The sequence below is a fragment of the Callionymus lyra genome, chromosome 5 (assembly GCF_982586985.1).
Source record: "Callionymus lyra chromosome 5, fCalLyr1.hap1.1, whole genome shotgun sequence".
Taxonomy (NCBI): Eukaryota; Metazoa; Chordata; class Actinopteri; order Syngnathiformes; family Callionymidae; genus Callionymus; species Callionymus lyra.
In genome coordinates, this window is record NC_141822.1 from 6324408 (window position 1) to 6608082 (window position 283675).

At 37.1% G+C, this 283675-nt stretch overlaps 9 protein-coding genes across 19 annotated transcripts in view; 4 read left to right on the forward strand and 5 right to left on the reverse strand.

The window, feature by feature from the left end:
• The first annotated feature begins 13182 nt into the window (after positions 1–13182).
• LOC148079155 (uncharacterized) lies at positions 13183–15764 on the forward strand. The gene is made up of 5 exons (XM_087790611.1): positions 13183–13489; positions 13758–13915; positions 13979–14044; positions 14116–14216; positions 14899–15764. Exons 1-5 carry the CDS (start codon positions 13368–13370, stop codon positions 15025–15027), a joined length of 576 nt encoding a protein of 191 aa, XP_087646737.1. The 5' UTR covers positions 13183–13367; the 3' UTR covers positions 15028–15764.
• A 100-nt stretch (positions 15765–15864) lies between these two features.
• Positions 15865–20407, forward strand: LOC148079156 (uncharacterized). Its single transcript, XM_087790610.1, has 2 exons — positions 15865–16282; positions 17424–20407. The coding sequence occupies exons 1-2, from the start codon at positions 16060–16062 to the stop codon at positions 17777–17779; spliced, it is 579 nt and encodes a 192-aa protein (XP_087646736.1). The 5' UTR covers positions 15865–16059; the 3' UTR covers positions 17780–20407.
• Positions 20408–21036: 629 nt separating this feature from the next.
• aff1 (ALF transcription elongation factor 1) lies at positions 21037–36586 on the forward strand. The gene is made up of 19 exons (XM_087790613.1): positions 21037–21223; positions 23499–23619; positions 23837–24511; positions 27418–27459; positions 27949–28029; positions 28250–28283; positions 28435–28492; positions 30066–30189; positions 30264–31070; positions 31133–31203; positions 31266–31434; positions 31975–32039; positions 33059–33122; positions 33177–33313; positions 33382–33453; positions 34183–34276; positions 34348–34388; positions 34454–34653; positions 35914–36586. Exons 1-19 carry the CDS (start codon positions 21207–21209, stop codon positions 36036–36038), a joined length of 2997 nt encoding a protein of 998 aa, XP_087646739.1. The 5' UTR covers positions 21037–21206; the 3' UTR covers positions 36039–36586.
• An 85-nt stretch (positions 36587–36671) lies between these two features.
• Positions 36672–70086, reverse strand: LOC148079158 (uncharacterized). The gene is made up of 49 exons (XM_087790615.1): positions 70023–70086; positions 68157–68302; positions 67936–68048; positions 67391–67521; positions 67016–67239; positions 66851–66957; positions 63892–64010; positions 63692–63827; positions 62759–62841; positions 61685–61804; positions 61468–61569; positions 61241–61399; positions 61086–61168; positions 59152–59296; positions 59034–59078; positions 58801–58968; positions 58614–58733; positions 57551–57661; positions 57404–57436; positions 57204–57338; positions 55120–55266; positions 54924–55058; positions 53626–53783; positions 53412–53556; positions 53290–53344; positions 53157–53223; positions 51720–51853; positions 51613–51656; positions 51344–51517; positions 49033–49187; positions 48866–48979; positions 47205–47320; positions 44741–44892; positions 44472–44677; positions 43080–43257; positions 42789–43013; positions 42475–42715; positions 41176–41276; positions 40993–41112; positions 40020–40157; positions 39804–39958; positions 38640–38739; positions 38307–38542; positions 38061–38250; positions 37755–38003; positions 37516–37698; positions 37000–37059; positions 36793–36938; positions 36672–36716 (listed from the first exon to the last, which is right to left on the reverse strand). Exons 1-49 carry the CDS (start codon positions 70084–70086, stop codon positions 36672–36674), a joined length of 6513 nt encoding a protein of 2170 aa, XP_087646741.1.
• A 2196-nt stretch (positions 70087–72282) lies between these two features.
• klhl8 (kelch-like family member 8) lies at positions 72283–89985 on the reverse strand. Its single transcript, XM_087790619.1, has 12 exons — positions 89923–89985; positions 86350–86569; positions 85144–85205; positions 83651–83816; positions 81631–81951; positions 80360–80546; positions 80123–80266; positions 79261–79372; positions 79031–79199; positions 78800–78959; positions 76616–76817; positions 72283–74639 (listed from the first exon to the last, which is right to left on the reverse strand). The coding sequence occupies exons 2-12, from the start codon at positions 86545–86547 to the stop codon at positions 74516–74518; spliced, it is 1845 nt and encodes a 614-aa protein (XP_087646745.1). The 5' UTR covers positions 86548–86569; positions 89923–89985; the 3' UTR covers positions 72283–74515.
• Positions 89986–90450: 465 nt separating this feature from the next.
• Positions 90451–98983, reverse strand: sdad1 (SDA1 domain containing 1). Its single transcript, XM_087792412.1, has 22 exons — positions 98797–98983; positions 98601–98705; positions 98436–98534; positions 98252–98362; positions 97041–97112; positions 96868–96968; positions 96742–96799; positions 96601–96675; positions 95528–95629; positions 95384–95453; positions 95206–95309; positions 95066–95123; positions 94940–94998; positions 94803–94879; positions 93655–93752; positions 93475–93551; positions 92517–92649; positions 92361–92455; positions 92109–92296; positions 91964–92048; positions 90730–90891; positions 90451–90660 (listed from the first exon to the last, which is right to left on the reverse strand). The coding sequence occupies exons 1-22, from the start codon at positions 98884–98886 to the stop codon at positions 90613–90615; spliced, it is 2067 nt and encodes a 688-aa protein (XP_087648538.1). The 5' UTR covers positions 98887–98983; the 3' UTR covers positions 90451–90612.
• Positions 98984–100813: 1830 nt separating this feature from the next.
• ptpn13 (protein tyrosine phosphatase non-receptor type 13) lies at positions 100814–177449 on the reverse strand. 4 transcript variants are annotated; one of them, XM_087790621.1, is made up of 49 exons: positions 176983–177449; positions 171509–171628; positions 167944–168110; positions 164883–164948; positions 162355–162540; positions 162197–162284; positions 156676–157299; positions 148877–148969; positions 147500–147599; positions 144954–145170; positions 144125–144199; positions 143892–144060; positions 141885–142035; positions 141644–141782; positions 140328–140480; positions 139760–139942; positions 139510–139672; positions 136944–137379; positions 135171–135304; positions 134329–134382; positions 133918–134007; positions 132633–132725; positions 131922–132053; positions 129908–130353; positions 127420–127551; positions 126087–126180; positions 124026–124111; positions 123801–123948; positions 122602–122813; positions 122431–122529; positions 120653–121020; positions 120457–120589; positions 118918–119073; positions 118679–118850; positions 117172–117382; positions 117018–117100; positions 115861–115916; positions 115634–115789; positions 114271–114436; positions 114124–114201; positions 113114–113205; positions 112986–113041; positions 112019–112116; positions 111788–111936; positions 111624–111714; positions 110073–110410; positions 106680–106895; positions 104050–104112; positions 100814–101309 (listed from the first exon to the last, which is right to left on the reverse strand). In XM_087790621.1, the coding sequence occupies exons 2-49, from the start codon at positions 171621–171623 to the stop codon at positions 101232–101234; spliced, it is 7605 nt and encodes a 2534-aa protein (XP_087646747.1). In that variant the 5' UTR covers positions 171624–171628; positions 176983–177449; the 3' UTR covers positions 100814–101231. The 4 variants fall into 4 exon arrangements, with proteins under 4 accessions (XP_087646747.1, XP_087646748.1, XP_087646746.1 ...); XM_087790622.1 differs by having other exon boundaries at positions 127435–127551; positions 143892–144063; XM_087790620.1 differs by having other exon boundaries at positions 143892–144063.
• Positions 177450–183773: 6324 nt separating this feature from the next.
• On the forward strand, positions 183774–227511 carry mapk10 (mitogen-activated protein kinase 10). 5 transcript variants are annotated; one of them, XM_087790629.1, is made up of 14 exons: positions 183774–183994; positions 201326–201414; positions 202956–203125; positions 210116–210245; positions 210354–210412; positions 211717–211855; positions 213473–213638; positions 214989–215060; positions 219097–219279; positions 220212–220336; positions 220732–220758; positions 221238–221301; positions 222427–222504; positions 227297–227511. In XM_087790629.1, exons 3-14 carry the CDS (start codon positions 203004–203006, stop codon positions 227437–227439), a joined length of 1308 nt encoding a protein of 435 aa, XP_087646755.1. In that variant the 5' UTR covers positions 183774–183994; positions 201326–201414; positions 202956–203003; the 3' UTR covers positions 227440–227511. The 5 variants fall into 5 exon arrangements, with proteins under 5 accessions (XP_087646755.1, XP_087646753.1, XP_087646751.1 ...); XM_087790627.1 differs by having other exon boundaries at positions 183906–183994; positions 201326–201397; positions 227292–227511; XM_087790625.1 differs by having other exon boundaries at positions 183906–183994; positions 201326–201397.
• A 7428-nt stretch (positions 227512–234939) lies between these two features.
• The window catches only part of arhgap24 (Rho GTPase activating protein 24), a 72760-nt gene continuing 24024 nt past the window's right edge, over positions 234940–283675 (reverse strand). The window contains exons 1-8 of one of the 4 annotated variants that reach the window (XM_087790632.1): positions 273991–274126; positions 248813–248935; positions 242630–242837; positions 241377–241509; positions 240405–240478; positions 239519–239640; positions 237525–238665; positions 234940–235775 (exon numbers count right to left, since the gene is read on the reverse strand). In XM_087790632.1, coding sequence (XP_087646758.1) covers positions 235523–235775; positions 237525–238665; positions 239519–239640; positions 240405–240478; positions 241377–241509; positions 242630–242837; positions 248813–248935; positions 273991–274012 — 2076 coding nt within the window. In that variant the 5' untranslated portion in view covers positions 274013–274126 and the 3' untranslated portion in view covers positions 234940–235522. Of the gene's footprint in view, positions 235776–237524; positions 238666–239518; positions 239641–240404; positions 240479–241376; positions 241510–242629; positions 242838–248812; positions 248936–256043; positions 256213–264712; positions 264782–273990; positions 274127–283675 lie in introns of those variants that run through there. The other 3 variants (XM_087790631.1, XM_087790633.1, XM_087790630.1) reach the window with 3 other exon arrangements.

Below are 283675 nucleotides of genomic sequence, written 5' to 3' on the forward strand. Positions count from 1 at the left end.
ACACAAATTTAAACACGAATTTCTCTTTTCCTTTTGCTCATCTGATCCTGACTATAAACTGCTGTATCCACGTCTAAGCATGATACTGCACACTGCAACCTGAGAGAGGTCACTTGAGGTCAGTTAAGTTGGGCTTAAGATATTAAACTTACTTATGTTCTACCGTTGTGTGTTGTATTTACACTTACATATTTATAACTTAACAGAATGTTAAAAACACTTTTCTTCCGTATTGTTTGTTTGTTTGTTCTTTTGCAAAAACTCTGAATCTGAATGAAATTTTTTAGGAAACCTTTATATTTTGACATTTATCTACAGTATATCTTACACTTATATACATTTTTAAACTAAAAAATAATAAATATTGTAACCTGAATTATTCAAATTGTTGCTGTAACTCCTTTTACAGAACTATTTTTGGTTCAACCTTTCCATATTTTAACATTTTTGTGGTAATTTTAAATCTTTAGTAAATGATTTAAGGTAATACTAATGCAAAATTGTTCTTGTTCTCTTACCATCATTGCAGATTATTTAATGTGTGCGTTTATGTGTGAGGCTGAGGTGACATTTCCTTGAACTAATGTATGTTCACAGTAAGACAAATTGTGACCGACACATGTGTTATGAATTTAACTCTGAAACGGTTAATTCACAAAGATAAAACTTTCCTGTATGCCAAATGCCAAAATTTGATACTTGAACTCCCTGCGTTTGTAGCAGTTTCCAATCTCAAGGTCAGACTCTCACCAGGAGTTCTTCATAGGATGTAGCATGGGAAAGTCGCACCTGCACGATAATATTTAATTTATTTTCTCAAATTGCAGTAGCATCTCAGTTCCAGGTTCCAGGACTGTTGACTAAAATATAAGTGTTAATTTCATATGTGCTACTGCTGAGTTACCAACTTATTTTAGTATCTTATTCACTCACTTGTAAATTATAAAAGCGTTTTGGTACTGTCTGTATATTGCCTACCTGGAGATGTGATGCAGAAGAAGGTGGAACATTTACCATTATCTTCAATATGTAGCAGACAAGACTACATTAAATTGAGGCCTTTACAACATGTATATTTACATACATTTATCAATAAAAGCATTTCATTTATTGTATTTGATTTGGCAGAAGACAAACTTTAAAAAAAAAGTTTGCTTTAGGTGATATTATTTCTGCTGCTTTTTACTGCTTTTTTATTTTTTATTTTATTTTTTCAGCTTCTTCACGGAAGTACAATACCATTATTAATTAATTCTGACTCGTATCTACGAAGAAATGAATGAAATCACAAACGGCTGGAGAATAAATCTGCCCTGGTGTAGAGTTCTGCTACAAAAATATTAAAGTCCCAGAGGGCTACTCTGGTCTGAACCAGGCTGTCAGAAAACTATCATTAAATTGATTTATTTTTCATGTGTCGTTCCCAGTATGATTTTCGTTGCTATGTTCTGCAGATTCTTGGTGAAATCTGGTGACTTCTGAGAAATCCAAACATAAATCATGTCTCCACCTGCTGTTACACAGAGATCACTATTTGTGGATATAAAAAATGTAATCATTTCAATATTATGGTCTCTGCCTGCAGCTTTGACCTAATACATACCTTATTATTTCTCAGGAGATTTCAGCTGGAGTTTTTCTCTTGATATTTTACAAGACATGAATATATGCATATGCATTTTGGATTAATGATTTATTCTAAATAAAAAAAAATCCTCCATCATAGTTAACATCACTTGATTAATGTTTATGTATTCAATGGCTACTTTGAGGATTGGGGTTAGGCCCATTTGATGAGCTCTGAAGATTTATCAAAATATACACTCTTAAATATCATTGCAAATGTATTCCATAAACCTTTTTGTACTTTGTACAGTTTAACTAATTTTCTTAAGCAGGTATCTTCTCACTTTTTTAAAATTAATTTCCTTCTATTATGTAGATAGGCTAGATAGTAAATCAAACTTAATTTTAATTATAGTTATTTCATGGTTTATATTCAAATTGAGTGTGTAAAATTAAATCATTTGATTTTTTTAAATTTACAGTTAACATGCAAATATTCACACCGTTTGTTCATTTTTGTGTTGAAATTACACTTCCGGTTGCTAGATGGCAGCATTCATTAAGCTTTGCATCAGAAACAATGCAATCCTCAGGATGCAGCGATGAATGAGGATGAGAGGATACAGTCAACTCTAGCTGCTTTTAAAGCTGATGTTAACTGAACTGGTTGCTGGAGAAGAAGCTAGCAAGGAGGTGAAGACTATCGTTGACCAAACTTTCTTGGATGTGAAGAAAAGTGAAGAGGAACGACAGAGGCAGACGGGGAAGAGTGGAAACAAGTAGAAAGTGATTGCTTCCTTTCTTTGATTAGCAGAACAAGTTTCTAAGTAACTATGGACCACCCAGATCGTAGACTTGCTGTGATGATCCAATGTCCCAAAATGGCTGCATTCCTCTCGGGGCCAGATGTGTCTAGATGTTGGAAAGACACAAGCTCTAGATCATCATCCGACCTTATGAACGTTAACTATAAGTAGGTAAATCGTGCCAAAATTGCAGCGTGAGCAGCAGAAATAAATGAAGTCTATGAGAAAAATGCTGATGGTGCTTTTTTTTTTAAGAATCCCTTATTAGTCCTGCGAGGGGAAATTCGACAGTGCTTTTGACAGCCATTCACACATACTGATGGGAGTAGGCTGCACACCTGCACCAAGTCTACCATCAGGAGCAATCAGGGTAAAGTGTCTTGCTCAGGGACACAACGACACAAGCTTGTCTGGAGCTGGGATTGAACCTGCAACCTTTTGGACTGCAGGCAACCACTCTACCATCTGAGCTATGACGCTTCAAAGATAACAAATGAATGTCAAACTTTAGAATCAGAATCAAAAACTTTTATCGTCAGTGTTGTTAACACAACATGGGATTTTTTGTGGTGTCGGTGCAGAATAAAAGAATGAAATAAGATAACACACAACATAATAAATAGGAAACAGAACACAAGTAAGTAAGTAATTAGTATTTATATAGCGCTTTTCCAGACCAGGGTCACAAAGCGCTTAAACAATCAAAACAAAATTCAATAAAGTATATACTTTAAAGGTCAAGATAATACTGAGAACAACACAGGAGTTCCAGAAAATCAAGCAAAAGCCTGTGCAAATAAAAACGTCAACGTTAAGATGTTTCTTGAAGGAGTCAGTAGATCCATCAAGCGCAAAGAGAGAGGAAGATCGTTCCAAAGCTTAGGAGCAACAGCCTGGAAGGATTTCTCTCCTCTAGTCCTGAACCGTGTACGTGGAACCATCAGTAGATTCTGATCCACAGACCTCGGAGTCCGAGCTGGGGTGTAAGTCTGGATCAGATCAGTGATGGAAGGTCTGACCATGAATAGATCTGAAAGTAAGAACCAGAATTTTAAAGTTGATCCTGAAAGAAACTGGCAGCCAGTGAAGAGTTTTAAGGATCGTAGAAATGTAAGTTCTTCTACTTGAGCGGCTCAGAATTCTCGCTGCAGAGTTTTGCATCAACTGCAGGCGAGACAGATCCTTCTTGTTTAGACATGGAAACAAACTGTTGCAATAGTCCAGGCGAGAAGACAGAAAGGCATGGATTACAAGCTCCAGATAATGTTGTGACAACATTTTTCCTAAGTTTAGAGATTTTTCTCAGTTGAAGGAAACAGTTTCTTGTCAGGCTCAGTTTGACAGACTGACCTAAGTCACCCAGTTTCAGTTTTGTCCACATTTAGCTGTAAAGTGTTTTCATTCAGCCATTGTTTGATTTATTATCTTAACAACAGTCAGATATTCTATTATTTTTTACTTTTATGTGGTATATGTTTTTTGCAAGCATTTTATATATTTATTTGAATACAATTATTAACTTCTATGACCTGCCAAAGATCCTGCTGTCCGGAGGGTCCAATGGTTAGAATTAGCCGGAATCAAAATTACTGATAAAACTGGAAAGTTTACTAAAGGTAAGTAACAGAACAGGGAAGGCAGTGCTAATAACAAAAAAAAACAGCGCTGTTGACCTGAGTATCACCAAGTGCTGTGTCTCCCGGAGGAGAGTACACACTCGTGTCGAGTTGTTGGAGGATGAAGATGTCAGACCGAGGGCTGCCAGTTATATCAAAAAAGGGGGGGAAGGTCCACAATGCTCTAACCGCATCCCGGCAGTTGTCATCATATCTAGATTTAACTTGTTCTGTGGTGTATGTTAATTTAGAGAATGCAACGTTATGTGAGTTTCACAAGGGAAGTGGAAATGTATTGAGGCTGCACTCTTGACAGACGGGGTGAGCTAAAGTCAACAGTTATAAAACTTTTCGATATATTATAACAAACAATCAAACATGCAATTTTTGCTCCAGATGGTAGAGACCCATAGGTCTGGGAGCTCAAAACTCTATGGATGACAGTCGCTGCCATACTGGACTCACCTAATGGTAACAAGTGAAAACAAAGAAGCAGTTATTTTGTGGTTTTCGATATATCCCTCTCAAGTCATCGATAGATGACTTAAACTCCAGAAAACACAAAATAATTCAAAACAAATGATTAATACGATAAAGCTAGCTAAACCATCCAAACGTGTTCACTCCATTGTACAGAAAATGGTTCTGTTTTGTGAAATCAGTTATGCCAATAATCTAGGGTACAAATCCTTATTTGTCTTGTTCAAAGCACGTGAGCGTAAATACACAGATAGAGAACCCGTGACCTGTAAGATAAGCCCTCTCAGTGGCTGTTTATTAAGCCAGGCCGCAGTCCTCAGAAAACCTAGCTGTCTCCCTGGTCACTACATTGTTGATGCGCTAACGGCTCCACCTGGATAGCCTTTTCTTCTGATTCTTTTCGTAGGGCGGTTTCGATTAGTCTAACGCAAAGGATTCGTGCACATGGAATGCAGCAACATCCGCAGGTGACTAGGAGCGCCAGGAAGATTGCGCAGGAGACCAGAATTGACTAAATGATACCTTTCCATTTGCCGAAGGCCTTATGGGCCCAGTCTTCGAGGGGGTTGTTAACACCAGAGTCTTCAGCCATGATATTAGACAGGGTCCTGAGTCAAGTCAAGCTTAGCAGTCAGGTTTCTCATACTTTTGTCTCTTACAAGATCTCTCAGCGTTTTCACTGCAAACTCAGAAATGTAACTTCTGGAAAAACCACATAATCCCCAAAAAATTCTTTGACATTTGATGGTTTTGGATGTGAGAGTATAGATGATCTGTGTTCTGTACTCGATGTGTTCCCATTACCAGTTACAACCCTCCCAAAAAAGTTTTAACTTCTTCGCAACAATGTAACTTTTTCTTTGATACTTTACAAAATGTTTTCTGTTGCTTTTAAACAAATATCAGCTGATTCTGCCGCAATCAACAAGTCGTCTACATACTGAATCCGAACAGGTCCGTCTGGAATCAGTACAGTGGTAACATTTCTCTCAAGCATTGATTGAAAATCTTACTGGGTTATAACCAAAGCAATGACACACATTGACGGGTCCCTGAGACCACAAAGTCGCAGAGAAGTTCTCAAGCATACGTTCCACATCCTCATGATCAGAGAGTTCCCGCCCATGGAATCTAGTTAACGTTAAGTTTTGAGCGTGGTGGTGTCGATCATCTGGACCTGGATACAAAAAGCTTTTAGTGATGGAGAAAACAAAACATTTGGAATTTGACCTGGTTGCCAGTCCGTTGCTTCTCGACATTCCTTCACCATGGGCCCCAACTCTCTTGTGTCATGCTCGTGCGCTAGGGCGAGAGAGGTGTGTGGAACCGATGTCTCCGACATCATGTACCACTCGTCCTGTGAAGATGACAAATTAGTAAGTGCAGCCACTCCCTTCTTCCCTACATAAATGCAGGTACTTGTGAGTTGCCACTGTTCCCCTGTCATCGAATCAAATGCTTCTTGATAAACTAAATCTTGTTCGCGGTCATCTGAGGAGAGTGAGATGCAGTGGCAGTAAGAGGCATAGTAATCTATCCAGGGTTTCCACTGTTGGTAAGTTGAGTAGACCCCTCTGTCCCCCCAGATGTCTCTTCTACAGGTGTCTGTGTGTAGTAACAACCGGTGGACATGTGGTGACTCGCACTGCAGTTCATATGTGTCCCATCAACTAGCCGGACAATCAGTCCGTCCGGACTGCAAGGAATTGAGGTTCCGCACTTGATTAGCATGTCCTTCCCCATCAGGTGGACCGGTGCACGGTTGTGGGATAAAACGTATGATAGTTCAAAGTTCAGGCCAGCAACAGTTGTTTTCAGCGATTTGGAAATTGGCAGATGAGTCGGTACTCCCGCAAAACCCATGAGTGTAAAAGTCTTGCCCGAGTGTTTGTCTTTAGTGACCAGTATGCTAATGTGCGACATAGTGGCTTCCGTGTCCACTAACATCTAAATGTTCTGTCCGTCCACTGTTGCAGGAGAGAGAGCTAGAACTCATCAATCTCATCCTGAGCGTAGAACTGGCCTTGGGCGTGCTGTTGTGGTGATCCACTTGCTTGCCACGGTGCTGGTCCTTGACCGTCTCGGCCTCTAGGGCGACCTCCCCCTCTGGGTCCGGGTCTGGCACCGCCTTTCATGGCTCCCCTTTGTGGTAGATACTGTGGAGAGTGTGGGCAGTATCTTACCCAATGTGTTGGATCTCCACAGCGGTAGCACACGTATGGTTGCTGGTAGGGTCCGGCCGGGGCTCCTCTTCCACCCCCAGCTTGACCCCTTCTGATACTCATGCCTCTGCCCCTCGATGGACTTGGTCCCTCTGCCGTCCACATCTACTTCTCCCCCTTTATACGCCTTCTCTTTGCCTTGTTTTATAAACCTTTTGATACAGAGAAAGAGATTTTGAAAAAAACAGTTTCATTAATAAACACATTAATGAACTTTATTGAAAATGTCAAATAAACAGAAAAAAGTTAAACATTGCAACTGACACTCACACAATTTAGTTGCTAATGTTTCCTTCCAAAAATAAAAGACAACATTTTTACTTTATTGTAACAAGTTTGTGGAATATTTTTCCATTGTCATACCTTCTTCTGAGACGACATTCACCCTTCTGACTGATGCTAGCATAGCTGCCATTAGCAAAAGATGGATAGAGAAGTAGCACTGTATTCTTGGCAAGAGGAAGTTTAGCTTTGAAAAGCATGCTTCATCCACATTCAATATAAAGTTTGAAAATGTTAAAATAATAAATATCATACCAGAGTCATAAAATAAAAAAAATACTATATTTTCAAAAACGTGCATCGATGGAAATGTTTTCTTTTAATCAAAATTATTTTCTTAAAAAGAGAAAATCATTTTAAAGCTCTATTCTGAAAATAAACGTGTCCACAGGCCTGTAAAACATTAGCATCCTGGAAACATTTATCAAAATCTGATCGGTCAGGTCAGAATAACTCCAGAAAGCTAGATCTGCCAGAAAGCAAGAAGTTTCATATTTTAGTCTGCAAAAATAATCACATCTGTGTGTCTGATGTCAAGGTTTTGACATCGTTTGAGGGATTCTGAGAAACTTCACTAGGCTAAGAGTGTCGACTTCAACAAGGACACCAGAATTGACATACATGATTTCCTGGAGGCTTTTCAGCTTTTTTAATTATTAACTTCCTTTACTCTATAAATAACTCATTATCTCTGCGCCTTTTGGCCTCAGTGACGGGTTGGCATTTGTGAAACTTTTTTAAAAAGCTAATTGTGTACGTTTTTTTCACAACGTTTTAGATACCCATGTGGTTTGACAACAACAAGTGTAATCTTTGTGAAAATAAATATATGTAAAAAGGAAAAGAAAAAATCTATTATTGAAAATTCTGAAACTAGTGTAATGAGTAAGCAAATATGATGATTTGGGGCAATAAATGAAATTCCTTGTTGACGTTTTAATGAAATATTTACATCAACAGAATTAATTTTAATATGTGGATGTCATTTGTCCTCCATTTTTAATGACTTTTAAACGTTAAAAATACTTTATATGGGCCACAGAATGTCCATTGGCAAGAGTCTGCATACATTAGGGCAGTGGTTCTTAACCTGGGTTTGGTCGAAACCTAGGGGTTCGGTGAGTCGGTCTCAGGGGTTCGGCAGAGCCTCCGCCGCTGAGGTCCGGACAGACCCGAATTATCGTGTAAATTCGGGATGACACGCCTCACTTGGCCATCACTGGCTGCAGATGATCACGCTTCACTGTTTGGCCAATCAGTGCTGCAGGGAATTTACTGCGCCCAGTAGTCAACGTGCGACTGTCGTGATAGTACGTCGTGTGATTTCTTTGTTCATATTTGAATCCATACTAACTATGTCGGGCAAAAGAAGAAAGTGGTCGGACGAATATGTACAACATGGATTCACGTGAGCGTCATATCTGCATGATTTGCAACGCCAAGTTAAGCACTGGCAAAACTGAAAGAACACTTATTGTAGCTGCGTGGAGACGGGAATACAAGAAATCATATTTATTTTTCACTAAAGAGGGGTTCGGTGATTGCGCATATGAAACTGGTGGGGTTCGGTACCTCCAACAAGGTTAAGAATCACTGCATTAGAGGATGGATGGAGATCATTTCACTAGCGTTCCAGGAGCACAAAACACAAAGATTAATTTAATTTTGTTGAACATCCAAACATCCTAGGACATCATTCATCAGTGAACTAATAGATGCAACATGATACACCCTGGATTCTCCCTTCTTGTTGAAAGATGATTTTAGATATGTGATGATAATGAAGACTTGTTCTTCATTAAAGCACAAATGTTCTTTGTTAACTCCGTCTGTATGATCTGATGTTGTGTAGAGAAACAGGAATATTCCATCTTTATATCAATCAGGTGTTAATTGAGATACATTTCTTCGTTACTTAACAGGAAACATTTTCCCCACATGCATGCTGACATATAATAAAATGACATAAATAAACTTAAGTCTAGACAGTCCAACCTCAAAGATTGATTTCATCGTGTTATTTAGTTTGACCTGCAAGAATCCAATATTTCTGTTTAAGATCTGGTAAAGTCTGAAACTGGCTAAATGAGGAAGCAAACTGTCTTCAAACTATTTTCTCTCTTGTGGAGGAAGTTATCATTCCGTTCGTGTTTTTGCTCCCAACTTTCTCATTGTCAAGGCTGAACTTGAACTGCTGTCAGATATTAACATCACCTGTGGTATCCATCTACACTGTTACATTTCTTCCCTCCAGATCTTGTCCTTGGACGAAAATTGTGCAGAAAATATTGTTATTTGGTAGAGTGATAGCCCTTTAATGTAAGTCCAAGGAATGGGAGTACGTAGAAAGTGATAGCTGCTCTCAACAGGAAACAAGTGAAGGCTTGTAAAATACCTTTTTATTTGGTAGCAGGTGTCTGCACTCATGCTTCAATGACCTTTAGTGAACTGACTTTTCAAGACCATGACAGAAGCATTGCAACAGAGAAAGATTAAAACAAGGTCTAAAGATGGCCATCTCTGAACCACTGAGCCCAGAACCTTGAAGCTTGTCTGAGTTGTAGCACCTGTAGGTTGAACTGAGACAGTACACTGTACACCTCAGATGATGAATAAGGTTCAGCTCTGCACACAGGAAGGTTTTGTTGTCTTGTTTTGAGCTGTTTTGTTCCAAAACAATTATATCGTTGTTCTTCAGAAACAGCCTCACACTTGAATCACAACACTTTAAACATCACACAGTATTATGCAAAACAATCAATCAGTATAAGTGCAATGACAGAGAAACAACATTACACAACAAAATAAAGTGATCATAGAAAAGGTTATGATGATTTGAAGCAATATAGTTAAGGGGAAATACTACAGAAGTGTTTTGCATTTACTTGAAGAAAAAATAAAATGTGTCAGTCTGCTTTCAAAAGTAATTTATTTTTATGATGTGTTATATGAATATACAGTATATAATAATCGAGTTGTTTAATGGAATGTTTATACATATAAATTCAGAGTGTATACAAGGAACACATTCATTACGATCTTCTCATTCCATAGTTAAATACACACAAAAATATAATTTGAAGTAAATATACAGCTCAGGAAAAAATTAAGAGACCGCTGCAAAATTATCAGTGTCTCAGATTTTACTCAAAATAGGTATGTGTTTGAGTAAAATTAACATTTTTGTTTCATTCTATAAACTACTGACAACATTTCTGCCACATTCAAAATAAAAAATATTGTCATTTAGGGCATTTATCTGCAGAAAATGACAAATGTTTTCAGACCTCAAATAATGCGAAGAAAACAAGATCATATTCATTTTTAAACGACACAATACTAATGTTTTAACTTAGGAAGAGTTCCGAAATCTATATTTGGTGGGATAACACTGATTTTGAATCACAGCCGTCATGCGTCTTGACATGCTGTCCACCAGTCTTTACTGGCAGCAGACACTGGGGACAACAAAGCTTCAGACCGGCAGGGGGCGGAAGCGACTCTCCACTGACCGGGATGACCGTCAACTTATTCGGTTGTCACGCAGAAACCGTATGACATCAAGTGACCTACAAAAAGAATGGCAAATGGCAGCTGGGGTGAAGTGCACAGCAAGAACGGTTCGAAACAGGCTCCTAGGGGCTCCAAGTTGTGTAAAGATAGAAAAAAGCCCTTCATCAATATGAAGCAAAGAAGAGCTAGGCTGAAGTTTGCAAAAGACCGTAAGTATTGGACCGTCGAGGACTGGAGTCCAATTTTCAGCTCTGCTCAACACCTGGTTGTCTGATGGTTAGACGGAGACCTGGAGAGGCCTACAAGCCACAGTGTCTTGCACCTACTGTGAAATCTGGCGGAGGATCAGTGAGGATCAGCAAGGCTGGAGTTGGGCAGATTCGTCTCTGCGAAGGACGCATGAATCATCCACATACAAAGTTGTCTTGGAAGAAATCTTGCTTCCTTCTGCTCTGACAATGTTCCCCAAATCTGAAGATTGTTTTTTCCAGCAGGACAATGCTCCATGCCCCACAGCTAGGTCAATCAAGGTGTGGATGAAGGACCACCAGATCAAAACCCTGTCATTGCCAGCCCAATCTCCAGCCCTAAACCCCATTTAAAACCTCTGGAATGTGATCAAGAGGAAGATGGATGGTCACAAGCAATCAAACATCAAAGACGAACAACAGCGAAGACGAGTACAGGAGTCTGATACGTGACTTTGTGGACTGGAGTGAGAGGAACCACTTGTAGCTGCAACACCTCAGAAACCAAGGAGCTCGTCTTGGCCTTCGGGAGGTCCAGGACAAAGCCACGTCCAGTGTCCATCAGAGGTGTTAAGGTGGAGATAGGTACCTCGGTGTGTGGCTGGACAGTAAACTTTCTAAAAGTTCTACCTAACCTAACCTTACCTAACAAATGTGAGCTACTTGAATTCTTACGCCAGGAGTGGAATAAAGTCACCCAAGAACAATGTGATTAAAAATCTGGGTTATCCCACCAAATATTGATTTCTGAACTCTTCCTAAGTGAAAACATTAGTATTGTGTTGTTTTAAAATGAATATGATCTTGTTTTCTTTGCATTATTTGAGGTCTGAAAACATTGCATCTTATCTGACCATTCATCATTTTCTGCAAATAAATGCCCTAAATGACAATATTTTTATTTGAAATGTGGCAAAAATGTTGTCAGTAGTTTATAGAATGAAACAAAAATGTTCCTTTTACTCAAACACATACCTATAAGAAGTAAAATCAGAGACACATAATTTTGCAGCTGTCTTTTAATTTTTTCCAGAGCTATATATGAACCAATGAAAATGTACAGCACTAACAAAGCACTGGGATAACACATACCTCTGCCAAGAAGCCCACAAAACGAGTAATGATAATCAATGCCCATATTATTCAAGAGTGTTTCCACAATGCAACAAAATGAACTATAATTAACTAACAAGGAGCCTGCAGGAATCAAACCTGCAACTTAGGTGTCAGAACATTAAGCACAAGGACACCAGTGCTATAACTTCTCTCCACAGTCACATGAACATTCATCTGTGATACAAGTAAGTTTCAAAACCTTATTAAGTCAAGATGAAACCAGAGAAAACCAGCAAAATGTAATAATTAGTTTCTTGTCCCGTTATCAATATTTCCTGAACATTTAATTCAACTTTGCTCAAATATAACCAAATTATTTTGCAAAAACAAACAAAGAATATAGAAAAAAAAGTGTTCAAACATCCTATCGAGATATAGATAAGTTAGTGTAAATATGACGACCTCTCAGGTTGCAGTGTGGAGTATCATGTTAGGACGTGGATGAGAATGTTTACAGTCAGGATCGGATGAGCATAAGACAATTGATACATTTATGTTGAATTTGTGTTTAAGTAGAAAACGAATGTATCATTTTAAAATGTAATGAACATGTGAGCTATGAGCTACATATGTGTGAAGACTTGTGTTTGAATGTGTGCACAGCATATGTATATCTGTGTAGTGGCGTGTCGAAATGCGTGCGTGTGTGTACAACATGATTTTAATTCCGGCTGCAGATTTGATTCTTTTGTCTTCATGGACTTTGGTTTGGTTTGCACCATGTGTCCACTGACCCTGGACTCAAACTACAAGGTACGTCTCACCTGCATGAATATATTCCACTGATATGATACTTCAATAACCAATTTTAAAAGTCACTCTAAATATGAAGTATTTTAATTCATCTTGTGTTTTTATAACAATATATTCATATATAATTAATGAGTGTTTAGAACTCCCTCACTTCTGTAGTGGGTTTGTGTAGTAATGTTTATTTTTGTTGATATATTGATCGTTATTTTACTATTTATTGTGTTTGTTATTGTGTATTTTATTGAAATATTATAATATTATCATTCTTTTTTTTTTTTACTGTTGTGACAACTTATATTTTGCTAACATGAGAAGATTAAGGTTTATCAATCAATCAATAATACTCGCTGTTTTCCTTGAAAATGTAAAATTTATTTTTAAATTTAATATAAATGTGAACTATGAGCAACATATGTGTCTAGACTTTTGTTTGAATGTGTGCGCAGCTTTCTATATACAATATCTGTGTAGTAGTGTGTCGTAATGCGTGTGTTTGTACAGCGTGTACACGTGTGTTCAACCTGTTTCTGAAAGTGTGTGTGTCATCACTGGAACATCCTTCTTTCCCTCTTTCACACAGAGCAGGGGACTGAACAACAATGTTAAGCATCTCAAGGCCAGGAAAGGAAGATAAAAATCCAGGTTCCCAGGCCCTGCAAACGACACCTTGTGCAGCATCTCCACTGGTCGTTCGTCCTCCGACCTCTACAGAGACAAACTTCCATTGGAAAGCAGTTGCTCGTCGAGTGGAAAGAAGCTTCCAGCATGTTTCTTGGATTCAGTGTCACGATGATGTTGATGCTGGGTTCTTCAGCAGTCACCGGGTTTGCATTGAACCCAACTAAGGCAGAACCAGAACCCTCTGAGAGTTCTGTCTACCATGGCAGGTCTGTATCAAACTGTTTTTACAGATATTTATTGACATTTTCTGCTCCATATCAAATGTGAAACTCAGAGTTAGTCGTCTTGTTTCATAACTTTTACTTGTGATTTTAAATCGGCTGTGGATTTGATTCTTTTGTCTTCATGGACTTTGATTTGTCTCGGTCCAGTCGTTTCTCTGGAAGATTATATTGTCCTTCCAGACACATGAACCAGTGTTCAGTTGTTGTGACATTTGTGTGGATCATGAAGCTACATGTGTGTTACTCTCAGGTGCCACGGTCCATCTCTGCAGTCCATCAGAAAGTATCTGCTGGACGCTCTAAGCCTCAAGGCCGAGCCTCGGCCGCCTGCTGGAGGTATGGAACATGTCAGGGAACAGTGGCGGAGGGTCAGTGGTTCCACGCCACAGCTGGCAGGAAACTCTGAAGGTAAGATGAATTGAAATACCATATATGGATATAGAAGATAATTGAACAGAATTGTTTTGTCAGTCGCTGACAGTCATGTGACCAACAACACAAAGTGCTGCTCCGTGTCCTCTGAGATCTTCATGACAGGTAAACACAACAGCACATGTCGACAGCGCTCATGTCGTCTCATCATGTTTCTTCTTGTGTCTGTATGTCAGATCTGAGCTGGGACAACTGGGTCATCCATCCCCAAAGTGTCACCGTGGTTGAATGTGCTCTCTGCAGCACCATGTGTCCACTGACCCTGGACTCAAACAAGGTACGTCTCACCTGCATGAATATATTCCACTGATATGATACTTCAACAACAGACCTGACAGCACAGGTTCAATAATTGTATTTAAAAGTCACTCTAAATATTATATATATAAGTATTTTAATTAATCTTGTGTTTTTATAACAATATATTCATATATAATTAATGGGTGTTTAGAACTCCCTCACTTCTGTAGTGTGTTTGTGTAATAATGATTATTTTTGTTGATATATTTATATATTATTTTCCTTATTATTCTGTTTATTTTATTGAATTATTATAATAATATCATTATTATAACAATATCTTTATTATTGTATTATTATTTTATTCTTTATTATTTTAATGTTTTTTTTGTCAATATTTGTGTATTTAAGCTTTTTTTTTTTTACTTCTGTGACAACTTAAATTTTGCTATCGTGACAAGATTAAGATTTATCAATCAATCAATAATGCTCCACTTGTCGTTTTCCTTGAAAATCTAAAATTTATGTAAAAAATTTAAAATAAATGTTGAGTTTTTTATCTTCTCTACAATCTTCTGCTGACATGTTTTCTAGTTTTACTTTATCAATCTGTTGTTTTCTTCAAAACGTTACTGAGTGTTACTGACTTTTAAAATGTTCTTATTATAGTGAAAAACTTGTTAGCAAACAAGAAGTGACATCATGCCTCTCTCTGCCAGTGTTGCCAGCCCACCTCCCAGGAAATGGTGCCCATCGTGTACCTGGACGAGATCAGCACCATCGTCATCTCCTCAGTGCAGCTCACGCGCAGCTGCGGCTGCAAAGCTGGCGACGAGCAGCAGGAGTGAGAGGTTGTTTTACCACCATCTGTGGAGCACCTGGCCGCCACACACACACACACACACACACACACACACACACACACACACACACACACACAGAAGACGATATGTGGGTCACCTTGTTTGACAAACACTTGCTGCTTTTTCCAAACACTTTCTGGTAGATTTCAAATATTATCCTAGTTACTCCACAGAGTCGTGGGAATCACAGAGACACGGATTCATGACGAATCTCGTTTCTCTACTTTTCTTGTCCTGATAAATGCTTACATACTTTTCAATAAACCACACCAGAGTTATTTTAAGAAGTAGTGATGCAGTACTGCTCGTTCCCTTCAAAAATGTGTTGACCGCTCAGAGCCAAGTTCTCTCCCAGACCAACTCCCCCTCTGAACACGTGATTAACGTGGAGAAAAAACTGAAATAATTCTAGTCAAGATTTTCGTCTGTTCACATTGTTTTCATTTTTGTCTATATCTACACAGCTACACATGTAGAAAGTACAATTCAATGTACTGATAATTGTTATTGTATTTTGGATACTTATCTTAGCATCTACTTGTCTTTGATCTTGATTCTCTTGCTGGTTTGTTTCCTGATACTTCACAGAGTTACCTCACTGTTCACATATTTCCTTCATGTACATTTGAATATGTTTGACACGTTCAACACTTTCACTCTGACTGATCTGAGTTTGTATTTTCCTCACATTTGTTTGAATAAAGATTGAATAAAGAATATAATCTTGTCAAACGTCTCTCACGGGCGTCTCATCATCTGAGGCAGAGAGAAAAGTGTTGTTCAGGAGGGAGGAAAAGAGCAGAGGCATGAACGTTCATGTTCAGAGGACGGCAGGTCTGGAGGGGGGAGAGCAACATGTTGCACAAGTCCAACTATTTGACATTTTTTCGCAGTCTTTTAGTTGCATGTGTGGCTTGATTCCTGTGTGATCGTTTTGAAACAGGTTATTGATTCAAACAATTGCACAACGACAGGAGGTTTCAGTGCTTCGACGCTGTGTCAGTGCGAGGAGACAGAATGTCAGGATTGTTCACTGTGTGGGTGTCCTTTGGCCTGCTGTCCCCACTGGTTCTGGCCGCTGCAGCATCTGAATGTACGGAAGAGGAAACTTTACTGAAGCCGATCCCGAGTTCAATGAGTTGGCCGTCCGACTGTTTAATGGACTGCTCGTGGAAGACTTACGTCAGAAAACTGCAGCTCCAGGACAAACGTAATATTCGACTTCAGGATTCCACTGAAGGTATGATGCTTTAAAACAAACTGTCCTTTAAAGAATACATGAAATATTTATACATGGATTGTTAAACTAGCTTTTCATTTGTATTATTAGTAATACATAATTACATTACATAATGTGTATCAAACTGTCCTTTATAGAATACATGAAATATTTATACATGGATTGTTAAACTAGATTTTCATTTGTATTATTAGTAATACATAATTACATTACATAATGTGTATCAAACTGTCCTTTAAAGAATACATGAAATATTTATACATGGATTGTTAAACTAGATTTTCATTTGTATTATTAGTAATACATCATTACATACAGAAAATGTGTATCTGGTTCAAGGGATGGAAGGTTGAACGCAATTGTAAAATGTTATGACAAAGTGAAATCAGTGCAAGTATAAGATATTATTATGATACTAGTTTATATTTTCTGTAAAAAGACTTCATAAATATTGTTAGAAATGAAATGATTTAGTTAGAAAACATTTGATTTGAATATCTTATTTGTATTTTTGAAAATTAATTTCATTTGTTTGTTCTTTTAAATTAATTCTGTGTATGTAAAGTTGAATTTGTTTCTTTTTTAACTTTCTCAGCCTCATCTTAACCCTGACCAACATAATTTTAACATTTCAATTATTATTATTATTATTTTTTAAAGTCTTTCATTTATTTCATCATTTTTCATTTAATTTAATTGTACTATAAACTTCCCATGAGCTAATACACATGATTTAAACTCAACACACTTGTTTGAAGAACACAATCAAGTAACTATTTAGTAGCAACTAACACGTGGATCACTGGTTACTAACCTGGTTAATGGGAAATAAGCTTTTCCTAGTCTTGCTTTATTCTGCATCTGCAGGTCCATGGACACATATTGTATCTATTAAAGGTTGGTTCTGATGTTGAAGGAATAATTCATATATTGTCAAACAAAACACAGAATAGATTTATGATAAAACTAGCATTCAAGAATGTAAACATGGACTGATATCACACTCTGTTTATACTACTAGTAAAGAAGGGCTCGTTAAAAAAAATATTTAAAAATATTTAAAAGGCTCTTGAAAAATAAACGTCTGTTGAAATGATTTGTTTAATAATCATCACGTTCTCTCACTGCTCTGTGTCTGCAGGAGAACCCGGGAAGTACTGCTGGCCTACAGATATCAAGTGCAAGGTCGGGGAGATCTTCCAGCTCGCTTACGTCGTGTTACCTGTGGATTTATCTGCACCTGGACGCGATCATCTGGAGGTCACGTCCTCCACCTCCACGCTGAACACACACAACAACACCACCACCGTCCCAGACGTCTGCGGCCTCCGTTATGATGTCACACATGACTTCAGCCCAGAGAGGAGAGTGACGTCACGGTTCTGTATACAAGTGGTGAGCCAGCAGGACACCCTGGGCGACAGGAAACCTAAATGTCGCCCTTATTTGGTCACATTCTGGCTGAGGAACACAACTCAAGTCGTGGAAAAATCATAAGCCCAACTGGTCCAGAATCTCTTCATGTTTTGTGTTGTTTGAATATTTGAGAAGCAAAAGAAAAGAAATATAAAATGAGTGAAATATTTTATCTTAGATCAAACTAACCAAAGCACAAAAATCCAAAGAAACACAAACTTTTGTTTGAAATGTGAGAGTTTGTATCATCACGTCAAATATTGTTGAAGCTCCGTCAAATATTAACGTCCAATATAGTGAAACATATGAAATGTAAATAGTTGTTTGATCAAGTGACATTATTTATACTTAAAATAAATAAATATAAAAAAAAAAATAAAAATAAATATAAAATACAAAAAAATAAATGTCATTTGTAAATACAGACAGAATAAGTGTGTGTCAATAATGGTGTAAAACTGTTGTGTATTTTTCTATTTTCTGTGTGTGTAACTATGACATGATGGACTGACAGTCATGGCTGCTTCAGTACAAAACAGTGGACTGTGATATAGTGAATAGTTTGTCATGTAACTTCATGATCTCTTCATGTTCATGGTAAAGGTTCTCCAAGATTATATTTTAGTTACATGGTCTTCAAGCTGCTAATTGTTGACTTTTTGAATGTTTGAATGTTGTAAAGAAAGAAAACACGAGCTAAACAAATAAATATGAATCATACAAACATCATACAAACATTTTTCAAGTTGATTCATCTACTTTTCTTCTGTGAAGATTACAAAAATCCAGTAAAGAAAAGCGTCATCCTTTAAATCACAGCACAGACCCTCGGGAACTGGAGAGTCACTGCTGCTGCCCCCTGTCTCTCATACTCTGTATTACATTCTCTCAATAGTTTGGTCATATTACTAACTCACACTTTAACTCCATTTTACAGCAATGCATTTTTTTTTATTGTTTTGTCAGTGTCGTCAGAACGATCAGGAGGATTGTATTTTACATTTTAAATGTTGAAACTCTTCCATTTTTTGTTGAAGCGATTTTAAGCATAAGTTTTTATCGGGGGGAGTATTTGAATTCAATCATCTCTATATTGAATTGTGGAATTTGTTGGGTTATTTAAATAATTCCATTTAAAAATCTAACATTTTTCAAATACATTTAAAAGAAATTACACATTGAGTGTGATATTCTACATCCAATATTTCAGAAATACATTTTACAGTTTCAATATTTCTTTTAAATTCCGTAAAAAGAATGTTGGTATAATAGCACCATTAGACAATACTGAATTTAAAAGGCTACGCATGTAGAAATAGTTAATTTATTAAAAAAAAAATTAACATTGTTATTAGAATATGAGTAAAATATATATATAAATAGTAATAATAAAACAAATTCAACCTCTCAATCAACAAAAATGTTACTTAAAAGATTAAAACACCAACATAGATATTATTGAAATTGATAATTGAAAAAAAATGTAATGCTTAAATCTATACATTTCAATACAAAGGTTTAGGTAACACTTTAGAAATTGGGAACACTAAACATTAACTATTGATAATCTACTTATTTCTATCTGTATTAACAGGAAATTAACCATGTATTAACCATCATAAAGTACTGACCCAAACCTTGTTCATAATGACTATATTCTACCCTTAATAACATGATATTAAGGCGTTTACGGGCAATATTTTCTCTTTTAATGAAAATAAATATAGAACAATATTAATAATATCCATAACACAAATACTCAACAATTTGAAAATGTTGCGACTTTCCAATAAGGAATATATTCGCAATTAATAACAATTATTTGGGAGTAATTATGAAGCTATTAATACTAGTACTTTTCCCTTTTTTTAACTTCAAAAGTATTATTAATAATGAATTTCTTCTCTCATGGTACTTACGCCTAATAAGGGTTAAATAGAGAGAAGCTAGTTTTATTTGAATTATTTCTTTATTTCCTGTTTATAAACAGTTATTACAAAGGAGTCCCAGAAAGTCAGGGAAAAGCCTGGACAAATAAGAACGTCTTAAGATGGCAGTGATATACTTCCATACTTTTTGTCACTTTATACGCATCATTAAAAGTAAGAATTGATTGAAGTCAGAAGTTCTGTTCAACAGAACATTGTCTTTCTCAGTGTTTCTATCTTTCTTCTACTTTCTTCACACCTGAAAATCCAAACCCTGAAAAGCAGAGTTTCATGGTTCAATCTTTATCAAGGCCAACTGCACCGTGACCAGCCTTTCAATCCAGCGTCGCTGCACTAAACAAACCTACTGTAGACTTTAATCCCATCGCGATACAAGTGTCCTGGCGTGAGTTAATGATTACCAGAGAGAAAGAAAGAAACATCAATTAATTCCGGGGCCTTCTCTCGCTGCCGTCCACACAGGGCCACAAAAACAAGTGATTAAAAGCTCATTGTTTGTCTGTGATTGATGACACAACATCTGAGTGGATTCCCCTGGAATTGGTTCAATCACTTTTTATTCAATGATGGAACAAATATTTCTTAAAATACATTTCTTAGAATTTTACCTTTTAAACGTAGGATTTTATTTTTATTTTTTTTCAAAGATGTGCTAAAATTGTATTTCCTTTACTCTGCCTTCCCAGATATAGCATCATTGAATTGTATTCGTTACATTATATCACATGTATTTCTTTCAATTTTAATAAATATACATATATTTTATAAAGATATTTTCTATTGGTGAATGCAAAACAACACCCACACCCTCATTATACACCCCATATTACCCCCTTTTCTCCTTGTTGTAACAATATGAAATGCTAGAAATTAAGCTGGAAAAAATACTTCATAACAATCCAAATTACACAGTAGTCAAATATTAAATTCCTTTTTTTGGCTTGATTTAAATTATATTTATTTGGAATTGAAATTCGATTTTTGATTCGCTGAACCGACTTAGATTTACTGCGATTTATTCCTCCATCCAGTTCCATAACATTCCTGTAAAAAACTAAAGTACAAAACTCAAGGTTTTCCATAAGAACTACGTCAAGACGAATCTTATCACTTTTGTAGTAAATCTCACATGTCAACAAACGTGACTGTACCATGTCCGGCCCTCGATGGGGGGGGGCGGAGTTTCGTCAAAGTTTATGTTGATTTAGAAAACAATATTAAAATGAAGATTACGACTTGTTTTGTAGTCGCCTTGTGTGTCTTGTCGGGTTAAATGTAGTTATAAATAGGAATCAATCGCTTTTAAAAATCACTATTGAGTTTCAGGTGTATAAATCACAGGCTCGCCCCCCACACCCCCCGGGAGGAGGCACGAGTGGAATAGTCCGGCAGCAGCAGAGAAACACGCAAAGCTAGCAGACATTCAGACAAGTGTCAAAACTACGCCCGAGCCGAGGATCCGTTGACAAACTAGCAGTTAAACTAGTCGCAGTAGCCGGTAAACAATGTAACCGAACGAGATGACTGTCAGGCGTCGATGACGAACAACTTTTAAGACCATGGCCGCTCAGGCGAGGTAAGGCAGCGGCGGCGGCTAGCAGTTAGCATGGCAGGCTAGCTGCCTGCACTGATAACATTTTTAAACCTCACTTCATACTCAAAGAAAATAATAATTAAATAAACTAACTCTGCGAAAGTCTCCCAGCGAGGTCGTGTCGTCAGTAAAGCAGGGTTGTTCGTGCAGGAACGAGGTGGTTCTTCGAGAGTCGCTTCTGAAGGCAGAGGATCAGCTGTAAAGGGAGAGAGTTATGATTGACACCAGCTGGTCCAAGTGTTTACTTTCTTACCAAAGTTTCCTTCTTTTCACTCGGAACATCCTGGATTTTTAGCTATTCTTTTAAGATCCTTTATCATCTTTTGTCAACTGTTTTAGTAATGTGAATGATTTATTAAATTATCTTATCCTTTTAATGTAGTTCATTTTGTTATAGTAAGTAAGTAAGTAAGTCATTTTTTATTTGTTTAAGCGCTTTTCCAGACCAGGGTCACAACGCGCTTAAACAATAAAAACAATATTCAATAAGGTGTATACTTTAAAGGGCAAGATAAAACTGATAACACAACAGGAATTCCAGTCGTTTTTATTTGTTTCCTTGAGTCGTTTATTTAAACCCCAGAGTTACTGTTTTCTTTTTAAAATACTATACTATTTTTTGCATCATAATTTAAGGTGAAAATATTTTCCTGTAGTTAATTATGCTATGTATTTGTAATATTTTTGATGTTTTGGTGTCACTATAATATTGATCCACTTTTACATTTTTATATCGTTTCATTCTGCAGGATTATACGGCAACATTTTTTTCTACTTTTAATTTTCATTAAACTTCCAGTAAAATTGTATAACTCTTGGAATGTTTTGAGCCTTTTTTTGACAGTTTATAATTTATTTATTGAATATTATGTTATAACTTTTAACAATGACTTTGTTATTATAACTTGTGATTGTATTTAAATAATTATTTCAGAAATTCTCCCATCTACATACTACAAGACCCTTTTAGGGCCTCATAATATTTATAAAGTTAGAAAAGTTATAAGAGTTATACAACATTTAAATCATTTATTTACTTAACCAATTTAGAGAATGATATGGATATACTAAATATACATTCATTAATATTATAATTATTATTGCCAAGCAAGATTGATCATACTGAATTCCCACCAAATGTATTGTATTCTTAATTTTTTATTTTAAAAATGCATTCATGGTTAATATTAATTGAGTTTATTGTAGTCAAGTATGGACGTACTGTCCAGTAAACATTTATATAAATGTTTTATTTATGGTGATTACATGTTCTCTCACTGCTCGAGTTCCATTAAAGGTAGACCGTATGGTTGAACTTTAAAAGAGAAGAGAAATTACCGGTTGTGTAGCAATTTTTTTTTGTTTTGTTTTGTAGGGATGTGTTTTTTTCAACAATCTGTTGATAAAATACATATCACGATAAAGGCTACAATACATTGCAATATACTGTGATACTGTAGGAACAAGGATGTAGTATAGTCGAGTACTTGACTCTGGTGTTGTAGTATTTACAGACCACATGACTCTTGACGAAGTCGTAACTGCTTTCATTTGTTTTCAAACCAAAATATGAACAAGCATCAGCTCTAAAAGCTGTTGGAGTCCACTGTATCCTCTCGCCCTCAGTCATCACTGGGATCTCAAAGGATTTCATTATTCCTTTAGCTGCAGAGGACATAATTAATGCTGCCATCTAGCGGCTGGAAGTTTAATTGCAACACAAAAATGAACAAAAGCTGTAATTATTTCCTGATAATTGTAAATAGGGGGGGAAAAAAAGGAAGATCAAATGATTGGATTTAAAATGCACTTCTTTGTAATAAAAAAACTATAAAATAATTATGATCAAAGGAAATTATTATTTGAAACTCAAAGAAAATAAATCATCGATAGAGTGCTGTTGAATATCAATATGGTATTGTGAAAAAAAAGTTGTGATATTTAAGTTTATCAAGATTATCTTGCACTCCATGTTTTTTTTAACAATCAGCATTTATTTGACTTGTCCTCTTTTGGGAGGCAAATCAAATAAATGCAAATTCTGGACAGCCTAGTTTAAGAGATGTCTAGTACTTTAAATCCCTGAACGACAATACAATTGTGTCCTTCCAACAGTACAGTTACCAGTCTATGCTTGAACATAACTAAACAACATAGTTACTTGGAACAATTGTGTGTAGAGTTTTGTTCATGCATGATCCATAATCTTCGAGGATTTTTCCTCAAATTCACTCTCCATTTTTCTTGTGCATCACAGCAGCCACAGTGAGGAACGAAACCGTCTTCGCCTCCAGGCCAGAGAACAGAGGAACCAGGAAACGAGCCAAGCCAAGAAGCAACACACGGAGAATGAGCCGCTCTTTGGTGAACTATACAAGGTATTTGACTCTTAAGTGTGTAATTGCTTTTGTTTCCACTGTGTGTCGGTTTCCTTTCAAGACTGGTTTCTCATTTAAGGTATTCCTTTAATTGGCTGCATTGAAATGCACTTGACTCTTCTGCATCAGTGTGATAAGAGTGGCTCTTGAATTCCACAGTATGCAATTTGGAATGTCTTTAAAAGTAATTTTTCTTCTTCTGTGTTTCTTGTTGCAGACGAACAAAAGGGAAGATGCTCTGTCCAACAAGATCCGGATGCTGCTAGGGAGTTACGAAGACGTCGGTAGCATCAATCCCTCTAACACCGAGCCTTTACCGACTCCGTTCCATGGAAGCTCCCATCTCCCACCTCTGCTCCACAATCAAAACGCCTCCACCAGTTATGGCTTTCCCTCTCAGTCCTCTGACCGCTATGGAAGTGGATCCACACTGCCAAAGACTGAACTCGACAAGTTGTCCTCACAGCAGCAGCCCATCTCGGATCTCAGGGAGCGTTCTCACACGACGGTTGAGTCGTCACCTTTTCTACCCTCAAAAGATTGTCAACCTACAGGGAATAATAAAGTGCGTAATAAGGAGCGACTCCTCCCAAAACCAGAACCTACAGATGGCCACAGTGCCACGGAGGCTTCCAAGTGTCCGGTAAAGGAAGAGGGACCCCTGCAGCGAGTGAACCCACTTCTCCCCCAAACCTTCGCTTCCCTCCTGTCCACGAAGCAGCCCAGCTCAACCATGACCAAGAAGCCGACGGCTTATGTGCGCCCTATGGATGGTCAGGACCAGGCGGGCAGTTATTCACCAGATCTCAAGCCTCCTCCAGAACCGTTGGAGCCACTACTGAGTCCAACCATCAACCACGTCAAGTCGGAGGAATTGCTTCATTATTTGGAGGTCAGTCTTGTATTTTAGAGCATTGTAATGGATACTATTTGACTTGTTTGATTGTACAAGGTAATTAACTTTAGCATTAACACGGGTGCACACGATCATGCTAGCAACACGCGTCACGATACTAATGTACGTATTGATGTCAGGATGTAACCTATAATCGAAACCCTGGGGGTTCTTTCATTCGTCCGTGTTGCCATCGTCTTATTGGATGAGTCGTTCGTGTCATAAGAACTCACTTCTAGCCTCTGGTTATGACGGCTGGAACTCCATGAAGTCAAGACACTGTTTGCATTTTAGCCATACGGTTGTTCTTACACTGTCGCAACTTTTGCGATATGAGTCGGCCCTAGTCTGGTGGCTGAACCTACACCCATTTTGAGGGACCACTAGGAATTTCAGAGGGAACTTTAACTATCGCCCTCCAAGAGAACTTCAACCATGCCAATAAAAGGCGGAGAACATAAAGTATGAAATAGGCCATGTTCCCTGCCTCAATTGCGGAGTCTGCTAATACAAGGCTTAAATTGGCCAGTGGGACGTTTGAGGAAGCTAGCTACCGTCAGGCAAATGTTGCAGTAGCTGAGGCAAAAATAAATGGGTTTGGGCCATGGAGAATGACTTCCATACGGCTTTGTTGAGGTTCCGGTGCGTAATCGGACTGGAGGTGGAAGCAGTGCACTGTCTACACTGTGCTCAGGACATTTTTAATCTGTGGAAGGAAAGGTTCCAAGAGCTCCTCAATCCCACCAAACTGCCTTCTATGGATGAGACTGGGTCAGGTGACTCGTACATGGGTTCCTCCATCTCTGGTTTGGAGGTTGCCGAGGTGATCAAAAAGGTACTCTGTGGCAGGACCTCGGGGTGGATGAGATCCGCCCAGAGTTTCTCAAGGTCTTAGATGTCGTGGGTCGGTCTTGGCTGACATGCCTCTGCAACATCGCATGATCTTCCGGGGAAGTACTTCTCGATTGACTGGGTTAGTGGTTCCTTTTTTTTAATGAAGGGGGAGCGAAAGGTGGGTTCAAATTGCTTGGAGGGGATCACACTCCTCAGTCGCCCTTGCACAGGTTACTTGGGGATACTGGAAAGGTAGATCCGTTGAATAGATGAACCTTGGATAAAGGGGTAGCGATGGGGTGTTAGTCCAGGTTGTGGAACTGCGGATTAGCTCTTCAACTTCGGCAGTATTGGTAATGATGCATGGGGGTTTGTCCAACCTCTGTGGTTTGTGGATCTGGAGAAGGTGTTTGACTGTGTCCCTTGGAGATTCCTGTGGAGGGTGCCACATGTAACATAGTGGATCAGACACCCTGATAAGGACTTGCTGTTTTCTGTACAAATGGTGTCAGAGCCTGGTTCGATAGGCGGGGTTTAGACTTTCCAGACGAAAGGGTTTAAGATAGGGTCACTCATTTTTTGAGGATGATGTGGTTCTGCGTCAGAATAAGGTACTGTGTTCTCCAGGTTTGGAATGAGATCCTACCCCAAGTGAAGGACTTTAAGTATCTTGGAGTCTTGTTCACGAGTGAGGGAAGAACGGTGTATGAGTTCGGGCGATAGGCGGATCGGGGGCAGCAAGCGCAGTAACGCGGACTTTGCACCGAACTGTGGTGGTAAAAAAGGTGCTAAAACAAAAGATGAAGCTCTCTGTATACCAGTCAATCCATGTCCCTACCCTCAACTATGGTCCTGAATCGTGAGTCGTGACTGAAAGAACAAAATTGTGGGTACAAGCAACCGATGACTTGAAAGGTGGCTGGGCTCTCCCTTAGAGATAAGGTGAGCAGGATGGTCACCGGGGAGAGGCTCGGAGTAGAGTCGCTCCTCTAAGTTGAGGTGACTTGGGCGTCCTATCCAAGCTTGTGAGGCCTTCAGGTCATGCAGTAGACCGGGCACAGACGGTCTCTCAGCTGGCCTTAAAATGCATTAGGGCCCCTGGGAAGAGCTAGACGCTGTAGCAGGGGAGAGGAAAGTCTGGGCCTCCCTGTTGAAGCTGCTGCCCCCACGACCAAATTATGGATTAAGGTTATAAAATGGGATAAGACTATTTTTTTTATTTTTTTTTATTTGTTGCCTTTTAATTTCAAATCTCGCGTCAGGCCGTGCCCATATACAAATGTTGGTACAATAGTTCCACTATTTTTAAATTTTAAAGGCTTTGTACATGTAAAACAATTGGATTTTCATGTATGTTTTGTAATTACAAAATACATTTTCTAATTTTTTTATTAGTAGCCTTTTAAATTGAATATTTCAAAGGCACTGATTCCATAATTCAGCCTAAACTTATTGTTGTGATTTACTAAAGTTTCATAGAAGACTTTGACCCCTAATGTCAGAACGACTTATTTGCATTTTCCTGGTACAATATTAACATCTGTGATGATTCCAATGTTACGTAACCTGTATCAACATACAAAACTGCAATCTTTTTGCTTTGGTCGCACACCCTCTTGTATTCCAGATATTGACAATAAAATGGGGGGAAAAAATGATTGGAATAAAATATACTTTGTCTATTTTGACATGATTGATTCTGATCTGGCTTAGTCAGAACAACTGATCTGAAATGTACTTGACTGTACTGACCAGTACCTGAATAACATGGTAGTTTCCACCTTGACTTATGTTGTAAATGTTTTGTTGTTGCACTTTATTGTGTTGGCTTGTTGTTGTGTTTCATAAGTCAAGATGGTTGATGGTATTTACTAGGATGCATAACAAATGTACCTTTTCTTCTTTATTTGGTCTAGTGTTTAAAAATTTGATCAAAATTTGATTTTCTGTATTTTAATGAACACATTGACAAACGTCATTGCTGAGCCAGAACAGTTCAATATTGAAACTGATTCAAATACATTTTTTATTTTACACTGAATTTTCCTTACTTTTTTTTCCCCTCACAGACAAAGACCGAGAGACTGGTTTGTGTGGAAGACATTTTAAGGGTGAGTTAATAGTCAAATAAACTGATTTGCATCAAAGGCTTTAATTGAAATTCACATGATTTTTGAAGGCGTGTCAATATAGTTTGACATTTTATGTAAATCTTAAAAAACTACCTTAAATGAGAATTTTTATTGTATTTTTATGGCTGACCAACTCTGCTTTAAGTACAATTTGGTCAAATAAGTTTTGTTGTCTTTGCTTTTTGGTCACGATCATCATTTTCTCATGGGATAGAGAACAGGGTCGTTTCAAGGTCACTGCAAATATATTTCAAGGTTGTTTATTTCTAAAAAAAATTCAACACTTTTCTGGAAAATTTTATCGTAATGATTTGCAAGAAACATTTAGGATTGACAGGTTATTGGCTTTATATATTGATAAGATGTTGGATTCACGTCCCACGTTATTTATGAAACCAATCTACACAGAAATGTAAAGGTATTAATTAATAAAGAAATTATAAAAATCTTTTTTTTTTTTACTTTTAGGAACTGATCCATCCATGGCCTCCTCTTCTCTCACCTTTACATACTTTTAAGGAGGATCCAGACTTGGCGACGATAGTGAAGGTAACTAATGAACAACAGTTTGGCTTCAGATCAATGTATTTGGTAATCAGTAAAGTTTTACTAAACGGTTGAACCAGATTTTGTCATTAAGATTCTATGTAGTTGAAAAAAGGTAGTGAGCGTGGAAATGAGTTTGATGAGAACAAATAAACCAGAACAAAATCAGTGTTATAAATGTTTTAGAAAGTGAAAACGATGACCCGTGTCTTTGTTTCTACAGGAAGTAAAAGTTGTTTCCTCTGGTCCCGTACAAAGTGAGTCAACTCGACTTCTGGATTGAAATAATCGTTGACTAACGCTATAAAAAGCCGTTGGCTCCAGGCCTCGATTTATTAATGGCTTTGGAATTTTACAATTGGTTACGTTCCGTGATTAACTTCTGTAATCCCTAAATTTGTCTCACAGGAATAGACTTGCACTCTCCTGGAATTCCTCCTGTGCCCGACCTGCAGAGCTCGGCATCGTAAGTGAACTGATTCAGATACACAGTGTTTCCTCGCCGTGAAGAGGTTCACCTTCTGCAGTCTCACACTTTAACTTGACACTCGGTACTACGTATTCAAATATATTGTATTAAGCTGCAGCTGAAAACACTAGAGTTCATTGTCTTTGTTCACACTGTTACAAACGGATGATTTATTTTAACGACAGATAACCTTAATAACAACCACAGAACTTTGGTGCCAACAAAAGAGTGAACTCCCATGATGCATTTCTACACACTGCTCTGTTTAGAGACGGCTGATTGGTCGCTACAATTGTGTATTTTTAATTATATATGTTACTACGTCAAAAGTGATCTTCCGCTGGGATGGGTTGCTGGGCGGCAAAGCATTATAGGAGCCGTTCATTTGACTGAGAGGGATGTAAACTTGTATTAGATTAGATCAACTTTATTGATCCTCTGGAGGTCTCCTTCGGGAAATAGTTTTTCCAGCTCACAACACAGACGATAGATTCATGAAACAAGAACAAAGTGCAATAAAAAGAAAATGCAAGATGACACGATCCAAGTCTAAATATAATTAAAAATAACAAAATGCAAAGGATAAAAAGATTAACATGGAATAGAATCGTCCTTTCACTCCTGCCCCCAAACTCAGGGACTCATCCATTCCTTGTGCCTTTAGGCTGTTTAATTCTGAGTCTATTAGTGTTGCATCATGGGAGGAGCATTCGTTTACTCCTGAATGTCAGCTTTTAAGTTTATGTAAATGTTGTTTATTCATACAAAATTGAAAAATAAAATGGTCACTATCTTCGGAAAAAAATGACAACAATAATTCCGGCGATAAATGAACGACCTCTGTGAACTGACATACAGAGAATATGAAAGAAGATGCTTTTCCTTGCAAATTATTGTACCACGTCAAAAATAGGGTTCAAAGAAGACTTGTGTTTATTAGTGGTGTGTATTTGGCAAGAATCTGGTTATGCAATTGTACAACATATGTCCAAACATCAGCTTTAAAAGCTGCTGGAGTCACTGTATCCTCTCGTCCTCAGTCATCGCTGGGATCTCGCAGGATTTCATTGTTCTAAATTTCTACATTTTTAAATAAATAAAAATCTGATACTTTATACACCCTTTATTGAAATATAAACCCATAAAATAACTGTGATAAATATTACATTTCAAAGCCTTAAAAATATCTAAAACATTTTGAATAAACATTTTTAATTTGTGACAGTGAAACAAATTTTTGTCTTGGACACTGAGAACATCACAGAAATAGTTGGAGCTCTCACTAGAAAAGAAGAGATGAACAAAACTAGGGATGTGTTGATGAAGCTTCATGAAACAGTGTCATTATCTTCAGAGTCCACTAGATGGCGTCTTTGCACCATTTTCCTTTGTTTTAAACATGTACTCTGAAGAAACTTCACATCATTTTTAAACTGAGTGCGCCACCTACTGACCCCCGAACAACATGACACTGTTTCATGAAGCTTCATCAACACATCACTGAACTCAACACAAAGTGAAATGAAAATGTACAGAAAACGTGGTGAACCAGTGTTTGTGGTGTTTGTAGTGTGGTGGACGACATCAAGGAAGAGTCTGCGAGCTCCAGCGAGTCGGACGGCTCCAGGTCCGAGTCGGACGGGGAAAGTGCCGCCGTGGACTCTCAGCCTCCCGCCGGCTGCTCCACCACTGAGGTAACGCCGTCTCTTATTCGCCAGGAAGTCTCCATTTCCACATCTTTGAGCCCTCGATATCGCTCTATTCATAGACCCACGCTGCGGCAGTGACCCGGGGCGACTGGCAGCTCGGGAACTGGATCGGGTCCAGCCAACAGATTCCCGGCAGCGACTGCCAAGGAGGATCACGTGTTCACGAGGGTCCCCGCGAGCGCGTCCCACCCCCCGGCGGAGCCGGCGCTCCCTCCAGGGAATCTCGGCTTTCACCTCCGCGGGAACATCGCATTGGCGACGGTTCAGATCCCGAACGTCGTGTCGAGAGCCAGGAAGGAAGTCAGGAGAAGCAGTCGGTCGTCCAGCAAACCGGTCGTGCTCCCGGAAAGATCGTTTGTCCTGTTAAATCTGAGGCGGAAGTGAAATCAGCGCAGATCAAAGAAGTCCTCACAGACCGACCGAAGGTGAAAACGAAAACACACAAGAAAAGTAGCCACGCAGAAGCTAGAAAGACTTCCAAACACGCCTCCCTGGAGCTCAGCAAGAAGAAGCTCAGAGCGGAGGACCTGACGCCACGTTGCCCACCCGAGCCCTCCCCGGCGCCCCCTGCAGTCAAACCTGCACAAGTCAAGTCGGCGAAGGCCGCGGACGAGCCTCAAAAGACCCCCGGCTCTCATAAGGACACCAAGAAAAGCAGACATGATAGAAAAGGTTCTCAGAGGCCGTCACGGCCGCCCGTGACCCTGGTGGTGAAGATCAAGCTCAGTCTGCTCTCGAGACCGCCTCGGGCCCCCGGGCCCCATGATGAGAAACCCCCGAGCGCCAAGAGGACGTCGGCGCCGGAAGAAAAAGACGGCAATGAAAAGAGTCAAAAGCACAGCAGCAAGAAGTCGAGGACTGAAACGGTGACGAGAGAAAACGATGCTCAAACACTGAGGAGCAAAAAATAATGTTTGTTTGTTCTCAGGTTGATATGAATGTGAAAACCAAGAAAAGAAAACTGGAAAGTAAAAAGTCCGCCCCGGCTGTAAAACAGGAGTAAGTGAACCCAGTTCGTCGTAGTTTCATGTTTCAACAGAGTGTTTCTCTGACACGAACAGAAGCTGCGAAACAGTGGGGGGTCTGGAGCCAAAGAAGCTCAAGAGAAGTCACTCGACTCTTCCAGTAGCCAAGAAGGAATCGAAGCCTCACAAGTCTGACCAGACCAAAGAAGCTCCAGACGCTCACAAGAAGAAGAGCGAGAAACGAGAGCATGTGCTCGGTGAAAAGGTACTTTTGGGTTTTGTTATTTAGCGCCCCCTGTAGTCAGTCATGGGCATTCATTTAATAATTTATGTTGTGTTTAAACATTGACAAAACATTTTTGATCTTTCATGTTATCATTTAAATTTTACTCATATTGAAAGGTTGAATATATATATATATATTTATATATATCTATATACATACATACATACATACAGAGAGTTTGATATTTTATTTAAAAAATAAAGTTCCTATATTCAATGTTTTTATCCGTAGCCTTTTAAATTTAATCTAAAACAATGGTATAATAGTTACCAGTTACCAATGCTCAACGTTTGAAAAGTTAAATTCTTACAAGTCAATCTTCAGATGTCACTGATGCACTTTCATAAGATGCAGCAGATTTCACACAGACCATCGTCAGAAAGTGTGTTTTTATAACTAGAGGATCTATAATATACAATGACATCTGCTCTTCTTGACCAAATTCTATAAATTTATTCATTTTGTCAATCTTCCTAAACTTTCATATTTGATTAAAATACTGTGACTTTTTTTTTTCAGAAGCAATCATCTTCCTCCAAGACGAAGTCTGGGACTCGCAGGCCGCTGCTCAACTTTGGAGACCAGTACGTTGTTTAATGGAATATTCACACATTCAGAAGCTTCTCTTTCTTCCTGGAGCAACACAAATATTTAGTTTGATGGGGACTCGTCAGATTTGTGACCTACTTTCTGTTGATCTGCAGGAATCTATTGCTGTAGGAATCTATTCACTCTGTGTAGCCTCTACTTGTGCAGACTTTAAAGTCCTGTTGGGTTTAGAGTGTTGTTCTTGAATCATGTGTTTAAAAAAAAAAAAAAAAAAAAATTCCCTCATGGGTCACAATCCAGTGAAGCTTCATGTTGTTCAGAGGTCAATAGGTGGCGCCATCAGTTTAACAATGACGTGAAGTTTATTCAGAGTACATGGACAAAACAAAGGAAAATAGTGCAGGGACGCCATCTAGTGGACTCTGAAGATAATGACACTGTTTCATGAAGCTTCATCAACACATCACTAACATCTAGTGGACTCTGAAGATAATCACACTGTTTCATGAAGCTTCATCAACACATCACTACCATCTAGTGGACTCTGAAGATAATGACACTGTTTCATGAAGCTTCATCAACACATCACTACCATCTAGTGGACTCTGAAGATAATGACACTGTTTCATGAAGCTTCATCAACACATCACTACCATCTAGTGGACTCTGAAGATAATCACACTGTTTCATGAAGCTTCATCAACACATCACTACAATCCAGACTTATTAAGTCATGTCCTGCAATTCATTGACTTCAAGGCGACAAGAAGCTGGTGCGGTTTTATAGTATTACTCCGAGCTATACGACCAAGTCTTATGGAGTAGTACAAGTACAACTAGTCAAGAAACATCACAAAGTTTAACTACACAAACTGGTGCATTAATTTGAAGTAAAAACAAATAAAATAAAATAATGCTGTCAATGTAATGCAGAAAATACAAGATTGTAATTGTGTTTTTATTTTTAAAGTTTTTTCTGCTTCAAACATTTGAGCTCCTTGTTCAGTGAGATTTATTGGCGTGTAAATGAAAAACGTTCTAATGTCTCCCGCAGGCAACACTCGGCGAAGCACTACATCAAAGAGGCCAAGAAACTGAAGCACAAAGCCGACGCAGAGGTTTGTTCACGTGACTCCCACTCGCGCAAACACGAGGCTGATGCTCGACCTCAGTCCGACAGGCTCAGCAAAGCCTTGAACTACCTGGACGCCGCCATGTACTTCGTGGAGAGCGGCATCGCCATGGAGCAGCACCCGCAGCTGCCTCTGTCCGCCTACACCATGTTCGCCGAGACCGTGGAGCTGCTCAAGTAAGAACCGGTCCACGGGTCAGGACCCCGGCAACGGATGAGTCGTCGCTAAAACTTGACTCTCGCAGGTTCGTGGTGAAGCTGAAGAGCGCCGACGACGTGGCCTGGTCGCCGTCGGAGAAGGACTTCGTCGTTCTGTGGTAAGAGAAACATTTTACTATGATTTATTTCTTTAATATTTTTTATTTCAATTCATTATTTTATTTTATCATAATATTGAATAATTGAATATTATATTATTGAATAAAAATGTTTGAATATTTTTTTACACACAGGGTTTGATTTTCTAATTCCAATAATTCAAAAAAAAAAAAGGTGTAAATTCAATATTTTTTAATTCATAGTCTTTTAAATTCAATATCAACACGTTGGTATAACAGAGTCACCAGACATTACCAACAGAGCACCGATCTACTGGATCAAACTTTCAGTCAATCATAATAACTCTATTATACAAATGTTTTTGTATTGAATTAAGTGGATACAAAATGTTTTTTTTAATTTGGAACATTTGTTTTTCAATTCTTTGTATTGGAATATCAGACTCCATGTGTAAATAAAATATCTCTCTCTCTCTCTATATATATATATATATATATATATATATATATATATATATATATATAGAAATTCATTTTGAAAATATTTTTTTAAGTCATTGATTAAAAATAATTAAACACAATTTAAATTCAACCATTCAATTATTTAAGAAAATGGAAGCATCAACAAACAAACCTTTAATATATAAATGATTCAATTAAATGATTCAACACAATAAAATGGCAACAATTTTTCAATAAAAGAATCCAAACGTAAACCTTTCAAATGTTTGATCCAACCTTGAAGTCTCTGACGAACTTCTCCTGCAGTCTGAGGTGTCAGGCTCTCCTGCAGATGGCGATGTTCCAGCAAAAGCAAAAAACCGCACTTAACTACTCGAAGACTCTGGCGGATCACTTCAGTGTGAGTGTCTGTGGCGCCCCCTGCTGGTCGTCTCTCCTGAACCTGACCTCTGACGACCTCTTTGATTTCAGACCTCGGCTCCCGTGAAGCAGGATCCTCCCGGAACGTTCAGGTAAGACCCGCCCGTCGTTCACCTGCCGGGTCTCTCGCCTCAACTTCCTGTCCGTGCTGCCTCAGGGGCTCCAGTACTCCGTCCCCCATGCCCGCGGTGCCGTCCCCGGCGTCGTCCAGCGGCTCCAGGCAGAGCGGCCCGGGACCCGTCGCCATCCCAGAGTCCATCGGTCAGATGACCATCGCCTACGTCAACATCACCACGCTGTGTCTGAGTGCTCACAACATGTGGGAGCAGGCGGAGGAGCTGGCGAGGCACGGCAGCGGTAGGTGTGGCTTGTTGTGAGGGGGAGGAGCTTGTTGTGAGGGGGGGGCTTGTTGCGAGGGGGAGGAGCTTGTTGTGGAACAATATGTTTCCTTCAGGTACTCACTTTATCACGAGGCAGGGACACCCTGGACAGATCGCCAGCAGATCACAAAGAGACAAACAACCACATAATGTGTTTTTCTAAAAAATATTTACTAAAAATAGATTTAATGTATTACCTCATGAAACTCCATAGTATCACTCCGCCAGTCACCGTACTTTTACTCCATGAGTCTACTCCGTGATTTACTGTAGTATTACTCCGTGAGTCACTGTAGTATTAATCCATGAGTCTACTCCGTGAGTCACTGTAGTATTAATCCATGATTCTACTCCGTGATTTACTGTAGTATTACTCCGTGAGTCAATGTAGTACCACTCTGTCATTCACTGTAGTACCACTCCGTCAGTCACCGTAGTATTACTCCTCGAGTCTACTCCATGAGTCACTGTAGTATTGCTCCATGATTCTACTCCGCGAGTCACAGTAGCATTACTCCGGCAGTGACTGTAGCATTACTCCGCAAGTGACAGTAGCATTACTCCGCAAGTCACAGTAGCATTACTCCGCAAAACACAGTAGCATTACTCCGCAAGTCACAGTAGCATTACTCCGCCAGTCACTGTATCATTACTCCGCCAGTGACAGTAGCATTACTCCGCAAGTCACAGTAGCATTACTCCGCAAGTGACAGTAGCATTACTCCGCAAGTCACAGTAGCATTACTCCGCCAGTCACTGTAGCATTACTCCACCAGTGACAGTAGCATTACTCCGCCAGTGACAGTAGCATTACTCCGCAAGTCACTGTAGCATTACTCCGCCAGTCACTGTAGCATTACTCCGCAAGTCACTGTAGCATTACTCCGCCAGTCACTGTAGCATTACTCCGCAAGTCACAGTAGCATTACTCCGCCAGTCACTGTAGCATTACTCCGCAAGTCACAGTAGTATTACTCCGCAAGTCACAGTAGTATTACTCCGCCAGTCACTGTAGTAGTACTCTGTGAGGCACTATAGTATTACACACTGGGTTACTGTAGTGTTACTCTGTACACTATTACTCCAAGATATTCTACAGTAGTATTACGAAGCCACTCGATGCTCGATGTTCTTAACAGTCAGAAATGTAGTTTGTTTTTTTCAGTATGAAGCAGCAAATGATGTCAAATTAACGTGAAACAGAAACTGATGTTTGTTTCGTGTCAACATGTCTCAGGTCTGCTGACGGACCTGGACTCTGTCATGGGGCGACTGACTCTGGCCTCCGGCGTGACCTCAGTGGTGCGTTACGCCCGACAGGGCGTGGCCTGGTTCAGGCTGGACGCCCGGAAGGTAAAGTGACCCGGACTCTGACCCGGAGGCGCAGACGCCTCGCGTGCCTTGGAATCAAAACAAAAAACCACGTCGACCTACGACATCACTGGACTCGGCAGCAAAAAAAAAAAAAAAAACATTTTTTGTTTGTGAATATTTATATAATTTGCACTTTACACGAGTCGAGTCGCGGCGGCCATCTTGATCCTCATTTTCTCACGCAGGAACAAATAAAACTTTCTTTAACTCACTCTTTCCTTCCACGGTGATTCTTGATCGACGCTCGAGAGTATCGTGGATGGAAGTCAAACTTCTCGTCTTCTGAACGTTTGTTCCTCACGATAAACATCCGTCTCTAGTTTCAAAGCTTCAGGTTCGTCTTCCTGTCGCTGCGGAACTTTATTCTCCCCGAGCCGCGAAATTAGACGAAAACTAATGTCGATTTAATTATTTGAATCTTTATTCAAATGTTCGCTCTATTCAAAACCCTCCGACGCCGACCTGCAAGGGCTTCTGGGAAAACGTGTGAAAGACTTTGATCAATAAACACTGGAGTCGACTCGTTTCATTGGAAATCTTTGTTTATTTTTCCGAAGAATCTTTATTTCTTTTATTTACAGAGTTTGTAAAAGTCAACTGTACAAAACAAAACGACACGCCTCAGGTGTCGGACTCTCCGGGGAAGTTGGGGTTGGAGAAGGCGGGCTGGAGGGAGGAGAGGAGGTTAAGAGAGGGAGGTTAAGAGAGGGAGGGCGAGACAAGAACGGAGGGCGAGACTCACCACGTCGATGCGTTGGCTGCTCTTGCTCGGGAGACTCAAGCCGCTCATCTTGTAGCCTCGCACGTTGAAGACGTAGTACACGGCGCCGGCCACCAGGCAGACCAGGAGCACGGCCACGATCACGCCGATGGCGATCAAACTTCCCTCTGCGGGAAAGTAACCATGACGACGGAAAACAATCTCGCAGTCGTTTACTGTCGTACTCACGGTCCAGTCCTGAGGCATCCGTCGGGAAAATAGGTTTTCCATCATCGTCCGTCGTGTAATCTGGAGAAGAAACGTAACTTCTGATGATTTAAAGTAATTTTATTGAATATTTTCTATATTTTAAGGTGTCACCAGACATGACCAACAGACCACCGAGCTACTGGATCAAACTCAGCCAATCAGGCGACTCACAGACGATCACGTGACCTAATGACGCTCAAGTTAATCCAATCACGGCTGATTCCAGAGAAATTGTTTTGTCTGGTGTTTATATTGAATTTAAAATAAATAATAATAAATAAATCTAAAATTATAAAGTTTTTCTGACAGATAATTAATTATTAGTTTTTTATGTCATTAATAGTTCAAATTTAATCAAGACTTTAAAGTGTTATTCCTAAAAATACCAAAATATAATATAAAAAAGTAAGTAAAAACTAGTGATGTGTCGGTGAAGCTTCATGAAACCGTGTCATGTCGTTCCGAGGTCAGTAGGTGGCGCCGCCACGAGCTTACACTGGCGGTGTCTGCAGGCGAAGCCTCTCTTCTCCAGACAGTTGTTGTCGTTCCAGCGTCCGTCGTCGAACATCTCCACGCAGTTCTCCTGCGCCGCCTCGCCGGGGTGGAAGGCGGAGTTGGGCTCCCCGGGGGCCCAGTTGAGGAACGCCAGCGCCGACCCGTCCGTCCAGCCCCAGCCGACTGTAGAGGGGTCAGAGTTCACTCCGGTGTCCGTCGTACTTCGGGGCGCGACTTACAGTTGGCGTCTCTGGTGAGTCCGATCCAGACGTGGTGTTTCCTGGTGTAGTTGAGGCTCCGGATGAACTCCAGCTCCGCCCGGCTGTGGATCGACGCCAGCTCCGCCTTCACCTCAGCGCAGTAGTGGCGCGAGTCCGGCCAGGAGAAGCCCTGCGGCCCGTTGTACACGAAGTAGCAATGGCGGCCGTACGGCCTCCAGAACGGCAGACACTTCCCGTCCCCGGGCGCCGGCGTGGGCGGCGGCTTGTCTGGGCGAGGATTAGACGGTTAGACTTGTGACCACGTTTGCGGAGGAACTTCTCTACCTGAGGAGATCTTGCACAGGAACGCCTTGGCCTCGTCGCACCGGGTGTCGTTCCAGGTCCCGTGGAAGAAGCGCGAGGCGTGCATGCTGACGCAGCCCTCGCCCGCCACGTTTGTGGGCTCCCCGGGGCCCCAGTGGGTGTAGAACACCGGCCACCCGTCCGACCACGCGTAGGAGCCGTCGGCGTCGTCCTGAAGGGGGCGCGCTTGAGTCACGCGGGTCTCTCGGGCGGGTATTATCGACTCACCTGTCGCCGGAGTCCAATCCAGGCGTCGGCCCGGCCCTGCAGGACGGCGCCGGCCAGGAAGGCCTGGTCGTAGCTCATGTCCACGCTGGCCAGGTCTCCGCCCTGCTGCTGGCACGTCGCCCGCGCCGCCTCCCAGGTCGCGACCTCCTCCACCAGACGGTAGCAGCTGCTGTACCAGGACACGTAGTCGGCCGGGCAGGGGCTCCTGGTGGGGGGCGGCGGGGGGACGGACTGGGCTGGAGGGCGAGAGAAAGAGAGTCAGTCACAGGAACACGCGACCTCCAGTCGACCTCCAGTCGACCTCCAGTCGACCTCCAGTCGACCTCCACTCACATTTGTCCCTGGAGCAGACGAAGCTGTGAGGCTTGTGACAGGCGTCATCGTTCCATCGACCGGTGACCAGGTGACTGTGGGTCAAGGCCACACAATGTTCCTGCGAGAGAGAAGTTCAGTGAACTCATCAGTAAAGCTGCATGATGACAGTGAATCTTCATGCTTCGTAGTATTACTTTGTTAGGCTCCGTATATTACTTGGCATAGTTTAGTAATATTATTCTGCATAGTTTAGTAGTATTACTTGGCATAGCTTCGTAGTATTACTTGGCATAGTTTAGTAGTATAACTTGGCATAGCTTTGTAGTATTACTTGGCTAACTTAGTAGTATTACTTGGCATAACTTCTTTGTATTACTTGGCATAGCTTAGTATTATTACTTGGCATAGCTTTGTAGTATTACTTGGCATGGCTGCATAGTATTACTTGACATAGCTTAGTAATATTACTTGGCATAGCTTCGTAGTATTACTTGGCTAACTTAGTAGTATTACTTGGCATAACTTCTTTGTATTACTTGGCATAGCTTAGTATTATTACTTGGCATAGCTTTGTAGTATTACTTGGCATGGCTGCGTAGTATTACTTGACATAGCTTAGTAATATTACTTGGCATAGCTTCATAGTATTACTTGGCATAGCTGCGTAGTATTACTTGGCGTAGCATCGTAGTATTACTGTGTGAGGCTCTGTAGTATTACTTGGCAAGGCTTTGTAGTATTACTCGGCGTAGCTTAGTATTATTACTTGACATAGTTTAGTAGTATGAATTGGCGTAGCTTTGTAGTATTACTTGCCATAGTTTAGTAGTATTACTCGGTGTAGCTTCGTAGTATTACTCTGCAAGGCTCTGTAGTATTACTTGGCATAGCTTAGTAGTATTACTCTGCGAGGCTCTGTAGTATTACTTGGCATAGCTTAGTAGTATTACTTGGCGTAGCTTCGTAGTATTACTCTGCGAGGCTCTGTAGTATTACTTGGTGTAGCTTCGTAGTATTACTTGGCAATGCTTTGTGGTATTACTTTATAAGGCTTCGTAGTATAACTTTGTAAGTCGCACAACTGTGTTTTAAAAGTATTTAAAAGCTGGTGTACTTCATGTATAAATCAAACCTGGTCACTAACAGAGGTATAAAAACACCATAAGTTATAAGTATGTTTACCGTTCCTCCGGCGTTGTTGGGCTCGTTCTGGTTCCAGTTGGTGTAGAGGACTGGACTGACTCCGTCGCTCCAGGCGTACTGGTTCTCCACCAGCAGGTCGGACAACCCGATCCACGTGGGCAGCTCCAGGTCCCTCAGGTAGCTGGACACGAAGTCTAGAAGAGGAGGAGCGTCCATGAGAGACTCGGACGTGAGCTCAGACGCTGACGACGCTACCGTTCTCGTATAGAGAGTCGATGACGGCGAGATCTGCTCCCTGGTCCTGACACCAGCTGCGAGCGTGAGACCAGTTGGCCTTGAGCTCGTTCTTCTTCCCCTTGAACATGAAGCACTTGTTGTTGAACCGCAGCCATCCTGGAGGAGCAACAGGCGTTAGAGGTAGGATGTTAAGAACCTGTTGATACGATGCATAGTGATACTGTAGTAACAAGTATTTATGTGTAGTATTGTCCAGTACTTGACTCTGGTGTTGTGATAGTGTAGTAACAAGTATATATGTGTAGTATTGTCCAGTACTTGACTCTGGTGTTGTGATAGTGTAGTAACAAGGATATATATGTAGTATTGTCGAGTACTTGACTCTGGTGTTGTGATAGTGTAGTAACAAGTATATATGTGTAGTATTGTCCAGTACTTGACTCTGGTGTTGTGATAGTGTAGTAACAAGTATATATGTGTAGTATTGTCCAGTACTTGACTCTGGTGTTGTGATAGTGTAGTAACAAGGATATATGTGTAGTATTGTCGAGTACTTGACTCTGGTGTTGTGATAGTGTAGTAACAAGTATTTATGTGTAGTATTGTCCAGTACTTGACTCTGGTGTTGTGATAGTGTAGTAACAATTATATATGTGTAGTATTGTCCAGTACTTGACTCTGGTGTTGTGATAGTGTAGTAACAAGTATATATGTGTAGTATTGTCCAGTACTTGACTCTGGTGTTGTAGTATTTACAGACCACATGACTCTTGACGAAGTCGTAACTGCTTTCATTTGTTTTCAAACCAAAATATGTCCAAACATCAGCTTTAAAAGCTGCTGGAGTCACTGTATCCTCTCGTCCTCAGTCATCGCCGGGATCTCATTGTTCCTTTAACTACGGAGGATGTAATGGCTGCTGCCATCTAGTGTCTAGAGGTTAAACTGCAGCTCACAGATGAACTCTCAGAGGGTCCTGGCGACACAGTACCTGCAGGACAGTTCCCCTCCCAGGGCTGTGTGGGCGGCGGCGGCGTGTGATCGTCTCCGTGGTACTTCTTGCAGACGTAACCGGCGCCGGCGCGACCGCAGTTGGCGTCGTTCCATCCACCTGAGGGTCAGACGTGAGTCCTGAGGTTCTAAAGCAGGACCTCAGGACCTCAGGAACAGGTACCTTGGTGTCTGTTCATCTGAACACACTGTTCCTCGCCGTTGGCATTGTTGGGTTCACCAGCGGCCCAGTGAGTGTAGGTCAGAGGAGAGTGATCCACCCACCTGTTCGTTTACATGTTAGGTTAGGTAGAACTTTATTGATGTACATGACAGTGTAATACCTATCATTTCAAAATACATTTTAGAAAATCTATATTTTAACAGAGTTTTGTCTCGTTTCATTATGAGAGTAGTACTACAGGAGACTCTATAGCAGGGTATTACTCCAGAGTGTCGTGGAGTAGTACTACATAGTCTACTGGAGAAATACTACAAAGTGTCATGGAGTAATAGTACAGAGTCTCCTGAAGTAATACTACAGAGTCTTTTGGAGTAATACTACAGAGTCTCCTACATAAGTACTACAGGGTCTACTGGAGTAATACTACAAAGTGTCATGGAGTAATACTACAGATTGTCGTGGAGTAATACTACAGAGTCTCCTAGAGAAGTACTACAGAGTCTACTGGAGTAATACTACAAAGTGTCATGGAGTAATACTACAGAGTCTTTTGGAGTAATACTACAGAGTGTCGTGGAGTAATACTACAGTCTCCTCGAGTAGTACTACAGAGTCTACTGGAGTAATACTACAAAGTATCATGGAGTAATAGTACAGAGACTCCTGAAGTAATACTACAGAGTCTTTTGGAGTAATACTACAGAGTGTCGTTGAGTAATACTACAGAGTCTCCTAGATAAGTACTACAGAGTCTACTGGAGTAATACTACAAAGTGTCATGGAGTAATACTACAGAGTGTCGTGGTGTAATACTACAGAGTCTCCTAGAGAAGTACTACAGAGTCTACTGGAGTAATACTACAAAGTGTCATGGAGTAATACTACAGAGTCTTTTGGAGTAATACTACAGAGTGTCGTGGAGTAATACTACAGTCTCCTCGAGTAGTACTACAGAGTCTACTGGAGTAATACTACAAAGTATCATGGAGTAATAGTACAGAGACTCCTGAAGTAATACTACAGAGCCTCGTGGAGTAATACTACAGAGTTTCCTGGAGTAATACTACAGAGTTTCCTGGAGTACTACTAGAGTCACCTGGAGTAATACTACAGAGACTGAGAGTAATGGTTGATTCTTAGAAAATTAAATGATTTTAACTGTGCCATTAAGTCTGAAGATTACGGTAATATTAATATTAGTAATATGACATGTCTATTATCACTGACTCAGCACTTTGCTAATACTTCAATAATCTTCAGATCCTACATCAAGGTTTGGTCGAAAGAGCAAACACGTACTTGTACTCTCCTCCTGCGACCCCGAACATCCTCAGACCGATCCAGGCGGCAGAGACCTGCCCCGTGCCCACCATGCTGTTGACGTAGGCCTGCTCGTCCTGGCTCAGGATGGACACCAGGCGGGCCTTCTCCTGGTAGCAGCGCACCATGGCGGTGTGGAAGTCCACCACGTCCGTGTCGTTGTAGTAGTAGCAGATGTTGTTGTACTTCCTCCAGCCGGGGTTGGAGCCGCACTCGGGGACTGCGGGTCCAGACGAGGCTCATGAGCGTGACCCCGGGTGGGGGAGGGCGAGGGGGTCTGTTGCGGGACGTACCTGGGATGGGCGACGGTGGTACGGGGGGCAGCACCGGGGTCTTCCCTTTGGCGATCATACAGATCCAGTCCTGGTGCGCGTCGCAGTTCAGGTCGTTCCACCAGGAGAAGGTCCCGTTGGCGCTGCTCATCATCTCCACGCACTGCTCGCGGCCCTCGTGGTTGTTGGGCTCGCCGGGACCCCAGTTGGTGTGAGAGACCGGCGTGCCGTCGCTCCAGGAGTAACCTGAGGGGGGGCGGGTTCAGGTCAGGGGTCTGGGGAGAGGGGGGGGGGAGTCGATCGAAGACACACCTCCTTGGATGGCGTTGCTCTGGAGTCCGATCCACGAGTTGCCGCCTTTGGTGTAGGTGGCCAGGAACTCCTCCTCCTCCTGCATGTGGATGCTCACCAGGTCGGCGCCTCGGGACACGCAGTCCTCCAGAGCCGCGGACCAGCTCTTCCTCGCGGACCAGTCCACCTTGTGGAAGAGCTGCACACAAGCTGTGCGTCAATCTAAGGTTCGCCACGACGACACCAACACACATCAGCTTTAAAAGCAGCTCGAGTCACTGTATCCTCTCGTCCTCAGTCATCGCCGGGAGAACGTAATGACTGCTGCCGTCTAGTGGCCAGAAGTGTAAGTGCAACACAAAAACAAAAACTACTACTAAGCTATGCCACGTAATAGTACTAAGCTATGCAAAGTAATACTACTAAACTATGCCAAGTAATACTTCTTAACTATGCCAAGTAATACTTCTAAGCTATGCCAAATAATAGTACTAAGCTATGCCAAGTAATAGTACTAAGCTATGAAAAGTAATACTACTAAACTATGCCAAGCTATACTACTAAGCTATGCCAAGTAATACTACTTAACTATGCCAAGTAATACTTCTTAAGCTATGCCAAGTAATACTACTAAGCTAAGCCAAATAATAGTACTAAGCTATGCCAAGTAATAGTACTAAGCTATGAAAAGTAATACTACTAAACTATGCCAAGTTATACTACTAAGCTATGCCAAGTAATACTACTTAACTATGCCAAGTAATACTTCTTAAACTATGCCAAGTAATACTACTAAGCTAAGCCAAATAATAGTACTAAGCTATGCCAAGTAATAGTACTAAGCTATGCAAAGTTATACTACTAAGCTATGCCAAGTAATACTACTTAACTATGCCAAGTAATACTTCTAAGCTATGCCAAGTAATACTACTAAGCTATGCCAATTAATACTACGAAGCTATGCAAAGTAATACTACTAAGCAATGCCAAGTAATACTACGAAGCTATGCCAAGTAATACTACGAAGCTATGCCAAGTAATACTATGAAGCTATGTCCAAACATCAGCTTTAAAAGCTGCTGGAGTCACCGTATCCTCTGGTCCTCAGCAGACACGACATGAAAGGACATGATGAGCACTACCATCCAGTGGGCCAGGAGGTTTAATTGCAACACAAAAATGAACAAAGGTCGTGGATATTTTCATGTTAATTGTAAATTTAAAAATTAATTTATTTGATTGACACTTAGTTTTTAAACAACATTAATTGAAATATAAACCATAAAGTAAATGTGATAAAAATAACATGATTTGAATGTCAAAGTAAATAACGAGTTGAAGTCGGAGCCTCAACACAAGTCCATGTGGGACAGAACCAGGATGAGAACCATGGTTCTAGATGTTTCTTCTCACCCTGTAGCAGTTCCTGAAGTGCGGCTTGGAGGTCCAGGCGTTGGCGCAGCCCTGGGCCGGAGGCGGCGTGGGCGCCTTGGTGGGCGGACTGATGTCGGGTCGGCGTCGCTCGCACACGAAGGCGAACTTCTCCGAGCACTGCTTGTCGTCCCAGAAGCCTCCCACCTGACCCGTCGTCATGGCGACGCACGTCCCGTCACCGTTATCTACGAAACGGAACCGAAAACGTTAGGACCCGGAACCCTCGTCCCTGCTGCTGGTCCACAGACCCGGCTGGTTCCTGTCCCAGTGGGTGAAGGTCAGCGGGGAACCGTCCGCCCAGAGGTAGTCCACGCCGCCGCCGGTCCCGGCCGCCCTCAGGCCGATCCACCACAGACCCGTCTTCCCGGTCAGCGCCACCGTGAAGTGGGCCTGTTCGTAGCTGCGGACAAGGTGGAGTCACGGGGGAAGAACTGTGTCGCCATGACGACCAGCAAAACCACAGCTACAGAGATGAGTTCACTGGGAGGGAGGGAGTGTGGAAAGCCAACTCTTGGGAGGCGAGAGGATAGAGAGACCAGACGGCTGCTCTTAAGACTGGAACATGTTGGACTGTAATGTGTGGATATTTAAAAAAAATGAAATGAATGAAGTAAATACAAAAAATATATATATTATAAAATAATTAAGTGAAAATGTAAACAAGTAAATTAAGTACAAAAATAAATAATACAAATTTATAATACATACTAATTAAATCCAGTATTAATGATGAGAAAATCGGACAAAGGAATTTTTGAAACGTTACGTTCTGGTCGTTATAAATCTAACAATCTTTGATTTCAAGCTCCGTTCATTATTCGACCTGGTTTACACATAAAAGAGCATCGAAGAAAAATGTATAAAAATATGATAATATATTTCTAAAATCTTGTCGTGTAAAAACTGCAATTTATAAATCAGAATTTCATCTTAAAAACAGAAACATCATTTTGTGTTACTGTAGAAAATGAAAACTGCATTTTAAGGTTCTTTAATACTACGGTGTGAGCAGAGGAGGAAGTTTTAATGTTTTATTGAAATGTAGTTTTAAGCATTTAACCATTTTTGAATCATTGAATTCGATCATAACCTCCAACACAGATATGATTGAATTTATTTATAAATGACATAAAAATGTAACACTTAATGAAATAATAATAAATTAATAAACAACATTTCAATAAAATAATTTAAAGTTTCAAGTTAGAAACCATTACATTTTCTTATCGATCTGATATACTGACATAAATACAGTAAAAAATGTTCAAACTGAAAAATCAAACTAAAGTTATAATGCAGTAAAATATTTTTAAATGTAAAAAAGACAGAAAACCTTAAATAAACCCGGATGACATGAATATAAATGTAATTTAAAAGCAAGTTAAATTCAGCGAGTTCATCACAGTAGAGACAGTAGAGACAGTAAAGACAGAAGAGAAAGAAGAGACAGTAGAGACAGTAGAGACAGTAAAGACAGTAGAGACAGTGGAGACAGAAGAGAGGGTAGAGGCAGTAGAGACAGAAGAGACAGTAAAGACAGTAAAGACAGTAAAGACAGTAGAGACAGTAGAGACAGTAAAGACAGAAGAGAAAGAAGAGACAGTAAAGACAGTAGAGACAGTAGAGACAGTAGAGACAGAAGAGAGGGTAGAGGCAGTAGAGACAGAAGAGACAGTAAAGACAGTAAAGACAGTAAAGACAGTAGAGAGGGTAGAGACAGTAGAGACATTAGAGACAGAAGAGACAGTAGAGACAGAAGAGAGGGTAGAGACAGTAAAGACAGTAAAGACAGTAGAGAGGGTAGAGACATTAGAGACAGTAGAGACAGAAGAGAGGGTAGAGACAGTAGAGACATTAGAGACAGAAGAGACAGTAGAGACAGAAGAGAGGGTAGAGACATTAGAGACAGAAGAGACAGTAGAGACAGAAGAGAGGGTAGAGGCAGTAGAGACAGAAGAGACAGTAAAGACAGTAAAGACAGTAGAGAGGGTAGAGACAGTAGAGACAGAAGAGACAGTAGAGACAGTAGAGACAGAAGAGAGGGTAGAGACAGTAAAGACAGTAAAGACAGTAGAGAGGGTAGAGACATTAGAGACATTAGAGACAGAAGAGACAGTAGAGACAGTAGAGACAGAGGAGAGGGTAGAGGCAGTAGAGACGGAAGAGACAGAGGAGAGGGTAGAGACAGTAGAGACAGTAGAGACAGAGGAGAGGGTAGAGACAGTAGAGACAGTAGAGACAGAGGAGAGGGTAGAGGCAGTAGAGACAGAAGAGACAGTAAAGACAGTAAAGACAGTAGAGAGGGTAGAGACAGTAGAGACATTAGAGACAGAAGAGACAGTAGAGACAGTAGAGACAGAAGAGAGGGTAGAGGCAGTAGAGACAGAAGAGACAGTAAAGAAGGTAGAGACAGTAGAGAGGGTAGAGACATTAGAGACAGAAGAGACAGTAAAGACAGTAAAGACAGTAGAGAGGGTAGAGACAGTAGAGACATTAGAGACAGAAGAGACAGTAGAGACAGAAGAGAGGGTAGAGGCAGTAGAGACAGAAGAGACAGTAAAGACAGTAAAGACAGTAGAGAGGGTAGAGACATTAGAGACAGAAGAGACAGTAGAGACAGTATAGAGGGTAGAGACAATAGAGACGGTAGAGACAGTAGAGACAATAGAGAGGGTAGAGACAGTAGAGACAGTAGAGACAATAGAAACTCACACGTCTCCGATGTGCAGCAGGAATCCGTCCATCTCTTTGCAGAAGTCTTGAGCGTCTGACCAGCTCCGGGTCGTCTCTTCCATCCAGTAGCAGGAGTAACCGTAGGCATCCCAGCCCTGAACACACCAGTGGTTAGAGAAGGTATCACACCATCATCAGTCCAACAAAATGAATATTTAGAACCGTCTCCAACTGGAAGATGAGTCTCTTTGTTCATACAAAACTCTGACCTGCTCTAGTAGAAGAACTCACATTTCTCCTTCAAACTCTTCACTGGCTGCCAGTTTCTTTCAGGATCATTTTAAAATTCTGGTTCTTACTTTCATATCTATTCATGGTCAGACCTTCCATCAGTGATCTGATCCAGACTTACACCCCACCTCGGGCTCTGAGGTCTGTGGATCAGAATCTACTGATGGTTCCTGAACTTCAGGACCAGAGGAGAGAAATCCTTCCAGACTGTTGCTCCTAAGCTTTGGAACCATCTCTGTGTTTGATGATCTACTGACTCCTTCAAGAAACATCTGTGTTTGATGATCTACTGAGTCCTTCAAGAAACATCAGTGTTTGATGATCTACTGACTCCTTCAAGAAACATCTGTGTTTGATGATCTACTGACTCCTTCAAGAAACATCTGTGTTTGATGATCTACTGACTCCTTCAAGAAACATCTGTGTTTGATGATCTACTGACTCCTTCAAGAAACATCTGTGATTGATGATCTACTGACTCCTTCAAGAAACATCAGTGTTTGATGATCTACTGACTCCTTCAAGAAACATCTGTGTTTGATGATCTACTGACTCCTTCAAGAAACATCTGTGTTTGATGATCTACTGACTCCTTCAAGAAACATCTGTGTTTGATGATCTACTGACTCCTTCAAGAAACATCTGTGATTGATGATCTACTGACTCCTTCAAGAAACATCTGTGTTTGATGATCTACTGACTCCTTCAAGAAACATCTGTGTTTGATGATCTACTGACTCCTTCAAGAAACATCTGTGTTTGATGATCTACTGACTCCTTCAAGAAACATCTGTGTTTGATGATCTACTGACTCCTTCAAGAAACATCTGTGTTTGATGATCTACTGACTCCTTCAAGAAACATCTGTGGTTGATGATCTACTGACTCCTTCAAGAAACATCTGTGGTTGATGATCTACTGACTCCTTCAAGAAACATCTCAAGACATTTTTGATTGTGCTTTTTCTTCACTTTCTTGTTGCTGCTGTGTTTGTCTTATATTTGTCTTTTTTTCACTTTAATTAAAAAACGACTTTAAAACCATTTTTTCAGTTCAATAAAAAATTAAAGATAAAAAGTATTTTTCTTGTATTATTAATGTACTTTTTGGGGATTAAACATTAAGAAACATAAGTTCTGCCCAAACACAAAAACGATGATTTGAATAAAAGAAAAAAGATAAAGAAAAAATGTCCTTTGTTCTTAATTTAATTATTTTTTAATTGAGGCAACTTTTTTTTTTTGATTAAAGCTTCTTATATTTTTGACTAAAGCGCAAACAAATGTTCCTCAATATCTCCAGCATCTTCACTAGTCATTATTTGTATGTGGTCGGTCACATAAGATGATTGACAGGCCTTGAGTGTGTGTGTGTGTTACAGACACACACACCAGGACCGCGAGTCTCACCTGTGGACACCCGTAGACGGTGGGTCTGACCGAAGGCGGCGCGAAGTGTCCTCGCGGCATCTTGCAGATGTAGGTGTTGAGTTCGGTGCAGGACACGTCGTTCCAGCGTCCGGTCTGCAGCGACACCAGGGTGAGCTTCGCTTCCCGAACACCTGCGCGAGACTCACCTGGTGCAGCATCTCCACGCAGTCCTCGCTGAAGCCTTCGTGGTTGTTGGGCTCCCCGGGGGCCCAGTAGGTGAAGGTGACCAGGTGCTCGTCCGACCAGGTGTAGAAGCCCGAGACCACCAGGTCGTTGAGGCCGGTCCAGACGTCGCTGGAGGCTGAGAGACATGAAGATGTGGATCAGAGGTTTCATCTAGATCTTCATCGTTCATGAAGCATTATCTTCAGAGTCCACTAGATGGCGTCTCTGCACTGTTTCATGAAACTTCATCGACACATCACTACCATCTAGTGCACTCTGAAGATAATGACACTGTTTCTTGAAGCTTCATCAACACATCACTACCATCTAGTGGACTCTGAAGATAATGACACTGTTTCTTGAAGCTTCATCAACACATCACTACCATCTAGTGCACTCTGAAGATAATGACACTGTTTCTTGAAGCTTCATCAACACATCACTACCATCTAGTCGACTCTGAAGATAATGACACTGTTTCGTGAAGCTTCATCAACACATCACTACCATCTAGTGGACTCTGAAGATAATGACACTGTTTCATGAAGCTTCATCAACACATCACTACCATCTAGTGGACTCTGAAGATAATGACACTGTTTCGTGAAGCTTCATCAACACATCACTACCATCTAGTGGACTCTGAAGATAATGACACTGTTTCATGAAGCTTCATCAACACATCACTACCATCTAGTGGACTCTGAAGATAATGACACTGTTTCATGAAGCTTCATCAACACATCACTACCATCTAGTGGACTCTGAAGATAATGACACTGTTTCATGAAGCTTCATTAACACATCACTACCATCTAGTGGACTCTGAAGATAATGACACTGTTTCATGAAGCTTCATCAACACATCACTACCATCTAGTGGACTCTGAAGATAATGACACTCTTTCATGAAGCTTCATTAACACATCACTACCATCTAGTGGACTCTGAAGATAATGACACTGTTTCATGAAGCTTCATCGACACATCACTACCATCTAGTGGACTCTGAAGATAATGACACTCTTTCATGAAGCTTCATTAACACATCACTACCATCTAGTGGACTCTGAAGATAATGACACTGTTTCATGAAGCTTCATCGACACATCACTACCATCTAGTGGACTCTGAAGATAATGACACTCTTTCATGAAGCTTCATTAACACATCACTACCATCTAGTGGACTCTGAAGATAATGACACTCTTTCATGAAGCTTCATTAACACATCACTACCATCTAGTGGACTCTGAAGATAATGACACTGTTTCATGAAGCTTCATCGACACATCACTACCATCTAGTGGACTCTGAAGATAATGACACTCTTTCATGAAGCTTCATTAACACATCACTACCATCTAGTGGACTCTGAAGATAATGACACTCTTTCATGAAGCTTCATTAACACATCACTACCATCTAGTGGACTCTGAAGATAATGACACTGTTTCATGAAGCTTCATCGACACATCACTACCATCTAGTGGACTCTGAAGATAATGACACTCTTTCATGAAGCTTCATTAACACATCACTACCATCTAGTGGACTCTGAAGATAATGACACTCTTTCATGAAGCTTCATTAACACATCACTACCATCTAGTGGACTACTTGTAACTACTTTCAATAAAAAATATATTTTATATTTTCAATCAAACAAGTTTAGGTTTAGGGTAAAAAATGCAAAACAAAAACATTTTCAATTTAAAAAAAAAGTTACTGAATGCAAAGAATTATTGTTGATTTGAAAAAAACTGTTTTGCTACATTTTTTTTCTCCAAACTGAATAATATTTAATTGTGTTTGGGTGTATTTTGGGGAATATCAATTCAGTTATTCAATCCTAACCTGTTGCTCCTTTAAAAATACTTACATTTTCAAATGTTTAGCTTTTCTGACTGAAGTGAAAACAAGTTTTAAAGTTCTTTTTTTGACTGAAGCAAAAAAAAAAGAAAAAGTTGTTTGTCGTTTCTTAATTAAACTGAAAGGAGACTTGAGGCTGTTTTTTGGAATTGAAGTGAAAAAAAGTTTTGAAGTTGTTTTTTATTTATTAAAGTAAACAAAACTTTTGTTTTTTATTGAACTGAAAAAATAAGTGATTTCCTGGATGAAGGTTGTTGTTTTTAATGTAAACACTCTCTGTAACTTACTAACTTACGTACTCTGTTGAAGTTAAAAGTACGTTTTGAAGTTGTTTCTTTTGTTAAAAAGGAAAAAAACCTTTTAAACCTATAATCGTGCAGTTATTCCGGAGGAAACACAGGTGAAGTTGGAGTCTCTCACCCAAGTACAAGTAGCTCTCCAGCCAGTTCTGCTCGGCCATGGAGCGAATGGAGGTGAGTTCTGCTCCGAGGGCCCGGCAGCTCGCCCGGGCCTCGTGCCACGTCTGCTTCTCCTGGAAGGGTTTGTAGCAGAACTCGCCGAACTCGTACCAGTCCGGACCAGGACACCTGAGCTCTGGTGGAACATTTGAATAGTTTCGATTTTTCCCCTTTGTTTGCACATAAAGATGTGATACTTTAAATCAGTTCAAATGTACTTCCATGTCTCACCTCCGTCAGCAAACGTGTACGACACCGAGTAGGATCCGTCGTATCTGCAGAAAGGAATGTTGGTCGGAGCAGCTAATGGGTACGTTAAAAAAAAAAAAGAACCCTACTGTCTGGACGTGATGCCGTTCCTGGTGGAGCCGGCGTAGAAGTCCTGACCCGGCTCCTTCAGCAGAGTGCAGTCTCCTCCGTTCTCGTTCAGGATGACTCCGGCGTGGAGGGCGGACGCACAGATGTTGGAGTCCTGGTGACGCACAACATCCACACAATGAACACAATCTGTATTGACATTTGTTTGAATTATCAATATTTATTTATTTAAATTTCATTTAAGGTCTCATTCCTCTCAACAACCCTCTCAGTAACGGTGACCTGGACAGCTCCCTTTATGCTTTGCCGCCCAGCCAACCAATCACAGCTGTTGATCAGGATATAGACATAGAATTCTAATACAGTATTGTAGCGACAAATCAGCCGTCAGTAAATAGATCAGTGTGCAGAAAGGCATCATGGGAGTTCACCGTTCGGTATTTAGTGTATCCAACTAAGTTTGGTGGTTTTGTTGAAGTTTATTTGGTGTTAAAATAAATCATCCAATTGATCAAAAACAATTAAGATTTGTCTTTGATGTTCCAGACTGCAGTTTTATATAATATATTTAAATACATAGAGCAGTGTCTATTTAAACATGTGTATTGGCAAGAATCTGGTGATCGGATACATATCACAATACAGTATATAGTGATAGTGTAGTAACAAGTATATATGTGTAGTATTGTCCAGTACTTGACTCTGGTGTTGTGATAGTGTAGTAACAAGTATATATGTGTAGAATTGTTGAGTACTTGACTCTGGTGTTGTGATAGTGTAGTAACAAGTATATACTGTATGTGTAGTATTGTCCAGTACTTGACTCTGGTGTTGTGATAGTGTAGTAACAAGTATATATGTGTAGTATTGTCCAGTACTTGACTCTGGTGTTGTGATAATGTAGTAACAAGTATATATGTGTAGTATTGTCGCGTACTTGACTCTGGTGTTGTGATACTGTAGTAACAAGTATATATGTGTAGTATTGTCCAGTACTTGACTCTGGTGTTGTGATAGTGTAGTAACAAGTATATATGTGTAGTATTGTCCAGTACTTGACTCTGGTGTTGTAGTATTTACAGACCACATGACTCTTGACGAAGTCGGAACTTCTTTCGTTTGTTTTCAAACCAAAATATGTCCAAAAATCAGCTTTTAAAGCTGCTGGAGTCACTGTATCCTCTCGTCCTCAGTAATCTGTCCTTTAGCTGCGGAGGACTTAATGACTTCTGAGGTTTAATTGCAACACATTAAAAAAAACGAAGCAAATCTTTGCATGTCAATAATACATTTTAAAAATGTGTTGATTTTATACACATTCTATTGAATTATATTATAAACAATAAACATATGATATAAAAATATTTGAAAGGGAAAACATAAATACATTAAAACAAATTAAAAGATTGTTGATATTTAAGTGTATGATTCTCTGTCGACAGCTGAACCTCACGTACCCCTCGATACACGTCGGTTCCGAACACAGAGTAGGCCTGGTTGGCACATCGGGCCGGACAGTGGACTCTGTGCAAACAAAAGGTTCTGAGACTTTGGAAAAAAAAGATTGAAAAGTGAGACGTTGAAACTGACGTGATCCGGTCGGTGTCGAAGTTCAAGTTGGGTCTGTGGCCACACGTGACGGCGTCTGCGGGTCAGAACACGTGTTGACATTTAAACGGTTCCTCCCGGATCAGAACCTCTGGTCCACTCACAGCCCGGAGAACATCCCAGGACCTCGAGGCGCAGCCCGCCCTGACCGTTGACCTCCAGAGGGAAGATGCGGACGTGCTGCGCCGACACTGGGGTTCCCAGCAGCTGCGTCTCCGGAGTGTTCCGGTCCACCGAGCCTGGGAAGAACTGGGCCGACACACGTTCTGGTGAGACTCGTTTAAGGGTTTTTTTTTGGGACCAGAACCACGAGCTCACCGTCCCGTCAGCCGTGTAGTCGGTCCACGTGTGTCCGTCGATGCTGTGCTGGAGCTTGAACTTGGTGACCCAGTTGTCCACCTGAGGGCAGCCCTGGACCACCAGCCCGGTCACCTTCCTGTTCTCGCCCAAGTCCACCTGGATCCAGCTGGACGTGGCTGCAGGAGAGACATATCATTTTATAATGTTGACATTTCTTTATTGAAACTATGTATTTTTATGAACAAGTAAATTCAATAATATTTATATTGACAGGTTGAATTTGTTTTTATTGAATATTTTATTTAGTTATGAAAACGTTTTGCTTTTATTGAATATTTTATTAATTTAAAAAATGTTTTATTTGTTTTTATTGAATTATTTTATTTATATATGAAAATGTTTTATTGTTTTTTATTGAATATTTTAATTATATATGAAAATGTTTTATTTGTTTTTATTGAATATTTTCTTTATTTATGAAAATGTTTTTTTTTTTTTAATTATTTTATTTATATATGGAAATGTTTTATTTGTTTTTATTGAATATTTTCTTTATTTATAAAAATGTTTTATTTGTTTTTATTGAATATTTTCTTTATTTATAAAAATGTTTTATTTGTTTTTATTGTTTTATTTTATTTATATATAAAAATGTTTCATTTGTTTTTATTGAACATTTTATTTATATATGAAAATGATTTATTTGTTTTTATTTACTATTTTATTTATAAAAATATTTTATTTGTTTTTATTTAATTATTTTACTTATATATGAAAATGTTTTATTTGTTTTTATTGAATATTTCATTTATATATTAAAATGTTTTAATTTTTTTTATTAAATATTTTTATTCATTTATGAAAATGTTTTATTTGTTTTAATTGAATATTTTATTTATATATAAAAATGTAGTTTTTGTTGTTATTTAATTATTGAATTCAATAATTTCTATATTTTAAAGTCAGAATATTTTTCATATATTTGTATTCTTAATTTTTTTCAACAATTTAATTTAAAAAATAATATTTTCTAAAATATATACATATTTTTACACGTATAGTTTGACTTTTTTTTTTCTCTTCGCTTTTAATTCTTTGATGTTTAACTTTCTAAAATAATTGTTCTACATGTAACAATATTTTAAAATATTTTAAGTTAATTATCCAATAAAAACAAACGTAGCCTTTAAATACGATAAATATTAAATGAAATAATAATTTTAAATAAATGTTTTAAAAAAACAACATGTTTGATTGAAGGTTCAATATTCTGTCACTGATCCCCGTCATCCTAGTCCAGGATCAGAGACACAGACCTGGTCCAGACGAGATCCAGCAGGAGTTTCCATTCAGACGAGCTTTGCTGGCAGAGTTCTGTCCGCTGGACGAAGACGCCGAGAACTGAGCGTCGGAGACGTTTCGATCCTCCAGGCCGAGCCCGTGGAGACACACTAGGATCAGAGCCGAGGGTCAGTTGAAGACCTGGTCCGGTGAGAGTCGTGGTCTCGTCACCCTTCTGTTCGCAGCTGTAGACCACCTCCATGTACTTGGAGACGGTGGGACACGGGTCTTCCTTCATGTCGGCGTAGACGAAACAGAAGGGACGGTTGTCGCAGCCTTTCCTGACCACGGGGAGGACGCCGTCCACCGTGCAGCTTCCTGCGGGGACAACAGTCAACGTAACCACTTCCTGTTGTTCATCAAACCTTTTCAACATCAAAAGCTCAAGTTTGTGCAAAACATTTTTGAAGATAAACCATTATTTTCTTCTAAAATATAAGCAATTCTTTCACCTTATTTTCATTATTAAAACTAATCCCTTGAATCTTATGTTTTTCCAAAATAAAAAAATGCATTTTATTAAATTACTATTAAAGTCTGTCTCTCAGTTTCACCTGCTAACATGTAAAGCTGAGGCTTTCTGGCCCTTACAAAGACTCTGTTTTTGAAGCGAGTCATTAGACATAACTACTTTGTACTACTGAACGATATATATATATATTTTTTTTTTATAGAACTATGTTAATTTTATTTAAATTTCATCATTGTTTGACTTAATCTTTTCTGTAAACTGCTGCGACGACTCATATGAAGTTGTATCTTATCTTATCTTATCTTAGTCAAGACGTGATTTATTTTCTCTTTTTGGTGATAAAATACAAACTGTTACTATTAACACATGTTTCATATCATATGTTTTCATTATTATTATTATTCCAAACACAACGTTGCTTCAATCAAAAAAAAAAGTAGCTTTGTTAAAAAAAAAAAAAAAAAAAAAATGTTGTTAAATCAAACACTTTTATTTGAATTAAATCATTGTTCTGTGTGTTTGGCTCTGTTACAGTTATGTTTGTATCTTAGTGGCTTCATTTCTTTCTATTGTAGTTAGTGAAAAAGCACTTATTTTTAAAATATATATATTTTTATTGTATTTTTTTCCCGAGATTGAATAATAAAGACACACGTCAACCTTCATGCTGGAGTTGCTATAACTAAGCTAGTCGCTGTTTCATGAAGCTTCATCAACACATCACTACCATCTAGTGGACTCTGAAGATAATGACACTGTTTCATGAAGCTTCATCAACACATCACTACCATCTAGTGGACTCTGAAGATAATGACACTGTTTCATGAAGCTTCATCAACACATCACTACCATCTAGTGGACTCTGAAGATAACGACACTGTTTCATGAAGCTTCATCAACACATCACTACCATCTAGTGGACTCTGAAGATAACGACACTGTTTCATGAAGCTTCATCAACACATCACTACCATCTAGTGGACTCTGAAGATAATGACACTCTTTCATGAAGCTTCATCAACACATCACTACCATCTAGTGGACTCTGAAGATAATGACACTGTTTCATGAAGCTTCATCAACACATCACTACCATCTAGTGGACTCTGAAGATAATGACACTGTTTCATGAAGCTTCATCAACACATCACTACCATCTAGTGGACTCTGAAGATAATGACACTGTTTCATGAAGCTTCATCAACACATCACTACCATCTAGTGGACTCTGAAGATAATGACACTGTTTCATGAAGCTTCATCAACACATCACTACCATCTAGTGGACTCTGAAGGTAATGACACTGTTTCATGAAGCTTCATCAACACATCACTACCATCTAGTGGACTCTGAAGATAATGACACTGTTTCATGAAGCTTCATCAACACATCACTACCATCTAGTGGACTCTGAAGGTAATGACACTGTTTCATGAAGCTTCATCAACACATCACTACCATCTAGTGGACTCTGAAGATAATGACACTGTTTCATGAAGCTTCATCAACACATCACTACCATCTAGTGGACTCTGAAGGTAATGACACTGTTTCATGAAGCTTCATCAACACATCACTAGTGCTAGCTGCCTTCATTCTGAGCTTCTATTGACTATCTCGTAACACTGTGTTATGTTACGACGATTGGAATCTAACTTCAGTAAATCTCAAATTAAATAACCAAACTATCATCTAAAATATCAAACTAAGGACATTTTCAAGACAGAAAACATTAAAATAAATACATCACCCTCCAAAAAAACGCGAAGTAAAAAAACTCACCGTGTGCACTGTCAGAGGTCGGACAGAGGGTGTCGCTCTTCCGCCCGTAGAACGCCGACTGCACGTTGATGACGCTCTCCAGGGGGCAGTGGAGGACGGCGGACGAGAACTGGCACACCTGCACCGTCATGAAACCTGCAGCAGGACCGAGAAGACGCTCAGACCGAACCTCGATCCAAGAGTTTGACGTGTTTTCTCACCGTCGTGAGGCGGCGGAGGCTCCGGAGTCCTTCCTGCGGAGAGAGACTGACTTGAGACGGAGACTCTCGACGGGGTCGCTCGACGACCTCACCACGACCCCACCACGACCTCACCACGACCCCACCACGACCCCACCACGACCTCACCTCTCCTCTTGCAGATGTAGCCGCGCTTGTACTCGCAGTTGTCGTCGTTCCAGTAGCCGTTGTTGATGAGGATCGACAGACAGTCTTCGCCGTAGTAGTCGTCAGGGTTTCCTGCGAGAACATGGAGCTCATGAGCAGAAGATCGTCATCGTGGAAGTAGATCGTGTCGGAAGGATGAAGGATTGAATCCAACATTTTCAAATTATTGTATTGAAATTTTGTTTTTATTTAAGAATTCAATAGTTGAATAAACTATTTTATTCAATAATTACTTAAATTGAAAAGATTGATTTTGAAAGATTGATTTTTTATTTTTTTTATTAATAAATTAAACATTTAAACAACAAAACAATTGTTTTAATTGATCCATTTTCTTTTTCAAATTGAGTTTGTTTATATTTTTGGAATTATTGGAATTAGAATATTTAACTATATGTGTAAAAAAACTATTTATTATAAGAAATGTTCAATTTTTAAAATGTTATATTATAAAAAATAAAATAAAATAATTTAATTATAAATATATGATATATATTATATCTTTTTATCAACCTTTCAATAAAGCAATTATTGAATTAAATTATTTTAAAAAACAATGAAATGCTTAATTCCTGATTGGCTGAGAGTTTGATGAAGTATCTCGGTGATCTGTTGGTCATGTCTGGCGACTCTATTACACCAACATGTTTATATTGAATTTAAAAAAATACAAATTAAAAAAAAAAAAAGGTTATAGAAAACATATTTTTGAATAATTGGAATTACAATATGAAAAGATATGTTTAAAATAACATTAATTTTATTACTCAATTATTTAAAAATATTTTTTATTGAATTTTAAATACTACCAATTAAAAAAAAAGATTAAAAGATATTAGTTTTGAAATATTCTAATTGGAAAAAAATATATATTTTTAAATTTAATTATGAAATTAAGAAGAAGTAAAAAAGATTTTTAATATACAGATTATTGAATTCAATTATTCAAAATGTCAATAAAACAATAGTTTGAACATTTAAAACATTCAAGATTCTGATGATATTCTTCCATAGAAGTCCAGACCTGTGTTCCAGCGGATGTATCTGAAGGGGGATCCGTCGCTCCACTCCCAGCCGCCCTCGCTGATGGAGTCGTGGCCGCCCATCCACATGGAGATCCCTACTGGACTCTGCTGGACCATTCCTGAGGAAGACACACCTTGTCATGAGCAGCTGTCAATCATGGCTTCTGTCATTGTGATTGGTCGAACCGTGGACGAAGGCCTGCTCGAAGGGGTCCGTGATGCTGACCAGGTCCCCGCCCTGGTTGACGCAGTCGGCCCGGGCCTCGGCCCAGGTCCTCATGGACTCATAGTTGAACAGGTAGCAGAAGTCGTTGAACGGGTCGGCCGCCCACGACCCACACTTGTCGTTCCACCCTGCGGCGAGAAAGATCCCGGATCAGAACATCTGGAGAGTCTTAAACCGCGGCCGCGAGGCTGACCTGGCCCAGATGTGGGGGGTTGAGGAGGAGGTCCAGAACCTCTGACTGTGCGGGACACAGACGTTGGATCAACGATGAAGAACTTTCAGCAGGTGAGGATGAAAACAAATAAAAGAACCTTTTTTGCAGATGTAGTCTTTGGTGGAGGTGCAGAAGTCGTCGTTGAGTTTCCCTGCTTGCTCGTGGTTCATGCCTCGGAGGTTGACACAGTCCTCCTTGTTCTGCCAGTTGTCCGGCTGCTGGGGAGCCCATGGCAGGAGGTCCTGGAAGAGTTTGAGGTCTTCAGACTCGTGATCAGAGTTAAAAAAAATAAGACTAGCAGTGAGGATGATCCACAATGTTTCGAAGCACTTTTCATTGATCGAAGCAAGAATAAGAAAAAGAGAGCTAGCTTTTAAATTGGAATTTATCGGCCAAATGATTTGATGAAAATCAAAGTGATGCAAGTTTCGTAGAAAGGCGACAATTCAACGACAAGGTGTCACTGAAATTAAAGACGATGCTTCATGAAGCTTCATGTTAAATTTTTTGTTCAGAGGTTTTTGCTGTTGGCGATGAAGGTAACACGCACGGTTTCATTAAATGCTAACACGTATAAAACAAGGAGTCACTGAATATCCGGATGATGCTTCATGAAGCTTCATGAAGCATCGACATCAATTTAAGTTTAAGTTTTAGATCTGAAGTTGGCTTTAAAGTGATGCAAGTTTGTATTGAAATTAAACAATGACAAAAGGAGAAGTCATTGAAAAAGAGGACGAAGCTTCATGAAGCTTCATGAAGCCAAAATATAAAGTGTTTCTAGTGGGCAGAGCTTAAGATCATTTTTGGAAATATTTCAATAAAAAGAGAGTTTTGTACAAAAAGACACTGATGATACAATAGAACACGCACGTACACACTTAAGTTCAGCTTTAAGTTGATACAAGGTTTCATTAAAAGACAACAAATACAGAGCTACTGAAAATAAACATGATGCCTTTTGAAGCTTCGTTCTCAATTTCAGAATTTGGTGCTATTGGCTTTAAAGTGATGGACATTATACAACAATGAGTTACTGATAAAGTATAAAAGGAGTTACTGAAAAACGGGACCATGTCTCCTGAAGCTTCGTGAAGCATCGTCATCAGTTAAGCGGTTAAGAACCTAGTGCCGTTGACTTTAAAGTGACAGGAGCTTTAAAAAAAAAATCTAACAGTTACACAAGGAGTCACTGAAAATGAGAACAAAGCTTTATGAAGCTTCATGAAGCATCGTCATCAGTTAAGATGTTAGGAACCTAGTGCTGTTGGCTTTAAAGTGACAGGGGCTTTCAAAATAATTCCAACAGTTAAGTTAAAAAATCCAACAAATACACAAGTAAGTAAGTAAGTAAGTAAGTGAGTCACTGAAAATGAGAACAGAGCTTTATGAAGCTTCATGAAGCATCATCATCATTTCAAGGATTCAGAAGGTGGTAGTTTTGGCATTAAAGTGAACAAGGTTTCATTAAAAGCCAAGTATTACACAAAAGGGAGTAAATGAACAAAGGACAATGTTTCATGGAGCTTCATGAAGCATCGTCCTCAACATCAGAGTTTAGAAGTTTTAAAGTGATGCAGGGTCTGATTAAGAAGGCGAGGCTTCATGAAGCTTCATCAGAGTTTAGAAGCTTTAAAGTGATGCAGGGTCTGATTAAGAAGGCGAGGCTTCATGAAGCTTCATCAGAGTTTAGAAGCTTTAAAGTGATGCAGGGTCCGATTAAGAAGTCGAGGCTTCATGAAGCTTCATCAGAGTTTAGAAGCTTTAAAGTGATGCAGGGTCTGATTAAGAAGGCGAGGCTTCATGAAGCTTCATCAGAGTTGAGAAGCTTTAAAGTGATGCAGGGTCTGATTAAGAAGGCGAGGCTTCGTGAAGCTTCATCAGAGTTTAGAAGCTTTAAAGTGATGCAGGGTCTGATTAAGAAGGCGAGGCTTCATGAAGCTTCATCAGAGTTTAGAAGCTTTAAAGTGATGCAGGGTCTAATTAAGAAGGTGAAGCTTCATGAAGCTTCATCAGAACAGCGTCACTCACCGCAGCAGTTCCGTCCGTGTAGACCCACCGTCCTTCAACACTGATGTCGTTCAGTCCCACCCACGACTCCCCCGGCATGTGAGCTTCACCGAGGAACACGAGACATCATGACAACACTTGGACTAAACTCAACATTTTACTGATGTTGCTCCTACCGGTGATGAAGCTGAGCTCCTCCTGCGAGTGGAAGCTGACCAGGTGACCCTGCTGGGACACGCATCGGGCCTCGGCGTCCTGCCAGCTCTTCACGTTCTCCGTCTCGAAGTGGTAGCAGAAGTCTCCGAACAGCAGGTATCCGTTGTCACAGCTGTACCCTGAAACCACCGTCACCACCCACAAAAGTGAGGACGCTGAGATGATTATGGAAGGAGTCTGGACTGACCCGGGGCTGAGGTGGGTTTCGGGTTCTGCCCTCCGGTCATCTCGCAGACGTAGCCGTGACTCTTGAAGCAGTTGCTCGTTTCCCATTTGCCGTCATAGTTTCCTTTCGACGAAATAAAGAATCGATGATTTTTAACGAACCCGTTTATCCTTCAATTCTTCGCTTGAAAACAAGTTGAGAAACATCTTCACGATGTTCGTTTCACACGCGTGATCACCTGTGAAGATCTGGCCGCAGTCCCAGAGGTTCGGGGTGTTCTTGGGAAATCCGGCGCCGTAGTTGGAGAAGGTGACGTCGCTTTTGTCCGTCCACTTGAAGGTCCCGTCCTGGTCCTTATCTGGACGTCACATCGAGAACATACGCTTTTTAACTTTCATCCAAACAAAATCTTTTATTTTCATTTTCCCCGGAGCAGTGAGTGAACATGAGCCTCGAGTGGAACAATGTGAAGCAGTTTCAGTAGAAAAGATAGAGATTTTTCAAATAAAGCATTTTTACACAACGATGAGAAGAAAATATCATCCAATGTTGGCAAAAAAAACTCCAAATTTGTGTAAGAATTTAGTTTTTAAGTATTTATTTTCCAAAAATCAAAACATATTTAATTGTAAAAATGTCTTTACCATTGTTATTGTGAAATGTTATCTTTTAAACTTCCTTAAAACTCCTTTGAAAAAGGAAAAAATGTAGGTAAAACAATAAGAAATCTTTAAAAAACATACTTTAAGACTGAAAACTTCAATTCCAACATCAACGTTTAAACTTAAAATACATTTAACTTTATAATTGAACTAAGCTTTGTAAAAATAGGTTTTAATGAAACAATAAACGCTAAAATGTTATCGAAAAATGTGGTTATTTATGTATGAATGTATTTTTTAAATAATTACGTTGAAAAATGGTCTGTTAAGAAAAGATTACCAAAAATATTTTAACATGTGATTGATTGATTTTGCTACGCATAACTACAGCAAACATTCCATATATATATATATAGCATGTACAGTCTACACTGGAAACGCTTGCTCATTATTCTTGGAACTTCTGCCACAAACAATTTAAGTTAATAAAGATGAAGACGAAGACAACTGAGCTCCAGTCGCTACATTAAAATGAACAAACATTTGTGTCTATAACTCTAAAAAGAACAGATTACTCTGAAAATAATCCAACATTAGTCGACATGAGAAGAAAATGAGTGAAATTATTGAGATGAACCATCACTTCAACAGACAAATACGTTCAAGAGCCAGAAAAGAAAAGAAAAACATATTTTTAGAGATAAAAGTACCTGATAGTCCGATCCAGATGTCTGGAATATCAACCTGGTGGAAGTCGGGAAGTTTTCCGTTGATGAAGTACTGCTCCTCTTGACTGGAAAACACACTTTCATTCGTACCACATCTACAGAAGGGGCCTCAAACTCACACAAGGAGCCAAAACTCTTCGTCTTGGTCCGAAACAATTCTATATTTACCAAACTGTCTCTGACTGAGACGATTAAATAACCATGAAATATAATGTGTTATAATAATGTTTGGGGAATTCTCTGTGAAATTGTTAACATTCATAATCTTTGTTCTTTATCAAACTGTCCTCTTTATAGGAAATCACATGAACAGTCATTATTTTCATTTATTATATTATTATTATATTATTTATATTATAATTTATTTATTTTATTGAGTTTGACACATGGCATGGAAGTATATTTGTATTGAAACATTTTATTTTAAGTATTAAGTGAATTTTTTTAATTATTGAATTCTTTTTAAATCGAATATTTTCATAAATAACAATGTTTTACACATAGAGTTTGATGTTTACATTTGAATAATTGAAAAAAAAATGAAATTCCAAGTCCAATAGTTAAATGTTTAAATTATTATTATTATTATTATAAAAACGAGTACCGAGATATATATTCAACTTTCAGCCAACCATGGTTCACTATTACACCAGCATTTTTATATTGAGTTTAAAATATTATATCAACTATTGGAACTTGAATATCAATATATATATATATACAGTATTTATATATATAAAAATCTTAAATTATTATTTATTTTTCAATTCAACATTTTAATAAACAAATGATTTAATTCAATTATTTAAAAAAAACAGTTCAATAATTAAAAACAAAAGAAAACATTTCAATAAATCCAAAGTTTCAACACTATTCCACAGACAAACTTAAATGAAGCGAGCGTGAGAGTCTCACCTGTTGATGATCAGCAGGTGAGCGCCGATGTCGGAGCACCTGGTCGACGCCTCGTACCACGTGGTCAACATGTTGATGTTACTGATCATCCAGTAGCAGCTCCCAGAGAAGCTGAGCCAGCCTGGAGGACAGATGGCTGCGAGAGAGACACAGATCTGCTGCTCACACCGGTGTCGTTGCTCCACATGTTTAATGCTCACTGTTCAGAGGTCGCTTGCACATGTACGGACGCTCGTATCTGCACACGTGCGACTTCCACTTCCCGAACTCGTCCGACGCGTCTTTGATGATGGCGGCGCAAGAGCCGCTCTGAGGGTCTCTGGGCAGGAGATGAGGTCGAGGAGAGAGAAAATATTGTAATATTTGTTTCACGATTTATGTCATGTGTTCATTATCACTATAAAGTATAAAAAAACGTTGGCAAAATGATAAAAAGGCCATTTAATTTAAATATATTTTCACTTTTACTCTAGATTTATTTTGACGGACAAGAAACACTCTTTGTCAAAAGAGAAACATAAACAACTTTACTATGTTTAATCCTTTGGGTGTAAAAAAAACATTGATACACTTAAATATTACAGGACTTTTGTCACGATATATCGTTATTCAAAAGCACTGTAAGTAAGCAAGTAAGTAAGTAATATTAATTTATATAGCGCTTTTCGAGACCAGGGTCACAAAGCGCTTAAACAATCAAAACAATACTCAAAAAAGTACATAATTTGTTATGATTATTTTTAGATTATATATGTTTATATATTATTGCATTTTATTTTATCATAGATCTTTAACATATAAAAAATAAAGTGTATTCAATAATAACAATTAACATGCAAATATTCACTTGAAATATTGATTCACTAATTATAATTTACAATATTGTATCGATATTTAACAGCTTCTGTTTACATTTTCTTTATTATTTTAAATCATATTTTATTTTATCATAGCTCTGTTAGGGTTTATATCTTTGTATCTATAATACATTTATTATGAAGGAAATAATATTTTTTTATTTGCAATTAATGTGCAAATTTTAATGTTATTTGTGTGAAAAAAAATATATATATAAAATAAACTTATTTTTTTACATTGTTTTTTAAGGTATGAATTTACAACAGCACTGTATCAATTCAAAAAATAACAAGTTTGGCTTTCAAAGTATAAAAAAAAACCCCAACATTTTACTTTATTTTTATCTACTATTAAATTGCAAATATTCACAGTGTTTGTTCATTTTTGTGTTGCAATTCCAGCCTCTAGGTGTCAGCAGTCAAAGAAACAATGACATCCTGTGATGACTGAGAACGAGAGGATACAGTGATCCCAGCAGCTTTTAAAGCTGATGTTTGGACATATTTTGGTTTGAAAACAAATGAAAGCAGTTACGACTTCGTCAAGAGTCATGTGGTCTGTAAATACTACAACACCAGAGTCAAGTACTGGACAATACTACACATATATACTTGTTACTACACTATCACAACACCAGAGTCAAGTACTGGACAATACTACACATATATACTTGTTACTACACTATCACAACACCAGAGTCAAGTACTGGACAATACTACACATATATACTTGTTACTACACTATCACAACACCAGAGTCAAGTACTGGACAATACTACACATATATCCTTGTTACTACACTATCACAACACCAGAGTCAAGTACTGGACAATACTACACATATATACTTGTTACTACACTATCACAACACCAGAGTCAAGTACTGGACAATACTACACATATATACTTGTTACTACACTATCACAACACCAGAGTCAAGTACTGGACAATACTACACATATATACTTGTTACTACACTATCACAACACCAGAGTCAAATACTGGACAATACTACACATATATACTTGTTACTACACTATCACAACACCAGAGTCAAGTACTGGACAATACTACACATATATACCTGTTACTACACTATCACAACACCAGAGTCGAGTACTGGACAATACTACACATATATACTTGTTACTACACTATCACAACACCAGAGTCAAGTACTGGACAATACTACACATATATACTTGTTACTACACTATCACAACACCAGAGTCAAGTACTGGACAATACTACACATATATCCTTGTTACTACACTATCACAACACCAGAGTCAAGTACTGGACAATACTACACATATATACTTGTTACTACACTATCACAACACCAGAGTCAAGTACTGGACAATACTACACATATATACTTGTTACTACACTATCACAACACCAGAGTCAAGTACTGGACAATACTACACATATATACTTGTTACTACACTATCACAACACCAGAGTCAAATACTGGACAATACTACACATATATACTTGTTACTACACTATCACAACACCAGAGTCAAGTACTGGACAATACTACACATATATACCTGTTACTACACTATCACAACACCAGAGTCAAGTACTGGACAATACTACACATATATACCTGTTACTACACTATCACAACACCAGAGTCAAGTACTCCACAATACTACACATATATATACTTGTTACTACACTATCACAACACCAGAGTCAAGTACTCCACAATACTACACATATATATACTTGTTACTACACTATCACAACACCAGAGTCAAGTACTCCACAATACTACACATATATATACTTGTTACTACACTATCACAACACCAGAGTCAAGTACTCCACAATACTACACATATATATACTTGTTACTACACTATCACAACACCAGAGTCAAGTACTCCACAATACTACACATATATATACTTGTTACTACACTATCACAACACCAGAGTCAAGTACTCCACAATACTACACATATATATACTTGTTACTACACTATCACAACACCAGAGTCAAGTACTCCACAATACTACACATATATACCTGTTACTACACTATCACAACACCAGAGTCAAGTACTGGACAATACTACACATATATACCTGTTACTACACTATCACAACACCAGAGTCAAGTACTGGACAATACTACACATATATACCTGTTACTACACTATCACAACACCAGAGTCAAGTACTGGACAATACTACACATATATACTTGTTACTACAGTATGTCTATATATTGTATCATTGACCCCAGTATTGAAGATGTGAGGGTGTGTTTATAGTCGGGGGTCACCTACGTGGTTGGTTCCCCTTCGCCCCAGTTCCTGTAGGCGTCCTTGCGAGCGTCAGACCAGGTGAACTCAACGTTGCCGACTTCAACCTGGCAGGAAATCTTGTTGCATTTCTGGCGAGACAAAAGTTTGTTGGAACATCAAGCGCGTGGATCCGGGCGAGAGTCGCACCAGAGTGGAGAGGCCGATCCACAGGTCGAAGAACGAGGCGTCCAGGGTGGAGGTCACGAACTGCTCCTCCTCCGCTGTAGTCACCGACGCCAGGTCTCCTCCCTCCTGCACGCAGTCGTGCCGGGCGGCCGCCCAGCTCTTCCTGGTGTCCGCCTTCAACTTGAAGCAGTTGGATCCGTACTGGCGCCACCCACTGGTGGTGTCGCAGTGTGGGCCCGGGTTGGCTGTGAGACGATTCAGTGACGAGCGTGAGTTCATTTTGTGTTACATTTTTAAGTCGACAAATGAAAGTCTTGCTGAGTTAAGACGCGCTAAGATCTTAAGGAGACGAGTGAAGTCAGTCAGTTGAAGGTCGCCTGAAGGTCAAGGACTCACGGTTGGGATGCTTGCAGATGAACTTCCTCTGGACGCTACAGTCTTCATCGTTCCAGTGACCGAGGTTTCCTCCGACAACTTGACCGCAGTCCTCGTCCTGCCAGTTGTCAGGTTGACCCGACATCCAGAACCTGAAGCAGGACACGATGGATCAACGCTTGTGTGTGTGTGTGTGTGTGTTTCTGTGTGTGTGTGTCTCTTTCGTTGGGTGTGTGTGTATCTCTGCATGTGTATGTCTGTATCCATGTGTGTGTTTGTAAGTGTGACTCTATCTGTGTGGGAGTTTGTCTGTATTGCTGTGTGTCTGTATCTATGTGTATGTTTGTGTGTGTGTCTGTATCTATGTGTATGTTTGTGTGTGTGTCTGTATCTATGTGTATGTTTGTGTGTGTGTCGGTATCTATGTGGATGTGTGTGTCTGTATCTATGTTTGTGTTTGTGTCTGTATCTGTGTGTGTATCTTAATCTGTGTTTGTGTGTCTATTTCTGTGTATGTACCTATGTGTGTGTGTGTGTGTGCACAAGAGTGTGTGAGCGTCACTCACGACAGGTATTCTATGAAGGCACTTCCATCCGTCCACTCCCAGGTGCCCTCAGTGACGCGATCGTTCAGACCGAACCAGTAGATCTCAGAGCTGATCTGAGTTCTCACCCACAGCTGAGACACAAAGACACGTGAGCGACGAACAAAAGCGCACACACACACACAATAATACCAACTCGTCGAATGACACGTGTGTGTAGGGAAGACAGGGGGCGCTCTCACCCGCTCGTGGATGTCCTGCACGCTCATCAGGTGACTGTTCTTGTCCAGACAGAAGGCGTTCGCGTCCAACCAGGACTTGGTGTCGTTGGAGAAATAGTAGCATTTGTTGTCGTTCTCTCTCCAGCCCGCCTGACACTGAGCTCGCACTGCACACACACACACACACACACACACACACACACCCCCACACACACACACACACACACACACACACACACACACACACACACACACACACACACACACACACACACACACACACACACACACACACACACACACACACACACACACACACACACACACACACACAGATGATGACACTCATGGAAACCACACAACGATACACAAGCGTACACAAATATAAAAGGTCACATCAGTCAAATAAACATGTTTATTCTTCTGTCATGTGATCCTCGTGAGACTCAGCAACTTCCACCGAATCTTGTCTAATGTTTGACGAAGTCACATGATGCGTCTCAGCAGGCGAGTCATGTGACCCGCACAAGGTTTTGTGGCGTTAAGTTGGTCGTATTTGTTAGTTTTCGAGTACGAACGCTGACCATTTTAGTCAAAGGGTTTGAATCATTTATCAATTACCGGAAGATACGTTTGAATAAAACTAAAAATGAGCAAATATAAGATCCAGCCAATCACAGCGGGCGACACATAATGAAAGATGCATTTCCTGAAGTCATCGACGGAGAAATGTTACCAAAGTGAGTTCAAATTAAAAAATATAAATAATTTATTGTGTCACAAAACAAAACTACATTCAGTCATTTTTCTATCATAATCTTGAAATGTGCTCTTGATAAAACAAACAAGGGCAACTTTTATTTTGTGGGGAAATAAAACAATAAAGTTTCTTTATTCTTCTCCTTTTCACTCCCTAACATGACAGTGAAATTGAAATTGAGATGAAATGTTGACTGAAAGACACAACTTATCTTTGAATAGTTATTTTAAACAAAGAAAAAGTCATTGGAGACCAAAGAAACATCTATGAACGACAAGTTATGGTTCAAGGAAACAAAAAGAACAACTCGTTTTCTATCATATTGGTGGATTGTGTGCTTGGAAAAAAAAAAAAAAAATCAACCGTTTTAGTCAGAAAACACACATTACTAAGCAAATTTTCCACAAAAGTAATTCATTCTCCTCCTTTCCATCTAACTTGATGCTGAAATTGAAGCCTTTGTTCGCAGAATTGTGGGATTTAAAATTGTTATTTTTAGTTGCCTTGAGAAATAAAACGAAGACACAAAAGCAAACGAACATTTAAGAAAACCACGTTATTGTGTCACGAAACAATAGAAGCAACTTTTCACAAGATTATATTGATAGCATCTGCTCTCCAGAAGAAAAAAATAGCAGATGTGGGAAAACAGAATTTGTAGAAAATCAGCCTAGTTTTATTATTTTGTTTCTTTTTCTATTTAAGTTAAACAAATTTTTTTTAAGGCTTTTCCCTCATTTTCTGCGACTCCTGTGTTTGTTTTATGTGCCTTGATCTTTTAAATGATATACTTTTAAACTGGAGTCTATCCTAGTTTCTTAGGGCGAGAGGCAGGGGACACCCTGGACAGGAAGCCAGTCTGTCACACGGCACACACTCATACCTATGGACAATTTCCCAAAGTTCGCAATCAACCTCTGTATGTTTTTTTGACTGTGGGAGGAAACCGGAGTGTCCGGAGTAAACTTTTCCAAATTAAAGTTAAATATTTCAGAGAAATACCAAAAAATTTAAAGTATTGTATTATTTAATTCTGTAATGTTGCTACAAAACAGTGATTTTTTTAAACAAGATTTGGCGACAGTATGAAGGCAAAGTAGACTTTTAAGGTTAAATTAAAAACTCACCGCAGATAAAAAGCGCAGCACAGGTGAGCAGCTGCAAAAACTCTCTTTGACGTTTGAATGTCATTTTTCAATTTTCCTCAGTCGTCTCTCATCCTAAAAGTCTCAGATAAATCTCCGATGGTTCTTCCAAACCCTGACCCGCGTGTTACTGATGCTGGTTCTTTCGGACCTTTGAGCATCTCCTCGTCGTCCTCCTCTTTTCAGCATCCGTTCAGGGTCCAGAGTCTGAAGCTGTAAAACGGACGAGAGAAGGACCTGAAGGGCGTTTCCGAGCCTCATTCAAACAAAAACATTAATTTTAATAAATTAAAGTTTCGTTCAAGACCATCTCAGTGAAGTCGTCCTTCTCACTGATGCAAACATCAAAACCATGTCTTTTACTTTAAAATTCATTCAAAAGTGTGATTTATTGCACTTTTCATAACATTTTGAGCGACGACAACAAACTTTTCATCTCATTCAACACAAAGTCCAGGTGAGAGTTTACAAGAAGCGCATGTTTGGCATCAATAAACTTTACGCTCTTAGTGTTACTTTTTAACCACATTTACACAATAATGACGAGCACTTCATCACAAAGTGAGGCAAAGTTGATATTATCTGGTTTTAATGACCGAAAACTGAACAGGAATCCTGAGAAAACTTTATTTTCATGGAGTCAGGCAACAAGTTTTTGGCTCTTAAATGTTTTTTATTTGGATGCAAACGTATTTCTAGATCCTATTTGTTGAATATATACCAAAAAAAATATATAAAGTTATTTTAAATTATAATTTTTGGGTTTTAAAACATTTTTTTTTTACGGATCCTAATTGTTTTGAAAGTTGTGAACACGTTTTATTCAAATTCGAATGTTTTTGTTTACTTTAGATTCAAAACATTTTTTTTAGGATTAGCAAAACAGTTTTTACGAAGTTTATTTCTCGTTATCAAAACCTTTTTCATTTTAAAACCTTGAGACACTTTGACAACTTAAAATGATACACGTTTCAGACGATTTAGATCATTAACTTTTTTTTTTTTACTGATTCACTTTTTTACGATGGTATCGTCGATAAAGTCTGAATTATCTTCATGAACTCTGTCACAATTATGCTTATTTAACACGACTCCAGCTCAATTCTTTCATTTCCCATGATTCCTCTTTCATCTGCACCAGTGGTTTGAAGATATTTCTTCCTAGAAAACATCCTCTACTAGGAAACCTTTAAAAACTCTGTGGATGTTCAAAATGAACAATCTTTTTAAGACTTTTTTTCAGGTTTTTTTGTAATATTTATTACGTTTTCTTTCTTATAACTTATAAAAACTTTTAACTTTGAATTTTTACATTTGTTTTTAACAAATGTTTAGACTATTTTTTTTCCAGATATGAAACTTAATTATTAATAAATATTTTTATTTATTCCCAATTCAAACCATTTGTAGGGGTTTTAAATAGGGGAAAACTCACACTTTTTTTCTTTGAATCAAAACTTAAATTTAGTTTTAACACATTTTAATTTATAATCATCAGATTATTTTCCGGATTAAAATCTTTTTTTTTCAGATTAAATACATTTTAGGTTTTTCAATTTACAATTTATCAAAACCTTTTGTCAGTTTTTGTAAACGTTAGTTCCGTTTTAATAATAAATCCAATGTTTCAAAACCTCCCTATGTTTTGATTTAAACAAAAAGCCAAAGTTGTACCAGAACTGAGTTTATCGAGCGCTTTATACCAACATTGCTGCTGAAGAACTTTATGGTTCAACAACTACGTGGACGATTATATTCTTGTGTTCGCGGGTCAAGAAACTCTGGAGCTTCAGTTTACAAGTGTTGACATAAATGTGTTACGGAGACTCTCGTCCAAATAACACCAATAACACTGAACTCCATAAAGATGAGGATCAGTACCTCTGAATGTTCAGACGTCTGAGCAGGACCAGAACCAGCTGAAGAGGTTAGAGGGCTTCGCACCAATTCGTAGAACCTGAGATTATGAAGATAACTCAGGGGTTTTGTCTTGAAAATAAAACCTTCATGTGATTCTTTCCTGTTTGTACCTTCAGCTTGTGGCTTCCTGTCGTCAGTGAGAGCCTCAGTGTAGAGCTCGTTCTGACTAGGACCTGCTTGAGGGACCACACTTCCACTCTGGTTCAATAATACAATGAAATCCTCAATGACATAATAAACTCCTGGACCTGCAAGAAAACTCAAAGATTAAGAAAATGCTTAAAAAAGGTAACAAGAAAAGAGCCACGGATGGAGTTGATGGATTTATTCCGACGGCCTGTAAATAGAGCACAGCGATGGAAGCACACGAACAGAAAGGTCGATACAAAATACAGCAATTTTACAAGACACAATCCATTTGTCTAGAAATGTGAGTTCAGAAGTTATTGAAAAAATAATTCCAGCCCGACATGAAAATGTGCTAAACTTCTTTTCTTTTTTTTTGTCACCGACAAGAAAATATTTATATCAAAACATTTATTTATTCACACTCGGTCGCAGACATGAGCATTAAATGCCTTTCAAACCAATTTCTCCGTCGAGGGATGAAAATACAGTTTTGAGCCGTGACTGGCGGGCGTTTTTAGAAATATATAAAAGGAGCCGCAGCCTCTTCTCCGACACGTCGCTTGAATTCAAAAACGGGATTCATGGTCGTTATTGCTCCGATCCGTAAATTCTCTGCTTTATTTTTGGCACTTGCAGCTTCTCAACGACACCTGAACCGACGCTCGAGTGATTGTTCCGACAACAGGTGGCAGATACTCAAAGGTACAATCTCAGAATACATTCACTCTTCCTCTGTTTCGGACAAAAGTTTTTTTTACATCAGAGACGGTTTGATGACATTTAAAAAAAACAAGTGTTTCTTGAGCTCCCGGATGTATCGACATTAACTTATAACGTCGAAGTCGAACAAGTTTTAGTCATTTTTACCAAGAACACTATGACTTTCTCGTAGGCACAAAGTCCCTCATTGTTGTTTTTTTTCAATTAATTAATTTGTTTATGAAGTTACACATGTATTACTAAACCATGTGTACCAACACTTCAGGGAAACTGTGTTAATAGAAGGACATTTTTTGAACCGAACGCTATATTTGCGAGCTTAGCATGACACAAACATTGATAACACCACTTGGTATCTTTTCAAGATTAGACTCAAAAATTCTGTAAATCTTCAACCATGGATTTAATTTAAAATGTTCACACGTCCGATTGAAGATTTAACTTTTTTTAAACAAGATGACCGATGTAGTTACAAACTCTCGCCACTAGTTTGGGTATTTCATAAGATTAACTCAAAATATTGTTGATTTTTTTATTTGAGACAATTTCATTTTAGGATTAAATTGCTCTATAAATTAATTAATCGTATATATTTGATTTGGTAAGTATCGGTTGTAAACTAAAAACCAGTGTTCTTGGTAAAAACACGATCTGATGAGCTCAATACACACAAGATGAAGGTGAAAACTAACTGATCTATTTTTCTTCCTGATCAGTGCTCGACACACTTTCAACTTCCAGCTGCCGTATATATTTATAAACATCATCGAGGGAAACGATTCTAGCAAAATTGTCGAGCAACAAAAAACAAACAAACGTACTCTTGTGCCGCAGTAACTCAGACGATCAGTAAAATGTATCAAGAAACTGCTTTGATTGATTCATATAAAGTAAAAAAAAAAGAATAATCAGCCATTTTTCAGGGATATTTTGTGCTTTAGTCTGGTTCTCTCAAGGTTTCATCTTTGCAGGTGATTGATTTTTGGGGAAATGGGGAGCAGCGCGACTTCTGTAAATGACAAAATAAGCTCAGCTTTATGATGATAAATGTAAGTCATGATCGGAGAGCGATGGTCAAAAAAAGGAAACCCTGAGTCACAGAAATACTTTTGGTCCAAGTAAAGGAGGAAGAAAAGTTTAGCCAGAGAGAAAAAAAAAGATTTTTACAGCTATCTGATGTTTAAAAAAATTCAAACAGTTACAGTAGATTTTCTCTATTCAACTGTGATTTAAGTCGATGGATGGAGTGCGAGAGGAAAGAGAAGAATAGACGTCAAAGTCTAGTTCAACGTTGGAATTGTCGTCGTATAAAAACTTTTGCCAACAATAACGAGTGTGAACTGTGAACACAAGACACTGTAATGAGTCGGAAAAATGTTTCTATTTAACCACAAAAACCCTGTGAAGAAGAAAAAAAAAAGACCCTCAACATGACATATTTACTCATCGACAACCAGCAGAAAAAAAGAAGGTAAAAAGATTTTTTTTCCCTTCGTTAACAAATAAAAATACAGTATCAAACCAGATCTTATTTCATCGTCAGAGAAGGAAACATAGTCTTGAGTCTTTCGCTCTTCTGTGCCTTTTTTTTGTGCTTGGTGTCATTGGTCTGTGCAGTGATCAGAAAGTGTCGCTCGCGCCCGTCACCTGGCGAGAGGAAGAAGATGATGATGATGACGAGGAGGAGGAGGAGGAAGGTGAAGAGGTCACATGCAGTTGACCACATTGCTGGAGCCCTGGTCCACGTCCCTGATCTGGCTGACGTGAGCCGAGCAGACGGCCACGCCGGCTCCGGCGCGGCAGTGAGACACCGACCCCACCAGCTCCCACCTGACGAGAAGAAACCTTCTTAGAACCCAAACAATGTGTTGAAGACAACCTCGCTGTGTGTGTTTATCACAGGGCGACGTGAACAGATTTTCAGAAGGATGTCCAGCCTGTGGGCCATTCAGGCCCTCAACTAATATTTCATGTTTTCCGTGTCAACTTATCGTGACTTTGAGAGTGTCGTGTAACATAATCTGAAGTCAAGATCCGCGACTTACTTTAAACAATGCCGTTCCGGAAAAGTGACACAATTTGTCACAAAGTGTCGCAATAGGCCACAGATCAACGATGTAATAATAATAATAATATCAGCTTTTTGATTACGATGTATTTTATGGGAGAATGGGCCGCGGTTAGCTGTGGGTATTGGCAATAATATTGCGATACGATACGCATCACGATACAGAGGCAACAATACGATATATTGTATTAATTCTATATATGTGTAGTATTGTCCAGTACTTGACTCTGGTGTTGTGATAGTGTAGTAACGAGTATATATGTGTAGTATTGTCCAGTACTTGATTCTGGTGTTGTGATAGTGTAGTAACAAGTATATATGTGTAGTATTGTCCAGTACTTGACTCTGGTGTTGTGATAGTGTAGTAACAAGGATATATGTGTAGTATTGTCCAGTACTTGATTCTGGTGTTGTGATAGTGTAGTAACGAGTATATATGTGTAGTATTGTCCAGTACTTGATTCTGGTGTTGTGATAGTGTAGTAACAAGTATATACGAGTAGTATTGTCCAGTACTTGACTCTGGTGTTGTGATAGTGTAGTAACAAGTATATATGTGTAGTATTGTCCAGTACTTGACTCTGGTGTTGTGATAGTGTAGTAACAAGTATATATGTGTAGTATTGTCCAGTACTTGACTCTGGTGTTGTAGTATTTACAGACCACATGACTCTTGACGAAGTCGTAACTGCTTTCATTTGTTTTGAAACCAAAATATGTTCAAATGTCCGCTTTAAAAGCTGCTGGATTAAATGCATCCTCTCGTCCTCAGTCATAGCCTTGATCCCATTCTTCCTTTAGCTGCTGACGACGTAATGACTGCTGCCATTTAGTGGCGTGAAGAATAATTGCAACACAAAAATTAAAGAAAATTAAAAAATATATGTATTTGTTATTAATGGTAAATAATGTAAAAAACATAATTATTTTATCTAACACGAAGTTCATTGACATATATGAAGTTCTGTCAGAGTTTTCGTGACTCGTATGAACACAAGAATGTAATAATTTATACAATATCAAGTTATTATATTGGGTTTCTGGTACATATTTAAAAAAAAATGTATGGAGTGAAAGAAGGTTTTAATGATAAATACCAAGGTTTCAAAACCCAAATATATGAACTATGATAAAATTAAAATATGATTTGAAAGGCAAACATTTTTTTTTAATCATGCAGGTGAATATAATTAAGAGTAAAAACGATATTTCCCCATATTTAAATGTATAGACTCCAAATTGGTTGAATGACTGAAACCGCTCCACAGGCCTTAAGTTAATAAGTAAGTAAGTAAGTAAGTAATATTTATTTGTATAGCGCTTTTCGAGACCAGGGTCACAAAGCGCTTAAACAATCAAAACAATATTCAAAAAAGTACATACTTTAAAGATCAAGATAATACTGAGAACAACACAGGAGTTCGAGAAATTCAAGGAAAAGCCTGAACAAATAGAAACGTCTTAAGATGTTTCTTAATTGAGTCAGTAGATCCATCAAGCGCAAAGAGAGAGAAGATCATTCCAAAGCTTAGGAGCAACAGCCTGAAAAGATTTCTCTCCTCTGGTCCTGAGCCGTGTGCGTGGAACCATAAGTAGATTCTGATCCACAGACCTAAGGCTGGATCAGATCAGTGATGTAATAAGTCCTGGTTGATCTTTCCTCTCTATATTCACTGCACCAGGCGTGAGAGCAGCATTCGTCAGGAGATTCTACTTTCATTTCCTCCTCTCCACTCACCTGTTCATCCGAGGCTCGAACGCCTCCACCGTGTTCAGGTAGATGTTGCCGTTGTGTCCGCCGACCGCAAACACTCGTCCCATCACCGTGGCGACGCCGACTCCGCCGCGAGGCGTGGTGAGCTCGGACACGTACTGCCAGCGGTGCATCCGCGGGTCGAAGCGCTCCACCGAGCTCAGCGGGGAGTTGTCGTCAAACCCGCCTGCGAGAGGCGAGATTAGGATGAACATTAGGTAGAACTTTATTGATCCCTCAGGAAGTCTCCTTCGGGAAATAGTTTTTTTTTTTGTTTTGTCGTGTAAATCGAAACTAAATTCGACATCTAAGAAGCAACGAATTCCATATAACTATGGTTTTAATAGTTATTGTCTGAAATACGTTTCGTTTCGAAATAAGAAACATGAGCCTGTGACTCTCGTTTCAGTCAAGTTTTACTCAAAAAAACAAACCTGTAAACTTGAGAAAATGATTGAAACACAAACTAAATACAATTTCCTTTTTTTCATGTTTTCATCTGATGGTTGATGATTGGTTTCCAATAGTAACATTACAATAAAATTTGTGATTTGTCACATTTTGAAGATTCAAATTTCAACTTAACCGATGGTCCCCAAAAACAGGTTCTGGTCTGTGAGGCATTTGTTACCGGGTCGCACCACAGGAAGAAAATAAAAATACTATACTGTATATACAGTACACGCCATAGGTTGGACACAAACTTGCAATTTTCTGGTCCGGCTGATCTTTGTGTACTAAAGTAATGATGGTCACTAGTGTCTCTTGTTTTATCTGGTTCTTGTCATAATATCAATTCTAACATTTGTCCGATAAGACCCTGTTTCAACCCGACTTCAGCTCATAACAACTAAGGTAAGGTAGAACTTTATTGACTGAACTGATGGACCAACTCCATTAAAAAGTCAAGAAAAATTCCGAAAAGTAACCCAGAAAAGACACATCTGGGAAGTGAAATGTCAGGCGACGACGACTGAATGAATTCATCGAGAAAAAGATCAAAGTCTGTAAAGAATTGATTAGAAAAAAAGGTGACTACCTTGAAGAGACTAAGACGTTTTTATTTGTTCAGGCTTTTCCTTGATTTTCTGGAACTCCTGTTGTGTTATCAATTTTATCTTGATCTTTAAAATATATACTTTATTGAATATTGTTTTGATTGTTTAAGCGCTTTGTGACCCTGGTCTGGAAAAGCGCTATACAAATAAAAATGACTTACTTACTTACATTATAAGATAAGTTTAAGTTATTTCAAATGTGTTTGTCAGGTACATAATTCCACATGTATTCTTACATAGTTCTGGAAAATAAAGAAAAAACATTGAATGACAGGATGAGTCCAAACCTTTGGTCTCTACTGTACATGATAAATATGATTATTATTGTCTGAAATGTGTTTTGTTTTGAATAAAGATCATTTTTCTCTGAAGTAACGTTATTATATATATATATATATATATATATTATAGGGCTAAACTGGACAGCCTTATTAAGAAGGCCGGTTACGTCCTAGGGCGCCCCCTGGATCCTGTGGAGGAAGTGACTGGGAGGAGGATACGGAGCAAGCTGGGCTCCATGAGGAGGAACTTGTCTCACCCTCTCCAGCACACACCGAGGGCAATGAGGAGCTCCATCAGTGATAGGATGCTCCATCCCAGGTGTGTGAGGGAGAGGTACCGCAGGTCCTTCCTCCCTGCTGCCATCAGACTCCACAATAAGAACACACCAAGATAATTATTTAACTGCACCTTTCTTGTTATTTTTGTAAATATGATTGTGTATATAATATAGTGCAGATTTATTTTCTATTCTATTTAGATTTTTTCTTTTCTTTTTAATATTTTATTTCTGGGTGTTTTATTTTTTTGTTGGTATATTGCTCTTGCTGTTGTTAAAACGAATTTCCCCTCGCGGGACAATAAAGGATTCTGATTCTGATTATTATGTTGACTGTTTTCATCTGAAGGTCGGACAATAATGCCGACTTTAAACCTGTGGTGCGAAAGATGTTCAAAACTCTGTTTTAATGGCCTAAGGATGACTGGAGAAATGGTGCCGCTATATAAAAAAAAAACAGCCGACATGCTGTGAATCAGTTACTCGTCTCTGTGAAGCGACTCTTCAGTGAGAAGACATGAAGCTCAAAGTATGGATTTCCAAACCTCTTACCGACGACATAGAGGCACCCGTTCAGTTTGCTGACCCCGTTCCCGGCGCGCCGCTGACCCATCTCGCTCACCTCCGTCCACTTGTTGAGGTGCGGGTTGTAGCGCTCCACGCTGGACAGAGAGGCAACGCCGTCGTTGCCTCCGACCGCGTACACGTAACTCTGGACGGGCGTCGGAAGAAGCGTGTGAGCGGAAGAGAGACAGGATGTAGATGCAGAAGATTCGATCTCACCCCCAGTGCCACCGAGCCGACCCCCCCGCGGGGCGTGTTCATGGGCGCCACGCTCTTCCAGCCGTCGCTCTCGATGTTGTATCGCTCCACGTCGTTGAAGCAGGAGTTGTCGTCCAGACCCCCGATGGCGTAGATGGGACCCCCCAGGGCGGCCAGAGCGATCCCCCTCCTGAAGAAAAAACGAAGAGTCAGTCACACGTGTACTTTTAGGCTCGCGTTGACCTCACGACCTCTTGGTGTTCATGGAGGCTTTCATCATCCACTTGTTGGTGAGAGGATCGAACACCTCCATGTTGCCGAGGTGCTCGTTCCCGTCGTGTCCGCCGACCGCGTAAACCTTCCCTGGAAAGATCACTCGTGTTACATTTATACGTCGCATTTGGTTGTTTAAGTACAATGTGTGAAGAAAAACTTTGTACTTACAATAATGTTAATAGATTTAATTAAAGTCCTTGAATAATCATCTTTTTTTTACGTTAAACTTCTTGAACTGAACTTTATAAATATGGATAGAATTTTATTGATCCGTTGAGAAAATTATTTCGGGAAATTAGGAATCAAGTCAACACTGTGGAAGTATATCAGCAGAATACTTTATGTTCAATTTAATATTATAAATCATGATTTATTTTAATTTTTTACTGAATCTTTATTTATTTAAAAATGCTTAAAAAATTCAAATTCAATCATTTCTTTTTTAAAAGGTAAATTTGTAAAAATAATTTTCATTTTAAAATGAATACATTATTTTACACAGAATGTGTATTGTTGTGTAAGTGTAAGTGTTTTCTAATAGTAACTTATAACTAAATAATATATAAATAACTATATATATATATACACAATATGTACACCATTAACTAACTAAAGAAACTATATAAATAACTAAAGAAAATATACAAATTTAATATATAAATGTAATATTCAAATAAAAATCATAGTCTAATATAAAAATGTTATAAAAACTACTATTATTATTATTATTATTAATTATTATTACAATTACATTTTAAATGTAAAATGTTACATTTAAATAACATGTCTGAAATGTTTCCTTCATTGTTCATGTGTTCACGATGATGAAACGCTTACCTCCGACAGATATGACGCCAACATGGCGTCGTCTGCTGTTCATCTTCGGGCCAAGGAACCAGCTGTTCTTGGAAATGGAGAAGCATTCAATGCTGCGAAACGGATCCCCAGAACCACCTCGGCCACCCACGCAGAACAAAACGCCTGCTCCGGAAATAATTGAACAAGGGGAGAGAGGGATGTTACGTGATGACGGAGAAAGATTTTTTTATTACGAGCAGTACGACTTCTAACAACCTGCTGTGTGTTTCCTCGGTACCGTTCGGTCCGAGTACTCGAAATCCGGCACCAGCTTGTTGCTGTTGTGCAGGTGGTAGTTTCTGGCTTCGTCCATAAGATCGCGACAACTCAAGCTGCCTTTGATCATTTCCTCCTTGGCCACGGTTCCGGTCAAGAACTCGACCGGCAGCAGTGGGAGGCGTACCTGAAGTAATGAGATAAAACCAGAGAGAAACTTGATTGTAAAAGTGGATAAGAAACACTCATTTAACAACCTTTCGTGTGAGTGTGTGTCCTTCGTTTGTTTCCTTTATGGGGTTTCTATGCCTGTACGTGAACCTTTAATCGGACTTTAAACTGGCTGTTGGATACATTTAATAGTCATTATCAAACGTGTAGTGCACGTTTTAACATCACACACACACACACACACACACACACACACACACACACACACACACACACACACACACACACACACACACACACACACACACACACACACACACACACACACACACACACACACACACACACACACACACACACACACACACACACACACACACACACACACACACACACACAATTTTTTAATTGAAAGGCGTTTTTGAATTTAAAGAAATAAAATATTTTCAAAATGTTTGCACTATAACGTCAACATTTTTAATCTTCTATATATTAAAAGGAAATATTTAATGCTTAAAAAAGCGTTTCAATTAAAATGTAATGGTTTAGTTTCAAATATCAATGTTGATTTTGAATTTTATTTTAATTGAAATGAAGTATTTAATTACTTTAATGAGTAATTTAAATTAGTTATTTTGAATTTTGAAAAGTTGCTTTTTAATGAACAATTTAATGAAAAACTTTACACATAGAGTGAAGTATTTTAATTCAAATAATTCAAAAATACATGATCGACATTATTTAATTTTTTTTTGTGGAATTTGTCAAATGTTGGTTTAAATGTGTCCATGATTGGCAGAAAGTTCGATCGAGTAGCTCGGTAGTCTATTGGTAATGTCTGGTGACTCCATTATACCAATAGTTTTATATTGAATTAAAAAAAACAACTTAGTTTTAATTAGAATGTCGAACTCAAATCTACCTCTTAACGTACAAATTATTAAATAAATTATTCAAAAATAATACTTCTTAACCAATATAATGCTACAACAAGGTTTAACATTTGAAATATTAGATTCAAGCGTTCAATACTCAGATGCTACTGAAATACTTCCATAACAAAACCCACACTGACGTCCAACAGTACTGTGAGCTCAGACCTGAGACATGATCTGGTCCAGCCAGGCTTCATGGTGCTGTGGGTTGGCCTTCAGCCACTTCATGGCGGCGTTGTACACCTGCGTCTCCGAGTGGATGTTGAGGTCGTTGGAGCTCATGAGTGTGCGCAGGTGCTGCGGCGACACGCAGGTGAAGTCCTCGCACTCCACCACCTCGCTGAAGTGCTCGCAGGCGTAGCGGTCGGCCATGTCCATCAGATCCACGCGGTTGTGGCTCTCGGCGAAGGTGCGCACGGCGAGGCAGTTGGTCGGGTGGAAGTGAGCCTTCATGTACTCGCAGCAGGCTCTCGCCACCAGTTCCACCTGAACAGAAAAAACATATGTTAACCACATATACTGTATTTTCCGGACTATAAGTCGCAGGTTTTTTTCATAGTTTGTCCGGTGGTGCGACTTATACTCTGGAGCGACTTATGTGTGAAATTATTAAACACATTATTACCGGTATATCATTTCAAATGTTATTTTCACACTAAACCGCCAGAGGGCGCTCTAGGCCTGTGTTGATAATTTCGACGTAGAAGAGGAAGCATCTTCTACCTTCGGAGTTAGTTAGTTGTTTAAAAGTGACACGAGGATGAAGATTTCATGTGATTTGAGTTATTTGGAGTTGAACGGATGGTTTGGTAAACTTGTTAGTTATTTATGCTATAGTTCTCTGAATAACTCTTCATATGTTATGTTAACATACCAGGTTCTCAGTTGTGTCATGTAACGTAACGTACAATTATTCAGCCTGTTGTTGCCTCTATTCTATTTTTATTTTAAATTGTCTTTCAAGATGACATGTCTGTTCTTGGTGTTGGATTTTATTAAATAAATTTCCCCCAAAAATGCGACTTATACTCCAGCGCGACTTATATCCGTTTTTCCTTCTTTATTATGCATTTTATGGCTGGAGCGACTTGTACTCCAGAGCGACTTATAGTCCGGAAAATACGGTAATACTATTCTCTCACTGATTGTACATTTATCGGTGCTTGTGCGGCAAAGGAATGTGGGAGTTCACGTGTCTTTGTGCCAGATATTAACCTCTGAAGAAGTCAATGCTAACCCCGACCTCTAAACCTTTGATGTGAACCATTAATGGCTTGTGAAACTGTGACCTCACAAAAAAAAAAAATGAACAGCTCTGTGCTTCATAAACAATAAGTACAGACATGTAAACTCTGTTCTTCTTCTCATTTGCAAGTAAACTGTCCGACTTTAAACCTGATCTGATTCCTATTCTTTTGTTGAAGTAAAAGCGTTAATCAGATTCCTAACCTGACTGGCAAGAATATGCTGATACGCATCACTATACAGAGTCACACGATATGCTGTAATACTGTAGGAACAAGGATATATTTGTAGTATTTACAGACCACATGACTCTTGAAGAAGTCGTAACTACTTTCATTTGTTTTAAAACCAAAATAGGTTCAAACATCATCTTTAAGTTGAGTCGACTGTATCCTCTCATCCTCAGTCATGGCTGGGATCTCTTGGGATTTCATTTTTCCTTTAGCTACATAGAACTGCAAGTACTCCAGTAATAAATAATTAAATAAATTAAATAATCTAATATTGCTTTATTGAGATATAAACCATACAATAAATATGATTCATAATGATAACAATTGAAATTGATACAGAGCTGTTGAATGTTAATACAGCATAGAGATAATTATTTATTTAATTATTGCAATATTTTGTTGCAATATTTAGTTTATCAGTATTTTCCTGCACCCCTAATATTTACCAGAATGTCACAAGAAGTATAACTCTAATGATGTTGTCTTTGCATTTTTGAGGGCTTGATTTATTTTGATTCCTTAATATTTGTTATCCTTAACCACACAAATGTCTTTCTTTTGACATCACTTTTACTGTAACTCAAAGTCTCAGCGTCTAAGATAAGCTAAGGAACAGAGATTGTTGACGTCTACAATTATACAGACATCTTAATTAAACAATCTATTTTGAGAAAACACATAAAACAACAAAAGACGTAGAAACTCACCTGGAGGATGCAGGCGGCGTAAAGCAGGGGCTGGACGTTGTCTACGGTCAGAGTGAGTCGGGACGAGTACGCGAAGTGAACCAGGTCCTGGATGGCGTCGCCGTCAAAGTCCTTGATCTCGATGAGCTCCTGCTTCGCCTCCGACATATCCGACATGAACATGGCCCTGAGGGACCAAAGCACGGTTAGAGTCCAACTACAAATGCGGTATTTTTGTTTGCTGATGATACAGTGATCGACCCTGAGAGAAAAGATTGAAGGAGGTGAAGAAGAGAGTGAAGACGGGGTGGAACATTAGAGATGATTGTTGGGGAACTCTGGGAGAAGAGTAGACGTACAAGAGAAAGGTTATAGTAAATAAAAGACATTCTAATAATTAACTTTAGGTAGATGATTTGAATGTTTGGACCACATTTGTAAAACCGTGGAGACAATAAAATACTTCACAAAAAAAAGTCTCAAACTCAACTGGTCTTGTTGAGACAGGGCTGCAGGATGGGGGGGTCTTTTAGCAGTTTTTTTCTAAATGTCTTTTACAAATTTGAAGGTTAAAGGTTAACCAATGATGATCCTTAGTCAACTAATGATAAACTCCAACTCTCCTGACATGTTTAAAATGTTGTTAGTCTTCCTCTCCAAGACGCAGTAAGTTCCTCATCATGACCATGTTTTACACTTATTACTTTATAAAGTTGCTCTGAAATCTGGGCGAACGAGAGGTTACGAGAGTCCGTTATGCCGTAATAATGGCTTCACTCCTCCTCCGCCCTGCATTGTTTATACAACGAGTAACTTGGAGGTCGAGACTTCCGGGATTGATGACGCGCTGTGACAATCCTCCATGTTTGACCAATCACAGCAGAGTGGGTGTGGTTATGATCAACAAGATTTCATCTCCATAAAGTGTTTTCAGTGGGCGGGGCTTAAGATCATTTTCTAATGTCACACACTGATGATTCAATGGAGTCACACATCCCAACAACACTCACTTAAAATAACACATTTGACCTTTAACATTTATTACTTTACGGATTTCTCCATGAAATTGGCCCATTTTTATTAATTGTATGCGTTTTTAATTTTAGAAATATGTTCATCTTAACTACATAATCAAGTTATATAGATTGTAACATTTGATGTGATCGGACGTTGAACAAAAACTAAGTCGATGGCACTTCCTGCACTTGTTAAAACGTTGATAATAAAATGGCTGCAAAATACATCCTGTCAGGGAGGCTTATGGCCCTTTGGACACAGACTAATAAAGTCAATCTAATCTAGGTTTCACAACCCAGTTCCTCCATGACGTCTGAGATCTTCTGGACAGAAACCATCAGTTTTAATATGATCAGTTTCTGTTACCACATTAAGACTAAACATCCCTGACATAGAACCTTAAATTACTTGTAAAATCTACTTGACAAGAAACTACCTTAAATAAGGACTTACTGACAGATGGCACCACATTTAAAACAAGGACAGTACAAGCTCACCTGAAATAAGGTATGACACAGGCCAGGACAAGCTTGTGACATGGTATCAGTCTGCTGCCCACCTGAAACACACCCCGTAGAAAAGTTACATTTACTGGGTGTTGTATTTGACAAAGACTCTTGTTCAACACTGTAAAAATCAGACCAAAAAACTGTTTCCTTCAACTGAGAAAAATCTCTAAACTTAGGAAAACAATGTCACAACCATGATCTGGATCTTATAATCCATGCATTTGTGTCTTCTTGTTTAGACTATTGTAACAGTTTTTTAGTGTGTCTAAACAAGAAGGATGTGTCTCGACTGCAGTTCATACAAAACTCTGCAGCGAGAATTCTGAGCTGCTCTAGTAGAAGAACTCACATTTCTCCTTCAAACTCTTCACTGGCTGCCAGTTTCTTTCAGGATCAACTTTAAAATTCTGGTTCTTACTTTCAGATCTATTCATGGTCAGACCTTCCATCAGTGATCTGATCCAGACTTACACCCCAGCTCGGGCTCTGAGGTCTTCGGATCAGAATCTAATGATGGTTCCTGAACTTCAGGACCAGAGGAGAGAAATCCTTCCAGACTGTTGCTCCTAAGCTTTGGAACCATCTCTGTGTTTGATGATCTACTGACTCCTTCAAGAAACATCTGTGTTTGATGATCTACTGACTCCTTCAAGAAACATCTGTGTTTGATGATCTACTGACTCCTTCAAGAAACACCTGAAGATCAATTTATTTGTACTTTATCTTAATTATATATGGGCTACTATATTTGTCACTATGTTGTCTTGGACTTTAATTTTTAATTTGTTTGTATTTTAGGTGTGTATTATTTTGTCGTGTAAGTGCTTTGTGACCCTGGTCTGAGAAAGGCACTTTACAAATATAAATTACTTACTTAATATTTATGTGTCAGCACAAATGTCAGGTATTAAATTACACAACTCAAACAATCAGACAATTGTTTTTAAATAGTCTGAACTTTAATGGCGTTAAATCAGTTTCAAAGAAAGAGTTAAATACGTAGGAGGACTTACAACCAAACGTGTTTTTACAAGCACTAATGATGGCAACGGTTCTTCTCATTCAACTCAGAAGATGTGACTGTAGGCTCTGTATTGTATCGTTTATGCTTCAGTTCTTCACTCAAGTGGCAACAGTTTCATCTTAGATCTTCATAGGAAATTGAGGTTTTTAATTGTTCTCGTCAGGACTGACCTTCAGCGTCACGTCACACAGCTCCCCGACATCGTAGAAGTGTCTGAGCGAGTTGTGGAATTCCCTCCAGGCCTCCTTCGCCTCGAAGATGAAGGATCCTTCGGGCTCACAGTCCGCCTTCAAAGTCCTGCTTCCCAGTCGCTTCTCCTTGGACTTGGGCGGCTTGGCATGATCTGGCACCACATCTCCAGGTGCCATAGTGGACTACATCAAACTACACCTTCACGGACGAGACAAAACATTTCTGAATTATTGAACAGGAAATGTAACAGGAAACTTAACGGAGAAAGTAAACTAAAGGGGAAGTTGTGGTTGACGGTGCTCGAGCTGAGCAAGTTTGGTCACATTTCCTCCCCCACTCTCTTCCGATTAAATATTCCCGTCGCGGTTCACGCCGAACTAGATCTAAAACCGCCACCAGCGGATCTTTTCATCCGTGAATACGGTCGTGAATACGGTCGTGAATCGGCCCCTTATCACCACTCAGCTCTTGGAAGAACTTCACAGCCGTCGAAGTCCTTCAGGTTCCATTTTAGAAACAGGATTTCACGATCGGCAGAACCAGTCGTGATGAAAACCTCGTTTCATTATTCATCGCGAGCGAATGAAAACAATCAATTATTCAAATCTCTGCTGCGATGGACGACGGCGATCAAAGTTTAATGAATATAGTTAGATTTACAAAAACCAGGAGGTAAAAACATTTTTGGTTTTAATATACAAAGTCAAAGTCCGATGTATGCGGGTCCAGACCCGTCTACGGCTGAAAAAGTGCGGCGATTTACAAGTGACCACAAAGACCCGGACCGTTGAGCAAGATATGAAAAGAATTTGACCCACAACGCTTCAACAATCGGTTTCCTAAAGCTTGTTGTTAAAAGCAAATGTGATGCAACACAATTGTATTGGATTGTTGTTGATGTATTTATTATTATTTAATTTTGTTTATCTAATTATTTCTTGTTTTATTATTATAATGCATCATTGTTTCTGTTGGATTTTTCTTTTAATGTGTACTGTATGTCTAAATATAATGTGTATGTATCTATATATATACTGTATATATTCTGTGCACTGCTTTGTAACTAGATTTTCCCCAATGTAAAAACAGTGATTATGTATTAATATCAATAATCAAAGATTTTTTGGAGCGTTCTGCAGGCATTAATATCCAAATAAATGAATATTCTGCAATTTTCAAGAAAAGTTTGAGCATTAAATATATCGTCATTGAGAGCACGATGATATATTTACACGAGTTTCAAGTAAACGTGACTGAAACGAGTCTTGATGTTGTAAAGAGTCACATGCTAATGTTACGTCAGAGAATCTTTTCTCAAAACAAAAACACCCTCTTTGACAGTAATAATCAACACAAGTAAAACTGTAAATATGTTTTTCTCTCTGTGCTGCCTAGTGACAAAGAATTCTGGTTTAGTTACCATTTTATTTCCGATAAACAGAGACACAACTTTAATTAAGCTTCTTTTTGGATAAGTGTGGGTTTTGAGACAAATTTCAAAATGTGATAAACGGTTAGATTTTCTCTTGGAACGACGAGAGACCAACTTTTGCACCGAGGACGAGTTTAATGTAATCTTTAGATTAAAATACAAGATGTATATCGTTTGTGTTTTGATCATTCTTTCAAGATAACAGGGTTATTTTTGGAGTAAACTTGACTGAAACAAGCTTTCAAGAGTCACATGATAATGACTCTTGTAGAAGAACTCACATTTCTCTGATCCTTAAATCTCTTTCTTTCAGGATCAACTTTAAAATTCTGGTTCTTACTTTCAGATCTATTCATGGTCAGACCTTCCATCAGTGATCTGATCCAGACTTACACCCCAGCTCGGGCTCTGAGGTCTGTGGATCAGAATCTACTGATGGTTCCTGAACTTCCGGACCAGAGGAGAGAAATCCTTCCAGACTGTTGCTCCTAAGCTTTGGAACCATCTCTGTGTTTGATGATCTACTGACTCCTTCAAGAAACATCTGTGTTTGATGATCTACTGACTCCTTCAAGAACCATCTCTGTGTTTGATGATCTACTGACTCCTTCAAGAAACATCTCTGTGTTTGATGATCTACTGACTCCTTCAAGAAACATCTGTGTTTGATGATCTACTGACTCATCAAGAAACATCTGTGTTTGATGATCTACTGACTCATCAAGAAACATCTGTGTTTGATGATCTACTGACTCATCAAGAAACATCTGTGTTTGATGATCTACTGACTCCTTCAAGAAACATCTGTGTTTGATGATCTACTGACTCCTTCAAGAAACATCTGTGTTTGATGATCTACTGACTCCTTCAAGAACCATCTCTGTGTTTGATGATCTACTGACTCCTTCAAGAAACATCTCTGTGTTTGATGATCTACTGACTCCTTCAAGAAACATCTGTGTTTGATGATCTACTGACTCATCAAGAAACATCTGTGTTTGATGATCTACTGACTCATCAAGAAACATCTGTGTTTGATGATCTACTGACTCCTTCAAGAAACATCTGTGTTTGATGATCTACTGACTCCTTCAAGAAACATCTGTGTTTGATGATCTACTGACTCCTTCAAGAAACATCTGTGTTTGATGATCTACTGACTCCTTCAAGAACCATCTCTGTGTTTGATGATCTACTGACTCCTTCAAGAAACATCTGTGTTTGATGATCTACTGACTCCTTCAAGAAACATCTGTGTTTGATGATCTACTGACTCCTTCAAGAAACATCTGTGTTTGATGATCTACTGACTCCTTCAAGAAACATCTCTGTGTTTGATGATCTACTGACTCCTTCAAGAAACATCTGAAGACACTTATTCGTTTAGGCTTTTCCTTGATTCTCTGAGACTCCTGTGTTTGTCTCAGTATTATCTTGATCTTTTAAGTATATATTTTATTGACTATTGTTGATTGTTTAAGCGCTTTGTGACCCTGGTCTAGAAAAGCGCTCTATAAATATTACTTACTTATGATTCTAGTGATACAAGACACAGGTCAATAGAGTTCAATATCTTAGTTGTGACCTTTTTGTTGAATCCGACTTTCAAAACGTCATTTAAAAAAATGTTGTCATCATTGGAAATCTTGCAAAAACAACGACATTAGAATATAATTGTAACTAACGTTAAATTAGAAAACGTGGCTCTGAAAAACATGCATGAAAAAAACAACATCCATAGTTTATATTGAACAAACACAGCACGAGTTTAAATGTACAGTCGTGAAAACATAAAGCAACATCACAGTGCATTTTAAATTGACTTTGAAACGTGGAAAAAAAGGCTGTTTGACTCCTGCAGACATCTTGAAAAGCGACAAATGCAAACATGATAAATGTAACGTCGACATTATTTGAAGAAACAAATGCAAAGAGACGAAGATTTGAGGTTAGCTTCTCATGCTAAAGGCAGCTAGCTCTGACACGAGAGCTAATCTTAGCCACAGATAGCGAAGAAATACTCGCTCCATTTTAAAATAAACGCCTTCAATGCTCAACGGAACAACTCGTCGCACCGGTGAGGTGAAGCTGAAAACGTTTGCGACACAAAAAATCCTACCTCATGACGTGGAGGAATTTAAGAACCGGCTTCATTGAAAGTAACTGTTTGGAATCGGCACATTTGTTGTGGTTCGAAATGCATGCTGGGATATGTAGTTTTCAAACGAAATCAACGCGTTTATTTATTTAAAACAAAAAACACGTTTTGGAACTCAAACGTCTTTCGAAAGGTTACTTGTATAAATCATAGTGTGTAGCAATAATTATTATTATTTTTTTAATATGCAGAAAGTGACGGCAGGTCTACAGTCAAGTAATAAACTTGAAAGAATTTGCAAAGTAAGGAAACAGGTTTTTTTTGTCTGTAATATAACTTTTATGAGACGATCATTATATTGGCCATAAAGCCTTGTGTAAAAACGGTGTATTGACACGGTTATATTTGCTGATGTTACAAAGTTCATAAGAACATGGATTCGTGAGCAGCGACATAAAGACATTTGAAAAGATAATTACAGTTTATGATCCACATTTGAAACTTATAGAAGTAATGTAATTGCTCTTCAAGGGAAACCAGAAAAAATGATGTAATGAATGGTTTATTTAACAAAGTTATGCAGTTAATTTACCCATAATATTAATACAATATTGATCTGATCGACAGCAGCGCCGCAGGAACACATGGTAGTTGAGCGGTGCAGCGCCACCAGCTGGTCGTAATGTGGAAATAATTGTTGAGTTGTTTGTGTTAATGGTGCTGCTTCCTCTTCTTTAGGAGTGCGTCTCTTAAAGCGATCTGTGGAGGAAAACAAACATTTACAGGTTTTAAAAGTCCAGCAGAGAAAGAGTTAAAAAAAAAATGCACCTGTTTGTCTCTGAAGGAGCGTTTGTTTTTGGAGCGGACGTTCTGACTGTATCTCATCATCATGAAGTTCTTCGACTTCCTCTTCTCCTTGTTGCTGGTGCTGGCGTGAGGGTTCAGCTTCGTCCGCCTGTTGACAAACTCCTTTCGGTCCGTTTTCCCAGCCTGAAGAAAAATAATGAGGAAAAAAATTAACAAGAGTTTAAATGCAGAACAAAAGAAGATTCTAATGGTTTCCTACTTCTTAAGAGAAGAACGACTTTAGGGGACGGAGAGCTCGACATTAATTCAAAAACATTTATTTTATTAATAGCCTGACTGCTGGGGGCGACAGAATCTCTCCTTCCTTCATAAGGTCCTTCAGTCATGTGTATTTTAAATGGCTCCGATATTCAAGTTTATCATCCAAAATAAAAGGAACTATTGCTTTGTGATAGTTATTCATGTCTCTTTATTTCTGAACGACTTCGATGTAATAAAGGTCAAGCAAGAAAGAAAGTTCAAAAGATCTCAGAAAAGAGGTTAAACTCAAGGGGCAGCTATGGAAGTAAATCAGTGTCATCAAAATATTGGATTTTTTATTATATTTATTTATTATACATTGATTTTATTTTTTACACAAACTTTAATATTCTGATTCAATAATTGAAAAATACATAAAATTCAATTTTAATATATAGCCATTTAAATTCAATATAAAATTGTATCATAGTGCCACCATTTTACACAGAATTTAAAAGGCTATAAATTAAAATGGAAAACATTATACCGTATGTATATGTATATTATTCATATATATGTAGAGTATGTTATATATATATATATAATATACCCATTATACAAAACAAATTAAATTCTCAATATACAAATGATTGAATTAAATAATAATAATAATAAAATGCTTGAAAAAAAATCTTTCCATTCAAATATTTAGAGTTTCAACAATTAAATGTACTCAAAACTAACCTCCACTTAATCACAGCAGGGAGGAGCAGTTTAAAATAATGTTCTATATTAAATGCATGTATTTTACTCAACAAAATGGTCATTAGAAAAAGTTAGTCTGGTATGTGGAGCAAAATCACCATTTGAACAAAAAAAAACCTTATTCTAGTTATTTTAAAAACCTTTGTTTTTTGTTTTTGAATAATGAAGAGATTTTATACACATTTAACAAAAACAGGTTCTTGTTTCCGTCACGAATCAAAGATCATCGATGAACCATTGAAAGTCGTACCTGAGCTGTTGCCAGTCGTGATTCTTTGTTCGCTTTCGGTTTCTTGTGAAGCTTCTCGATGTTCCTCAAGGTCAGCAGCTCCCCTCTGGAGGAACAAGTAGTCCGTTAACCCCGTTACTTTAAAACAGTGAAGACTTGTTTTTACCTTTCTTCTTCACCGTCACCGTCCAGCCTCTTCCTCTTATCGCCCTTGTTCGGCGCCGAGCTGACTTCCTTGGCCATCTGGACCATGCGGATCTTCTTGAACTCCTCCTGCGTGAGGAGCCGACCGGCGCTGATGGCCACGGCCTTGGCCCGTCGCTCCTCCGGAGGAAGGTTCTTCAGCTTCTCCTCCTTCGATCCACACAGAAGGTCATGAGCGCTGAGAGAACCCGAGACGTAGGAACTAACTTCTTACCACTTCTGCCTTGGTGTCTTCATCCGAGGAGTGATGGACGTCGACCCAGTCGCCGTCTTCGTCCTCGTCGCCCACACTGGCGCTCTCCCAACCATCTGGACGGAGAAGATGTTCATCAGCTTTATGAAAACATCTCACTAATGATGGGTTCCTCACCGTCGTCGTTCTTCTCTCCATCTTTCTCCTCCCCCTCTTCCTCCAGCACTTCAGCTCCAGGGATGTAATCTTTAGCTTCAAGTTCTCCGTAGCCTTTGATCCGAGCCTCTTGCGACGCCTCCGTGGGTTTACCCTGAACAACAAACGTTTATGACAACTTTCTGAACATCAGTACTGATGATAGTCCCTTCATGTACGATCGCCTTCCAATCAGCTGCAGTGATGAGTTCACTGAGAGGGTGTAGGGGTGTGCATTGGTCAGAATCGGACGATATGAGTCATAATACAGGGGCGACAAGTACCATTATAGAGCGATACTGTAAGAACTAGGCGTGTCAAGGTACATACAAGGAAGTGACACTCAGCTGCTGCTGACCAATGAGGCGTGTGTGTTTTGGTCATGTGATGCAAGAGTCAGGAAACTGTTGCGTCAATAAACGTTGACAGCAACGACTAATAAGCTTTTATGAACAATTGTTAAAGAAAGTAGAGATGCAAAGAGACAAGTACAACTTAATTTATTCAAACACAAGGTTTTTTTGTACTATCAAGTTGTATGTTGTTTTATGCTAGGGCGAACCGCGCGCCAATGCTAGGGCGACCCGCGCGCCAATGCTAGGGCGACCCGCGCGCCAATGCTAGGGCGACCCGCGCGCCAATGCTAGGGCGACCCGCGCGCCAATGCTAGGGCGATTTTCAGCCTCTGCGAGAATATGTTTGGTCTGATAACTACTGTAAGGGCTTTGCTGTAATGGGATTAGGCGGTGTTAGATTGGAGACAGAACCCTCAAAGGTTATGTAACGCAACCAGTAACAGTTACAGGTCTTGACTACACGTGTAGAAAAAAAATTGGAAACACAGCGACCTCTAGTGGGAACAAGGATATATTTACAGACCATGTGACTCTTGACAAAGTATTAAAGCCGTCATTTGCTTGGAACCGTGTCAGTGACTCACCCGGTCTTTCCTGTGAAGCATCTGTGGATTAAGGTTCCTGAAGAGCTGGATGAGCGCTCTGGCCGACATCATCACATCTGAAACCATCAAAATACACATTTTCTAACTGAAACATCGTGAAAACAACACAACCATCATGTCGTGTTGCTAAGAGACAACACAACTGATGCTGAAACCTACTCTTGTTCTTGTGCATCTTGTACTGAGACAAGTCCTGCAGCAAGTCTTCATTGAGGGCGAGTGGGCAGCGGATGGTGATTTCTTTGATGGAGTTGATTCTGAATTTGAGGCGAAAGGAAACGTAGAACGTTGTTACACTTCCATGTGGCATTAATATTAAAGTATATCAATAAATTGTTTTATTGGAAGGTTGTTGGTTTTCCTTAGAATTTGTTTTTGCAAAAAGAAAATTGAAAATTTGCATTTCCAGAAGAAAATTCAATGGGAATGTTAAATCTGCTGAATATGTAAAACTTAAATGCTTCAAAGTATTTTACAAGTATTCAAAGTAAAAATGAGTGGAAAAAGAAAAATTATCACATGAAGGAAAAAGACAGACGTGAAAAAGGTGAAATGAACAGAAAAAAGTCAAATGTTAAAATAGAAGAAGTAGCAGAAATAGTAGTACAAGTAGAAGTGAAAAAGTAGTATAATTGATAATATAAGTACAAGTACAAGAAGCAGTAGTAGAATTAGCAGTAGAATTATAAATACTGTAGAATAAGTAGTAAAAGTATAAGTAGAATTAGTAGTATGAGCAGTAAAGTAGTAGGAGAATTAGTAGTACAAGCAGTAAAAGTAGTAGTAGAATTAGTAGTAGAAGCAGTAGAAGCAGTAGTAAAACTATAAATAGTGTAGAATTAGCAGTAAAAGTATAAGTAGATTAATTAGTATACGCAGTTAAAGTAGTAGTATCACTAGTAGTATAAGCAGTTAAAGTAGTAGTAGAATTAGTAGTATTAGTATAAGTAGTAAAATAAAGAGAAGAATTAGTAGTATAAACAGTAAAAGTAGTAGTAGAATTAGTAGTAGAAGTATAATTAGAATTAGTAGTATGATTATAAATCGTAGTATTAGCAGTAGAAGTATAAGTAGAATTAGTAGTATAAGATATGAATGCTAAGTATAAATGTTAAGAAACTTAACAAAACGTAAATACACGTTTTTAAGTTTTAACATTTGAAAAGTAAAATTCAATCATTCAATATTCTGATCTACTTCCATACATATATTTCAGTAAAAGACAGTAAACAAGATTAAACATTTTGCTGGAGCCACGAGTGTCAACATCCACAGTCATGAACTACATGTTCATCACTTCTTCTCACCCGACTGTCATGACCTCGGCAGAGTTTCTGTCCGTCACAAAGTTGTTGGCGATGGTCATGATCATGGGTTCCATGATCTGAAGGGAAACGAACATATTAAAGAAACATCATCAGAATAAGCAGCTTCTCTTTCTTACTTCAGGAGGAACCAGTTGGTGTGTGGACTGAGCAGCACAGAGGAGGATCTTCGTCACATCTGGAAACAAGAAGAAAAAAAAGAACAGAACTTTGCAAAGACCTGGTCACAGAACACGGGTCAGTACCTCTCTGGTGGGGCTGAAGGAACCTCTGGACGAAGGGATAGTAGTTGAACAAGAAGAGCTGAGAAGAAGAGAGAAGACGTTTCATCTTTTGTACGACAAACAAAACATGAAACTTAAATTTACTTGAACTTTGAACCGACCTCGTGGATTCCAACCAGCCTGGAGATGAGCTCCATCATCATGATCTTCACCTCAAAACGCTCTTTGGAATCTTCCAACTGCTTCAACAGCTTTTCGGAGAAATCTGAAAAGGAACGTATGGATGAATAAACGATCGGGTTCATCTGAACCGATAGATAACACGAGGGTCGGACCGACCTTGAGGGTCATGGATGAGGTGGATGGCAGAGAAGTTGAACACCTCAGCTTTACCTTTCTTCTTGTGTTTCTACGGAGACATCACAAGTTAAATCCGGGGGTACAAATAGAATCGTGAGGATCATCAGGAGGTGAACGGTTTACCTTCAGAACTTTCATCGCCTTCTCCAGCTTCTTCTTGTTTTTGGTGGACTTCTTGCCGGTGGAGTATCTGATCATGAGGTCTCGAGCCGAGGGTCCCTCTGGCTGTTGACGAACATGTTTGATTACGATCATAGAAGGAGCGAGAAGTTTCATTTCAGTTCACGATCTTATAAGAAAACAACTGAGACGAGATGAAAAGTTCTTACAATATGTTGCTTTAACAAAGGAGGTTGAAAGACACGAGTGACTGGATCACTAGTGTTTGACTAGATCAGAAGTTAGTATTACTTCACTGGATATACTGAGGCGCGTCGCCATAGCAACCGAGTCTAACAAGCTGCGCCTCACAGTTCACAGACGGACGGAGACGTAAACAACAACGAGACATAGAAGTACAAATTGACAACTTTACAGAACGTGACACTGATTAGTCAAAGTTCGCATTTAAGAGATGCTTGATTTGTACAATAACAAATTATAAATTATCGCACGTGCCAATATCGTGATAATCGATATTTTTTCGATATATATCGTGCAGCCCTACTTCTTGTACAATCCAAACTGATAAATGACTATTATTTTGTATTACAGATTAAGATTAGATTCATTTAAAGATGAGAAACAAGAGCAACTGTGCAAAAATGTACAGTAAGAAAAAGGCAAAAAGATTTACCAATATTTGAACTTTTCTTTACTTTGCACTGAAGTTTGTGTGATTCATTATTGACTAATAAATATATATGTTTACATCACACTTTTTAAAGTTTTTGCAGTGAATATATAGTATTATGTCTGTTTACAAGTGAAATTAAAGTAGTTTAAAAACCCGTTTATTTCAATGTATGCTTAATTTGCCTTTATCTTAAAAAATATATTTAAAACCTTATCTTAACAATCACAAATAAATACATTTTACGTTTAATTATTTATTGTATTAGAGAAAAAAGGACATTGAAAAAATAACATATTTAAGAAAATAATCGCAGTTAGATTATATTCAATAATGGTTCAGCTCCAAGTAATAAAAACACTGTAAAGAGGATTCAGTGGTTTTTAAACCTTCTAGTTCTTACCTCCGAGTCTGACTCACTCTCGTTCTTCTCGTCTTCATCCTTTCCCAGGAAGAACTTAAGAGCCGCAACAAGAACCTGCAGAAAAAATAAGCTTTTGTACGAGACCTTCCACCTGGTTCGACTCCATGTCTTCAATCTCACCTTCGTCACTTTAGAGAAACACACCGTTGTGATGACGTTGACGGTCTTCGCGTCGTTCCTGCGGCGACAGCAACAAATCCCCGGTTAGAGCAGGAGTCAAAACATGAAAGTGACGCCGACACCGACCAAATGTTTCTTTTGTAAAGCTCCACCATCACGTCCAGAGAGATCTTCGCCGCGATGGGATTACGATCTCGGAGCATCGTGTACATGAAGTTCTGCAGCATCTGTGAGACCAAAGTTTGAGAGTGAGCGACCAAAGATCAAACATCTGTTGATGGACATTTAAAAAAACTTACCGTGTTGACTTTGTTGTTCTTATGCTTGGAGTTGATGTTCTTGATGTCGGCTACGATGTGAGTGTATAATGTCTGCAAAGAGAAACACACGTTTTTTTTTATTTCTAAGCCACATCTCATAAGAAGATCATCATGGACTGGAGCTTAGAGTGTAAGAAAATATTGATGGACAAATATTGTGTATTTAGTTGGCTGTGCAGAGAACTTCCTATTAGGGCTGCATGATTCTGAACAAAATGAGAATCACGCTGAGAATTGAAATCACGTTTTTTTCCCCCCAATGTAAATATTTATTAATGAAAAAACAATGATTTTTTTTTTTCTTATCTACACAACCTTTGCATAATTTTAACAATAATCCTTTTTGAACAATATTTACGTAACATGTGTAAAGGTGATGAGAGAGGTAGATGTTGCGATGCTGCTACTGAAGCATAACACTGTTTGCAAGTTACGTAGTTTTGGTTTGTGTCACTTTGAATCCAAAAAACTTTCACACCTTAATAACCACCTTTTTTTTGAAGGAGCGTTACAGTGAGTTTATCATCTTCACAATCGGTTCATATTCTTCTATTCTCGCAGTATTAACTTCTTCCATAACTGTTCAGACTGTCATGGAACTGCTGACAGGTGACCTCTATCATCCATCAATTACGTATAAACAATTTCTAAAAAGTATCAAGACTGCATAGAATTTTAATCAAAACTGAAAAAAACATTAAAATTGACTTGCAAAAGAACATTAATTTCCCTCTGACACGTTTTCATGGTTATTAAGTAAAAAAAAAAAAAAGAGCAAATGTATTATTGTATAGACCTGTGCGATGTTAACTTTTTGAGAAATTGTACCTCATATTCACATTGTTCTTAATCAAAAATCCAATATTGCACTAAATTCAATTTTATTTTATTTAGAAAGTGTTTGATCATAACAGAGTTATCTCGAAACCCTTTACAGTTTAAGTAAGAATATACTGGAGAAAAAAACAACAGATCCCAGTCACTCAAAAATGACAGTGGAAGCTTCCTTTTATAAGGCAGAAACCTCGAGCAGAACCAGAGTCGGCGTGACGGCCTCCTTTTAAAGTTAACTTCTACGATAAAAAAGACATTAAAGCGCATCCAATACAGATGTGGTACGCAATAAAAATTATATATTTATGATTGTTATGGATCCACAAAGAAAAAAACTCTTGAAATTTGCAAAATACCTTTCTCAGCAGTTTGTCGTGACATCTGAGCAGCTCAAAGAAAAGCTCCAGGAGACCACACGGGTCGATCAGGTCCTTGTTCCTCAGGAGAATCAAGGCTTTACAGAAGGTCTGTCAGGAACACAATGTATCTTTAAAACAAACACATGATCAGTAACGATGCATCTGGCTCTGGTTATCATACCATCCTCAGGTCTGGTTCTACGACTGTGTGGTGAGTCAACAGAAGCTGCGACAGTTCTTGGGGAAACGTTGACAGTTGCTGCAGGTAACAGTGACCCACCTGGACCACAGGACGACAGTTAAAAACACAGAATATTCTTTAAATAAAGAGTATTATTGACTTCACCTGCGCCAGGAACATGACGAGCTCGCCCAGCTCTTTGTTGGGTTTGTCAGGCTGAAGAGCGAAGATCTGCACATTGGACTGATAGTGTCTGTATTGTTGCGAGAACTGAGAAAAATAAAGATAAGTTACTTTTACTCTGTTTCGTTCACAGACTCTTGTGCTACAGACGTTAGCATGTCGTGCTAACAACACTCACCTCCTCCACGTACGACTGCGGGTCTCTTTTGATGAGATTCTGCAGCTGCGGCAGGTTGTTCGGCAGTTTGTTGTTGTGTCTTCCGGACATGTTTGCAGATTTTTACGAACTCGAAACTGAAAAAAACAAATGGGGAAAATATGTTTTCTTTACAGAGCAAGCATGGCAAGAACGCACGCTGCCATTGCTCGCTACGTCACACGTCGGAATGGGTACGTCACATCCGCTTGTCGCTCTACTACGTGGATATCATAATAAGTAATTTATTATTTTTACTGTATAACTTATATATTATTAAATATCTACTCTATTACTTTTGACAAACCAGTAACGGGAGTTTGTCTCAAACTGTAATGCTCTTTATTAGCGGACTTTTTAGAAATATTTAACTTCCGGTTCTCTCGGGTAATCGCAATGCCTGCTGGGTAACGTAGTTTTACTAAACTGTATCGCGACACTCATATGTCGATACTTTTTTTATTTTAAAAGAATCCCCATTAAAAATAGATATTTAAGCCGATAACTTCTAACAAATAAATACGTTATATACAAAAGAGGCTAATGGAAATCTTTGCAAATGTCAATGCCGGAGATTTTTTTTTTTCTAGTTAAAAAGAAACAAGAAAATGTAATTGTTTTGTTTTTTCAACCTCTTGGGAAAAAGTGACGTCAAAATGTTTATTCTCCTCCCAAAAAATGCGTCGCATTTCAAATCCACAGTTAGTTCGTAAAAATATTAGAAATCCAAATCAAACGTATTTTTTCATTTATATTTTAGTGTTTTTTAAAATCTCTCGTTTTGGTTTTTATTGTGTAGTTTCAGTCTCATGGAAAATATTAACAGATTTTCTCCAACTTTTAACTTCAAATAATTAAGCATAAAATGCTGATAATCATTTATGTCTACAGGAAATTTGAACAACGATATTTAAAAAAAAAAAAAAATTCAGACATTGCAATCATTTTAAATTAACTTGTACAAAAGACGTCATCACTTCATCGGATCCTCCGCCTGTTCGGTGATGACGTCATACCTAGACGATTGTGAAAAAAAACGTCAGAAGGATCTTCTGTCCCGAAGACTGTTGAAGCCTCTGAAGATTGAATGACAGTTTGGTTTTCTAAATGTAATAATTCAATACATTTATTTTTTGTTTTTAATTCCAAATATTACATTTTGTCTGAAATCAATATTTTTAAATATCCCCCTGTTTAAGTTATATATACAGTATATATATATATATACTGTATATATACATATAATAATAATTAAGAAATTTCAATTTGAATTTTGTTGACCTCAATCAATTTTTTAAATTACTTTATTTTTAGGATGAACTCGTTTTTGATTAAATAAACAAATTAAATATTTTTTATATTAAAAGATTGAATTTGTATCACAGAATAATTAATACATTTCAGTCTCTACTTGGTTTTTAATCACCTACTTTTCATGAATAAATACAAAATAAAAATACAAATTAAAATGATAAATCAGGGAGTTCATAGTTGAAAGTCCTTAAGAAAGTATTTTAATAAATCAAAACATTAAATTGAAGAGAATAAAAATCTTTATTAAACTAAAATAATTGAAATTTTATTTATATTTATATTTGAAATAAATGTTATTATTTTATTAAACGTCAATAAAGTAAAGTTCTGTTAGATTGGTTTTTGAAACTCTTTACTCCCCAGAAACACTTTCTAATGACAGAAAGAAAAAAAAAAGAAGTTTAATTTAATTGTCAAAGGAACGAACTGTTCATCAGATACTCGTTCAAAAGTAAAATCAATATATTCAATTTGTTTTATTTGGTAATTTGCTATAATTGCATTGAATAACAGGAAGTAGCAGCTGAAGAAAGAGAACTTGATAGCAAACATTAAAAAATATAGACTTTCCTTTTTTATAATTTATATATTTTTTAATATTTGGTCATTTGCCAAAACTAACTAAAACTCAAACTAAAACATCTAAAACATAAATCAAAAAAGACGACATTTAAAACGTAACCATTTTTAATCTTCAGGTGAGGAATATGTACACGTTTCATTTCATCATTTACCTCCGGCAGTGAGAAACATCTGTATAATAGATTTACAAAAGCAAATACTGACATAGTATTCTGTCGGTCCAGCATCAGAAATATACTTCAATAATAAGTACCATTGTGTTCCAGGAATATACGAGCGTCGTCTCTCGGAATGTCCGGGAGGAAAAATAAAAACCGTCACGAGACGATAAGAAATACAATCAGCAGTTCTCGTGAATGCATTGAAGAACAGGAAGTAGCAGCCGAAGAAAGAGAACTTGATAGCGAACATTTAAAAATATAGACTTTCTTTAAAAGAGGGTTTAAAAAAAAAAAAAAAAAGGCGTTTGGCAGCGTTTGCCTTCATCAACTCTCCTCCATCTTCATCAACATGAAGCTCCTTCATCCAGAGATGTTCTCCTCGGCCTGAAGGCAGCGAAGAACGTACAGGATCACCTGGTAGCAGAAGATGTACTGGTCCTGTGCAGGAGAAACATCAAGTTAGGATAGTAAGAGAGATAGAGATAGAGCAATAGAGATCAAGATAGAGAGAGAGCAAGAGCATGATATAGAGAGAGAGCGAGATAGAGAGAGAGAGATAGAGCGAGAGAGATAGAGAGCGAGATAGAGCCAGAGAGATAGAGAGCGAGAGAGAGATAGAGAGCAAGATAGAGAGCGAGAGTGAGACGGAGAGAGCGAGATAGAGTGGGATAGAGCGAGAGAGAGCGAGGGAGAGCGAGAGAGAGCGAAATAGAGCGAGAGAGAGAGAGATAGAGTGGGATAGAGAGAACGAGATAGAGCGAGAGAGATAGAGAGCGAGAGAGACAGAGAGCGAGATAGAACGAGAGAGACAGAGAGCGAGATAGACTGAGATAGAGCGAGAGAAAGATAGAGAGCAAGATAGATAGCGAGATAAAGCGAGATAGAGAGAGCGAGATAAAGGGAGATGGAGCGAGAGAGAGCGAGAAAGAGATAGAGCGAGAGCGAGATAGAACGAGAGAGACAGAGAGCGAGATAGAGCGAGAAGGAGAGCGAGATAGAGCGAGATAGAGAGAGCGAGATGGAGCGAGAGAGAGCGAGAAAGAGATAAAGCGAGAGCGCGATAGAGAGAGAGAGAGATAGAGCGGGATAGAGTGGGATAGAGCGAGATAGAGAGAGCGAGATAAAGCGAGATAAAGCAATATGGAGCGAGAGAGAGCGAGAGCGAGAAAGAGCGAGATAGAGAGAGAGAGAGATAGAGCGGGATACAGTTAGATAGAGCGGGATAGAGTGGGATAGAGCGAGAAAAAGCGAGAGAGAGCGAGAGAGAGCGCGATAAAGCGAGATAAAGCCAGAGAGAGCGAGATAGAGCGAGATATAGCGAAATAGAGATAAAGCGAGAGAGAGCGAAATAGAGCAGGATAGAGATAAAGCGAGAGCGCGATAGAGAGAGAGAGAGATAGAGCGGGATAGAGTGGGATAGAGCGGGATAGAGAGAGCGAGATAAAGCGAGATAAAGCAATATGGAGCGAGAGAGAGCGAGAAAGAGCGAGATAGAGAGAGAGAGAGATAGAGCGGGATACAGTTAGATAGAGCGGGATAGAGTGGGATAGAGCGAGAAAGAGCGAGAGAGAGCGAGAGAGTGCGCGATAAAGCGAGATAAAGCTAGAGAGAGCGAGATAGAGCGAGATATAGCGAAATAGAGATAAAGCGAGAGAGAGCGAGATAGAGCAGGATAGAGATAAAGTGAGAGCAGGATAGAGCGAGATAGAGCGAGAGTGAGATAGAGTGGGATAGAGTGAGATAGAGCGGGATACAGTGGGATAGAGCGAGAGAGAGCGAGATAAAGCGAGATAAAACTAGAGAGAGCGAGATAGAGCGAGATATAGCGAAATAGAGATAAAGCGAGAGAGAGCGAGATAGAGCGGGATAGAGATAAAGCGAGAGCAGGATAGAGCGAGATAGAGCGAGAGTGAGATAGAGAGAGAGAGATAGAGTGAGATAGAGCGAGATAGAGCGAGATAAAGCGAGATGGAGCGCGAGAGAGCGAGATAGAGTTCCAGCAAGAGAGAGCGAGATAGAGAGCGAGATAAAGCGAGATAAAGCTAGAGAGAGCGAGATAGAGATACAGCGAGTGCGAGAGACAGCGAGATAGAGAGAGAGAGATAGAGCGGGATAGAGTGAGATAGAGCGGGATAGAGCGAGAGAGAGCGAGATAAAGCGAGATAAAGCGAGAGCGAGCGAGATAGAGCAGGATATAGATAAAGCGAGAGCGAGCGAGATAGAGCGGGATATAGATAAAGTGAGAGAGAGCGAGATAGAGCGGGATAGAGATAAAGCGAGATGGATGGATGGATGTTGGGATGGATGGATGTTGGGATGGATGGATGTTGGGATGGATGGATGTTGGGATGGATGGATGTTGGGATGGATGGATGTTGGGATGGATGGATGTTGGGATGGATGGATGTTGGGATGGATGGATGTTGGGATGGATGGATGTTGGGATGGATGGATGGATGGATGGATGGATGGATGGATGGATGGATGGATGGATGGATGGATGGATGGATGGATGGATGGATGGATGGATGGATGGATGGATGGATGGATGGATGGATGGATGGATGGATGGATGGATGGATGGATGGATGGATGGATGGATGGATGGATGGATGGATGGATGGATGGATGGATGGATGGATGGATGGATGGATGGATGGATGGATGGATGGATGGATGGATGGATGGATGGATGGATGGATGGATGGATGGATGGATGGATGGATGGATGGATGGATGGATGGATGGATGGATGGATGGATGGATGGATGGATGGATGGATGGATGGATGGATGGATGGATGGATGGATGGATGGATGGATGGATGGATGGATGGATGGATGGATGGATGGATGGATGGATGGATGGATGGATGGATGGATGGATGGATGGATGGATGGATGGATGGATGGATGGATGGATGGATGGATGGATGGATGGATGGATGGATGGATGGATGGATGGATGGATGGATGGATGGATGGATGGATGGATGGATGGATGGATGGATGGATGGATGGATGGATGGATGGATGGATGGATGGATGGATGGATGGATGGATGGATGGATGGATGGATGGATGGATGGATGGATGGATGGATGGATGGATGGATGGATGGATGGATGGATGGATGGATGGATGGATGGATGGATGGATGGATGGATGATAAACCTCACCTCAGTCTGAACCATCCCTTGTCTCTGGAGCCTCATGCTCCGCACCACGTCCGAGATGTCAAACTGAGGGAGACATTGGAGTATTAGTGAGTATTTATTACTACATCACTGCTGGGATCAATACTTTAACTGGAGAATTTATAAAGTTTAAAGACTTTTTTTTTTTTTACATTTGACCTTCAGGTACATTTATGTACTCACACCTAGAACTACATTCAACTTTAAAAACACTTTTGTCTACTTACTACTACTACGACTATGTATTCTACTACCAATACTACCACTTTTAATACTTATACTACTTATTCTTCCACTAACTCTACTACTTGTTTTACTCCTACTACTTATTCTACTTCTAATACTACTTTTAATACTTACTACAACTACTAATACTTCTACTATTTCTACCTCTACTTCTTCTACTACTTCTTCTTCTACTAATTCAACTACTAATTATTTTACTACTACTACTTCTTCTACATTTACTACGAATTATTAAACTACTTCTATTGCTACTTATACTACTACTTATAATACTTCTACTTTCACTACTACTTCTTTTACTTCTACTACTACTTCTTCAACTAATTCTACTAATTCTTCTACGCTCACCAATACTTCTTCTACATTTACTACGAATTATTATACTACTTCTATTGCTACTTCTACTACTAATTATAATATTACTTCTACTTATACCAATACGTTCTTATAATACTTCTACTACTAATTATACTATATATAAGTATAAGTATATACTTTATTGAATATTGTTTTGATTGTTTAAGCGCTTTGTGACCCTGGTCTGGAAAAGCACTATATAAATAAAAATTACTTACTTACTTATTTACTACTACTTCCACTCCCACTACTACTTATTCTACTCCTTGTTTTTACTACTTGAATTCACAGATCACATGACTCTTGGCGAAGTCGTAACTGCTTTCATTTGTTTTCAAATCAAAATATGTCCTAACATGGAGTCATTGTATCCTCTCGTCCTCAGTCATCACAGGATTTCACAGGATTTTAACTGTGGATGATGTAATGACTGCTGCCATCAAGTGGCAGGAAGTGTAATTGCAACAGAGAGAGAGATAGAGTGGGATAGAGTGAGATAGAGCGGGATAGAGTGGGATAGAGCGAGAGAGAGCGAGATAAAGCGAGATAAAACTAGAGAGAGTGAGATAGAGCGAGATATAGCGAAATAGAGATAAAGCGAGAGAGAGCGAGATTGAGCAGGATAGAGATAAAGCGAGAGAGAGCGAGATAGAGCGGGATAGAGATAAAGCGAGAGCAGGATAGAGCGAGATAGAGCGAGAGTGAGATAGAGAGAGAGATAGAGTGAGATAGAGCGAGATAGAGCGAGAGAGAGCGAGATAAAGCGAGATGGAGCGCGAGAGAGCGAGATAGAGTTCCAGCGAGAGAGAGCGAGATAGAGAGCGAGAGAGAGCGGGATAGAGATAAAGCGAGAGCATGATAGAGTTTTTACTACTTGAATTCACAGATCACATGACTCTTGGCGAAGTCGTAACTGCTTTCATTTGTTTTCAAATCAAAATATGTCCTAACATGGAGTCATTGTATCCTCTCGTCCTCAGTCATCACAGGATTTCACAGGATTTTAACTGTGGATGATGTAATGACTGCTGCCATCAAGTGGCAGGAAGTGTAATTGCAACAGAGAGAGAGATAGAGTGGGATAGAGTGAGATAGAGCGGTATAGAGTGGGATAGAGCGAGAGAGAGCGAGATAAAGCGAGATAAAACTAGAGAGAGTGAGATAGAGCGAGATATAGCGAAATAGAGATAAAGCGAGAGAGAGCGAGATTGAGCAGGATAGAGATAAAGCGAGAGAGAGCGAGATAGAGCGGGATAGAGATAAAGCGAGAGCAGGATAGAGCGAGAGTGAGATAGAGAGAGAGAGAGAGAGAGAGAGAGATAGAGTGGGATAGAGTGAGATAGAGCGGGATAGAGTGGGATAGAGCGAGAGAGAGTGAGATAAAGCGAGATAAAACTAGAGAGAGCGAGATAGAGCGAGATATAGCGAAATAGAGATAAAGCGAGAGAGAGCGAGATTGAGCAGGATAGAGATAAAGCGAGAGAGAGCGAGATAGAGCGGGATAGAGATAAAGCGAGAGCAGGATAGAGCGAGATAGAGCGAGAGTGAGATAGAGAGAGAGATAGAGTGAGATAGAGCGAGATAGAGCGAGAGAGAGCGAGATAAAGCGAGATGGAGCGAGAGAGAGCGAGATAGAGTTCCAGCGAGAGAGAGCGAGATAGAGAGCGAGAGAGAGCGGGATAGAGATAAAGCGAGAGCATGATAGAGTTTTTACTACTTGAATTCACAGATCACATGACTCTTGGCGAAGTCGTAACTGCTTTCATTTGTTTTCAAATCAAAATATGTCCTAACATGGAGTCATTGTATCCTCTCGTCCTCAGTCATCACAGGATTTCACAGGATTTTAACTGTGGATGATGTAATGACTGCTGCCATCAAGTGGCAGGAAGTGTAATTGCAACACAACAATGAACAAAACGCTGTTGTCATGTTAAGAGTACATATTTATAAATCAAATATAAATATTTTAAACTATACTTCATATAAAGTGTATTTAAGCGTCTCACGTCGGCGTCTTTACTGATGAGTCCCAGCACCACGTCGATGCAGATCAGTGTTCCTGAGCGACCGATGCCGGCGCTGCAGTGAGTGATGACGGGTCCAGAGCGATGGACGTGTCTCATGAAGGAGATGAAGGTCAGAAGCTGCTCCGGCTGAGACGGCGTCCCGTGATCCGGCCAACCCATGTAGTTGAGGTGAGTGACCAGCTGCACCTCCTCCGTCTGGAGACATCGTTGTATTACTATTAACATTTCTATTCAAATCATTGACTTGTTTTTAGATTTAAAGTTAATACTTTTTGTATTGAAATGTTGATTTTTTTTTCATATTTAAAGTTAATACTTATTTTTAGTTAATTATTTTTATATTGAAATGTTGAATTTGTTGTTTTTTAAATATTTAAAGTTAATACTTTTTAGTATTGAAATTATTAACTTGTTTTTATATTTAAAGTTAATTATTTTTGTATTCAAATATTGAATTTATTTTAAATATTTAAAATTAAATTATTTTTATATTCAAATGTTGAATTTGTTGTTTTTTAAATATTTAAAGTTAATAGTTTTTTATATTGAAATTATTAACTTGTTTTTATATTTAAAGTTAATTATTTTTGTATTCAAATATTGAATTTATTTTAAATATTTAAAATTAAATTATTTTTATATTGAAATGTTGAATTTGTTGTTTTTTAAATATTTAAAGTTAATACTTTTTAGTATTGAAATTATTAACTTGTTTTTATATTTAAAGTTAATTATTTTTGTATTCAAATATTGAATTTATTTTAAATATTTAAAATTAAATTATTTTTATATTCAAATGTTGAATTTGTTGTTTTTTAAATATTTAAAGTTAATACTTTTTAGTATTGAAATTATTAACTTGTTTTTATATTTAAAGTTAATTATTTTTGTATTCAAATATTGAATTTATTTTAAATATTTAAAATTAAATTATTTTTATATTGAAATGTTGAATTAGTTGTTTTTTAAATATTTAAAGTTAATACTTTTTTATATTGAAATTATTAACTTGTTTTTATATTTAAAGTTAATTATTTTTATATTCAAATATTGAATTTATTTTAAATATTTAAAATTAAATTATTTTTATATTCAAATGTTGAATTTGTTGTTTTTTAAATATTTAAAGTTAATAGTTTTTTATATTGAAATTATTAACTTGTTTTTAGATTTAAAGTTAATACTTTTTGTATTCAAATGTTGATTTTTTTTATATTTAAAGTTAACTTTTTTTTAGTTAATTATTTTTATATTGAAATGTTGAATTTGTTGTTTTTTAAATATTTAAAGTTAATACTTTTTAGTATTGAAATGATGATTTTTTTAAATATTTAAAGTTAATACTTTTTTATATTGAAATTATTAACTTGTTTTTATATTTAAAGTTAATTATTTTTGTATTCAAATATTGAATTTATTTTAAATATTTAAAATTAAATTATTTTTATATTCAAATGTTGAATTTGTAGTTTTTTTTAAATATATAAAGTTAATACTTTTTTGTATTGAAATGATGATTTTTTTTTATATATTTAAAGTTAATACTTTTTTATATTGAAATTATTAACTTGTTTTTATATTTAAAGTTAATTATTTTTGTATTCAAATATTGAATTTATTTTAAATATTTAAAATTAAATTATTTTTATATTCAAATGTTGAATTAGTTGTTTTTTAAATATTTAAAGTCAATTATCTTTATATTGAAATGTTGAATTATTATTATTTGTTAATATTTAAAGTTAATTGTTTTTAAATAGAAATGTTCAATTATTAATATTTTGTAAATATTTAAAGTTAATACTTTTTGTATTGAAATGTTGATTTTTTTTATATTTAAAGTTAATACTTTTTTTTAGTTAATTATTTTTATATTTAAATGTTGAATTTGTTGTTTTTTAAATATTTAAAGTTAATACTTTTTTGTATTGAAATGATGATTTTTTTATATATTTAAAGTTAATACTTTTTTATATTGAAATTATTAACTTGTTTTTATATTTAAAGTAAATTATTTTTGTATTCAAATATTGAATTTATTTTAAATATTTAAAATTAAATTATTTTTATATTCAAATGTTGAATTTGTTGTTTTTTAAATATTTAAAGTCAATTATTTTTATATTGAAATGTTGAATTATTATTATTTGTTAATATTTAAAGTTAATTGTTTTTAAATAGAAATGTTCAATTATTAATATTTTGTAAATATTTAAAGTTAATACTTTTTGTATTGAAATGTTGATTTTTTTTATATTTAAAGTTAATACTTTTTTTTAGTTAATTATTTTTATATTGAAATGTTGAATTTGTTGTTTTTTAAATATTTAAAGTTAATACTTTTTTGTATTGAAATGATGATTTTTTTTATATATTTAAAGTTAATACTTTTTTATATTGAAATTATTAACTTGTTTTTATATTTAAAGTTAATTATTTTTGTATTCAAATATTGAATTTATTTAAAATATTTAAAATTAAATTATTTTTATATTCAAATGTTGAATTTGTTGTTTTTTAAATATTTAAAGTCAATTATTTTTATATTGAAATGTTGAATTATTATTATTTGTTAATATTTAAAGTTAATTGTTTTTAAATAGAAATGTTCAATTATTAATATTTTGTAAGTATTTAAAGTTAATTATGTTTATATTGAAATGATGAATTTGTTGTTTTTTAAATATTTAAAGTTAATAATTTTTAAATTGAAATGTTCAACTTAAAAGTTAATTTTTGATATTAATAATATATATATATATATATAAAAATGCTTAAAAAGTAACATTTAGTAAATACTGTAAAGCTTAAACATTTAAGAAGTTAAATTAAAATTGACAATAAAATACTTTCATTCAATAGACAAACATGTGTTGTATTAAAAATTATAATATTTATATATATTTATTTACAAAAGCGCTCTACAAATATAAATGACTTACTTACAAAGTATGGTATTTTTGAAAAATACTTTCTGAATATTTTTAATTTAATTTTTAATAAATAAATAAAAAGTCAATAAAATATTTTCATTAAAGAGAAAAACAGGTGTTATATTAAAAAATAAAAGTATATATTTTTACACAGAGTTTGTTATACCTATTTGAAGAATTAAAAAATATTTTCTGATTATTTCCATTTCATAATTTATTTTATTTCATTTTATATTTTTAATAAAAATTGTCAATAAAATACTTTGATTAAAGAAAAAATAATTATTTTGTATACATTTTTTAATACAAAGTTCGGTATCTTTGAAAAAAATGTTCTGAATATTTTAAATTTTAAATTTCATTTTATATTTGTAATAAAACTTAATCAAGTCAATAAAACACTTTAAACACAAAAACCAGGTGAATCCCATAAACGCACCTGAGTGTCCTTGACTTGGATGAGTCGTATGATAAAGTTGTCCAGATGTTGGTCTTTGATCAGCATGATCTGCAGCCGGTCGTCCACCATCTCCGCCGCCCGGGGCGTGTCCGGCCAGTAGCGCTGACACTTGACCTTCCCTCCCTCCACCTCCTGCGTCATCATGGCGATGACGTTGGACTTCTGCTCCCAGACCATCTGCCAGAAGTCCCCCAGAGTGGTGGGCAGGGGTCCCTGGCAGGCCACGTACATGAAGTCCTCGTCCTTCACCGGCATGTTGATGAAGTTGGCGTTGATGTAGCCGCCGTCCTGACCTAGCATCACGCGCGTCGTGTCGACTGGATCATGAAGATGAAGAAGATGATGATGATGATGAAGATGATGATGATGATGATGATGATGATGATGATGATGATGATGATGATGATGAAGATGATGATGATGATGATGATGAAGATGATGATGAAGATGAGGATGAAACACAATTTAGTGATGGTTAACTATCAGTGACATCAGAATATTGTTGGATTTAACATTTGAAATGTTTTTTTTAAGCAATTTTCTTGAAAAATTGATTTTAATAATTTATACATAGAAAGATTGGATTTTTTTAAATAAGAAAAATATAATTTATTTTTTAAATTGTATGTATATATATATAATATTAAATGTATTATTATTATTTATTTTATATCTATAAATATAAATGTTGGCATTATAGTATTATTTTATATATATAAGAGGCTACGAAAATCAAAATTAAAAATATAAAATTAAATTAAAACAATAATTAAGAAAATTAAGAAATAATAATAATAATAAAATGAACGTATGAAAATATTCCGAAAAATGTCTTATTTTAAAACAATATATATATATATTATATATATTTATTTTTTCATTTTATTTTAATTATACAGTTTGAACAATTAAAAAATATTTTCTGAATATCTTTTTTTTTATTATTGTATTATTATTGTTATTATTTTTATTATTATGTTTTATTTTTGTAGCCTTTTATATAAAAAATAAAAGCAACATTTATATTTATAGATTAAAAATAAAATTTAAATAATAAGATATTTAATTTTTTTTTTTTATGAATTATTGGAATTAAAATTAATTAACCCAATATGTAAAATAATGTGTACATTTTGAAAAATAAATAAATAGATTTATTGTTTTCTTTGTTACAATTAAGCTTAAAAAAAAAAAGAGAGTAGAATCGGTTACATTTTTAATAAAAACAACTTTTGAAATCTTAAATAAAACAATTTAATATTCTGATGATACTGATATAAATATATATATATATATGTGTCTAATAATAAATAAACGATTAGAAATCATTGGTTAGATTCCAACATTTAAAATGTTCGAAAAGAGATTTTCTTTATACAACGAAGCTCATTTTGACACAGAATTATCAGAATAACATAATAATAACAAAAAGGAGGAATAATTAGGAGATAAAAATTTAAAATAAATCTACTTCCATCATAAAAAGAAACAAAAAGTATTCTTTGGTCGATTCAACACAGATAAACTCACATGGGACGATGTTCTTGTAGCGGTTCTTCTTCTTGTTCTCCTTCGTCTGTCCGATCAAACAGTCGTCCAGCGGCTGCAGGTTCTGAAGGTTCTGCAGAAGAAGGATTTGATCGAAACCAAAAACAGAAAACCAGCGACGACGGAGAGAATAAAAGAGGTTTTACCTCGAACTCCTGCAGCGGAACCTTCTGCTCCAGCAGCCCTCGTATCATCCGGACCACCGTGTTGAGCTTGGGACCCACGTACTGCCCGTCAGGAACCACCCGCACCAGAGGCAGCGACGTCAGCTCGTCCTCCGTGATGATCGGACCATCTGGAGGACGAGAAACGCTCCTTGAATTCTTCATATTTAATCGTTTTTGTTCGTTTTGACGTCAAGTTCTTGACTTCCTCACCGTCTCTGGACGAAGAATTCATGTTTTCGATGGGAAGTTCTTCGCTTCCCCACGTGATCTCGTCCTCCTCCGGCTGAGCCGCACTCATCTGCAGGTAACTGTCAATCATGGACGTCAATCAGTGTCAAAACCATATTCAATAATTGAATTTAACATTAGTACATTGAATTAACTTTGAATTTATTTTTTTGAATTAATATTGTATTCAATGGTTGAATTTCCCCTCGCGGGACTAATAAGGGATTCTAAAAAAATTCAATAATTTGTTTATTTGACAAATGTCATTAAATATTTATTATATTAAAAACATTGAATTTATTTTGTTTAAAAAAAAAATGTTTAAAAAATGAGTAAAAAAAATGTAATAAAAATAAAAATGGTGTCACTATTACATCAACATTTAGATGTTAAATTTAAAAGACTGCGAATAAATAAAAAAAATTGATTTAGAAAATGTATTTTCAAATGAATGGAATAAAAATATTTAAAAAGATCCTTTAATTTTTGTTTCCAATTATATATTAAGTTTAAAAATATACATTTTGGTTTTAAATTAAAAAGAATAAAAAATATTTTAAAAACATTTTAAAAACAATTTTATTATTATTATTTTATTATAAAAAAAAAAAAATCTAATTAATTTATATGGAAATAAGTACATTTATTTATAATAAATTAAGTGAAATGCTTGAAAAACTTTAACATTTCCCTAAAACTTAATCAAATATACAAATGATTAAATTTAATGATTTAAAAACTATTTATAATTTAACCATTTAATATAGAACTTATCAAATTCAATTGGAAAAATAATAATTGAATGTTTAATAAACCCTTAAAATATTTTTATAAAAAAAAGAAAGTTTCAACATGTGAAATGTTAAAGTCAATCATTCAATTTTTCTATGTCAACATAACAGAAAACACACAAGAAAGTCTTTTTTTTTAGTAATTTTAAGACGCTCACTTCTCGTTCCTGGGATCATCTACACTCTCCTCCTGCCACTCAACTTGTCTGGAGCTCTGGACGAAGAACAAAATGAATCAATAAAGAGTAAAATGTTGACGAGGAATAATGAAGATGAGATGTTGGACCTCAGGTGAGTCTTCAGGTAGAGACGAACCGTCGCAGTCCGTGTCCTCAGAGAGCTCCGCACTCGTCTTCTTCTCTCGTTCATCGTCATAGTCTGAGAAGAAGGGATGAAAGAAGAAGAGATGAATGAAGAACAGATAAAGAAGAAGAGATGAAAGAAGAAGAGATGAAAGAAGAGAGGAAAGAAGAGATGGAAGAAGAACCGATGAGGGAAGAAGAGATGGAAGAAGAAGAGTTGAAAGAAGAAAGGATGAAAGAAAGGATGAAAGAAGAAGAGATGAATGAAGAACAGATGGAAGAAGAAGAGATGGAAGAAGAACAGATCAGGGAAGAATAGATGGAAGAAGAAGAGATAAAAGAAGGAAGGATGAAAGAAGAAAGGATGAAAGAAGAGATGGAAGAAGAAAGGATGAAAGGAGAAGAGATGAATGAAGAACAGATAAAGAAGAAGAGATGAAAGAAGAAGAGAGGAAAGAAGAGATGGAAGAAGAAAGGATGAAAGAAGAACAGATGGAAGAAGAAGAGATGGAAGAAGAACCGATGAGGGAAGAAGAGATGGAAGAAGAAGAGTTGAAAGAAGAAAGAATAAAAGAAGAAGAGATGAATGAAGAACAGATGGAAGAAGAAGAGATGGAAGAAGAACAGATCAGGGAAGAATAGATAGAAGAAGAAGAGATAAAAGAAGGAAGGATGAAAGAAGAAAGGATGAAAGAAGAGATGGAAGAAGAAAGGATGAAAGGAGAAGAGATGAATGAAGAACAGATGAAAGAAGAAGAGATGAAAGAAAAGATGGAAGAAGAAAGGATGAAAGAAGAACAGATGGAAGAAGAAAGGATGAAAGAAGAAGAGATGGAAGAAGAAGAGATGAAAGAAGAAAAGATGGAATAAGAAAAGATGAAATAAGAACAGATAAAGAAGAAAAGAAAAAGAAGAACAGATAAAGAAGAAGAGATGAAAGAAGAGATAAAGAAGAGATAAAGAAGAGATAGAAGAAGAGATGAAGCTGTCGTACCTATGGGCGGCAGAGACAACCCACGTGTCTTCTCTTCATCACACAACTTGCTCTTCACTCCACTGTCTTCGCTCACGTCTGGAAGAGAAACGTCATCATCCCTCGTTCACAAGAGAAGACGAGACACACAGACACACCAGATCACACCTGTGTTTCCGTTGCACTGGTCGGAGTTGATGGGCAGGTACGCCAGGTAGGTGTTGGGGTTCTGGTCCGGGGGTCTGGACACCACCAGGTGAACCAGACCCGACGCTTTACGGATGGTGGTGACAGCTTTGATGTGAGAGATCCCCGTCATGAGGTCCTCGTTGACCTTTGAACCAGGACGGATTGAAAAGGTGATCACGTGACCTTCACGACAAACATCTCTGTCTGATACTGTAGGGCTCTTCAGAGCGTTGTAATGGGAGTAATACTACCGTGTCCGGCGTATTAATGGACTGAGTCCTACAGAGTAATATTACTGAGTCAGGGGAAGTAATACTACTGAGTCAGGTGTAGTAATACTACTGACTCAGGCAGAGTAATACTACTGAGTCCGGGCGGAGTAATACTAACAAGCCCAGTGAAGTAATACTACGAAGTCCGGCAGAGTAATACTTCTAAGTCCGGTGGAGTAATATTACTGAGTCAGGTGTAGTAATACTACTGACTCAGGCAGAGTAATACTACTGAGTCCGGGCGGAGTAATACTAACAAGCCCAGTGAAGTAATACTACGAAGTCCGGCAGAGTAATACTTCTAAGTCCAGTGGAGTAATACTACCGTGTCTGGCGTATTAATGGACTGAGTCCGGCAGAGTAATATTACTGAGTCAGGGGAAGTAATACTACTGAGTCATGTGTAGTAATACTACTGAATCAGGTAGAGTAATACTACTGAGTCCGGGCGGAGTAATACTACCAAGCCCAGTGAAGTAATACTACGAAGTCCGGCAGAGTAATACTTCTAAGTCCGGTGGAGTAATACTACTGAGTCCAGCGGTGTAATACTACTAAATCTGGCAGAGTTATACTACGAATTTCAGCAGAGTAATACTACGAAGTTCAGCAGATAAATACAACAAAATTTGATGGAGTAATACTACGAAGTCCTGCAGACTAATACTTTGAAGTGGAGTGGAGTTATGCTGCAGAGAATGGTGGAGTAATACTAGAGATCTTTGTGGAGTAATATTATGGAGTCTTGTGGAGTTATACTACGGAGTCTGGTGAAGTTATACTAGAGATCTTTGTGGAGTAATATTTTGGAGTAATATTATGGAGTCTCGTGGAGTTATACTACGGAGTCTGGTGGAGTAATACCAAACGGTACTACAACCAGAATTCAAACATAGTGAGAGAAGATATATACTAGCAGTAATACGCAGCCCTCTCTAGTAGAATCCCACATGAACATGTACTAAAATGTTTTCCATCTGAATGTTTTTGTTGTGAATGAACAAAGTTTTCCATCTGAATGTTGTGTAATCTTCTCAGTCACAGTCTCAACTGGGATCAACAATCCTCACTTTCAAGAGTCGATCTCCGATCTGCAGCTTGTTGCTCGTCTCAGCAGGACCTCCCGGAGTCAAATACTTGATAAATATTCCTGTTTCTCCTCCGATCACAGAGAAGCCCAGACCTCCTGACGGCGGCTTCTCCATATCCAGAGTGATGACCTCCTCCTGCAGAGAGTCGACAAGTGTACCTTAAACTAATACAAACAAACGCTCGATACAAGTGGAGAGAAATCTACCTCGACGGGACAAAGTGCAGCGAAAGAATCTCCAGCATTATCTGCTTTGAAAAATCCTGAAACAAAAAACATGAAAAACCAGATTAAACAACAACAAGGATTTATTTTGATCTCAACTTCTTTAGTTCAGTTTCTTTAACTCTTGTTGACTCAGGATTTACTTTAGATTATTTACACATGTGTGTACCCAATAGTATAATATATAACTTTCAATCATGGTGACACTATTATAAAAACATTTTATATAAAATTTAAAAGACTGATTTTATTTTAGAATTAAGAAAGTTTATTTTTGAATTATTGCAGTTATACATTTTAAATATTGAGTAAAAATGCATTACTTTATGAAATATATATATGTTTTAATTAAATTATTCAATGTTCAAAAACCCACAACAATATAATTTTTTTTAACTTATTCAAGCTTTAAATATACAATTTATTGAATTAATTTATTTAATATAAAACAATTCAACATTTCAATATATACATCATTTAATTTCATTATTGAAAAATAAACTTAAAATAAAAATATTTATTTTTTATTTAATTACTTAATAAAAACAAATTCAACCTTAATATATAGAAATTCTAAAAAAAAAATATATATATATATATATATAATGTAATACTTAAAAAATAACAAAGTTTCAACATTTAAAATGTTAAATTTAAACATTCAATAATCTGACATCTAGGGCTTTATTTGTTCACTCATATGTTACAATGTCTCAGTTGATTTAAATATGATTAAAGAACAGTTTTAAAAAATAAGTAGACATTTCCATTATTATTTTAATGGTTCAATCATTCCTGAACATACAATTAATTTGTGTCAGTACAGTATGAATACTGAATCATTTAATTTAATATTCCAATGTTGAAACTTTAATTAATTAATTTTTAATTTAAATTAATTTAAATTAATAATTGAATAACATAATTTGTATATTGAAAGGTTTCAACCCTTGCGTAATCTCAGGGTCAAGGTGACCCGGAGGGGCAAAAACTATGGCTAATGGTGGCCTTGTTATACTAACATTCTTAAATTGAACTTTAAAGGCTACAAATGAAAAAGTATTGCATTTAGATCATTTATTTTAGATTTATTATAATATCAAACTATGAGTAAAGTCTACTCTTGAGTAAAGACGCACCGTTGATGCTGCTCGGCGCCTCCGAGCCGTTGTTGTTGAGGAAGGAGACGCTCTTGTGTTTGGGGAAGACAGGTCGTCCTTCTCTGTGGACCAATCACAGACAAGCATGACTTTAAAATGAGTTCAAACGACGAGTCTGGCTCGTGACGAGAACCTCGTGGCCTTGATGGTCAGGTTGCTGCGCGACAGCTCCAGCAGTCTGCGGCTCTCGCTGAGGGTCAGGTCCATGGTGGGGGCGCCGTTGATGTAGTGGATCAGGTCCAGGGGTTTCAGGCTCCCGTCCTCGGAGGCCGTCGATCCTGCCAGGACTTTTTTCACGAACAAGACCCCGTATATGCTGTCGCTGCCTCCGTCCAGATCCAGACCTGAGGGAAGTCCAGCTCATGAAAATGATGCCTTTACTAAACTATAAATAAACAATATAAGTCAAGGGCCAAAAAATTGTATGTTTACTAGACTTTCAGTTAAACAAAGTATCTATCGGAATATGTTGTCCTTTTATTTTTAGAGGCTCAATTTATCTAAATTATGTTCATATTTGGGATCCTTTCACAAATTACTGCATGGCATTATTCTGCAAGGCTCTGTAGTATTCCTCTGCAAGGTTTTCGTAGTATTACTCCGCAAGGCTCTGTAGTATTCCTCTGCAAGGTTTTCGTAGTATTCCTCCGCAAGGCTCTGTAGTATTCCTCTGCAAGGTTTTCGTAGTATTACTCCGCAAGGCTCTGTAGTATTCCTCTGCAAGGTTTTCGTAGTATTACTCCGCAAGGCTCTGTAGTATTACTCTGCAAGGCTCTGTAGTATTCCTCCACAAGGCTCTGTAGTATTCCTCCACAAGGCTCTGTAGTATTCCTCTGCAAGGCTCAGTAGTATTACTCTGCAAGGGTCTGTAGTATTACTCCAAAAGGCTCTGTAGTATTACTCTGCAAGGCTCTGTAGTATTCCTCCACAAGGCTCTGTAGTATTCCTCGGCAAGGCTCAGTAGTATTACTCTGCAAGGGTCTTTAGTATTACTCCGCAAGGCTCTGTAGTATTCCTCCACAAGGCTCTGTAGTATTCCTCCGCATGGCTCAGTAGTATTACTCCGCAAGGTTTTCGTAGTATTATTCTGCAAGCCTCTGTAGTATTACTCTAAAAGCCTATGTAGTATTACTCCGCAAGGCTCAGTATCATTACTTCGCAAGGCGAAGTATTATTACTCCGCAAGGCTCAGTATTATTACTCCGCAAGGCTAAGTATTATTACTCTGCAAGGCTCAGTATTATTACTCCGCAAGGCTAAGTATTATTACTCTGCAAGGCTCAGTAGTATTACTCCACGAGGCGCCATAGTATTACTCTGCAAGGTTTCGTAGTATTACTCGGCAAGGCTCTAAAGTATTACTCTGCAAGGCTCTATAGTATTACTCTGCAAGGCCATGTAGTATTACTCCAGATGGTGCCATAGTATTACTCTGCAAGGTTTCGTAGTATTACTCGGCAAGGCTCTAAAGTATTACTCTGCAAGGCTCTATAGTATTACTCTGCAAGGCCATGTAGTATTACTCCAGATGGTGCCATGCAAGGCTTCGGAGTATTACTCCAAAAGGCTTTCTATTATTACTCCAAAAGGCTTTTACTATCCACTACTCCATGTTGACACTTGATCTACTCGTGGCTCACCCAAGGGCTGCTGGCCGTCAGCGAGACAGATGTCAGGAAGGATGTGGGCTTCGAAGGGAGGTCTTGGAGCCTCAAGAACTCTTCCCACCACCAGGTCCACCACCCGAGGAGCAGCTCGCACCAGATTGACCACCTCGGTGTGTCCCATGTTGGTGACGTCGGTGTTGTTCACCTTCAGACGGGTCAGAACCAACAGTTATCACAGGTCACAGGTCACAGGTGTCGGAGAGAAGTCCAACCATAATCATTCTGTCTCCGGGCCGAAGCCTCCCGTCTCCTCGGGCAGGATCCTGGACGATGTCGTGGATGAAACAACCGTAATCGTTTCCTTTGGTGAGCGTGAAGCCAAGACTGCCTTTGTCCGACTTGGAGAGAGAAACACGAAGTTCTGCCTCCTGAGGAAGAAATAAATCATTGTTTAGGTTAGTATTTGTGTAACTTTATGGTTTCAGTGTCACCGGAATATTGAAGGTTTAATTTTAGATATTTAATCTTTGATTTTTTTTCATTAGCATAAAATGATATTATAGTGTATATATATATATATATATATATATATATATATATATATATATATAAACATATATATATATATATATATATAAACATATATATATATATAAACATATATATATATATATATATAAACATATATATATATATATAAACATATATATATATATAAACATATATATATATATATATATATATATATATATATATAAACATATATATATATATACACTGTATATATTTAGAATTTTTATATTTTAGGGCTCAGTCTGTGTTTATTTAGTTATTCCACAAAAAAAAAATACTACTAATTTAAAAACGTTTTTTTTAATTATTTTTTTAAACTACATAATTTAAAGGAAAAAGACTGATGTAAAAATGTTGAAATAAAGTGAAAAAGGTTAAAAAGAAGAAAAAAGTAGAATTTGTAGTAGAAGTAGATGAAGAAGTAGAAGAAGTACAAGTAGTAGTAGTTGGATTATAAGAAGTTGTAGAATTAGTAGCAAGTGTATAAGAAGTAATAGAAGTAGTAAAAGTAGAATAAGTATTAGAGGTAGTAGAAGAATTAGTAGTAGTCATATAATTAGTAGAAGTAGAATGAGTAGTAGAATTAGAAGTAGAAGTAAAATAAGTAGTAGAAGTATTAGAAGAAGAAAAAGCATTAGAGGTAGTAGAATAATAAGTAGTAGAAGTAGTCATAGAATTAGTAGTAGAAGTAGAAAAAGTAGTAAAAGAAGTAGAAGTACAATTAGTAGTATAAGTAGCAGTAGAAGAATCAGAAGTAGTAGTATTAGAAGTATTGGAATTAGAGGTAGAAGTAGTAGTAGGAGTAGAAAAAAATGTAGTAGAAGTAGTAGTACCTAGAAGAAGTAGTAGTACAAAAAGTGGTATTTGTACTAGTAGTAGGTAGACAAAAGTGTTTTTAAAGTTGAATGTAGTTTCTAGGTGTGAGTACATGAATGTACCTGAAGGTCAAAGTGGAAGGAGTTGAAACATGAGTTGAAGTATATTTTCTTAATCTGTAGCTTTTTATATTAAATCAAAACGTTCATATAATAGCGTCACCATGATTGGCTGAGAGAAGCTTGTTACCAATTTGGTAATGTTAGCGTTAGCATTACAAAACTTTATGAAAGTTCCACAGCTGAGATTGGTTGGCTGGGCGGCAAAGCATGATGGTCACTACTTTGTGGAGAAACCATTTTGTAACAATTAAGGCTTCGTCACTTAAACATCACCTCATGAAAGCCTGGACTAGTTCTTACCGGCACCAGTTCTTCCATGTCTTGTCCATTAGCGGTGGCTGTGAGGTTCAAGGGCAGAGGCAGGGGGGGCGGCAGGGGGTCAGGACTGGGAGACGTAGACTGAGGAACCTCTGGCACGAGTGAGGACTGGAGGCTGATGGAAGAAGACCACAAGTGAAGTCACACACCGAGACCCCGGAGGAGATTCAGAAAGTACCTCCGATCCGATCTGTTCATGGACAGGTTGGGCGTGTAGAAGCCCGAGTGGGTCGAGTCGTCCAGCTGGGCGGCGTGATCGTAGCCCCCCAGGTTAGCGCTGGGGGTCCGGTAGACGCTGCGCTCCCAGGCCTGCCTGGCCTGCTCCATGTTCCTGGAGCTGAAGGCCTCCTCCACCTCCTCGTCGCCGTCAGTGCTGTCGCTGTAGCTGTTGCGTCGCGCCGGGGTTTTCAGCTGCAGCCTCTCCAGAGCCGTCTCCAGTGACCCCGAAGTACTTTTCACTTTGGCGTCTGGAGAGGCTGCTTGGACTAGATTCTGCTTCGGTTCCAACACCGTCAGCGGCTGCTTCCTTGGGGACGGCATCGGTGTCTGTGAGGAAATATGAAGTTGATATGTTGGCAAGAAACTTATGATAAGATGCATATCACGATACAGGGCTAACGATACAATATACTGCGATACTCTGCGGATGTACTTGTAGTACTGTCGAGTACTTGACTCTGGTGTTGTGATTGTGTTAGTAACAAGTATATATGTGTAGTATTGTCCAGTACTTGACTCTGGTGTTGTGATAGTGTAGTAACAAGTATATATGTGTAGTATTGTTGAGTACTTGACTCTGGTGTTGTGATTGTGTTAGTAACAAGTATATATGTGTAGTATTGTCCAGTACTTGACTCTGGTGTTGTGATAGTGTAGTAACAAGTATATATGTGTAGTACTGTCGAGTACTTGACTCTGGTGTTGTGATTGTGTTAGTAACAAGTATATATGTGTAGTATTGTCCAGTACTTGACTCTGGTGTTGTGATAGAGTAGTAACAAGTATATATGTGTAATATTGTCCAGTACTTGACTCTGGTGTTGTAGTATTTACAGACCACATGACTCTTGACGAAGTCGTAACTGCTTTCATTTGTTTTCTAACCATGCTGCCATCTAGAGGCCAGACGTTTAATTGGCCATGGAAATTTGCATGTCAATTGTAAATAAATAAAAAATAATAATTTGGTTTTACAAATACTGTATTGCAATAAATACCACAAGCGAAGTATAATTTGAAAAAAAACAAACATATTGTGGCATTAAATATTGTATTGATATTTTCTTACGACCGTTGACTGTATCCTCTCGTCCTCAGTCATTACCAGGACCTCATGAGATTTAATTTAGCTGTGGAGGATGTAATGACTGCTGCCATCTAGAGGTCGGAGGTTTAATTGGCCATGGAAGTTTGCATGTCAATTTTAAATAAAAAAATCGAATTATTTGTTCTTACACATACTGTATTGCAATAAATACCACAAGTGAAGTATAATTTGAAAAAAAAAATGATACGGTATTGTGACATTAAATATTGCGATATTTAAGTGTATCTATATTATATATACCATTGACTGTATCCTCTTGTCCTCAGTCATTGCTAGGGGTTCCCACAAGATTCAATTTAGCTGTGGAGGACATAATGACTGCTGCCATCTAGGGGCAGGAGTTTTAACTTTATCGTTGATTTCATACACCTGTTTACTGTATCCTCTCGTCCTCAGTCATAGACGGGATACCACAAGGTTTAATTTAGCTCTTGAGGACATAATGACTGTTGCCATCTAGAGGCCAGAAGTTTAATCGCAACAGAATATTGAATTGTCAAAACAAGGTTGAGACAGTACAGTTGAACATGGTCACAGTATGGTTAAAAATACTGCAATACTATAAATGTATTGATGTATTTTAACACCCAAGTTAACATAGTTCCAAACAGAAGCAGTGATGAACTCACCAGAGCTGACGTTTCCACAGGAGGCAGAACTCCCGGGTCAGGTCTACAGAGCAGTAAAGTGACTTCTTGTCCGGTTCCTCTCAAGGCTGAGATCACCTCCTGAGGAACCATAGCTGGACATGAACAAAAACAAACCAGAAACATCATGGCGGACCACGGATCCAAACATACATGTTGAGAGAGTCCTTTGAGGGGCGTCTTGTTGACCTTCATGATGACGTCGCCCACTCTGATGCGCCCGCTCTCGGCGGCCGGTTGTCCCGGGAACAGCTTCTTGACCCGGACCATGCTGGAGGGGGGTTCACTGAGGAGGATCTCCTCGCGGCTGAAGCTGAAGCCCAGACCCGACGTGTTCTTCAGCAGCAGGACCTCGAACACGTTGTCTACGAGGGAAACATTTAATTTATACATTTATTATTTGAATCATTGTAATCTATCATTTAAATTGTTGAAACTTTAATTTTTTAAATAAATTATTATTATTTTTAATTGAATTATATTTTTTTACATGGATTAATTTATGGAATTATTTCAATCATTTTTATGTTAAATGATGATTTATTTTAAATAATTGAATTCAACACTTATAAGGTCAAAGTGGATAATCTATAATAAATGGTTACATTTGATTTCTATCATTTAATATTGCAAGGAATTGAATATTTAAAAAATGAATATATATATTTGTTTATACATAGAGTTATTTTTAAATACAATTATTTTTCTTCTTAAAACATTTTTATTTAATTTTACCATTTTAAATGTTGTTTTTTTATAATTGAAATGTTGCCTTTTTAGGAATTAAATTTTCCCTTTAAAAAAAGAGTACAATTTAATACTTTCTATGTATGTTAAATGTATTTTTGTTTTTGTTTACGAGGAAAACATTTACGTCACGATTAGAAGACATTAACATGTACGTATATCAGTGTATGATTCCACTAATATACTTAATTATATTCAGAAGAATATAGTTAACTTTAAAAGTTTAATTTGTTTAAAAATCAACATGTTATATTGAATTCAAAAGGCAATTAATTAATTAAATTCTAATTCCATACATTCATGGGAATATAATAAAGTTTAATTTGCTTTAAAAAGCGAAAGGACAAGAACTTCTGGATGCAGGAAGTAACAACACATAGATTTGTGGTCCAGAGTGACCTTGGACTTGAGAGAGTCTTGAAGCAGGATCTCATGCAGCAGCTCATGAGCCTCAGACTTGCACCGGTTTCCTCGCGAATGCGATTATAAACAGTTGGTTTCATTGTGTCGATGGAAGGAATTAGGATCAATAATCTCTGGTCCACCAGGAGAACCTTCTAGATCTCCTGCATCAGCGGCCGTGGGAAGGTTCAGCCGAGACTCACCTGGAGTTGTAAAACTGTACTCTGGTCTGGGTTTGTTGTCCAGTGGCGGCTCCTGGGTTCTGGTCTGGACCCTCTTGAGCAGAGGCGTCCGTGAGGCCTGGACGGCGTCGGCTGGAAGAAGACTTTTCTCCAGCAGCAGATGCACCGTCTAAAGTGGATGATTTGTGTTAAACTATCGTTCGTCTTATGATTCCTACACGACCTTGACATGTAAAGGTCATCTACCTGTCCAGTGTCTCTCAGAGTCTCCACCGCCTGCTGGTGAGTCGCTCCTTCCAGACTCTTCCCGTTCACGGCCACCACACGATCGCCTGCGAAACCATAGACACTCCTTATATATTAGTCTGGCGCCCCCCACCGGCAAAACGGTAAAATTGCATTCTCGTGAAATATGCTACAATGGTATTTTGAGTATTTTTGTTTTTATTTATTTATTTTTATACAAAAGAAACTCGTGTTTTGTCATTTATTTCTCCCTAGAAAAATACTTTATTGGTGGTCAGTGTTGGGCAAGTTAATTTAAACTTGTAACTTACAGTTACTAATTATTAATTTCATGAGTAACTAGGTATAGTAACCTTTTTGTATTGAAAAACACATTTTGCGTTGTCTCTGGGTCAAGGTGACCCGAAGGCCCGAAATAAAATGTGTTTGTGGTATCCATGGGGTTGTCTCTGGGTCAAATTGACGTGAAGGCCAGAAAACAAATGTGTTTGTAGTATCCCTTGTGTTGTCTCTGGGTCAAGGTGACCCGAAGGCCTGAAAACAAATGTGTTTGACATATCCCTTGTGTTGTCTCTGGGTCAAATTTACCTGAAGGCCCGAAAACAAATGTGTTTGTGGCATCTCTTGTGTTGTGTCTGGGTCAAGGTGACCCGAAGGACTAAAAACAAATGAGTTTGTGGTATCCCTTGTGTTGTGTCTGGGTCAAGGTGACCCGAAGGCCCGGAATAAAATGTGTTTGTGTTATCCATGGGGTTGTCTCTGGGTCAAATTGACGTGAAGGCCAGAAAACAAATGTGTTTGTAGTATCCCTTGTGTTGTCTCTGGGTCAAGGTGACCCGAAGGCCTGAAAACAAATGTGTTTGACGTATCCCTTGTGTTGTCTCTGGGTCAAATTGACCTGAAGGCCCGAAAACAAATGTGTTTGTGGCATCTCTTGTGTTGTGTCTGGGTCAAGGTGACCCGAAGGACTAAAAACAAATGAGTTTGTGGTATCCCTTGTGTTGTGTCTGGGTCAAGGTGACCCGAAGGCCCAAAATAAAATGTGTTTGTGGTATCCATGGGGTTGTCTCTGGGTCAAATTGACGTGAAGGCCAGAAAACAAATGTGTTTGTAGTATCCCTTGTGTTGTCTCTGGGTCAAGGTGACCCGAAGGCCTGAAAACAAATGTGTTTGACGTATCCCTTGTGTTGTCTCTGGGTCAAATTGACCTGAAGGCCCGAAAACAAATGTGTTTGTGGTATCTCTTGTGTTGTGTCTGGGTCAAGGTGACCCGAAGGACTAAAAACAAATGTGTTTGTGGTATCCCTTGTGTTGTGTCTGGGTCAAGGTGACCCGAAGGACTGAAAACAAACGTGTTTGAGGTATTTGTCGTATACCTTGTGTTGTCTCTTGGTCAAATTGACCTGAAGGCCTGAAAACAAATGCGTTTGTGGTATCCCTTGTGTTGTTTCTCGGTCAAGGTCAATGACCTCACTGGCTTCCATAAATACACATGCAGTGGTGGAGGTCGTTCACCTTGACCCAAAGAAAATAGTAAAAGGATGAGATATACATTTTTTCAATGGCTATAAAGTTGATTATTTAAGTCATTTAAGGTATTTATTTAAATACTTTTCCCCATTTTTTAATTGTACTTTTTTGGGAAATATTTATAAAAATATCAAATCTTATTATTTACGGTATAAAGCTTCGGTTATATAGTTAAAATGGAACATATGACACACTTGACCCAGAGACAACACGAGGGATACCACAAGCACATTTGTTTTCAGGCCTCCGGGTCACTTTGACCCAGAGACAACACGAGGGATACCACATGCACATTTGTTTTCAGGCCTCCGGGTCACTTTGACCCAGAGACAACACGAGGGATACCACATGCACATTTGTTTTCAGGCCTCCGGGTCACTTTGACCCAGAGACAACACGAGGGATACCACATGCACATTTGTTTTCAGGCCTCCGGGTCACTTTGACCCTGAGAAAACACAAGTGCTAAATCTTAATTGCATGGTGTTTAAGTGTGTCTTCCTGCCAACACGAGGACATCCATGGACTCACCCTTCTGGATCCTGCCGTCCAGCTCAGCGGCTCCTCTAGGGATGACGGCCTTGACGTAGACGCCTCCGTGACGGACGCTGGTGTTGACGCCGCCCTACAGAAGAAGTACTTTAAGTACAGATACTTTGAGTCGAGGGCAGATGTCTTCACGGGGGAGGATGGATGTGTGGAAGTTCTTTTTTGTTTGATGGAGTGAGTTAATGATGGATACTTTATTAGAGATTAATGAATTAACAATGAGATGAAAATCATGTTTTAATATGAATAAATATATTCAAAATGATAAATAAAGTATCAATCATTTACTGTTGTTAATGTTTATGATTAAAAAAAAACTTCCACCGTGATGTTACTGACAGACATTCAGTTAAATAGACATTCGATCACAACGTTTTTGATTTTTTAATAGACATTTTGGTGAATAAGTATTAGTTTGGAGGAGAATGTTTTTGTTTTAAATATGAATATTAGAAGGATTGGGTTTATTATGGAAGTAAATAAGTGCCATCAGAATATGTTTACATTTATAAATGTTATTGTTGTTTTTCTTCAATAGAAATGTTGTATTTTGAGCATTAAATCATTGTTTTTAATCATTTAATTAAATACTTTCTATATTGAAAGCTTAAATCTTTTTCTTAATTAAATATATATATTTTTTTAGTAAGTAATTTTTACTCTTCACACGTAGTTTGATCTTTTAATTCCAATAATTTAAAAATAATTCCCCAGATTCAAGATAAAATTTTAAACTTGTACACTTTTAAATTAAAAATACCAGACTATAACCAAGAGAGTACTGAGCTGCTTGACCGTGGGCTTCAAGTCGTCACATGACCATCTGTGGGTCGCATGATTGGCTCAACGTCCAAAATAATGCATTTAAAAATGTTATTTTAATCATAAAAACAAATATATAAATATATTTTTATATATAAACAATTGAATTAATTTATTTAAAATAAACGATGCTTGAAATATAAAACATTACAATTAAAAAAAAAGAAAATCAACATTTAAAAATGTTCAAAAATTCGTGACGACACCGAGTTACTTCCATCAATTACTGCTTCTTTATTAGTCAGAATGATTATGTGTTAAATCATTTCTAATATCAAAGAGTGTGAAACGGTAACTAATGAGACTTTTCTAACTGGTTAAATTCTAACGGGTTAAATCCTAACTAGTTGTCCAGAGAAGGACGAGAGGAACAGAGCAGCAGCGACAGCAGTGATGATGAGATGTTTCCCTCAGACCAGAACCAAGCGACCACAGAACACGGTGAAGTGATGGAGAAGGGAAAGGGGCCCAAAAACAAGGAGAGGACGAAAACCTTGCCGAACAGTACCGTGACACTTATGCCCAGGCTGCTGTCTTTTTTCGACAGCTCAAGGTCAAATAGATCTCCGGGGCGGAGACTACTGACGCCTGGAGCATTACCATTAAAACTCTCCAGCAAGAGCTCCTGCAAACACAGAACAGGCCATTAAAGCGGGAGAATCACAAGCAAGAACGTGCAGGCGGAGGAGGAAGAGGAGGAAGAGGAAGAGGAGGAAGAGGAGGACGAAAGGACGGACACCACTTGGAGAAGGTTGAAGGTCAAGAGGTCAAACGCTTAATAGGTCAATGAATAATGTCTTCTCTTCTACGTAGCCCTGAATAGATTTGTATACAAAAAAAAAATAACTTTCTTGAATCACGTTAAAATGATGAATAAGTAAAAGTACTATTTCTAAATCTATTTGTTAACCCCCCACCCCTGAAAAATAAATAAAATATAAATTATATTTGTTTATAAATTCTGAGTCAAAACGAAACGACTTCCATCCCAAAAAAAAGCGAAATTCATCGAAAAAAATGGTTCAAGGTTTTTTTTTTGTTTTTTTTTTTTAAGTAATTTTACAAATCTGGTAACAATTTAAAGAAAAAAAGTGTTTGAACACATCATAGTATTTTTTTGTTTTGATTAAGGTGATCTATGTTTGTATTGTATATAAATATTGCAATATTTAAGGCGATATTTTCTAACACCGCTAGAATAATTCATAGTTTCATAGAAAAAACGCAATTAGCTATAATTTCCTAGATTAAAGTCTGGATAAAAACATCTTGTAATACAATATTCATTAGAATAAATAACATAAAAAATGTTTAAAAGATCAAAACTAATATTTAAAAAAAAGTGAAATTCATCGAAAAATGATTCAAGGTTGTTTTTTTTAAGTCATTTTAAAAATCTGTTCACTATTCAAAGAAAAAAGTGTTTAAACACATCATAGTATATTTTCTGTTTTGATTGAGGTGATCTATGTTTGTATTTGGGTATATATTATATTATAAGTGAGACATTTGTGTTTTATTTTTTTCAATCAAAAAATGAAATAAAATAGGGTTTGAAAAGTTAAAAATTAAAACTGTTTTCTATGATTAGAGTAATTTTAATCAAAAAAGAAGTTGCTTCGTTAAAAAAAAACAATAGAAAAAGTGTTTGAAAAATGAATCTGTTTTCTTAATCTTAAGTTATGTTTTTTGTGTTTCGGCTGAATTTCAATAAGACATTCAGTCTTCATTATTCAACCACAAAAGTGTTGCTTCAATCATTAAAAAAAAAAATGTAAGTGAAAAAGGTTTTGAATAGCTTTTTTCAACTTTTTTTTTTAAATTAAGCAACCTTTTTTTTCCATTGAATAATAAGGAAACAAATGTACCTCCAAAGATGATCAATATTTTGGTGAAATTATTGGTAAGTTTTGCTGTATTGATCCTGCAGGTATTAATCAATATCTTTCTTCTCTATTAAGGAAGTTAATCAATTCATGCATTGAAACCATCAACTAGGGCTGCACAATATATCGATAAAATATCGATATCGCGATATTGGCACATGTGAAATACATATCATGTGCGATAATTTATCATTTTTTATTGTATAAATCAAGCATTTCTTAAATACACACTTCGACCAATCAGTGTCACGTTCTGTAAAGTTGTCAATTTGTACTTCTATGTCTTGTTGTTGTTTACGTCTCCGTCCGTCTGTGAACTGTGCGGCGCAGCTCGGTTGCTATGGCGACGCGGCTCAGTATATACATGGAAGTAATACTAACTTATGATCTAGTCAAACACTAGTGATCCAGTCACTCGTCTCTTTCAACCTCCTTTGTTAAAGCAACATATTGTAAGAACTTTTCATCTCGTCTCAGTTGTTTTCTTATAAGATCGTGAACTTCCAAACAAACCTGTCCGTCTTCACCGTATGCTAGCTAGCTAAGTTGTTAGCATCAGGTCATTTATAAAGTGTTATGTGTGCGTGTGCAAGGAGGTGGATTTATTAATGATTTGGTGATATCGCGACGCGCCGGCGGCTCCTCTCTGATGTCGCTCAGTTTGGCGGGAAAACCGATGCAAGTCCCGCGAGACTGAGCGTTATAAGTGATATTTTTCTACCATCATGTCGACACCGAAGCACGGAAATAAACAAAAGGGAAATATCGCATCGTTTTCCTTCTTTAAACCCCCAGACCTACACTTCAGTACTCGCGGCTAAATTTTGGCTAAAAAGTGAAAGAAAAAATGATAGCATTAATATCGATATCACAATTCAAGACACTAATATCGCACTTATTTCCAATATTGTGCAGCTCTAACATCAACGAAGAAGACAGTTGGATATACGTTAGTGTCGAACGTTTCTTTCTTAATTTCACGTGTTGATTAATTGTGAGCGAACATGGAAACGACCAGGTAAGAAATACGAAACATTCTTCTTCTGCTCAGCACCAAACATTATTTAACGATCAAGTACGAAGAAGATGTTTTACCTTTTGGGGGTTTTGTTTGTCTTGGCTGTTGGACAACGTCTCCTCGTCCATGTCTGAATCGCCCCAGTCCGAGAGCTCCGACAGTTTCGGAGCCTCCAAGACTTTCTGGGGTTTCCGGGTCTTGGGAGGCAGCGCCGGCGGCAGCGGCTCCGCGGCCGAGGGGGCCGACGTGGACCCGGAGGCTCGTTCCAGACACTTGAGGATCCTGCTGGCGGGCGACGGTGTTGCGGTCTTAGGGGCGGCGCTCCGGACGGAGTCCTGGGACGCCAGACTCGCGGGAGGATGAGACGACGTGGACGAGGGCGAGACGCTCCGGACCGGAGGGCTGGGACTTCCTGTCGCCATGCGATCCTCCGATGAATTGTCAACGTCTTCTTCTCCTCGATGGATCGAGTCTTGAGTCTCGAGAGCTTTGAGGGACGACTTGGAAAGATACGGAACGAAACCTTCATGTGAAGATAGAGAGACGGATGTTGTTAAAACATGTTTGGGAATAGAATCAGTTAATAGAAACACGTATGACGATACAGAGGCAACGATACGATATATAGTGATACTTTAGTATCAAGGATATATGTGTAGTATTGTATAGTCCTTGACTCTGGTGTTGTGATAGTGTAGTAACAAGTATATATGTGTAGTATTGTCCAGTACTTGACTCTGGTGTTGTGATACTGTAGTAACAAGGATATATGTGTAGTATTGTCCAGTACTTGACTCTGGTGTTGTGATACTGTAGTAACAAGGATATATGTGTAGTATTGTCCAGTACTTGACTCTGGTGTTGCGATAGTGTAGTAACAAGTATATATGTGTAGTATTGTCCAGTACTTGACTCTGGTGTTGCGATAGTGTAGTAACAAGTATATATGTGTAGTATTGTCCAGTACTTGACTCTGGTGTTGCGATAGTGTAGTAACAAGTATATATGTGTAGTATTGTCCAGTACTTGACTCTGGTGTTGCGATAGTGTAGTAACAAGTATATATGTGTAGTATTGTCCAGTACTTGACTCTGGTGTTGTGATAGTGTAGTAACAAGTATATGTGTAGAGTTTTGTCCAGTACTTGACTCTGGTGTTGTGATAGTGTAGTAACAAGTATATATATGTAGTATTGTCCAGTACTTGACTCTGGTGTTGTGATAGTGTAGTAACAAGTATATATGTGTAGTATTGTCCAGTACTTGACTCTGGTGTTGTGATACTGTAGTAACAAGGATATATGTGTAGTATTGTCCAGTACTTGACTCTGGTGTTGTGATAGTGTAGTAACAAGTATATATGTGTAGTATTGTCCAGTACTTGACTCTGGTGTTGTAGTATTTACAGACCACATGACTCTTGACAAAGTCGTAACTACTTTCATTTGTTTTCAAACCAAAATATGTCCAAACATCAACTTTAAATGCTGCTGGACTCACTGTATCCTCTCGTCCTCAGTAGTGACAGGGATCTCGAATTATGATAAAATAAAATATGATTTAAAAGCCCCCTCCCCCCCAAAAATATATAGTATAGTAAAAGTACATCTATTTGTTAGTGACAAAAAATATTGCAATATTTAAGGCGATGTTTTCTAACACCCGCTAGAATAATTCATAGTTTTTCATTGAAAAAACGCAATTAGCTATAATTTCCTAAATTAAAGTCGGGATAACCAAATCTTGTATTACAATATTCATTAGAATAAATAACATAAAATGTTTTTAAAAGATCAAAACTAATATTTAACGGCAAAGGAGAAAATGTAGTGGTAGTGCAATAAACCCTTTGGTACATAAACTTTTCTCAAACTTTCAAAAACACTCAATCAATCAAGTAAAATACATTTTGAATAAATAGTTTGACTTGTTTTTTATAAGAAATACTCTGTAAAACTCAGACATGAACAACTGTGCTTGTAAATATTATCTTTTCTTCATGAACATGTGAAATATTGAGGCTAGCTTTTCTCCAGGCTTGGCAGCAAAAGCTAAATCCAAAAAATGCGGTTGGACCGAGAGATATTTCTACCTTTGTAAAGTCGTTCTTTGGGCTGCGAAACCACCAGAGTCACGTCGTCAGGAGCGTCTTGAACCAGGTCCACGGTGCCGGCGTGAGAGAATCCTTCCACGTCCACGTCGTTGACGGAAATCAAACGATCGCCTGCAACGTCACGACCGTCACACATTGAACGAGGACAACAAGGCGGGACACAGAACTGAGACACGAGACACAATCACAAGTTAAATTGTGACAGTTAAATATTTTATTGGATAAAATACACTTTTAGTGTTTAAAGGAGTAATATGTAAGAATGCTAAAATGGACTCTGGCTCCCCCCAGTGTCAGAATAGTGTAGTGATGTTGAGCCTCTGATGCCAAATACCACATGTTTATTTGTCACAAAACAAGATGAAGCATGTTAGCTTTTTTGAAGCATCTTAGCTTTTATCTCCAAACTGTCTCAGACCCACTGCTGTAAAATAGTTGGGTGGTCACGTGACACTCATGGGGGCCACATTTAAGAGGGGCCCTCAAGACAAAAATAGGTGGAAAGGCTATAAAAGGAAAAAAAAAATATTAAAAATTATGACAGAAAATAAAGGAAAAAAAAAATGAAGTTAAAATGTTACATATTGCTGCTTTAACGCCACAATGACACCTGCTTGCCTTCTTTCACTTAGTGTGTGTTGGTGAAAGAGACGTGAGAAGTCAGGGATGGTTGAGAATCCGAAGAACTACCTGGTTTAAGTTGACCGTCGACATCGGCAGGACCTCCAGGAGTAACGGAGCTGATGATCGTACCAGAACCTCCTCCTCCAACGACCTGGAAACCTGAAGATAAAACCAAAGATAATGGTCGGTGCATCGTTGTGGCTTCAGGGAACATTCTGAACTGAGGGAAGTTTAACCTCTGGATCAAAGGTTAGCCTGCTCACAACATTTTGAGCACCATCTACCCCACCTTAAATATAAATGAAGCTTTTGCATGTTTAGATAAAAAAAAAGAAGATATTTAAAACACTTGCAATAAAAGATTCTGAATCTAAATCTGAAGCTCAAAAGAAAAAGGGACAAAAAATGTTTAGTATAAAAAAGTAAACTTGAAAATAAAAAAATACAGTAAAAATGACTTCAAAGAGAAATATATTTAATTTCAATGTAAATATAAGTCAAAGAAAACATTAACTAAAATATAAAATACTTCCTTTTTTAATTTTTTACTTTACTTTTACTTTAATACCCCCCCAAAAAACGTTTGGACATTAAATATTTTTGTATTTAACTACTAATGAATAATACAAATAAGAGCAAAATAAAATGGTTAGTTTTCCATTGAACACATTAATATATGATCAGATTAACATCTTAAGAGCTTTAAAGCGCTCTATAAATATAAATTACTTACTTAAACTTGAATTACTCTCTGTTGAAGAGAGAAAAAAATGGTTTGTGTTTTCGGCCTTGAAAAAATGTTATAATTTTTGTCACCAGTCAAAAACACTAATGAAACTTCATGAAATAGTTAAATGTTGTTTTATTTCACTGGTCACACTGTGTAGTTATAATGTCGGTGTGTGTAAAACTTGAGAGAAATAACTCTGCTTGCAAATATTTTTAGGTTAAAAATTAATGTTTTTATCTCCATGACCAAAAAGAAAAAACTGTCTTCCTCCGATTTCCTCTCCGTTTAAGGTTTGTAAAACTTTATTTCGGTGGTTTTAAAGCCTTTAAGCTGCGCTGGATCGTTTCCTGCCACTTATGTTCATTTAATCCTATTAATTCTTACATAATTAAATCCTAAAACCACTTCACTCTGATCTTTTTCTTCTTATTCAAGTGGCTGAAGTTGAATTTTCTAACATCTTTTGTCTTTTCATCATGGTTTTCTAGTCCAGTGTTCACAGGAAAACCATCAACACGGCCTGTGTTTACATAAATCAAGAATAACTGGATCACATTTCGTCCAACTTGAACATCTCTGAACCATGAATTGAGATAAAAATAAGTTCATCTTTTTTCTTACCAAGCCCGTATTTCACGTCTTTCTTCAGCCGCACTGATGCGATTTCTCTCTCTGGAGACGGTAAGGCGTTGAGTTTTTTCAACAGAGAATCTGATGAAGTAAAAAAAAAAGTTTTTATTAAGAAAGATTAAACCTGGCTCGGTTCTTTTTTTTAAATCAAATCCAGGAGTGGCGTTCAAGAGCGCGTCTGAACGTGCCAACACATGTCTGGTGGTTAATGGACTCCGACACGAGGAATTTAAACCGAGAACGAAAATGAAAAGAAGTCGCTTCAAGCTATTGAATTATTCACTCAAGGCTTGATATTTTATTCAGAAAAACCAACCGAGAAATTCTTCATCTCTAACTAAAAAGAATCAGTGGATTCAGACGATATATATCAAGACTGTTTAGATACAGAAAACTGGTCACCGTTAGTGGAAGCTGTTGTCGATGGAGTTCCAGACGAGCCGTGAATACTGACCCCTGTGGAAAAAAACATATTAATAAATAAATACAATGAATCTACGCTCAGAACATCAACGATCAATGCTAATGCTAATGCTAATATATATACGGTTTGGGTTAGAAAACAGGTTGATGTGCAGGAAACACTGATGTGTATATTTTTGGTAAAATAATGCTTCGAAGTACAGCAAAATAAATGATATTTGTATATTTATTTGAGGGGCCGTCAAGTTAAAATAAGCCAAAATGTGCTTTAATATAAAAATGAAATGAATAAAACATAGTAAAATAAAGACATAACTAATATAACGCAAACAAAAACTTGAACAAAAAAAATATTTAAAGCATTTTATTCAAAAATGATTTCATTAATTCATCTTTGAACTTTGTTCTTTTTATTTGCACTTTGTTCTCGTTTGTTCTTGCTGTGAACTGGAAACCCAATTTCCCGAAGGAGATCTCCAGAGGGATAAATAAAGTCTATATCTATCCATCTATCCATCCATCCATCCATCCATCCATCCATCTATTTCTGCCCTGTGGCCCCTCACAAAAGATACTGTACAAGTAGTGGCCCCTGAGGAACTTTAATTGTTCAACACTGGCTTCAACTGACTGAATATATGGTTCAACATGTCTACAGTGTAAAGTAACAGAGATCATAATAAATGTAAAACATGTTCTAGTGCAAAAAAATAATTAAAAGTAAAATAAAAAAGAACCAAACATGAAGAGATCGTTCATCTGAAGATAAAAAATATTATTCTATGGTTTTTGTTGTTAAGTTAAATAAAAGAAAAACTGACCGACGACATAAGCTTGACCAACATCTTCCGCCGAGGACGAGTCCGACTCTACTCTGGCGACAGGACTGTGGCTCCTGAGGGGGCTCCTGAGGGGGCTCCTGACAGGACTGCTGTGAGCGACGCTGCTGAAAGCTCTGGAATAGAAGCAGAAAGGAGAGATTAAAGGTGGAGTAGATGTTCTTCAAAACGTTGTGAGGAAGTAAGTAAGTAAGTAAGTAAGTAATATTTATTTATATAGCGCTTTTTGAGACCAGGGTCACAAAGCGCTTTAACAATCAAAACAATACTCAAAACAGTACATACTTCAAAGATCAAGACAACACCGAGAACAACACAGGAGTTCGAGAAATTCAAGGAAAAGCCTGAACAAATAGGAAGCTTAAAGTAATGCATAAGTGCCATATAGAATGATTGAATTTCTCGTCTTGTTTCCCGTTCTCTACTGCTTATCCTTGATTAGGTCGAGGGGGCAGCAGCTTCAGCAGGGAGGCCTAGACGTCCGTGACCATAGGTGAGTGAAGGGACGTAGATCGCCTTATGGCTCAGCTCTATTTTTACCACCACTGATCAGTGCTGCATCTGTATAACTGCAGGTGCCGCCCCAACCCACCTGTGGATCTCACGCTCCGTCCTCCCCTCACTCATGAACAAGACCCCAAGATATTTGATTTTTTATTTTATTTTATGGAAATTTCTGTTTGGAAAACTTGAAAACAAAAAAAATCTTCTTTTATTAAAAAGTTGATGTACGTTTTAAATAATTGATTCAAAGAAGCTTGATTATATCGGAAATGCATGATTTATTTGAAATGTTAGTTTATTTTAATTTAACTAATGCTAATGCTAACAGATACGGTTAAGTTAGTAAACAGGTTAGTTTAGAAAACAGTATGTGTTGTATTTTTGTAAAATAATGCTACTAAGTGGAACAAAAATAATGATATTTGTATATTAGTTGAGGGGCCGTCAAGTTAAAATAAGCCAAAAATTGCTTTAATATAAAAAGATAATGAATAAAACATAGTAAAATGAAAAACATAACTAAAGAAAATACACTATATTTAATATAACGCATACAAACACTATTAAAATATAAAAGCATACTTGGAGCTCTCCATCATAACTTTTCTTTATGTCATTTCCTTTGATATTTTTGAAAACAAATTATTTTTTAATTAAAAAGTTGACTTATATATGTTTTTAAATAATTGATTCAAAGAAGCTTGAATATATGAGAAATGCACGATTCATTTGAAATGTTTATTTTAATTTAACTAAACAAAAACAAAACTAATTAAACAATTATTGAATTAACATTTTTTAATTTTTCACTCATTCATTCATTCATTCATTTTCTACCGCTTTATCCCTTATTGGGGTCGCGGGGAGACTGGAGTCTATCCCAGTATCGAAGGCCGAGAGGCGGAGGACACCCTGGACAGGACGCCAGTCTGTCTCAGGACACATAAAGACAGACAACCATTCACACACACACTCATACCTACGGACAATTTCCCCAAGTTCTCAATCAACCTCTGTATATTTTTGGACTGTGGGAGGAAACCGGAGTGCCCGGAGTAAACCCATGTAAACACTGGGAGAACATACTAACTACACACAGAAAGGTCACAAGTTGGCTTAACCTGGAAGTGAACCAGCAACCAGTTCAAAGTTCTGCTGGCTCTGATCCACAAAGATGTTATTGAGTCAAAGCAGCTGAACATGGAGTTGTTGCTGGAGCCACAGACGTAAACAAATGTCTTTGTTACTCACTTGTCCTGCCTGTGCGAGAGCGAACCCGTGTCCGAGCTGCTCCGGTGCTGTGGCTGGAAAGAGTCGGCCCGGTCGGACCGGCTCTGACTCAGCCCGCTGTGAGACAGGCTGCCGTAGGAGTGGCTGGTGTCGTAGTCCGGAGACTCCGGCGTCTGGCCCAGGTTGTGGTGGGAGCGACTCACGGTCCGGGGTCTGGAGAGGGCGGCCGACGCCACCGGGTTGTAGCCCGGGAAGTGAAGGTCGTCCTGCACCAGCACCGGGCCCGACAGCGCGTTGTTGAAGGCCACGTCCGAGTAGGAGATCCTCTTCAGGAGGTCCGGGTTGGAGCGGGTGGAGAGACTGGGAACCAGGCTGCCGGAGCTCAGAGTTCTTGGGACTGTGTCTCCTCCGCTCAGTTGGTCGAGAGAATACTGCCAGTTGGTGAGAGGAGAGTTTTCTGGAGAAGACATTTGAAATCATTGTAACATCAAAGTAAAGTCTTTTTGGATCTTAACTTAATGTGCGACGATTTGAAGGGTCTTTCAGTGAGATGTGTTTGTGTCGTTTGGTTTGTTTTGGTGTCTAAACAAGAAGGATCTGTCTCGCCTGCAAGTTCATACAAAACTCTGCAGCCAGAATTCTGAGCCGCTCTAGTAGAAGAACTCACATTTCTCCTTCAAACTCTTCACTGGCTTCCAGTTTCTTTCAGGATCATTTTAAAATTCTGGTTCTTACTTTCAGATCTATTCATGGTCAGACCTTCCATCAGTGATCTGATCCAGACTTACACCCCAGCTCGGGCTCTGAGGTCTGTGGATCAGAATCTACTGATGGTTCCTGAACTTCAGGACCAGAGGAGAGAAATCCTTCCAGACTGTTGCTCCTAAGCTTTGGAACCATCTCTGTGTTTGATGATCTACTGACTCCTTCAAGAAACATCTCTGTGTTTGATGATCTACCGACTCCTTCAAGAAACATCTGTGTTTGATGATCTACTGACTCCTTCAAGAAACATCTGTGTTTGATGATCTACTGACTCCTTCAAGAAACATCTGTGTTTGATGATCTACTGACTCCTTCAAGAAACATCTGTGTTTGATGATCTACTGACTCCTTCAAGAAACATCTGTGTTTGATGATCTACTGACTCCTTCAAGAAACATTTGTGTTTGATGATCTACTGACTCCTTCAAGAAACATCCGTGTTTGATGATCTACTGACTCCTTCAAGAAACATCTCTGTTTGATGATCTTCTGACTCCTTCAAGAAACATCTCTGTTTGATGATCTACTGACTCCTTCAAGAAACATCTGTGTTTGATGATCTACTGACTCCTTCAAGAAACATCTCTGTGTTTGATGATCTACTGACTCCTTCAAGACACATCTGTGTTTGATGATCTACTGACTCCTTCAAGAAACATCTGTGTTTGATGATCTACTGACTCCTTCAAGAAACATCTGTGTTTGATGATCTACTGACTCCTTCAAGAAACATCTGTGTTTGATGATCTACTGACTCCTTCAAGAAACATCTGTGTTTGATGATCTACTGACTCCTTCAAGAAACATCTGTGTTTGATGATCTACTGACTCCTTCAAGAAACATCTGTGTTTGATGATCTACTGACTCCTTCAAGAAACATCTGTGTTTGATGATCTACTGACTCCTTCAAGAAACATCTGTGTTTGATGATCTACTGACTCCTTCAAGAAACATCTGTGTTTGATGATCTACTGACTCCTTCAAGAAACATCTGTGTTTGATGATCTACTGACTCCTTCAAGAAACATCCCAAGACACTATTATTCTTGCTTTTTTGAGACTCCTGTGTAGGTCTTTTGTGTCTTGATCTTTTAAAGTATATATTTTAACTGTGTATTGTTTTGCTTGTTAAAGCGCTTTGTGACCCTGGTCTAGAAAGATCTTTACAAATAACTATTACTTACTTACATTATTCTTGCAGATACAAACTTTATCTTGGAAGAATTGTTTCCTTTACTTGTGGAGTATTATTTCAAAAGCTGCATAGTATTGTGTTTTTCAAGGCTCGGTACTCGGCGAGACTCCGTAGTATTTTAACTAGAGAACCTGCTGAAGCCCAAGTTAATACATACAATTAAAATTCAATCCAAAGAAATTGTTGATTGAAGTATTAGAAAATATTCTCTGATTATTAAACCAAAAAAAAAATTAAATTGCAAAAAAGTTTCAACATTTGTAATGATTAATTCAATTATTTAATATTCTAATGACAATGATATATTTGCTTGCTCACAACGTTTTGTTGAGCATTTACCCCACTTTTAACTACATTTTAACTAAACTTTTTTGTTTAATATTTCATTAACATGCAGTAAATGTTTAAATCTGTATTTCGTAGTTTGGTTTCCCTTAAAATCCATTCTATATATTATTAATACATTTTTATAAAAAACACTTTAATCTTTGAAATTTGATTTATTTACATTTGTTTAATTTGTTATATTTCGTACTGAATCATAAACACCACAAAAAGAAATACTGAAAAAAGTGTTGTTTCTACTGAACCAGAGATGTACGTTTCTTGATTGTGATTCTGTTTACCGAGGTCCTGCAGCTCCTGGTTCTTCTGCCGGGCCTTCATCTGCAGGTGGAACTTGTGCTGGTCCGAGCAGAGCTGCAGGAGATACTGACAGGTTCTGTTGCTGTCCGTCTGGAACAGATGCTTGATCCCGTCTGAGGTGTTCTGGAGGCAGATCTTCTTCTTCTGCAGGATGGAGCAGACGAGTGGAAAACATTTGAAAAACTGATTTTTCAGGATTTATATTTTATTTATTTATTTTTTTTAACTTACAGCGAAGGAAATCTTCTTGGTCTCCCTCCAGGGGAATCGCAGCACCGGAGTCCGGTTTCCATTCAGGACCTCAAAGATGAGGACGCCTTTAGTGTAGACCCCCAGCATGATTCCCGTCTGGGATCGCTTCTCAGGGAGAACCCGGTGGAAGTGGACCCCGTACTCGGGCAACTTCTGGCTCACCTTTTAGAGCAGACATCGCATGACATGATCAGAATCTTTGAAATTTTGACATTTTTGTTTTATGTACTATTGAAATACTATGTATTTTATCATTAAATTTAAACTTCTATTTTCAAAATGTAAGCTATTTTACTACACATAGATATTCTAATTACAATAATAAAAAAATTATCAAATTTCCGGTGTTGGTACAATAGTGCAAACAATTCTATCCTTTTTTTTAAGCATTAAAAACGTTGATTTTGAGTTTAAATGTAATTATAAAATTACCTCCTTTAATGTACAAATTACTGAATAAAATTATTAAAATGATACAAATTCAGATTGTCCATGAAATCTTCCGATGACTGTGATGTATTTCAATGATTTCCTGCCTCCTGTTCACCTTGAGAAACTCAAACTCAGCTTCTGATTCAGTTGCTCCAAAGTAGTTGCTGTGAAGTTTGGGAAGTTCCTCCTTCAGGGTCGGCTGGTCCACCTTATCCAGGACAGTGGCCGGCAGGTAGTGCTCCAGTCTGAAGTACGTCTTTCCGTGAAGCTGCGAGGAAAGAAAATACATTTATTTTGTGTTTTTTATCCTTTACAGTTGAGTTTTCTACTGTTTTATTTCACACACAAACACACAATTAAATGAAACCCAACATTCTACTACATGTACAATCATTCTCTTTATATCAAACACTTAAATGTGAATCCATTCTTCAAATGTATTTGACTTTATCTTAAGACATATTTTCTTATAAACAAACAATATTTGACTGTATTGATAAAGTATTTCAATGTAGAATTTAATGCTGCAAAGATATTTTCAATTATTATTGATGGGCAGAATTGTTGTAATTATTGGTATATAGTTCATCCATCCATCTATATATCCATCTATATATCCATAAATATATATATATATATATATCTCCATATATATATATATATATATATATATATCCATATATATATATATATATATCCATATATATATATATATATCCATATATATATATATATATCCATATATATATATATATATATATATCCATATATATATATATATATCCATATATATATATATATATATATCCATATATATATATATATATATATATATATATATATATCCATATATATATATATCCATATATCCATATATATATCCATATATATATATATATATATATATATATATATATATCCATATATATATATCCATATATATATATCCATATATATATATATATATATATATATATATATATATATATATCCATATATATATATCCATATATATATATCCATATATATATATATATATATATATATATATATATATCCATCCATCCATCTATATATCCAGCCATACATACATATGTACAGTATATATATTATATCCATCCATCCATCCATCCAGCCATATATCCATCTATCTATCTATCCATCTATAAATCCATATATATATATATACATCCATCCATCCATCCATCCATCTATATATCCATCCATCTATCCATCTATCCATCTATCTATATATCCATCCATCTATCCATCTATCTATATATCCATCCATCTATCTATATATCCATCTTTCATGCAATAATGAAGAATAAATTACGGCCATTTTATTAAAAGTACCAAAACAAAAGCTGGTGTTTGAAGTCAAGTATTTACAGCATAACAAGCTACTTATTCGACAGAAAGACACGTTACCTCTGGTTGATAATCACCAAACTCTGCCTGTAGAGCCAACGAAGCCAACAACATGGCGTTCTCTGTGTCGCAGCGAGTCCTCTCCTCCAGGACATCCTTCCTCAGCTGCAGGTAGTACTGATGTTTGGTCATAGCATGTCTGCAAATACAAGTATAAATATTTGTATACTTAACTTTCATCGTCAAGTCAGAGGCAGTATCGTCGATCAATGTATTTTAAAAAAACAGTCAAAGAACTCACTGTATGAGATTGGCATCCTCCAGGAAAAACTTGATGCGTAAGAAAAGGTTAAAGGGTAAATCGACTTTCTTCTTTTTAGCGTCATCCTTCCATCCGTCAGGAGCCACGCGAGATAACTTCCCATCGGGGTCCACGAAGAAAAACTCATCATCTATAGGAGAGTCGTAAAGAACTCGTTACTATGACTTCTGAAGAACTAGAACGAATATCATTTACACTCTACAAACAAGGACAAAAAGAAGAGGACGAATATCATTTACACTCGTGAGACAAACAAAGAAGAGGACGAATATGAACAAAGACAGACAGAAAAAGACAGAGGCAGACGAAGTCAAACCAATATAAAAAGACAAAGATATACGAAGACAGAACGAGACAAACAAAGATAGACAAAGACAGAGAGACAGACAAAGATAGACGAAGACAGAACGAGACAAACAAAGATAGACGAAGACAGAACGAGACAAACAAAGATAGACGAAGACAGAACGAGACAAACAAAGATAGACGAAGACAGAACGAGACAAACAAAGATAGACAAAGACAGAGAGACAGACAAAGATAGACGAAGACAGAACGAGACAAACAAAGATAGACGAAGACAGAACGAGACAAACAAAGATAGACGAAGACAGAACGAGACAAACAAAGATAGACGAAGACAGAACGAGACAAACAAAGATAGACAAAGACAGAGAGACAGACAAAGATAGACGAAGACAGAACGAGACAAACAAAGATAGACGAAGACAGAACGAGACAAACAAAGATAGACGAAGACAGAACGAGACAAACAAAGATAGACAAAGACAGAACGAGACAAACAAAGATAGACGAAGACAGAACGAGACAAACAAAGATAGACGAAGACAGAACGAGACAAACAAAGATAGACAAAGACAGAGAGACAGACAAAGATAGACGAAGACAGAACGAGACAAACAAAGATAGACGAAGACAGAACGAGACAAACAAAGATAGACGAAGACAGAACGAGACAAACAAAGATAGACAAAGACAGAGAGACAGACAAAGATAGATGAAGACAGAACGAGACAAACAAAGATAGACGAAGACAGAACGAGACAAACAAAGATAGACAAAGACAGAGAGACAGACAAAGATAGACGAAGACAGAACGAGACAAACAAAGATAGACGAAGACAGAACGAGACAAACAAAGATAGACAAAGACAGAGAGACAGACAAAGATAGACGAAGACAGAACGAGACAAACAAAGATAGACAAAGACAGAGAGACAGACAAAGACACGGATGGACGAAGACAGAAAAAGAGAAAGGTAGACAAAGACAGATAAAAAAGAAAGAGACGGACAAAGATGGACAAAAACAGATAAAGAAAGAAAGACAAACAAAGATAGATGAAGACAGATAAAAAAGAAAGAGACAGACAAAGATGGACAAAAACAGATAAAGAAAGAAAGACAAACAAAGATAGATGAAGACAGATAAAAAAGAAAGAGACAGACAAAGATGGACAAAAACAGATAAAGAAAGAAAGACAAACAAAGATAGATGAAGACAGATAAAAAAGAAAGAGACAGAAAAAGATGGACAAAGACAGAGAGAGAGACAAAGATAGACAAAGCCAGATAAAGAAAGAAAGAGACAAAGATCGACAAAGACAGATAAAGAAAAAAGGAGACAGATGAAGATGGACGAAAACAGATAAAGAAAGAACGAGAAAGACAGGGATGGACGAAGACAAAAAGAAAGAAAGACAGACAGACAAAGATAGATGAAGACAGATAAAGAAAGACACAGAGAAAGATGGACAAAGAAAAAAGAAAGAAAGAAAGAGACAGACAAAGACAAATACAAAAAGAAAGAGACAGACAAAGACAGAAAGAGAGACAAAGATAGACACAGACAGATAAAGAAAGAAAGATGGACAAAGAAAAAAGAAAGAAAGAGACAATAACAGACGTAAACAGAGAGAGACAGATGGACATAAATGAAGACAGACGTCTTCACTGAGACACACACCTTTAAGGTAAGCCAGACCGAAGAGATGATGCTCAACAAGCCCAATGTGGGCAACAACCATATCCAGGACGTCTTTACACATGGCCTTGACGTCACAGGTGAGCTCCAGCTTCTGTCCGTTCAGCAGGATCACTCCCACCTTCCTCTGCACCTCCTCCACCTTCCCTCGCTTCTTCAGGGCGGAGAGAGACATTCAGCATTGATGGAGGAACTATTGTAAAGATTGTTCTCACCATGATGGACGAGGGGACGGACAAGCTGACGCTCGGCTCACTGGCCATCTTCACGAACTCTGGCCCGTGATAGGTCTGAAGACACAGTTACACTCATGAAGGAACATACTATGAACCTCCATAAAGAAACAAATTCCTTGTGTTGTCTCAGGGTCAAAGTGACCCTAAGGCTCGGAAACAAATGTGTTTGTGGTATCCCTTGTGTTGTCTCAGGGTCAAGATGATCCGAAGGACTAAAAATGAATGTGTTTCTGGCATCCCTTGTGTTATCTCAGGGTCAAGGTGACCCTCTGGCCCGACAACAAATGTGTTTGGGGTATCCCTTGTGTTATCTCTGGGTCAAAGTGAACCGAAGGCCAGAAAACAAATGTGTTTGTGGTATCCCTTGTGTTGTCTCTGGAACAAAGTGAACCGAAGGCCAGAAAACAAATGTGTTTGTAGTATGCCTTGTGTTGTCTTTGGAACAAAGTGACCCGAAGGCCAGAAAACAAATGTGTTTGGGGTATCCCTTGTGTTTTTTCATGGTCAAGGTGAACCAAAGGCCCGAAAAAAACTGTGTTTGTGGTATCCCTTGTGTTGTCTCTGGGTCAAGGTGCACGACCTACCTGGCTTCCAGAAATAGAGTCCTGAGATAACACAAGGGATACCACAGACACATTTGTTTTCCGGGCCACCTTGACCCTGAGATAACACAAGGGATACCACAGACACATTTGTTTTCGGGCCTTGGGGTCACCTTGACCCTGAGATAACACAGAGGTTAACTGGTGTGAAGACATGAAGATCTACTCTAGTTTACGATGCTCTGCACATCAACACTCGTAAGAACCTTGAGTTTGCGAACTGGCGGAGAGGAACTGTAGAGCTGGTCCTGGAGGTCCACCACAGAGGCCCGGGACGGAGCCAGGACGTCTTCCACCGCGTAGAGGTTTGCCCTGGACAGCCTTTTAGCAAGATGTGCCTGAAGCCTCTGGACCTCCTCCTCCTGCTTCTGAAGGAGAAGCTCAGCTCCTGCCAGACCCTCATCGGCTGCTCCTTCATATTGCCTGAGAGACGTCGAGTTTATTCTGAAGGATTCTATCATGTTTTTTCATTAGCTGGTCATAATAACAACAGTTACATCATTATTTATTTAATTGAAATGTTGTTGTTTTTAAGCTTTTTAATGTTTTGTATTATATCTTTCAGCCAATGATGGTGTTGTTATTATACCAACATTTATATATTCAATATAAAAGGCTCTGAATAAGAAACAAAAAATGAATTTAGAAAACTTTTTTTGAAAGACCAGCTGATGGGTAGAATGAGTAGAATTTAACTCACAATAATATATATATATATATATATATATATATATATATATATATTTAGAAACAAATTAAGAAATAGAAAAACAGGAATGCAGCCAGTAATAGTACAGAGCCCCGCGGGGTAATACTACGGAGGCCAATGAAGTAATACTACGGACCCTGCAGTGTAATACTACAGAGGCCAATGAAGTAATACTACGGACCCTGTGGAGTAATAGTACAGAGCCTCACGGAGTAATACTTATGAGCCTTGCGGAGTAATACTACAGAGCCTCGCAGAGTAGTAGTATAGAGCCCCATGGAGTAATACTATAGAGCCTTGCAGAGTAAAACGGAGTAATAGTACAGAGCCCCGCGGAGTAATAGTACAGAGCCTCACGGAGTAATACTTATGAGCCTTGCGGAGTAATACTACAGAGCCTCGCAGAGTAGTAGTATAGAGCCCCATGGAGTAATACTATAGAGCCTTGCAGAGTAAAACGGAGTAATAGTACAGAGCCCCGCGGAGTAATAGTACAGAGCCTCGCGGAGTAGTAGTACAGAGCCCCGCGGAGTAATAGTACAGGGTCTCGCGGAGTAGTAGTACAGAGCCCCACGGAGTAATAGTACAGAGCCTCGCGGATTAGTAGTACAGAGCCCCGCGGAGTAATAGTACAGAGCCTTGCGGAGTAGTAGTACATAGCCCCGCGGAGTAATAGTACAGAGCCCCGCGGAGTAATAGTACAGAGCCCCGCGGAGTAATAGTACAGAGCCTCGCGGAGTAGTAGTACAGAGCCCCATGGAGTAATAGTACAGAGCCTCGTGGAGTAGTAGTACAGAGCCCCATGGAGTAATACTACAGAGCCTTGCAGAGTAAAACGGAGTAATAGTACAAAGCCTCGCAAAGTCATACTATGGAGCCCGGCGGACTAATACTACGGAGTCTCGCAGAGTAATGCTACGGAATTATTTGATTAAATTACTCAATATCAACTTCAATATAGAAAGTATTGAATTCAATTATTCAATAATGTATGCAATATTTGTATATTTTTCTAAACAAAATATTCAAAGTTTTAAGTTGTATAAATAGTTTTCATGGCACTGATGCACAAAGAACGATCTCCACTTAGAGGACGATTTAAGGACAGAATGAAGTGTTTATCAGTTACTCAGTTATCGAGAAATCAAACCAAGAAAATACTCAGAGGTTCCGACTCTTTACAGTCAACATCATCCTGGTTACGTCACTGCTCTGACCTGGATTCAGGAAAAGCTGATCCTTTTTTTTTTAATGACACTTGTTCGTCCTTCTTTATTGTCCAGTGAAATCATCATGTTTCTACACTGTAATCTCATCCCTTCTTCTTATATAATCTGTGTTGACCTGCTCCTTGTCGGCCTGTCAATCATGTTAGTACAGAGAAGCAGAAAACGAGTTGGATTGAGTCACTACAGTAGACCAGAGGGAAATTACAACCTCTGATCATCTGCATTTATTTACGCGAGTTTAAAAATGATTGATTTTCACGATTGTTTAATAATACTTTAGCCACTAAATTTACAAATATATGTATTTAATATTTGATTTAAATTTCTTGCAATAAATTGTTCTCCTTAATCTAATTGTATTTAATAATGTACTAACAACAATATATTCAAGCATGATACAAAAATATATTAGGTTTAAAATAAAAAGTTACTTTTAAATATAGTGCAGAGATATTTAATCATTTTCACGAAAATTAATTTCTTGTTTTTGAATTTAATTTTTTGGAAGAATATTTTTCTTTAATAAGGTTTGCTTTACCACCTTTTTATTGATTAATTTCAACAACCTTAAAATGAATTTTAAACGTTAGACTTTCATGTCATAGCCTCACACAAAAGTAACTGTAAAGTAAATTAAGGAAATAGCCTTCGATATTCATCCTTTTTGGTCAGTTTTCTTCACCTTTGAAAGATGCTTTCACAAGTTTTTCTTAATCAAAAACGGCATCACAGCTCTATGTTGCATGGACCATCATGAGCTCGACCCCGAGGCGTCATACGACTGACCACAGGTGTGACCAGCAGTCTTGCTCACCTGTGTCGGTGAAGGTTGTGACTGGACAGCGAGAGGCCGTCGTGCTCTGATGAAAGTGCCAACTGAGACCCGAACCTCTTCGCTTCGCTGGGCTTTTTACCTGCAAACAAATATTACAATAATGAAAACACTACTAGACTTTTTGAGCGATACTAGAGCTAATACAAGTTGATAAGGTTTCATGCATAAAGTGCACTGCATGCCGAGTAATAGTTTGGAGCCCACAGAGTAATACTACGTAGCCCCGCGGAGTAACACTACTGCTCCACGTAGAGTAATACTACTGCTCCTCGTAGAGTAATACTACTGCTCCTCGTAGAGTAATACTACTGCTCCTCAAGTATTAATACTACTCCTCCTCACCTATTAATACAACTGCTCCTCGTAGAGTAATACTACTGCTCCTCGTAGAGTAATACTACTGCTCCTCAAGTATTAATACTACTCCTCCTCACCTATTAATACTACTGCTCCTCGTAGAGTAATACTACTGCTCCTCAAATATTAATACTACTCCTCCTCACCTATTAATACTACTGCTCCTCGTAGAGTAATACTACTGCTCCTCAAATATTAATACTACTCCTCCTCACCTATTAATACTACTGCTCCTCGTAGAGTAATACTACTGCTCCTCGTAGAGTAACACTACTGCTCCACGTAGAGTAATACTACTGCTCCTCGTAGAGTAATACTACTGCTCCTCGTAGAGTAATACTACTGCTCCTCACGTATTAATACTACTGCTCCTTGCGTACTACTGCTCCTCTTGTATTAATACTACTGCTACACTCGCCTATTAATACAATTGCTCCTTCTGGAGTAATTCTACTACTCCTCACGTATTAATACTACTGTTCCTCGCATATTAGTACTACTGCGGTGTACATCGCGGAGTAATACTACAAAGTCTTTCTTAGCAATACTACGCAGCTTAGCGGAGTAATACTACAAAGCATCGCGGAGTAATACTACAGAGCCCCCTGGAGTAATACTATGGAGCCTCGGAGAGTAATACTACACAGCTTAGCGGAGTAATACTACAAAGCCTGTGGAGTTATACGTTGCGATGCTGTCGAGTTATACTACTGAGCCTCACTGTGCAGCAGAGCCTCTCAGAGAATTAGTACAGAGCTTTGCGAAGTAATACTATGGGGCCTCGCAGAGAAATAATATGGAGCCTTGTGGAGTAAAACTATGAAGTCTCCTGGGGCAACACTACACTGCTCCGAGTACTAATACTACGGAACCTGGTGGAGGAATACTCCAGAGCTTTAAGGAGTAATACTGGGGCCCCTAGCAGATCAATACTATGCACCGTTTACTTGAGTTAAGAAAATGTACACAGTGACACCTCTAACTATTGTTGAAGGTTACCTTGTCTGTAGTCTGGATCGGACGAGGCGACTGAAGGACTCTCACTGGATGAACTGTAGTCACTGAGGTACCTGTTGTGAGTGAGGACTGGTTCTGAGGAACAGAAGAGGAGAAAAGTCAGTTTCTCTCTTTTTAATAACTGTAGAGAAGATCTTTGGAAGTTTATCAGTTCCATCGGAATATTGAATTTGAAATGGAAAAATATATTTTTTATTATATCATATTTTACTATAATATTAACTGGTTTAAAATCGGTTTTTTTATTGAATAATTGAATTCAATCATTACAAGGTGTTGATTTTTTTAGTTTTTTAATAATTGTGTTTAAAAAAATCTTCAAAATCAATGAACACAGAGTTTGATATCCTTATAATATCCCTTATTTTTTGTCAAATTAAATTTTAAGATGTTGGTATGAGGTATAACTATTTAATATTGAATTTAAAAATACTACGAATTAAACGTATATAATTTAGAGCAGAAAAAAATATGATTGGATCAGAATATTGAACTTTATGTGTAAATAATAATTATTTAATTTAAACTATTCGAATTCTATCACTTAATTAGTTAAAAGAAAATCAAACTTTAAATTTAGAAAGTAAAATAATTTCTAAATAATAATTAAATGCTTAAAAAACTAAACAACATTTCCATAAATATTTGAAATGTTAAATTCAACCATCAGATATTCTGAAGGTACTAATATACTTCCATAGAGATCTGATAAAAGTAAAACCATGCACACTGGAGTGTTAAAGTTAACTTGTTTGTCCTTCAATAAATACAAAACAAACATTACGTTGTGTTACAATAAATACTGTCTAGAGTAGATGGTTTGAAAAAATGCGACACAAATAAACCGAGACACAAGTTCTGACCATGCAGTTTTGTCAAAGAACAAACCATTGTTACCGACATTCACACGTGCACTGAACACACTTAAAAAAAAAAACACCACGTTCGCAAAACGTTTCACCAAAACTTGAAAGTCCTGCTCCACAGTATCAGTGTTGGCGACACGACAAGAATGAAAACTATTCTCATCCGTCATTGTTTCTGCTCTTAAGTTTCTGTCTGAAGTACAACGTGTCCATCAAACCACTTGAACACTTAACTGTCAACCACTCAAAGATGTTTTGCAGCGAGAGTCAGTCTTTGAATTTTGCAAATATCATGAAAACAAAAGAAATACAAACTAAAAATGATCATGCATTGATACTAACAACAAGTGTTAGTTTATAGGAAGTGAATCATGATATTTAAGAGCCGATATCTACAGATGTTCCACGGTTTTCTAGTTATAACCAAGATCTTAAATAAATCGTTTTGATATTGTACCAAAATAGTGCGTTTTTTGCATTCCATATTTTAGTTTATGTTAGTCACATGACGCACACAAAAGCTACGATCTGATGGTTGTTTGAAGAAGAAAAAATGATGGTTTTATCATTTTTATCCGTTTAAAAAATGAATTAAAACATTATAATGATATCTAACAAACTAAACCTAGACTTTTTCCACAAAAAAGAGAGAAAAAACAAGCTACAGACTCTTTACAGGCTAAATTAATATTAATTTAAAGTTATATCAGGGAAACAGAAGATGTTTCCAACCATAAAAAAGACTGAATATGTGCCGATTGAAACATTTAAAATTGAGCAACTAACTTTATTTTTTTCACCACCTCACTTGATAAGACAATATGAAAACTACACTCATCAAAAAAACATAATAAATTCCGAACCAGAAATGTGATAGTGACAGTGAAAATTTTTATTTCAATTTTTTTTTATAAATTATTAACACTAATTCTAAATATACATTTGTAGAAAAGTTTTTAATGTATAACTTGATCGAAAGTCAAGCTGGAGAGTTTTACTGTGAGGGGGGAAAACATCAATGTTGAAATGTTACTTAGTGGGGCTTTAAATCATTTTAGAACTAGATAAATGATAAAGATGTTTTTCTATATCATGATTATTTTCGTCTAATTTTTACAAACATTCCGTTTCCGACAAGAGTTTATCGGCAATTTATTTAATGGAGAGTTTATTTTCAGGAAGTATATTAGGGCCTTCAGAATATTGATCTCTCACCATTTTTATTTAAAAGTTTTTAAAACATTTAAAAGTATTATTATTATTTAAATATTAATTATATTAGGTATATTTAAATGTTATTAAATGATAAAAATGTATTTTTTTTGTTGTTGTTGTTTTTTTAATAATTGACCAAGAAAATAAATTGATAATAAATGTTTTTTTAATACACAGAGAATTAACTTTTGATATCCCTAAAAACTATATTATAGATTTAATACTTCTTAATTCATAGCTTTTTGAATTCAATATGTAAAAAAAAATAAAGGTTTGATCAAGTAGCTCAGTACTCTGTTAGTGTTTATATTATATTATATTAACATTTTTATATTGAATTCAAAAAGCTACCAATTAAAAAATATTGAATATAAAAATATATATTTCTTAATTATCATAATTATAATATCAAATTATATGTAAAGATCATTTTAATTATGTTTTTAATTAATTCAACCTTTAAATAAAGGAATAATTTAATCAAATTATAAAATAAATAATTACATGTTTAAAACAAAACAACATTTGAATAAAAGTTAAATAAATAAATAATATATTTAACCGTTCAATGTTCCAACGTCACTGATAAACTTCCACATTATTTCAAATTATATTCAAATTGAATTCCTTGTGTATGAAATCAACTTCTAAGATCCGCTCATTCCAAGTATTTCACGAGATAACATGAAAATCCCTAAATCTGTGGCGTTTCCCTCCTTCTCGCCAAATAACTTGTGATCAATTCTTCTGCGACAGAATCACCAGGAAAACATTAACTTGATTTTTTTTCCAGGATCACAATTCGCAGAAACGTTGGTTCCGTCAGGAGAAACGAAAGCCAAACATTCTGGAGCGTCACAGATCGACTTCCTAAACCCTGGAAAAGTTCAATCACGTTTGGAATTCCCTCGTCACGGCGTCTTTGTGTCGAGGACGGACATGCGCTTCATGCAAACACTCGTGCACGCACACACACACACACACACACACCCACAGGGTCATCAGTCAGACGTCAGGACCACACACGGTTCTGAGCCAGACTTTATGTGTCAGTGGGTGAAACCTGAGAACACTGACCACTGCTGCGCCATCACTTTCCTGCAGGAAAGAACAGAAAGGGTAAGAGAGGAGGAGGAAGAGGGAGAGAGAGAAAAAAAAGTCGCTGCTGCCAAACAACACAAGCAGGAGGCCTCGCAAGTAACTCTGGGTTTGGATTGTGAGTCTGTTCAGGGAAACAGCTGCGATGATTGTCCTGAAACCAGTTCACACGCGTGTGTCAGCGCTTTAACACGGATCAGTGAGTCACGCTTCCGTAAACACAACATCCACTGTCGACTGGTGTCTAATCAAGAATCCAAACTCCTTCAAAAACATCGTTATTCTGGATGAAATCATTCAAAAAAATGGTGAGTTCCTGGAATAAAAAAGCCACAACGAGGGGAAAACGATGTTGTTGGTCGATTTTCTCACTAGACTTGAGAGGCAGCTGCTGGAGAAACAGAGGTCGAAGATGATGAGGTCAGCGAGGAGGACGGGGCGGGGGGGTAAGGGTGTGTATTGACAAGAAAAATAGTTGAGTCAGGTCAGATAAGGCTCTCCCTTGAAGATTGACACTCAAATATTATATTATTTCAATAAATAACTGCATTATTTTAATTTAAATTTTGTTTGTTTTTTATACCTTGTGTTATCTCAGGGTCAAGGTGACCCGAAGGCCGTGAAAACCAATTGCACGAATAAAAAACAAAATGATGCACTAATCAAAACACATAGTTTCAGTCTTTGGGTCAACTTGACCCTGAGGTAACACAAGGAATACCACAAACACATTTGCTTTGGGGCCTTTGGGTCACCTTGACCCAGTCATAAAATGTTGGATAGCACTTACACATTTGTTTTCAGGCCTTCGTGTCACCTTGACCCTGAGATTAACATATATAAATATAATAGTAGAAGTATATAATTAAATTTAAAAAAAATATATTGTTTTGTTTATTTTACACATAGAGTTAAAGGCTGCAAATTAAAAATGATTAAATTAAAAAAATGTATTTTTCAATTACTTGAATAAGAATATCAAACTATGTGTAAAAGAAATGTAATTTAGAAAATATTGGACTTTTAAAATGAAGTTATAAAAAAATACAACACAACATTTGTATATTGAATTTAAAAGGATACATAAAAAAAGACCAGTTTTTAGGGCGTGAGGCAGGGGGACACCCTGGACAGAAAGCCATATTTTTTTAATTTTGTTAAAAATAGGTCTAACTGAAATAATACTTACAACAGCCTGAATATTTGCATGTGAATTGAAAATACATTTTTAAACAATTTAAGGAGAGCTTTTGAATATCAACAGAGTATCGTTGAAGAAAAATATCGCAATAATTTAATTGTATCACCATTTTCTTTACACACCTATAGGTGAGCTTATCTCTGGAGCGGAGCTGCTTATTGATACCAACAGGATAATCTCCCAAAGCTCTGGTGTGTGACCGAGATGAAACCACCGTGTTTGTGTGGAGCATGTGATCAGCGATATTCCCTGAGAAATGTTGCCTTCCATGGTCGCAGTCACATGACAGGAAGAAGCTACTACAGCATGTGTGACGGCGCTCCACGACTCCACTGCTCTGTAATTAGAATCCAACTCTTGGAAGCCCTCGAAGCAGTGACTCATATATTCTGTGTAAGAACGACTGCCCGGCAGCCACCGGAGATCCTCGGGGGGAACGTCCAGCTCACGGAGCAGAGGAAGCCCGACTCGTAACTTCATTAGAACGACAAAAACAACCGTGTTTGTATGGTTTATGGAAGCAGGAAGTCGTCGCTCTGGACTTGTTATAAATGCTGGGATCTGAACCACATTATTTTGCTACATGAGATTTTAATGTTTGAAACCAAACCACAACAAAGATGCTTTTAGTTTCCAGCTCGACTCTCGACGAAAGAAATTATGAATCATTGTTGGCGACAACAATAACATCACACCTATTTTAAGACAGGAATATCATTAAGATTTGTGCCATAAATAGACACGAACCACATGTAAAAACCATGTTATTAACCTTTTATGACACATTTGTGAACCAAGAGTTTGATCAGTTTTTCATTGAACGTCACAATCAGTAATAATAATAATAACCTGATCGACCTTTATCTGGTTTTATCTCTCGCTTTGGAACATCAAGTCCAGGAGTTATTCACTGAATTGAAGAGTAAATAATAAAAACATCATTAAATCAATAAAATAAATGTTAATACAATTAAAACAGTATTTAAATTCATAAAATCAAGAATATTAAAATTATAAACCAGTTTTGGGATACAGAGTAGAACAATAGAACAATATACAGTTAAACAGATTTATTTAAATGATCCATTATGAAGTAATTTAAATAAAACATATGACGTATATACAATTTAACTATGTCAAAACAACAATAAAACTTCATGTCACAGTCATTTGTGACACAAGTGTTAAGAGATTGTGTTTAATTCAAACTGTTGATCCGTTAACACTTAAGTTATTTATTTATTTAACACTTAAACTTGTCATTTATTCATTTATTTATTATTCCATTGTACTTAAATATTGCATTTCTATTTAATTCACGAGTGTATCGTTGTTGTTTTTTTATATTATTTAATTCATCCTTTATTTTATCCACAGTACCACAAATAATTCGGTTGTTTTTAAAACACTGGCATTAAAACTGATTCTGATCTGATTTTAATTTATTTCAAAAAAAGAAAAGGTAATATATTTGTGCTTAAAATACCTTAAACCAGGGGTGAATGAAGTTTAATATTATTTATCTGTGTTTCTTTCCTTTAACATCAGTTTGACTCTTGTTGAAAGTCTCTGTATAAATGTTGACATCTATAATCTCTTTGTTATTTCATCTTAAACAATACATTTAAATCTCACCATATCAGCATGAATTTTTAAATGACTTGACAGGCAGTTTTTAAGTTTGTAACTTTGTTTTAAAGCCAAAATGAGTCCAAACATCAGCTTTAAAAGCCGCTGGACTCTGGTGTATTCTTTCTTTTTCCCTCATTGTCAACTAGTGGCCGGAGGTTTAATTACACCACACAAATGAATCAATGCTGTGCTTTGATTAAAATAAAAACATTGAACGATGGTCTTTTATACACACACTATTGAAATATAATTATAAATAATAACAACAACAACAACTATATATATATATATTATTTGATACAGTATCAGTAGAAAATATTGCGATATATTGTATCAATATTTTCTTAAACCCCTATTAGAGAATATCATTCTCAAGCCATTAATGATTGAATATATGACACAGTAGACAGTTCTAGACAGAGTAGACTCCTGGGCCAATATTTAAACAGATAAAAACATCGTGGACATGTGTGTCAAATGATCTATAGCTGCTGTATCTCCTTTAGATGTATTTACAAGCCTGTTTTACTATCTATCCAGTCCACACACTGGGACCACGAGACAAAGTTGTTTTTGAAAAGAAGAAGTGATGTGGCGACCAATTTAAAACTCATTGGATCCTTTCAATTATCAGTCCACACTATAAAACAACATTGCTTGTGTACCGTGTGTGTCTTTTCACACATGTACACAATGTACAGAATCCCAGCTCCGTTCAAATTTAGAGCGACGTCTTTGTTGCTATTTTCAACAAATAAAGTGAATTAAAACGACATATTAATGCAGACCTGGTGAAGACAAGTCCTGCTTCACACAAAATAAAACAAAGAAAAATTGTCAAGAAACTGGCGCTACATATCAGGGTACTGCGCCAATGTTATAATATATTGCAATATATTGTGGTACAATAGGAACAAGGATATATTGACTAAGTCGTAACTGATGTTTGGACATAATTTGGTTTTAAAACCAATCAAAGCAGCTTTGAAACAGCTGGTGTCGACTGTATCCTCTTGTCCTCAGACTGAAACTTTGGCTAAAGGATATATCCGTAGTAATGTCGAGTACTTGACTCTGGTGTTGTAGTATTTACAGACCACATGACTCTTGACTTGCTAAAACATTATAAAACTAAACAACAGAATAAAAAATAATGCCTAAAGTATTTATAGAAACGTAACTTTTCATTTCACTCTGGTGTTGTGATAGTGTAGAAACAAGTATATATGTGTATTATTGTCCAGTACTTGACTCTGGTGTTGTGATAGTGTAGAAACAAGTATATATGTGTATTATTGTCCAGTACTTGACTCTTGACGAAGTCGTAACTGCTTTCATTTGTTTTGAAACCAAAATATGTCCAAACATCAGCTTTAAAAGATGCTGGAGTCACTGTATCCTCTCGTCCTCAGACTGTTCCTTTGTCTAAAGGATATATTTATAGTGTTGAGTATTTGATTCTGGTGTTGTAGTATTTACAGACCACATGACTCTTGACGAAGTCATAACTGCTATCATTTTTTTTCAAACCAAAATATGTCCAAACATCAGCTTTAAAAGCTGCTGGAGTCACTGTATCCTCTCGTCCTCAGTCATCAACCAGAATAGCGTTTGGAAGTTTAGTTACAACACTAAAATGAACGTTGTGAATATTTGCATCTTAAATGAATGTTTTTTTTAATTATTTATGAAAACTAAACCATGAAAGAACTCAAAACCAAATACTTTCACTTTCATCTCTCATGAAAGGAAAAGAGGAGTAAACTCACCATCCACCGCTTGTCTGAGCACCTGAAGTTTCCTCTGTTTCTCTTTAATCCGGTCGTAGGCGTTGGCGAGGCCAGAGCCGACGGACTGGGCCGAGCCGTGATGAGGCTTCCTGCTCTTCAGTCCGCCGAACTCCGGGTACAAAGGCTGCGTCTCCCTGGACACCCTCAGCGGGTTCCGACCCACCGAGTGGGTGCTGAGGGCGGTGCTCCCCCTCCTGGCGTCCTCCAGAGCCCCGAAGCGCAGCGCCTCGGGGTCGATGCAGGCCAGGTCCACGGAGGACGCCCACGTCTTCCTGGCCTTGCTGGGCCCCCGGTCCACGGTGTGGAACGGGAGAGAGCGTCGGTCCAGTTCTACGGGCCGGCCCTTCTGCTGCGGGTGCAGCGGGTGCAGGTAGGGGTAGGAGTGCTGGTGCTGGAGGGACGGGGGGCTGGAATATAGGTCACCGGGGGAGTTCGGGTAATAGTCAGGCGAGGGATAGTGGGGCGGCATCCTGTCGTCTCCCTTCAACAGTTCCTGGATGGGAAGCGACCCCATGGATCGACTGAGTCCCCGGTTGAGGGCCGACTGCTGCTCTTGGGTCCTGGCCTTGTAGCGCTCCAGGACCCTGGAGGCGGCACTTCTCCCTGAGGGCGGAGAGAAGAGGATACATTTTAATCTTGAACATGGGTTTGATGGTTTTAATCACTTTAGTCAAGATATCATTGTCTGTCTTTAAGCAAATTAAATAAAACAATGAAAGCATTTTCTTTTTTTTTTTTAAAGAGAAAAAATGTACTTGATAATAAATAAACAAAAATTAATGTCAACTTTAAAAGCGTTTTTATGGAAGTATATCAGTGCCATCAAAATATTCAATGGTTGAATTTAACATTTCGATTCATTTTCGGGGAAAAATCAAATTCAATAGTTTCTTAATTGAAATGTGAAATTTGCCGTATTAGGTTTTAAATAATTGAATTGAGTTATTTGTATATTGATAGGTTTTGGTAGGACTATATTTTAAAAAAAAAATTAAACTGAATAAACAAAATAAAAAATAAAATTATGTATTTTACACAGTTTTTTTTTCCACAGAGTTTGATATTCTAATTTCAACAATATAAAAATGCTGGTATAATAGAGTCACCAGACATTACTAAACGAGTACCGAACTACTTTACCGAACTTTCGGTCAATCATGGCGACAAAAAAAATGTATTCATTTTTAAAAAATCGAATCATTTAGTCATTTAGAAATGCTTGAACCTAATTATTTAAAGAAAATAGTTATACTAAGCTTTTGACCAACGATGCAAGTGAAGAAAATACATTTTGCAGTAAAATTTATGAATCATGAAGGTCGTCTTATTTATTCGTTCGTTTGTCATGTGATTTAAAAAGCCAAGTGAAATTTGTTTCTTGGCAAATGCATGCGCCGTCTCAGTGCTTTTTTTTTCTACTTGATGAAAATAATGTAAAACAATTAATATAATTAACGTTATAGCCACTGAAATACTTTTTTATTTTTTGAAAAACTGAAAATACAAGGGGTGTGAAAGATCTGAAAGTAAGAACCAGAATTTTAAAGTTGATCCTGAAAGAAACTGGCAGCAGGTGATGAGTTTTAAGGATCGTAGAAATGTGAGTTCTTCTACTAGAGCGGCTCACAATCCTTGCTGCAGAGTTTTGTATGAACTGCAGGCGAGACAGATCCTTCTTGTTTAGACACCAAAACAAACTGTTACAATAGTCTAAACGAGAAGACACAAACTCATGGATAATAAACTCCAGATCATGTTGTGACAACATCTTTCCCAAGTTTTAGAGATTTTTCTCAGAAAAGTCCAAGAATACAACTCAAGGCATGGCACACGAAACAGAAACAATATTTGCTTGATTTACTGAAGCTGGAGCTCATCTCTGAGCTGGAGAAGTCGCTCTATTTTCCCCGAGTATCTGGACGAGCGACAGCGTGAACAGAAGCCACGAGCGGATGAAAGTAAAGCGGTGAGACAGTCTCGTAAAAAACCCAGCGTGAGGCACTTTTAATCCTCCGAGCACATGGTCGGCGCTCGGAAGAGAAACGACATCAAAAGGCAAAAGTCGAGTCCGAGAACACGAGGAAGATCTTTTCAAGTGTTATAACAGGTAATAACAGTGTTCTGTCAGACATGGCTGCGTCAGGATCTGGGGCCGTAGACTTTAAAAAGGAAGCAGCAGCTTAAGAAGCGAGTAATGACCTTTGCATGTACTTTCCCTGCGGATACTACACAGAGATACAAGCAGCAGCTCCACTGGTGACTTCCAAGTATTCCCCAGTAATCAATAACATGCTGAGCCTCCGCGATGGAGACGAGCGAGTGCGTCTGCTCGCCACGGTCTGGACGTTTGCCGGCGCTCGCCACCGAGTAACCACTGGGAAGATTTGCTCATATTTTCCTGAATTAAAATGGGATTTGAGAATTTCATTTGTTTCATTTCCACTTCCAGTTGTTTCCCACAAACGGATTAAGAGGGAGGAGTTAGTGAGTCTGGGCCACAAGCGGCCCCCTGACTGCATGTACTCGGCCCCTCATGATACATACATATATATATATATACACAAATATAAAGATAATCACCTATAAATGTTTCTGACAGCAAACAATTGTATTATTTCACTCATTGTAGATCTGACTGACTTTACCATTGGGATTCATCAAATATATATATTATATAATATATTAAGATAAATCTGAAAAACATTGAAAGGAAAATACTGTAATATCATCAATATTAAGTGTATATTATTATTTTATATTATTTTCTCCATATACACACACACACGCACCAAAATATATATATATACAGTATTAATATATAGAGCGTATATATATATATACACATACATAGATGTGTGTGTGTGTGTGTGTGTGTGTGTGTGTGTGTGTGTGTGTGTGTATGTATGTATGTATGTATATACTGTATACATACATACGTATGTATGTATATACTGTATACATACATACGTATGTATATATATATATATATATATATATATATATATATATACATACATACACGTATGTATATGTATTTCCATATACACACACACTCACAAATATATACAGTATAAATATATCTATATATATATATCTATATATATAAATATATATATAGATATATATAGATATACACAGTATATATATATACACACATATTTCCATTTCCAAAAATAAATCTAGATCCACTTTTTTTAGAAACACATTAAATCAACTTTGCCAAAAGCTTTGAAGAAAAGCAGACGCTATAAACCTGATCCATCTTTTTTTTCTGTCATTTCATGGCTAAGTTTGAAGAGCTGGTTGTGATTTATTACCAGTTTATTTTAGACTTTGCTTTTCTCTGCGAGGGTTCAGGTGAAATTGACTCAAATAAAACGTGGAGACACCATGTGCTGAGACCAAAGTTAGAGAAGACAAGTTGGACCAGGATTGTAGAAGAAAAAAAAAGAAGTATTGGAAAAAATCAATAAAGTTCTACTTTACCTTACCTTATTAATTGATTAATACTGTCTGGATTGTGTTTGATTTAAGAGAAAAAAAAATAGATTAAATCTGTGAGTCTTTACACGTCAAGACGCTCAGATCAAGATCAAGTTTATTCAGGACGTTTATGAAAGAAAAAAAGCTTTTAATCTAAAGAAAACCCCCCTTTTTTTGGGGTCCCCAACCGGTTTAATGTCGGCATTATATCCCTGAAGAGACCTTTAAATAAGAACTCTCAAAAATACACGTACAGAGAGTTTGTGTTTCAATTGTTTTCACCAGTTTACAGGTTTATCTTTCGAGTAAATTTGACTGAAACGAGCGACAAGAGTCACAGGTTAATGTTATGCTATTTTTTTCAATACAGACCACATTTCAGACAGTAATAATCAATAACAGAAATTAGATCAACTGTTTTAATGTCTCGCAGAACGTTAACCATAAAAATAATGCTTAAAATAAAACTTTTAAATAGGTTCGAAATAATTGTAAGTAGTATTCTTGCTACCAAACCACCAGTGAAAGTGATAAACTTTATGTAGCGAACCCAAAATAATGTTGAGTCAGAACTTTTTTGCACCACAGTCACGCTTAAAGTGAATTAACTTGTCTGTGGGTTTTATCAAGTTTTCAGCAGAGATTTGAAGCCATAGAGATAAATTACAAAACATTTAAAACAGCTTTTTCTCTTGTTTTTCATGTCAACAAGAAGGATCTGTCTCGCCTGCAGTTGACACACAATCTGAGCCGCTCTAGTAGAAGAACTCACATTTCTCTGATCCTTCAAACTCTTCACTGGCTTCCAGTTTCTTTCAGGATCAATTATACAATTCTGGTTCTTACTTTCAGATCTATTCATGGTCAGACCTTCCATCAGTGATCTGATCCAGCCGTACACCCCAGCTCGGGCTCTGAGGTCTGTGGATCAGAATCTACTGATGGTTCCTGAACTTCCAGACCAGAGGAGAGAAATCCTTCCTAAGCTTTGGAACCATCTCTGTGTTTGATGATCTACTGACTCCTTCAAGAAACATCTGTGTTTGATGATCTACTGACTCCTTCAAGAAACATCTGTGTTTGATGATCTACTGACTCCTTCAAGAAACATCTCTGTGTTTGATGATCTACTGACTCCTTCAAGAAACATCTCTGTGTTTGATGATCTACTGACTCCTTCAAGAAACATCTCTGTGTTTGATGATCTACTGACTCCTTCAAGAAACATCTGTGTTTGATGATCTACTGACTCCTTCAAGAAACATCTGTGTTTGATGATCTACTGACTCCTTCAAGAAACATCTGTGTTTGATGATCTACTGACTCCTTCAAGAAACATCTCTGTGTTTGATGATCTACTGACTCCTTCAAGAAACATCTGTGTTTGATGATCTACTGACTCCTTCAAGGAACATCTCTGTGTTTGATGATCTACTGACTCCTTCAAGAAACATCTGTGTTTGATGATCTACTGACTCCTTCAAGAAACATCTGTGTTTGATGATCTACTGACTCCTTCAAGAAACATCTGTGTTTGATGATCTACTGACTCCTTCAAGAAACATCTGTGTTTGATGATCTACTGACTCCTTCAAGAAACATCTGTGTTTGATGATCTACTGACTCCTTCAAGAAACATCTATGTTTGATGATCTACTGACTCCTTCAAGAAACATCTGTGTTTGATGATCTACTGACTCCTTCAAGAAACATCTGTGTTTGATGATCTACTGACTCCTTCAAGAAACATCTTAAGACACTTTTATTTGAGCTTTTCCTTGATTTTCTGAGACTCCTGTGTTTATCTCTGTGTTATCTTGACCTTTTAAGGATATATTTTATTGTTTTGATTGTTTAAGCGCTTTGTGACCCTGGTCTTGAAAAGTGCTCGACTATTATTACTTACTTATGAAATAGAGTTTAATTTTCTAATAAATCAGATCCGTGTCAGAGGTAACAAACATGACAGAACTGAAATCCTCATCTTTAACGAAGTCAGTAGCTTGTGCTCCCTCACCTGAAGGAAGACCTTTACCCCTCAGTCTCTCCCGGATCTCCTTGCTCCGCTCCGGAAGCGACTCTCTGTCGGTCAACAGTCCGTCCAGCTGCGAAGACATGAAGCTCTTGAAGCGACGCGAAGACAAAAAAAAAAACATCATCTTGGCAGCGGTTTACCTGCGACAGGCTGCCCAGCACCAGGCGCACCAGCTTCCTGATGTAGGAGAAGGGAGGGTCGCCGCTGGAGTTCCTGATGTGTTTGCTGCAGATGTCCAGCACCGTTCGCAGAGAGATACGACTCAGAGTCACGTCGTCACACATGTTCAGCAGCAGACTGTTGATGTGTTCGCCGAGCTTCATGGGCTACGAGAGGAGAGAGTTCAGGGGAAGAAGAAACCATCAGTGGTCATGAAGTTTTCTACTTCCTGAAGGGACATGGAGGGGAAATGAAGTTCATGGGAAAGATATGAAGAAGTTAATAAGAGATGAAGACGTTGAAAATATATGAAGAAGTTGAAAAAAACAACTGAAGAAGTTAAAACATTTTTTTTTTCAACTCTTAGAAATATTGTTTTCAACTTCTAGAAATATTTTAACTTCTAGAAGTTTTTATTTTCAACTTATAGAAATATTCTTTCAACTTTTAGAAATATTCTTTCAACTTTTAGAAATATTTTTTCAACTTCTAGAAATATTTGCAACTTCTAGAAAATATTATTTTCAATTTCTATAAATTAAATTAGAGATTGTTTTTTCATTACTTTTGAGGTCATTTTAACTTCTAGAAATATTTTTTTCAACCTCAAGAAATATTTTTTCAACTTCTAGAAATATTTTTTTCAACTTCTCGAAACATTTTTAATTTCTAGAAAAAATAAATTTTATTTCTAGAAATAGTTTCAACTTCTATAAATATTTTCATCAATTTCTAGAAATATTTTCAACTTCTAGAAATATTTTTTTTCAACTTCTAGAAATATTTTTTTTCAATTTCTAGAAATATTTTCAATTTCTAGAAATATTTTCAATTTCTAGAAATATTTTTTTCAATTTCTAGAAATATTTTTAACTTCTAGAAATATATTTTTTCAATTTCTAGAAATATTTTTTTTCAATTTCTAGAAATATTTTTTTCAATTTCTAGAAATATTTTTAACTTCTAGAAATATATTTTTTCAATTTCTAGAAATATTTTCAACTTCTAGAAATATTTTTAACTTGTAGAAATATTTGTAACTTCTATAAATCCCATTTCTTCTTTCATGTTCTCTACAGAATCCGTTCATTTCCAAAAATCTGAATAAACCTGTTTTGGTCGTTTCTCCATCCAGACGCAAACTGACGATTTATTCATTTAGTTTTGAAAATCTTTCCCATGACATCATGAACTTCTTTGCGTCAGTGAAACATTCTCGGGTCAACAGTTCGTGTCATTCGTCACCGTCTGCACACGACACTAACAATGACGCTTCGCTACAATGTTGAGCAGATGTTGTGAGAAACAAATACTGAGAGATTTGACAGTATTTTTAGAAGTTTACGACAAGACAAGAGATTCCACTGAACTTTACAACAGATGTTTTTACAGGAAGTAGAGATTCAAGCAACAGAGCATGAACAGATGTTAGTGAAGTATTATCCCTTGTGTTGTATTAGGGTCAAGGTGACCCAGAGGCCTGTAAAAAAAATGTGTTTGTGGTATCCCCTGTGTTGTCTTAGGGTCAAGGTGACCGGAAGGTCTGAAAACAAATGTGTTTGTGGTATTCATTGTGTTGTCTCTGGGTCAAGGTGACCTGAAGGCCTGACAACAAATGTGTTTGTAGTATCCCTTGTGTTGTCTCTGGGTCAAGGTGACCCGAAGGCCTGTGAACAAATGTGTTTGTGGTATCCCCTGTGTTGTCTTAGGGTCAAGGTGACCCGAAGGCCTGAAAACAAATGTGTTTGTGGTATTCATTGTGTTGTCTCTGGGTCAAGGTCACCTGAAGGCCTGACAACAAATGTGTTTGTAGTATCCCTTGTGTTGTCTCTGGGTCAAGGTGACCCGAAGGCCCGAAAACAAATGTGTTTGACATATCCCTTGTGTTGTCTCTGGGTCAAGGTGACCCGAAGGCCTGAAAACAAATGTGTTTGTGGTATTCCTTGTGTTGTCTCTGGGTCAAGGTGACCTGAAGGCCTGAAAACAAATGTTTTTGTAGTATCCCTTGTGTTGTCTCTGGGTCAAATTGACCTGAAGGCCTGAAAACAAATGTGTTTGAGGTATCCCTTGTGTTGTCTCTGGGGCGTGATGGCTTCCATAAACACATATGCAGTGATCGTTCACCTTGACCCAGAGACCACACAAGGGTTTAGCACAAACTTTAAAAAAGAAGTGAAAAATGTTAAATTGTTGAATCTTTAATAAAGTGTAACATTTTGTATTCACTGTTTCCATAAAAGTAGTTTTTTTTCATACCCTATAAAACTGAATATATATATATATATTGGATACATCAAGTCTTGAATAACTGGATGGTATTTTCTTAGCAAAACAGGATTTTAATCTGTCAGAATAAAACTGTGGTTCATAGAAACCATGTTTTCAGAAACGACTAATCTTGGAAAATCCAAATCAAATGACTGGAGAAATGTTTCTGTCAGACCGAGTCAGGCTGAGACGTTAATCTCGTGGCCGGTGATGGCGTCGCACTCCATCGACCGTCACTCACCTGACTCTGTGGGATCTCGTAGTCGGCCCCCCAGAACAGGGTCATCCCCAACGAGTACATGTGCATCTGCAACAACAAGAAAAAGAGAAAGAATGTTTGAAAAATATACGCTTCAGGATGAAAACCACACTTTTCTCATCTCGTTCTTCTTCACGAGAGAGTGAAGAACATCTTCTCCGTGACCCTTGAACTCTGGACAGAAACCACTTCCTCTCACTGTTGGGCTCGGCAGACAAAAGAATAATTCAGACGCTGCCAAAGAATGCGGCCTTCGAGGTCCGTCAGAGACGCCGCTTTGGCCGAAGATTCAAAGACAAACACTTGGGAGAAAATGTGGAAAAATGAAAGACTTTGAAAGTGAAAACAACAGGCGCGTGTTAATGAAAGTTAAAAAAAAAAAAGGGGGAAAAAGGGCTGCAATGGCCGCTGACGTATTTTCCCTCTGCGTGTGTCGGACATAATGAAAAAAACAGAGTATTTTTCAAAACCCCGAAATAACTCAGCTGAGGAGACGCGAGCGGCGTTCGGAAAACTGAGTCAGCACAAAAGTGTTCTGAGGTCTGACGGGAGCTGCCAGCGAAGGGAATCCAGTCATGCGAGATTTTTTCGTTTCGACAGAAGGAAACGGTTGAATAACAGAGTCGTGAGTTTATGTAGCAGAGGTTGACGTTCCAGTTTGAGTGACAGCGTTTTTTAATCGTCCGATGCTGAACGACTGATGCATCGTCACCTGAGAGCAGATGAATGACAAGCAAACGTGTGTCTTTAGACTTTGAACACTGATGGTTTTTTAAATGTATAAACATTGTTTAACATTTTCTAAACTTTGTTTTTTTTTTTACACTGAAACTATTTTTCCATTGAAGGAAATAATTACAGTGCTTCAAATTTGATGTTTTTTTTAAAGTCTGCTAGTTTTTTTTCACCCAATAACTGACACTAAATTCAATTACATTTAATCTATTATATGGGATTTATTAACATTGAATTTTTTTTCTATGTTGAATTTATTTTGACACAATTTTATGCGACAAAAAAAGGCGGAAAAAACAAGGATATTGGATTTTACATTGATTTTTATTTCACGTTAGTTTACACTGAATATGATTATGCAAAATTGACGTAAATCTTTATTGATTAAACAAAAAATGTCTTACACTAGATTCATTTATTCTATTTATTTTTTTAACTGAATTTTTATTCTTTTTACGTTGAATTTATATTCTTTTTACACAGATTTTTTCTTTTTTTTTTTAATTGTATCATTTACATTGAAATTATTAACTTGTGTTGTCTCAGGGTCAAGGACCCTGAGACAACACAAGGGATGCTACAAACACATTTTTTTTCGGGCCTTAGGGTCACCTTGACCCAGAGACAACACAAAGGTTACTACAAACACATTTGTTTTCGGGTCTTAGGGTCACCTTGACCCAGAGACAACACAAGGGCTACCAAAAACACATTTGTTTTCTGGCTTTCGGGTCACCTTGACCCAGAGACAAAACAAGGGTTTAACTGAATGTATTTAAATAGTAAATTGTTTTTACTATGTTGATATCTTTAAACCTTTAAATCTTTCACTAAATGTATTACTGCATTGAAAAAAAATCTTAAAATTTGATGTTTTTTTCAGTGATCAAAAATCCAAAAGTCCAACATTTACTATCAAAGACGTGGTTTGTAAAGTCAGGATCAGCTACGACCTGCAGATGTAGGATGTTTGACAAAACTGGGGAGTAATAATGTCATTGAAAGTTGAATTGGTTACACATGTGACCCCCTCACACCCCTCCACTGCCCCCCCTCACACCCCCCACACCCCTCCACTGCCCCCCCACTAAATGATTGCTCCAGTGATACGCAGCGTAAAAAATTCTCATTTTCAACCAAAGTCTGCAGCGACCGGCTCCAGTCTCGCCGCAGAGCGTGTCGTGATAATCTGTCATTAGATTGAATAAATATTGTAGTTCACCTTCCACCAGCAACTAGAACTAGTGTTTTTTCCACACAATACTTGCTCTACGTGTTCTATCTCTGCGTGAGAGGCAGTTCATGCATCCATCAGGTCTGTGTTTGGATATTTTGGAGTCACATAAATTTAATTTAATCTAATAATCTGAATTGTTTTTTGCAGGAAAATAGTTTTAAGGGCGATCAGACACTTTCTTACATTGTGAAAATAAGTTTTTAAAGGGGTTTTGGTTCTTGATTTGGGTCTTTGGTAAATGGAACTTTTTCACACGGTCAATATAATACATGTATTCAAATGTATATTAGTAAAATACACACATTTGCAACCGTTAAGGCATGTATTTGTGTTTGTTAAGAAACATTTTTTGAGGTGTGTTTTCTCACTTCTAAGTTGTATTGCATGGAAATGGATCTTCTTTTATCACCAGAATACAAAAATAAAATGCAGCAGAAAAACAACTGTTCATTCTTTCTGTGAATAAATAACATTTTATTTCCTTAACTTTCACTATTTGACTTAAACATTGGAGTTTCAAAGAAGAAACGACATTGATCTATAAAACCCTTAAAGACAAAATAATAAATGTTCTACAGTTTTTAATTTGATACAAAAGATTCCACAGTTATTCTCATTAAAAACATTTAAACTAACTTCATTTTGCAAGCATTTTTGTTTTAAATCGAGATTTGAATTGACATATAATTGAATTTTTCGATGTAAAATCACATATGACAACCAGACAGTAGCAACAGAGTACCGAGCTACTGAAGTTTTCAGTCATCACTATTATACCAACAATTTTCAATTCATGAATTTATACCCTTTATTTTTCAATGATGGCTAGAAAAAGTCATTCATTTTGAAAATGTTCTTTTTTTTTTATTACATTTTTTACGGAATCAAACCTTTCAAAATAAAAGTTATTGAATATTTCAATTCAATAAAAACAAATTCAACCTTTCAATACAGAAAAATTAGAAAAATCTAATCCAACCACGTGAAACGATGATCTGAACGTCCCAAAATATCCAAGTTAAAACTGTAATAAATGATTAATAATGCCGTTAATACATTCACAGTCCGTACCTTCTCGATGTCCGCCACCGACGACAGGTTCAGACCCTCCAGGACTTCGGGGGCAGTGAAGGCCCTGAGGTCCTGCTGCGTCACGTACTCGTCCGTGAAGGAGATGTTCCCCGAGGGCATGAGCAGGATGGACCAGGGCGAGATGATGAAGCCCATCGAGGCCGGGTCTGAAAAAAAATGTAAAATTAAAATTAAAGATGAGACGAGATCTGGACGGAAAAAAACCATCAGACGCGTCCACTCGTCTCAACAATAAAAACTGCAGCCGACGGGTTTTTTTTTGGTGTTTATGGAAATCGGAGATGATGGAAGTAAACAAAAACACATGTTGCTTTTCTTCGCCTGTGAGGGACCGACTGTTGGGGCGCAGAGACAGAAAGGAATGACTCGCACGGTGTAATTCGCTTTTTTTTCCTACAAAGCCGCAGCCCGTGCTCTGGTTGAGGGATGTTTTAAAAATATACAAAAGGAATGTTGGAGCAGCGACGCTAAAGATTCTTCTCGACGGAGCAGCAGCGACGAGACGCTTCCAGTCCAAGGATCGAAACATCGTCTCTAAAGCGTGAGACGTAAATACGAGTTTCCTGTTTAACGTGTCCGTGACCTTAACGCGTCACTTATCAGCAACTATTCGCTAGATCGCGATGGAAACGAGGGTTTATTCAATCCTTCTAGAGATACATGACCTTTGATCTCAAGGTCCTGAAAATCAAGGACATACACCATTAAAAAGTATTCTGCGTTATGAAATGTTTGGGAGGGGGTGGGGGGGTCCGTAATTGCGCAATTCTGCACTTACACTTAATATTTTGAGTGGATAAGTGCGTCCATATTGAGCAGTGAGCGAAAATCTAGTGCGCAATGCACACTCCATTGGTGCACATAAACAGCCAGAAAATTGAGTGTGGATCGATGCACACTTTACACCCTCAACGTCCGCCATCTTAGTGACGAAACAACACAACAACAATAGTAACACGATGACACACAACTTAATAACCTCAGTTTTACACTTGACAACAGGGGTAAAGCAGATGGTTCCCCCGAGACGAATTAAGAAGAAAATACCAGAATTAAGAAAATTAAACGTTTCGTGGTTGGAATTTTAAGTGAAGTTGAAAAGTGTGAAAAAGATATAGGGTGTGTAACCAAATCGCACACTTCCACACTTTATAGAAGTATTATTATTATTATTATATTAGATTCTTATTATTCATCAAATATTTTGAGTGCACAAGTGCGTCCACATTGAGCAGTGTGCGAAAATCTAGTGCGCAATGCACCCTCAATTGGTGCACTTAAATAGCCAGAAAATTGAGTGTGGATCGATGGACACTTTCCACCCTCAACGACCGCCATCTTAGTGACGTAGATGAAGCTAAACTGAAGCTACGTCACTGACGACGCGTTTTCGGAGCAGATACCGAAGTTAATGTCTAAAGAAAAGACTCATTTTACCACAAAACAACACAACAACAGCAATAACACAATGAAACACAACTTAATAAGTTGTTTGAATTGGTGAAAAGTGTTGTCAAGTGTCAGTGATAGTGTTTCAACGACTTGTGATCAGTGTTAAAAGTAGTAGAAGAAGAAACTGTCGAGTCATTTTCTCCAAGTGTTCAAAGTATGATTTGAGACAAAACTACACTGTCAAAATTTGAAGTCCAACAGTGTACTGTAAAGCAGTGCACTTAGATAAGTGCACATTTTAAGACACAGAACAGGAAAAAAGATGCATTAGAACAAGGATGTCAAACTAAATCAGACAAGCGACCAGAATTACTATCATTGTATTTAACAAATTGTTCTGTGACAAGAAGTACGAGTTTGATTAGATTATAAATTCCGTTCCTTCAATGTCAGTTTGAAGTCTGTGTATAATCGTTGATGTACATAATCTCCATGACGCCGACCTTTCTGAAGGTCACGTTATCAACTTGTTGTCTGCGACTTTGTGCGTCTCTTGTGTGCGTCTCTCAAAAATGATCTGCAATTTATTTTTGAAGTTGTTATAATGCTGGTTGAAATAAAAAGCAATTACGACAGCCTGGTGTTAAGAGGTCTTCGAAAATATTGATTTGGCAATATACTGTGATATTCTTTTCTACGATACTGTATTGATATTCAATACTACATCATTTTTTTCACTTTATTATTCTTTCTTTCTATGTTGTCATCATTCTTTTGTGGTTTATAGTTCAATAAAGTGCGTGTAAAATAGAAGAAAAAAATACAGCAGTCATGAAGTCCTCAGAAGCTAAAACAACATTGAATTCCTGCCATGACTGAGGACGAGAGGATACAGTGACTCCAGCAGCTTTTAAAGCTGATGTTTGGACATATTTCGGTTTGAAAACAAATGAAAGCAGTTACGACTTCATCAGGAGTCATGTGGTCTGTAAATACTACAATACCAGAGTCAAGTACTGTTACTACACTATCACAACACCAGAGTGAAATGAAAAGTTACATTTCTATAAATACTTTAGGCATTATTTTTTATTCTGATGTTTAGTTTTAAAACGTTTTAGCAAATTACACATATACATATACACACACACACATATATACATATACACACACACACATATATACATATACACACACACACACACATATACATATACATACACATATATACATATACACACACATATACATACACATATATACATATACACACACACACACACACACATACATACACATACACATATATACATATACACACACACACACATATACATACACATATATACATATACACACACACACATATACATACACATATATACATATACACACACACACATATACATATATACACACACACACACATACATATACATATATACACACACACACACACACACACATACATATATATATATATATATATATATATATACACATATACATATATATTCACATCTAAACTATACATCATTTTCTATCAAAGAGAGGTTATAATGATACAACAACTGGCAACTCAATCTATCATTCATGAAAAGGAAGATATGGATTCAACCTCATTGAGGCCATGAAATCGTTATCAAGAAACACATTTTCACATCATCTCGTCATAGATGCGGTGACAGATTAGAAACCTTGGCACAGTTTAGGGATTCGAACGATGAGGAAATCGTTGGACGGCTCGCTTCAGCTCAAGGCATCTGGATAAGAGCGAGATCTGAGAGATACTTTCTCAAAGCATCCATTTAGCTTTTGTTTTCATAAGCCGTGATTGTGTTTGTGTCAACAAAGCATTTCTTAGAACAAACCCACAATTCTGCAGATCTGAACCGGCAACAACTAGCGTCCAGTTCCTGCCTCACATATTTACCAGCAACATTTTTAAAAGCTTTCTTGAGAAACGTAGAAATCAAAAACGAAAGCGAGAATCATGTGATTGTATCTCTTCGTTTGTCATCGATGGTCGACTTTAATGGGAATAAACGGCTCAAAACTGCGTAGAACGCAACATGCTAACACGCTACATCAACAAGTATTAACAACAAACAGGTACTTTATTCCTTTCTTGTGGAATCTGATGTTTTCCTACCTTTATGGAACAGTTCTTGGAGGCTCTCTGCACTCTGACTGAGGACTGCCCAGACCTCCTCCTCCTGGAGCGGCCCCCCGCGGACCTCCAGAGCTTCTGCCAGGGACACATGCATCTTACCTGTAAAAAATAATACAAATAAATTGGTGTTTTTTTATTAGCGTTACCATTTTTTTCCCCCAATTAATTTGAGTTAAACCTTTTTATTAATACTACTAAGACTTGGAGTTTATCTGGGAGTACCAAGTCCAGGATCGTGGAAAAGATTGAACGTTAAATATGTTGGGTATCGATTAAAAAATGTTCGATACCGGTACTAATACTTGGACAGGGGTTCCTAAATTATACTTTTTACAATACCATTTTTAAGATAGATTCTAACAAAAAGAAAATGACATTACACATTGACTCATTGTCTTAAAGACAAGAATAATAATTTCAAATGCTAAAAACACTTTCTGACAAGTAGAAATAATAATAATAATAATAATACATAAGTTTTATATAGCGCTTTTCTGGGTACCCAAAGACGCTTTACAAAGACACAGAACAAGAAAGATACAGAGGGACGATACAGTACATACAATACAGACATGTATACAGACAGATACGCAAAAAGAACAATACAAAGAGTAGATAAGAGGGGGGGGAGGAGAGAGTGGTTTTTCAGGTGATTTGTCAGGTGTTGTAAGTGATGTTGAAAAGATCGGTTTTTAGGTGATTTTTGAAGGACGGCAGTGAGTCAGCATAGTAAACGAATCTGATGTTCCCCGTCGTTTTTCTTCAGAAAAACAAATCACAGAAAGATCAAAAGACAAAGCATGTTTCGATAATACCGTAGCGGTCGGTGCCAAAAGGAGGCAAAGGGCTGGTTCGATACCAAGCCTTATTTAACGTACACTAGCCTCAGGGCTTGTGGTTCACTTATGTGGCCTAAAAAGTCACGGGTTCTATTCCGGTTCAGGATAAGATTGGTGTCTATGTGGCCCTGAGCAAGACACTCCTGCCTGATCGTGAGTTGCCGGGCTGCGTCGCAGCCTACTCCCATCAGCGTGTGAAAGACAACAATGTGTTGTAAGTCGCTTCGGATAAAAGCGTCGTCTTAAATACATTTTAACGTAACACGACAAAACACGTCTATGAGCTCCACCCGGAACAAACGAATCGGACGATGGCCGTTAAAAAAAACTAATGACCTCCTTTTGAAACACCGAAAACCAAACCTTTCGCTCAAACCAGATCCACAACACAAAAACTTGCAGAACGCAAAAAGTAACTTCCGACAAACAGGTCGGACGAGATGAGTCACGACAATTTCACAATAGAAAAAAAAGCCGGAGACACTAAGTTACAATTCTGAGTCAAGACTTTTGCAACTCTGCAAACAAGTACACATGAAGATGCATCAGAGGTAGTTTAACACAAAATAAACAGCTGATTTGAACCTAAGAAGAAAGAATAATCAGACACGTCAGTGAAATGTTATCAAGCCTAACATCCCACGACAGCTTCTTCTTATTTTGTCTCGTAATGAATCTGAAAAAGCGTCTGTTAGTGATTTCCTTCGCCGGTTCTTTTGATGTAGACCTCAAAGACTAATCCAGCCCATAAACACAGGAGTCTTCATTTCACACTTTTTAGTTGCACTTCGGATCAAAACAATAGGCCGTCAAGATGATATTTTTAAAAAAGTGGTGGCGTGTTAACACATTTAGCAATGAGTGACTCTTTAATTTAGCTTAACTTTCCAAGTGAGCAACCAAGCGGTAGCTTTAGTACCAGGATACCAGACGCTAGTGGGAAATTAACCAACACACTAGGTTATAGAGAAACTATTTTATTACTTAGCGACGAATAAATCATGACTTTATTTTTGGGACCTGGATTGTGAAGTATTGTTCATCTCTTTTCCCAACATTCATCCGGAAATATTGGTGTTTGGTTCGACCACATCCTGGACATCCTTCTGAAAATTTGGCCCTGAGGAAACTTTAGTTGACATTATTAATTTAAAATGTCTATCAGTTTGCGCAACAATTGGAAAAACAAGGTTTTGACTTTTACAAGTCAGTTTGTTTAAGGGACATTGTAGCAAATAGCATCTCTTAAACCCATAGTGGTGGTTAAAAAAAAAGGTCCAAGTCACTGGCAAAGCCGTGACCTGAGACACTACATTCAGTTTAATCGTTTACTCAAAATCTTTAGCCAGCCCGGAACAGTGAAAAGCTGCAAGTCATTATGAAGGGAAGTTACCCGTAACATTACGGTAAACTAAAGAAAACTGACACCTGTGTAACAACAAGATAGATAATAATAACCATAATAGGGATTTAAACCTATTGTGGAAAAAAAAACATGGAGATAATGTATCAATTTATTTCCCCAATTTTTTGGGGGGGCTTTCAGATCATGCATTATTTTTTAAACATTGTTCTTTTCAGGTTTATATTTTAATAAAGTGTATAAAAAAACATGTTTTTTTGCAATTTATCAAAGCATTTGTTCATTGAAGCATTGCATTTAAACTTCTGTCCTCTATGTGGCAGCAGTCATTACATCCTTCGCATCTAAAGGAAGAACACAATCCACCAAGATCCTGGTGATGACTGAGGACGAGAGGATACAGTGAGTCCAGCAGCTTTCAAAGCTGATGTTTGGACATATTTTGGTTTGAAAACAAATCAAAGCAGTTACAACTTCGTCAAGAGTCATGTGGTCTGTAAATACTACAACACCAGAGTCAAGTACTGGACAATACTAAAAAAATATATCCTGGTTCCTACACTATCATAATACATCTCAATACATCATGTTCTTTCTTTTTAGCTTTGAAATCCCTTTTTATTGTGCTAATTTTATAGGTAATATTATCTATATAAATTGAGTTTAAAATGATGGCAGCAGTCATTACATCATTTGTTGCCAAAGGAAATCCTGCGAAATCCCGGGGGGTGACTGAGGACAAGAGGATACATTGGACTCCAGCAGCTTTTAAAGCTGATGTTTGGACATATTTTGGTTTCAAAACAAACAAAAGCAGTTACGAGTTCTTCAAGAGTCATGTGGTCTGTAAATACTACAACACCAGAGTCAAGTACTAGACAATACTACACATATGTACTTGTTACTAAAGTATCACAACACCAGAGTCAAGTACTCGACAATACTACACATATATCCTATAGCCAAAGGAAAAATCTGAGGACGAGAGGATACAGTGATTCCAGCAGCTTTTAAAGCTGATGTTTGGACATGTTTTGGTTTGAAAACAAATGAAAGCAGTTACGACTTCGTCAAGAGTCATGTGGTCTGTAAATACTACAACACCAGAGTCAAGTACTGGACAATACTACACATATATACTTGTTACTACACTATCACAACGCCAGAGTCAAGTACTCGACAAAACTACACATATATCCTTGTTACTACAGTATTTTAAGATATTGCTGTATTGTGACCGGCATTGTATCACCAGATTCTTGCCAATATATATAAATAAGGTCAAATAAAAAAAACATGTAAAGTACTTTTCTTCTGTTTCATCAGTATTCCAGCTAAAGAAAGGGTCTTACGATCCAAATGAATGCATATTTCTGTGTTTTCCACTGTGAGAAAAAGTTTAAACCCGTCTCTAATCGGGTGAACTTGGCATAAAACGGGTCAGCAGCCTCATTAGCGTCGGGCTTTATTTCAGGGAGCAAACATGTGAAATAACCCCCGGGTTCTACGGATCCTCCTGGTCCGGGGAGTTAATGAGTAAGCATGTCGGAAGGGCCGACGCGTTTATGCAGGAATGCAGGTTAAGGATTTTTTTTTTTTGGTCAATGGGAGGCGTGAAGTCTGAGGGGAAGAGGGTTCTCTAACCCATCTCGTTCATTACCCATGAGAATGGGGCGAGCGGGCGCTGTGAAGACCCGATTGTTTCGTGGCCCTTGTTATTTCAGCAGAGACCTACAGTGGAATGTTTTTATCCACGCCGAGACTGCTGTGCAGGCCAGACCGTCTCCCATTGGACCGCGGCGCTGCTCATTATTAAAGGGGTGTGTGTGTGTGTGTGAGGGGGTGCTTTTCGGAGGCAGTGGCCCAAAATAGCGAGACAGTCTTCCCCACTTCAATGCCTTGGTTTTTAAGTCCTTCCCAGGTATTCCCATTAGTCGCCACACAACAGAAAGTTAGACCCAAACAAGACCTAGCGCGTCTACTTTTCGCCTGATTTAGAGACTTTTTTTTCTTTTCAAAGTCCAGAGGAATGTAAAGAAAATAATCCTGGAAACGTGATAGTACTTTTTTTTTTACCCTGCACTTAGGTGAAGCCTTTTTTTCTTTCCTCCCACCTTCTTTCCTGTCTGACACAACAACCCACAGATGGAGGTGAAAAGAATTCCAACGAAACAGACCCACTTTTTTTTTTAAACAATCCTAGTGTTAAAAAACATGGATCCAGATTTTTCCCCCCCTGTGTCCATATGGTAAAAAAAAAAAACATCAGGCTTCCAGCTGGGAAACACATTTGGAACAGAAGCCCATGAGAAGAGATACTCTGCACAAACTCGCAGATGAAAATCTTCCTAAAAAGTCGGCCGTGCCAGGAAAAAATGGAAAAAAACAAACTCTCGGTGAACTCCTCTTTTTCCCAGAAACATCTCCCGGCCTGTGAGTACAAGCTTCAAATTCAAAACACAAGCAGAGCCTTTTTTCGGAACCAGAAACGACAACAACACAATTAAAAAAAAAGAAGACACACAATCATTGCCTGATTTGTTTGTTTGTTTTCGTTGGTCTTGTTGACGTGACACAACAATTAGATCTGCTGTAATGAAAGCAGTGACAGCCCTTGAAATTAAGTGTTAAATTAACTCCTTTTTAAATCCCTGAGCAAACTAGCTTTTCCACATTTCTAACGACAAACTAATGATGGTTTACATCTTCACAAGGTCGCCATGGAGTCATAAGGGATTCGTTTTATCAAATCCTCCTTCGGTCACTTGAACTACGACCCCATTACGACAACAACATAATTGAAAACATCCCTTTTTTTATTTATTGCTTATCTTTTGTCTGTCATCTTTTATTCCATTCTCATCTCATTGTTGTGTTGACAACCACTGGCAATAAAAAAGTTTCTAATTCTTGTCACTGAAGTCTCGCCATGACAGCTATTCGACCATCCCGTGACCTTTGACTTTTGGGCAACTTTAACTACTTTTAATGGTAATGAAGGGGGAGGGGGAACTAGCTTCCCCTCCCTCCATAAAAAATGACATTATAGGGCCTTAAATAGACGTGAGGGGCCCCTGAAGGAAATGGATGTTACAGCTGTTGTTCATCATGTTTGTTTAAAACCAGAAACTATTGTTTTTTTCTTTCTTTTTAAAAGAAACCACAGATGAGATTCTTCCACTGTTGCTGGACTGTTTATTAGCATCACGGCTAACGCTGCTAAGAAAAGTAGAAGAAACAATAGAACCTACTTTTTCTTTTTGTTTAAAAAGCTGGTTGAGTTGGTTTCACTTGAAGGAAGGTTGCTGGTTCCTCGCTGGAGCTACGAGCAGGAACACACACCGGACGCCATCCCATCCACGAAGCGACATCTCGGGTGGAAACAGCAACAGGTTCCCAGCGGGCGGTCCACACACACACACACACACACACACAACAAAAATAATAAAAAAAAAGATCCACAACAAGAAGAGTTATTCCGCGACACGCTGCAGACAAATCTTTGCTTGGCAAACAGAGCAGAATGAGTGTTTGTTGGGCCGCGGCTTCACTCACTTCCAGCCCAAGTTACCATGACTGAGGAGCGGCGTAAACCCCGCCCTTAGCCCGGCTAGCGTGGGCTGGAGGGGCGGAGCCAGACACTGAGGCGAGGACGCTCATTGGCTGACGGCGAGGGGACTGTCATCGAGCGTTACCATGGAGACGCACAACCGCTTGTAAAATGCTAACAGAAAAAAGGAAAAGAAGAGGAATGTATTGAGAAAATAAAGAACGAGGTTTCTATTTGTATTATTTGTATGACTACTAATACAAAAAGACATTTATTTTACCTTATAACAGGAAAAACTCATTTGTATTTGTATTATTTGTATGACTATTATTAGAAAAAAAATGTATTTGACGTAATAAACAAAATATTTCTAAAATATTTTTAAAAAAAACTGTGTAAATATTTCAAGAAACATCTAAAGACACTTTTATTCGTGCAGGCTTTTGCTTGGTTTTCTGAGACTCTTGTATTTGTCTCTGTGTTGTCTTAACCTTTAAAGTATTTATTTTATTGAGTAATTTTTAATGATTGTTTAAGCGCTTTGTGAGTTTGTGAGTCTAGTCTATAAATACTAATTACTTACTAACTTACTTAATTACTTAATAACAGGAAAACCCATTTGTATTTTTATTATTTGTAAGACTATTATTAGAAAAAATACATTTATTTTACCTTATAACAGGAAAACTCATTTGTATTTTTATTATTTGTAAGACTATTATTAGAAAAAATACATTTATTTTACCTTATAACAGGAAAACTCATTTGTATTTTTATTATTTGTAAGACTATTATTAGAAAAAATACATTTATTTTACCTTATAACAGGAAAACTCATTTGTATTTTTATTATTTGTAAGACTATTATTAGAAAAAATACATTTATTTTACCTTATAACAGGAAAACTCATTTGTATTTTTATTATTGTATGACTATTATTTGAAAACATACATTTATTTTACCTTATAACAGGAAAACTCATTTGTATTTTTATTATTTGTAAGACTATTATTAGAAAAAATACATTTATTTTACCTTATAACAGGAAAACTCATTTGTATTTTTATTATTTGTAAGACTATTATTAGAAAAAATACATTTATTTTACCTTATAACAGGAAAACTCATTTGTATTTTTATTATTGTGTGACTATTATTAGAAAAAATACATTTATTTTACCTTATAACAGGAAAACTCATTTGTATTTTTATTATTTGTATGAATATTATTAGAAAAAATACATTTATTTTACCTTATAACAGGAAAACTCATTTGTATTTTTATTATTTGTAAGACTATTATTAGAAAAAATACATTTATTTTACCTTATAACAGGAAAACTCATTTGTATTTTTATTATTTGTATGACTATTATTAGAAAAAATACATTTATTTTACCTTATAACAGGAAAACTCATTTGTATTTTTATTATTTGTAAGACTATTATTAGAAAAAATACATTTATTTTACCTTATAACAGGAAAACTCATTTGTATTTTTATTATTTGTATGACTATTATTAAAAAAAATACATTTCTTTTACCTTATAACAGGAAAACTCATTTGTATTTTTATTATTTGTAAGACTATTATTAGAAAAATACATTTATTTTACCTTATAACAGGAAAACTCATTTGTATTTTTATTATTAGAAAAAATACATTTATTTTACCTTATAACAGGAAAACTAATTTGTATTTTTATTATTTGTATGAATATTATTATAAAATGTACATTTATTTGACCCAATAACAGGAAAACTATTATTATTATAATTATCCCCAATAATAATTTAATACTTAAATGAAAACAAACATTTCAAAAAGATATATTTTAAAATGCAAAAATTCAACCATTTTATATTTTAATTTGAATAAAAGTGACACTTTTAAACCATAAAAAAATCAACTATTTTATATTCTAATCATTATTTAATCAAGTATAACTAACAGTTTCTTTCATTATTATATATATTATCTTCTCATGATCTCAGATTAATCTTTGTTTTATTATTTTTGTTCATGTTTTTCCAACACAATAACCAGAGGATCATCTTGTTCCTGTTGTTTCTCACATCAAAGTGTCCCAGAGGTTCAGGAAGTAATAACCAGTGACGACTTCCTTCCTCTCACTTCCACCACAGTAGCGTCTTATCCTGGCGCTCTGCTCTGACATCTAGCGGCAGATCTTCGTCACTACATGAAAGAGTGCGGACTGTTTGTTTTTCTTATCTCTCTGGTCCAGCGGCTGCAGGCGCTAAAGTCATGATTGTTATCAGCAAGAGTGCTCTAGACTGATTCTCTTATCTCTCCAACCATTCCACGGAGATGGTTTCGGTCAGTTCAGCTTAAAAATAGCTTCAGAGAACTGTCGCTCGTCTACAGTCATGGATTTATTTAATCCTGAGTCACATGTTGTACGTTATATATTATTATTATAATTATTATTATATTAAACATGTCACATTTACTTTAACTATAAAATGTTAGTACAGACATGGGTACTATGGCCTCTGACTGGTTTATGAGACACCCAAGTTCCAACATAAAAAATAATAAAATATATATTTTAATATATGTTTAATATGTTTTCTGATGGTAAACTAGTTTATTATTCATTGTTTTAGGACTTTTTCTTTTTCTTTAGAAAATATAGGGTTTTTCTATTATATTTCTAAACCAAATGTAACGTAAAAGAAAAATATTACTCCAAAAAATAACGTAAATCATATTTGTGGGCATATTATTTATTCAGCTTTAATTTTTGGGGGATTTTTTTTTAGCTTTTGTAAGAAAATATATTCAAAAATGTATGTTTTAAAAAGTATATAATATGCAATTAAATTGCAACTTAAGCTTATCTATAATGTTATTTCTTTCATTTCAAGTTTTCCCATCATTGTTGTCCTTTTTCCAACAAATTTAATTCCATAGCCCTGGGTTAGTATCAAAGTATATTAACGTTGAATTTCTATGTACAATTATTATTTTAAAATGATTCATAATATTTAGTTTTTTTAATGAGACTAATATTTGACCAAAAATTTGTGGATGGATGGATGGATGGATGGATGGATGGATGGATGGATGGATGGATGGATGGATGGATGGATGGATGCATGAATGGATGGATGGATGGATGGATGGATGGACGGACGGACGGACGGACGGACGGACGGACGGATGGATGGATGGATGGATGGATGGATGGATGGATGGATGGATGGATGGATGCATGGATGGATGGATGGATGGATGGATGGATGGATGGACGGACGGACGGACGGACGGACGGACGGATGGATGGATGGATGGATGGATGGATGGATGGATGGATGGATGGAAGGATGGATGGATAGACGGACGGACGGACGGACGGATGGATGGATGGATGGATGGATGGACGGACGGACGGACGGACGGACGGACGGACGGACGGACGGACGGACGGACGGACGGACGGATGGAAGGACGGACGGACGGACGGATGGATGGATGGATGGATGGATGGATGGATGGATGGATGGATGGATGGATGGATGGATGGATGGATGGATGGATGGATGGATGGATGGATGGATGGATGGATGGATGGATGGATGGATGGATGGATGGATGGATGGATGGATGGATGGATGGATGGATGGATGGATGGACGGACGGATGGATGGATGGATGGATGGATGGATGGATGGATGGATGGATGGATGGATAGAAGGATGGATGGATGGATAGAAGGATGGATGGATGGATGGATGGATGGATGGATGGATGGATGGATGGATGGATGGATGGATTCATATACATTTCTAATATATAAAATACAAATTAATACATTAAAACATGATTTAAACACATATGTTGCAGTAAAACAACATAAAACAAATGTAATGGTGGAATCCCTTGTGATGTCTCTGGGTCAAGGTGACCCGAAGGCCTGAAAACAAATGTGTTTGTGGAATCCCTTGTGTTGTCTCTGGGTCATGATACCCGAAAGCCTGTAAACAAATGTGTTTCTGGTATCCCTTGTGTTGTCTCTGGTTCAAGGTGACTAGAAGGCCTGAAAACAAATGTAATGGTGGAATCCCTTGTGTTGTCTCTGGGTCAAGGTGACCCGAAGGCCTGAAAACAAATGTGTTTGTGGAATCCCTTGTGTTGTCTCTGGGTCATGATACCCGAAAGCCTGTAAACAAATGTGTTTGTGGTATCCCTTGTGTTGTCTCTGGGTCAAGGTGACCCGAAGGCCTGAAAACAAATGTATTTGTGGAATCCCTTGTGTTGTCTCTGGGTCAAGGTGACCCGAAGGCCTGAAAACAAATGTGTTTGTGGAATCCCTTGTGTTGTCTCTGGGTCAAGGTGGCTTCCATAAATACATATGCATTGACCTTGACCCAGAGAAAACACAGTAAAAAGATGATTTATACATTTCTTCAATGGCTATAAAATGGATTATTTAAGGGATTTAAGATTTAAAAGAAATATTTTAATCTGTTTTATTTGTACTTTTGTGGGGAATATTTATAAAAATATCGAATCTTGTTATTTTCAGTACAAAGCTTTCGTTTAAAAGTTAAAATGGAACATATCATATCAAGTAAAAAAAACAATAACATGAACGAAGTGTCAATCAAAGATGACGTATTTAATAAACGTCATTGACTGGTGTACGACTCTCTCTCCCTCTAGAGGGTTTAAGTGTAACTGCATCTGGTTCACTACCTGACCTTTTTAACCAGAATATTTCAATATTTAATGTAAATGTTTCTTTTTAAGGTTGGGCGCGATGAAGCTCATGTTATTTATAATATAATTGAAACTAAATAATTCACTAAAAAAACTGCTTGCGCCTGTTTTCAAAAACAAAAAACTGGATAAATATCTTCTTCTACAAACAAAATTAATTAATTAATTATTAAATAATTGTGTTTATTTCCCCCTTTTTTTTACACACATTTTAAAAAATGGCGTGACCTGAAATCCATTTTACTTCTCGATATAAATAAGATATAGTTAAATAAAAACAAAAATAAATTGATTATATATTATATTATATATTGATCGATATAAATGATCTTGCAGCACAGATATTTAATATAATTTAAATCCCTCTGTAATATATATGTATATAGAATAAACATAATAAAATAAAATAAAATAAAATAAAAAATCAATTCTCGATATAAATGATCTTGCAGCACAAATATTTAATATCATTTAAATCCCTCTGTAATATATATGTATATAGAATAAACATAATAAAATAAAATAAAATAAAATAAAAAATCAATTCTCGATATAAATGATCTTGCAGCACAAATATTTAATATAATTTAAATCCCTGTATAATATAAATATATATAGAATAAACCTTCATAATAAAATAAAGTAAAAATGAAATAAAATGAAATAAAATGAAAAAGAAATGTAATTTTACTTCTTATATAAATTACCTCGCAGCACAGATATTAAATTTAATTAAAATCCTTCTATAATATGTATGTTTATTCTATAATCATACATATTATAGAAGGATTTTAGAATAGTAAATAAAAAAATAAATAATTATAATAATAATAAATTAAAATAAAGAAATCCATTTAACTCCTCAATATAAATGATCTTGCTGCACAGGTAATTAATGTAATTTAAACTCCTCTATAATATGTATGTAAATAGAATAAACATGCAAAATGAAATAAAATAAAACAAAAATCTATATTAATTCTCAATATAAATGATCTTGTAGCAAAGCCAATTAATGTTATTTTAACCCCTCTATTATATATATTTATATAGAATAAACATAAATAATAAAATAAAATAATATAACATTTAAAAGAAATGTAATTTTACTTCTCGATACAAATTACCTCGCAGCACAGATATTACATGTCATTTAAATCCTTCTATAATATATATGTTTATAGAATAAACATCCATAGTAAATAAAATAAAATAAAATAAAATAAAATAAAATAAAATAAAATAAAACAAAACAAAACAAAACAAAACAAAACAAAACAAAACAAAACAAAACAAAACAAAAAATAAAATAAAATAAAATAAAATAAAATTAGATAAAATTATGTAAAATTAAATACAAATGATTTCTTGATATAAATAATCTTGCTGCACAGATAATTAATGTAATTTTAACTCTATTTAAATAGAATAAACATACAAAACGAAATAAAATAAAACAAGTGACTTGTACATTAAAGTTGTGAGATAAAAATGTAACAAAAATAAAAAAGCTAAATTAAACATTTCACTTTCTTTGTGTCCATCGACGTAAACTCGTTCCTCAATCCAGACCTAAAGAAACTCTCTAACAGACGCGATCATCACCAGAGATGCTCCTTCACATCTCCCACTCCTAACCTCTCGCTCTCAATCCCTTCCTCTGACGTCACCGCCTGCTCCTGCCGGGTTGCTATGGCAACACACCTCCCCTCCCTCTCCCTCTCCCTCCCTCCCTCTCTCTCTCTCTCCCCCCTCCGTCTCTCCGTCCTCCTCTCAGGTCCACCATGGTTCAGCTCGCATCCTGCAGCACGATGGTACCGAGGTGTTGATCCCGGAGGAGAGAGTCGTGCAGCATCTCCAGCATCTCCGGCATGTTCCCCGGCAGGATGTTCTGAGCAGGAAGAAGAAGAAAGAAAAACAAGGAGCGTCACCGGACCGGGATCGTCATCATCAGCTGGCACGGAATGGTGAGTTCAAGGCCGGGGCTTGGTTTTTGTGTTTTGGTGAATAGTCAGGAGAAGGATGGATGGGGGGGGGGGGGTTGATGTGGGGGGGCGTGAAGAGGGGGTTCATCTGTGACAAATGCACCTTCAACATTAGGATCAAGATGTTTTTTCCATCAGTAACAATGAGTTCTGGCTCCAAACACGCGATGCATATTTGATGGGGGGTGCGAACGATGGATGCTGCTCCCGTGCATCCTCCCAGAGAGGCCTGCATGCAGGAGTGTGTTCCCCCTCCTCCCCCATGTCAGCTGCACCTTGTGCATTATGCAGACCATCGCTGTTCCTTCAGTGATGGAACCCATTCTTCAGCCCCGTCCGTCCCGAACGCCGTCTCCAACCCCGACTAGCTGTTCACGCCACGATTGACGCCGAATGGTTTTTAATTCTATTGTCGCTTCGATTGTTTTGTTCACAAGGTCATTGAATAAAATATAGATGGATTTAGAGTTGAATTGAAAAAAATATAATAATTTTAATTTTTACTTTTTGTCCCTCGAGGGTATCAGTGTCTTAAGGATATTGAATTTAGGATTTTTTAAAACATTGGATCTCAAACTTTATTTAGAGAATTAAACCCAGAACTCATTGTGACTTAAGACGCCGCTGGGGAAAGAAAATTAAATCAATGTCGGGATTCGAACTCATGACCACAACAAGACAAAACACGTGTCGTACCAACTTCTTTTTTTAATAATTAAAATATCTTAATTCTACCTGAATTTTTTTTAATGTATTTAGAAAAAACAAAAATAAATGTTTGGATTCGAACTCATGACCACAACAAGACAATACATGTATTTGACCAACTTCTATTTTTAATAATTGGAATATCTAAATTGTACCTGAAAAAATGTATTTACTTAGAAAAAGAAAAGAAAAAAATCAATGTCGGGATTCGAACTCATGACCACAACAAGACAAAACACGTGTTTGACCAACTTTTATTTTTAATAATTAAAATATCTTAATTCTACCTGAAAAAAATAATTTATTTAGAAAAAAATAAAATCGATGTCGGGATTCGAACTCATGACCACAACAAGACAAAACACGTGTCTTACCAACTTCTTTTTTTAATAATTAAAATATCTTAATTCTACCTGAATTCTTTTTTATTTATTTAGAAAAAACAAAAATATATGTTTGGATTCGAACTCATGACCACAACAAGACAATACATGTGTTTGACCAACTTCTATTTTTAATAATTGGAATATCTAAATTCTTCCTGAAAAAATGTATTTACTTAGAAAAAGAAAAAAAATCAATGTTGGGATTCGAACTCATGACCACAACAAGACAAAACACGTGTCTTACCAACTTTTTTTTTTTTTTAATAATTGGAATATCTAAATTGTACCTGAAAAAAAGAAGAATTTATTTAGAAAAAGAAAAAAAAATCGATGTTGGGATTCGAACTCATGACCACAAGAAGACAAAACATTTGTCTTCCAACTTAAAAAAAAATAGAAATTGGAATATCTCAATTCCCAAATTATTTAATTTTATTATTAAATTCAATTATTCAATAAAAAATAAACCTTTTAATAAATTATTTATTAAATGTAATTATTATATAAAATAATTATACCATTAAATATCATGATGACACTAATATACTTCCATAATTTGTTTGCTCACTTATATATATATATATATTTACTTTGTTATTATGTTATTATAACTTCACTATGCAGATAATAATGCAAAAAACAATACAGTACACGAACAAAATAAAGCACTGACTCCGTGCATACCTCCACCAAGGAGCTCTTTTCACACCAAATGATCATCAAATTAATGAATTAATTGCAGTGGCTCGGGTGCAAAGGTACTTCATAGAGCAGGTCTGGATAACTTGTGATAAAATTGCGATACAATAATTTATCGCAATGTTTTGAGGACGAGAGGATACAATGGACTTTTAAAGCTGATTTTTTTTTACACATTTTGTTTTTCCTTTTATACTAATGTCCTTAATTTGATATCAGAAATTATAGATTGGTTATTTTAATTTAGAATCCATTCTACAAAATATATCGCTCGACTATTACGACATACAGAGTCAAAAGTGAAATAATGAAACAAACTGTTGACATTAAACTAAATTATAATGTCGTTATTTTATTCACATGTAAGTATATCAGTGCCGTCAAAATATAAAATTGTTGGATTGTACATTTTTCGGTTAAAATATATATATTTTTTTTAAATAATTGAATTACATCTTTCATTGCTTTATTGATATTTGAATGGTTGGATTTTTTTTTTTATTAAAAGAGAAAATTAATCATTTGTATATTGAAAGCTGATATGTTTTTATTTATCTTTTATGTTTGATAAAATAATGCATTTTTCTTTTTACATTTTCTAATTTAATTAATTTTAATGTCTGGTGACTCTATTACACCAACATTTATATATTGAATTTAAAAGACTACGAATTAAATAATATTGAATCTAGAACATTTATTTTTGAATTATTGGAATTAGAATATCAAAGTCTAAGCGTAAAAACGGTTGAAATAAAAAAAACAAACAAATTATGATAAAGAACAAAAAAACAACTTTTTAATCTACTTAATATTTATTTCACTTATTTAAAAAAGGAAAATTCAACCTTTTAATCTACAAGATATTGAATTTAATAATTAAAAGAATGAAGAATCAACCTTTAAATCTACAAAATATTGAATTAAATTATTAAAAAAAATGAACATTCAACCTTTTAATCTAGAAAAAAATTAAATTAAATTATTAATAAAAAAGAAAATTCAACCTTTTAATCTACAATATATTGAATTTAATTATTAAAAAAATGAAGAATCAACCTTTTAATCTAGAAAAAAATTAAATTAAATTATAAATAAAAAATAAAATTTAACCTTTTAATCTAAAAAATATTGAATTGAATTGTAAAAAATAAATAAAATTAAACCTTTTGATCTACAAAATATTGAATTAAATTATAAAAAAATAAAATTAAACCTATTCATCTAAAAATATTGAATTGTAATCATGTTCCATGTGTTGTTGCTGATGGTCTAATCTTCTGACAGTTTGTCGCGGACGGTTGAAAGTGTCCGAGCCTCGTGTGAGCGAGAGCGAAAAAGAGGTTCCATCGCTGTGACCTTGTCCACTGAATAATTCATCAACGTACTTCCATGCCTGAGAAAGTGCTGCAGGGAACCATCTTAACAATGAAACAACCTTTTTTTTTTCTCTCTCTCTCTGCAGTGGTTGATGATGAACAAACACACAAACTTAACAAACATGTCGTTTTTACAATCAATCCCATTCAAGCCAACAAACAAGGTATTGATCCGTCAGCGGTGGAAAGAGCCAGAAGCCAGAATATCTGCTTCCACGGCTTTAATTCCATTTGGATTGTCAGACTTTCAGAGCAGCGTTGAGCTAATCCCAGGTTATGTAAGAGAGTCGGCATCAGGATGAGATCAAAACCTGCGGAATTATTCTGCGACGCAACAAGGAGCGACATTGTTGGAAGAATGAATCTTGGGATATTTAATGATGCACTTTGGTGGTGTTTTGGCTGCCGGCGAGGGCGAGGCTCACCTTCGTGGACGGATAAGTGCTGCAGAAAGTAACTGCATTGAAAGTGTATATTTCATGCATGAATAATTGATATTTGTGGTTATATGATCACGACTGGAGGCTTCACTGTTTAACACCACGAGCAGTTCCATGATTGACTGAATCAAAACAGGACAGAAAGATCATGAATGACTCGACATCACTCACTGATATCATAATTAAAAAAATATCTAACTAGAATATTGCATTTAAACCTATATTTCCTTTTTAGTTCTACTTCACTATGGCTTAACATCAAATATATTGAAATATATTAACCTGAGGTTATATTTGGTAAATAATAAATAAAAAATAAAAAACCATACCATATGATTTGCTTCCATCTAGAGGCCAGAAGTTTAATTGCAACACAAACATGAAAAAACGATGTAAATATTTGCATGTTAATTGTAAATACAATTAATAATTATTCGATAGTCACCTGTTTAAAATAGAAACTATAAAACATAAAGATGAAAATATGATTTGTAAATAAAACAAAAAATAACAATGCAATGACTGCTGCCATCTAGAGGCGGGAAGTTTATTTGCAACAAAAAAAATGAACAAATTCTGTAAATATTTGGATTTAAATTGTAAATAAAAAAAAAATTAAAAAAACATTCAATTGACACCTATCTATAACATCCTAACCTAACTAAACAATAACACAACAAGATAAAAATATGATTTGTAATTAAAAGAAAATGAAATATAGAAATATATTAACCTAAGGTTATATTTGGTCAATAATAAATGAAAATAAAAAAACAATAAACGTTTTTTTTCAATTAAAAATAGCCAACTAAACAGACTTTCCAAATATGTTTTTATTATTTTTTCAGCATTACCTGAGAAAATCGTCAACTTATTTATCACCTAAGTGACACTTTTTGTGAAGTAAAATACTACAAATACAAAAAAAAAACAATAGTATAAAAACATTTGAAGTGATAAAAAACTTCAACAGTTGATTATTAATGAATCTAAATCTGAAATAAAAGATTGCGATGCTCTAGTAACAAGAAGATATTTGTATAATTGCCCGAGTACTTGACTGGCTTTTGTTTTGAAAACAAAATACGTCCAAAAATCTTTTAACAGCTCCTGGAGTCCACGGCATCCTCTCGTCCTCAGTCATCGCCGGAATCGAGCGGAATTTCATTGTTTCTCTAGATTCAAAGCATGTAATAGAACAAATCTGTTGTGTTGATATGATACGTATATCAACACAACATAGTCACATATGTGTGTAGAATTGTCGAATACTTAACTCTAGTGATGTGATAGTGTAGTAACAAGTCTATATTTGTAGTATTGTCGAGTACTTGACTCTGGTGTTGTGATAGTGTAGTAACAAGTATATATATGTAGTATAGTCCAGTACTTGACTCTGGTGTTGTGATAGTGTAGTAACAAGTATATATGTGTAGTATTGTCCAGTACTTGACTCTGGTGTTGTGATAGTGTAGTAACAAGTATATATGTGTAGTATTGTCCAGTACTTGACTCTGGTGTTGTGATAGTGTAGTAACAAGTATATATGTGTAGTATTGTCCAGTACTTGACTCTGGTGTTATGATAGTGTAGTAACAAGTATATATGTGTAGTATTGTCCAGTACTTGACTTTGGTGTTGTAGTATTTACAGACCACATGGCTCTTGACAAAGTCGTAACTACTTTCATTTGTTTTCAAACCAAAATTTGTCCAAACATCAGCTTTAAAAGCTGCTGGAGTCACTGTATCCTCTCGTCCTCAGTCATCGCCGGGATTTTATCCTCACTTTAGCTGCGGAAGATGTACTGACTGCTGCCATCTAGTGGCCGGAAGTTTAAATGCTAACACAAAAATATATATTTGCAAGTTAATTGTAAATAGCTCGGTGGATCAGCAGGTGGCGCTATCATTAGTAGTAAAGTGTCTGTTCTGTTCTCAGGATGTTCACGAAACAGACGTAAATCTCAAGTTAATCACTCTTTAAAAAGTGCTGCGACTACAAGTCGGTGAACAACATGGAGCTGATGAAGATCTTCAGGGTTTTCTTCTGAGTCAGCAGTGAAGACCTGAGTCAGCCTCACTCGCAGGGAGATGTTGGAAAACTGGCCTGTAGAGGTTTTTAGAAAATGTTAGTTTTCTGCTCAAGGTTTATGAAGTTCACGAGGTGGAAAAGTGCAGAAACGATAAATGGTCAATGTTTGAAGTCAGTTTTCATTGAATAACAGTGTTTGCTATTGTTTAGTTTTTATCAGTGGAAGTATATCAGCATTTTTTTTAATGCATTGAATATATTTATATTTGAAAATCATTTTTATATTTTTCAAATATTTATTAATATTTCTGTAAATATATGAATCATTTTGAAATCAATTTATTTTCCACAATAGTTTTATATTGTTATTCAAATAAATTAAATGTATACATATCAAAATGTAATACTTTTTTATTCCGAACCCAATGAATTTAAAATAAAGGTATTTCAGTGCCTCCTTTTTATATACTTTTCAATGTAAAAAATATTTAATTCAATACATCAAAATGATTCTTGATTAGCTCGTAACTGCTTTTATTTATTGAGAAACAAAAATATGTCCAAATATTAGCTTTTAAAGCTGCTAGGAGTCTACTGTATCCTCTCGTCCTCAGTCATCGCTGGGATTTCATTCGTCCTTTAGCTGCGGAGGACGAAATTAAGTATTTCAACACAAACATGAACAAACGCTTTAAATATTTGGATGTTAATTGTAAATTAAAAAAGAATAATTAATTAATAGTCACCTGTTTGAAATATAAACAATAACACAACGAGATGAAAATATGATTTGTAAATAAAAGAAAAAATAAGGATCGTGCTGCCATCTAGAGGCCAGAAGTTAAATTGCAAAAAATAAACATAAAAATAAACATAAACATACACACAAACACAAAGATAAACATACACAAAAAAGCAAACATAAACATACACACAAACATAAACATAAACACAAACAAAAGCATAAACATAAACATAAACACAAACACAAGCATAAACATGAACATAAACATAAAAAGTAACATAAACATAAACATAAAAAGTAACATAAACATAAACATAAAAAGCAAACATAAACATAAACATAAAAAGTAACATAAACATAAACATAAAAAGTAACACTAACATAAACATAAACATAAACATAAACATAAACATAAACATAAACATAAACATAAACATAAACATAAACATAAACATAAACATAAACATAAACATAAACGGATCAAAGACGTGGACACATTTAAAAGTCCCGCAGCAGTAAAAGTTTGTCAACAACAGATGTTACGTAACAGGATTTGCTGCGACAAACATTCATTTGTTTTGTTTGACACTCGAGGCTCGCGGCTCCTTCTAATCTACTCGCAGCAGTTGTTGCCTGATTCACACAATATTGAAGAAGGCGACGATCGTCAGTGTTGAAGTGAAAAAGTCTCAGTTTGACTCAATTCTAGGTAATTTTTTTTTAGTCTAAAATTAGAGTTTTCTTCTGTTACCATGGAGAGAAGCTGATGCTTTGTTTTGTGTCTTTTAATAGAAGATGTGAAGCTCACGTCTCAGGTGTTTGTTTGTACCTTTAAATATAATAGATGTTACGTTATATATAATAGATTTGATAGTTTGTACCTTTAAATATAATATGTGTTATGTTATATATAATAGATTTGATCTCATCCATCCATCCATCCATCCATCCATCCATCCATCCATCCATCCATCCATCCATCCATCCATCCATCCATCCATCCATCCATCCATCCATCCATCCATCCATCCATCCATCCATCCATCCATCCATCCATCCATCCATCCATCCATCCATCCATCCATCCATCCATCTGTCCCTCAATCCATCCATCCATCTGTCCCTCAATCCATCCATCCATCCATCCATCCATCCATCCATCCATCCATCCATCCATCCATCCATCCATCCATCCATCCATCCATCCATCCATCCATCCATCCATCCATCCATCCATCCATCCATCCATCCATCCATCCATCCATCCATCCATCCATCCATCCACCCATCCATTCATCATCCAGCCTTCTATCCATCATTCTATCCATCTTTCTACCCATCCATCATCCATCCATCCATCCATCCATCCATCCATCCATCCATCCATCCATCCATCCATCCATCCATCCATCCATCCATCCATCCATCCATCCATCCATCCATCCATCCATCCATCCATCCATCCATCCATCCATCCATCCATCCATCCATCCATCCATCCAGCCTTCTATCCATCCTTCTATCCATCTTTCTACCCATCTATCATCCATCATCCATCCATCCATCCATCCATCTATCCATCCATCCATCCATCCATCCATCCATCCATCCATCCATCCATCCATCCATCCATCCATCCATCCATCCATCCATCCATCCATCCATCCATCCATCCATCCAGCCATCCATCCATCCATCCATCCATCCATCCATCCATCCATCCATCCATCCATCCATCCATCCATCCATCCATCCATCCATCCATTGTTAAACATTTTAAATGTGTCTTTTGTTACGGGCGACATGGTTCAGACTGTAGCAAGCTGAGAAAGATCCTGATTGTGAGTTGCCGGGTTGCAGCCTACTGCCATCACTGTGTGATTGTGTGTAAAAATGAAAGAAAAGCTGCTCAAAACATAAATGTTTATTTAATTATGGATTAAGTGCATTCCATTCTTATAAACTTACACTAAACTGCACATTCTGTGGTATTAGCAATATTTAAAAATAGATCTCGTTCTTTTATTTTTGTAGAATTGTATTCTTCATCTATTCATATGTTTAGTTCTTATTGACCTTAAATGGCTTCAATATTATTAAATCTATTTAACTACATGAGTTTGAATCTTAAACTTTTGCAACGTGTTGCATCAGAGAAAGTTGACTGAAAAAAAAAATGAATAAACAAAAAATGTTCAACATTTGAAAACAGAAAGAGATCATGAGCAGCTTTTTAACAGGAAATAAATGACATAAATGTAAATGTTCATGTCGTTGTTTCATGATTTTTATCACGTCATTAGTTTCATATTTTTCTTGATTAAAAAGTTAAACTCAATGACATCAGTTGGTAAAAGTTTTCTTAATGTTTTTAAAAGCTCTTGGCGATACTCTTCCTTCCTCTTCGGCATAAACAGTGATCTCGTCTTTCTTCCTCTTTTCTAATGAAGGATAACAAACATAATGGTTCGTACGTTGAAACATCTGATGCTATTATCTGGACACGACGGCTCAAGGTCGACCTTCCATCTGTCAGTCTTTCTATCGACCGCGACTTAAACTCCATGAACCTCTGGATCACTGACTTGAAAGAACTCAACGCTATCGTGGAGCGAATATTGTTATTTGAGTTGAATAATGTTTTAATGACACAAAAGGTTATACATCGTGTTTAAAGTCAACAATTGATTATTTATTGCTTTAATAGAGAAAGTACACACTTATCAATGTTTATTTAGACCAGTAATATCAGTATCTGTACTTGATATATTTGCACACAAAATGTAGGTATGTACAGTATATATATGTACATAAGGAATTATACGAATATATGTTCTTTCCTATTATTTAGGAATGTTCAGAAAGCAAGACGAAACAAACATATAACACCCATTTGCAGATATAAAAAATTAGAAGAAAAAGTAAAATAAAACACACACCAAATTACACAGGACTCACAAAAATACAAAACAATAATAATTAGACGATCCGATCAAACACCTTCACATTATATAAAACAGAAAAATGAGGAACTCAATGTTGGAAGTTCATTGTTTGTGCCGTCTGTGTGTCAAAGTCCCTCCTTAAAACTGTAGCTTCATGAAACAGTGTCATTATGTTCACAGTCCACTAGATGGCGTCTCTGCACTATTTTTCTTTTGTTTTGAACAACTTTTCAAGTGTAGTAACAAGTATATATGTGCAGTATTGTCCAGTACTTGACTCTGGTGTTGTGATAGTGTAGTAACAAGTATATATGTGCAGTATTGTCCAGTACTTGACTCTGGTGTTGTGATAGTGTAGTAACAAGTATATATGTGTAATATTGTCCAGTACTTGACTCTGGTGTTGTGATAGTGTAGTAACAAGTATATATATGTAGTATTGTCTAGTACTTGACTCTGGTGTTGCGATAGTGTAGTAACAAGTATATATGTGTAATATTGTCCAGTACTTGACTCTGGTGTTGTGATAGTGTAGTAACAAGTATATATGTGTAGTATTGTCCAGTACTTGACTCTGGTGTTGTGATAGTGTAGTAACAAGTATATGTGTAGTATTGTCTAGTACTTGACTCTGGTGTTGTGATAGTGTAGTAACAAGTATATATGTGTAATATTGTCCAGTACTTGACTCTGGTGTTGTGATAGTGTAGTAACAAGTATATATGTGTAGTATTGTCCAGTACTTGACTCTGGTGTTGTGATAGTGTAGTAACAAGTATATATGTGTAATATTGTCCAGTACTTGACTCTGGTGTTGTGATAGTGTAGTAACAAGTATATATGTGTAGTATTGTCCAGTACTTGACTCTGGTGTTGTAGTATATACAGACCACATGACTCTTGACGAAGTCGTAACTGCTTTCATTTGTTTTCAAACCAAAATATGTCCAAACATCAGCTTTAAAAGCTGCTGGAGTCACTGTATCCTCTCGTCCTCAGTTATCCTGCAGGGATTTATTGTTCCTTTAGCTGTGGCCTGAAGTTTAACTGCAACACAAAAATGAACAAACACCATGAATATTTGCAAGTAAATTGTCAATCATTCTATACACACTTTGTTATTAAGATTTGATTTTACATCCATCAGACTGTAATACTACTTAAATTCAGCCAATCAATATTCTGATGCCACCAAGATACTAAGAATTATAAATTATATATACATACAAACTTATGTTAATGCTTGTAAAAACAAAAATACATTTTACATTTGACGTGTTAGATTAAATCAATATAATTTTGTCACTAATGTACTTCCATACAAACGCCCTTCTTTATATAATGAGTTCCACGTGTCTCACATCAGAGAGACTAATGTCAGACAGTCTGTCACACATTATAATGTGTGACAGACTGTCTGACGACGTCTTTCTGAGGAAGTCACTGATGGATGATCATGTTCTGGATCCGAGTCGTCGAGACCTGAGTCTCTGAGATGCTGCAGGATCTGCTGAACTCACCCCTCGCAGTGGAGCTCCGGGGAGGGGGGGCGGGGAGCCGGCCTCAGCCCGGATGAAGGGAGGGACGGACTCTAGGACCAGATCCTGACGTCGACAAGATGTTTCTGGTGGACGCTCTCCAGCGTAAATCAACTTCTGACCCTCGACGTCTGAAGTCCTTCTGGAAAATCAGGAGAAACGACGACAGACGAAGAATCTAAACAATGAAACATCTTTATATGTTGATGACGTACAGATGGTTTCATCGTTTCATTCGTCTTAAGCAGCCATTAGATCATGTTGACGTCAAAATCCTCAATTGGGAATTTAAGATGCTTTATTTAGGGAGAATATTGTTACACTTAAATATCGCAAAACTGTATCGACATATAACAGAACTGTAACGATTTTTAAAAAAACAAAAAAACGTTATATTTTATTTTCATTGTAATCCTTTTTATGTTTCATTTTAGTGTTGCAATTAAACTTTCAACCAATAGGTGGCAGCAGTTGTTACGTCCTTCGCAGCTGAAGGAACAATCAAATCCTGTGAGTTCCCAGTGATGACTGGGGACGAGAGGATACAGTGAGATTCTAGCAGCTTTTAAAGATGATGTTTGCAGTTACGATTTCGTCAAGAGTCAAGTACTCCACAATACTACAAATATATCCTTGTTCCTACAGTATAGCAATATATCACAATAAATTGTATCGTGATACGTATCATATCGCCAAATTCTTGCTATTTCAATCCTAGTTCTTATTTTATTGGGTATTTTTTGATTGTTTAGCACTTTGTGACCCTTGTCTAGGGTCAAGTACTCGACAATACTACACATATATCCTTGTTACTACACTAGCACAACATCAGAGTGAAGTACTTGACAATACTATACATATATACTTGTTACTACACTAGCATAACACCAGAGTCAAGTACTTGACAATACTACACATATATACTTGTTACTACACTAGCATAACACCAGAGTCAAGTACTTGACAATTCTACACATATATCCTTGTTCCTACAGTATCACAATATAATATAATAAATACTGTATAAATTTGATTTCTTTAACCTTGTATCCTGGTACTAGTGTATCAAAAGATTTGTGACAATACACAACCCTAGCTATATTTGTAGTTGAACAAGTCTGAGTAATACAAATGTTTTCATAAGTCTGATTAATATAAGTAAAACATATACCTAATTTTAAATGTTCTTTTTGTCTAAGTTGTTTTAATTACTTGCAATTTTTTTTATTATTTTTTGCCATTTTGTGTATTTTTATTTATTCTTTAAAGTAATTAATATTTATATTGAAAAAAATCATGTTCTTTGTTAAATCTCCCTGACAACTGAAATAAAGGTATTTATTGTCCCTCAAAGTAAATGAAAAGAAACACACTTTAAAAGTATGTAAGTAACATTTAAAGTAATATTTATTTGGAGCAGATTTAAAGGCCTCATAGGTTGTTTTTAAAAGTGTGTTTCTTGCTCCCCTAGTGTCAGAATAGTGTAACTGCAAATGTTGTGATTGTTTCTAACTGCGCCTGTTTCTAACATTTGATACTGTAGAAGATCCGTGGTCACATGACACTCACCTACTCTCCGTCCAGACAAGGTTACGTAGTAAAGATCACGGTTAAATAAATAGTACTACTACATGATTCAAGGCTATTAAAAATAAAATAAATCTTTACTGAAAATATGAACAAATGAAAAAGATGATGACATTTTACATAGTGTTGCTTTAACAGAAAGTTATTCTTCATTATTTACCTTATCAGGTATTTTTCACGGTACAAGTACATAAATGAGAGAAATAGAAATAATTAATAAATGAATAAACATGGATCAACTATTGAATGTATTCTTATTATTCTCGTTTAACTTTACAGCATCAAATCATATTGACCTTTGAAAATATCTCACAATTTGTCACTTTTTAAAAACAAACCTTCAGTCTCTCTTTGACTCAACGGCTCAAATGAGTCAAGACTGAGACGGACTTTTGTAGATCAGACTTTCAAAGTGAATCTGTGGTTTCCACAGACTTGATGCGGTAAATTGATCAGATTATCATCATTAATGCAAAATCTCTGTCAGGCAGATTAGAGCAGAGGATCATGGGAGTCATTCGTGACAATTTGATTCTGTCTGTGCCAGGAATTCACTGTTGTTTTAATAAGGATTTAAGTGTGTAAGTGTGTGTTTGTGTTGTTGTGATGTGTGACTGTATTGATTCATTAGTGTGTGTGTGTTGTTGTGATGTGTGACTGTATTGATTCATCAGTGTGTGTGTGTTGTTGTGATGTGTGACTCTATTGTATCATCAGTGTGTGTTTGTGTTGTTGTGATGTGTGACTCTATTGTATCATCAGTGTGTGTGTGTTGTTGTGATGTGTGACTCTATTGTATCATCAGTGTGTGTGTGTTGTTGTGATGTGTGACTCTATTGTATCATCAGTGTGTGTGTGTGTTGTTGTGATGTGTGACTCTATTGTATCATCAGTGTGTGTTTGTGTTGTTGTGATGTGTGACTCTATTGTATCATCAGTGTGTGTGTGTTGTTGTGATATGTGACTCTATTGTATCATCAGTGTGTGTGTGTTGTTGTGATGTGTGACTCTATTGTATCATCAGTGTGTTTGTGTTGTTGTGATGTGTGACTCTATTGTATCATCAGTGTGTGTGTGTGTTGTTGTGATGTGTGACTCTATTGTATCATCAGTGTGTGTGTGTGTTGTTGTGATGTGTGACTCTATTGTATCATCAGTGTGTGTGTGTTGTTGTGATGTGTGACTCTATTGTATCATCAGTGTGTGCGTGTGTTGTTGTGATGTGTGACTCTATTGTATCATCAGTGTGTGTGTGTGTTGTTGTGATGTGTGACTCTATTGTATCATCAGTGTGTGTGTGTGTTGTTGTGATGCGTGAATCTATTGTATCATCAGTGTGTTTGTGTGTTGTTGTGATGTGTGACTCTATTGTATCATCAGTGTGTGTGTGTGTTGTTGTGATGTTTGACTCTATTGTATCATCAGTGTGTGTGTGTTGTTGTGATGTGTGACTCTATTGTATCATCAGTGTGTGTTTTTGTACAAAACCCTCTTTTCATTGAAATATTGACATTATAAAATGATCTTAAGCTCCGCCCACTGAAAACACTTTATGGAGATTAAATCTTGTTGACCATAACCACACCCACTCTGCTGTGATTAGTCAAACATGGAGGTTTGTCACTGCGCGTCAATAATCCTGAGAAGTCTCCACCTCCAAGGCACTCGTTGTATAAACAAAGCTGGGCGGGATGACAGCTGGAGGAGGAGTGAAGCCATTATTACATCATAATGGACTCTCGTAACCTTTCGTTTGCCCAGATTTCAGAGCAACTTTATAAAGTAATAAGTTGAAAACATGGTCTTGTTGAGGAACTTTTACGTTTTACTAGTTTAACAGTTTGAAATGAGATCTAATCGATGCTTCGACATTTTAAATTCTCTTCCATTGCTGTCGATGTCGTTCTCGTTCTCAGTTCCATACCATAATACAATGATTTATCCTCCAATGTTTCGCTCTGACATTTAAAATCAGAAGCTCACAGATGGTTGCAGATTAGAGCCGAACCCCCCCCTTTAACCCCCCCCTCCACTGACATTAATCTAACAGGTCAACGTTTACATCACGTCTGTCACTCATTCATTTATTTATTTATTTCGTTAATTCATTTAAAAGGACAATGTGCAGTTGCTTTAAAAAGATTTAGCCTTGTTGCTGCTGCTGATATTGTCGGTTTAAACACGACGCCATATTGATGATAATATTGAACCTATTTATTTTTATTTGAATTTGAAGGATCGAGACAAAGATGAGAAAACATTTATGAACATCAGTGTTGTCAGAATATTTAATGGTTGAAATTTAAATGTTGAAACGTTGAAGGTTTTTATTGTGTTGTAAGTAAGTAAGCAAGTTATTTATATGTGTTGTTAAATGTTGTTTTTTTTCAAAGCATTTCTTTTTTTTTATTAATAAATACATTTCAATAACTACTAAATTGCTTAATTTTTTTCTAAATCTTGATTTTTTTTATATATTTTTTTACACATAGAGTTTGATATTCTTATTGTATTAATTCAAAAATATGTTTTTAAATTATTATTTTTTTAAATTCATAGTCTTTTTAATTCAATAAGAAAATGTTGGTATAACAGAGTCACCAGACATTACCAAACGAGTACCGAACTACTTCATCAAACTTTCAGCCAATCATGCGATACACAGGTAGTCACATGACTGATCGATGAAGTAGCAAAAGTTTTAACATTTGAAACGTTAAATTCAACAATTTAATATTCTGATATACTTCTGAACAATTCATATGTAAAGTAAAACAATGGTCTTATGTAGATTCTTGTTTATATCTCAATGTTAATCTTTTATTTCATCATGTTTGTGAGTCTAAATTCAGTTTATACAGCAAGATATCGAATTGAATTTATTATATTTTATTTTGCGTCATTTATTATCTATACGCCACTTTATGGTCATGCCTCGTATTCTATTCTGAATTCTTGTATTTTATTGATCTAATTTTAATTTATTCTTTATTCTATTTTGACCCTAAAAGAAAGTTCTGATTCTAATATTTATTGGCTCTAAAGAACTTTAAAGAATGTATTTCACTCTCACCGAAAACTAGATGTTGATATTATTACCCATGATGCAACAGAGAAGGGAAGTGATTGCAAAACAAATAGAACACAGATTCCGTGAGTAAATTGACGTGTTTAGAGGAGAAAAAAAAAGTTTATTTGAGCAAAAGATATGCAAAAGATATATATTATATTTGGTTTCCTTGTTTTACGCCTAAAATAATCAGAATTAAAGTCCAAAATATTGTTGTTCATCTTCAAGGAAATGTATTTTTAGATAAAAGTTACAGCGTTAGAAGACAGCGGGTGAAATAAAGAAAGTCTAAAATGGCTACAATTAAATAAAAAAATATAATATATAAGTTAATTGTACAAGAATCTAGGGGGCGCCATGAACACTTAACACAATAGCATACAAACATAAAAATAATAGATAGAAATACTAAAACAAAAAGAAAATGGTAATAAAAGCAGCTTCACCTCGAGAAAGTTCAGTTCCAACATGACTAAAATCTTCCTCTACCGTCATTAGCGGTTGCCACGGCAACTCAGCATCCTCCACTTCCCTTTATAATCCTTCCTTGTCGCACCTTCATGTCCTTCTTCACCTCCCTCTCGAACCTCCCTCTATCTCCTCTGTTCTTCACGACAAGAGAGAAGCAAATGAACAAAAGTGAGATTTATATTTCAGCAGCAGATGGAAATAGACCTAAATCTCTGGACCGTGTCCCTCGTCTCTCTTTTTTTAAGCTGCTCTCGTCTCCCAGGATTGACAGAAATCAGAAGCTGCTCCTGTGACTTCATTAGAGAAACTGCTGGAGATAAAGTCACTGATGTTTGATGAAGAAGACGCTGTCGAGTCACCAGACCTTTCAGCTCTTTAAACGTTGAAAGAATCTCCACCTTAAAATGACTTTAAATCACTAATAATGACCATAAGAAAAACGATTTGAAATTAAAATGTGTCATTTACTCTCATTGACTGTCAGTTTGAAAGTTTTCCTTCACTTATCCATGAATTAATATCATTTACAGGTCAATACAACTTTATTAAATCACTTCATTTCATTGCTATAAATCTAAAGATTTACCAAATATTTCATGTATTTCACGTGTTTTTTCATGGAACTAAATCAAATATATTCTTATTTCTTAAATATTTTAAGGTGTGGAATTTTGTTCCAGGTGTTTAATGTAAAATGTTTTTAATATTTTCATTCTTTAAATGATATGTATATTATCTATAAAGTCAGTATTGTTTTATTCTGTGAAGGAAATGTAAGAATAAAAGGGAAAAAAGGGCTTAATTTAATGAATTCGTTTTTTAATTATTTTTTTCATTTTATTTATTTTATGGCATTTTTGAGTAAAAATGATCAATTATATAAAAACTGCTTATTTATCTTCAATTTCAAATTAATGATCACAGAAGCCTGGATTGAAAAAGAACATTCTTTTAAATAGATTTTTATGATTTTTATCTACTCTATCCTCGAATGATGTATTTCATGTATTTAATTTTCATTTTTTATTCATAGATAAATCAAAATTTAAATGCAATTTGCGGAATAATTTTGACTGAAGATCAAGATCCTGTTTAAATGTCAAGTTTGTGAAATTGTTTTCAGTCACATTTTTTATTCTAGTTTCCCGTTTCAATCTTAAACTCTCTGAATGAAAGACTTTAAGAGACAGAAATTATACATTTTACGACAGAGTTCGTGGGTCACACATCATTTCATTATTATTTTAAGACCTAATGTGTGTAAAAAGGTGTGAATCTCTGACCGTTTTCTTCTCTGCTTGTGTGTCGCAGGTATTTATGAGCAGACATTTCTTATTCAACTTCAGTCAACCGATCCTGGATGTGAAGATTGCCTTTTGTCAGGTGTGTGTCCCTTACAGGTAAACAAAGGTACAGTAATAAGTTCCCTTCGTCACCGTCTGCATGGCCGGACTCCACCTGCACAGGTTGATTTGAATCGCTTCACCTCTTTTTTCTATTCTTTTTTGGGCACTTTTTCTTATTCAAGCATGTTTTTAATGCAAACCATTGCATCAGGAAAGATTATTTTCAAACAACGCTTCATTAAAAGGTGAAAATATGCAGAAATTGTTTAACTTTGGACATTTTTTTTCTCTTTCCTGATGAATGTTTCTCCAGCAAAACTGTTTTATTTGCTATTTTATTACAGTTTCACTACCAGATATATATAAAAAACATAGATCAAAGGAAAAAAGATACACATTTTAACAACATCCTTTCACTACTAGTTTGATTCTCAATTTTTTTCCCTTCTTTTTTTTGTGACAGCAATTGTCCAACAAAATAATTCAAATGGAAATTGAAACAGTATTTTCCTAAATAAAAAAAGTGCTTCTATGGAATATGTATCTAGCCTTAATTTTTTTTATTGATATTTTATATCCTTCTTTTCCCATAATTTTCTCGTTTTTCTTCTCCCTCCTTTATGCTATGAGGTCACTCATCAATGTGGTTCATCAGAAGAGGAACCAAAGGCATTATTTTCACGAAATTTAAAGAAATTTAGCATTAAAATGACTCGTCTTATCTTCTGGTGATGTTTTGGTACAACTTTCACGTCATGTGATCGTTGCCAGGAGTTTATGGAAGTAAATCATGAAATGTTGAATTTTTCATTGTAATGTTGTTGTATTTTTAGGCAGTTATTCTTTGGACTGATTACATCATTTCTATAATGAAAAATCTAATCATTTTTTAGTGAATATTTTAAATACATCATTTTTATATTACGTTTTTGTTTTACAAAAAAAATAGTCATTTTAATAATGAATGCATTTTTTACACATCGAGTTTGAATTTCAAGTTCAACTAATTGAAAAATATTATTCAATATTTTTCAATTTGTAACATTTAAAAATTCAATATAAAAAGATAGTGTTGCCCTGATTGGCTGAAATTTGGATCAAGTAACTCGGTAATCTATTGGTTCTGTCTGGTGACTCTATTATAACTTTTATATATTGAAAATTTTCGATTAATTTTTTTTTTAATCGTATAAAAAAACAACTAAAAAACGATTCAACCTTTCAATATATAAATAATTAAATTAAATTATAAATTAAATAAATAAATTCAAGCATTAATATAATAAAACGTACAGTGAGCTTGATTTTAACCAAATGAATTATTACCAATTATTTTTTGTGTTTCTATATTTATTTTATAGTCAGTCACTCGATGATCGATAAATTACAATAAAATGAAAATGTTTGTAGTGATTTTTGTATTTATCGCTGTCGAGCATGTATGTATTTCTTAAAAAGCATGTTACAAACTGCACGTCACTAATCTGACGCTTCCAGGAGAGAACTGGTGCAAAACTCTCCTCAATTTTATTTGATTTCTGCTGAAAATGGACCGAAAAGTTCCTTCTGCTCACGTGTGTTGTTTCCTGCGACAGGGGTTTGGAAAACAAGTGGATGTGTCATATATCGCCCAGCATTACAACATGAGCAAAAGCAAAGTGGACAACCAGTTCTACAGCGTGGAGGTGGGCGACTCCACCTTCACCGTGCTGAAGCGCTACCAGAACCTGAAGGCCATCGGGTCTGGAGCTCAGGGCATCGTCTGGTGAGTCGTCCTCGTCGCCCTCGTGTTTTCACCGTCGCTCGTGTTTGCGGGAAGGATGGTCACACCTGAGGGGTGTTGCCGAGGAAGAGCCCCCCGCTGACGAGACATCTGTGAGTCCATGAATAATGAAGGAGGTTATTATTAGTCCAGGGAGGAAGTAGAAGGTGAAGCTCCAGCCAAACATCAATTAAAACCAGCGACGAAGGGAAGCGGATGAAAAACTGTTTGCTAGGAAACAATTGTGTACGTTTTAATGGTGGAAAAATACACAATTTAGCGTGTTGTGGAAAGAGAAAACAATAATTAGCATATGTATGATGTCATTAAACTTAAAATAAAATAGAAAAAAAAGGATACTTGGAAAAAAAAACATGATTCAAATTTATTTTAAACTATGCGTATGAGTAAAGATGCACAAATGGCTGCACTGATTTTAGTGAGTAAAGATGTGACATTAATGAAAACATTGTATTTTTTCCCCTTTTATTTTAACAACAGAGAAATTATAATAATCATGTTATTTAGAGACAAGAACCCTCTAGTGTTTAATTCACATTATATAAGGAATGTTATGGTGACTTTACTTTTGCTATAACATATCTATAGTGTATTAGTGACATAAAAACATTGAAGATTGAATTATTTTTAATTAAAGAAAATAATTGTATACAAAATTAATCGTTTCAATTTAAAAAGGTTAAATTTGTTTTATTAAATTAATAAATTCCATAAATTGTAAATTGAATGGTTAAAATAAAGTGAACTGAATTGAAATCATTGTTAAAAATTAAATAAAATAAAAAAAAGGGGAAATGTTAACACTATTGTACCAACATGTTTATATTGAATTTAAAAGGCTACAAATAAAAGTTAAAAAAAAAAAAAATGTTGTTTATTAAATTCTACCAAACTATATGCGTAAATTTCTGAAAAAAATGGATTTAATAAAAAATGAATAAATAACAGAGATAGAAATTATTTAATAAAATAAAATAATGTAAAAAGAAAAATTGAGTTTTAACATTTCAAATGTTAAATTCCAAACCTAAAACAACCTCCTGATGTCAGTGATGTACTTAACATCATTTCATTGTTCACCCTTTGTTACTTACTTACTTACTTTATATACTCCGAGCTTGGATACAGAAACACACTTTACAATTTCAGAATTTTTATCTAACACAGCTTTGTTTTTAAGAGTATTTGTGTGATATATTTATCTACTGTATGTATACAAATATAAACAAATAATATCATAGCATTCTTGTGGTTTTTTTTTTTAATAATACAAATTTTAATAATAATTTTAACATATCTATCTTGATTTTATTGCTTGTTTTTATATGTTCAGCTCTTTTACTTTCCGCTTGATTCTGGTGAAACATATTGACTTGAGTGTCGATGGTCGAGTGAGGATTATAGCGAAGGCTACATGGTTGACAGTATAGACACAGAATCCTTCATCATGACTTCATAAAGAGCTTCTTATCATTAAGATTCTTCTCACGAAGGCCCAGACATTAAAAAAAATGTAAGTAAGTAAGTAAGTAATTTATATTTATAGAGCGCTTTTCCAGACGAGATTCACAAAGTGCTTAAACAAACTAATAAAATATATACGTGGCTCAGACTCCACTGATCCAAGACTCGCGCTAATGCTAGCATCACGCGCACCTACAGGCCACGCCCCTTATGATCCTTTCTTCTGACATCCGAGTTTTTCCTATAATGTATCGTCCGAGTCCCGACCCTTGACCCCCCCTCGTGTCCCCCACTCGCCCTCCCGACTCCCCTCCTTCCTCGCTGTGCCTCCATCTCCTCCACGCCTCAGGCTTTCCTCGTCTTCCGTTGCGAAGCGATTTTTGGGGAACTTGCAAATCCGCTGGAGCAGGACGGAAACGTCTATGTTGGGATTTCTGACCATTTCACGGAGATAAGCGAAATATTTAGACGCGCTCGGAAGAGAGAGAGAATAAAACTGACTCGGTGCTGCCATCAGGTGGTGTGTTTGACGCTGAATATTAAGTCTATCTATTTTACAAATATGAGATTTTTTTTTAACAACAGATCAACTTTTTTTTATTAGTTGGAGGAACTCCCATGATGCCTTTCTACACACTACTATATTTAAGGATTGGTCGCTACGATACTGTATTTAGATTTATGTTGTTTTCTTAAAAGGGATCCACACTGATCTGATCCAGCCTTACACCCCAGCTCGGGCTCTGAGGTCTGTGGATCAGAATCTACTTATGGTTTCACGCACACGGCTCAGGACCAGAGGAGAGAAATCTTTTCAGGCTGTTGCTCCTAAGCTTTGGAACGATCTTCTCTCTCTTTGCGCTTGATGGATCTACTGACTCCTTTAAGAAACATCTTAAGACGTTTCTATTTGTTCAGGCTTTTCCTTGAATTTCTCGAACTCCTGTGTTGTTCTCAGTATTATCTTGATCAGTAAAGTATGTACTTTTTTGAGTATTGTTTCGATTGTCTAAGCGCTTTGTGACCCTGGTCTCGAAAAGCGCTATATAAATAAATATTACTTACTTACTTACACCTGTGATTGGTTGGCTGGGCGGCAAAGCATTACGGGAGTCGTTCAAGTCACCATCACTGAGAGGGTTGTTGAGAGGGATGACACCTCATATGCGATCGTAATGATGAGTTTTAATGTTTAAATAAATGTGGTTAATTCAACAATGGAAATATTAAGTGGTCAATAAGTGGATTTTGTTAATCTGTGTAAAAGAAGGTAACTCTGCGATAATCGTGGATCTACTGTACATCGTACTGTATATCTAGTTACATTGATGTAGACGTGGATGGATTTAAAACGTACTTCCTGTCGTATAATTCAGAAGATTAGATTAAAGTAATCTCTTTACTCGCTTAATCACCAGGAAATCTGGCTGTTTTAGATCATATACAGGGATTTATGGAACATATCAGATTATTTTCTTGCTCTATTTGCTTCAAAAAAATGCTGCACAAGTGAAATTCCGACTTAAAATTTCACTGTCAGGAGATGTCAAAGGAAGGAGCCGGAGACGATGCACTTATAACGTTCAAATAATCAGATATATAATCATCTACAAATCGGTTCACATAAGACACACTGCTAAAATAAAAAGAGATGGTGGTAGAGTTCTGTCTCACGGTCAAACAAATCTGAGGAAATCCAAATAATGCCATATTATAAATGAGGAAGTCCAGGACGGAGTGGAACCACTAAAGAAAGAGAAAATTGAGAAAATAAATAATTTAAATACAACTCACCAGAACAGAGTGACTAAAATCGCAAACACAAAGAGACTCCAAAGAGTCCCAAAAAACACCAATTGAATTGGCAAATAAAAGTGTTAACGTCAAAGGAGGCAGAAATGTAAAACGAACTGACGCCGGCCTGTGGAAAGTCCGGAATTATAAGAAAGAAGGATGATCTCCAAACCTTCTGACTAACACTTTCGGAATCGCCCCATAATTTCCGACAAACAAGAGGAAAGAAGGGCAAAACAGGAAGTGTCTCAAAAAATAAAATGTTACGAAAGGGAATCGTAACAGTCCCAGTAGAACAAGGGGCTCACAGGTGTAGTCAAGGGGCCTTTCATGGCCCTTGGGATGAAGTTGTTTATGGAGCCTGAGCAAGGGTCACTTTCTGTAGATGGTTAGGAAATAACTGAATAAAACTTTCATTTTATTATAATATTCTTAAGATGGAACAAAAATAAACATTATCAAAACATTATGTGCAAATTAAATTTCAGTCAATGAAAAGAGTTTTCAACAACAAACTCTTGGTTTGCGGCACAAAAGTTTGTATTCCTTTCTGTAGAACCAACGGAACAGACACACATGTGGACCTTTGAATGCATTCATGTGACCCTTGTAAGTTCACAGTAAAACTAATCATTTATATTATTATATTTTAATTAAAACTGGATTGTATCGTTTAACTTATTCAGGTCATCTTTTTTTTATTCGTTTTTTATTTTGTCCTTCTTTGGGGAATATTTAAAACAATGGTTTTTGGAAATAATTATACGATGAAAATAACAAATGTAAGTGATTAACTTGCATTTCATTAATGTTTTGTTGTTAAAAAAATAAATATGATTATTTTCTTCTTTAAAAGCCATGAATGAAAAATGATACTAAATCAAATTACTGCTTTAACCTTTTTTAATAATGTAATTTCACTAATTTAATTGGTGAATAAACAGGCAGGACTGTAAAACGACGTCGGCAGATTAATTATTCCTTTTTTGGGGAATATTTAAAAAAATGTTATTTTATTCAAATTAAATGTAAGGAAATATTATATGATGATTTTTTTCTTTAAAAACCATGAATGAAAAATGATATGAAATCAAATAACAGCTCTAGCTTTTTTTTTTATAATTTCATAATTTTTCAATTTTTAATTATCACATCAAATTAAAGCCTCTTTTTATTTATTCCTTATTTCTTCTGGCAAATCTAGTACATAAAGTGAATCTAATCATCTACCACTGATCCAGACATCTTGTCTTTATGTTTTTAATGCAACCAAGTAAAACCTAATTCCACTTTTTATTAAATATAGAGCCTTTTAACTGTAAACCCTGCTCTGAGAAAGAAATCACTTCTTACTTAAATGACACAAATGTAATGTAACATTTATTTTATTGGATTTATTATGCGATTTTACTTCGATGTCTGTATGTTTAAAGATACTAAAGATAAAACCCGCCCGTCATGTCGTGTTAAATCAGAACCAGAACAAAGATGTGCGTCATTAAACATCTGATCTCGCCTCTTCTTCTCATAAGTCACAGCTAAGTCCTGGAATCTGAGGCTCTAAGTACTTGAGCTGGTCGTGACATCACAGTATCTCTGGGCTCGACTCGACGGATGGTCGTCCGTGAAGGCTCTGCTGTTGCCATGGCGACGCGTCGTCCATCGCCGAGGCACGACAGCAGAGTCAAACCCACTCGCAGCACTTTCACCATCAGCGAGATGTTCTCTCGGCTTTGATGAATTATTTGCTTCGCTCGCCGAGACCTTCTCTTCCCAGAGATGCTTCAGATCACGGCTCTTTGTAGATGAAACTCGTCTGTTTGGATCATCAGAGGCTCTTTTGAGTCAGAAACACTCAGAACGTTTGAGGAAAAAAAGAGCAAAGCAATTTTGAAACTGTTATTATGTCGTTCATTTCTATGTTAGTAAGTAAGTAAATGTTATTTGTAAAGATGTTTCTAGACCAGGGTCACAAGGCGCTTTAACAATCAAAACAATACACAGTTAAAATATATACTTTAAAAGATCAAGACACATCAGACAAACACAGGAGAAACAAGAAAGTTAAGAAAAAAGCACAAATAAAAGTGTTTTGAGATGTTTCTTGAAGGAGTCAGTAGATCATCAAACACAGATGTTTCTTGAAGGAGTCAGTAGATCATCAAACACAGATGTTTCTTGAAGGAGTCAGTAGATCATCAAACACAGATGTTTCTTGAAGGAGTCAGTAGATCATCAAACACAGATGTTTCTTGAAGGAGTCAGTAGATCATCAAACACAGATGTTTCTTGAAGGAGTCAGTAGATCATCAAACACAGATGTTTCTTGAAGGAGTCAGTAGATCATCAAACACAGAGATGGTTCCAAAGCTTAGGAGCAACAGTCTGGAAGGATTTCTCTCCTCTGGTCCTGAAGTTCAGGAACCATCAGTAGATTCTGATCCACAGACCTCAGAGCCCGAGCTGGGGTGTAAGTCTGGATCAGATCACTGATGGAAGGTCTGACCATGAATAGATCTGAAAGTAAGAACCAGAATTTTAAAATGATCCTGAAAGAAACTGGCAGCCAGTGAAGAGTTTTAAGGATCGTAGAAATGTAAGTTCTTCTACTAGAGCGACTCAGAATTCTGTCTGCAGAGTTTTGTATGAACTGCAGGCGAGACACATCCTTCTTGTTTAGACACCAAAATAAACTGTTACCCTAGTCTAATGAAACAAACGCATGGATTCTAGATTTCTAGATCGTATTCTGACATAATTTTCCTACCTTTAGAGATTTTTCTCAGTTGAAGGAAACAGTTTCTGGTCAGTTTTCTTCAGTGTTGAACAAGAGACATGTCTTTATCAAAAACAACACCCAGGTTTCTCAGGCTCAGTTTGACAGACTGACCTAAGTGACCCAAGTAATGACTCAACCCTGGAACCTGGAAGCTTCTTGTTGATTAATTTAACTCAATAATTCCTAAATTTAAATTATTTGTATTTTTAAAGGCTGATTTTATTTTATTTTTATTTTTCAATATTGAATACATTTTAAAAATATTTTCCAAATTCCTGCTTTTTTTTTAAACTTAGAGTTTGATATTTTAATTCCAAAAATTAAAAACATATTCTTTCATATTCTTTTTAATTTATTTTCCTTAGTATTTTAAATTCAATATAAAAAAATATTTATATGATGATCGGCATGAAGTAAAAATTTAAAAGGCTATAGTTTGAAAAAAATATAATTAGAACTCATTTATTTTAATTTAAAAATATAATTCATATATACTGTATGAATTACAATATCAAACTATGTGGAAAAAAAAGAAAATTAATTTGTAAAATACTATTAAAAAAAAAAAAAAATACTATGATTGTAATAAGTATTATTTGAAAAAAAAAATCAATATATAAATGGCTCCGTTACTCACCTAGCTTGGTCAAATCTATACATCCTCTTTAATCCCTAAAATATATTTAAAAAATCTTTAGCAGCCGAAATATATTTCCTTTATTTATCATCTTTGTGGGCAGAACCTTAATTGTCGGTAAATAATCTTTTTGTTTTGTTTATCTTTAGCTAGTTGAGGTACTTGTTATGTTAGCATGAGGTTAGCATCGCAGCTCTCACATGTTGGATTGTGTTTTTTTAGCATTAGCTCCATTAGCTCCACTTTCACTGGTGTGAGGTTAGAATCCACTGATGGGATGAACATTTGTTTGTTCCAGCGCTGGCTACGACGCGGTCCTGGATCGCAATGTTGCCATCAAGAAGCTCAGCAGACCCTTCCAGAACCAGACCCACGCCAAGAGAGCATATCGAGAGCTGGTGCTCATGAAGTGTGTCAACCACAAAAACGTGAGATTCATGTTCGAAACGTAGCAAAAATATACATTTAAAAAATAATAAATATGTTAGAAAGCGACACTAACGTTTGTAGAAGTTAATGATCTTCTTCTCTTTCAGATCATCAGTTTATTAAACGTCTTCACGCCACAGAAATCTTTAGAGGAATTCCAAGATGTGTGAGTACGACCTTTACGACCTTTACGACCTTTATGACCTTTATGACCTTTACGACCTTTACGAACTTTGAGTGAAATGAAACCATTGGTTTGATTCTTGACGCCTTCAACTGCTGCGACAATAAAACTTTTCATTTGTCTGTGGAGCTGCTGTATGAAGTGAATCAGTGCCAGCAGTAGTTGATTTAAACTCAAATTAAATTCACATTTATTGTTTTTTAATCATTCAAAAATACCGTTTATTATTTGCATTTAAATAAATAATGGAAATAAAATAAAAAAAAAAACAATCGAAATAATTGAAACATATGGAAGTATATCAGTGCCAAATTTATTATATATACAGTATATATATATAAATCAAACTATTCAACTATTGAGATGGCACTGATATACTTACATAACATTTCAACCAATCATAGTGACTCTATTATACCATCAATATATATTGAATTTAAAAGGCTATGAATTAAAAAATATTAAATTCAGGAGATTTATTTTTTAATTATTGGAATTAGAATATCAAACTCTATGAGTGAAAACATTTAGAAAATATTTGAATTAAAAAATCCATGTTTCAATAGACAAAGTTTTGAATTCAATTATTAAAAAATAAAAAAAATCGAATGTTAAAAAAACAAGGAAAAAGTTTCAAGAAAAAATGATAAAATTAGGCACTGATATACTTCCATACACTGAAATTTTGGAATTATTCAATTAAAAAAATGTGATTATTGAAACATATATATTTTTTTATATACAAATATTTTCAAAATGTTTTTACACATAGAGTTTAATATTCTTTTCCCAATATTTAAAAAATAAATCTCCAAAATTTAATATATTTTAATTCGTAGCCTTTTAAATTCAATATAAATTGTTGGTATAATAGTCTCACCATGATTGACTGAAATTTCACTCAAGTAACTCTGTACTTTTACAGTATTGTCTGGTGACTCTATTATACTAACGTTTTATATACATTTAAAAGTCTAGGAATGAAAACAATTGAATTCAGAAAATGTATTTCAGGATTATTGGAAATAGAAAATCAAACTGTGTCAAAAAAAAATAAATAATACAATCCATTAATTAGAAAATTACTTTCATAATTTTAAAAAATTACAATAATTAACTGTATTTTTGAAATATATATATATAAATATTGTTTATCTATGTTTTAATATTCAATTCTTTTAATTGAAAAAATTATCCAGTTTTTAAAAAAACAAAAAATGAATCCATAAATAAAGAAATATTCTTTTCCCATAATACTTGTGTTGTGTTGTGTTGTGTGTCCTCAGATATCTAGTGATGGAGCTGATGGATGCCAACTTGTGCCAGGTGATCCAGATGGAGCTGGACCACGAGAGGATGTCGTACCTGCTCTACCAGATGTTGTGTGGCATCAAACACCTGCACTCAGCAGGCATCATTCACAGGGTGTGTAGTTGTGTTGTTTATAACCACTGCAGGCATCATTCACAGGGTGTGTAGTTGTGTGTCCTTCTGCAGGCATCATCCACAGGGTGTGTAGTTGTGTGTCCTTCTGCAGGCATCATTCACAGGGTGTGTAGTTGTGTTGTTTATAACCACTGCAGGCATCATTCACAGGGTGTGTAGTTGTGTGTCCTTCTGCAGGCATCATTCACAGGGTGTGTAGTTGTGTGTCCTTCTGCAGGCATCATTCACAGGGTGTGTAGTTGTGTTGTTTATAACCACTGCAGGCATCATTCACAGGGTGTGTAGTTGTGTGTCCTTCTGAAGGCATCATCCACAGGGTGTGTAGTTGTGTGTCCTTCTGCAGGCATCATTCACAGGGTGTGTAGTTGTGTTGTTTATAACCACTGCAGGCATCATTCACAGGGTGTGTAGTTGTGTGTCCTTCTGCAGGCATCATTCACAGGGTGTGTAGTTGTGTGTCCTTCTGCAGGCATCATTCACAGGGTGTGTAGTTGTGTGTCCTTCTGCAGGCATCATTCACAGGGTGTGTAGTTGTGTGTCCTTCTGCAGGCATCATTCACAGGGTGTGTAGTTGTGTTGTTTATAACCACTGCAGGCATCATTCACAGGGTGTGTAGTTGTGTTGTTTATAACCACTGTAGGCATCATTCACAGGGTGTGTAGTTGTGTGTCGTTCTGCAGGCATCATTCACAGGGTGTGTAGTTGTGTTGTTCATAACCACTGCAGGCATCATTCACAGGGTGTGTAGTTGTGTGTCGTTCTGCAGGCATCATTCACAGGGTGTGTAGTTGTGTTGTTTATAACCACTGCAGGCATCGTTCACAGGGTGTGTAGTTGTGTGTCCTTCTGCAGGCATCATTCAAAGGGTGTGTAGTTGTGTTGTTCATAACCACTGTAGGCATCATTCACAGGGTGTGTAGCAACAGTTGTGTGTCGTTTACAACCACTGCAGGCATCATTCACAGGGTGTGTAGAAACAGTTGTGTTGAGTTTAGAACTACTGCTAGTAAATACAATCTACCCACACTACAGGAGTGTACTTTTTTATGTGTAGTCATAATATTAAACGTGTCTTCCACTGCCCTATCATGTATTCAATATTAAATCTGATATATAACTTTTAACAAAAATTAAGTAAATTTACTGTCACAGATATTTTTCCAAAAACTGAGTCAGAGAAGTGATGCTAAAATCACTTAATAAAACACGTTAAAATAGTAGATTGTTTTTCTGTTTTCAGTTTTTAAATCTGGATTATTATTTAATACATGTCTGTTGAGTCCGCTGTATCCTCTCGTCCTCAGTCGTTGACAGGATCCCAACAAACACTGAGAGTTTTTTGCACGTTATTGTAAATTAAAAAGGGGATTATTTTAATTGAAATATATTTCTTTAAATAACCAGGATGGACTTATATATTGATACATTGTTTTATAGATATTAATAAAAAATATTGTATAAAGAAATATTGTAATATATGGTAGTGTTGATATTTTCTCACTTATTACTATTTTTAATTGGTCAAAGGCGTGTAAAAGACTGAAAGATGCACTAAAACATTAACAATAACAATAAACGTGTCTTTCCTCGTCCAGGACCTCAAACCCAGCAATATAGTTGTAAAGTCCGACTGCACCCTTAAGATCCTAGACTTCGGTTTGGCGCGGACCGCCGGGACCAGCTTCATGATGACCCCCTACGTGGTGACCAGATACTACAGAGCCCCCGAGGTCATCCTGGGGATGGGCTACAAGGAGAACGGTAAGAACTCCAGTGTGGTCCAAGAACTTCAAACCTAAGGAGGTACTTTTGATTCTTTATTGTTCATCAAGAATAACATTTGCTTGGATCAGGAGAAAAGTTGCTTCAGTATCAAAACTATTTTCAATCAAAATATATATATATATAAAAAACCCACAAAAAACAATATTATGAATGAAAAAGTTGTTTTAGTAAAAAGCATATTTAATAAAAAATGCTTCAATTAAAATAATAAATAATGTCAACAAAGGTACCTCAAATTAAAATAAAAAGAAAAATTTAAATATATGTTTGTGTTGGTTAGAAATGTTTTATCTTAATTATTTTGCTCAATTGTTTCTTTTTAAATTGAAAGTATTTTTTTAAATGTTTTTTTAATGAAAAGAACTTATGCTTCAATGAAAAAAAACCTTTAATCGAAAGAAAAGTTGCTTTAATAAATAAAAAAATAAAAAATAATCAATCCATACAAAGTTGCTTTAAAAGGATTTATTAAAAGACATTTAAAAAAGTTTTTGTGAAAAAGAAAAATTAAATAAATTAAAAACTCCTTCCATAAGAATACTATTTTTTCAATAAAAATTATTTCTGCTAAAATAAAAATAAAATACATTTTCATAAAAAATAAAAAAAATCACAAAAAAAGGGGTTTTGAATTCAGACCTTTTTCTTTTCTGTGTTTGTTTGGTTTGAACATTTTTGTCTTGATAATTAAATCCCCAAAAAGATGCTTAAATGTTTTTTTAATTGAAAGTATTTTTGTTCTGATTTTTTTTTTTAAATGAAAGTAAAAGTTGCTTCAATCAAAAAGTTCAATAAAAAAAGTTCCTTTGGTCAAAAATAATGTTTCAATCCATAGAAAGTTGGTTCAAAGACAGTGTTTGAACAAACATTTTTAATAAAAAACAATTCTGCACTACAGAAAAAATTAAATTAAAAGTTGCTTCAATAAGAATAAAATATGTTTTATAAGAATAATTGCTGGTCCAGTCAAAAAATAATATTTACAATGATAAAAAATGTTCCAATAAAAAAAAAACTTTTTAATAAGGGTTTCGAATTCAAACTTTCTTATTTTGGTGTTATATTATGGGCAGAACATCAGTGTCATTACTATGCATTTCAAACCCTTTTTTTAAAATTGAATATTATATTTTATTGTGAAGCAACTTTTCTTTGATTGAAGCCATTTTTTAATTGAATAATAAAGAAACAAAATTCACTTCTTTAAGCTCGAACTTGTCTCTCGAATCTGCTTCCTGACACTGAACTAACACTTTTCTTTTAATCTGCTTCTGTCTCTAAATCTCTTTCTTTCTCTCCTTCCTGTCGTCACCCTCGGGACTGCAGTGGACATATGGTCGGTGGGGTGCATCATGGGAGAAATGGTTCGCCACAAAATCCTCTTCCCGGGCCGGGACTGTATCCTTATTGACTGACAGCAAACTGAGTGACTGACATATTGATCTGATCACTGGCTTTTTATTGATTTCACTGTGAAAAACAAGTAAGTAAGTAAAGGATGTTTGTGAAGATCTTTCTAGACCAGGGTCACAAAGCGCTTTAACAATCAAAAACAATACACAGTTAAAATACTGTATATACTTTAAAAGATCAAGACATATCAGACAAACACATGATTCTCAGAAAATCAGGGAAAGCACAAATAAAAGTGTCTTGAGATGTTTCTTGAAGGAGTCAGTAGATCATCAAACACAGATGTTTCTTGAAGGAGTCAGTAGATCATCAAACACAGATGTTTCTTGAAGGAGTCAGTAGATCATCAAACACAGATGTTTCTTGAAGGAGTCAGTAGATCATCAAACACAGATGTTTCTTGAAGGAGTCAGTAGATCGTCAAACACAGATGTTTCTTGAAGGAGTCAGTAGATCATCAAACACAGATGTTTCTTGAAGGAGTCAGTAGATCGTCAAACACAGATGTTTCTTGAAGGAGTCAGTAGATCATCAAACACAGATGTTTCTTGAAGGAGTCAGTAGATCATCAAACACAGATGTTTCTTGAAGGAGTCAGTAGATCGTCAAACACAGATGTTTCTTGAAGGAGTCAGTAGATCATCAAACACAGATGTTTCTTGAAGGAGTCAGTAGATCATCAAACACAGATGTTTCTTGAAGGAGTCAGTAGATCATCAAACACAGATGTTTCTTGAAGGAGTCAGTAGATCATCAAACACAGAGATGGTTCTTGAAGGAGTCAGTAGATCATCAAACACAGATGTTTCTTGAAGGAGTCAGTAGATCATCAAACACAGATGTTTCTTGAAGGAGTCAGTAGATCATCAAACACAGATGTTTCTTGAAGGAGTCAGTAGATCATCAAACACAGATGTTTCTTGAAGGAGTCAGTAGATCATCAAACACAGATGTTTCTTGAAGGAGTCAGTAGATCATCAAACACAGATGTTTCTTGAAGGAGTCAGTAGATCATCAAACACAGATGTTTCTTGAAGGAGTCAGTAGGTCATCAAACACAGATGTTTCTTGAAGGAGTCAGTAGATCATCAAACACAGAGATGTTTCTTGAAGGAGTCAGTAGATCATCAAACACAGAGATGGTTCCAAAGCTTAGGAGCAACAGTCTGGAAGGATTTCTCTCCTCTGGTCCAGAAGTTCAGGAACCATCAGTAGATTCTGATCCACAGACCTCAGAGCCCGAGCTGGGGTGTAAGTCTGGATCAGATCACTGATGGAAGGTCTGACCATGAATAGATCTGAAAGTAAGAACCAGAATTTTAAAATGATCCTGAAAGAAACTGGAAGCCAGTGAAGAGTTTTAAGGATCGGATTAATGTGAGTTCTTCTACTAGAGCGGGTGAGAATTCTTGATATTAGAGTTTAATGACTCGTTGTTAAAGTGTTTGTTTCTACTGTTTTATTCTAGAAGACATATTTGGATCGATGAGTCACAAGAACATACAGATGAGAAGGTGTCAGTGATTATTCTGCTTCTGACTTTAATGAATGAACGATGATCGTCCATGATGTTCTCGGTTATTAGTCGTCACAGGAGCTCCAGCATGATTCTTTCTTCAACAACATGTTGTCTTTATATCGTCTTTAATATTAATCTATTATAGTTATTACTATATAAGGATGTTTATCAGTGTCAACAGATTATTCAAAGGTTGAATTTTCAAATGTTCAAACTTAAATGTTTTTTCTTTATTGAATTGATGTTTTTTAAGCTTTTTTTTCAAAATGACTTGATCAATAATTTCTCTATTGAAAGAGTTTGATTTTATTGAAAAAAATAATTAAATCATTTCTATATTAAAAGGTAGAAGTATAGCAATATAAACATATACTCTCTCTACATATAAAACTTATTTACTTATTAAATAATCAGTTTAGTTTTGTAATCTAATATGTTTGTAATCAAATATTTAGTCAAGGTGACCACAAAGGCCCGAAAAAAATAAATGTTTGTGGTATCCCTTGTGTCTCTGGCTTGACTCGCTGTGGACCAGAGGATACACTACATTAGCTAGTGTTTGTGTAGCCAGAAAAAGAAATGCGCTTGTGGTATCCCTTGTGTTGTCTCTGGCTCAAGGTGGTCTCTGGCTTGACTCGCTGAGGACCAGAGGATACACTACATTAGCTAGTGTTTGTGAAGCCAGAAAAAGAGATGCGCTTGTGGTATCCCTTGTGTTGTCTCTGGCTCAAGGTGGTCTCTGGCTTGACTCGCTGAGGACCAGAGGATACACTACATTAGCTAGTGTTTGTGTAGCCAGAAAAAGAAATGCGCTTGTGGTATCCCTTGTGTTGTCTCTGGCTCAAGGTGGTCTCTGGCTTGACTCGCTGAGGACCAGAGGATACACTACATTAGCTAGTGTTTGTGTAGCCAGAAAAAGAAATGCGCTTGTGGTATCCCTTGTGTTGTCTCTGGCTCAAGGGGAACGACCACCACTGCATATGTATTTATGGAAGCCATGGAGATCGTCATCAGGGTCATCATGACCCAGTGACAACACAAAGGATACCTCAAACACATTTGTTTTTTTCGGGACTTGACCCAGAGATAACACAAGGGTTAATACCTCAGTAATAAAACTTCTCTAGAGATAAAAAAAAAACAACAACAACAAATGTTTGCAAAAGCATATTTTAATTTTATTAAGAAGTTCCATCGCAGACCTAGAAAAAAATTAAAGAAACTTAAGTCTTGAAAAATGAAAGGTGGTTCAGATCCTCGTGGAGTAACTTGAGTGTCTGTGGATCTCATGTGGTCAGTGTTGCTGCATCTTTGGAGAACATTGATACGATTGAGAGCGACAGAGTCGGAGAGAATCTGTGAGACTGGAGGAGGTTCAGTGTTCGGGGGCGGAAGGAGGTTCTTGTTCTATTGAGTCTCTGACAGACGACTGTCTCTGAGTCAGAACAAGAGGATTTGAACTGACAGTTGATGGAAGAAAACATCTTTTGTTGAAATTCAAACGCTGGTGACGAGGATCAAACACAAAAGCTACTTAAGCTCGTGGCAAAAACAACAAAATACTAATATTGCACAACATATGGTATAAATATATCATTTCCATCAGAATATAGACTTTTATTCAAATGTTGAGATATTGATTTTTATTAAATAGTTTTTTTTAAGAATTGTATTATTATTTTTAGTTGACTTTTTTTTTAATAGTACTTTAATAGTTTATTAGTATTTTCAAGATGAATGGATTATTTTAAACCTAGATTTAGATAAAATTGATATTTTTCATTTTGTATTTTTTAATTCTTGGCCTTTTGAATTCAATATCAAAAACGTTGGTATAATAGTGACGCCGTGATTGGCTGAAAGTTTGATGAAGTATATCAGTGCTCTGTAGGTAATGTCTGGTGACTCTATTATACCAACATTTTTTATACTGAATTCAAAAGATTACGAATAAGAATTTATAGTATTTAGGCATTTTATTTTTGAATTTGTGGAATAACAATAAAAAATTCTATGTGATTTTCTTTTTTTTTTAACATTTTTTTCAATGTAATTATGGAAAAACAAATAAATAAACATTTAAACCACAAATGATTGAGTTTAATTATTACATTTAAATCAACCTTTTCGAAATAGAAAATATCTAATTAAATTGTTGGAAAATAATATATATATATATATATATATATATATATATATAAAACAGTTTGTACTGTTTTTAAAGTTTTTAACATTCAATATTCTGAAGACACTGATATACTTCAACAAAAGCACACACACACACACACACACACACACACACACACACACACACACACACACACACACACACACACACACACACACACATACACACACACATTTTCCTGATTATTTAAAGGGTTTTATTTGTATTAATTGCTTTATTTTGTGGTAAAAACAACATCATCATTTTAAACCTTTATAATCTTCCATCCATGTCTCCACTGTGGCTGGTGTTGGTCTTGACCTTGACCCCCTCAGACATCGACCAGTGGAACAAAGTGATCGAGCAGCTCGGGACTCCGATGCCAGAGTTCATGAAGAAGCTCCAGCCCACGGTGAGGAACTACGTGGAGAACAGGCCCAAGTACGCCGGCCTCACCTTCCCTAAGCTCTTCCCCGACTGTCTGTTCCCTGCAGACTCCGAGCACAACAAACTCAAAGGTCAGAGTTCACTTCAGGTTCACTTCAGGTTCGTGTCTGGAAGATTTATCATACATGCAGTCCCTACGTTAGCCATGTGGGGCGCTGGAGAGTCAGAACTTTTTTTTTAAATTTGTTGTTTAAAACGAAAACAAAGATATGGGACATATTTATAAATGTCCAATATCTTGACAGATATCTGACATTTTCCCACTAGAAAATATATTTCATGCTGTGTGGTGAACTTTTGGGTAAAAAAGTGGTTGTATTTTTAAAGCATTTAATTATTTTTCAATTGAATGAATTCTATATTAAAAGGTCACGTTTGTTTTCACCGAATTATTCAATGTAATTGAAAATAAATAATGAAAATTTAATACAAAATTAAATATTTAAAAATTAATGATTTTCACACATATCAAGGTGACCCGGAGGCCATGAAAACAAATGTGTTTGTGGTAACCCTTGTGTTATCTCAGGGTCAAGGTGACACGAGGCCTGACAACATATATTTATAATATATATATATATATATATATATAATAAGAATGATTATAAATATGAGATTTAATAAATTTTTTTAAGTATTAAAAAAATCAAGTTCTCAATATAAAATATTACATTCAATTATACAATAAAATAAAACTTAAATAAATAAAACATTTATTTTAACCGTTGAGTTATCTCAGGGTCAACGTGAACGACCTCGTGCCTCTGGGTCATCTTGACCCTGAGACGACACAAGGGATGTGACAAACACATTTGTTTTCAGGCCTTCGGGTCAACTTGAACCAGAGACAACAGTAGGGATACCACAAACACATTTGTTTACATTGTTTTGTCTTTTTAACAGAACATGTAGAATAAATATATTATTATATAAAATATTTCTTTATGGCTTTTAATCTGCTTCACAAACAACCCGCTAACATGGCGTATCCTCTGGTCCTCAGCGAGTCAAGCCAGAGACCTCCTGTCCAAGATGCTGATCATCGATCCGGCCAAACGAATATCGGTGGACGAGGCCCTGCAGCACCCCTACATCAACGTTTGGTACGACCCGGCCGAGGTGGAGGCGGTGAGTCCCGACTCGTTTCTCTGATCGTCAGCATTTGCTGCTTTTTTCTTTTTTCCGTTGGCATCTCATTCTTGTTTTTATATCTCTAGCAGTGTGTAGCTGAGATGTAAGTGAAGCCTCTGTATCATGAGGTGACATCGAGATTGGGAAAAAAAAAAGTTGTCTCCTGCGTAATTTAGAGTAAAAGTAAACACTTGTAACTCAGTATTTAATCATTTTTAAAGTCATAAAAACCACTATTTTTCGACTCAAAGCTGACTTCTCTGACTGTGTTCTGTGCTTCGATGATGGTGTTTTCTGTTTTCGAGTCACGCTGTTTTTCTATTCATGGCATTTTTTTCAACACATTTTCTGCTGTTTTCCCTTTTCTCTAATGTCATGTCATGCTGATGAAGGCCAGAGATCTCATCCAAATATCCATGGTAAATAACCACCGCCCTGCATCCGATGCTCACCCAGACAAATGTGTACTTTCCATGTAGCTCCACCACAATCTGTGTTCACCCAGCAGTGGATACTTGGATTATAGTACATCTAAGTGTGAAGTTACCCGACGTAACCACGGTTCTACGAATGGATGCGAGTCCCCCTCCAGCCGGGGGGTTATGGTTATTCCTTCGGGGGTCTGACCGGAGGGCCTCGCATTCATGAAGTAGAAACCCAGGTTACCCAACGTAGCCACGGTTCTACTTCATGAATGCGAGGCTAGAGGGCCGCACATACATGAAGTAGAACAAATACAACATGCATTATTTGATTGATTTATACTAACTTATGAGTGAATTAAAACACATAATTTGATGTTTACATATATTTATCTTGTTCATCTTTGTGTTGAGCTGCAGATAAATGAAGTTTAAGTATTTAAAGTATTTTGAAATGAGTGTATTTGTCTCTGCAGCCTCCGCCTCAGATCTACGACAAGCAGCTGGATGAGAGAGAACATTCCATCGATGAGTGGAAAGGTGAGTTGTTGTATTTTTTTATTTTATTTTACGACAAAACCTTAATCAGTTTATTTTTTCAACCTCTGACTCTGTTTGTGTGTAAAAATATGGACGTATTTATCAGTGTCATCAGAATATTGAAGAGTTTGATCTAGTATTCTAAAATAATTCTAAAAATAACTTTTTTTTTAAATGCTTTGTGTTATCTCAGGGTCAAGTTGACCCGGAGGCCTGAAAACAAACTTGTTTGTGGTATCCCTTGTGTTTTATCTGGGTCAAGTTGACCCAGAGGCTTAAAACAAATGTGTTTGAGGTATTCTTTGTGTCGTCTCAGGGTCAAGGTCATCCAGAGGCACAAGGTCGTTCACCTTGACGCTGAGATAACAGTTAAAATACATTTGTTTTAAGTATTATTTTATTAAATAATTAAATTCAATGTTTTTTTATTGAGATTTTTTTATTCTTTTATAATTGATTTAAAAAAAACTTGCATATTTATACTCGTACTTTTTTTTTTGGTTCACACATAGAGTTTGATACTACATTAAGTATTTTTTATTTTGTATTCTTTTGAATTGAATATAAAAATATTGGTATAATAACAACAACCAGACAATAACAAAATAATTTCTTGATAGAACTTTCAGCCAATCAGGGTTCACTATTATACCAACGTTCTTATATTGTATTTAAACGACTACTTCTTAAAAAATACTGCATTTAGAATGTTTATTTTTGAATTATTGGATTTACAATATCAAACTCTATGTGTAAAACAAGAATAATTCATTTTGAATACATTCAAAACATTACATTATCAACTATCAATATAATAGTGAAAAATAATTTAATTACATTTTTTTTAACTCAATACCTAAAAAAACGATAACATTTCAATAAAATAAAAAAAAACATTTAACAATTCAATATTAAACGATGGCACCAAAACAATTAAAAATTGTGGATGGAATTGTATTACATTTTTTAAGCCTTGGTAACAAAATTATACTTAGAAGTGATTGGATTTTAGTTGTGTTTTTTTTTCTTCTTTAGTGTGTGTGTCATGTGTCATGATGTGACATGTGTGTGTGTCATGTGTCATGTGTTGAAGCTCCTAACAAGTGTGTTTGTGTTTGTGCTCAGAGTTGATCTACAAAGAGGTGATGAACTTTGAGGAGAGAACGAAGAATGGCGTAGTGAAGGGACAACCTTCACCTTCAGGTACTCTCAGTGCATAACCTCGTCGCTCTGTAAGTGAATCTACTACAACTGGACGTGTTTCCCTCGTGTTGTCCGTGCTCGTGTCATACATGCGTGTGCAAATACAAATACATGTAGTGAGTCATCCTGTGCAAATACAAATACATGTAGTGAGTCATCCTGTGCAAATACAAATACATGTTTCATCTGTACTCCATGTCGTGTCTACTATTGTGTGACTTTGACACGTTTGGCACTTTTGCGTCTAACAGGACATTTTTATATATAAATATAAATTAAATAAACTAAATTAAAGAGTTAAAATGATGATCAATATTTTTTCCATAAATTCTTCCCTCTATTCCTCGCTCCATTCTTCCATCCATTCCTCCCTCAATGGTCAGCTGATGGGAAGAATGGATGAAGCAGATGGAGAGTCTGAGCTGAGAGTAGCAGACGCAGTGCAGCAGCAGCAGCAGTAGTTTCACTGCAGCAGCAGCAACAGCAGCAGTAGTTTCACTGCAGCAGAAGCAACAGCAGCAGCAGCAACAGCAACAGCGGCAGTAGTTTCACTGCAGCAGAAGCAACAGCAGCAGTAGTTTCACTGCAGCAGTGGTTTCACTGCAGCAGCAGCAACAGCAGCAGTAGTTTCACTGCAGCAGAAGCAACAGCAGCAGTAGTTTCACTGCAGCAGTGGTTTCACTGCAGCAGCAGCAACAGCAACAGTAGTTTCACTGCAGCAGCAGCAACAGCAGCAGTGGTTTCACTGCAGCAGAAGCAACAGCAGCAGTAGTTTCACTGCAGCAGAAGCAACAGCAGCAGTAGTTTCACTGCAGCAGTGGTTTCACTGCAGCAGCAGCAACAGCAACAGTAGTTTCACTGCAGCAGCAGCAACAGCAGCAGTAGTTTCACTGCAGCAGAAGCAACAGCAGCAGTAGTTTTACTGCAGCAGCAGCAACAGCAACAGTAGTTTCACTGCAGCAGCAGCAGCAGCAGCAGTAGTTTCATTGCAGCAGAAGCAACAGCAGCAGCAGCAGCAGCAGCAGCAACAGCAGCAGTAGTTTCACTGCAGCAGAAGCAACAGCAGCAGTAGTTTCACTGCAGCAGCAGCAACAGCAGCAGCAGTGGTTTCACTGCAGCAGCAGCAACAGCAACAGTAGTTTCACTGCAGCAGCAACAGCAGCAGCAGTAGTTTCACTGCAGCAGCAGCAACAGCAGCAGTAGTTTCACTGCAGAAGCAGCAACAGCAGCAGTAGTTTCACCGCAGCAGAAGCAACAGCAGCAGTAGTTTCACTGCAGCAGCAGCAACAGCAGCAGTAGTTTCACCGCAGCAGCAGCAACAGCGGCAGTAATTTCACTGCAGCAGAAGCAACAGCAGCAGTAGTTTTACTGCAGCAGCAGCAACAGCAGCAGTAGTTTCACTGCAGCAGCAGCAACAGCAGCAGTAGTTTCACTGCAGCAGAAGCAACAGCAGCAGCAGCAACAGCAGCAGTAGTTTCACTGCAGCAGAAGCAACAGCAGCAGTAGTTTCACTGCAGCAGAAGCAACAGCAGCAGTAGTTTCACTGCAGCAGCAGCAACAGCAGCAGCAGTGGTTTCACTGCAGCAGAAGCAACAGCAGCAGTAGTTTCACTGCAGCAGAAGCAACAGCAGCAGTAGTTTCACTGCAGCAGTGGTTTCACTGCAGCAGCAGCAACAGCAACAGTAGTTTCACTGCAGCAGCAGCAACAGCAGCAGTAGTTTCACTGCAGCAGAAGCAACAGCAGCAGTAGTTTCACTGCAGCAGTGGTTTCACTGCAGCAGCAGCAACAGCAACAGTAGTTTCACTGCAGCAGCAGCAACAGCAGCAGTAGTTTCACTGCAGCAGAAGCAACAGCAGCAGTAGTTTTACTGCAGCAGCAGCAACAGCAGCAGTAGTTTCACTGCAGCAGCAGCAACAGCAGCAGTAGTTTCATTGCAGCAGAAGCAACAGCAGCAGCAGCAGCAGCAACAGCAGCAGTAGTTTCACTGCAACAGAAGCAACAGCAGCAGTAGTTTCACTGCAGCAGAAGCAACAGCAGCAGTAGTTTCACTGCAGCAGCAGCAACAGCAGCAGCAGTGGTTTCACTGCAGCAGCAGCAACAGCAACAGTAGTTTCACTGCAGCATCAACAGCAGCAGCAGTAGTTTCACTGCAGCAGCAGCAACAGCAGCAGTAGTTTCACTGCAGCAGCAGCAACAGCAGCAGTAGTTTCAATGCAGCAGCAGCAACAGCAGCAGTAGTTTCACCGCAGCAGCAGCAACAGCAGCAGTGGTTTCACTGCAGCAGCAACAGCAGCAGCAGTAGTTTCACTGCAGCAGCAGCAAAAGCAGCAGTAGTTTCACTGCAGCAGCAGCAACAGCAGCAGACGTTTCACTGCAGCAGCAGCAACAGCAACAGTAGTTTCACTGCAGCAGCAACAGCAGCAGCAGTAGTTTCACTGCAGCAGCAACAGCAGCAGCAGTAGTTTCACTGCAGCAGCAGCAACAGCAGCAGTAGTTTCACTGCAGCAGCAGCAACAGCAGCAGTAGTTTCACCGCAGCAGCAGCAACAGCAGCAGTGGTTTCACTGCAGCAGCAGCAACAGCAACAGTAGTTTCACTGCAGCAGCAACAGCAGCAGCAGTAGTTTTACTGCAGCAGCAGCAACAGCAGCAGTAGTTTCACTGCAGCAGCAGCAACAGCAGCAGTAGTTTCATTGCAGCAGAAGCAACAGCAGCAGCAGCAGCAGCAACAGCAGCAGTAGTTTCACTGCAGCAGAAGCAACAGCAGCAGTAGTTTCACTGCAGCAGAAGCAACAGCAGCAGTAGTTTCACTGCAGCAGCAGCAACAGCAGCAGCAGTGGTTTCACTGCAGCAGCAGTGGTTTCACTGCAGCAGCAGCAACAGCAACAGTAGTTTCACTGCAGCAGCAACAGCAGCAGCAGTAGTTTCACTGCAGCAGCAGCAACAGCAGCAGTAGTTTCACTGCAGCAGCAGCAACAGCAGCAGTAGTTTCACAGCAGCAGCAGCAACAGCAGCAGTAGTTTCAATGCAGCAGCAGCAACAGCAGCAGTAGTTTCACCGCAGCAGCAGCAACAGCAGCAGTGGTTTCACTGCAGCAGCAGCAACAGCAACAGTAGTTTCACTGCAGCAGCAACAGCAGCAGCAGTAGTTTCACTGCAGCAGCAACAGCAGCAGCAACAGTAGTTTCACTGCAGCAGCAGTAGTTTCGCAGCAGCAGCAGTGAATAAACCTTTAGTCACAAACAGAAAGACAAGTCAAGGGTTTAAAGAGTGAGTTTTGCTAAAGCTGTTCTTCTTTTGTCTTTAAAGATCTAATACATCAACAAACACATGTGTCTTATTTCAACATTTAAACTTTTAACTTTAAATCATTTTCAAGACAATGATATGAAACATGTTTGATGAAACTTTATTACGCATCTTTGGAAGTTTTTCAGTGCATCAGAATATTTAATGTTGACATTTTAAATATTACATTTTTACTTGAAACTTGATTTGTTTATTTAAGTCAAAACGTTGTTTGTTTTTCAAGCATTAGATCATTATTTTGAATAATTGATTTCAAATTTCCTTATTGATTTTTTTTTTTTCAAAGTCAATAAAAACATTTTTCACATTAGACTTTATTATTCCAACATTATTCCCCAATAATTCAAAAATACATTTTCTAAATGTAATATTTTTTAACTCATAGCCAATTGCTGGTTTAATAAGTGACACCAGACTAAATATAAATAAATATATAAAAGGTGCCGAAAGAGCTTTTTTTTTTATACAAAAATAAATATATTGAATTTACGCAAATCATTTTTTAATTAAAATAATTACAACATCAAACTCTATTTATAAAAATCCATCATTTAGAAAATCTTCACAGCCTTTAAAATTCAACAGAAAATAATGATTGACACTTTCCATATGTCAACACTTTATATTGGATTTAAAATACTACAAATAAAAATGAAAAAAATAAAAATGAGAAAATTTAAAGTGAATAAAAAAAATAAGTTTCAATACGAAACTCTTTGTGATAAAATAAAAGATACATTTCGAAAATATTCTATTTTATTAATTCAATTATTAAATAAAAAATTACATTTCAATATATAAATGATTGAATTAATAATAAAAATAAAAAAAAGTGATCCCACCGACCTATTCACTTTTATACATCCAGTAAATAAACCTTTACCGTTACTTAAACAAAAAGTATTTCTTAATAGTTGATCAGCTGTTCATTCAGCAGCTGCTGTAGAAGTATTTAGAAGACATGCTGTCTTCACTGAAATATGCTGTGAATAATCTCTAAATAATAATCCATCGTATTAAAAAAACCTGTATCATGTTGTGAAAATACAAACATGTCATGTATGTACTTGAGGCATCATCATCAGTCAAAGCTTAAAAACCAAAACATTGACTTAACTGCTGCTTAAATCTGTGAAATGAAGTCAATTTAAAAGTCAACTAATGATAAACTGAAACTCTAATGATGTAGTAAATGTTCTTCATGACCATGTTTTGAACGTATTACTTTATAAAGTTGCTCTGAAATCTGGGCGAACGAGAGGTTACGAGAGTCCATTATGACGTAATAATGGCTTCACTGCCTCGCTTTGTTTATACAACGAGTCCCTTGGAGGGCTGGAGCCTTTCAGGGATTGACAACCATTTGACCTATTTGACCCAAAAGTGCCTCAGACCCCGCCGCCCCCTCCTGTGTGTTGTCACCTTGTGGACCCCCTCGAGCAGGACTCTTGTAACCCGGTGCTGCGGTTGCTTCCCTCAGCGCAGGTGCAGCCGTGAACAGCAGCGAGAGCCTCCCGCCCTCCTCGTCCATCAACGACATCTCCTCCATGTCCACCGACCAGACCCTGGCCTCCGACACCGACAGCAGCCTGGAGACGTCCGCCGGACCCCTGGGGTGCTGCAGGTGACTAGCCGCCTGCCTGCGCAACCCCTCCTTCTTCCGGCGATGAAGCAAACGAATTAAAAAAAAAAGAAGAAAATTGTTGAAAAAAAAATCCAAAGCCTGTGCATTGTCCTTCTGAACCTCCATATTTAAAGAAACGGTAGTTGCTTCTAAGATCGGCACTCAAGACGCGTATCCTCTCGAGCACTGGCTGGTGTTCCCCCGACCCCCCCCTCCCCCCCTCTTAGCATTTATTCTCACGTTTGTCTGCCTTTTTTTTTTCTTTCCAAATCATTTGTGCGACGTCACAGTCGCCAGTTTCTGCACTTTTGTAAATATTGTAATTGTGTACAGCGAGCGGGACTGACGGCCAGTAACACTGAGATCCTTCTTTTGATTTCACCTCAGCCTCGGTTCACCCCCCGTCCTCCCCCGTCCTCCCCCGTCCTCCCCCGTCCTCCCCCGTCCTCCCCCGTCCACCTCTGTCCTCCCATGTTCTCCCATGTCCTCCTACGTCTTCCCCCGTCCTCCCCCGTCCTCCTCCGTCCTCCCCCGTCTTCCTCCCACCTCCCCCATCTTCCTCCGTCCTCCTCCGCCCTCCCATGTTCTCCCATGTCCTCCTCCGGCCCCCCCCCCGTCTTCCTCCCTCCTCCCCAATCTTCCTCCGTCCTCCCCCGTCTTCCTCCGTCCTCCTCGTCCTCCCCCGTCCTCCTCCGTCCTCCCCAATCTTCCTCCGTCCTCCTCCGTCCTCCCCCGTCCTCCCCCGTCTTCCTCCGTCCTCCCCAATCTTCCTCCTTCCTCCCTCGTTCTCCCCCGTCTTCCTCCGTCCTCCCCAATCTTCCTCCGTCCTCCCCCGTCCTCCCCCGTCCTCCTCCTTCCTCCTCCGTCCTCCCCCGTCCTCCCCCGTCCTCCTCCTTCCTCCCCCGTCCTCCCCCGTCCTCCTCTTTCCTCCTCCGTCCTCCCCCGTCCTCCCCCGTCCTCCTCCTTCCTCCTCTGTCCTCCCCCGTCCTCCCCCGTCCTCCTCCTTCCTCCCCCGTCCTCCCCCGTCCTCCTCTTTCCTCCTCCGTCCTCCCCCGTCCTCCCCCGTCCTCCCCCGTCCTCCTCCTTCCTCCCCCGTCCTCCCCCGTCCTCCTCCTTCCTCCCCCGTCCTCCCCCGTCCTCCTCTTTCCTCCTCCGTCCTCCCCCGTCCTCCCCCGTCCTCCTCCTTCCTCCTCTGTCCTCCCCCGTCCTCCCCCGTCCTCCTCCTTCCTCCCCCGTCCTCCCCCGTCCTCCTCTTTCCTCCTCCGTCCTCCCCCGTCCTCCCCCGTCCTCCTCCTTCCTCCCCCGTCCTCCCCCGTCCTCCTCCTTCCTCCCCCGTCCTCCCCCGTCCTCCTCCTTCCTCCTCTGTCCTCCCCCGTCCTCCTCCTTCCTCCTCCGTCCTCCCCCGTCCTCCCCCGTCCTCCCCCGTCCTCCCCCGTCCTCCCCCGTCCTCCCCCGTCCCCCCCGTCCTCACTGTACTCCTGCATGATTAGATTTAAGAACGATGCTAATCTCACTGTATGCTAACAGATGTATATTTTCTTCATGTGTTGTGAACTAACAACAGGTGACATGTGTGTGTGTGTGTGTGTGTGTGTGTGTGTGTGTGAGGTCAGAGCTGAAGACTTGAAGGGACGAACACCCTGTTTTTTTTATTATATATTATATAAATATTTATATATATATATATATATATATATATAATATATATATAAATATATATATAAATCCACCGCCATGTGAGGCCTTTTATATGGAAGTTTACAGTGAAGGATACGAATATTGAATTTAGAAAAAAGGTTGAAATTTTGGCTTTGGAATTTTTTAGAATTATTATTTAATCTTTTTTTTCAATAATTTAGTTAAATCATTTATATATTTGAAGGTTAAATTAACTTTATCTATTTATTTTTCTATAAAACAAGTTTTTGTTTTTCCAAATCCTTTTCTTTTTACAAATATATTTTTTCAAATCCCAATAGTTAGTTAAGGTAGAACTTTATTTATTTATTTATTGAGTTCACAAATAAATTGCTCATATTCAGGATTTTTAAATTAGTAGCTTTTTTTAGTTTTAAATATTTTCTGGTTGCACATTTGTAAATTGAATTTAGAAGGTTATGAATAAATGTATTATTATTTAATCTATATTTTTCAATAATTTAAGTCAATAATTTCTTCATTTGAGGGTTCAATTAGTTTTATATTTTTATTTATTTATATTTTATAAAACAAGTTTTTTTTAACCATATAGATTTTCAAAATAAAATGCTTTTCTTTTTACACGTATATTTTGCTCAAATTCCAATATTTCGCAACTAAATGATCGATATTCAGGATTTTTTTCATAAGTAGTTTTTTAATAAAATATTTTTTTTGTCACATTTTTAATTATTCTTTTAACAATATTGAGTTGTATGTGTCAAATTATTTTTTATCAATATTTTTATATTGAATTTAAAAGGATACAAATTAATTGAAATTGAATTTAGAACATTTATTTCTGAATTAATAAAAGTAGAATATCAAACTGTAAATGTAAACAATAATACACAGATTAAGAAAATATTAATTCATTAAATTAGTCTTTTATTCTTTTATTATTATAAAAGACTTATAATATTAATATGTTAAAAAAAACATTCAATATACAAATTATTGAATTAAATGATGTAAAGAACAATACAGACATTTTTAAATTCACTAAGTAAAAAAAAAAGAAAATGATCAAATCAAATGAATGCTTAAAAAAACGAAAAACATTTCAATAAATACATTTGAAATGTTAAAATTATTCCTTCAATATTCCGATGTCACTGATATACTTCTGTACTTAGGGGCCGAATTATGATGTAAACAAAAACGAAATTGTAATGTAATCGACGACATGTTAAAGAGTCTTAAACCATTTCTTACTTGTTGTTTGAAAATATATATATTTTTAAATGTACAAGTGACTCGCATGTAAACAATGCTAATGCTAATGCTAACGTCTCTATATCTACACGACGTGTTTTGGCCTGTAATTATAATAATAATAATAATAATAAAAGTACATTTATTTTGTTAACTCCCGAGGATGTCTTCAGCTCTGGACTGTCACTCACACACCCACCCATGGCTAAAATAAAGGGGGGTTACCGCGGGGTCTCCAGAATAAGCTACTGCACGGCTTCGTGTTCAGGGTCTGGCCGGAGCTAAAGTTACTAAACAGGGTGAAACTTTCAGAACTTCTTTATGCTGTAAAAAATACTTTCACTCGAGCTTTCACCACAATCACACGTTTCCTCTTCAGTCATCCCTTGTTTTCTGAATGTCAACTTCTCGTCACGCCCACCAGACAATTCTATTGTTACTCCAGTGATAGAGTCGCCTTCCATTCAACCGTCACTCGTGTTCTACTCAACACTCGTCGACCAAGAGTTGTTCTCAGAGTTATCTCTTGTTTTTTAGAGTTATAGATAAAAGTGTTTGTTCATATGACGGTCGTGAACGATACGATATATAGTAATACTGTAGTAACAACTATATATTTGTAGTATTGTCGAGAACTTGACTCTGGTGTTGTAGTATTTACAGACCACATGACTCTTGATATAGTCGTAACTACTTTCATTTGTTTTCAAACCAAAATATGTCCAAACATCAGCTTTAAAAGCTGCTGGACTCACTGTATCCTCTCGTCCTCAGTCATCGCCAGGATCTTATTCTGCCTTTAGCCCCGGAGGACGTAATGACTGCTGCCGTCTGTAGTCCGGAAGTTTAGTTATCATTAAAATATGAACAATAAAAAAACGATGACGATTGAAAAAACTAAATTGAGGATAAAATTACAACATAAGAAATCATAATTTAAGTACAATTAGTTTAAATTAAAAAAATAAAAATAATGTTTTGACCTCAACTGAGCATTTCTGAGGTAAGCATAGAGAGAATAAACCGGAAATTGTTTTAATATTTAACACAACAATTTGAAACCAAAATATGTCCAAAGATCAGTTTTAAAAGCTGCTGGACTCACTGTATCCTCTCGTCCTCAGTCATCACCTCGAGATCTCACTGGATATTATTGTACCTTTAGCTGTGGAGGACATAATGACTGCTGCCATCTGGTGGCCAGAGGTTTAATTGCAATACAATAATGAACATCATTGAAATATGAAACATAAAAAAGTCTTCTCAATTACACTTGTAGAAATTTGGGTTTAACTGAGCAAGAGATAATAAACTGGAAAATTGTTTTAATAAACAAAAATACACATTTAAAAACAACCAATACCTTCAAACTTCTGCTCTGCAATTTCCTACATACTCGACATGAGGAATTGTTCCAAAAAAAAAAATCTTAAAAGTCTTTATTTGAAGCTTGTTTGTAGCTAAAGCTAAAAGGCTAACATGCGACACATACAGGAAATATCACGTTATTCCATTTTTTTCCCGAACAATTCCTCATGTCGAGGCTTCAATCCAAGAGGGACGTTACAGCCGAGCAGTATTTTGATGTTTTTTAAGTGTCTTTGTGGACGAAGATGATGACGAAGATAAATTAGCATCAGTCGCTACATTAGCATTTTCGTCTATAACTCTAAAAAGAACAGATTACTCTGAAAATAATCCCAACAATAGTCGACACGAGTGCGAGTAGAAAACGTGCGACACTTGAATTCCGGGCGAAACTATCCCTTCAAGAAAGAAAAAGGTGCTTTTGTATCTTTTCTTTATGTTGTTGTCGTCGGCGCCGACTGAAGAGACGAATCACAGCAACGACTGAATGTAGAAATGTTTGGTTTCACCGTGACTTCAATTCAAAGCCAGCATTTGACACGAATGACGATGCGATCGGGAATGTCGGCGAGTGTCGTGTGCGTCACAGTTTTGAGTCTCGACACAGAACCACGAGTCGGTTCTTTCTATTTGACAAAATGACGTTTTGTTTTCCATTGAAGAGCGTTAGGCTGGTTGGTACGACGGCCGTGAGACCCGGACGGCGCCGGCTCTCGTCATCTTGTAAATAACAACAAGCCAACAATGCAATAATCACTTTACTCAGACAGGGAGGAAGCTCCGGGTGACGTTTGAATAAAACACTTATTTCCGCCCGACGGCGACACAACGATGGAACCTGTCGTCTGAAATCAGGTGGATGTCGTTCCAACACTTTCTTCTTACTCTGTGCCGTTTCTATCGATTCTCCTTCCACCCCTTTTTTTTGGTTTTTCTTTCTTTTCTTTGACGATGTCTGATTGAGAAAATTTACTCTGTAACTGTTTCATGCTGTTTTCAAAGCTTTGGGCTACAAGCATTTCAAAATCAAATGTTGAAGAAAAAACGGAAGCTGTTACTGTAAACACATTTTAAAGGAACTGTGTATGTAAAAATAATATATGTATGTGATTGAAAATAAAGAAAACTTTGATCTTGTTTGATCGTGTCCCTCGTCTTTTTCATGTTTATTTAAATTCTCTGTGTTATCCAGTACTTGACTCTGGTGTTGTGATAGTGTAGTAACAAGTATATATGTGTAGTATTGTCCAGTACTTGACTCTGGTGTTGTGATAGTGTAGTAACAAGTATATATGTGTAGTATTGTCGAGTACTTGACACTGGTGTTGTGATACTGTAGTAACAAGTATATATGTGTAGTATTGTCCAGTACTTGACTCTGGTGTTGTGGTAGTGTAGTAACAAGGATATATGTGTAGTATTGTCCAGTACTTGACTCTGGTGTTGTGATAGTGTAGTAACAAATATATATGTGTAGTATTGTCCAGTACTTGACTCTGGTGTTGTGATAGTGTAGTAACAAGTATATATGTGTAGTATTGTCAAGTACTTGACTCTGGTGTTGTGATACTGTAGTAACAAATATATATGTGTAGTATTGTCCAGTACTTGACTCTGGTGTTGTGATAGTGTAGTTACAAGTATATATGTGTAGTATTGTCCAGTACTTGACTCTGGTGTTGTGATAGTGTAGTAACAAATATATATGTGTAGTATTGTCCAGTACTTGACTCTGGTGTTGTGATAGTGTAGTAACAAGTATATATGTGTAGTATTGTCAAGTACTTGACTCTGGTGTTGTGATACTGTAGTAACAAATATATATGTGTAGTATTGTCCAGTACTTGACTCTGGTGTTGTGATAGTGTAGTAACAAGTATATATGTGTAGTATTGTCCAGTACTTGACTCTGGTGTTGTGATAGTGTAGTAACAAATATATATGTGTAGTATTGTCCAGTACTTGACTCTGGTGTTGTGATAGTGTAGTAACAAGTATATATGTGTAGTATTGTCAAGTACTTGACTCTGGTGTTGTGATACTGTAGTAACAAGTATATATGTGTAGTATTATCTAGCAATTGACTCTGGTGTTGTGATAGTGTAGTTACAAGGATATATGTGTAGTATTGTCCAGTACTTGACTCTGTGTTGTGATAGTGTAGTAACAAGTATATATGTTTAGTATTGTCGAGAACTTGACTCTGGTGTTGTGATAGTGTAGTAACAAGGATATATGTGTAGTATTGTCCAGTACTTGACTCTGGTGTTGTGATAGTGTAGTAACAAGGATATATGTGTAGTATTGTCCAGTACTTGACTCTGTGTTGTGATAGTGTAGTAACAAGTATATATGTGTAGTATTGTCCAGTACTTGACTCTGTGTTGTGATAGTGTAGTAACAAGGATATATGTGTAGTATTGTCCAGTACTTGACTCTATGTTGTGATAGTGTAGTAACAAGTATATATGTGTAGTATTGTCCAGTACTTGACTCTGTGTTGTGATAGTGTAGTAACAAGGATATATGTGTAGTATTGTCCAGTACTTGACTCTGTGTTGTGATAGTGTAGTAACAAGTATATATGTGTAGTATTGTCCAGTACTTGACTCTGTGTTGTGATAGTGTAGTAACAAGTATATATGTGTATTATTTTCCAGTACTTGACTCTGATGTTGTGATAGTGTAGTAACAAGGATATATGTGTAGTATTGTCCAGTTCTTGACTCTGGTGTTGTGGTAGTGTAGTAACAAGTATATATGTGTAGTATTGTCCAGTACTTGACTCTGGTGTTGTAGTATTTACAGACCACATCAATATTGACAAAGTCGGAACTGCTTTCATTTGTTTTTGAAACAAAATATGTCCAAACATCAGCTTTAAAAGCTGCTGGAGTCATTGCATCCTCTCGTCCTCAGTCATAGCAGGATTTTCTTGTTACTTCAGCGGCGGTTGAGGTAATGGCTGCTGCCATCTAGTGGCTGGAAGATTAATTGCAACACAAAAATGGCTGTGAATAATGTCAATGTTATATTATATATATATAAAATTTAATCAAAATATGATATACAGTAAATCATGATTATTCACGATACGAGGCGTTCTAAGGCAAAAGAACAGAAGTAAGAATATACCTTTAACTACCTTTAAGTAACTTTAACAAACATTCAACAGCTACGAGTGAAAACCATCACGAGACTCAAGACTTGTTTAAAACTGGGTTTAATGCCGCCGAACCATCGTGCAAATAATATATTACAGACTCAAAGAATACATATTCTTATATTCTTCCATCGTGCCGTACTCGTTCCAGCTCAAACCACGGCGCAGACCACGCGACTCATGGCTACAGTATCTACAGAGTATTTACAGTACAGGCTCTTTTTTTTTGTGTGTTTTGGTCATAGAGTCGATGCGACACAAGCTCAGGCACGTTAAGACGACACTATACACTCACGACATTCAGTACCGCCTTGCTCAAGAGAACACTTAAGTGCAAGGAAAAACAACAACTTAATATAAAAATCTCACACAACGTTGCTTAAATATCGGATAAACATTTAACGTCAATTCTCACGACGTACATTTGACGCTGCATCGGACGAAAAAGCCGCTTTGGACACGGAGGAGTTTTTTTGGTTACAGTGAGCGACGTTTAAATAGAAGCGTATTTACAGATGAGCCGCGACATCACACCAGTTGATGCCTTCCAACCAACAGGCAGTGCAACAACTTTGAAAAACATCAACCTTCTCTGTACGAGCGTTCGCCCAAATCCCGTTTGGAGCCGTCGCTAAAGTCTTCTCTACTGGATCCAGATGGCGTTGTTGCGGTCGGGTCGCCTGGGGTCGGCGCCGGGCGCCGTGAGGTCGCTGAAGGTGGAGAAGAACTGCTCCATCTCCTTCTGCAGCATCTGGTTGCGCCGCTCGGCGTCGTCTTTGGCCCGCTCGGCGTTTCGCAGTTTGATCTCGGCCATGGTGAACTTCTTCCTCTCCTGGTCCAGCTCCTCGTGGAGACTCACCATCTCCGACTCCAGCTCCAGGTTACGCTGCTCCAGGCTGCAGGGACCACAAGTGAGAACACTCAAAATCACTCAAGATTTAAAGCTTATAATTTTGACCAATCACAATTTGACCATTATTTATCAGAAGACTTTATTTAGGTCACAGTGTGTAGATGTTACGAGATGAATGAACGATGACAATGACCTCCAGTAAGATTAACTCGACAACTTTTTTAAATATATTTGAATATACAGTCAACTTTTGGATAGCGATCTGTATTGGCAAGAGGCGATACTATACGTATCACGATACAGGGTCAACAATACAATATACAGTGATACTGTAGTAACGAGGATATATTTGTAGTATTGTCGAGTACTTGACTCTGGTGTTGTGATAGTGTAGTAACAAGTATATATGTGTAGTATTGTCGAGTACTTGACTCGGGTGTTGTGATAGTGTAGTAACAAGGATTTATATGTAGTATTGTCCAGTACTTGACTCTGGTGTTGTGATAGTGTAGTAACAAGGATATATGTGTAATATTGTCGAGTACTTGACTCTGGGGTTGTGATAGTGTAGTAACAAGGATTTATATGTAGTATTGTCCAGTACTTGACTCTGGTGTTGTGATAGTGTAGTAACAAGTATATATGTGTAGTATTGTCCTGTACTTGACTCTGGTGTTGTGATAGTGTAGTAACAAGTATATATGTGTAGTATTGTCCTGTACTTGACTCTGGTGTTGTGATAGTGTAGTAACAAGTATATATATGTAGTATTGTCCTGTACTTGACTCTGGTGTTGTGATAGTGTAGTAACAAGTATATATGTGTAGTATTGTCCAGTACTTGACTCTGGTGTTGTGATAGTGTAGTAACAAGTATATATGTGTAGTTTTGTCCAGTACTTGACTCTGGTGTTGTAGTATTTACAGACCACATGACTCTTGACGAAGTCGTAACTACTTTCATTTGTTTTTAAAACCAAAATATCTCCAAACATCAGCTTTAAAAGCTGCTGGAGTCACTGTATCCTCTCGTCCTCAGTTATTGCATGATTTTCTTGTTACTTTAGCTGCGGAGGAGGTAATGACTGCTGCCATCCAGAGGCCGGAAGTTTAGTTGCAACAAACAAATGAGCAAATGCTGTGAATATTTATATAAATATAATATTTATAATATTTATTATCGTTAATTTAAAAATGTAAATTAGATGTAATCAACATCTGTGTTTTTTTTTCAGTCTTTCAGGTAGTAGATCTAGATATGCCAGTTTCTTTTAAAAATAATTACGCCTCATGAACTGATAGCAGTTCTCTAGTCCTCTGATGATCACAGTATATGATATTCTAAATATTTATGGAAGTCAACACATTCATTTAAAACAAATAAGTTACTTTTTTTAAATAATTTAATTATGTTTACCCTGTTTACAAAACAAGTTTATTACTCAAGTTAATAAATTTAACGGATAGTTCTGGGATATTTAAAATTGTTATTTTGGATTATTTACTTGAAAAAACACTTCCTGTCCACAGAAATAACAAATATCATGGATATAATTGATCTTCTATTGATTATTACTGTCTGAATAGTGTTTTCGTTTTTTAAAAAGACGGTATTTTCTACTAAAAAACATACTCATGCGATCGTCGACACGTCAAGATTCTCGTTTCAGTCAATTTTACTCAAAGAATAAAACTGTAAACTAGTGAAAACGAGTTAAACAAAAACTTTAACTTTAACCTTAAAATGTAATTTTACTCTTTTTATTTCTTCAAGCGACTTCCAAAGACTCTACCTCTTGATCCTGGACTCGTACTCCGACTTCTGCTTGTGCATCTCCTGCTTCAGACCGGCCACCAGACTGTGGAGGGCGCTGTGGTTTCCGACCCCGTTGGCGACGAACCCTACGGTACCGTTGTCCCTGCTGCCGGTGTCCCGGCTGCTCCTCCCCCCCGCCGCCGCCGCCGCCGCCGCCGCGTCCCCCCCTCCTCCTCCGGGGTCGCGCTCCGGCGCCCCCGTCCTCGAGGTCTCCGGGGTGGCGCCCTCCATCTCCTCGTAGTGCCCGGCGTAGAAGTCCTGCTCCGGGCAGGTGGTGGTGGACGAGCGGCAGGACGTGGAGTTGTCCGGCAGCGAGATCTCGCAGGACGAGGTGGACCAGGTGGCGCTGTCCACGCTCTGCTTGTCCTCGCCGCTGGTGCTGAGGCAGGTGTTGCTGACGTGGTGCTGCAGGTTCTGGTGGTTCAGGTGCACGTTGTCGTAGGTGGACAGGCGGTTCTGGTTGGAGGTCTGATCTGAACACTCGCTGGTCTTGTTGTTCTCCCGCAACGTCACCGACCCATTGGGGACCCAGAGACGTGAGTTCAGACTCACCGGGTCGGTCCCCGAGAGTCCCATCCGGACGACCCCGTTCCCTAAAGTGCCGCTCCCGCCCGTCACGCCGCTGGTGCCCATTTTGGTCCCGGGGCCCTTGAGCGCCCCGGTCCGTCGCATCGGTAAGCTCCCGCCTCCCGTCAGAACCTTGTCCTGGTACTGGTCCGAGGAGCTGAAGGAGCCGTTGGTCACGATCCCGCTTCCCTTGCTGAACGCCGGGTTCTTCTTGACGGTCAGCGGCGGACTCCTCGCCATCTCGAAGCGTCCCGTCACGCCGTTGCGAGGGCTGGCGGACCGCGGCGAGCCGGCGTTGTCGTCGGGCCGGCGGCGCGGCGGCGGCGGCGGCGAGTCGGGGGTTTCCCAGACGCACTGACGCACCACGTGCGCCGTGTTGTTGTTCTCCAGGTTCTGCGACGCCGTGGTGGCGGCGGCCTGTCGCCGCGGCGACTCCACGTTGTTGTTGTTCGTCGCCAGCTCCAGGGTCGTGCCGTTGACCTCGTCGGGGGGGAAGAGGACGTGGTGTTGACCGATCAGGACGGCCATGAGCTGCTGGACCAGGACAGCACCTGGAACCAGATCATTGAATCATTTGTTTTTAACCTTGTTTTTATTGAATAATTCAATCAAAATAATATATATTTAAAATGAATTAAACACAATTTACACATAGAGTTTGAATAATTGCATCCAATAATTGACAAATAAATGTTCCAAATTCAACATCTTTTAATAAGAGCCTTTTTGAATTCAATATGAAAATGATGATAAAAAGACACCTCATGTCGTCATGTGATTGTCGACGCAACACATGATTGGTTAAAATTTGGATCAAGTAGCTCTGTGCTCTGTTGGTAATGTCTGGTGACTCTATTATACCAACATGTTTATATTGAATTTAAAAGACTACAAATTCAGTAATGTTAAGTTAAGAACAATTATTTTCTGAATTAAAACATCAAACTCTATGTGTAAAAAATATATTAATTCATTTTGAAAATGTTTGATTTTGTAAATGTAATTATTCTGAATACTAATTCAAACTTTTGAAAAATTTAGTTTAGTTATTTATAATTATTGGAATAAAAATATAAAACTCTTTATGTAAAAATAGATAGAAAATCTATATTTATTTTCCCAAAAAACCCGATGTATATTTTCTAATAATGTATATATATTAAAAAAAAAAAAAAAAATTAAAAGAAAAAATCGATATATACTTTAAAAAAACATTTTTTACGTATATATTTAAAAAAAAAAATCTATATATATAAAAATAAAAAAAATCTTTATATATTTTCCAAAAAAATAAAATATCGATATATATTTTGACACTACTATACTGACATTTTTAAATTGAATTTTAAATATATATATTTTTTCATATATAAAGTGACAAATGATTAAGTGACAAATACGAACCTTCCATGATGGAAACTGGATCCTCAACCTTCGGCCTCAGGATGTTTGGCCCGAACACTGTTGCCAAGTTCTGAACACTCATTTTATTCACGCCTGAGTACGACTGCACTTCATCCAGGAATCTGTGGAAATGGAAAACGTCAACTTCATGAAGCAGTGTCATTATCTTCAGAGTCCACTAGATGGTAGTGATGTGTTGATGAAGCTTCATGAAACAGTGTCATTATCTTCAGAGTCCACTAGATGGTAGTGATGTGTTGATGAAGCTTCATGAAACAGTGTCATTATCTTCAGAGTCCACTAGATGGTAGTGATGTGTTGATGAAGCTTCATGAAACAGTGTCATTATCTTCAGAGTCCACTAGATGGTAGTGATGTGTTGATGAAGCTTCATGAAACAGTGTCATTATCTTCAGAGTCCACTAGATGGTAGTGATGTGTTGATGAAGCTTCATGAAACAGTGTCATTATTTTCAGAATCCACTAGATGGTAGTGATGTGTTGATGAAGCTTCATGAAACAGTGTCATTATCTTCAGAGTCCACTAGATGGTAGTGATGTGTTGATGAAGCTTCATGAAACAGTGTCATTATCTTCAGAGTCCACTAGATGGTAGTGATGTGTTGATGAAGCTTCATGAAACAGTGTCATTATCTTCAGAGTCCACTAGATGGTAGTGATGTGTTGATGAAGCTTCATGAAACAGTGTCATTATCTTCAGAGTCAACTAGATGGCGTCTCTGCACTATTTGTTTTGAACAACTGTTCTAATGAAACATCATTTTTAAACTGATGGCGCCACCTACTGACCTCTGAACTACATGACACTGTTTCATGAAGCTTCATCAACACACCACTACCTGTCGCAGCTTGAACCGAACTTTACCTGCAGATGTACTTGAGAAGGTTGTTGTTGACCAGAGGTAGACTTTCAACCAGCGTCTTCAGCTCCTTCACTTCCTGAACAAACATGACACATAAACGTCACAATATTTTCTTTCATAATACTTTGAATGTTATAAATAAAAATTTTCAACCAACATTCACAGTGTTTGTTCATTTTTGTGTTGCAATTTAAACTTCTGGCTTCTAGATGGCAGCAGTCATCACGGTAGTTAAATGAATAATCAAATCCTGTGAGATCCCAGACAGGAATGAGGACGAGAGGATACAGTGACTCCAGCAGCTTTTAAATCTGATGTTTGGACATATTTTGGTTTGAAAACAAATGAAAGTAGTTACGACTTCGTCAAGAGTCATGTGGTCTTTAAATACTACAACACCAGAGTCAAGTATTTGACAATACTACACATATATACATGTTACTACACTATCACAACACCAGAGTCAAGTACTGGACAATACTACACATATATCCTTGTTACTACACTATCACAACACCAGAGTCAAGTACTGGACAATACTACACATATATACTTGTTACTACACTATCACAACACCAGAGTCAAGTACTGGACAATACTACACATATATACTTGTTACTACACTATCACAACACCAGAGTCAAGTACTGGACAATACTACACATATATACTTGTTACTACACTATCACAACACCAGAGTCAAGTACTGGACAATACTACACATATATACTTGTTACTACACTATCACAACACCAGAGTCAAGTACTTGACAATACTACACATATATACTTGTTACTACACTATCACAACACCAGAGTCAAGTACTGGACAATACTACACATATATCCTTGTTACTACAGTATCAGTAGTAACAGCTCCTATCACTACACTACCCTGACCTCAGACCTGCAAACATCCTTCTCTGTTGCTGCTATGATTGATCTAAAATAAAGACAAACAAATGTCGTTGTTACCGATTCATCGTCTTTCCCCATCAGTTTGGTGCAGGCCAGGAAGTCGTCGTACTTGTGGAAGGGAATCACCGGCTCTGGCAGCTCTCGGAGATAAAGCTTCAACAGCGACGCCACCGTGTGGACATCTGTGCTACTGCAGCGAGGGAGAGAAGAACAGGATAATAAGGATCTAGGATCAAATATAAATGTATACAATTCAATATGTTTACAATGTGTAGCCTTTTAAACTCAAAATGGAAATGTTGGTATATTACTGACACCATGATTGGCTGGAAGTTTGATCGAGTAGCTCGGTACTCGTTTAGTATTGTCTGGTGACTCTTCTATATCAACATTTTTATATTGAATTTGAAAGCTACAAAAATTCATATTGAATTATTGGAATATCTCTTTTTTTAAGTCATTCATTTTTTAAAAAAAAAATTTGAATTTTCTAACTGAATTGTTTAGAAAAAACGTATAATTCAACCATTCAATGGAATTATTTAAAAAAGAAATGGCAACATTTCAATAAAAAAAAGTGTGTACTTTCATACAATACTACCACCTACTGTTTCATTGAAGTCACTGCCATCAACAATATTTTTAAAGCTTTAAAACATTGTATAAATGTAATTAATACTATGCTATAATGTTGAGTAAAAATAAACTTTTAAAATTTCACTGAATCCTCTCGTCCTCAGTCATCACTAGTTTGTTACATGTTTTTTTTGTGTGAACTAGTACTGTTGTTTAATGTGTTTTTATATGTATAATTATGGTATTCATTGTTTTTTTGATCCTCTTTATTCAACATGTTTGTTTCACTGAATCCTCTCGTCCTCAGTCATCACTAGTTTGTTACATTGTTGTTTTTATCCTCTTTATTGCAATATTGCTGATTTTCTACTTTAAATTGTGTGTAAAATATTAAATAACACATAAAGGTAATGTGTGTCAGTAGCTATGATTTCAAAGGTGAAATAAATAATAAGTCAGGACAGAAAAAACGTTTTTCAATTTGCAGGTAATACGTTCTGAAACATCCCGTGATAAAACAAAATACAAAGTAGTGTCCATTTGTTTTATTAATATATAAAAATAATATATGTATAAATAAATGTATTTGAATTTGCAAACTCAACATTGCACATGAGGTGTCACAACCCTGTCAGTAACGATGCCCTCAACAACCATGATGCTTTGCCGCCCAGCAGACCAACACCAGGTGAACTTCAGCATTGAAGGACCAAAAATAAACCAGTCGCCCTCACCTGTCGAAGGAAGGTTTCTCTCCACAATCGAAGGCGTCCTGCAGCTCCTTGACCAGGTTGGCTTGACCCGGGAGTCTGAACAGACCCTCCTCTCTCAGGCCCCACTTGCGGATGAAGTCCACGCACTGCTCCACCAGCATCGGCGCCAACTTGAGGCCGAAGCGCCGCTCGTACCTCACCGTCTCCTCCAACTTCTGCCCGAAGATCCCTGTGGAGAACGACAGTCGGTCACGTGATCGACTCCAGGATCAGCGAAGCTTCTCCGGAGATTTGGATCCGAACAGTTTTCTTCTCTCAGACACAAAGAGAAGCTGAACACGCGTGTGATCACATGATGAAGAGCCGCTCACTCCAGCCGTGTTTGTCCAACATCCTTTATATTTTTAAAACTATATCCTGCGTCTTGTAAATGTTGACATTACTGATGTTATATTCACCACAGAGATGGAAAATTTGATTAATAATAATAAATAAAATAGCAGTTAAAACAGAATTCTATAAAATATCGAAGACAAGATAAAAAAGATAAAATAGCAAAGTAAAAAAAAAGGTAAATTGCAAACATAACCAAAAAACAGAAAAAAAGGTAAAATAAAATAATTAAAAAAGTAAAAAACAAACTAAAATCAGATTTAAAAAATGTAATATAGTGAAGAAAAAATGTTAAAGGTAAAAGAGCAAAGTAAAATATAAAAAAAAGCTAAAGTAAAATAAAATACAAAAGCAAAGATACAATTAAAAACAAGATAAAATAGCGTAGTAAAAAAAACAATAGAGAAGATAAAATAAAACAAGATAAAATAAAACAAGATAAAATAGCAAAGATAAACTAGAAAAGATAACCTTAAATATAAAAAATAGTAAAGCTAAAATAAAATAAAATAGCAAAGTCAAACTAAATTAAAAAATATATATATACTGTACAAAAATTTTAATATAATAAGATAAAAAAATAAAAATAAAATAGCAAATGTTAAATAAAATAATATAAAATACCAAAGATAACATAAAAAGTAGCAAAGTTAAAATTCAATAAGATAAAAGCAAAGATACAATTTCAAAGCAGAAATAAAACATAATAAAATTGACAAATTAGAATAAGATAAAAGCTAGAATATGGAACAAAAACAACTGAATCCAGTTAAATCTCAAGTACTTATTTCATCTTTTTATGACAAGTTATACTAAAAAGTTCATTTTCGTGTTTGACTATTTATAGATGATGTGTTTATTTATATCACAAGCTCGCTGAATATTTCATGTTCTGAAGTCTCCGAGGAGATTCTTTATGGTTTATTTCAAAATCAATTCACTTTGATGTGAATGTAAACTTATCTAGAGCTCGTCGTTCTCTCCAATAAAACATAAAAACATATTTGATGTCAAATCAAAACCAGTCTTTGTAGATCTATTGTAGTTTAATATGGAAGTATATGATTGGCTCTGTAATCATTTGGTAATGTCTGGTGACACTAATATAACAACATTTTTAAATTGAATTTAAAGACTGCGAATTAAAAAAATATTAAATGAAAAATAAGTAAGTAATGTTTTAACATTTAAACATGAAAGTTTGTGTTGTCCCTGATATTATATAAAAAATTAAATTAAAATAAAAATAGTTTTTTTTTAAACTTCTGATAAAATGAACAATATAAATACCATATCAGGTGAATATTGCACATTGGTTTTAAATGACATAAAACAATGAAAATATAATTTATGCAAAGAAAAGCACTTATTATTGGAAAAAACATGAATTATTTAATGTTTGTATTTCTAAATAAAAAAACACATTGTTTAAATAGATTATTTAGGTAGAACTTTTTATTCTTTTATTTATTATTTTATTTTTATTATTTATTTATTTAAGTCAATGTTTTTATGCTACTAGAGGAAATCAACAAAAGAAAGTAAAACTCACCTCTTTTTAAACAAACACAGTTTATAAGTTTCCTCAACAAGTGTCTGTGAATCAGCTTCTGATACGTGAGGACGCTGGACGTGCAAACCTTCAGGTGTCTCAGTCCAAACATAGTCCACCAAAGAACAAAAATATATCCCGGCGTAGAATAAAAACAATCAGAGATTTAAAGATCTTCAGCCTCAGAGCTTCTTCATCTCATCCACGATCCTGTCGAGTCAACAAGTGGTCGAGCCTCGACTCCACACACACTTGGAAGGCTATGAACATGTTTCAGTGTTTACACAGAGCCAAGTGTGAGTCCACACACACACACACACACGCACACACACACACCTCACACTCTCTCACACACACACACACACACACACAGATGTTTGATAAAAAGGAGGTCATCCTTCCAGACACCACAGTCATGAGGAATGTTTCCTCGGGTCACATGTGTGTGTGAGAGTGTGTGTGAGAGTGTGTGTGAAGCGGCTTATGAAGCGTGCAGCCACGTGCTAGCATGTACTTCCTAAAAAACTGGGTCGTACCACAAACTCTTTGGCACCTGAGTGACCCCCCCGCACCCCTTTCAATGTCTTGATTGTTTTATATTGAATCTAAGTCAAACGAAAAAGTTGAAAAAAAACCTGACCTTTACTTAAAGCGCTTTAGCTCGAGTGTTGTGGTTGGATTTATTTTCTTGAATTTCCTTTAATATGTTGTATATTTATATTGTATATACTGTTTATATATAATGTATATTATTAAGAAACATACTGCTTAAAACATTTGTCAATTAAATAGTTACAGAAAATATTCAAATATTCAAATAAAAACAATTATAAGGAAATGAGTGTTTTTAACTTCCACCCCCAACTGACTTACTGCGTTGCAACTAGTACTATTGTTTAATGTGTTGTTATATGTATAATTATGGTACCTACACTACACGCTGCACTATCACAACACCATAGTCAAGTACTGGACAATACTACACAATACTACACTTGTTACTACACTATCACAACACCAGAGTCAAGTACTGGACAATACTACACATATATACTTGTTACTACAGTATCACAACACCAGAGTCAAGTACTGAACAATACTACACATATGTACTTGTTACTACACTATCACAACACCAGAGTCAAGTACTGGACAATACTACACATATATACTTGTTACTACACTATCACAACACCAGAGTCAAGTACTGGACAATACTACACATATATTCTTGTTACTACAGTATCACAACAACAGAGTCAAGTACTGGACAATACTACACATATATACTTGTTACTACACTATCACAACACCAGAGTCAAGTACTGGACAATACTACACATATATTCTTGTTACTACACTATCACAACAACAGAGTCAAGTACTGGACAATACTACACATGTATACTTGTTACTACACTATCACAACACCAGAGTCAAGTACTGGACAATGCTACACATATATCCTTGTTACTACACTATCACAACACCAGAGTCAAGTACTGGACAATACTACAAATATATACTTGTTACTACACTATCACACCAGAGTCAAGTACTGGACAATACTACACATATATCCTTGTTACTACACTATCACAACACCAGAGTCAAGTACTGGACAATACTACAAATATATACTTGTTACTACACTATCACACCAGAGTCAAGTACTGGACAATACTATAAATGTATGCTTGTTACTACAGTATTACTATATATCGTTTCATTGATCCTGTATCATATAGCAGATAGAGTTTTAAATGTTTTCTTTCCTGTTTATCTTTCAACAAGCAGATGAAAAAAGTCGTAAGATCAGGTATTTTAGAAAAAAGTTGCTTTAAAAACTGATGAAATTAGTACAAATCTTGTTATTACCATGAAATAAATCTCCAAAGATCCAGATGCTGAGGCCGCAGCTGCACATTTGTGGAATATCTCAGACGGTCCCTAACTTCATGACAGCAAACTCTCCTCAGAGTGTCAGTCACTGGAGTATGAGGGCTTGTGGGTAAACTGTGGTCTGTACAAAATCACTGGGTGCTCGTGTGTGTGTGTGTGCGTGTGTGTGTGTGTGTGTGTGTGTGTGCGTGTGTGTGTGTGTGTGTGTGTGGCCAGGGACAGACAAAAGGTCGACTCCGCTCCGAACCTGGAGCCGTCGTTCCTGTGGCATCTCTGACAAATGGCTGGTCCTTTTGAAGAGCAGTCAACTGCAATCGATGTCAAACGGCTGCCACTGACAACAGAGGGGCCGGTCCGGGCCCCGGCTATTCACTGTGTCACCGACGCTCCGTCTGGTCACAATCCCCGTCGCACACAATGTAGGTCGCCAGTGGTCGATGAACTGACCAGAGGTGCTGAGCTCAGCACACGCTCACCAGTTCATTAGTTTCGATTCTTCGCCGATCAAATCATTTTAATCACACAATAGTTATACAATTATTGTTGTTTACGTTCTGTTTTGATATCAACATGTGAGGATTTGTGCTGTTCCTGATCATATATATGATTATCTTTTTTAATACAGGTGTGAGAACATATTGATACACAGATATATTAAAAATGTTCCCCCGATACCGTATCAATATATTCAACAGTGCTATCAATTCTATATATAAAACAAATTAATTCAAATCGTTAGATACGTTGTTTTCTGGTTTATATTTCAATAAAGTGTGTAAAATACAAAATAATAAGTCTTTTTTATTCACAATTAAAACGTACATATTTATGGCGTTTGTTACTTTTTGTGTCGCAACTACACTTTCCTACGTAGCCAAAGGAACAATGAGATCCCGGTGATGACTGAGGACGAGAGGATACAGTACAGCAGCTTTTGAAACTATAATACAAATAAATAATTGTTCCTACAGTATCGCAATATATTGTATTTATTGTATCGTGATGTTTGTTGTATTCTAGACAAACACTTCATTTTTTGGTACATAAGATAAAAATGACCAATAGAAAAAAAAGTATATTTCAGGTTAGAATCTGTTTAAAGGTAAAACAATTAAATTATCTCATATTTGTGTGAGAGAATAATATTTAAAAAAATTATATATATATATTATTAATTATTATAATTGAAATGTAGTACATATAACAATATCCCACTATAAAATAACAGCCCTTGAGTAAAAATAATGTCACACTAACACATTTTAAACAGACACTGTTTCTCTGCAGCAGTTAAAACTGTCAACAGCTTCTACAGGGAAAAATAGAAAAACATGCAGCTGCTGCTATTTATATCCAAACACACACTCTTTTTGTTCAGTTAATAGATTTAGAACTTTAAAAAAATCACTTTGTTTATGCTCTTAAGAACATGAGAAATCACAAACATTACTGTATATTTTTCTACTAATATTTTAGGTAAACATTCATGGAAAACAGTATAAATGTTGAAGTGTTTATCTGGTTTTATCCTTCCTCGGATTATCTTAAGAACTTATTCACAGACACATGCAAAGTATGCACTTGGTCCTTTGCCTGTATTTATACTAGGATACAAGAATTTGGAAATATGTTACGTATCCTCTCGTTCTCAGTCGTCACCACGATCTTGCATGTTAATTTAGCTGCAGAAGCCTGCCATCTAGTGGCCGGAAGCTTCATTGCAACACAAGAATGAACAAATACCATGAATACACAATAAAAATATCATTAAACAATACAATTTTAAATGCAACACAAAATGAACATAATAATATGTGCATGGAATTTAAACTATTTATTAAGATTATGATTATGATTTTAAAGACCTCTTCTACGTGTCAATCAAATGATCAAAACTATCAAATGAGAACCTTAGAGACGAAATCAAATCTTTGTCTAATATTTGATTTGCTGGGACCTGTTTTATTTAAATCAGAAATACAACATTTGTTTAAGCCTCTGGCTACATTAATGATTTAAAAAAACGTTTGACTTTTGCAGTGCATGATGGGTAATGCTGCGTCAAATCCACATAACGAAGTGTTTCAGTCATATATTTAAGTATATCTTAAGAAAGAATCTGAACCGTAACTGTCGGACGGTTTACAGTTGAAATGAGTTCAGATAAACAGGCAGCAGTTCATCGTCACGCTTGACACTGTTATTAAAACCATATTAATGCTTCTATTCATCACTTTCCCTTCAGGCTTCATCGTCAAACACAAGCTTCTGAATCTCATCACAAACAAGACGCAACAACAAGTTGTTTTTTTTCCCCACAAATGAAGATCAGTGAAGTTTGTGTTGGTAGTACTGACCTCCGCCGAAAGGAGCCCATATGACCCTGCGGATGGTCTTCACCCAATCCTCCATGTCATTCTGGGTGCTGGCCATAAGAAGGTAGGTCTCATGGTTGGTTGTCATCCGCTCTCTGTCGCCCCCTGGACAACATAGTGGAACATTCATCAGGTCAGTTGTGGAGCGAACATTGGCAGGAAACAAGAGTCAAAACAGGACATGATCGTCTTTTAATTATCTCACTCTTTTCTCACTATTCTGTGAGAAAACATCGATACACTTAAATATTCTGATTTTTTGTCTTTTTATGGATTATATTTGTATAAAGTGTGTGTACAATAAAATAATTTGATTTATATATTTACAATTAACATTAAAATATTCACAGTGTTTGTTTTATTTTTTGTTATAATCAAACTCCCGGCTGCTATGAAATCCCAGCGATGACTGAGGACGAGAGGATACAGTGACTCCAGCAGCGGATTTCTGGTCATGTTAACAGTAGGTTTAAAAACAAATGAAAGCAATTCTGCAACACCAGAGTAGAGTACTCAACATTACTAAAAATATAGATCATTGCTCCTACGATATCACAATGTATCGTAATACATACCATCGTTACATGTTTATTGTGACACATATCGTATCACCCGATTCTTGAAATACACAGCCCTATGACCTACACAACCAACGTTTTAACATCTTTCATCTAATTTCACTTCTATGGACGTTTCTTTGTTAATTTTTGATAGAGATGTGTTGATGAAGCTTCATGAAACAGTGTCATTATCTTCAGAGTCCACTAGATGGTAGTGATGTGTTGATGAAGCTTCATGAAACAGTGTCATTATCTTCAGAGTCCACTAGATGGTAGTGATGTGTTGATGAAGCTTCATGAAACAGTGTCATTATCTTCAGAGTCCACTAGATGGTAGTGATGTGTTGATGAAGCTTCATGAAACAGTGTCATTATCTTCAGAGTCCACTAGATGGTAGTGATGTGTTGATGAAGCTTCATGAAACAGTGTCATTATCTTCAGAGTCCACTAGATGGTAGTGATGTGTTGATGTAGCTTCATGAAACAGTGTCATTATCTTCAGAGTCCACTAGATGGTAGTGATGTGTCGATGAAGCTTCATGAAACAGTGTCATTATCTTCATAGTCCACTAGATGGTAGTGATGTGTTGATGAAGCTTCATGAAACAGTGTCATTATCTTCAGAGTCCACTAGATGGTAGTGATGTGTTGATGAAGATTCATGAAACAGTGTCATTATATTCAGAGTCCACTAGATGGTAGTGATGTGTTGATGAAGCTTCATGAAACAGTGTCATTATCTTCAGTCCACAAGATGGTAGTGATGTGTTGATGAAGCTTCATGAAGCAGTGTCATTATCTTCAGAGTCCACTAGATGGTAGTGATGTGTTGATGAAGCTTCATGAAACAGTGTCATTATCTTCAGAGTCCACTAGATGGTAGTGATGTGTTGATGTAGCTTCATAAAACAGTGTCATTATCTTCAGAGTCCACTAGATGGTACTGATGTGTCGATGAAGCTTCATGAAACAGTGTCATTATCTTCACAGTCCACTAGATGGTAGTGATGTGTTGATGAAGCTTCATGAAACAGTGTCATTATCTTCAGAGTCCACAAGATGGTAGTGATGTGTTGATGAAGCTTCATGAAACAGTGTCATTATCTTCAGAGTCCACTAGATGGTAGTGATGTGTTGATGAAGCTTCATGAAGCAGTGTCATTATCTTCAGAGTCCAATAGATGGTAGTGATGTGTTGATGAAGCTTCATGAAACAGTGTCATTATCTTCAGAGTCCACTAGATGGCGTCTCTGCACGGTTTTGAACAACTGTTCTAATGAAACATCATTTTTCATCTGATGGTGCCACCTACTGACCTCTGAACAACATGACACTGTTTCATGAAGCTTCATCAGACCATCACTAGAACTTAACTGAAAAAAACTGCAATCAAACGTGTTAAGAAACCTACTCTTTGTCTGGCAGCAACGACAGCTCTGATACCGTCGACCTCAGGAGGATTAATATCTCCAGGCCTCTGAAGGTGCATCGATCGGGTCGAGTCCATTTTACACGATCTGACGTTTGTCATTTTATCAGCTTGAAGAAAAACCAACCATCATTAGAGACGAGCTATTGAAGGAAGTGTAGCTGATAAATTATTCACTCATCCATCCCAACCCAAGAGGACCGGCGTCATCGATCGTCTCCCGGGATCGACTCGTATATAACAACCATCCATAAAGACCCGCAGGCGAGGAGATCGAATGGACCGAGAAGAAATATTTGAAACTCAATTTCCGTCTTAAAGACGACGCAGGATTGGATTCAGCAGATTTATACTGTGAATGATTTCTTAAGAAGCTTTAAGAGCCGCATTCTTCAACATCCGTAAGTGATTATATCGTCTGAGGAGGACAGGAAGTAGATCATGACGGACATGTACTGTGTTTCTGCAGTAGATGTATTACAGAAGTACATCAGTGTCAGCAGTATATTGAGTGAATTTACAATTAACTTTGACATTTATTTTTTTGTGGGCTTTATAAACATTATATTATTTTATTAAACTATTGGGATACTGTTTTAATTCTAATATAACTAAGAAAAAATTGCAAATATATGTTTCTTTTGTTTTAAACAATTTCAATAAAGTTTTACCTTACCTTACCTTTTGTTTTTTACACATAGTTTGATATTATTGTTTGATGATCAAATAAAATGTTAAATACAAAAGTTTTTTCTTTTTTTATCCTTAGCCTTTTAAATTGAATATAACTTTTGTGCATAATAGTGCTGCAAAATAGTTTTGAATTTAAAAGACTACAGATTTAAAACATTGTTGATTTCAGTATCTTTATCTTGGAATGTAAATACTACATGGAAAACAAAGAAAATCATTTATTTAAAAAATATTTTATTAGATTATATAACGGAAAGAGATTATGGAGGTCAACAACAAGAGTAAAACTGAGGTTAAAGGTGTTTTTTTTACAGAGTACTACCTCAAGTACGACTACTACCAGTGATACTGCAGAGACTCATGGTGCAGCTTCATAACGCACCGAAGTCGTACTAAAACAGACAGATTTTTGAACGCCCCAAAACGCATAAAATCGGTTTGAGAGTCAGTACAATAAAAATGTATACATAAGGTACAGTTGACATTTTGGAAAATGTATTGTTTTGAAACCAAAACATGTCCAAACATCAGCTTTAAGGACTGCAGAGTCCACTGTATCCTCTCGTCCTCAGTCATATCAAAATATCAGATAAAAATGGATCAAACCCCTAATATTAGCGAACGAAAAGCCCAGTTACAAATAGTTAAAAGAAATTTGGGGGAATTATTTTTATAAATCACTGCGGTTTTATTGTGTGTCTATGCGTATATCAAGTGTTTGAAACTATCCAATGAAAATATATTTTTACCTAGTTTATTGAATTATAAGAAAATATTCTAAATGAAAAGTAATTTAAAAATGAAAGTGCCACCAGACCCAGAATCACCCCCATGGCCCTGTCAACACTGAGTCTGGTTCTACTGAAGGTTTCTGCCTGTTAAAAGGAAGTATTTCCCTCGCCACTGTCGCTCGTTGTGATTCGCTGGTACCTTTTTATCTCTCGTCTTGTATAGTTTTATTTCAACTGTGAAGTGTCTTGAGAAAACTCTTGTTATGAATTGACACTTTAGGTTATATTGAATAGGAAAATAAACATTGTTTGGCCCGAATTGCATGGGATAAGTATTACCTGGAGACCAAAGGCGATTGGCAATAATTGCGGAGAATGTCGGAGATTTAATCCCGTGCGAATGCGCCATGTCTGTGATTTGTAACGTAGTAATTCCGCCACAAATTACCTACTGTATTTGGCCGAAAACAGACGTCAGGTGATAATACTAGTCCAGTGCGAATCTGCATCCTTGGGTTTTTTTAACGTAATTGAACACTTTTCCATCTTGCCGCGTAGGGTTGTTACTTAAAAAGTAGGGTTAGGGCTAGGGTTAGGGTTAGGGCTAGGGCTGGGGTTAGGGCTAGGGTTAGGGTTAAGGTTAGGGTTAGGGTTATTATATTTCGGTGCCTACTTTTGAAGTGTTTACATTTCGGCGCGCGAGATACAATACGATATGATCTTGTCATTGCCTTAAGTAGAAGTGGAATGTACTCAAAATAACACACAGGTGGTTTACAAATCACTAAAGGTCTACAGGTAAAACTAATCCCGTACGAATAGACCTTAAGACAGCTAAAGATTTTTGGTCCCTTGTGTAGTTGAGTTTGAAACACCTAAACTACACAATACCACATTATTTAAAATGCACCACTTGTACCCAAGAGTTTATCTTAAACGATCAGGATTCTGTGCGCAGTCAAAGAACAAGACAGTCTGACCAGAATAACAATGATCGTCTTATGGGGATTTTTTTCTTCTTATGCCACTGCGACTGAGAACTCCAGGAAAAAAAAGCTGCTAAATTTAGATGCAAAGTTTGACACAAAGATTGATGGTTCCTGTCAGGACAGTCGCGGCTTATTAGCAGTCAGCAGATGTCAGCGTTCGCCCGTCGATGAACCCTAGTCACTGCTGGAAGACGTGATTTGTTGACTAGGATCCGAGGTCTGGTACGAGGTGGACCAGAGTTCAAGTGTTTCGAGTTGCAAGTGAAATGGAAAATCCGTCTCTTCCCTCTTTATGTCGAGACCCACGTGTCGTGTACGATGTGTTTTCCTGCCCCGGGTGGGATCTCAGGTATCAGCGGGTCCAGGTACGAGTGAGTCTCAGAGCGACACCGAACATTTACCGGCTCTTTATTGAGGACAGATTCTGACGAAGAGTCACGGGTACGAGCGCTCGTAGAAAACGTCGATATATCGTGATATTCAACATTCAATTTTATTTTTTATCACAGGTCTTTTTATGGTTTACAGTGTGTATAAAAGAAAATAATTTTAGTCGTCCTCAACCGCTAGAGGAACAATGAATTCCCACAAGATTACTGAGGACAAGAGGATACAGTCGACTTCAGCAGGTTTTTAAAGTTGATTTTTGGACACATTTTGGTTTCAAAACAAATGAAAGTAGTTACGAAAACTGTTTTCTACTGTTTTCTACAGGCCATCACACCAGAACACATGATTATTTTACAATACAATATATATAATCATTACTTCTGGCCACTAGATGGCAGCATAATTTACAGTTAAAATAAAACTATATAAGACTAGAAAGAAAAAGGTATAATGATGAGGAAAATGCTTTTTTAAACAAGAAAAAACCTTGAGCAGAACCAGACTCTGTTGACAGGGCACTTTCATTTTATATACATTCAATTTAGATTTTTATTCATTAAAAATCAATTAATATGTGAGTAAATAACTCGGCAAAATATAAGACAAAGATTTGAATTTTTTTTAAATTTCATTTGATAAGATAATAGTAGGGTTGTGATCAAATATTGATACACTTAAATTCATATTTTGATTGAAAATTCTGATGTAACTGAGGGCAAGAGGATACAGTTGACTCTAGCAGCTTCTAAAGTTGATGTTTGGACATATTTTGGTTTGAAAACAAATGAAAGCAGTTACGACTTTGTCAAGAGTCATGTGGTCTGTAAATACTACAACACCAGAGTCAAGTACTGGACAATACTACACATATATACTTGTTACTACACTATCACAACACAGAGTCAAGTACTGGACAATACTACACATATATCCTTGTTACTACACTATCACAACACCAGAGTCAAGTACTCGACAATACTACACATATATACTTGTTACTACACTATCACAACACCAGAGTCAAGTACTGGACAATACTACACATATATCCTTGTTACTACACTATCACAACACCAGAGTCAAGTACTCGACAATACTACACATATATCCTTGTTACTACACTATCACAACACCAGAGTCAAGTAGTGGACAATACTACACATACTGTATATACTTGTTACTACAGTATCACAACACCAGAGTCAAGTAGTGGACAATACTACACATATATACTTGTTACTACAATATCACAACATCAGAGTCAAGTACTGGACAATACTACACATATATCCTTGTTACTACACTATCACAACACCAGAGTCAAGTACTGGACAATACTACACATACTGTATATACTTGTTACTACAGTATCACAACACCAGAGTCAAGTAGTGGACAATACTACACATATATACGTGTTACTACACTATCACAACATCAGAGTCAAGTACTGGACAATACTACACTTATATACTTGTTACTATACTATCACAACACCAGAGTCAAGTACTGGACAAGACTACACATATATACTTGTTACTACACTATCACAACACCAGAGTCAAGTACTGGACAATACTACACATATATACTTGTTACTACACTATCACAACACCAGAGTCAAGTAGTGGGCAATACTACACATATACAGTATATACTTGTTACTACACTATCACAACACTAGAGTGAAGTACTGGACAATACTACACATATATATATACTTGTTACTACACTATCACAACACCAGAGTCAAGTACTGGACAATACTACACGTATACATTTGTTACTACACTATCACAACAACAGAGTCAATTACTGGACAATACTAAACATATATACTTGTTACTACACTATCACAACATCAGAGTCAAGTACTCGACAATACTATTATATCACAATATATATCGTATCTTTCCGTTAAGTATGTTACTGCAAGATTCGGGCCAATACACCAGATACCCTATGACTTTTACCTGTTCTGCAGTGAGCATTAGATCAAAATAATATAATTACAGAATGTATTTATTTACTGTAAAAACTATTCATTATTTTAATCTTGTCCTCGAATATTTCCTATCCAACATAAACACGCTAAACCTTTACAACGGTATGGTTGTCACTGTAAAACAAGATCATAACTGACCACAAAAACGTTGTCATTTTAGCCAAATTCACAGGATGTGATGCGTTCAAGTCAAACGACTCACTGTCTGTCACCGCTTTGAACATCAGTGTGTTCTTAAAAACATGTTTATTCAATGATCCAGTCACGTTTATTTCCACCACAGACTCCACTGTACTCGCGCACTTGTTGAATATAACACGAATAAATCTAATGTATTACATTCTTCTCGTGGTGCGTTCAAGAGCAGCGTCAGCGGACACGCGTGTAAATCGCGAAAAGAATGTAAAAACTCACCAGTGAACGACAGAGCAGCAGGTTTGAGTCTAACACGTGTTGTTAGTCAACAGTTGCTACTCAACGACCTTCTCGGACGGACAGTGTGGAGAGAAGAAGCTGCTGTGGATGAAGAACAGACTCGACGATCTCAGGCAGAACCTGCAGCGTTTTACCACACGAGGTCAGCGGATGTTCACTCTTATCTCAGGTACAACGTACACGATATTCTGCTCTGGATGAAGTACTACAGTACCTATGAATTAAAATAGGATAAAGTATATCTATGAAAAAATCGTAAAATATATGTTTTTAAATATAGTTATGTTTATTTTAAATGTACATAATACACCCATCCCATATAATGAAATGAATGATACACTTATAAATACATTAAAAATAAAATGTATAGCTGACAATATAACACTTTGCCGCTTTATTATGTCAACAACTACTAGCCATGCTAAGCTACAATATTGAGCTAACAAGCTAGTTTTGATGAAAGCAACCTTATGTTTATATATATATATATATATATATATATATATATATATATATATATATATATATATATATATATATACTGTATATATATATACTGTATATATATATATATACACATTACTTCACAGATAAAATTTATATTTCACAAATACTTTTTGCACTTTATTGTGTCAACAATTACTATTTACCATTACTAAGCTACAAAATGCTAAGCTATAAGCTAAACTATGCTAAGCTACAACAGTATATAGTACAACAGTAAGTTAACAAGCTAGTTTCGTGGATACAGAATTATGTTTAATCACTTGAGGTAAGTTAATATTTTATATTCTTTCGGACGTTAACAATAACATACAACTTTATTTTGGTTACCTTATATTATACCTTATATAGTTTGAAATGATTTTTTAATGAATTATTAAAAATAAGGGATATTCTATAAATAAATGTAAGAAAAAAAACGAATTACACAATTTTAATTAGTTATAGTTAAAATAACTATAACTATACTAATAAAATAATTATCTATTTTAAATATAAATGACTTACTTACAATATAACATATTTCCACTTCATTATGTCAACAGCTACTAGCCATGCTAAGCTAAAACAGTGAGCTAACAAGCTCATTTCAGGAATGAAGAATTATATATAATCTCTTGAGTTCAGTAAATATGAACTTTTATCGGGCAGTAGTACATACACTTTATTCTCGTGGTCGTGGACTCTTTATCTTGGTTACACACTAGGAGTACAAGAGCCATTTTACATTGGGCTGTAAACTGTTCTTCCACACTTTATTATCAATAGACTTTCTCTACGCTATGTAGAAAAGTACACGGATGTGATATTAGATTTTAAAAAAAAATGAAATTTGTTTTACATCTTTGAATATTTAACCTTCCCTAATTGTACCTCTGCTTTTATATTATATGATGCTAATATATTCTCCATCCACCGCGGACAGACCCGGCAGCAGACGGACATCTGCACGACCATTACAGTCATCAGTCGGACAGCGCTCCGGATGAAAGGTATGTTTTTATCTTCAACTGTCCAGAAAGAAAGAGGATCATTATCCACCATCATTGTTGGGCAGCGAACATTGACTTCCCCCCTCGGCTCGTCTTAATCGTCCTTCGCGTGTACTTGACAGTTTAATTAACCTTGTCCATCTTCTGATTTAAAAAAAAAAGGGAAACTTTATAGTCGACTAATTTATTCAACGATTGGTTCTGACCCGAGCACTCGTTAAAACGGTGTGCAGTACAAATACTCAGCTGTAGTGCGTAATTCAGGGTATAATAAAAGAACCCTTTGTTATTTTTTTTTTATGATGTCCCTGAGGCAGAAAAAACAGCTTATTTTCCTTCAGACTTGTTTGCTCCAGCTGGTGTCCCCACTTTTAAATGTTGAATTCTCAGCCACAGTCACCGGTAAAACAAAATAAAACAGCTGCACTCGCTCTTAACACATACTCATCGTCAATAAATATATCCGAATTCTTTCGGATCTATAATTATACACGCAGCTTGTCAACATCCACCAACACTTCCTGACCTCGGACTGTTTTGTCTGCCCCTGACACCGACTGTTTTGTCGGATGCTGGCTTGAAAACAATGCCGTTTCCTCTCTGGAAGTTGGTGGTGAGGATGCTGTGGATCGAGCGTGCAGCAGGATTAAACATCACATACCACAGCTATGACTGAACTCAAGTGTCGTTTCCTCCGAGACAGAGGCTGCGACCGTCTCGTTTTTATTAACTTGAGACAAACTATCTCGGCTGATATCATCCGTGGGAGATTCTGTCTCAAGTGTCTTGAATTGTATGATGGTTCTGTACGCAGAAGTAGGGCTGTGGACGGGCAAGAATCTGGGGGTATGACACAAATCTATATATAATGCGATATATTGCGATATATTGCGATAATGTAGGAACAACAATACATTGTTTCTGTTTAAGTAAAAACCCCTTTTTCTGGTTTTCACGACAAAGAAATTAAAAATACTTTCTCTAATCAAATATGAAAGTACTTGTAGGAAAGTGCTTCTCAAAATATGAATAACAAATGTAAACTTATATTATCAATGCACAATGAAGTGCGTCAACACAAACAACCTGGAGCAACACGCATTATCCAGTAAGTCAGTAAGTAAAGGTTATTATCTGTCAGTGTTTAATTTGAACTTTAAACTTTGTTTTAAAACACAAAATGAGTCAAAACATCAGCTTTAAAAGCTTCTGGACTCTAGTGTATCCTTTCCTTTCCACTCATTGCTGCCATTTTACCGGTTTTGTTATTACTTTGGCTCGGAGGAAATGACGAATGTTGCCAACTAGTGGCTGGAGGTTTAATTGCACCACAAAAATGAATAAACACTGTGAATATTTGAGTGTCAATTGTAAAATAAAACATTGAATGATCGTCTTTTATACATGCACTATGGAAATATAATCCATAAAAAAAAACTGTCAATAAAATTTTATTTCAAAGGTTTATGTATATATATACACTTAATAGGCGCACTCAAATGGCCAGGAAATTGAGTGTGGATCGATGCACACTTTCCACCCTTAACGACCACCATCTTAGTGACGTAGATGATGCTAAACTGAAGCTATGTCACTGACAACTGACACTTCTTCGGAGCAGATACCGACATAAATATCTCGACAAAACACAAATTTCACCACAAAACAACACAACAACAGTAATAACTAAATGAAACACAACTTAGTAAGTTTTTTCGAATGGAGAAAAGTGCTGTCAAGTGTTGATGATAGTGTTTCAACGACTGGTTGCAATCAGCGTTAAAAAGTAGTAGAAGAAGAAACTGTCGAGTCATTTCCAGTAAGTGTGTAGCGGAAGTGTTTGATTTGAGACGGTACTACCCTGTTGAAATTTGAGCACTGCACAGGTAAGTGTCTTACAGTGTACTGTAAACCAGTGCACTTGGAGAAGTGCGTGACTTAAGACACAGCAATGGATTACTTTGAGAATAATCCCAACCCATGAAGGTGAATTCATAATAAATAACATTTAAATTTGATTTAGGGTATTACGGTAAATTAAAGTCAGACCACATACGTATCTTGGTGAGTATTGAAGGAGCAGCAGGTACAACTTATAGACACATGTCCCTCAAGGGTGTTCTCTGTAGCTCAAAGTCATTCCACATAATTCCAAGCTTTTTACTGCAACAGCTTCTATTCCAAAAAAACAGCCACTTTAAAGGAGACCAGCAGCAGCAGCAGGACTTCTCTCAACCAGACACAATTGCACAACTTCACTTCCATCACTCGGGCGCACCTGAAGCGACAACCATGACAGCAGTCACAATCCCCCTCGATTCACCACGCTTCAGCTCGCTGGTCCAAACTTTTATTAACTCGGCAGCGACGAACTGTCGGCTCTGCAGACGTATGTGGATTTGTTCCTCAGAGGGAGGCAGACGTCAGACGTCTTATCCACACACATGCATATACAGGCTGGACTCAAACGGAATAATGCATTTGAGGAAATGTTGTATTCAATCTCATCACATATTTGCTCTGGATCAGTTCTGTTAACGGGTTAGACTGGGCTATTTAACTGAAGTTTCCTACGTCACTTTGACCGGGCCATCTTGCATTATCTAAACTGAAGCCCCTTCGGCTTATGGTAAAAAAGCAGCCTTTGCCTAAAAGTGACCTAACAAAGAGTGCCGTATATTGGAAAAATCAGTTTTATCGGCTTTTTGAAAACGCATTTATTATAAACGGCGCTGTGTGTTTTTGAGAGAACAATTGGAGTGGACATAGTAATTGAATACGTTGTCTATTGTAGTTTAAACCCTTTTCAGTAAATGTTAGGGAAGCAAGTTAAATGGGTGCATTAGTGCCGACACTGGCAACAATCCAGAGACAATGCAAAGCACCGACTTTATCTGCTTTTGTCCTACCTTAAACCAGTCTAAAGAACATTTAGTCTTTATATGAACTGTTTCCTCCATTAATGCCTCAGAGTGAGCTGTAAATAATGTTAGAAAAGTTAGGTTAAAAATTGAAATATGAACTTTGGAAAAGTAAAAACCAGAAGTTAAAGACAGAAAAAGACTAATTAAAAAAGTTCTTGCATCGACGTCTACGAAAACAGAGGATCAGGGCAAAGTGTGGGATGTGCGTCGCATGCAGCACCTTATCTATGTATGCATGCTGCTCTCCTGAGGACTGTGTGCTCCATTTTCTAACTCTTTTACTAACTTTATAAGTTCTCTTTGAATTTCCTGCTTTTTCCCCCTTAATTTTGTTCCTATTTTGTTCCTCGTTAAAAAAGTTATTTTAAATGTTTTTTTTTTTTTTTACAAACTCATAATGAAGCTTCTTGAAGCAGTGTCAATATGTTCAGAGTCCACTAGATGGTAGTGATGTGTTGATGAAGTTTCATGAAACAATGTCATTATCTTCAGAGTCCACTTGATGGTAGTGATGTGTTGATGAAGCTTCATGAAACAGTGTCATTATCTTCAGAGTCCACTAGATGGTAGTGATGTGTTGATGAAGCTTCATGAAACAGTGTCATTATCTTCAGAGTCCACTAGATGGTAGTGATGTGTTAATGAAGCTTCATGAAACAGTGTCATTATCTTCAGAGTCCACTAGATGGTAGTGATGTGTTGATGAAGCTTCATGAAACAGTTTAAATATTTTCAGAGTCCACTATATGGTAATGATGTGTTGATGAAGCTTCATGAAACAGTGTCATTATCTTCAGAGTCCACTAGATGGCGTCTCTGCACTATTTTCCTTTGTTTTGAACAACTGTTCTAATGACATCAATTTTAAAATGATGGCGCCATCTACTGACCTCTGAACAACATGACACTGTTTCATGAAGCTTCATCAGCCCATCACTACAAACTATGTTTCTCAGTACCTTTTAATTTTTTATGTAAATTTTTTTAACATTGTTTTCCAGAGAACTTTAATTATTTTGTATAATTCCTTTTTAAAATATACTCAAAATTAATTTATAATTAATAACCATTGTATCTGAATTAAAGCCCAGTTTAACATCACATTAAAACACATTTTATTTTTATTTTTTAGCTTGTCTGCCTTCTCAACAGTATACAATGTTATTAATACTTAGGAAAATGTACTTCTTCATTCATTTTCTGAACCTTAAGCAAAGGGAACAAAAAAACAGAGATTACTTCAATTTTTATTTCAGGTGTGTGACACTACCATGTTATTAAGAAGTCTGCTGAGAGTTCAACAGATGCAAAGACAAAGAGATAAAGGCCAATTATGTGACAATGAGAGACGGAGCTCGGATCAAAGAACAGCTAATGATTGGGTAGATTCTGACCACAGTGCTCCTCATCACAAGGCCCTCACGCTAGTGGAGATTCAATCAAGATTTTATGACTTAAGAAATGACCTCACGCTGACACACAAAGACGTGTGAGGAAATGTAGAATACATGTCATCTAATTGGTCAAACACATTTTGTTTTAATACAAATATTGAAGAAACAAACTAGATATGTCAAAAATAAAATGTATACTGTATATACAATACGAATTTTGTACATGTTTAAATTCATATTAGATGATTTCAAAGCTACGTTTTTTACAAGTAACATTCGTCTCTTATAATCATAATTCATATTATAGTCTGAGAAATGTCGGCTTTGCATCGAGTCTGGCTAACTCTGACCAGGGGTGCTGGAAACAGGAAGAGAAAACACGACAACAGGAATGAACTACATTGTAAATAAGAGGAGCATAATTAACCTGAAAGTCCAATGACGATCAGGTAACTGGGAGATAAAATCAAGACGGATTAAGGGATGAGACAAACAAGGACACACGATCGCACGATCGATCAATGAAACAAGGACAAAGACTCCACCACTGAAATCAGTACCAACATTGGATCTGGACCTCGGTATGACAGCATTAACGACCCGGTGAATGATTCCTGCACAACAATGACTTCCTGTCTGTCCGAGTGTCATAATTACTGGAGTACTGTGAGTGAGAAGCAACAGCTGTTGGTTCCGCTCGTGAGCTCGGCTCTTAATAAATGGCCAGACGGTCGTTTGATGGTTTTAACCTCATAGAACGAGACACTTCACTCTTCTGTAATTGTACCTGGACGCATTAACTTTACTCACACCTGTGTAGTTTATGAAGCTGGAGTAGATTTCCCTTGTACACTTAAGTATGTTGACTGTGTTTAACCTTCTTTCAAGGGTATCTTTATAATGGGAAGCCAAGCAAGTAAAATGAAAAACCTTCTCAAGTCAAGATGAAACACAAAACGTAAACAAAATATATCGAATTCTAGGACATTTCTAAACAATTGTGATCCATACAGTATTTATGAAAAAATCTGTTGTGGAAGTTTTTGAGTTGCATACAAATCTAACCGAATTTTGTGCAGATAATCAACCAATGGCTTAAAAAAGGGGTGTCAAAGTCAAAATCTATAAGCACTAATTTAGTATTTATGAAACTGTCTTTAAAGTTATACTTCACCCTAAACTCAAGTCTCTACTCGCCCTCATGTCGACTAATGTTGGGATTATTTTAGAGTAATTGTTTTTTTTAGAGTTATAGACAAAAATGTTTGTTTATTTTAATGTAGCAACTGGAAATACCTCCGTACTGCCCGTCTGTAACGTCCCTCTTGGATTGAAGTATAAGGATGAGAAATTTTTCAGAAAAAAAACTTGCATACAAGTGTATAAAAACTATTAGAGAATATAGACTTCTACAATTTTTACCTACAAAAATCATCTAAAGTATGATCTTCTTAGGAGTGTTCTTAAGGACGCTGTGAAAGAAAGAAGTGTTTCCCAGTGACATGTTTCGCTTAACAGGAATTTCTTTAAGAAGGAAATTACCCACTCTTAGCAGCCTTCTTTGTGACCCAATGCTCAGCGGTCAACTTCAGGTTAATGTATATCCTCCTCTTTTACAAACATTTAAAAAATGATCAATGAAGATACACGTCTGCATATTATAATAGTATTACCATGACTAAACTGTTTTATTAAATAACCTTTCAGAGACTATTTATTCCGGGAAAAAACCCATACCCTTCTGTATTTAAGCCCTGAAATAAATCAACATATATTCACATAAGACGGAAAGGAAACACGTCTCAACTTCTTCTTCAATCATTAAGATTGAAGAATGCCTCAATGCTGCATTCAAGGGCGCAGGAAAACACACGACAACTTCACTCCAATTAGGTAGAGCATATAAAAAGCATGGACTTTCTAACAATTACACATTAAAACACATTAAAACCATGGAAACATTACACAGATTTTAAGGAAACCCACTTAGAGCTTCTTACGAAGCTTCTTTGGCTTGATCTTAAGGTTCTCCTCAGAAGTTGACGGTTAAGAACGTGCCTGGGAAACATCGTAGCGATCCTTCTCGGCCGAACCCTTCGTAAGAGCCTCTTTAAGTCTCTTTAAAAATGGTTGACCCCTACAATCTTTGTTCCTTATCTTACAATCTTTGTTCCATATCTTGTTTATAGGTCACATATCAACATGAACATTAATCTACAGGAGATAACTTGAGCCGTGAGTTTTACACACTTAAAATATAGATTGTTAAAAGTGCTATGATTTTAACTTTTTAAGAATCATCCATTCATTTTGAGACGAAAAAAATAATGCTCAATATTCTCACATGTGCAAAAAACTAGTGGGTGATACTGACAAGTTTTTAGTGTTAAATCTCAAGCCATATTTCAGTAGCAAATCTCCCAGACATGAGCTCTACGTCTGCCAAGTGGAGGAAACAGCTGCAGCTAGAAAACAACGAAGATACTGTACATTTTAAATCTGACTCAAATATGTGTCACGGCTGCGAGCGAGAGGAGACGGAACGTACGCACTTCCTGTCGTCTGCAGGAGTCTTCTCGCTCGGGTGCAAGCAGGGGCAAGTCCAGATTGAATATCTAATGATAGTCCTCCGAGAATTCCTCACATCATAAATACTTCCAACAGAACAGGAAGTCGGCGTGAGCGACAACGCAACAAAATGCCAGTTCATTCGGTGCGAGAAGTTGGAACGAAAAAGGCGTGAGATGCTTGAAAAGTTTTTTGGCTAAAAGAAAGTTTCCTATGAGTTCCTGGTGAAGTCATTAACACATTCAAATAAACTCTTCAGACTTTACCTGAGTGTGGTTTCAAACTTGATAATCCAAACTGACTATGGACTCCCTGATGGACCACCTCCATGCCCCCTTCACCGAAGTCCAGACCAGAACCCACCCTCCCCTTGTGAGCGGATCGCAAAGTCCTGAGCGCCGGGTTCACTGGATGACGGGAGTGAGGAGCGGAGCTGCCGGCTTTTTGGCCCGACTGGGAATGAGTGAGTGAGCACAGCTGAGAGGGTGTGAAAGAGAAAGGGGAAGGAGGGAGGTTTGGAGAGGGGGTTGGGGCAGCATACTTCTCTGGAGCACTGTAATGGGAACAATGGGGCAGATCTCTCCAATAGGCTGGGCTTGAAAAAAAAAAAAAAAAAGGGCCAGTGATTTGACACAGGGCATGACCCCATAAGCAAACGCAGTGTTTCATTCACACCACTTTGCTTTGTTGACACTCACACACTCCACAGTCCTAATGATCTCATAACATTAACCTCTTTCACCAGATCTTTTAAACAGGAGATAAGGTCGCTTTCAATGCATTTGCTGAGCAACATGTTTTATATCTACACAGATCGTAGACACACTTAGTAACCATTGTTAAATGTGTTGGGAATAATGGAAAACAAATGCTAATCTCTGCTTATTTATCTTGATATTAAAGTTTTATTAACAAATAGATAATATATGATATAACATCGGAGAAGATTAAAAGACACATGTATCAAATTATTGTTCAATTTAAATGTAACTTCACTACATCCTAGTCCCTTTTTAACCATAAAATAACCATTATTTTTAAGTTGAAGTTTCTTCAAAACACCACACAAGTCGGCACCGTGTATATTCTTGAGTATACGCCAATATTTCAAGGAAAATAGCGACAGACTAAAGAATGTTAAAGTAGTGTTTGAGCTAGTAATCCACTCCTGACTTTCCTCGTCCTAATGTCTTTCATCCGTCCACATTAAGTCAGTGTCGATCTTATCAATGCAGACACACATCGGGATGAAGTGATACAATTAACTTACGATATGATTTAATACGATATATTTTTCGATACACTTGCAGAATTTTGGATTTTAGGGGTCACGACATTTCTTTGACATCTGATGGTTGTTTTACTATCTTTTGGTTGAGTTAAAAGAACTGAAAGCCTAAATATTCCCAAGCATCAGCTTCAAAGGCTGCTGGAGCCGACTGCATCCTCTCGTCCTCAGTCATTGCCTGGATATTATGGGATTTAGGTGTTTCTTTAGCTGCGGAGGACGTAATGACTTCTGCCATCTAGCGGACAGAAGCTTAATTTCAACACTAAAATGAAAAAAATTCGATCTATATTTGTTTTGTAAATAAAAAATGAAATAACTTATACACACTTAATTGAATATGAATAAAAATGAAATAGGATTTGAAAGAAGATAATTATTATTATATATTTTTAAAGAAATAAAGAAAATCAATATAGTGCATTTATATATTGGTAAACTATAAAGAGAAAATTATTAATAAATATCAGTGTATGAAGTTTTCATTGTGGACACTATGTTAAGTCAATTTTTTCCAACTCTGAACTCTATACAGTGTATTTATTTTTCAAAGTCCAGGGGAAAATATAGGACTTTAAATAAAGTAATTCATGTATACATTGCAGTAGAATAACATCCAATCAAAAGACTGGTTAGCAAGAGTTCAGTCAAACTAATTGATTTATTTGAATGTATCTTTTGTTGTAAAGTATCAGTATCAGTATCTGACAATACTCTCGGTCAGAACGACGTATAAATACACGGATGTCTGTAGACTCTCTCTCTCTCTGGGATTATCTTCACCGACATCTCTCCTGGTTCTCTTGTTTCAACCTGACCCTCGGTATCGATGACCAATTTTCCTCTCGGTGTCACGGTGGTCTTCATCTATCAATAGACATAATCTGATGGCAGACAGCATTAGCCCCCACCTGAGTCCCCGAAGACATTGTCTCGCACAGAACACAGACTCCTCTGAGTTACTATGGCTATCCATTACCCTCCCAAGCTGAATGAGTAACACGGTAAATAGGGAGGTCAAGCAGGACAAGGTTTCTTTGCTCCGTCGCTCTTCTATAGGGAAACCAGTCGAGAAATGGTCGGCGATATCTCGGGATCCTCGATGTGGACTAACGGCAAAACGTCTCTCGACACTGGAGACGTATTTATATCATGTTTACGTTGATTTAAAGGTTGATGAGCGAGAGTTTTTAAAGGTAGTCACGAGGACACGGAGGTGAGCCTCAGGTCAGTCTGTTCAAGGGAGGCCACATGGTTGTCAAAAAGCCAAGCGTCTGTGCTGGACGTCGTGCCAACAGAACCGAGAGAGATGTCTGCGCGTCCTGCCAGCCTGGCTGTAAATATAGTATTATGCAAGTGGAGTAGACTTCTATTGGACGTTCACATGCTTGAGTGAAGTTTGAGCTGCTCTTTAATAAAGAAATAAAAATGTATCAGGACGACTACGAGGTGACTTTGAAAAGTAAAGATTGACATTTTTCTTTAATGTATTTCACACACTTTTGGGTGTACAAATGTTTGAAAAAAAGGGCCACATTTGATGATCAGGTGAGGGCCAAATGTGAACACTTTTCTCATTTAGAACTTCAAAATAAAAGCTTAATGATCAGGCTTTTCCTTGAACTGCTGTTGTTCTCAGTGTTATCTTGATCTTTTAAGTATATATTTTATTGAGTATTGTTTTGATTGTTTAAGCGCTTTGTGACCCTAGTCTAGAAAAGCGCTATATAAATATGAATTACTAACTTAGTATCATTCAAACTTATCAGCTTCACGTTGTTGCGTTTGTGACATTTAAAAACTTTTTTCACGATTTAAAGTATTTTAGATTCTCTGGTTAAATATGTTTTCTAATGAAGACCGCGGACCACATGTATTTCAAGCTACCGTTATTATATCCCTGTTAGAACATTTGTGGGTTGATTTCAAAGATCTAGAATCACATTTCGAAGTCACGTCTTTTGTCCATAAAGCGGTACAATAAAATATTTTTTTAATTTTATTCATGGCTCCCCCCGCTGTGAAAACAGTGTAATTGCAACAATGTTAACGTAACAAGTTTTTTTGTTTTCACTTCCTGGACGCTTAAAAAAAAGATAATGTAATAGAATCAATTTAGAATGGATTTAATAAATAAATGAACAATGAGATAGATTATTTGCACGTCAGTGGACAGCAGCGTGTTTACATCAGGTCGAAGAAACCGTGAGAATCTCTGACTTAAAGAGCTGATTCTCCGCCATTATCAGGAAAAAGGTCGTTCAGTTGCTCGATCTACTCTACATCTCGGTGCAACGTAAACAACCGACTGAAACACTTACTCCCAGGATGTATGGACGTGTGGAACATGAGGTTTTAATAAAAATGATTCACGCTGTTTTTTATAAACAGTCTCACCGAGTGAGAACAAAGTCAAAGGACTTGACGACAGTTTAATGTCATAGTTAATGTATACGTAGTTTATAATTTACTACGCTTGAAGACTTAATAGTTTTGGGTTTTCTTATTTTGCACGTAGAAACCCCTGTTACAGCTACAGTTGTAACCCCGGTTCTATGAACGTGTGCTCTGCCCTGTTAAACAGACTGTTTAAAATAACCAAAAAAAAAAAGTTGTCATTTATCTAACACATTTATTTAAACTGGCCATCATATAGAATAGTTTGGTGCTAGAAAATGATCTTAAGCCCCGCCCACTGAAAACACTTTTTTCTGGAGATTAAATCTTGTTGGCTATAAACACACCCTTCAATCACACCAGATTCTGCTGTGATTGGTCAAGCATGGAGGTTTGTCACTGGGTGTCATCAATGCCGGAAGTACCCACCCCCAAGGGACTCGTTGTATAAACAAAGCGAGGTTTGATTACAGCTGGAGGGAGTGAAGCCATAATTACATGATAATGGACTCTCGTAACCTCTTGTTCGCTCAGATTTCAGAGTAACTTTATAAAGTAATAAGTTAAAAACATGGTCATGATGAGGAACTTACTGCGTCTTGGAGAGGAAAAACATTTCGAACATGTGAGTCATGAGAGTTGAGTTTTTATTAGTTTATCTTTAAAGAAAAGGTTGAGAAAAAAGTACATTACAACATTTTCAAGCAATTTGACTTAAGAGTCACAAAATAAAAAGCTTCTCTCAACAAATCCCAGGATGATGAGGAACAGATTCAGTAACTCAAGAGATCGCTTTCAGCTCCTCACTAATTCCGAACATCTCCGGACGATGTCCGACAGCAATTTGTGGTTTGTTAAAATTCCAAAAAGTCTTATGAGGGAAGTGACTACTGAGTGGGGTTTTAACATCCCATTAAAATGGAAGCAGTGTTGAGTTTTGGTGAGTGCGGGCAGCTGTTGTCACTTGAACACTGGCACGCAACGCCAGGAGGCCTGAGACATGACACGACAACACAGGAGCTCAGGAGGGAAGATTTCTCTTTTTTAAATGTATTGAAATGAACTTTCAATTCAAAGGGATGGTTCACCCAAAATTCAAATTTCACTCATTTTCTACTCACCCTCATGTCGACTAAGGGATTATTTTCTGTGTAATTTGTTCTTTTTAGAGTCAATATGTTTGTTCATTTTAATGTCGCGACTGGAGCTCATTTGTCTTCGTATTCATCTTCGTCCAAAAAGACAAACTGAAAAACATCCAAATACCTCCATATACTGCTCGTCTGTAACGTCCCTCTTGTGTTGAAGCCTCGACATGAATTGAACAAGAATTGTTTTAAAATACAAAAGTCTTTATTTTGAGCTTGATTGTAGCAGAAGTTTGAGAAATAACAGGGAAAACAACTGAGCTCCAGTCGCTAAACATTTTTGACTATAACTCCAAAAAGAACAGATTACTCTGAAAATAATCCCAACTTTTAGTCGACAAGAGGGCGAGTAGAAAAGGAGAGAATTATGAGTGAAATAACGCTTTAAAGAAATAAAAATAAACTATACTTACTATACTAACTATACGGGAGGAAATGTTGAATTATAATTGTATCAAAGCATCATCCTTTCCTTTTTTTCACTTATATATATATATATATATATATATATATATATATATATATATATATATTTATATATATATAACATAGAGCTATCTGAAAGTATTGTTTTACTTCATTATTACAAACATGATAAAAACAATAAGCAGCTTTAAAGACAACAGAAACAAAACACGGTTCTAGAGTCTATGAGATTTTCTTTAATGATTTTTCTCGCGATGAAAATTCTGTTGAGTTATTGTATTTTTTTGTAAATAAATCAGGGAGACCAGCAGCGCAAACGTCCGGCCTGTCAGACAAGAGAGGGAACCTCCCTTTATCCACACCACTGAATGCAGACTTGACAAAGTACCTCTTGCTCTGTTCACTAATACCTCTAATATCAGCTTTCAGCGGCGGCGAGGGCTCCGGGGCAGATGCACACCTGCACTCCCCTCAGCCAAAATGACTGGTTCCAGATCATCCTGTCCTTCTCAGAGCCCCTTTGAACCTGCCAGACAGGGTCATAGCCGCCCGGCTCGAGGTTTATTGTGACTAATTGACGCACAAGAGTGTCGTTTCTTTTCTCTCGGTGAGAACCGGCCAAGGATACATGATCCATCACACAGACTTCCTCAATGAAATCTGCTCACGTGTCATAAATCAACGTTTTCATTTGTGAAATTGCAGCGAGTTGGTTCGAGAAAGAGAGATAAATCTGATGTTCATTAATCATCACGCCTTTTTCCAGCCTTTTCACATCACTCCATCTACGCCTGAAGTGAATAATGAAAGTACACCAAAGATGCTGTATCGTGCCAAACTTAAACTCTGCTCTTAATTAAATAAAAAACAAAACAGCATTTTTATTCTTTTATTATTAATGTTTCATCTGTTGACAAATTCTGGCATTTCAACTTTCAAAGAAAAGACTAATTTATATGATGTGAAACAAAAGCCAGTCTGTTTTAGGTGAAGAACAGGTGGTGAGGTTGTTAAAATAATCTGTGCTGAGTCAGAAACAAAGGCTTTTTCTTAACAAAGGTTATGCATGTAAAACCATTTTAAGAGATTAGCCATTTTTGATATTCCCATTTAATTTTCCAAAATATATTATGACTACGGAACATGTACCAGTAGTGATGTGTTGATGAAGCTTCATGAAACAGTGTCATTATGTTCAGAGTCCACTAGATGGTAGTGATGTGTTGATGAAGCTTCATGAAGCAGTGTCATTATGTTCAGAATCCACTAGATGGTAGTGATGTGTTGATGAAGCTTCATGAAACAGTGTCATTATGTTCAGAGTCCACTAGATGGTAGTGATGTGTTGATGAAGCTTCATGAAACAGTGTCATTATCTTCAGAGTCCACTTGATGGTAGTGATGTGTTGATGAAGCTTCATGAAACAGTGTCATTATGTTCAGAGTCCACTAGATGGTAGTGATGTGTTGATGAAGCTTCATGAAACAGTGTCATTATCTTCAGAGTCCACTAGATGGTAGTGATGTGTTGATGAAGCTTCATGAAACAGTGTCATTATCTTCAGAGTCCACTAGATGGTAGTGATGTGTTGATGAAGCTTCATGAAACAGTGTCATTATCTTCAGAGTCCACTAGATGGTAGTGATGTGTTTATGAAGCTTCATGAAACAGTGTCATTATGTTCAGAGTCCACTAGATGGTAGTGATGTGTTGATGAAGCTTCATGAAACAGTGTCATTATCTTCAGAGTCCACTAGATGGTAGTGATGTGCTGATGAAGCTTCATGAAACAGTGTCATTATCTTCCGAGTCCACTAGATGGTAGTGATGTGTTGATGAAGCTTCATGAAACAGTGTCATTATCTTCAGAGTCCACTAGATGGTAGTGATGTGTCGATGAAGCTTCATGAAACAGTGTCATTATCTTCAGAGTCCACTAGATGGTAGTGATGTGTTGATGAAGCTTCATGAAACAGTGTCATTATGTTCAGAGTCCACTAGATGGTAGTGATGTGTTGATGAAGCTTCATGAAGCAGTGTCATTATGTTCAGAGTCCACTAGATGGTAGTGATGTGTTGATGAAGCTTCATGAAACAGTGTCATTATGTTCAGAGTCCACTAGATGGTAGTGATGTGTTGATGAAGCTTCATGAAGCAGTGTCATTATGTTCAGAGTCCACTAGATGGTAGTGATGTGTTGATGAAGCTTCATGAAACAGTATCATTATGTTCAGAGTCCACTAGATGGTAGTGATGTGTTGATGAAGCTTCATGAAACAGTGTCATTGTCTTCAGAGTCCACTAGATGGTAGTGATGTGTTGATGAAGCTTCATGAAACAGTGTCATTATCTTCAGAGTCCACTAGATGGTAGTGATGTGTTGATGAAGCTTCATGAAACAGTGTCATTATCTTCAGTGTCCACTAGATGGCGTCTCTGCACTATTTTCCTTTGTTTTGAACAACTGTTCTAATGAAACATAATTTTTAAACTGATGGCGCCACCTACTAACCTCTGCACAACATGACACTGCTTCATGAAGCTTCGTCATAATGACAACCATAATGACAACAAAGATATAGTGTACTAAGCAAGAGAAAAAGGCAACACATATTTCACTACCTTATTTTTCTGTTAATTTCTTAAGTTTCCTTTCCTTAACACATACATTCAACACATATTTTACAATATTTTAAACCACTTAACTCTTGATCACTGACACGTTCATAATTGAATTGACAATGGATGTTTTATTTGTATTTGTGTTTTTTGGTTTGGCTCTTTGTCCTGGACATAGTGTGTTACCAGCATTATTGTCTCCATCTTTGAGTGATTGTATTGTTTATACCTCGAATGTTCATCTGTTGTCTATAATAATGCAAAATCGAAATAACCATTGATTTGATAATCATTGATTTTTTCTTTTATAATATTCATGTCCTCTCACAAACACACAATGTAACACCAAAACAATACCAACAGACCATAACTTCATTCTCTCAGGCTTGTTTCAGGAGCTGTTTTAACTGTTGCCAATGTTCACAAAGTACTGGTTTTGAACTGGTATTGGTTAAAACCCATACGACACCAATCCATAATTATGCCCCAATTTTTTAACGCCAATTTTCACAATATATAAAGTCTCTAATTCATTGTATATAACAGGTATTTCATCGTACTTGTACAATGTTCTCTCAATTTCACTTGGTATAAAAGTGAAATGACTTTAAAGGTGCAACCTAATGAAAAGCAGAACATGCTTGATAATGCAATTAAAACCAAGTAAAGTGGCTTCAATGAAGCTTCCACAGAATTCAGCAGCCAAGGAATCTCCAGAAATGCCGACATCCACTTGTTGCTCGACTGAACAGCTGCTTGAGGCCGACAGACGAGCGCACAAATGTGTCTAAGCTATGAGTATCGACTCGGCAAGAACCAAACGTCTGCAGCTCTAATTTGATCTTAGTAACAGACTTTTCAGGTGATTCTAAAACAGAAAAGATTAGGAATTTAAAGTTTTACAAACCGTTTCTTTGGAGAAATATCAAAACAACACCCACAACTGTTTTTATAAACGTGAGGGTTATTAATGCCACAACTTGTTTGGCAAATCAAAAAATCAAAAAAAGATGGAAGAAAGATAGATGGACGGACGGACTGTCGGATGGATGGATGGATGGATGGATGGATGGATGGATGGATGGATGGATGGATGGATGGATGGATGGATGGATGGATGGATGGATGGATGGATGGATGGATGGATGGATGGATGGATGGATGGATGGATGGATGGATGGATGGATGGATGGATGGATGGATGGATGGATGGATGGATGGATGGATGGATGGATGGATGGATGGATGGATCGTTGGGTAGATTAATGGATTAGACTTTTTTCTGTTCTATTCTCTAATAGATTTTAACTTTCAAGAGTAAAATTAAAGCTATTATCTGTGATTTCTTATATCTTTTGATTCTTATCTTACTGTGTTTACAGCAATAGCATGATGGAACCATTAAAAAGAGGAATATAAAGTCACAACGCCAGTAAATACTTAGCTATTAGCTAATAGCTATTAGCTGTTATATGTTAGCCATCAATCGTAAGATATAAGATACGGAACAGTAAACATAAAAACACATTTGGGATCCATTAACTATACAAATTCACAGGTATGTGGGTAAAGCAACTTAAAGAGGTTGAATTTTCACTGCTGCCATAAAGAGAACCTACTACGGCTCTTCTGGGACGTGTTAACATGATGGTAAAGAGACCGACCTGGGTTTGAGTCAAGATCCATGGGGTGAAGAGTTGACCCCTTCTCTGCTGAAGTCTGCAGGGGCAAAAGCCACGCTGTTGTCGCTGACCTCCGGCCCACCAGCGCCAGGTCTTCATCGGTCCGTGTTCAAAGCCACAGATAGATTTATCTCCGACTCCGACTACAGCACTTTCCCCTCACACTTCCTACTCACCCCCCCCGCCCTCCCCGCCTTCCCTCGCTACTGGATCTTCTTAAACTCCTATGATTCTAATGGTAAATAACTTCTTTCCATGACGCTTTTGAGAAAATTGGTCTTACAAGTCGACGTCCCAGGTTACACTGGACGGTCTTGATTTCAGCGAGTCTTTCATCAGAGATAAAAGATCTTAGGAGCGAAAGAAACTAAGACAAAAGCAAGACGGTGTGTTGCACGTCTCCGAAGAGAAGTTCCAGGGCTGGGGTGCGAGCCGGTGGAAAGACGAGGGTGTGTCGTAAATCAGGCGGCCCTCCCCTAAGTGGGGATTCTGCAAATCTGGCGAACGGCGAGCTGGCACTCGGCCAAATGACTCATCTGCAGCAGCGCTCTATAAATACAGCCGTGCAGGGTCGGCAAGACTGCTACCGGTTTTTCAATCTCGCCTCGACTTTACGGGCCAACCACACATCGGTGGCTCACATAAGCCGCTGCCCCCCTTAAACCTGTGCTAGTGGGTGATCGAATGTATGGGTTAATTGTTCCCTGGAATGCAACAATAGGAATGTGACGTCAAAATGTTTATCCAGTGGGGAATCTGTTTACATACCATCAGTCTGACCGGTCAAGTCGGCCTATTAGTAAGTAAGGAATAGTTATTTGTAAAGCGTCTTTCTAGAGCAGGGTTACAAAGCGCTTAAACAATCAAAAACAACGTGCAGTTTACACAAACATAGGAGTCCCAAAAAGTCAGGAAAAAGCCTGAACAAATAAAAGTGTCTTGAGATGTTTCTTGAAGGAGTCAGTAGATCATCAAACACAGAGATGGTTCCAAAGCTTAGGAGCAACAGTCTGGAAGGATTTCTCTCCTCTGGTCCGGAAGTTCAGGAACCATCAGTAGATTCTGATCCACAGACCTCAGAGCCCGAGCTTGGGTGTAAGTCTGGATCAGATCACTGATGGAAGGTCTGACCATGAACAGATCTGAAGGTCAGAACCAGACTTTTAAAGTTGTTCCTGAAAGAAACTGGCAGCCAGTGAAGAGTTTTAAGGATCGGAGAAATGTGAGTTCTTCTACTAGAGCAGCTCAGAATTCTCGCTGCAGAGTTTTGTATGATCTGCAGGAACTGCAGATCCTGCTTGTTAAGACATGAAAACAAACTGTTATAATAGTCCAGACGAGAAGACACAAAGCCATGGATTATAAGCTCCCGATCATGTTGTGACAACATTTTCCTGAGTTTATAGATTTTCCTCAGTCGAAAGAAACATTTTCTGGTCAGTTTTCTGCAGTGTTGAACTAGAGACATGTCTTTGTCAAATACAACACCCAGGTTTCTCAGGCCCAGTTTGACAGACTGACCTAAGTCACCCAACAAGACAAGGATAGAACTCCAGTCAGAATATGTGGCCTGACGGAAACCTGGCCAACCCGATACACGTGGGGGGCAGGGTTTTGGGATGAGGGTTACAGTGAAGGGCTGATGGGAAAGATTGGTATGTGACATGTCACATGCCAATCCACTCAATAAGGCTGTCGTAAGCGTCCTGTCTTCTCCTGCTGTTTTGGTCCGAGACTTGTAGTTTACACTTTCGCTGAAGGAGAAGAGATGATCTCAAACAGACAAGCGAGGAAAGAGTGTCTGGACTACGACTGCGAAGAAGAATGTTTATATCACACAGAAGGTATGCAAGCTTTTGTTTGTGCAGCATATGTTCCAAAGCTACCGTTTTCTTGTCACACACATCAATGAACAATCTTAAGATTCTGAACCAGACTTACTTTCCAAATGCGGTGCTGTTTTTAGAATGAGAGCAGCAAGAAACATGTCTTTTCATCTGAGAAACTACAAGAACCCCATTGTAACCACAATTTCCAATCATTCCAGGGACTTCTTAACATTCAGGTCTGCCTCATGTTTGTTGTTTCCCAAAAATGAAATTCAATCAAGCAAAGCTCTGGAAAAAAGGGTGAAATTTAAGCACATAATTCAGATCAGGCAATTTCACTCGTCTTGCTCGGGGAAAGGTACTATTCTAGAATTGAAATATCATTCAAATTATATTCCTAAAGATAGAAGAATGACTGCTGTATATGGCAACTAATGTGAAACTTACACGTTTCAAATATTGAAGTCTTCCTCTCCAAGACGCAGTAAGTTCCTCATCATGACCATGTTTTGAACTTATTACTTTACAAAGTTGCTCTGAAATCTGGGCGAACGAGAGGTTACGAGAGTCCATTAGGATGCAATAATGGCTTCACCCCCTCCTCCAGCCACCTGTTATCACGCCCCACTTTGTTTATACAACAAGTCCCTTGTAGGTGGAGACTTCCGGGATGGCTGACGCGCGGTGACAAACCTCCAGGCTTGACCAATCACAGCAGAGTGGGTGTGGTCATGGTCAACACGATTTCATCTCCAGAAAAACAAAAGTATCTTCAGTGGGCGGGGCTTAAGATCATTTTCTAGCACCAAACTATTCTATATAATGGCCAGTTTAAATACATATGTTAAAAGAAAGACAATTTTTTGTTTTGGTTATTTTAAACAGTCTGTGTTTTCAGTGGGCGGAGCTTAATATCATTTTCTAATGTCAATATTTCCATGAAAAGAGAGTTTTGTACAAACAGAAACCGATGCTACAATAGAGTCAAACAGCACAACAACACACATACACTGATGATACAATAAAGTCACACAGCACAACAACACACACACACTGATGATACAATAGAGTCACACATCACAACAACACACACACACATACACACCTTAGTTAAACTTATATGATGCTGTAAAAGTACACGTGTTGCGTTGATGTCTGGAATCTTCCGAACACTTTACTCTTTATTCATGATACGTTCCAGTTCCAACGTGACCTCTAAGAAAGTCCTGACTTTAATGTTGGAGGGTACGATTCTCATGCACATCAGTTCCTGAACCGGCAGCGTCTGAACTTCTCCTCTGCAGCCTGAAAATAATGATCAGCACAACATTCCCTTCAAGTCCTCCCCGCTGTTTGAAAGTGAACACTTTCCAGACCCTGTGCGTTTAATGAGTGGGTCGGTGGAAGCGTCTCTAGCGCGTCTTCCTTCGGGAAACACACGAAGCATTTTTCTAAGCGAGCCTTAAAGCCACGAGATCGATGACGTGACGTGTAATGATTCGCCTCTGATGACCAGATGGATTCTACGCTTGTTATGTTGACGATTTCACCGTCACCTCGCAGCACCTGCCACTGATGGACCGAGTCCATTTGACCTTTGACCTGAGAGTCATCACTTCTGAAGATCCTAACCTTTCCGCTCTCCATCATTCCCAGCGTCCATCTCTAGGAATCCCTCTCGCTATTTTATACATGAATAAACTGACTGTTCACTTCTTAACTTGATGTTCATACATGATCTGAACCATTTCTTTCACCTGCAGTCATACATGTATTGAATAGTCAGACAAAGGCTTTATTTTGAGCGAGGTCTTAGTTCATTAGAATATGCATGAAGTGTTGAATTGAATTATCGAGCAATGTTGCAGGAGGAGATATAAGGTTGTTTTTTTTCTTACGTCTGGGGTTTTTCTGAGTGTTCGATCAATGATTGATGGATTTAATCATTTAGATCAAGGGTTTTTCAAACTCAATCACACAAGGGGCCAAAGTCTTTTTGCAAATCAAAGCTAGGGTCAAACAAAAACTGTCTTTAATATAAATAATTTTTTTAATTTTTATTTTAAAAGTTTCAATATGTGCATCAATCTACCCTGATTTTGAGCCGACCATACGGCATTACTTGAAGGGGCCGCATCTGGCCTTGATTTTTGACACATATATTTTAGATAAACAACTTCTAAAGGTAACATGACTCACATTTGTTGAAATTAAATTAATTAATTCTTTCCTGACTCACATGTTACATAAATGTAGTGAGTTTCTCTCCAAGATGCAGTCAGTTCCTCATCATGACCATGTTTTAAACTAAAGTTGCTCTGAAATCTGGGCGAACAACAGGTTACGAGAGCAGAGTCCATTATGAGGTAATAATGGCTTCACTGTAATCACGCCCCACTTTGTCTACACAACGAGTCCCTTGGAGGTGGAGACTTCTGAGGATTGATGACGCGCAGTGACAAACCCCCATGTTTGACCAATCACAGCAGAGTGAGTGTGATTATGATCAACAAGATTTCATCTCCAGAAAAGTGTTTTCAGTGGGCGGAGCTTAAGTTCATTTTCTAATGTCAATATTTCAATGAAAAGAGAGTTTTGTACAAACACACACTGATGATACAATAGAGTCACACATCACAACAACACACACACACTGATGATACAATAGAGTCACACATCACAACAACACACACATACACACATTAGATGAACTTTAAAGTTAAAGTGTCTTTTCTAGTTTCATTATAAAACTTCTACAGCCCAGAATGCATCATTGGCATGGGATGATTAATGTTTTTTTTACGGGTTAATTAGACTCACAAATGTTAGTTAAAGTTTAATTGCTGATAGTAGTACCATGAACTCATATATATAATGTGTGTGTAAAAGTTGAGTTTAAATAATTCGATCAAATGTTGTTTTTTTTTGTCACTGATCATTGTTTTATTATTTGTAAAAGTGGAGAGAATAAAAGTCTCTGTTGTTGACCACTTCGCTGAGACGGCTCTTAAGAGTCGGTCATTTCCTACATTTCTTTTTTATCTAAAGATCTTCTTAAGCTGAGAGTGACTCTGATCCCTCTATCAAAGCGTTCTTAAGAGTCTTCCTATAAGAAGATCCCAGCACTTAAGAGCTTCTTAACAAATCTTGGAAACACGGCAATTTTTGTAACGTCTCATAAAAGCCAATATTGTCAAATGAATAATGCATGTTGCAATTTCCTGCACTTGACCTACGAAGGCAAATCCCCCAAAAACCCTCTTCCGTCCTGAGGATCTCAGGAGCCGCGTGTCCCCACAAAAACCACGACCACATGTTGGTGAGGCCCTCAGGGGTCATCTTGTTGAACTGCAATAATCTCAGAGTCCAAGAGTCCGGATTCTTGAGGAAGAAACTTCAGACAAATGGGTTCAGACTGTCATCGTGGAGCAGAGACCAAAGAAAGTCGTTAACCTGAAGAAGAAATGAAACTCGATCGAGGGGGCCCCCAAAACAAACACCCCAGGAACCCTCCTAATGAACGAAGGCGGCTGAGACGTTACATTCGTTCAATTACAAGCGAGTCTTGCTTCAGGAAACTGTCTCAACTGTCATTTTAAACTGTAAGTCAGTGTTATTTTAGAGCCCGAGATATTCTTGACTGTCTGAGGCCCCCCCCAACCCCCCAGGGGCCCCCATGATGAGCACCCCGGGTCATAAATCCACATACCGAGACAGGGGCGGGGCTTCAGGTGAATCTCCGATGCTCAATATGTGAAGAGTAAACAGTAGATAATCACCGGTGTGACACACACACACACACACACACACACACACACACACACACACACACACACACACACACACACACACACACACACACAGAGCAGGTTATTGACGTTGTCCGAGCAAAAACACAAACCACAGCCAGAGTCCACGTGACCTTTCCCTCAAAGGTCATCTCAAGGCAGATTCTTGAGAGGGAAGCGGAGCCTGACAGGCCTGAGACAAGATGGATGGACCGAGAAAAAAACATACGTCTTCTCGGGTTCTTGGTTCTTTTACTTCACTGATATGGAATAAATCCTCGTAACTTCTTTTCTACTCATGAATCCAGTCATTGAATCAATGATGAGGTTATTCCTGATGTGACGTGTGTTTGTGTAGTGATTTAATCAACATGTATTGATGAAAAGTACGTTGACACATTTGTGTAGTTGTGCTGTTGCAAGTACCACCATTTGTACTTTAATTTATATGAATTATATTTTCAAAATTGTCATGTTTCCACGTCAAGATTTATATTCATTCTTCAGCTCTCAAGTCTCTGACTACTTTTAATGCAATTCAGGTTAAAGATTAAAATGTTTAATTAATTTGAAAAAATATATCATAACGTAATTAAATATTTAATTTTTGTATATAACAGGATTAGAGTCTTGGCTGCAACTGTAATTACAGTTACATTACAGTATTATTTATTTTTATGAAATACTTTTCAATGAAAGGCTCATGTAAAATACAATAAAGTACCATTCATACCACGAAAAACTACATTTATAAGCTTTTAAGAAGATATTATGATGCTTTACAATCATATGTGGAAACTTATAAACAAGTTTATTAAGTTATATACGTGTGCGACATCAAAAACTTAAGATAATGTAGGAAGACTGTCTTGTAATTACAAATAATATTTATTTATTTTATTTTAGTTATTCGTCATAACATTGCATGGTGTTGACAGCTGTGAAGGTGATACTATACTGTTGCAATATTTTACTTTTAAAACTTATAATTTAATACTTGTTAATTATCCAATAAGTTTTTGGATTTGATGACATTATAGTTTGGAAAATAAAAGATGTGCCTTTTTTTTAAACACATCGATTCCACCAATTTACTATTTACAATCAACAAATATACATAACATCTTCTATAAAGATGTATTTATAGTATTTAACGTCTAATGACTATTTTAACAACACATTATATGTAATGTATAATAGTTTATCGATTACACGCTGTTTCCACTAGATGGCGCCTCTGCATTATTTTTCATTTGTTTTTTAACAACTGTTCTAATGAAACATCATCTTTAAACTGATGGCGCCACCTACTGACCTCTGACCAACATGACACTGTATCATGAAGCTTCAACACATCACTACCATCTAGTGGACTTTGAAGATAATTACACTGTTTCATGAAGCTTCATCAACACATCACTACCATCTAGTGGACTCTGAAGATAATGACACTGTTTCATGAAGCTTCATCAACACATCACTACCATCTAGTGGACTCTGAAGATAATGACACTGTTTCATGAAGCTTCATCAACACATCACTACCATCTAGTGGACTCTGAAGATAATGACACTGTTTCATAAAGCTTCATCAACACATCACTACCATCTAGTGGACTCTGAAGATAATGACACTGCTTCATGAAGCTTCATCAACACATCACTACCATCTAGTGGACTCTGAAGATAATGACACTGTTTCATAAAGCTTCATCAACACATCACTACCATCTAGTGGACTCTGAAGATAATGACACTGCTTCATGAAGCTTCATCAACACATCACTACCATCTAGTGGACTCTGAAGATAATGACACTGTTTCATGAAGCTTCATCAACACATCACTACCATCTAGTGGACTCTGAAGATAATGACACTGTTTCATGAAGCTTCATCAACACATCACTACCATCTAGTGGACTCTAAAGATAATGTCACTGTTTCATGAAGCTTCATCAACACATCACTACCATCTAGTGGACTCTGAAGATAATGACACTGTTTCATGAAGCTTCATCAACACATCACTACCATCTAGTGGACTCTGAACATAATGACACTGTTTCATGAAGCTTCATCAACACATCACTACAAAAACACCTGAGTTGTTGTCATAAAACATAAAGTAACGAAACAACGTAATAAATATGTAGTAGAAAACAAAGTAAACACAAAACTAAATGAATATAATACGATATAACATGTATCTTTCTGTAGTTTCTAACAGGAGCAGCTGTTTCTAAACTCTCTGACGGACACGTCTTCAGATTCAAAAGCATCTCCACGACTCCTCACTGACTCCAGCAACCATCTGTGGCAGAGGAACACGGTGTGGAGGAATCATGGCGTCCACCTGCACAGGTAATTGAACCGTCCATCAGCAACTTTCACTTCACGCTATAGCTTGAGTGTTTTCCATATGAAGCACAGAGGAGACGCTTGTGCTGCTGGAGTCATACGTCTGTCGATGCTCTTTAATCTCAGCTGTGACACTGGTTACATGGGAGTCAACCCGGCTTCTAAATAAAAGCATCGGGCTCTTACTTTGAAATCACATGGTCTTATATGGAAGTTTATCAGTGTCATAGTATTTCAAATATTGAATTTTTCTTTTTTAATTAAATCTTGTTTTCTTTGTAATAATTTAAGTCACATGATCGTCAGCCATCCTATGATTGGTTGAAAGTTTGATCAAGTAACTCCTTTAGTATTGTCTAGTGGCACATGTAGAATATAAAGGATTACATGTATTGAATTTAAATTATAAACATTGTTTAATTATTGTAAAAACAATATCAAAATCTGTGTAAAAAAAAACAAAACATTAGTTTTGTAATTATTCAAATAAAATAGTTGAAACAAACAAACAAAAAAAAAAATACAATTCCAACAACTCAAGTTTGAATATTTCATATGCTGAATTGCAACAGTATTCTGATGACACTGATATCATCGTTTTCATTTACATTAAAATTAACAAATGTTTTTTGCCTGTAACTTCAAAAAGTTACGAATTACTCCGAAAATAATCTCAACCCTTAGTCGACATGAGGGTGAATAGAAAATGAGTGAATTATGATTTTGGATTAAATGAAATATAAAATGTTTTTGATTTTTAAATAAAAACCTAAATAAATGTAATGTTCATGTTTGTATGAAACGAAGATAACTAACTAGTATTTTAATATGAGTTCTGATCAAACTGTAAGGTAATGTAACTTATTCTTTCAAAGACACGCTGTATTGTTGTTGTAATGACAGAGATGACCGCACGATGGCAGTGTTTCCTCAAACTAAAACGTTTCAAAATCCAACCGTGTTTTTGCGAATATGTTGATTTATGCAGCAACTGACTCGAGCTTAAGAACAAGAACAAGAACGAGAACAAGAACAAGAACAAGAACAAGTCTCAGCTCGAGGTCAGTCTCACAAGAAAATGTGTCTACAAACGGTTGTGTTATTATCAACACAAAGTGATATGAAGTTTGTCCAGTTGTGTGTTTTTATATTTGTGTCATTCTCATTTTTTTTCTGCAAACTGATGCCGGATAAACAGATAAACAAAAAAAATTAATTTAGTTTATGTTTAAAAAAATAATAATAAGACAACTGTGGAAGTACATCAGTGTCATCAGATGTGTCTAATGGTTTCATTTAACATTTAACATTTTTTAATTACATTTTTATTTAAAAAACATGATTTTTTTTTAAATACTTTTTTTAAATTAATAATTGAATTCAATAATTGGTTTATTAAAACGTTATTCCCTTTTTTTTTGTTATAATTGAACACAGAATGAATATTTTAATAGTTTAATCACGTAGCTCGGTGTTCCTTTGCTGATGACTGGTGTCACTATTTTACCAACTTTTATCAATTTAATTTAAAAGGGTGCAAATGAAAAAACATTGAATTTAATAAAACAAAAACATATTGAAAAAACATAAAATGAAAATACTCAACTTTTAATTCAAGTACTGAAAAAAAATCACCTCTTTAACTAATTATAAAATTTAATTAAATAAAGTATGCATACTAAAAGGTTTT

Bases quoted from the DNA above. Each gene is read 5' to 3' on its own strand.
- LOC148079155 (XM_087790611.1), top strand. From the start codon at position 13,368: ATGTTTCTTGGATTCAGTGTCACGATGATGTTGATGCTGGGTTCTTCA. The intron at 13,490-13,757 runs GTCTGTATCAAA...TGTTACTCTCAG, and splicing joins AGTTCTGTCTACCATGGCAG to GTGCCACGGTCCATCTCTGC. The intron at 14,045-14,115 runs GTAAACACAACA...TCTGTATGTCAG, and splicing joins CTCTGAGATCTTCATGACAG to ATCTGAGCTGGGACAACTGG.
- LOC148079156 (XM_087790610.1), top strand. From the start codon at position 16,060: ATGTCAGGATTGTTCACTGTGTGGGTGTCCTTTGGCCTGCTGTCCCCA. The intron at 16,283-17,423 runs GTATGATGCTTT...CTGTGTCTGCAG, and splicing joins ACTTCAGGATTCCACTGAAG to GAGAACCCGGGAAGTACTGC.
- aff1 (XM_087790613.1), top strand. The intron at 28,493-30,065 runs GTAAGTGAACTG...TGGTGTTTGTAG, and splicing joins GACCTGCAGAGCTCGGCATC to TGTGGTGGACGACATCAAGG. The intron at 32,040-33,058 runs GTACGTTGTTTA...TGTCTCCCGCAG, and splicing joins CTGCTCAACTTTGGAGACCA to GCAACACTCGGCGAAGCACT.
- LOC148079158 (XM_087790615.1), bottom strand. From the start codon at position 70,086: ATGACATTCAAACGTCAAAGAGAGTTTTTGCAGCTGCTCACCTGTGCT. The intron at 57,339-57,403 runs GTGAGAAAACAC...GTCCTGCTGCAG, and splicing joins GCCTCCGCCGCCTCACGACG to GTTTCATGACGGTGCAGGTG. The intron at 43,014-43,079 runs GTGTGTCTTCGA...GCCCCCCCTCAG, and splicing joins GAGCAACGCCATCCAAGGAG to GTTACTCCTGGAGCGACGGC.
- klhl8 (XM_087790619.1), bottom strand. From the start codon at position 86,547: ATGGCACCTGGAGATGTGGTGCCAGATCATGCCAAGCCGCCCAAGTCC. The intron at 85,206-86,349 runs GTCAGTCCTGAC...GGTGTGTTTCAG, and splicing joins TGTGTGACGTGACGCTGAAG to GTGGGCAGCAGACTGATACC. The intron at 80,267-80,359 runs GTTGTTAGAAGT...TTTCCGGAGCAG, and splicing joins ACCGAGGAAACACACAGCAG to GCGTTTTGTTCTGCGTGGGT.
- sdad1 (XM_087792412.1), bottom strand. From the start codon at position 98,886: ATGTCCGGAAGACACAACAACAAACTGCCGAACAACCTGCCGCAGCTG. The intron at 92,049-92,108 runs GTAAAAACAAGT...TTGTTCCTCCAG, and splicing joins GGTGACGGTGAAGAAGAAAG to AGGGGAGCTGCTGACCTTGA. The intron at 90,892-91,963 runs GTACGACTTTCA...ATTTTTCTTCAG, and splicing joins CACGACTGGCAACAGCTCAG to GCTGGGAAAACGGACCGAAA.
- ptpn13 (XM_087790620.1), bottom strand. From the start codon at position 171,623: ATGCATGTGTCCCTGGCAGAAGCTCTGGAGGTCCGCGGGGGGCCGCTC. The intron at 164,949-167,943 runs GTACGGACTGTG...TTGTTGTTGCAG, and splicing joins CGGTGGCGGACATCGAGAAG to ATGCACATGTACTCGTTGGG. The intron at 162,285-162,354 runs GTAAACCGCTGC...ATGTCTTCGCAG, and splicing joins TGCTGGGCAGCCTGTCGCAG to CTGGACGGACTGTTGACCGA.
- mapk10 (XM_087790625.1), top strand. The intron at 215,061-219,096 runs GTATCCTTATTG...TGACCCCCTCAG, and splicing joins CCTCTTCCCGGGCCGGGACT to ACATCGACCAGTGGAACAAA. The intron at 221,302-222,426 runs GTGAGTTGTTGT...GTTTGTGCTCAG, and splicing joins TTCCATCGATGAGTGGAAAG to AGTTGATCTACAAAGAGGTG.